Source organism: Platichthys flesus, chromosome 15, assembly GCF_949316205.1.
Source record: "Platichthys flesus chromosome 15, fPlaFle2.1, whole genome shotgun sequence".
Lineage (NCBI taxonomy): Eukaryota > Metazoa > Chordata > Actinopteri > Pleuronectiformes > Pleuronectidae > Platichthys > Platichthys flesus.
In genome coordinates this window covers 18,538,109-18,826,466 of record NC_084959.1, presented here as the reverse complement: position 1 = coordinate 18,826,466, position 288,358 = coordinate 18,538,109, and the positions used below count along the sequence as shown (strand labels likewise).

General features: G+C 41.5%; 8 protein-coding genes across 10 annotated transcripts; 2 read left to right on the top strand and 6 right to left on the bottom strand.

Annotated features, from left to right (window-relative positions):
* Positions 1–23,540: 23,540 nt before the first annotated feature.
* On the top strand, positions 23,541–34,962 carry LOC133969868 (organic cation/carnitine transporter 2-like). Its single transcript, XM_062406572.1, has 11 exons — positions 23,541–23,897; positions 24,608–24,711; positions 26,128–26,282; positions 26,558–26,729; positions 28,701–28,842; positions 29,006–29,097; positions 29,530–29,744; positions 29,828–30,010; positions 30,837–30,972; positions 32,092–32,113; positions 34,768–34,962. The coding sequence occupies exons 1-11, from the start codon at positions 23,541–23,543 to the stop codon at positions 34,960–34,962; spliced, it is 1,773 nt and encodes a 590-aa protein (XP_062262556.1).
* An 11,488-nt stretch (positions 34,963–46,450) lies between these two features.
* Positions 46,451–66,066, bottom strand: ints2 (integrator complex subunit 2). 2 transcript variants are annotated; one of them, XM_062406404.1, is made up of 25 exons: positions 65,779–66,066; positions 64,761–65,069; positions 64,537–64,675; positions 63,414–63,516; positions 62,645–62,758; positions 61,488–61,618; positions 60,762–60,932; positions 59,957–60,177; positions 59,615–59,740; positions 59,362–59,433; positions 58,565–58,679; positions 58,035–58,103; positions 57,613–57,747; positions 57,345–57,521; positions 56,077–56,191; positions 55,242–55,346; positions 54,731–54,895; positions 53,080–53,281; positions 51,363–51,488; positions 50,983–51,184; positions 50,499–50,780; positions 49,174–49,281; positions 48,588–48,693; positions 47,752–47,928; positions 46,451–47,472 (listed from the first exon to the last, which is right to left on the bottom strand). In XM_062406404.1, the coding sequence occupies exons 2-25, from the start codon at positions 65,051–65,053 to the stop codon at positions 47,288–47,290; spliced, it is 3,639 nt and encodes a 1,212-aa protein (XP_062262388.1). In that variant the 5' UTR covers positions 65,054–65,069; positions 65,779–66,066; the 3' UTR covers positions 46,451–47,287. The 2 variants fall into 2 exon arrangements, with proteins under 2 accessions (XP_062262388.1, XP_062262389.1); XM_062406405.1 differs by lacking the exon at positions 65,779–66,066 and adding an exon at positions 65,472–65,575.
* A 2,257-nt stretch (positions 66,067–68,323) lies between these two features.
* On the bottom strand, positions 68,324–73,428 carry LOC133970082 (microfibril-associated glycoprotein 4-like). Its single transcript, XM_062406902.1, has 7 exons — positions 73,235–73,428; positions 71,121–71,221; positions 70,134–70,292; positions 69,529–69,567; positions 69,361–69,457; positions 69,055–69,225; positions 68,324–68,731 (listed from the first exon to the last, which is right to left on the bottom strand). The coding sequence occupies exons 2-7, from the start codon at positions 71,187–71,189 to the stop codon at positions 68,475–68,477; spliced, it is 792 nt and encodes a 263-aa protein (XP_062262886.1). The 5' UTR covers positions 71,190–71,221; positions 73,235–73,428; the 3' UTR covers positions 68,324–68,474.
* An 8,597-nt stretch (positions 73,429–82,025) lies between these two features.
* Positions 82,026–84,060, bottom strand: LOC133969867 (microfibril-associated glycoprotein 4-like). Its single transcript, XM_062406571.1, has 5 exons — positions 83,803–84,060; positions 83,198–83,236; positions 83,030–83,126; positions 82,728–82,898; positions 82,026–82,383 (listed from the first exon to the last, which is right to left on the bottom strand). The coding sequence occupies exons 1-5, from the start codon at positions 84,058–84,060 to the stop codon at positions 82,127–82,129; spliced, it is 822 nt and encodes a 273-aa protein (XP_062262555.1). The 3' UTR covers positions 82,026–82,126.
* Positions 84,061–89,025: 4,965 nt separating this feature from the next.
* On the bottom strand, positions 89,026–166,192 carry med13a (mediator complex subunit 13a). Its single transcript, XM_062406001.1, has 30 exons — positions 165,798–166,192; positions 155,599–155,833; positions 144,410–144,578; positions 123,869–124,014; positions 118,121–118,321; positions 117,808–118,002; positions 117,516–117,678; positions 115,836–115,946; positions 113,141–113,884; positions 111,591–111,807; positions 108,216–108,246; positions 107,744–107,865; positions 107,371–107,461; positions 105,910–106,115; positions 104,596–104,771; positions 101,352–102,274; positions 100,916–101,083; positions 100,192–100,415; positions 99,492–99,681; positions 98,758–99,184; positions 98,092–98,323; positions 96,694–96,885; positions 95,683–95,906; positions 94,415–94,557; positions 94,143–94,301; positions 92,179–92,367; positions 91,506–91,648; positions 91,247–91,411; positions 90,543–90,643; positions 89,026–90,161 (listed from the first exon to the last, which is right to left on the bottom strand). The coding sequence occupies exons 1-30, from the start codon at positions 165,861–165,863 to the stop codon at positions 90,029–90,031; spliced, it is 6,486 nt and encodes a 2,161-aa protein (XP_062261985.1). The 5' UTR covers positions 165,864–166,192; the 3' UTR covers positions 89,026–90,028.
* Positions 166,193–204,721: 38,529 nt separating this feature from the next.
* rnft1 (ring finger protein, transmembrane 1) lies at positions 204,722–210,276 on the top strand. The gene is made up of 9 exons (XM_062406872.1): positions 204,722–204,888; positions 206,037–206,497; positions 206,579–206,655; positions 206,742–206,842; positions 207,017–207,170; positions 207,258–207,416; positions 208,055–208,120; positions 208,655–208,756; positions 209,274–210,276. Exons 1-9 carry the CDS (start codon positions 204,863–204,865, stop codon positions 209,406–209,408), a joined length of 1,281 nt encoding a protein of 426 aa, XP_062262856.1. The 5' UTR covers positions 204,722–204,862; the 3' UTR covers positions 209,409–210,276.
* Positions 210,277–210,769: 493 nt separating this feature from the next.
* rps6kb1a (ribosomal protein S6 kinase b, polypeptide 1a) lies at positions 210,770–223,582 on the bottom strand. Of its 2 annotated transcripts, none has more exons than XM_062405466.1 (15): positions 223,316–223,582; positions 222,390–222,433; positions 221,376–221,496; positions 219,291–219,359; positions 218,538–218,685; positions 218,321–218,378; positions 217,065–217,165; positions 216,803–216,893; positions 216,622–216,712; positions 216,146–216,253; positions 215,982–216,044; positions 215,744–215,821; positions 215,544–215,651; positions 214,507–214,619; positions 210,770–214,073 (listed from the first exon to the last, which is right to left on the bottom strand). In XM_062405466.1, the coding sequence occupies exons 1-15, from the start codon at positions 223,385–223,387 to the stop codon at positions 213,812–213,814; spliced, it is 1,527 nt and encodes a 508-aa protein (XP_062261450.1). In that variant the 5' UTR covers positions 223,388–223,582; the 3' UTR covers positions 210,770–213,811. The 2 variants fall into 2 exon arrangements, with proteins under 2 accessions (XP_062261450.1, XP_062261451.1); XM_062405467.1 differs by having other exon boundaries at positions 221,376–221,461; positions 223,316–223,380.
* Positions 223,583–233,877: 10,295 nt separating this feature from the next.
* On the bottom strand, positions 233,878–287,091 carry LOC133969174 (vacuole membrane protein 1-like). Its single transcript, XM_062405465.1, is given in 10 exon segments — positions 233,878–236,875; positions 238,063–238,165; positions 254,641–254,702; positions 257,970–258,086; positions 258,465–258,497; positions 258,499–258,546; positions 267,847–268,337; positions 272,353–272,584; positions 285,494–285,604; positions 286,827–287,091. Coding segments are annotated over 7 exon segments (615 nt in total). The 5' UTR covers positions 267,955–268,337; positions 272,353–272,584; positions 285,494–285,604; positions 286,827–287,091; the 3' UTR covers positions 233,878–236,731.
* Between the last annotated feature and the right edge of the window lie 1,267 nt (positions 287,092–288,358).

Here is a 288,358-nt window from a genome sequence, read left to right as displayed (position 1 = left end):
TAATAGGATTTAAGGCCCTGGCTACAGGCTCTTCACTTAAAGACAGTGAATGGCTCCAAAAAGGTCATCATTAGCAAACTGAGAGAGGAAGATTCCTTTTGTCTCACTCTACTGGGAGAGGAGCCTTCAGCCAGAGAAACAGGTCTAATCCTACGCAGTGGGAGGTCTCCTAAGATTTGTCCGGTTTGCTCTAGAGGACTATGGTCATTTGTGTGTTAGAAAACATTAACAGTTCCAGAAACATCTAAAAATACTATTTCATCTCCCGTTTTAAAGGACAACATTGAAATTTTCCTGACAAAAAATACACATTGCATAATTTGAATTTGTGTATTTCAATGTAACATGATAAATGAACATGCATGTTTGTATCCTGAAATTGTATTACAGTAGTGTTATATGAAATGATTTATGCCATATCTAAGTACATATAATGTGACATTAAAAGGGTATTCCAGAGATATATTCTTGCACTTATTTAAAGTTGAGGGATTCAAAACAAACAGATTTTAGATAAGAAAAGTGACAATCAAAAGAGGCAGTGTACGTTGCAGTCTCTGTTATGGGTCTACTCTTTTAAATTAGATTACAAAAAAAAACGAATGGCTATGACTGCAGAAGCAAGCTGGTTAGGTGGCGCAACTGGTTTGGGTCAGTTTTTTTCATAAAATTATGATAATATAGAGGTACAAATCTGATGCATGCTTTAACATATTTTTGAATTTCTCATGATGCCAACCCTTATATTATTGAACTAAATATCAAATTGTGTTGTGCATAATTTTAATTAGATGAATATCACTGATCTGTGTAAACAAGCAAACACATTTTGTGTACAGTAACACCAATGCTGAAGCAATTATGCAGCATCTTCACAAGCCTAATTAAGGCTCTTCATTCACTTGTGTCTGTTGCTCTTGTTTTCATCTCTAACATGCAAATTATGGTAGTGTGGCAAATTAAACTCCTTTTCAAGCAACCTGCACAGAAGAGACAATTCTTTAAATGCCTATATGAAACTTTAATGATGATGTGACACTTTTTGTTCTGTTGTTCATGTGCTGAGATTTATGACTATTATTTAATCAAATTAATGTGCTCTATATATGTCATGTCATTATTTATCCAAGCACTGAGCGTCAAATAAAATGGAAATGTCCTTCAAGAGCTTCGCCTCTGCAGTTCAAGCCAGACACTATTCTGTGTTTTCTAAATAACATTGAATGCCCTGACAGGCCGTGTAACCTTTGGCCCCTGTGCAGTACTGAGGCTCCTTTGAGAAATCAGCCACATTTCCTGTGGAGCGTCGTAGACTCCGTGGTCAGAAGTGTCACTGCCACTCACCTGACTTATTGACAAGTAGGATATCAGTGAATTTAGTATTCTTGGTATACAAACATGGCTTTAAAAACAGGGACAGAAGCCTAACCTTTACCCTAAAAACGACTGTATACCTGCATCTCTTAAATACTCACACAGTCTGGTGAGTCAGTTTCTGGGGTACTTGTTTAGTTATCTTTTTTTATAGTGGTGAGTATGTACGGCCACTGTAGTGACGAAGCCTTACAATATATGCTGTTACGTTTCTTATAAACCCATCTGTGATACACCTGACTATAGTCTCCTGTGCCTGTGCTGTGGTTCAGTTTAACAGGCCTAGGACTTAAGTGGCAGGCTTTATATATAAATGAATGTCTGTTAGATTCAAGCCCTCGCTAAATGAGTTACCGCTTTGCTGACAAAGCCTATCAGCTCCTGGTTAATCTCCCACCATTTCGCAGTGGACGTGAGTATTTTTTAATGAGGGGTTTGGGTTGACATTCCGACACGGGCCCACTGGTAGCATCAACCAGAGATAAATGTAGAGCAACTATATTGAAAGAAGGCTACAAAAACTAACGGTGTGAAACCCATGGCAGAGAAACCGAGATAGCATCCAAGAAAGATTTCTGATACTGAGGATAAAAAGAAACAGTGTACATTGTTGAGAATAATGACTACAGTCTAAAAAAAGATGCAATCAACAGCCGTGGCAAACTCCTCTGGTTTGTCTTGTCATTGTTTGAGAGGGCTGTTTGTGTAGTAACTGTTTCAGTCAGAGGGGGAGAGGTCGATCTCAGGTGAGGATCCTTACTTTAGATAAACCAGCAGTGGAAAGCTGGAGAACTTTCAGATGATCAGCTTTAGGTCGTTCATGACCAGCGGAAAACAATATTTAAATCCCTTTTCCAACTTGCCATCAAGCTTATTTCACAATGTGTGCCATTTCATAGAAACCCAGAATATTGCATTAAAAATTCATAGTGTACATTTAACCCCTGCATTGATCATTTAGCCTGCAGCGGGGCATGACAAAAATCATTTCTAGTTTAGATTGAGGGCTCGATAATACAAATTCAAATACAATTCTTTTCATCGAAGCTGGGCTTTCATATCAGTGCTTAAATGAATCTCATCAGGCCAGCAGCTTTAGCCATCACTATTAATAATATCCACTTTTCATAAAGCAGCTGATTTCTTTTATTTACGCTCGGCTGTTTCTGATGGCTGCCGGTGGAAAGCGGGCCTGCATAATCACTGCTAATAAATTAAGCCCAATAGAACTGTCACATCTTATTTGGACTCATTTGCACATGATTGTGTTTGTTTATGTGTGGTCTAGTTGAAAAAAAAGAAGCTTTGACTGGCAAATCACTGGAATGAATGAATTTTAGTGCTGTCCCCCTCCACCCTCCCACCCTCCCCGCGCTGCATGAGAAATCAAAGGGTTTCTCTCTGTGTCCTCTGGCAGATACTCAACATGGTGGTGTGATCGCGAGTCAAACACAGCTGTCAGACGTCAGCAGACATCTTGCTTTGATATGCTGTGTGTGTGTGCGTGTGTGTATTAGGATTAGTGTAGTACAAGTAATACAAAATAATCAGGTGCCAGGGGGAAATGATTATGCTGAAGATGACGACAGGCATTGAAGTGAGCAGTGAATGACAGTCCCATCCTTAGCCTCCAACCACTCTCCCTTTGTTCTCTCCGTCTCACACACAACCCATTCACACAGTACACCCTGCTTATGTAGAAAAGCAGAAAGGCAGAGATGTGTCATGTGTGAAGTAAAAAAATGAAAAGCCCTGTACCTGAAAGCACAATCTGTGGATTATGAAATGTTTTACAAAAACGGCTTGCGCTATATGGATATTAAACTGAGAAATGTGTCATATTATGTAATTTGCTAGTAGTGTAGTAACAGATGATTATAATTATTTCTCCAAAAAAGGATCTGGAATTTAATCATTTTGATTAAAAAATGTGTTCTGATCGGATTCTACTTCTAATAAATTCACATTATTGAGTCTTTTACTGAGATGCATGCAGGTAAACTTACTCACCATCAAGTTACTGAGATCCTATAGATGCATGACAATGTCTGTCTCATTTCCTTTTTGTCAGGCAGAAGAGAGAAACGAGAATTATGTTTTTTCATGCGGTGGTCAGTCAATTTATAGACTACTTTGAATGATCTTGTATCTAGTGGCAGCCGGCAAGTGCTGAGGACGAACCAACACCCGGGGGTCCTCCCACTCTCGTAATGAGAAACAGAGATGGCTATCTGGATGTGGAGTAAGTAATGCCTTTTATTGCTTCCCATGTTTGACGTTTCAAAGTATCGGCACAGAGGTACTGTGGACAACGCCCAGGGTGCGAGACCTAAGACATCTCTTTGAAAAATGCAAAAGGCATGAAAGTTTCCTGACATGTAGACTGTAAGGCTCCATTTTTGCAGCAGGCAGCACTGCTTAGCAACTCGATGAAGGCTAAAGGATTTGCATATGGTGTGTTGTTTTGTGGAGTCTGGCTTCAGTTTCTTTGTCCCCACGAACACTGCCCGCCCCCCCTACACCAATTCATTCTATCACCAGCCGCCACTGCGAGAATCAATTTAATACCACATATATCATCCAGTAACTTCTTGTTCCATCAGAAGAGATAAGTGAGGCAAGTAAATCTGTGATACAAAGTTGTTTTTTGGAAACCCGGTGAAGTCTGTATGGCTTCAGTCAATCTTCAGTATGGCTTCAGTCAATCAGACAGTCAGATGCACAATATCCATCATCTCTGTCTCCGACCTGAACAGGAAACGAGCTGCCAGGAACAGCTAACCGGTTGCAGTTCTCATCAATCAGCTGTGCAACATTGTGATATCCGAGCACATCGGCCCATGTCTCCTCCCTGTCATCACAAATCACCACAACATCTGAAAAAGAGAGAATATGAACACTGCCTGTAGAACATTTATCTGTCCATTGGTCCTGTCTGTTTGCTTGTCTGACACCATTTCTAAAAAGGTTCTCACAAACACTCAAATCTATCTATTTATTAGTTTAGGAAACCTTAGAAAAGCTAGCCGTCAGGCATTCCCTTTGGCAACCATGTGGCCATAATACAGTATATGCACCTCAGCAGTTGAGTAATGATCATAATATGTCTGTATCACTTCTTTAGGGGTTCTGCAAGACACATTTGCAGCTCTTTATTTCTAATTTGAGACTACTGTAGCTTTGCATGATTACACATTGTTATATAACCCCTCAGTCCAGCCTCTGACTGAAAAGGGCAATAATGTATCAGACCTCCTGAAAAGACCTTGTAAAAACAATATTCTCCTGATTGGCCATCTCGAAGCACTTGCAAGCACCACTTCAACCTCTTACTGTGGAGGTTCTGAGAGCAAACTGTAAAACTTAAAACCCAAATAAATGTAAAACTAATCCTCAAAGTGATTTCACACACCCTCCGAAAACCAGGTGATTCCAGATAAGCTTCGGTGTTTGAGTGGCTAACGTTTGAAAACCTGTTAAAAGGCACATAATCTAAATACGGAAGTTTTCATTACCTCTTGTTACATTCTCTCCCTCTTAGTAGAGGTAAACGTGTTTGTGCTCAACATTAAAAAATATCCCTAAACTATCATTGAACACCAGATATACAGTCTGTGCTGTGCTTATGTGTAGAGATACATTTATCCTGCTGTCATAACTTTATCTGACAGCGGTTGTTGATGGTGGACAAGAATATGTGAAATCAATTCTGCTGCCAGGGTCTATGAGAGCAGAGTTTCAAACCAGCTCATCTGACAGCAGTGAGACTTTGACAACTGGAGTTGGTTCCTTACTGACGAATGGCCCAAACTGCACATACTTAGTTCTAAACTGCAAACTTCTGACTCTGCTCCTGTCACCAGCCTCGCTATCACACATCCAATCTCTCTCTCACTACACACACAACCTCTCCCCACTGAAACGAGCTGGAATGCTCTGCCTAAAACTTGTCACTCTTTCAGAGATCTTACACAGAGCAGATATATCACATTGGATTGTGCTAGCCAGTTCAGGCAGTCAACTTGAGCTGCGCTGCTCCAATCATGTGACTTACACCATGTGATACACCTGGTGTCATACACAATCATCTATATTACACACCGACCTTACTAGGTGGTCTATTTAAGCAGCAGAAATGTCCCATCACTCCCTTTGCTTGCCCTGCTGCTTCGTCAGTATGGTAACAGTTGCTTCAGCCCCTCCACCACCCCGGCATCCACCTGTGAGCTCCAACAGAGGGGTTACAAGTATTTGCTGATCACTCCCATGATATCAATGTAATCATACCGGGGGGGAGTGAGTAAGTCGGAGCCTGGACGCCAAAGACTAAACCTGTTAATAAATAGGTTTAGTGAAATTTAGTGGAGCTTGACTAAATTAAAAAGGGTAAATGGTCTGTATAGTGCATTCTCTAATCTTGGTGACCAGTGCAGTTTGACAATTCATCCATTCATTCACTGACACACATGTGAGTATGTACATATTGATATATATCCCAATGGTTATCACCTATTAAGGTAACCCAACACAAACTGAAGAGGTGCACTGTTGTGATTTTTACTCTAAGATACTTCAGCTATACAGAAATAATGTGATGCTTCACCTTGTAAAGCGTGTTTCCTGCCTAATCCACATGTCTTCCTTTGATACCTGACTGTGTCAACATCCTTGCCCTGTGTTATATGTCTCGCTCAGCTGCTACATCTTCCTACGCAACACCTTCCCGATGCAGCAAGGCAGAGACAACGAGATTAAAGAGCCCAGGAGAGAGAGGAAGCAGTGATTTCCTTGAACGAAAGGAAAGCTATGTTAATGAGCCGAGGCTCGACAGTAGATTCCAATTAGGATGTTGAAACCTCAAAACATCCTGTCCTACATTTCTGCCTTGTTTCTCCGCCTTGCTGCGTAACACGCTGCTGCACTGTGTTACATTTTAGAACATCAACAAATCATTACCGTATCCCTTTGAGTCAACCGAGGAGTTACCATAAATAAACAAAAGGATTGCCTGTAAGATTTGTCTCCTCAATCTTTACATCCTTTTACATCGTTGTACACAAGGAGGGGGTCAAGGTAAGCTACTACAATGCTAATTTGGATTCAGATTCCCAACTTCTTAAAAGATTGTCATTGACTGAGCCCAATTAAAACATCAGTGCATGTTTAAGAACAAAAGGGAGCAGAGCATCTTTTGAGAATCTTGAGATTCTTTCTTTGGCTTTTAAATGTGAAACATGGTAAATATTGAACTGTGTGCAGGGTTTGCCCTTCTAGTCTAAAAGTGAGGTGCAGCACCTAAGCATTCTTACACAGCACCTAAGCTGAATGAAATGACGACAAAGTTCTCTGCCACTCTGGAGAGAAAGATTACATTGTTTGAAGCCTTAATGTTACTTTATGTTCTCAAGTCCATTCATAGTGAGTCTGTCATTGAACATGTTTCGGTGCAAAGGACAAACCCAAAGAACTAACTAGTGAGAGACGAGCTGGCTGGCTTGTTAGAGTAACTAACTGAGGGCGGTGTGGCCTAGTGGTTAGAGTGGTGGCTCTCCAACATGAAGATTGCCGGTTCAAACCCCACACTCTCCCATCTGCATGCCGAAGTGTCCTTGGCAAGATACTGAACCCCTAAATGGCCCCTCATAAATGTTGAGTGTACTAATTGTAAGTCGCTTTGGACAAAAGTGTCAGCCAAATGACATGTAATGTAATGTAACTCAGTCTGGTGATTAGTGGCTACGCCAACAGACTCATATCAAATTCATATCCATTTATTATAAGCCATGTTTTGCACGACACACAGTCTTCTCACTCAGATTGATGTAATGGATAACTTTAGGACATGGCGCCTACGTCATATGTAAGGAAAAGTGTTCCAGTTTTCTTCTTGCTTAAGTCGTATTACAAATATTTGAATGATATTGGTTCAAAAATGAAGTGAAAACTGACTTCAAATTAAATAAACTTTTCTTAAGAAAGGACAACAAAATTACCCACTTCCACCACCAAAAAAGCCACAGCAGTTCCCCAGAGACCAGAAAAAACCTTTGTGTGGGACATTCATGCGATGGAATTAGGAGGCCCATTCTTTTTTGGGTAGAGCTTTAGTAAGCCCTTTTTTCACAAGTAAACTCTAATGCATCACTGTACTTAAGAGGTATGAGTAGAGGGGATTCATTGGCACGCAAGAAAATGGCCAAATAAGCCATATCCCCAGAGTGTTGGGGCTGGAATCTGTCGGAAGCAGGGCTGTCATGCTCAGTTGAAGCTTTTAAAGCATGGTTTGGCACATGGGTTGATGGCAACTCTGGGACAATAAAGAGAGATGAGGAGTACTTACACACTGACCACAGTCAGTGAATCAACTCAGAGTCAAGGGCGGCAAAGTGTCTCATGATTGGTGCAGGGTCCGTCATATTTTCCGTATGAATGTTGTCAAAAGATCCAGTGTAAAAACTGTAGTGAAACCCTATGTTTGTGGAGTCTTGATTGAGACAAAGCTGTGAAATGAAAACTACACTTCCCAGTAGCTTTTATTATCTCTGTCAGAAAAGTTCTATGTTCACCCCTGTCCATATGTTTGTTGGTTTGTTTGTTTGTCAAAGCAGGGTTACACCAAAAACAACCAGAGGTACAACCTAGAAACCGGGTGGAAGGATGCAGTATGCATCAGGGAAGAATCCATAAATGACATAGTCCTGTAATGATCCAACCCTGATTGAAACACTAACAAAAGAACGCACATTACTTTACTGGCAGAAGTAATATCGCTAATATGTCCAATGACAAGAAATTAGCTAAACTTAAAGGGAGAGGGGGGGATGTGCGCGTCACAGAATGTCTCTCCTTTATCTCAGTGTCCAAGATAGTTTTGGGGGGGGTCTCCTATTTTCTCCGCATGCCTTTCACAGCTAAATAGACAATGAAAATTATCTATCGTCTCATATGTGACAAACTTAAATATCTGTAGCATTTCCTGTGCCCATTTCTGGACTTTTCTGTTGTTTGAAGCTATTCATTTGTTTTAAGGTGTGGGTGTGGATTTATTTTTCAGTCAGGAACATTTTCAAACTTGGCTCGCCTTGCGTTCACCACTCATGCAGCTGCTCATTCCAGAAAGAAAAACTACAATCTTACTTTATTGGTTTTCATGTCGACACAGGGAAAAGGCTGTCGACACGATAACAAACCATAAGGCAGCAGCCGCTAGAGATGTGAACTCGCGGCTTGTCATTGAAATCAGATCGCTTACTGTACTTCACACACATTTTCCTCTTTCTGGGTTTTACCATCTCACACATATACAGGGGTTCACAGCTAATCAAGAATTTGACAAACCCCTCCCCAATCAACAGCATTTTCAGAACAAAGGGGTTAAGTTCCTCAAATTGTTCATGGGGTTGTTATCTGATATGTTCTAGAGATTTGTACGAGAACATTTTTTTTATCCTTGCAAAAGCCTGAACAACACACGACACTCGCAGTCGGAAATGTCCTACTGCGTTTTTATTGGATCCATCCGCTGCCTCCTGGGTGCTGAGTATGCAGTTCCTGTGAAACAAACGCCCCACCACTCCTGCTCCTGCTGCTGCTGCTGCAGTCTGGGTCTCATGACTCTCAAAACCCCGGATTCAAAAAAATTCTTTCAACTCAAGAAAGAAAAAAAAAAAGAATATGGAGGTTCAATTCAAGAGACCAGATTGCAGCCACGAGTTTTAAATAGAACAAGCCCATGGTCCATTTCATCCAGGAGACCATTATTCTCTGGGTGTGTTTGACGTGAAGTAAAACCAACACTGTCTGCACGTTGAGTTTGTAGAACAGAGGTATAAATCATATTTTAAATCAATATTAATAAGTTGATCTTTATTGGTATTTTATTTATTTGTATTTGGTTGTCTGTTTGATTGTCTGTTTAACTATAAATGACAATAAAGACTCTTGAGTGTTGAATAAACTAAGATAACTTTGCTCTTCATATGAAGTACAGTCCGTCTGGTACTGGAGTTTTGGAACCAATAATTACTTTTTGGAAACTTTCAGTTGCCAGAGTACACCACAGAATGAATCACAACGATATGTTAAGATCATTTATTTAATGTGTAAATCAAGTGACACATTCAAACAAATTAAGAAACAAAACCAATGCTGTAATACTGTAAAGACTAATATAAACACACAGGCAGATGCAATTCATCTGACGATAAAAATGTACTTAAATATTGATATAGTTAAATGACATTCACATTATATGACTTATGCACAAGTACTTGGGGAGTTGGTGGCAGGATGGTGGGGGAGCGCAGTCCTCATACAGGGCTGGTTGGAACCCAGCGTCGTACCTGAAGGCCATCTCAGAGTAAACAGCTGTTTTGGACAGGCAAATCCTCCTGAGCAATTCAGTAGGGAGAGCAGGCTGATTCACCACTCCACGAGCTTTCTTCTCCTCAGGCCCTTTGTCCTGCTCGACCTGCCTTTTCCTTTTGGTGCGAGCAGATCTCCCCGATGCTGCAGAAGCAGCACTGGCAACAAGGAACTTCCTTTCCACATCTCTTCGACTTCTTGCAGTGCTCCGATCATCGAGTGCTTGGGGTATCCTCTTAGTACCATTCAGAGGTGCTGCTCGGAATCGTTTCAGCTGGGCGACAATAAAGTCTAAATCTCCACGAGTGAAGGTGTGATCCAGGGCTTCTTTAATTGACTTCTCCTTACTCATGATAATTTCCGGTGTTGGAACTTTCGTCCCAGCCGCTATCATTGCCTGTTTCCACAGTTTAAAAATGTTACATATGTTATAGAGGCACAGTTACTTTTTGGTTGATGTTTCCATCAACATGGAAACATCTGTGATATGATAAATATTTGTACATGGGCCCTAAATGTAATGGGGCTTACAGTATACAATTTTTGATTCATCTTAACGGTGTATCAACTCATAACTTCATATTTCCTTGTGGGGCTGCAGGTGTGATCATTCATGTTTGGAACCATCAGGTGCTGTGTGACTCGAAACATTGACACCGTCTTTTTAGCCTAAAGATCCATGGTTATCCTCCCCCTAGTTACCACTGGAGTTCGCAAAAACTCATTATTATCGCGAGATAAATGACACAGAAACAAATCACTGTATCATTTACCTGTGCCTAACTATCAGATTTTTTTTTTTAGATTATTGCAATAAATAGCAACAAAAAGTCTTCCTAATAGCTGTGGGAGAAACCATGATCCAAATTCTCTGATTAGAGAAACTGCTTATCTTATTTAGACCATAATCCTGCAGTTATACTTCTCAAATGGTAAATATTGGAATAAAAGTGAAAAGTTTTGTTTAATCAAATTGTCACAATGAACATGTCAGAGAGAACACTTTTGTAATCCTGGTTGAGTTGTATTGCATTGTACAAGTATATTCTGTTTTTATACTATTATAGAGGTAAACATTGGTCTCTGGGTGTCTCAGCAAGTCATGTTACATAATGTGAGCAACATACACAATGTAGAGGGGCAGCCAAGAGGAGTCACAAGGGTCAACAACAAAACCTCGGGCCCTTGGCCCCTTATAAAGGTTTTATGAACCAGATAAAATCATTTTTGCTCGTCGGAAAGGCTTATCACCTTAGTGATCATATGTAATCACAGAGATGATTTACAGGCAAACATCACCACCCTGTGGCCAAGGTTTCACTCCACAGAGATGCAGGTAAATGATAGAAGGAGGAGGACCATTAAAAAATAAACATATGACTGTTTAAGAACGGAGAGAAAAAAAGATCATTCTCTAAATATATGTCTTCATTTAGAGCAAGCGGTTCCATGAGAATTCTGTTCAGATAAAATCCAGAGTACTAATGTGTTCTGTGCGGTTACGGTCGTGTGAGCCGTCTGTCTGTTGGGGGGGGGGGGGGGGGGGCACGAACATTTGACATGAAATGAGACGTAGCTTAATGATGGCCTGGCAGCATTTAACGGCAGGTGGAGACACGGTGCTAAAAGATGGTTTAAACGATGACTCAGTTTATGTGTCTGGAAAGCGCACATTCGCTGTCTTAAGTGAAATGAGTTTAACAACGTTTATAAATTTCTGTCATGTGGAAGATGAATTCAACTATTGATCCCCCCCCCCCCCCCCTCAGCTCTCTTAGTTTTATCACAGTCTGGGCACCAGAAGGTACTCTGACAATTTAAGCGCCACGTCTCGTTCATCCAGACATTGGTTTCTACATTGATTCACCACATGCTCTGGATTAGGAGAATCATCAGTCAACAGTAGAGATTTTCAGCTATTTGAACATTACATGAATTTGTGGAAAATTGTGGAGAACATTGTTTCTTTAACAGAAAAGAAAGAATGGGCTGATAAGAACACCTAATAAGTGGACTTCTTATTTTCTCATATCACATTATTGATAACCCGTATCATAACATGACAGAATCAAAACTGTGAACTTGATATCCTGTGTCATTCTGTATTGCCAAAAATATCTTCTGTTTGTAAAGCATCGCTTTAATCTCCACTAAAATGTGAACCCACTGCCAGTTGAATAAGAGCTAATGATTTTTTCCTATAAACTGCTACCGCCATCTTGGGAATGGTTTAATTATATTACATTCTCCTCGCGATCCACCTGGGGGGTGAACTAAATCTCCCTCATCTCATTATAATGCAATGTGAAGTCCATAAAATGTACCAAAACTAAAAGAACTGATCTACTGCAATGATTCCTTGAAGAGAATAAAACCTGCAGTGAAATGTAGAACAATTCCACGGCTATGCTCAAAACATGCAGATATTTGTGTATTTGCATGAAATAAAATATTTTAAGGCTCCATTGTGCAGCAAAACTGTCACACAATGCATGTTCACAAATCATTTTTTACCTTGTTAGTTTCTTTGTCAAGCAGCGGGATTTGATGCACTGCAGCATTTTCTCATGTCCTCGTGAAATTAATACTAATAAAAAACTGTCACAGTTATATTATCATGTATATAAAGTAACTGAAGCCTAATTCCATGGCCACAAACGGTTCAATGCAGAACACCCCTCCACCCGACCATTTGTCAAAAGGACAAATTGCTCTTTGATTAAAACTGCTGTGAGCAATGCATTACAGCTGACAAATGGCCTCCCACTTATCCCTCTACACCAGCACTATGATAAAGCTCCTTGCTCACACCACCTCTAATAGGGGCCACTGTCACCTTATAGAGACCCAGTTTAACACGTATTGTGAGGTGCAAATTGAATGATGGCTCTCTATTGGATCAACAGTCCCGGGCTCTGTGAACCATGATCCGTCTGTTTGCTGTAATGGATTTCAGGAAATGGTGTTGAGCAGAAAACTTGTAACCTTTGGGTTTCTGGAGACATGGACAAGCACCCCCCACCCACCCCACACGTCAATGATACAAAAATACGAGAAGGAATAAATACTGCAGATGTTAGTGTTTTCCGTGTACTGACAGACCCCCTTTGTTGCAGCAGTTTGACATTTGCAGATTTGCCAGCAGAAGCGGGGGAAGCTGGTGGAGAGCTGACAGCGCGTGATGAGAGGTTGCCTCACATCACCCATCACTCTGCTGCAGCTCAGCATGAAGCACTCGCAGAAACACTGAATCAACACATACAAACCACAACCACCAAAAGCAGAGAGACCTCCATTGTCTTTTGAAAGCCGCACAACACAGCATGACCGAAAAACACTACATCATGGCTCTGTGTTTCAACCTTTTTATATTAAAACTGTATAAACAGCCTAGAAGAGCAGTGAAAAGCGATGCTGCTGCTCTACAACAAGTAGAATTCACCCTGAATCTAGCTGATCTATTTGAAGTGGTAATAAGTGATGGTCACTGGAAAATTGACTGAAACTACTTTCCTTTCTGTTTGGGATGGATGCATTTGAAAAAGGAAGCAAAAACACATTCGGGTTCTTAACACCAGGTTCTTGTGCAGCATGAGACTACAATCTTGTATCAACACAAGCTCAATGAGGAACAGGTGCAGGTGGAATGACGGTTACAAAATTAAGCATGAGCACTTTTTGACCTTATGAATAGAGGTCTGTGTTAAAGACATTCTGACAAGGTGACCTAATGATTAAGACTGAGTTTGATTGACTGAAATACTAGATATTATTGGTTGGGGCCAGCGAAATTTCTTTTAGGTGTATGGAAAACGTCTCTCATAACCTTAAATTAATATAATTTAGAATCCAACAAATTAAATCAAATGTCTTTTTCATTATTCTTGAACACCTTGGAGATGTCTATAATACTGACATGGATGGTTATACTATCTCTATCTACTATATGCAGTATATAATTTATCTGCACTGAAGGATGAGGCCAGTACCTCATGTAAACCGAATAAAATTGCACAGTCAGACATACTGAACTTATATTCCCTGATACAAACACAAAAACAGATTTGTTTCTGCTGATGAAAAAGCCGATCTTGAATTCTCTTAAGGACGTGACCAATTTCTGATACAGGCAACACAAACGAGTAGACTGAGTAAATGTCTCTCCCTGCTGCTCCCTCTCAGACAGCAGGGCCTCAGGTGAGGACAGCTGTCACCCTGATCTACAGCTCCCGGCAGCCTCAGTAATGTAGACCAAATTGCCTGAGTTGCTGGAAATGACGCAGTCATTGTGGAGGAAATTGGAAATCAATTGTTGTCATCACTGAACATAGCTTCCGTCTTTTAACAGAGACAGGGCTCAAAAACCTGTTTGTGTAGGCTACAGCGAGTCTGACAAAGACTCTGTTACGTAGGAAAATGGAGTTGGACAGCAGCAAGATGAATAAATGAGAAAGCAAAGAGCTGGAAGTAATGCTGGGAGTTTAGACAAATATCTTAGCATCATATTTGAATATGCATACTGAACGTATACACATATTACACATGAATATGAATGACACATTTATGATTATTTTCAATGCCTGTGAAGTTGTACATCCTGCATAACCTTGAGGAAACATCTGAACTCTTGAATATGTAGTATTGTATAGAACAATACAGCAACTCTCTGTTGTTCTGATATTCTGTCCTCTGGGTTCTAAGAACTTCTCAGGAAAGACTTTCCTTAACATACTGGCAGAACACTTGTGCCGAGACTGAGGTTTGTTTCCTGGAGCTCATCTTCACATTGTTTAAAACTTGATTAATTTCCTCAACGACAATTCCACTGTCCCACGCAGAGGGTGGAATCAATGCAGGCAACGACGGTGTGTTGAGCTGTAACTCAAGGAAGGAGCTCTTCTGTGGACACAGCAAGTGTTGATATACTGTATGTAAATCATGTAGGTCATAACATGAGGCATGACACAGTACAGTGCTTCTGCTTGCTGAGGGCTTGATAACGATGATCCCAAGGGTGCCAGGGCTCAATAAGACGCAATCAGCAAAAGCGGCACGCCCTGCTCCGCTCTCCTCCATCTTCCCACAAGGCACTGCTCCGAGTCAGCCCCCATCCATTATGCATCAAAACCTCATAACAAATATCCTCAAATAGAACAGTGTGTCAGACGTGATGAAGAACAATCGACCAGGGGGAGGGAATCAAAGCACCAAAATTCCCAGGATGAAAAATACTCCACTTTGCTCTGTGATGTCGTTCTTTGTTTTCCTTTGTTTGTGTTGTTATTCAAGTTGTATGTTCATGTCTCCCTTGGGATGCTTGCCAAGGCGCAAGCCATCCATCATCCTAATTGGTTGTGTTTAGAGTGCAACAGTTATGTTTGATAGAGCAGCTTTTCCACTCCTTCTGGTCAGAACAAAGCTGCAGTTTTGCTATCAAAGACGGATAGCTATGTTAATGGTTAGAGCCACAGATGTGATTATCGCAGCCTTGTCTGGTCATCTGAAAGTTTTCTGCCTCAGTGTGTTCAGCTGTTGTCATCTAGCATCTTAATCTCTATATGCCTGGAGCATATTCATATTCAGCTGAATGGAAGTCAGTAGTCGCTGTGTCTGGTTCTACTTGAGTTAAGATGTTACAGAGTATTGATAACCAAAAAAGAAAGAGAACTCAAAGGGTGGCTGATGTTCTCTAAGAAATCAGTTCCACTACCATTTAAAAAATAAGATAAAGTCACAGTAAGTTATTTGATAAAAAATTGTATTTGAGTAGAAAAGAATGGACTGCAAGAATTGTGTGGTTAATAAACATAACAAAAGCAAACATTGATTCCTGCCACAGGAATAAAGTCAGATTGCACAAGTGTTCACGTAATCAATGAGCCACACTTGAATCTGCAACAATGGTTAATCAAAATAGTATTTGTTTGCATAAAAAACGCTTTAAGGGCAAAAAAGCCTGCCTAATGTAGATTTTTTTGAATGCATACATTTAATATACAAGATCTTGCTGCAGAGTTTAAGATTCAGCTGTGATTGTATGAATCATAAACACACATTTACACATTTGTTTGATAGATTTTTTTCATATAAAAACAAAACCTAGATAAATATATAAATCAACAAATGTAATTCAACATTTCATATAACTGAATGCATATGAGGGTATTTAGTACAATGTCAGTTGAGTGACATTCTTGAACTCCTTGTAGAAACTCTGAGGTAGACTGTACTTATTAGGGTTTACAGCGAAGGACAAAACCAGCTCCTGGTGATATATTGGACAGCAAGGAACTATGGGAAATCCATCTTTGTCAGTCTACTACTTTACATGATAAAAGTATTTCTCATAATGGCCCATTTGTCACTCCATCTAATCTCCTCACATCTTCCATTTCCTCCCACCCTCTCCTGTCACATGGACATTTAATGACACTGACCAACCATCATTCATATTAATGTGTATTATCAGAGAATTCACATCACTTTTTACAACCTGACCGACTCTCATTTGCTCATTAACATTTTAGAATCATGCAGGTTTTCGAAAAGTTTCATACAAAGTTTGCTAACTTCTTTGAACTTTGAACTGGACTTAAATCAGGGCAATGCAAATTTGTAAGTATCCTCAATATAAAAATTCAGCGTAGGTTGTCTGATGACTGAAAAGAACAATAGTATGTTAACATTTATCTGTGGTTATGTGACCTGAGACCAGTTCTTGTAGACTTAGGTCAGTAATTTAATACCATTGCCATTGTCATTGGTTCTGACCATCTAGCCAAAGTGTTGCGGTCAGAAAAAAGCCAAGTACATATTAAGACTGAAATTCTGTCTTACTTCTCCTCTATAGAAAAAGAAGACATGGTCAATACAATGGTGATAGAACTCACGTCATCCACGTTTTGACAGACCACACAAACAACCGAACAGCACAGTGCTGAACCAATCAGGTGGCGGTAATAGAGTTTCAGCACACGTGCTAAGGTTTTGGATACCGCAGCCTTGCACATTATTACGTCAGGAGTGGGAGCAAGAGAAAAGAGAAGATGACGACAGAAAATGTTAATACAAACTTGAGCGTGCACTGCATTTGTGTCGAAAGCCTGCTCCCACAAAGACAATTAATACCACTAATCCTAATTACCGTCTGAAGCAAAAATCTATATTTTAGAAATCTAAAATATAGATTTTATTTATATCATGATATATATTGATATTGACTGATAGGAACTAAACTATTGTGATAAGATTGACTGAAATGTTGATCAATTGTCATTGTCCTTTCAAATAAACTAATTAATATACAAGTAAATAAGCAATAAAAAAAAGAGACCGTGCCTCATATTCTGTCAACTACCAACATTAAGTGTTTACTTCTTTTAACCATGTCCACAGTCATTATTTCCAGCCATATCCACGTCACCTCCTATGAAGCCTTTTTGTTAAAGTTGTATAATGGTCTTTGAATGCACTGCTAAGCAGGCACATGGTGCCAAGTTCTGTCTTTTTTATGTTTTGACTGGCGTATCACTGGGCTTAGCAGTGGGTATCAGACTGTGACGCCTTAAATCTACAAAAACCCCTGAGATGTGACACCAAATTCTCTAGCCCTGACCTAATGCATCTTTAAGCCGCCTTGAGTCCAATCATCACCGGAACGAGGACCGGCCCTTACATCTGCATTACATTTGGTGAGGTTAAACACTGGTTGCTCCACAAGGCTCATCCACTTCACATTAATCATTTTATCATACAGCTCTATCTTTAGCCTCAGATCAGGAACCCTTGTTGAATCAGAAACTTTTCATTACAGGAATAATGTCTCTTGACCAGACTGATCTGACATTGTTTTAGCTATATCACATAAGATATACTAACTAAAAAGTCTTCTATGTCAAGCTAATCAGCACTTTATACCATATTGAGCCCCTTTTAAGCAGAGGCCCACCAAATACCATTGAGAATATCCCTTGTTATGCCACCTTTGTGTGTTTACACTGAATCAAACAAGCCAGCATATTGCCCCCCCACTAAGTTTGTACATAGTATGGCATGCAATTCTAGAATCAAAGGCGTGTAGTGTACCGTTGAAACATCAGCATTCTGTCGCACCATGTAGGCTCTCTCTATTCTTGTCATTGATTCAGATCTGTAACTACTTACCTGCTGTTGTTCATTTTCGTTCTAACTGCAAAAAAGCAGAACAACAATCCCACCACCAGTCCTTCTTCACAACCTTAATACAAAATGCTGTGGTGCAAAATACCCACCTTGACAAAAATAAAGTATACACTATGAATTCGTCAGCTAATAACTAGCTATCAACAGTGACGAACGTCATGATCCTGATACAGGTGCTAGATCAGAAAATGCTCATGCTGGTTTAAATTATGATGGTATTTGGCTAGACTTCTATCACACTCTACTTAAAAATAGGATTAAAACATGCCTTTCTCATCAGTAATGCAGAAAATACCAAATTCCTGGTATTGTACCCACTCACAGAGTTCATCTATCTATTCATCCTTTACTTTTGCTCATATTATTTCATTAATCTGTGACTGGTAGCAAAGCATAACAAACATTTAATTTCTTCATTCAACCACTGTAACACATAAAAGTAGCGGTCCTCATTAGTGTGTATCACACATGCAAAGCAGGACATCTGGAAACCCACAGCAGTTCAGCCACTTCAGGGTGACAGGTGTGAATAAAAATGCACATATAAAACAGAGAGATGGAGGTTTAAGTCAAACTGAAGTCCTCAGGATCGAGCTCTGACTTTTCTTCCCGCCCACCATCACACACACACACACACTGGTGATCCTACCTTTCCAGGCCATCCTCCATCTGCTTGGCCTTCTCGGTGGCTACAGCAGCATATGTCAGGAGAGCTGAATCAAGCTTTCTGGGTCAGCCTTTCATTTCATCCTTTGATGGGCCTAACTGTCTCTACAGAAGGTGTATAGCACATACACCTGTTCATATGTGCACTTAATATGAATATTTAATTGTAACATTGTGACTGAGCTTCAAATTTTGTATTTTTCTAAAGGAATTGGGAAATAACGCACCTTGAACACCTCAGCCAACCAGTGTGGTTTCCGTCTATATAATGTATTCCTTCAGACTCATACAAGGTCGCCATAACCTTTGACAACTGAAATCAAATCAGTAAATCTTTGAGTCAAAGTGAAAACTGAGAAAAAGTTGAAGAAATTCCCTCAAAGTAATCTTGAGTTATAACATTCAAGATAAACGTTGTTTTTACTGGCAGAAGCAATATCGTCGTAAAGTTCACTGAAAAAGTTGTATTAACTCATTATCTACTCACCACTATGCTGATGGAGGTACATTCACGTAATGACATGTGGCAGAAGCCTCAGTATCCATGATTGAAACACCACCACCATTTCATGTGAAGGCAGGAACATTACTCAATATACCAAACAACTGTAACCTCATTAAAACCAACAAACCAAAGGCGATAACAAGTCTTGCAAACTCCTGACTATGATGGAGGGCTCCATTTTAAGAATCAAAGAACAAGGCAAATGCATTAGATGCATGTCCAAATTCACTTTTGCTACTTGGGTGTGCTCTGGGTATAACATACAATAAATTCACCAAAGTACCATCTCCCATCCCCTGTCAGGAGTCAAGATAGGCGTGCTTACACCTTGGTGGATTGCTTTAGCAATACATTTGCATTGAGCTTGGTGCCACTACCTAATGGATGTAAGGAAGTGCCCCGAGTCCAATCAGAAGTGTCTTGAAGTAGTAACGTCTTCTTATAATCTCTCAATAATCCTTCACTCAAGGCAGCATGAAATTCACTGTCCTCCCTGGGGGGGGGGGGGGGGGATACAGACCTACTCGGCCTATCAGCTCAGTGCAATGATGGAAAGCACCATCTGATTTACCATCACAGCTAATTTTAAACTCAAGTGTGCTAATTAAATCAAGGAGCCACCTGGCGTATGACGTGCTGAGTTTGTGTGTGTGCGTGTGCGTTTGTGTGTGTGTGTGTTCTACCAGAGCTGAAGTCCACTTCTGTTTATGCAGACGTTCCAGATTATATTACAGTTTTACTTTGTCCATATGTACCAGCAGGCTGTCTGTTGTGTCATTCAAAGCAACTGTTAACACAAGAGCCTGGACCGCCCGGGTGTCCTGTGCTCTTCATAATCACGACCATTTGAAAATGTCAGGCTCCCTTGTTAGCAATTCAAACAGGCAAAGAGGCAATTATGCCATTTTCATGTTTCCACCGAGGCCTCGCTGCCTCTGACACAACCCTGACACCGCGCTCCTGTGTTTTAATACGGCCGACAGGAACATTACATTCCTCAGACGCTATGAGAAACTAACCAAGCCACATTAATGTCCCCCCACCAGCATCCATTCCCAACGCCCCCCTCTCCAATCTCTCTCAATCACCCTTATCTCCCTTTCGCCAGCACTCACCTCCTCTTTCATTTCCGAGACAGTCTATCATTTGGGCAACATGGCAGCGTGATTGTGGCTTCTCGCTGGGGGGAAGAGCCGAATGCTATCATCACTCCAGGGCCATAATCAATAGTGTCAGTAATGGTGATGGCAGGAGGAGAACAGTGGATTGCTGCAGGGTCCTCGGAGATCATATTGGAGGGCTTTGTCTTTTCTCTGGCTCTCCCCAAAGTCCAGTTGAATTATTCTGCAGGCATTCCTACAGACAGCATCACTCCGCTGAGGGCTGCAGCAAGAGAAACACAATTCTTTTTATAAAGGGTATGTTGCCTGTTGAAAGGTCTCCAAACATATAGTTACTGGCAAGGGTCTGCTAGAGTAGGGATCAGCTGAGTCAAATAGAAAGCTTGTAGAGACTGTCTCCTACAGCACTGAACTTAATCAGTGTCAATTTATGGGATTTATGTAAATGGATGGATTTGTATTTATATAGCGCTTTTCTAATCTTGATGACCACTCAAAGCGCTTTACACTACAGTTTCACAATCACCCAACCACACACACATTCATACAGGGCCAGCACCTTGTTATTCTATGGGGGCCATTCAGGGTTCAGCATCTTGCCCAAGGACACTTCGGCATGCGGATTGTTCAGACTGGGGATCGAACCGCTGACCTTCAGGTTGGAGGACGACCACTCTACCACTCAGCCACAGCTGTGATGAATGAGTCTAATACCTTCGACATTATTCAGAAAAAATCTAAAAACCTGTGGTTATTTGTTTCCCCTTTGCAAATCTGTGAGTGAGAAAACCAAGGATTTGTTTATAAAATGTAAATAACAGTTTTATGATGAGGGTCAGACTCTTCCACAGGATGCATTGTTGGAGACAAAAAGTCTAATACTGGGCCAGATGCTATGTCTAGACTTCTTTTCCAAAACATATACTTTGCTATTGCTGGAAACTCAATAGTTGGTCAAAAGAATTCAATGCAGTAGTGTTTATCTTTTTCAAGTTGTAAACCCGAGCTGGCTCCGGAACCCAACTGAAGACTGAGCTTCAAACCCTCTGCTTGTATGCTCATCCTCGTCTTGGCTGTTGCCCATTCAACCAATCAGGAGGGGGAATCTCTCCTTCTCCTGATTGGTTCAAAACTTCTGATTCGCCCAGACACCTAATTGTGTCATACATTCCCAAGTTGACTCTGGCTCCCCCTACAGTTACGTAATGGGTTGATTCTAAGGGTGTATTAAAGATGGGGTTGTTGGTCCCCCATGGCGACCGTCACGGCAGTGACGGCCCCGTTTACACGTGTAATCATTACAAATGTTAACTGTATGTGTTGCATGTCTGTTGTCCGGGTCCGTATACCGTGTTTATGTTTGTTAACCCGTCCATTTTTCATCCAAACTTCCGTGCATAGTGCAAAAGCTGCCTTCAACCATTACACCACTACAGTTTAAATACCTTTGTACCCGTCGGTTGATTGTTAAAAATTCCCATCTTACACCTTCATCTCCAAGTCCTCCTGAGAGTTTTTTCCACCGAGCTCTACCGCTCATATACATCCTACCTTTAACAGACACCATTATGAATCTTGAAGTTTTGGAGTCCTCTGATTCAGCCCTTACTCGATTTAGAATGTCCTGTCTTCAGACTCCATTAGAATCAGGCGACATCTCTGCATTTTTTTAAATGATTACATTTCCACACACTTAATTGAGGTTACAAAAACAATCATTCCAGTAAGGGTGCATCAATTATAACATTTCTTCATGCTGGATATATGGTGTTGTCTTGTGAAAGCATAAAGTTGCCACTAGAAATCAGTTTTTGTAAACTTGCCTTGGTAGTTGACTCTTGAATCGCAGTTTGTTGGTGAAAAAAATGTTGTAGAGTCTGTAAATTAGCCACCATCCTCTGAGCCGTAGCCGCCCATTCTTGCGTTGACTGCTTGCTAGCATAGTTAGCATACTTTGTAGCAAAGTGACGGCTGATGCTGTACTCCTTGAAAACTGCGACAGTTTCTCGGCATATCAGGCATACAGCCTCGATTGGCCTTCAGTGAGAATTGTCTCATTGTCCACTTTTCGTTTCCTTGATCCGCTCATTTTACAGAAGGGCTCACAGGGCAAAGCGAAAGAGTGAAGGGAGATCATGTGCTTTTTTCAGCCCTATAAACCACACTCCTCTTAATTTAGCTGACGATTTTACCCAAAGCGACTTACAATAAGTGCATTCAACCCTGAGGGTACAAACCCAGAACAACAAGCAAGAACCTACAATTTCTTCAAAAATTAAGTAAAACTACAAAGTGCAATAAGGGAGTGCCATTTAAGTGCTACTAAATTGTTAGTTTTCCCCAAAATTATTATTATTATTTTTTTTTTATTCATATTTGAAAGGTTCGGCGGGCCGGATTATAAAGCCCAACGGGCCGTGTTACTTTGCCCATGTCTGGTCTAGTGATATCAAAGAGCAACTAATTTACTAAATTCAAATCAGTCCTTACTATGCACTGCATCTTTAAATGTTCTTGACTCGTTCATCCAAGACAGTGGTTTGGGCTGAGGAAAGTGTATTGGCCTCTGCACAAATGGCCTCGTAACTTGCGTCCAGGAAGTTGCTCCACTTGTGAAATGGACACACTGCATTGTCCATCGCGAGGCACTTGCTGTCAAGAAAATGCCACTGCTCTTCGAGTCAGTTCCTCACCAGGCCACAACTACCCCTAACCAGCTTCGGGGGGGCCCAGCTTGCAAAGGCTTGAGAACCCCTGATCTAAACTATACATATTATTGTTTTCTTCACCCTAAAATGGGCCCTTTAAATTTAAATATTTTTATTTACATCAGGAGCGGCTACTCTTTACAGAGGCTGTTAGACAACATATTGACACACCCTGAGGACTCTGCACTCAAGTGAAACCTTTACTGTCATAGCCATGTAACCAGTTCACTGGCTTTTTGTACGACAATGCCACATATATGCTAGAGGAAAAATATTTTGTATTTTGACATTTTGACACATGTCCCTGAATGCAGCGTGAAGCTGCAGCAGGACATTTCAGGACTCAGGCGATTCAGTGGGAGTCAGTGAAGGATTTAAAAGCATTTTGTTGCAACTTGTCGTTCGTGCTTTAACAGGAGAGTTTGGCAGCAATGTGAACAATCACTATTTAGATCCACTGCGTGGATTGGCATTGTAATGACATGATCCAAGGAGGACAACCGGTTAGGTGAGCTTGTGATCTTTGATATGCATTTCCATTCACCTCATGTTCCTGTGGGTGGATTTTTTACCTGAGCAGTTTGCTGCGGATGTTTGCAGACGCACATTCCAAATACAAAAATGAGCAACTTCGACAAGGCCACATCGTTTCTGGGCGACTACGGGTCTTTCCAAATTCTTATAATTGTTCTGCTTGGATTAAGTGGGATTCCTTGCGGATACATGGGCGTGATCGTGGTTTTTGTATCGGATACACCCGAACACCACTGTAAAGTGTGGAGCAACTCCACGATCAACGGCGCGCACCTCGAGGCGCCCTTCCACGAGATCAGCAGCTGGATCGGACCTGACAGCTGTTCGCGGTACAAAGTGCGCGCCAACTGGACTGTGCCAGTGGAGCTGGGCAATGCCACAGAGGAGTGTGTGGACGGTTGGTTCTACAGCACTGAGAGATACACTGCCACCATAGTGTCTGAGGTATGTGTACATATCCTCTGAGTGGAGGGCTCTTCTCAGGGGCAGTTGGGACGATTCCAAGGGTCCAGCACAGACAGGGCCCCCTCAGTGAACACTATCAGTGTTTTTATTATTATTATTATTAGTTTGTTAATCTACTGTTATCTTTTAACAAGGTATTTGCTTTTAAAATGCCATGCCTTTGTGAGCTTTCTGGTGAGACTAATGTATGTCCTTGTTTAAAACTAGTCCTACATAATGCAGAATAAAAAAATCCTGCCTTCAGTCTTTAAGTACTTAGGTCCTCGGGATTAGGATCCTTCCTCCAACAGTTTTCAACCAGGATCCAGCCTTTTCTTTATTTTCCTGTTGTGGAGTCTTCATTTGTTAAAACCAACCTCCCTCTAGTTTTCCGTATAAGACCTCAGCAAACTAATTTCAAACACTCTGCATTTTCTTTTCAATAAATACCGGAGAACTTCCAAACTCTGTGTGTGTGCAGAATGAGTCTTATTATGAATCACATGATTGAAATTTCTTGGGTTTTCTGTAAACTTTTGGTTACAGCTGAACCTTTCTTTTGTTTTTTATTTTTTGGTAGTTTTGACTTTGTTGGTTTTTGGATTAGATTCGGATATGAATGTAAATAGATGAATATTTATTTTGTGGTTTCTATGAAATTTTTCTTGCTGTAGCCTGAATTAAACCTGTCCTCTCCTGTTGATTTGAAGTGGGACCTGGTGTGTGACAATGCATGGAAGGTCCCTTTTTCCACATCCCTATTTTTTGTTGGAGCCCTTTTTGGATCCTTTATTAGTGGCCACCTCTCAGACCGGTGAGTCCTTTTAATAACAACAAAAAATCATCACCACGCTTCCTTGGGTCCTGAGCAATACACCCTGTAGTGTGTCTGTGTATGTGTGGGATCAGTCGTCTTTTTTTATTGCTGAATTTTTTTGTTCCGCTCCAATCGTTTCTGGATGCCACGTAGAAAATGCAGAGGAGCTTCTTAAGGCCCTGACATGCATGTGGTAAATGTGGGTGCTGCACTGCCCTCGTTGTGTCATTCTGACATTTCACTGCAAGTCAAGTAACATTAATAAAAGCAACGTTAAAAGCTCTTTCTGGAACATCACAGTTGACATTGTACTTTTGCCTGGGCTCAACAATCCACCAGCAAAGTTTGAAGTCAATCTTATTGAAGGAGTTTTAAAAAAAGTCAAAATGCACACAGACAGAGATTACTCCTTTAGTAGATAGATTATAGGACCATATAGGAGCAGGGCATGCCAACGTTACAAATTAACAGCCAACCAAACAATCAGCAAAGGGTTTTTCTTAGAATCTGAATGATCAGACTTTCTGGCTCCTTTGTGATTACTGACCACCAGTTCCACTTTACTGACATTTAGGGTTGCAAAATTCTGGGAATATTCAAAGCTGGAAACGTTCCATGGGAATTAACGGGAATTAACGGGAAAAAACTGCACATTTTTTGGGTAATTTATACTAACTGTATTTACCTCGTCATATACAGACATAAGTATAAACATTTATTTTTTCATAGGCTGATTTGAGCCCTGAGGAAACTTTGGGCACTTATTTGCAAATGTTCACAGCCTTTCCTTCTACATTGGCTGGGGTGAAATGTCTCCACACATGAGATAGTGCACGTGGCATTGTTCTGTAGAATAAGATGAGAAAAAAGCTTGTAAAAAAACACTTATGCAATGCCAGAGATATAAATAGTTATCCAACCAATTGGAATCGCCTTTAAAAATATTTTACAATTGATGGATAAATGAATAGAAAGAGGCTAGATGAACAGGTGAACAATCCTCAATCAGCATGTTAATATATTTTCCCCAGTAGTATCATCGAAACTTACCTGACTATTCCTGCACACTACAGCAGGCCTCAATACCCCTGCTGTAGTGTGCAGGATGCTGGCAATTATCTGTGCATGTGATGGAGAAATGCACAGTGGAGGGTTGAAATTCAACGTGCAACGTGTGTTGACTTCCATACATCTTTAAAATAGAGTTTTGAATGATATTTTTATTGCTCAGTGTTTAGTTTGCCTATTATTATTTTTTCAAAATTCCCCAAATTCCCGAGCTCAATATTCCCATGGAAAGTTTCCGGACAGTTTCCGGAAATGTACCGGAAAGTTGCCACCCCTTTGCAACCCTTCTGACATTGCACCAGCTATATTCATGCTGCCCTGTGGTTTATGTGCATTGTGTTACAGGTTTGGCAGAAAGCCCGTGTTTTTCTTCACCTTGGTCTTCACCCCATTCATTACCTTGATCCAGGCCAACTCTGTCAACTGGTTCATGTTCTGTATCTTCAACTGTCTGAAAGGAGTTGGCACGATATCCAATTACATCACGTCGCTCATACTGGGTACATGCACTTCCACTGGTCTCACATCGTCCTGTGACAAAAGTTGAACTTTGAGCAGTGTGGCAGTGGTTTGTTTTTGCTCTGCCATTAGACAAGTAGTAGAAAGTCATTGACATAAAAATGCTTCACATACAAACACCACTGGCTACAGACAGCTTTAATTATTTTTCATGCTCCCATTAAAATACCAACCAATAGGATGAAGAAGGATGTTTTTTTGTGACCCTGTTGTTTTCTCTCATTAATGCCATGCTCTTGATCCTACTCTTGGTTAGGGGCCGAGATGCTGAGTGACTCTGCCAGAGTGAGCTACACTTTTCTGGGCCACAGTCTGGGTTATGGCCTTGGTTATGCTTTGTTGCCGCTCTTTGCCTACTTCATACGAGGCTGGAGGATGTTGCTGGTTGCTTCCGCCATTCCCGGCCTCCTGCTTTTTCCGACATGGTGGTAAGTCTCAGGGAATGTTGGCGAATGAATGTATTAACCCATGGAAAAAGCTCTGAGTGGATTCTCCAAGATAATGAAGAGAAGCAAAATCACAGACAGACACCAAAGGGTCGCAGTAGGAACTCAAGTGACTACAAAGAGATAAAGAACAACATCAAAAACACAACAACACTAAAAGAGATGACTTCTGATTTTATTTTTGGATTTCGGGAGTGTGCTTCTGTACGTTTTTTTTCACATCCTTCAGAACCAAGAATTCCTCCAACTGTACCACTGTTCAGAAAAACACTAGCTGATGGAATTCAAAGGAGATGCAATTATTGTCAGTACAGTCAAATAACTTCAGGGCACCCTTTGGGTGAAATGTGTAGGGGAGAGCGGGGTAATGTGAGACATTTTTTACATTTGCTCCCCTCTAGGCGAGCTAAAATGATATATCAGTAAAATTTACACATTTCCCATTAATTCAGGATGTTTCCTAGCAAAGGAAATGATCAGAATGTCTTCAAGACAAAGGGCAGTGAAAATTTAAAAAAAAAAGTGTTCTTGTGTCTCACTTTACCCCATCTTATTGGTAAAGTGAGACAGACCAGAGAAATGAAAGGGGTTAAGTGATCCACTTACTTTCCACTTTAAAACTACCATAACAACACATGTTGTAATAGTTAAAATCCTGACAGCTAGAGTGACAACCACACACTCCAAAACTAATATCGGACTAGTAACAGAATCATGGGGATTGGTCAATTAAGCACATTTATGATTATTATGATTCATGTGATATCTTATATCATATCCTGGCTTACCTGCACATTGTTTCTCTGTCCAATTGGAAGGGACAGGAATATTGTTTTTCTCTGCATATACAAATGCCAGTTCACGGCACTTAACTGGAGCAAGGCCATGGATCTGGTCAGCTAGTTGTTTCAAGTGTTTCGCAAGCTCCTCCTCCATCTCATCTGTGAATATTCTCTTTCCCCTAAGCTACTGCACCCCAGGCTACTGATTTTACTTTCCCTTTCTCTTTTTTCTTAATGAATCTTTGAGGGTTGTCTTTTCAATATTTCTATCCCTATCCAGCTTTTCTTAAGGATGTCTTTCCTTGCATGACCTCAGCAGTTGCACTCTCCATCTCTGTGAGGGGTGTTTGGCCCCAGGTTGTCCTGGTGTAATTTCTTGGCATGATGGCTTTCTACAATGTTTATGACATTAAAAATAAAACATATGCAATGTAATATTACACTAACATATGTTTAAGACTAAACTTAACTTGTGCTTCATGTCTCATTTCACCCCACAGCATTTGTCTCCCTTTACCCTACAGCCACCATTTTAGAAAAAACAACATCTCTTAGCAATTCAGGCTAATCTTCAGCTAGCATCAATCACATGGTTTTATTCGTGGAGGTTCATCAACATGTATGATATAAGTTTTTCTACCTGATTCAATTTGTTTTGACACAACAGTTGATTAAGTTCAAAGCAAGACAATTTACTTTTACATGCAATAAACACATTTTTGTGAAAAAACATACTTTCCACAGCACCAGCACCAACCTCTCTTTCATGGCAAGGAGGGAATGAAAGGGGCTTGAAAATATAATGGTCTTAGACCACAAATGTGTTCCGCTGCCTAGATACAGGGGGTGTCTCACATTACCCCGCTCTCCCCTATTAGTTAACCTGCATTAGTTTTCACTAAAGAGAGAGTTCACTGCGAAACAAATCCCTTTGGCCAGCTGAGCTTGCAAATAAGCTGTAGCAAATATACTATTTGGAGTGAGGAGTAAAGCTGCCTCCCATTCCTGCGTCTTCCTGTTGCTTTTTCAACATACAGTTTCAGTCTTTGTCAGTGTGAAACCTGTATATTCACATTCACATGGTCTGATTCCATACTGTATGAAAAAATCATATATAAAAGTCCCAAATTGTAATGCATGTTCAATGATCTCCTGTTGTCTCTCCTTTCAGGCTGATTCCTGAGTCTCCACGTTGGCTTTTGCAGAAAGGTCGGGTGGATGAAGCTGAGCTCGTCATACGCAATGCTGCAAAAAGGAACAGAGTCCCTGTCCCTGAGGTCTTATTCAAGGCTGGAGAGTGCTCAGAGCAAATGGTGCTGATTTCCCTCCAAAAATGTGAAAAGTCATTGTATTTTTAGTTTAAAGTTCAATCTGAACCTGTAAACAGGCTGTACTTTTTCTGTACTCAAGTAGACATTACACTGTGTGCTACATGATTGTTTTGTTTCCTTTTATGTACTGTACGTCTGTCAGCAGCCTGAAGAGAAAGCCCAGCAGACGTTCACATATATGGACCTGATACGCCCTCGTAACATGAGGAATATTACAATTCTAGGTGTTTTCATATGGTAATTTAAAGCTTTTCTTCATTTCAAATCTCTGTACTACACATGTATGATACACACGTTTTAAAAATTATTGTGACCAATGCCATTGGACAGTGTTTGCATCATTATTTACATAAGACACAGCGCTTGTTATTCGATTTTTTTAAATAACGAAGATATTGGTATTTGCACTGTTGTACTGCTGTGGTAATCAGTTTTTACAGATGTGAAAATAATTTAAAATTCCAAAGTCATATTATTTAAGCTGTAGCTTCTGAAAAGAACTTGCATGAATGGTAACAGTATGAGAACACTGGATTTTGGGTGAGGCAACTATGTTTTGAGTTTTTTTCTAAGTGTTATATGAGAAATTATTATTATTATTGTTGTTGATGAAGTTGTTGTTACTAAAACACTGCATACAAATTCCATTCTGATTATGTTTTTCTGCAGGATGTCTGTGGCCATGGTCTTTTATGGCCTCGCTCTCAATACTAGTAACTTGAATGGAAACATCTACCTCAACTGCTTCATCTATGCAGCCATCGACATTGTGATGTACATAGCCACTTGGCTGCTGGTGAACCGGGCTCCGAGACCCATTGTCCTCTTCTCCTCAATGATGTTTTGTGGCATCATGCTTCTGATCATCATGCTGGTTCCTGATGGTCTGTTCTGTATGCACTCTAAGTTCAACACTGATTCAATCTGGACTCTTTTCTTAATGTTTTCTTTCTTATTTTATCCTCAGACATGCATCTCATGTTTCAGGTGTTGGGCTTGCTGGGGCGGATAGGCGTGTCTGCTGCTTACAGCTTTATGTTCTTGTTCTTCCCTGAGCTGTTCCCCACTGTCGTCAGGACCATGGGACTAGGGGTCAACTCCACGGGTGCACGATTAGGCACCATCCTTTCTCCGTATGTGATTTACTTAGGTAAGTGTTTCTGAATTCAAACCAAAGTACTTTGAGAGAGAGAGGTTGGGATACACATGAGTGAACATACTTTATACCTAATACTTGTTACACATTCAGAGGAAAGTCCAATTAAACTGTCAATACCCAAAATATAGATAAATAATAATGTAATAAATGCAGACCATTTATATACAAAAACATAGATGGAGTAACAGCAACTGCAACTTAACTTAATCTAAAAATGTCCTTCTTGCCAAATCATGAATAAAGATTTTCTATGTGACACTACAGAATTTATAGACTCACATACAGCATATAATCTCACAAAGAACATTATGAATTTGGTTTCCTCCTACCTTTGCTGCAAGTACATTTTAATATTGTATTTACCACATTTAAGAGACAGGTGGGGCAGAGGGTTATCTTCTCTTTCATGGTCAAAAAATCCAAAAAGGTCATAACCATAAGTTTTATTAAAATTTACTTTGGCCTGACATATTTTCCATATTTGTTTCATATTTTGCATTGTCATTTAGTTTTCTGTGTGAAATGTGCTATCCGGAGGTTTAATTACATTTTTAGCATCAGAGCAATGTATCTTTCTGTCTACCCCAAAAGGATCAGATTCATGCGTATCTTTAATATGTCGCAGATATTTGGACTGGGAAAAACTCAGATTCAACTCATCCCATTAGTGATGGCTCTGTGCTAATGTACCAGTTAATAATGTATATTACACCAATGTTTGACATGTTTAAAATGTCAGCAGTAACAAAGGGCTATGGATGCAACCCATTGAAATAAACAGATCATTGACAAAGAGTGCCTGTTGTTCAAATTGCAGGAGTTTACAGCAAGATCCTGCCATACTTGATTTTCGGCACATTCAGCATCATGGCTGCTGTTTTTAGCATGTTGCTGCCGGACACCAGAAACCGCCAATTTCCGGACCTCATCAGCCAGGTCCAATCCATCAGAAGGTATGTGTGAAATATGAAATCAATTAAGGTGAAATCTTGTCACCTTAATTAGACTTTGTAGACCTCTTGCATGAGGAGCAGGTTGGCAGCAGCATTTTCAGTCCCAAAGATGTTGACCACATAGGGTGCAGAAATGTTTTAGACTAAACTGAATGATAGCGTGCTCACCAGATCTTGTTTCTGATTCGTCTGCCTCTTCTCTTGTTTTATTAAAGCTGCCACTGCTGCTGTTCAACGGAAACAGCTACAGCCCAGGCGCATACGACTGAAGGCTGTAATGTATAATAGTGCCTGCTGCTGAATGGAAATCACAAAGCACAAAATCTGCACGAAATCATAACAAAACTGGCTTACAGTCCAGCTGTACTTACAGTACAGTTTTTTGCCATTCACACTTTCTCTAAAACACATCACGTCCGCACAGCTATCAGGGGCAATTTGGGTTGAGTATCTTGAGCAGAGAAATTTAAGCATGCAGAATGTGGTAGACGGGGTCAAACTGCTGCATTTCTGGTCAGAGGATGACCCGCTCTATATCTCCTGAGACACAGACAGTACAGAAAGTATCGTCCAACCCATCCTGCTTTGTTGTTCTATCTGTTTTCTTTCAAATGCACCAGTCTTCTCACTCCCAACTTCTTTTATTTAAACTGTTAGGCCATCACTGGCATCAGGAGCACAAGCACCACTCACCCACTCAACTGATGCTGTAGTGTAATACAGCAATATCATCAGGTCACAGGTTCAAGGCGATAAGATGTAACAAGTCAAAAACCTTGTACTTGTTACTGTAGCAGCACTGAATAGGAGGGCATACCCTTGCTTCATGTTTGTTAGATATCTTCGGTTGTTATCGTGGTTAAGGTTATTAATTATGTTTAATGTCCGCTGGGTCTTGCTGTAGCGTGTGGGGACGTGATACTGAATTTCCCATAAATGAACCAACAACAACCTGTAAAATAGTGTTTCTTAGGTGATGGTGAAAGATTCTCTTTCCAAGCACCACCGAATAATCTGAATCATTTGATTATTTTGCCATATTGCTAAGATTTGTAACTGTTATGTACAATACATATACTTAAGTAACCCTTCATTCAAGTATATGTGGCTCTGTGGCAGCACCGCACCCTCCGACATGATCGTAAAGTTGGATCATCACCTCTCTCACATCATCTCAACATAAACTGAGCATTATACCAATTTCATGAAGATGGATTTATTACAGGACTGCTGATATCAGCAAAATGTTTTAAAATAGTAAGAAAACACATATTGTTTATTATTTACCTTCAGTGGTGAACAGTGTTGTTGGTAATAGAGTCATCACATAGCCTACTGCTACTGCACAGCTGACTGTCCACCTCTGAAACATCGCGAGATTATATCCCTCAACACATTGGGCGCGATGTCACAGACGGAGAGAAAAAAAACCCCACTGCCGACCTGTCACTGGTTTGTGAAAGCTCCCTCAGTGTCGAAATGCAAGGGGCTGGACTGACACAAACAAATCAGATACTGTTTCGTTCCTGATCCACCAATCAAAAGAGAAAAGAAATGCACCAGTTACGAAGAAGTCAAAGCTTCGCAAATATGATGAGAGCTATTTGCAGTTTGGTTTCACCGTCACTGATGACAGGGCATGAGCGTGGCCTCGTAGCTTGCGTCCAGCAAGTTGCTCCACTTGTGCAATGGACACACTGCATGGTCTATCGCGAGGCACTTGATGCCAAGAAGAGGCTACCGCTGTTCATGAAAATAATTAACCATATCAAAGCTGGTCCACTTAACTCCCGTTTGTTTGGGATCCTCTGCCAGGAGATGGGGTCAGGGCACGAACAGCTTTTAATGCATACTGAAGTTCACTGGCTCTCCAGAGGGTGGGTGTTACAACGGCTGTATGAGCTGTGAGAGGAGGTAAAGTTGTTTTGGAATGAAAGTCAACCAGATCTGGCGAAGCACCTGGATGATGCCATGTGGCTTGCCTCTCTCTCCTATTTGGTGGATATTTTTGACCGGCTGAATGGCCTTAACCGTTCTTTGCAAGGCCGAGGATCTAACGTTCTGCTCCTCGCTGATAGAGTGAATGTCTTCACGCAAAAAATTGCTCTCCAGCATGGTCGCATCAGTTCTGGAAACTGCGTCAAGTTTCCCAGCCTTGCAGACTTCATTGCCGATGCACGTGGCACTGATTTTCTTTGGCCTGGGTTCGGGATCCATTTCTCTGCTCAGCAGACGAACTGTCAATAGACATGGAAGAGCAGCTTATTGAGCTGAAGAGTGACAGTAGACTAAAGCATCTGTTTACCACCTCCCCTCTTTCTTCATTCTGGGTAGCAAGGATGCCGGAATACCTTCAGCTTTGCGGCATAGCCTTAAAAATGATCTTCCTTTTCGCATTGACTTATTTGTGCGAGGCAGGCTTTTCAAGACTGACTGCGCTCAAAACTAAATATTACAACCGCGCACAGATTGAGGATGACCTGAGGATATATTTGTCAAACATTGCCAAAAGAACTTTGCAAGTGAAAGCAGGCTCATGTTTCACATTGACAGACCTAAAGGATTTCAAAAGGATTTTTTAAGATCACAAGAGGCCCATAATAATAACAGTATCCTAATGATAGCAATAATAACACTTATTATTTCTATGATAATAGTAATATAATAATAATTGGTCGATTATCATTAATTATAATAATAATAATATAATGATGGTGATCATAATGATGATTAGTATAATAAGAAAGCATGCAGACTCACATAGCTGCTAATATTAATAGAATACTAATAGGCCTACTACTACTGATCATAATCATAATAATAATAAATAGTAAAATAGTAATAACAATTGTCTGTATGGGCTTAACAATAACAATAGCCTAAGCTTGAAATGTCAGGCCTATCAATAACAATATGCTATCTATCTATTTATCTATCTATCTATATATGGTGGTGGAGTTGAGGGAGGCAGCGGCGGGTGGGGGGGGGGGGGCAACTAACCCTATGCAGCTTTTGGGGGGCCCAGCTTGCAAAACTTTGAGAACCCCTGCTCTAGACTATAAAAAAATTAGAACTTATTCCATGGGTCGTTCCAGCAGAGATGAATTTTAAATGTGCTGCAATTTCCCAGTATCCCAGTTTCCAATTATCATTATAACTAATCGAAGCAGCTCTTTCCTCTTTACTTGGATAATCATTTATGTGCGGCCTGTACCCAATAAATTAATATAATATACAAATGATCACCTCAAAGCCTAACATTTTTCCCCAGGCAATGTAAACAAAGCAAACAATATGCATACATTTGTTCAGCAGAGGGAGGGAAGTCATACATGCCTAAGGTACTGGGCTGAGATCAGACTTTGAAAATGATTCCAAGTAGTAAAAAATGATGTTCTGGAACTAGACTGATGTTCAGAGAGGCCATAACTCCGCCAAGGCCAACAACCTTCCTCCCCAAGCATATTGGTTAAAAGACAGACCAACAAACAGCCACGAAAACATCAGCTCTTTGCCAACAGTAATTATTTTAAGTTATCATCAATGACATGGACTACCTGAACAAGATTCAGATATCTCTCCAATATAGAAAGGATTCAGAGGATACGGTGCAGATACGATCTATTCCAGTGCTACTGTTTATCTCAATGAGATTTCAGGCTCAATGTTTACCGTTAACTCTATATATTTCTATATCAAAGCTGTATTACATTAATGATATTGCAAACCATAGACATTTTTTCTCCAAATTCACATTCAACTTGCGGTGGGTAACTTTTCACATGGTGCGAGCAGAACCTCCTGCAGCTCAACACGACAAAGCCAAAGGAGCTGGTTGTGGACCTGAGGAGGGTCAGGACACCGATGACCCCTGTTTCCATCCAGGGGGTCATCACGGATATTGTGGAGGAATATAAATACCTGGGAGCGTTTAAAGACTCAAAGCTGGACTGGGCTAAGAACACAGATGCCCTCTACAAGAAGGGCTAGAGCCGTCTCTATTTCCTGAGGAGACTGAGGTCCTTCAACATCAGACTATGCTGAGGATGTTTCATGGAGCTATTGTAACAAGGACAATTTCCCCCTGGATCAATAAAGTATTTCTGATTCTGATTCTGACTTACTGTGAAGTAGCTGTCCTGTTAGTTGTCCCTGAGGTTGGCACTGACAACATTGAATCAAGAAAAGATGTCTATAATAAAGAAATTAAGGATAAAGTGTGATACAATGAACATTTCTCAAGAGATGTTTTCCACAGACACAGACATTTGAGGAATTAGAAGTTGGTAGATTAAATGTTATTTTATTACAATTTTCAGAAAATCTCTGCTTCTCATCATTGCATTGTGCACTTATGAATGTGCTCAACATACCTTGTAATATTAACAGATAACTGTCACAAATACACCTTCTTATTATTATTTTCAGCTTGTCTGTTCAATTTTGTTTACTAATTCTCTTCTCTTTTCAGAACTCTGCCACTCCCCTCCTGCTCTGCACCTTCCTCATTCCTCTGATCCCTTCACCAGCTCCACCCACAGATGCACCTGTCTTCACTTCCCTCATTAGTCTCCCCTCTATATCTGCATGCCTGTTCCCCTTGTCCTCTGCCAGATCGTTTAGTGTGTTCGTGCCTAATCCTTCCAGCGTTACTTTCCTGATTCCTTGCCTACCTGATCTGATCTCCACTGTGACCTGTCTGCTTTTCCCCGGATTCCTCTTCTGCCTGCTGCTTGTCGGTTTTGTTTGCTTTGGACTGACTACCTGGCTCCTGACCTCTGCTCTGTCTACACTGGATTATCTCTGGCCTGCACCTTATTGGATTTGTTTGCATCGGACTGACTACCTGGTACCTGACCCCTGCTCATTCCAATAAACCACGAACATTGCTTATTCCCACTCTGCCTCATTGTCGTTGCTTTTGGGTTCACGCCTGCCATTCTGCCAGCCCTGACAATAACACTTTTTGCTGTGCTTTCATTACATCTCAGTTCAAATGTCCCCAGATGGAGCTATACAGCCCTGTGTGGGATTCCAGTCTTCTGAGTATTCTAACATGACGACATTAGCCCAGTCTGCTTGTAATGTGAGAAGCCAGCCGTCTCAACTCATGACAAACCATTGTACTGCTGCCATGTCAAGGGTTTTTTGAGACTTTCATTATTAGCTGCAAGAAAGCCACCTTATTATTCAGTTTCACGTCACAGCAGGAAGCACCACATTTTTAAAGCCAAGGAAAATATCATTTTTACAATCTTCTTGGAGGACAAGGAAGGGAGCTGGTGGGAGGGGGCAGAGAGCGGAAAAGATGCAATTTCACAGCTGAGCACGCCCGCTTGGTTCTCCAGCGTGAGCAGGGAAGGATTTCACACCTAAGGTAATAACAGAGAAGAGATAGAAGATGGGATCAAATTTTTCACTGCTACCTGTCTGTTTCTCTCCATCAGTGTAGACACTGTTGCCCTTTACAAGCAGGTATTTTAAAAGAGCAACACAGTGTCTTACATTCACTTAACTCCGCTTGTGCAAATTTTTTCCCTGTAGCCCTTATTTATCCAGTACAATTACCTTGTACAACGCACAGATCCACAATTATTACTGTCACTTTGACTGAACTGAAATGAACACTGCTTTCTTTAAATCATAGCAACTCTCCTACAAACTTGTAAGACCTCATGCGATGATTTATTGTGATTTCTTGATTACTTTCCACTGATCTGCCTTGGGCACCCGGATTAAAGTTTTGTATATTTTCCAGGACTGAAGTGAACCAGCCTCAGTTCCTTATTTTTCTGAGGTGTCTCTTTTTCATACAGATGAAGTTATTGCGTTATGATTCTTAAAACTACTTTCACTACCAAAAAATACATTAACAGGTATAATATTTGTTATGTCAACCATCTAATTTCTGTGTTTCAACATGCATGTCAGCGAGAAAAAATAAGTGGGCTTGATGTTCATAACTAACCAATAACAAACAAGAATTTTGAAGAAAAAATACTTGGTTAATTATGTGTTTTACATCCGTATATAAAGTTGTTAACCTGCTATATCCCAGCGCTGCACTGTCCAATGTGTTATCTTACCTTTTTGTTACTGTCAGGTTTGGTTTGGCAAGTTGATCCAGTTTGCAGAGTTTAAACAAAAGGTGTCCTTTCAATGGCCAACAGAAAAAAAAACAAACAAAGGAGAATATCAAAAAGTCAGAAACTGAAGGGAAAAAGAAGGCACACAGGGGAAAACACTGGAAGACTTACGAGAACATAAGAAGAAGCAAGGGACGCGAGCACAGGAGATGAAGCATTAAGACAGGACAGAAGATGACGGCAGGCATTAAGAAAGACATTAAGACAGGGCATAACGACAGAGATAAAGACAGGCATTAAGACAACCATTAAGAAAGGGAATTCAGATAACAAACTGACCAGGACTAAGGGAAGCACAGAGACTTATGTACACACACAGGGCAGGCAGGGGCAATTGGAGACAGTCCATGAGGACTGGTGCAGGCAATCAAAAAGAGAGGAAGCGGCCTTGTGTCTAAGCGTCCGTCGGTCCTGTGAAAGGCGCTATATAAACGCAAGCCATTATTATTACTATTATGATTATGATTATGTGTGAGTCAGTCTGAGTATAATTTCCTATTTACTTTAAAAAAGTGATTTAATATCTATGAGCGATGACAGTTAAACAAATGCTGCGCTGGCTTCATCTTGATGGCTACTGGATGCTTTTACTAAATCTCATGGGAATCCATCCAATAGTTGCGATAGTCCGCTCACTGTTGTGCTACAGTAAAAGTCAGGGGATCATCAAAGTCATGTTTGAAAAAAACATGCATGTCTGTGCCAATCCATCTTGTCCATGTTGAGATATTTGATGGGATAAGGGAGAACTTTTATCGGCTGGTGGCCTCATTAAGGTCCTTAGCTGAAATCCTCCAAGCACCATCGATATCGGTGACAATCCATACAGTTGTAAAGATGTTTCTACTGCCGGAAAAATGCATAAGTGATGAATTCAATGTTGTCCTCTGGAGATCCATTTATCTCCAGGGACATAACCTGCTAAAGTGAAACTTTAGTCTTCCCAGCAGATGCACTCAAACCTGCACATCTATTCAAACCAACACTAATGCCCCTATCATCATCTTCATATTTACCACTGTCACCCCTTGAGTGTGCTCCCCTCCATTGTTATGCAGAAGCTTTTCCGGCTCATTAGATGTCGGTCAGATGGCTAAACACAGTCCTTAGCAGAGGAATCAATCTGCCGTCTCTATAGGTCCATCGGGAAGCAACACACACACACACACATACACACGCACCTTATAGGAGCAATAGAGGATAATCAACCTCCATAATTGCTTTTTAAATCACAACGTTAATGACAAGATCTCTCGATTATAATGAATTGTAATCATGCCATTAATATGGATATGACTGCAGCATGGGGAGCCATCTGTTTGGCTGGGGCAACGCTGGACGTTTTCCAACAGACAGTCATTTCAAGGACTGCGTTTTGGCTAGCAACCACAGGTAACATAATCAATGTGAATGTACCGCCACCAGCGCTGGGAACCGAGGGACCCAAATTGATCCATCAATCACTTATTCAGACAATGTTTGTTCAGCTTTGCCTATGCTCGCAGTTATTCAAACTCACAGATGAAAGCTCAAATAAAAAAGATGGCAGGGACTGGAAAGCAATAGCGTGGCACAAAAACAGGCACTCTATACACAAGGCTTTAGTGTTCGCGTTTGGTGAGGTAGGTGATTGCCTTGGGTTACCTCTGGGTGGAATCAATTATACAAGCTTTTTAAAAGGCCTTCTTTGGTCTTCAGAGGAAGGCGCGAAGCGAGCAAGCTCCCGAGGTATCTAGCATTATTCCTTTTTATGTGCTTACATCAAACTTTCTCTTTCTTCTCAAACTTTTCCGTACTTACTGCCAGAGTGGAAATGTGGGGCATTTGAGATGTTATTGCTAAACTTCCATTGCCCCCCTTCCTCCTTTTCCTTACCCCTATGACTAAAGTACTTCCAGTACAAAAGCATATGTTCCTTTTAAAGAAGCTCCACGGCAACTCCTGGGTGCTGTCGCTGTGTTTGCGGTCGCTGGGGGGAAAAGAGGCAAGAGCAAGAAAAGTACTCAATAAATTGCCTCAGGGCATTGCTGACAGAATCAGTTTTTTTCAGCATTAAAAGGAAATAGAAAGCCTGACCCTGGCTTTATTGTGACATTTGTCTCTCACTGGCATTGCGTTCCTCTCCCAAAGTGTGGTTTGGCCAGAGGCTAGAAACTGGTTCACTCGGGGCATCCCAAAGAAAAAAATTCAACCACATTTATCTGAAGTCTTCAAAAGAGATGTTGGAAAAAAAAAGGGTTTGGGAATTTGACATAACATTTCATGTCATTTTAGCTGACGCTTTTTAGTACACTCAACATTTATGAGGGGCCATTTAGGGGAATCAGTATCTTGCCAAAGAACACTTCGGCATGCAGATGGGGTAGAGTGGGGATTGAACCGGCACCCTTCATGTTGGAGAACGCCCACTCTACCCCCTAGGCCACACGCCCCATCTAGATCTCTAAGCTTCCTCATCGATCAATAAGGACATTTTACCAAACAACTATGATTGATCGCCAAATTTCTTTTCCTGTTTAATTGTCTTCTGTGTTTCGCAAATTCAGATAAAACAAATAGTCAAATGGTCTAGACAGGGAAGACTGTGGGACGTTGGTGTAACTGCTCCCTTGATGATGACGATGATGATGAATGCCAGGCGGACTTCATGCAAGGGTAACTACAACAACGTTTTTCTGGTTGAGTCCTATTACTCATACATCGAAGCAGAGCTCATTTGGCAATGAAACCAAAAGCAATAGGAGCCCTTAACGTCTTGCACACTGCACTTGCAGTTTATGGCTTCCTGGCACCTAATTTGCAATAGTTTCCTGAAGTTACAAAACTCTTGAAAGAGAGAGATTTTGTTACATCTTCCTAGTGTAGCTTGAAGCACAAGAGCATGCTAGCCACACGCTACTGTCTGTTACATCTCCTGCCTGGCAATTTAAATTTTGGCCTTTTTTACCTGCTGAAACATCAGAGCTTTGGGTCTTTTATAGACTAGTCTACATTCTATCAGAGCAGGAGATACTCTGCAGGGAGGAGGGCAACCAACGCAACACATCCAATCTCTCTGCAGATTTCTTCATCTCTTGTAATTAATTGCATCTTTATAAGAACAAAATGTAAATACGCCATTGCCACTGCCAATTAGTTTTCAATCGCCCGTCTTCCTGACACTTTCTGCTCAACCGAGAGGGAAATCAAAAGTTTTAGCGGGTGTTACGGAGGCTTTAATAGTCTCCCTTTGTTCCGAGCAACACATTGTGAAAAATACATTCAGGCCTGACAAAGTGCTCCTGCTCCGTGTAATCATTTTCCCTCAGCTTCTTCCAGCCAAAGAAGACAGGGTGGAGGGAAGATCTGAAAAAAAAAACTTGTTCTTTGATCATGCAAAACACATCACATCAAGGAAAAGTAGATAAAAAAGGGAAATCCACGTCATCTGTGTGTGCAGGCAGAGAGTCATTCAGTCGGGGATGTAGCGGCTAATTAAAAGGTCACTAATCATTGACCTCGAGTGAGTGAGCACTGTAAGGCCAGTCACCATTCCAACCAATGGTAATGGTTTAAATGCCCTTAAGTACATAATTAGGATGAGGTTTTAATTCAACCAAACTCTCAATCCTGCGTAACTTCACATAGACACACAGAGCACTGCCACAAGCACCTCCTCCCAGCAAAGTATGATGCCCTGGGGAACGTAGACATCAGTTCATCACTTTGAACTAACTCACTTTCACATTCACTTGAATTGGAAAGCGGTCTCTCCCATTAACAGACCCCACTGTGTATGTTATAAAAACTCGTCACTAAAACAATATGGGTACAAAAAAATATCTGCGGAATTTGTAATTTTTGCCTACTGTTAAATCTAGTGAGGGACATTTCTTCCACATTCAGACAACCCACTTTGAAAAGACATACAGCCTTAGACACACACATATACGCCGTCCTTCCTTGAGGATGGCTAAGCAGTAGTCACAGCACTACGTGGCTGTTTTACTGCATTGTTCCAAAAGTGCCTTTCTCTCAAAGAGCCGCCAAGGCCAACTGGGAAAGAATGCTCTGCTAACCTCAATGACTCTTGCAGCAAGCTGAAGTGGGATTCTCTGCCGCCTCTTAAGGGCTCGCTTTTTATCACTTGCAAGTAAACAGAAGCAAATAGACCTGTGACGTGAAGTGAAAAGGCTGGAGGTAGGGTATAGTCGGCTAAGTGCATTTAGAACACCATTTAAATACTTCCCTCCGGCGTTCTGGGGAAGATTTCTAAAGAGGTAGACGTTGTGTTGTGAAGCTATTTTCAATAAGGTTATTGTTTACACATCCTTGGATAATGTGCAAGGCCTGAGAAAGAAAAAGATACAACACAAATAAGAGAGCACAAAGAGCTCAGAGTAAACACACTGTGCACTCCATTGCACCGAATCCCAATTACCATCATGTGTAAACAGAATTCTAAATAACCCTTCCTTCTTTCTTCTCTTTACAAAATACTGTTTTCCATTTTGGATGAATTTTGCATATTTGTCTTTTTACGTTTCCTTCAAAGAGATGAACCTGTGACGGTAAGAAGGAGCAGGATACAGACATGTGTTTTGAGTGATCCAATCACAGTGTGACATGAGAGAGTGTCTCCACATGTGTTCTCATAAACCATTCGTCATCAGATCTCACTTCACATGCTAAACACAAATAACCATGTACATTATTTCTGTTTGCAAAGCCATCATAGGAACCAAAGTTGGCAATGAAAAATAAAACCAGGAACAGTACAGACTGGGGCATGTTCCAGGCAAACCAAGCATGTCTCTATACGTCTATGGGCTTTTTTTGAAAAGTTCAGCCATTGACAAAGCCAGCTTCATGCAATGTGTCCAACTTGACTTCAGCAGAGAGGTCGGTTGAGTAGGCAGTCCAACAATGTCGCCCGGGACACATTGCATTATAAACTGCTAGACAGCTATGTACACAGGTATTTAAGGCTCTAAACTTTCAATCAGTCCACCTGGATTAGTGATAATGCCAGGTACCAACAGGGTCTGAATCCACTTGAGTGATGGTACAAAAGAGTCTTCGCCAAAGTGCTGACTAGGGCTCTGCAATTAACCGAAAGTAAATGTATGAAACAGACATTCATTACCTCTCACCAACTTCATCCTCATCATGTCGGTAAATTGGGTGAAATTGTTTTTCTCTTTGCTTGCATTCTCGAACTGTCGGGTTTCCGCTATCGGTTAATTTGAAGGATCAGGGCAGACACATAGCACATGCCCAGTATCCTTGTACTGTGCTGCACCACCCAACCACATGTCCTCCCTCCTCACACCCCCACTAACCTGTGCTCACTTTACACATTATAAACACAGACATCAATCTGAAGTAATTAGGAACCATACAGTACTCAAAATTCACTTTGTGTTTGTTTCAATCCCTCTAGAGTTGATGAGATACATATTAACACATAAAAAAGGTGTAACATCTTGCATACACGCAGTTCACCTGCCACACACTATACAAGACGTAAAGTGACGCACACAAGCCAGGACATCTGGGTTAAAGTGCCCGGAACGATCCGGATTCATGCTCCGACAACATCGATTAACAACTAAATAAATGTAATAGTCAGTGTTCAGACCACCATCCGGGGATGGGGGGGCGGGTTGGGGCATAAAATAACTGTTCATTAATCGTAATCGAGGTAGTGCTGACATCATGTCTAACTTTAACGTGGCAATCAGGAGCTTGAAAGCAAATCATCATCTTTTTATCAATCGAGTTAATAGATAATAGGAAGCTCTTTGTCAGCATTAACTCATGGGTGAGTTTTGTGCTGAATTGGCAGAATTCTCTGAACAGACCAATCCCACTCTAAAGTACACTGGGCTTGCACTTTATGAGGTACACCCATTTTAAATATTGTCCCTACCTACAATCGATACTAAGAGTTTGAATGTTCTGTTTGTACTTTCAACTTTACTGTTCACCTCATTATATCAATGACATTAACTAAACAACAGAAACATCACATTGTAGAAATAAGTACACATTCACAGCAACACAGACTACATCTACAATGTTTATACAGTTGAATCCACAACACAACTCAAGTAAAAACTGAACATTCCAACCTTCTTGAAGATATGATTTACTGCAGGACTAGTAGTAGTACTTAGGTGTGTCTATTCACTGCCAACTATCTATTCATGGATCTACATATTACAGTGTATGGGTGATAGAGTGAATATGTTGTGTCTTGTATTCACAACTTCACTTCACAGCTCAGCTGCTGGTTTGATATTTAAATGCATATATATTTGTTGACTTTTGACTTTACACCACCAGAGCCTAGGTTACAAAATGAACAACTTTGGGTTTGGGCATTTTTGGGCCAATGAAGGAATTTATTGTTAATGCCATCACATAATGAGATCAACATGTTTGGCGTCCATTGATAAACTGTAGAAATTATTATTCTTGATTCCCTTGTGCTGTCTTCAGACTGAACAAAAAGTAAGAGCATCTCTTTAAGTTCCCTCTGTAACCTCCACAGCACCCGGCAGTTTACAGCAAGTTGTATTCTGGGTGCTGAGGTATTAAAAGCTACCGCAGTGAAAACACAACTGCTCTGTGATTTCAACCTCTCTTGCTCCAGGCATCTTTCACAGCAGCTCAACAACCTGCTGCAGAATGTTCCAGAAAGGCCTCCACTACACACAGAGGGATGAATTGACTTTAGGGATGCAAGCCACTACAACCTCTGCACATTCAAAAATTATTATTCTGTGCATTGTCACGTTTCATAGGACATTACATTTTTAGAAAGAAGATTAAATGTGCATCTTTCGGTGTAAGCAATGAATTCCCTGGTAACTGATATAAAGGGTTATTGTGGTTGCTGATACTGCGTAGTGAGTTAACATGTAAAAAAACAGGACACCCCAAAAATGTGGATGTAAAATAAAATAGGAATTTCCACTCACATCTTATTGTCCATAAACACTGTAAATCATGGTCTTCAACTTCTGTAAGAGTGATCATGTTTATATATCAGCATTATGTGCGGAAACCTTGAAGACTACTTAGGTTGTTCAGTGCAGACTCTTGATAGTTTATAACTTAATGGGTTAAGTCTGACAGGAAGGATCTGTTGTTTTCAGTGTGACAAGACTGCCCTCTGGTGAATTACCAGGACATGTCTATTAGGATATGATGGCACAGCTGCCCAAATATGATTTACATGCAATATATCTATTTCAGTTATAGCGCTCTTCTGTATTATTGACCGTGGGCTCTGAACGATAAACTCAAGAGACAGTAGTATCTGAAATGACAAAGAAGTAAACAGTGGTTTAAGTGATTAACAAACTGATATTACAATGGGTTATAAAGTGCACAGAATTGTGAATATGTTTTTTACACAGGCTGCAGTACTTTCTCAGAGCACAATATGCCAATGAGGACTTATATATATATATATATATAACCCTTAGCAAGAGTAAGGAAAAACTACTAAAAACCCTTTTAACAGGGTAAAAATAGCTCCGTGTGTCATGTGTCATAAATTCCCTTTGCATCTTAGCATCATCAGGGGGTTTTGCCCTGTAATCAATGATACAGTGATACAGGCCGAACTTGAGGCTACACTGAGGCTAAAGCTAAATCTGACTGGCTACTGGTTTGTATGGTAGTCAATGAAAACCATGTGGCCAACTCAGTAGATCAGCCATCAATACCTCTATGCCTTTTTAAACTAAACGCTTCCTATTTCAGAATATAGAACAAGATACGTTCTGCGGCACTAATTAGCTCTAACTATAAGCTTTATCAAAAAGGAAGTTTTTGAGCCTACTCTTAAACGAACAGATGGTTTCTGCCTCCCGAACTGAAAGTGAGAGATTATTCCACAGCAGAGGAGCTTGGTGGCTAAAAGCTCTGGCTCCTACTCTACTTTTAGAGACTTTAGGTACGAACAGCAACACTTTAAGGTAAAAAGGCGCCATATTATTAAGGGCCCTGAAGGTGAGGAGGAGAATTTTTAATTTTATTCTAGATGTAACTGGAAGCCAGTGTAGCGATGCTAATACTGGAGAAATGTGCTCTCTTTTCTTGGTTCTCGTCAGGATACGTGCTGCGACATTTTGGACAAGCTGAAGAGTCTCTAACGACTTACTGCTGGAGCCATGGTCCAATGTAGCCTATAAAAGAAGATAAGACAGGAAGTGCTCGGGCATGTTTCCTTTGCATATAGATAATTTGACCAGCTCTTTTCATGGCTGCCACATGACAGGTCAACCACAGCCCCTCATTCTCTGGCATACTGCCACAGCTACATCCACAACTACAACAATTACTACTATACCTACAACTATTACAATACCAATTACTACAAATACTTATACAACAACAATTACGACTACGACTTCTGCTACAACTACAAATATTACTAAAACAATTACTGCTACTACTACAACTATTCCAACAACAAAAATACCAATAATCCTGTTTAAGAAGTATTTGAAAAACATGTAAATTATTATAGGCCAAAAATGATAACAAATTCTAATAATTCATTTCCTTTTCTTTGAAATGTCATTTTAACATCTCATGCTCATTTAAAACGGTTCTTTTTTATGAATTACATTTTACCATGTTTTAATTTGTATCTATTTTGTATGAAAGCACTTTGAGTTTCATTTCCTGTATTATACAGATAGTGTATTATCATTAAATAATATCAATGTCAATCTCGCACATGTGAATGTTTAATTATTATTCATTTTAGGTTTAAAGACACAAATCTTTGCTCTTTCAAACATTCAATGGGTGGTTTCAAGTTTTGAAAATTGAGGGGCCCAGCCACACAGTGATAAAGTGAAACTTGTTCTGTCAACATATTCACATTTGAGGTATTTAAAAGGTCGGGGACAGCTACCAGTTTATATTTAAAGACAACCATTTGCATTTTATCAGCTATGGACTATTTGTAAGCATACTTTAACTTGACTACCTTTTTATTTTACATTCATGGTTTTATTCTAACTGCTGCACATAATACGATGTTAACGAGTCTTCATTTCTAATCAAAGGAACCGATCATTAACTCAAATTCAAGTCTAATGTGGCAATAAGGAACTGAGTTTTCCATTTGTTACAAACACACCTCAGCAATATATTCATTTTGTTTTATTACAAATACAATAAAAAAAAAACTCTACATACATCTCAGGTGATGAGCAAAGTTATAACTCTTGCGTCTTAGAAAAATATGCCAGCTGAGGTCAAGAAAATGTATCCAGTATTCTACTTTCTAAAAACGGTCACAGAGCACATAACACACATTCTCTACATACATTTGGAATCATTGTTTATTTATAACATGCCAAGAAGGAGCCTGCTGGTAAAGAATGTATTTTTCACAACATGACCAACCAAAGAGACCAGAGTGGATAGAGTGTGCAAATCCCAATATGTGAAAATAATGAAGACCTCTGAAAGCCCTTGATCAAGTCAACATCGATACGAGTCCATTTGTTGAAGATGAGCGGATGTGTGTTGACGTAGGCCCTTCTCCATGGGGCTGCACGTTATATCGAAAATGTATCGCCTTCGCGATATCAACATGCGGGATAGTTACTGCAGTGCGCAGCGCGAATGCTGGAGATACAGAGGAGCAGTAAATTACTGAGGGTAAAACCTGCGAAATAATAACTTCACGGCCCATGTATGAAATGACTCTAAATAACACTATAGAGCTGGGGAGTCCAACAATAGCAATAAATATCAAAAGATGCGTTTCATCGACTTCAATATAACAAAAGTAATGCAATACATATCAATTATTTTGAGTTTAATGTTTCAAGGAGCAAAACTCTTTGTCTTTAAACCTAAAATAAATAATAATGTAACATTTTAATGGGCGATATCGATTGATATAATTTAATAATAAACTTGATTTCTGTCGTACCTCTCATACAAGAAATGCAGCTCGTACAAAACAGATAAAATGTTAAAAATGTAATTCCTAATTCAATCCGTCGCGCTATTCAACATCGTTTTCTCATATCGTATGTTATCCGAATACCGTGCAGCCCTTAACTCAGGAGTTTGATTGTCTTTCAGGGTGGGTGTTAAGAGTTGTCGGTTGAAGCGCTGTCCCTCCTCTCCCTCCAGAAAGTGCGCATGGCCTATAGTCCATGAAGGGTGGTGCTGATGATGTCCATGAATGTGGCTTCGACACAGTAACACAGTTGAACGTCAGGGTCAGTTCCACCCAGCGCCTCTGCTGTCTTCTGAGGTAATGTCAGCTTCGAGGAGCCGCCTCCTCCTTGAACCACAGCTTCCTGAGGCTTCTCTTTCAGATACTGCAGGCCTATGGTCAGAACAATAGGAATTTCGTTAAAAAAAATTTGAACACAGCTCGATCTGTTCAATGATATCATCACCTGTCTTTACCACACTAAAGACTTGTCTATGCAGTTTGTTGTGTGTCATATCTCTGCAAAAAAATATCTTCATCAAGCACAGGGTGCAGCTGATTTTTTAAATGGTCAACCGATAACTCAACAATACAAAAGAAAATAACAGAATATTTTATTTGTCAATTATTAGTTTTAATCTTTTTAACTCAGATAATGAGTAGTGCACGTACGGGCAATGAGAGGGTCAACATCCCTGGCTTTGGTGGCGACATCAGAGGCACAAACTTGGCCCACTTGTACCAGCAGAGCTGCCACTTCATCGTAGAGTGGGGGGAAGGCCTGGCAGAAGGCCACCAGGCACGGCAGTGTGGGCATGAAGAAGGAGAAACGCTTGGCATGAGTCAGCACTAAAAGAAAAAAAAACACACACTTAGTAAAGCACTAGAACTGTGAACACATTGAATACAGTGGCTAATCTGTTGGCACATATTTTAAACTTAAGTAATTGCCAGATAATGCTGCACTAACAGCAAAAGGCCAGACGGTGGCAGCCAAATGTTGTGAAAAAAAATTGAGACATACTGGATGACATTAGCCAATTTATACAGAGTGAGTCAGCTGGGAGCCAGTTCAATGGTGATGATGCAAGTGTAGATTATAAGAAGATAAAAAAGCTACAACCAAACTTGTGACTCTATAGCTTCTTTCAGACATGCACAGAACTCCAGGGATCCTCCAGAGTTTCTCTGAGGGACGTGCAGGTGTGAATGCGAAAACAACCAAGCACCTCTGTATTGTATCGATATGATTCAAAGAAAATCACTTGATCTGCCCAATGGAATTAATAGGTTACATTCCGTCTCTGCCTGCAGCACCAACTGTCACCTGAATCCTCCAAAGGATGTGTTGCTGTTGTGAACGCATATTAGCGGAAAACGTCCCACTGCGTTGTTCATGTGTGAAAGGAAACCTCTGGAGAAAGTCCGGACCCAATTCTCCAGAGTCCCCCTGGAGTACATGTCTAAAAACAGCTTAGGAGAGGAGAAGAGAAAAGCTGTTCACTGACCTGTGAGGAGGGTCCCCATCACACTGACGGCCAACCTGGCCACACTGAGGGACTTGGGAAGAGCGTACTGGGTACACAAGTATGACAGCAATTGGATTGCAAAGATCTGTGAGGAAAAATCAGAAGCATGTTAGAAAGTGAGATTCTGGTTGCTCCGTGGTAAACGTGATTCAATGGTGAATTATTTGTAGCCGATAATGATTTGAGTTCCCCAAATTAGAGACATGGCTGTTACACCTGAGGATTGTGGGGTTTATTCTGGTACTTCTCCAAGAAATTGTGAATAAAACATGTTTTCTTAAAAACACGCTTATATCATAAAGACTTCTGGCTGGAGAACAGAACATTATTTCCAAGTCGTGAAATTTGTGGGAAGCCTAATATATAAGCTGATAATCAAAATCTTTACTGAGATAATGAATGAGGTGCTTATTTCAGGAACAAGGCTGAAGAGCTCTATAGAGTTATTTCATTGAAAAAACAACTGTGAGAGAGAGTCTGGCAAAAGACCAGGGTAACTCTAAGATTTAAAGCCAGTAAAAAAGAAGGGAGATGTGAGGGGGGGGTAAAGGTTAGTAAGCCTCACCTGCTTCTCCAGCTGGGGCTGGGCCAGCAGCTCTGGGATGAAGTCCAAACAGATATGGATGGAGGGGATGCCTGCCACAGTTAAAGGCAACAGAGCTTGAGGGTAACCCTGAGAGGAAGAGTGAGAGAGACAGAGCGGGAGAGCACAGGAAATGTAAAACTCATCATGAACCTATAGTGATAAGAGAGGAGTTGAGAATACACAGTACATTTTATGAACTTGTCATTAACATTCAAAAGCATGTGCGCATGGATGCACACAGCAGCTTTTAATCAGCAGTGTGGACAAGGGTGAGTTTAACATCAAAGAGGATGGACTGGTTCGGTTAAGTCCACCATATGGTTGTCTGCTCATTCTGGGAGTGCTGCAGTCACTTAACTATAAAGCCAAGGCTGAATGTGATGGCTTATGGGGTCAACATCACCTTCTTGAAAAATGATTGTATTTTCAACAATCTGGTAGACTCACACAAAGGCTGTTTGCACCAGAACTAGGGCTGAACATGAATGGAAATAACAGACACCAGTAAAAAAAAAATATATGAATATACTTTTCACTGGAAATATGGACTCATATGGCAATCACACTATTTAAAAATTCTATGGGAGATTTCTGTATTTTTTAGCCCTAATAATACAATTAATAACCAAAGATATCAAATGGAGGAAAGCAAGGAATAGTATAGCTTTGGCTGCGACCACACTATTCACCTTATAATTAAAACAATCTGTCAACATAAGAGCAGTTCATGCATACATGCCTGATAACAAGGCAAGTGCATTGTCAAGGGGATTGTTACAGATCACCTACATAATATCTCGTCTGTACACAGGCAGTGATATAAAAAGCAGAATTCAACTCCACAAGTGCAGCCAGCAGAGACAAGGTCAGCAACACCTGTATTTCATTTTCTGAGGCTGATGCCGCTCTTTTCTAAGTCCACGGATTTCTTTTCTTGGACACTGACGACAAGGTGAAACTATTACTGATAATGTTAGCAACACTTTTCAATTACTGCTAGTAGTCGAGTTGTGACTGAAAACATCCAATCAGGAAACAAATGTGTTGGATTGTGTCTCAATTCCCAAAGGTCTCAGTTTCTTCTGTCCGACTAAAAAGGAACCTCAGAGTTTTAAAACTCAAACGGGGCATGCAGTCTCAGTTTTAGGGGCTCATAAACTCTTCAGTAGTGTGGAAGGGAAGCATTAAAGTGACAAAAGTGGTCCCATTTAAAACTCAAATTTATTTGTTTGGATGTAGCCTTTAATTCAGTCTCTCCTTTGTGTTTCTGGGTGCAAATGTACCTAGTTCTCCTATCTTATTACCTGAAAGTGAACCAACTTGGCAATGTTGGGGTCAGCAATGAACATCTGATGAAGCAGACAACAGATGAGACATTGCACCTCCCTCAAATCACTGAGCAGGCCTCCCTCTGGCTCAGCTTCCTCCACGCCTCTGCTGGCCCTGGGCCCCGGGCTTCCCTCTTTCAATTTCCCTGGCATGGGACCCTTGATGCTCTTCAGCAGGCTCTCTGTGTTGGCCCCCAGCTGCTGCTCCTCGGAAGTTGGCAGACACACCTCAAGAAGAAGCTGGACTGCTGCGCTATCCTGGAGTTTAACAGAAACAGGTGGTTACAATAGCTGGGTGTGAAAGTCCACCTCCTAAGTATTTTTGTGTAATTTAATGCCATATTACTTCTACATTCATGCTTTAACAATATCCCCCACAAGTGCATTCCTCCAAAAGTGAGATCTGAGAATGTAAGGAGAAATAATTGTGTGGTAGTGTGTCAGTTTGGAGTTTAAATACCTGTGCAGCAAGAAGTGCGTTCTTCAGTTCCTCCCTGGTGACCTCAGGTGTATCTGGCTGTCCAGGGACCCCCAGGCTTGTGACTGTCTGGCTCTGCCGTTCAAAGTCAGCTGTTTCTTTCAGGTGGCACTGTAGGTAGGCTTTTGAGGCTAGCAGGTAGCCATTCAGCATGTGAAGAACTACGTCCATCAAGGGAGGACACCTGGGACAAAAGAGGGAATACAAACACTCAGACCTGTTTGTTTATTTATGTACTAAAACGCCTGATTGTTGTAAACTAGTCTAATTTGGTAAGTACAGTCACATCCACAAAACCTTTGAGAGGAAATTACAAAAGGTACAAACACAAACATTAAGTATTGACTAATCTCTGTGATCACCTGTACACCCTCTGATCACAGCGCAGCACAATGAGAGGATCCACCATCAGATCGTTTTGAGTGTATGTTTGCTGCCTAAGCAGCTTCGCTGAGGCTTGGAGTGCGTTCACTGTCATCACCCACAACCTGAAACACAAAACACATGTCATAGTTTTAATATCTATTTATAATGCACAAAGTATTACAAAGTGGAAGAAATACTGTACCTGACTTGCAACATTGTATATAACTCAAAGAATTTCTTTATGAAATTAAAAACACCTGATCATTTGTCAGACGATTTTAAACTGTTATATCTAAAACGTTTGCACAGTACTGTATAATTTGTTTGTTGGAATAAAGATATTTATATGCAACTAAAATACAATGTAAATACTTCTGGAGGGGTTCAATTATTTCAGCGATTTGATTATTCACTAAACAGCATTTCACCATCAGGTGATATCCATAAACCCTAAAACAGAGAAAATCACTGCTGTGTGTCAGTTTAAAACTCTGGGGCTGCATTTCAGTGTGGATTGACAGATATTGATTCATTTGGAAAAGATGACACAAGTGATCACTTGTTATCAGTTCACTCAGGGTGGATGCTAACACCAGGTCTGAAGAGGTATAAGTTCCACCTCATCATCTGTCTACGGAAAGAAAACCATGCTCTTACTTTTCACAATTGTTGAACCTTGTTGGTAGAATTTCTGTTACTAAGCAACCAACTGCAAATTGATTGCCATTAGCACCAGCATTGGGTACCTGTACGGTCATGTGATATGTGTCTTCACATGTGTAAGTATGGAGACTATTTTTGATAGGGTGCTTAAACGCTCATCTGGACTAAGTTTGATTTATTTCTAAAACTAAAATGTATTAGTGTGGATGTAGCCTCAGTCTCTTCTCAGACCAATATTTAACTACAAACAGCAGGGTACTACTAAAGCTCTGAGTCTTCCAACAGCTCGCACAGCTACATTAATCAGTTGATCTGTGTGGAATCTGACACTGCTGCCCTGCTTCTTGATTCACCAAAGCCCCTGGTTTAGCCCCCTGCAACATTCAATACTACAACAGGAAGTGAGGAAGAGAAGAGGGAGGGGGCAGCAATCCCTTACATCTCCCTTGTGGAGCGTCTCTTTCAGTATTCTTGCCCTGAGCTCCTCTTGTTAGAGACCCCTTTTGGATCAATTGAATGTCTGCTAAGAGCTCTGATAACTGTGCCCCTGAGGGCCCAGGGCAGCGTGAGGGTCACCCTCCTCTGTCCCAGTGTTCACACAGGCTGACAGAGTTGCTTGGTTCAATACCTCAGATCTATTCACACAGAAGTCACTGAACAAACAGCCTGGAATCAAGGGTCACAACTCGTTTTCCACATGTTCTCCTTTAATCCATTTACAGAGTCTAACAGCAGTTTTACAGAGCCTTGGGAAAGATTAAGATTAAGATTAAGATGCCACCAAGCCAAGTACTATCATTAACCTTTAACTGAAAAGACCTCGAGATCTTTTCTCGTGGCTTTGAATTCAGATTTTTTTTTAATTTATTGACATTTTCTTCCACTAAGCCCAGTTAGTTAGGTATTTTTATTCTCCACAGTATTCAAGTGTAACCATGAATTTAAAGCATACAAATAGCAATAAGGCACATCCACATCCAGAAATATAACTTATCTGTACTAGGTATATGAATCTAAACTTTTCTGTCCTTAAAACATGTGATTGTGTACCTGCGGGGCATCACAGTGTTGAGGCCCATCCAGAGCCTGTTGAGGGTCTGCAATATGCGACGAGGCACGGCAGGCTCCAGCAGCAGAGCCATGCTGGCTGTGAGTGCTTCTGCATAAGGGATCAGGTCTCCAGGGGAAAGCAGCGTTAAGTGCTCCAGGATTCGCATCAACCTGGGACTGCTGGACGGCAACTTCTGGAAGGCTGAGGGTGGAAAACTATTGAATTAGTTTTGTAAGTCTCGAGCTGCGGTGCATTGTTGTGTTCCCTTCATTGATGTGAACAAAGTGTACACACTCAAATTAATTTAAACTTCTGGAATCAGACAAATCTGTAGGGCAAGACACCAGCAAAATCTGGCCAAGACACCGGCAAGATCTGGCAAAGACACTTAAATTTACAAGGGAGGAAATTTGTCGGGTTTTTGCGTTGGCCTTCAGCCCAATTTGTCTTTCTTTTTTTTTTAACATCACTGCCAAGTTTGATACGAGGGAGGAATCACTGTTTTTCATTCCTGCCAAACCATTCATGGTCCGCGAGGTAAGGATTATTGTTTAGGCTTAAACCAGCTATGACTAGTGTCATGATTAGGGATGTCAAGAGAATCGATACTTATGATACCTTTCGATACTAAAATAACAAAACACAGACGATGCCCATTTTTTTTTAAGCACCATAAGAACCGTGAGCGCCGATGCCAGCTTTTAGCATCGGTGCTGCGCCTCTTCTTGAGCTGCGGCGCTGATCTCTGAGCAGCTGAGACCAGAGAAACTCTGTGTTTTCACTGTTTCCACTGATAAGAAGCAGTCTGTGACTTTCACTCATGTTCAACATATGAAAACTGATTCGTTAAGTTCGCTGTCCACGGAAAATATGCACAACACTGCATAGGGAGCCACTGCAGAGGGGCTGTAGAGCCGCATACGGCTCCGGTAAGCCGCAGGTTGCCGACCCCTGCTCTGGAGGATGACGTGAAGCTTTTTTTTACCGTGGTATCGAAATTGGCATCGAGAATCGTGTTATTTTACTGGTATTGCCACCGAATACTGAATTTTGGTATCGTGACACCCCTAGTCATGATAACTACCATCTTTCATCAGATGTCTCGCCAAAGAGAGGCAGTCTCAAACATCTCCTTAGAGTGGTTAATGTGATATGGTAAATGGGAAAGCTTTTACTAGTCTTGATGAACACTTAAAGTACTTTAAAGTAGAGTTTTACCATCACATTCAAACAGTGCAGCACTTTTCTCTATGAGAAATCAGAAAAAATGATCGAAAATAACTTTTACCACATGTAAAAGTACTAAGCAGCTCATCTACTGTACTGGATTCAAAAAGGTCTACACATCTACAAGTCTGTTGCCTCAGTCTGTTGGATTGCTCTGTGCAGAAAATACCCCTCTGTAAAGGTACATTTATACAGTATATTAACCTGCATGAAACTGATGATCTGTTACACCTTTGCCTTTTGTTAAGAATTTCAATCAATCAATGAAAAGCCAATTACTGCATAATCTCTCTAAAGCCTGAAGGATTAACCACTGAGATAAGATTTCAGTTGGATAAAGGCTGGCACCTGTCAACGGGTTATACAATATTAGTGTCACTTCCCTAACCCCATTTCTTTCATCCCTCATTCCACTCTGCTCACCCTGGTGGAGCTGGCTCTGAGTGTATCTGCAGGTGTTGCTGGGGAGCATCATTCTCCTCAGCAGGGGCAGGGTACCAGTCACCTCCTCCTCACACACCCAGTCCTCCACTAGACACAGGTGGGGGAAGTTGGTGGCCAGCAGCCTCAGCAGGGCAGAGTGCAGGCCTGGGAAAAGGGAAAGAGAAAACCAAGGCTGCTTGAACATGTATTGCCCACAAGAGTTATGGGTTTTTGAGCTTTTGCATGAGTGTGTTTTTTTTTTTTCCCCCCCAATAGAATAGTATTTTTCATTCAGACATGGGAAAACTGCTTACTCAGTATTTTTATCGATGCCTAGAAAAAATTATGGTTGGGGTTATGGTCAGCATTGACTTGCACTTACTTTGAAATTTTCTGTACGTACATTTTAACTCAAGTTATTTTACTTATACTTAAGTAAAAATATTAAAAGTAACGTTAGCCTAAAGTAAAAAAATGTTATACACAGCAAAACATTGAGTCGAAATCTCACCCCCAAGCTCCTGCTGCAGTCCCTGGGCCTGAGTAACCAAGTACTTAATAGGGATATGGTCCATCAAGGCTGCTGAGTACGACTTTGGTTTCCTCTGCATAAGGGCTTTAAAAAGGAGAAAAAAGGTGAGTGAAGCAAAGAAAGCGTAGGACAGTAAATAGATAGGTCGAGAACATAAAGCAAGAGAGGACAAGACAGAGCATAAGTGTTTTATTTGGCTGTGTAAGGACACCAGAGCCACTGTGCCGATGTGTTAGAAGAGCTGAGGTGATTTTTCATTGACGTGGGTTCATTACCACTGCTGATGGGCATCATTACTCCTTCTTTGAAGGCTGCGGGAGCACTTGGGTAAACACGGCAATTAAAGAGATGGGCATAAACTTGCACATAAATCTGGTCTAATGAAGGGCAAGAGGAGAGCTTGTCCTGGGAGAGAATAAACAATGACTATGCTAACTGCTAATGCTCAATCTAACCTACAGCTGTCCTAGTTAGCTTAGCTCCAAATGTACTTGGCTCTTTTTCAGCCCACCATTTATTCTGTATGAAGCGACCAACAGTCAGTGTCGAGAGAGAGAAGGATGAATGACTGCACATTCAGAGGGAGAGTGTTTCCTACAACTTAACAGAGGATAAAGGCTGCTTTTCTCCCCTCGCTACCTGAAAAATTTCCCTCATCTCACATACAATGAGGTCTTCAGTGAAGGGGATGACATAATGCACCCTTTAGATTGGCAAAAAGAAAAAAAGAAATAGAAAGGAAGTGAGCAAACAGCACAGAGGGAATCGAAGCACACTGCTGTGCTGCATTTTCATTTTTTCATCATGTACATACCTAGTTGTTTGGTGCTAGCCAACAGATTCTCCTCATATGACAGGATGTAGTAGAGGATAAGCAGTTGGGTGGTGATGGAGTAGCGCTGTCGTCCCCCCCGACCACCCTCCCCTTGCTAACCAACAGAGACAGACAGAAACAAAAATAACTTCTACAGACTTGGGCAGTACAGCGGTCACGTTTTCAAAGTAAAACATTGGAGAAGAAATCTGAGCTTGATTTGTGGGAAAAATTTCCAGGGGACAGGCAGCACTAATTTGCGCCCAAGCCTGTAACACTAGTTGTGTATTTTTAGTATAACTTTTTCATCTATCATATGATTAACTTGAGTTAAGGGCTCTTAATTATCAATGAATGTGGGGATGGATTAGGGCTGCTTGATAAATCGAAATTTGATTGTGATTTTGATTGTTGGGTCAAACGATCTCCAAACTACTATAATCGAGTTGAAACGATTATTTGGCTCTTTTTTTTTAAAGAGACGCGCATGCGCAATTCAGTCCTTCCCCCAAAGCATCCAGCGGCACAGCTGAATGGCCCTCACTCTCAAGCAGCTGTAACATAAAGGAGGCGAGTTGTGTGTGGTGGCCAGCGGTTAAAAAAACGAGTAGAAAAGCAGGGCCCCCCCCCCCCCCGTCTGATCAGCAACAGACCATGTAGCGGCCGTGCACTGCTATTCTCAAGCGCGCTCCCGCCTGGCTGTTCAGACCGGTCAGACCGGACCCGGATTCCTCCGCGCCGGTCAGTCGGTCAGAGAGTGTTATGGTTGCCATCATTAAGGGTTTGAATAACCGGGCACCGATATCCTGGTCTCATGGAGGAATAAGACACGCAGCCGTCATCGGATTTTACCTGAACCGGAAGTGATTCACTTTATTGCCCACACTCCAGTCATTTAAAGAATAAAGCATAGACTTCAGAATAAGGGCACATAATCATTTGAATAATCGTGATTTCAAAAATGTCCAAAATAATCGTGATTATGATTTTTTCCATAATCTAACAGCCCTAGGTAGATGATTTCCAATGGTTCGTCAGCAAAATAAAAACCTGACAAGCTTGAGGTAAATAATTACAAAAAACAAATCTTTTTAACCCGCAACATTGCTTGTTTTGTACTTCAAAAGGAGAGTAAAAAAGTATGTTTGTATTTTCAGGGATGGCTTTAATTAAAGTGAATCCTCAGAGAGGAAACATTAAATAAAACTGAGGGAGGCGCTATTGCACACTTTAATTGATCAAATAAATTGTGTCTAATTGTCACTAACCCCAGCAGCGCTCTGGAAGACACTGAGGATCTCCTGCTCAGTGATAGGCTGGTTGGTGGCCTCTGGGTTGGCCTTGGATGCTGGAGTGAGGATGGAGTTGATATAGGCATCAATTAGAGGGATCAGTTGGGTGTGGATGGGGGTGTTGGTCTCACAGAGCTGGCGATAAATCCAATCCTGAAAGATAAACCATTGGATAAAATCATTTTTGGAACATTTGTTGAACTTAGTCATGCAGGCATCATTATGAGCCATGTGATCAGCATACCTTGATGGACACTTTGTGCTTGGTGAAGGCTCTGCTCCGAAGCAGCTGGTAGATACAGTGAATTGGGAGGAATCCTGTGATGTTTGCACTTAAGTTATTGGTCACTGCGACCCGAACTGCATGGGCTGTGACGACCTGCACATCAGAAACAATGTTAATGTGTTTAGTACAGCAAAAACATTTGTCAAAGAACACCCTAAGTTCCATTAAAGCTTTACATCACATTGTAGTGAAAATGCATAAAAAAATGTTTAATCAAATTTCTCAAGCAACCCGCTTTATCTCCAAATATAGGTTTAAACATTTTTAAATTAAGCTTCATTCAAAAAAGGCGTGAAAGTAACCATGATATACCATGTAGAAAGAACTAGGTCATCACTGCAGGCGGAAATGTATAAATGTATATATATTTATATTTGTACCTGTTCTGTAAAGATTTCCTGTGTGAAGATAGTCTTCATCTTGCTCAGAGAGCTCGGCTTGATGGCAATCTGTGGACAATTTGCGCAAAAGAAAAAGAAAGAAAAGGTTCACTCTGAGTCAAAACAACCTGCAGGCAACAGTGCTGGTATTTTGTAATTCCCTCCTTTCATATTTCATAAGAGAAATTCTACATGGCAGGCCAAACATCACAACACTGAATTGAGATGATTGCCCTGAGGGTGGAAACATACAGGCTCTAAATCCAATTACATTTCACATCTTAGTGGAAAATATACTGAGGCAGGGAAACTACTTAACACACAGACAGGAAACAATTGTGCACCTAATAAGTAATAAAACAGAAAATTGGCCACAGGGTATAGAGTGTCTTGGTAGATATGTGTGAATTGCAAGTGTCTCAGTGATATAGCCCTTATATGTGGCACTGCTGCAGTGGAGGAGTGCAGCCAGGAGCTGGTCAGCCAGACTGATGTATTGATCAGTGCCTCCCTCCCACCTACCACCTTACCTTCATCCCCAAAGTAGAGCACACCAACTCAATAATGGAGCTGAGCTGGTTGCTATGGAAATACATGGCAACCAGTAATAGCATCTCTCCAAAAGAAGCAGATACGCCTGCAGCACTGTAAGAAGGAAGACACACACACATATGCAAGCGAGGCGAGTGAGAAAAGACTTGTCATTAATCCTGCAACTTATAGGACAGAATTTAAATGAACTGATTATGTCACTAGTATCAACCTACACATATGCTCACATGCACATGTTTTACCATCAGCCTGTATCAGTTGAGTCTGCCCTAAAGTAATTTAAGACTGATGAATTATTTTTTATGGACTAAACCCATGAACACACAAGCCCACGCCCTGCTGCAGTAACAGTTTATCACTGGCTGTTCCCATGGACACCAAACATTTACACAAGAGACATCAAATACATCCGATGTGAGAACAGACAAGCAACAAACTGAATCTAAATACAGATATTGGACTTACCATATTTAAATTACATATTTAGCCCTATTAATTCAACTGACCACAGACTACTGATCAGGAAAGGGAAGCATTGAGATTTAAGTGCAACAATAGAGAAGATGTTGTTCTTTATCAGAATCCTATGATAATCAGATATTTGCTGAGGACAAACAAGATAAAATATATTTTTTTTAAACATAAATCTGAACACTGAAAATGTTAAACTCTCAATGAGTCACAATAACATAAAGCCTCTTCAAACATACATAAAAACTAAGAACCACTGTATAACTATAAAATAATGCCTCATGATCATAAATAGTTGTCTTACCTCTCAAAGTATTCCTCCTCTTTGATCATCCAGCTGAGCCACATGACCATCAGCTGCTCCTGCTCTGGAGTGCTGGACAAACGCACACACACAGAAGACAGGGTTCACACTCCATATAACAAATGGACCTTATTAACTGCTAAAATACTTTAGTTAGACAACATGCATTGGCAGAAAATCTAAATGCAAAACCAACTGTTAGCTTGAACAGATTTGTGATTTCCAACATATGAAAAGACAAGACTCTGTGTACCTGACCAGAGTGGGGAAGGCGAGCAGCTTGCAGAAGGACAGGGAAACAAAGCGAACGCCAGCAGGAGTTGCTGGAGGCCGACTGGTCATGAGCTGTAGTAGCTGCTCTGCCTCTTCATCTGTCGGTCTGAGAAGGGTCACAGTAAGTTTACTATTGTCTTTAAGAAGTGAGCTTTTTCAGGTAACCAAAACGTTTAACAAATTAATTGACTGTGGATTATTTTTTGTTTTGTACTAAAATCATTGAGTTATGCAAGAACAATTAACCACCCATTCTATCAAACTTTAAAATCATAGCGCAAGTATTTAAATATCTGGAGGGAAACTGCAAACTTCAAACTACCTGAGGCCTGCGATGCCCATGAGGGCACAGTAGAGTCGGAGTAGAGCACTGGCCTTCACCACATGCTCCTCTCTCAGGCCAGAGTACCCTGAGCTGCCCTCCCCTTCCATGTCACCGTCATTGGGCATGTGGGTGCTGCGTGACCGCGGCAGGATGGCGACCAGCTCCAGCAGCAGCTGTCTGCGCATCTGCCACAGCACCGAGCTGCTTTCTCTCTTTCGCTGTCAATACAGAGAGAAAGAGAAAGAAAGACATAAATGAACTACTGTGCCTCCATCTAGACGTTTACATTCAGCTGCTGAGAACAGCATATGATCAGCATTTTGTATTTAAACAGTTTATCGATTAACAAGGTTGTTTCATTTTCTGTTCATCAATTAACAGACTATCTACTAAAACACTTTGATGCCAATTACAGTGCACAAAATAATGAAATAAAACTAGGTGCAATACATTTCCCTAATTCTGCAGAGGCTTTTACACAGAGTTTTATTGTCTATGAAAGAAAATATTAATCGTTTTTATAAGGGAAACATGAACGAATGACAACCTTCTCCGTGATCGGCTCATGGTAACAAATTATTTGTCAATCCATAAAAGCCAGCAGATGGAAAGATACCCAAATACCTGCATAGCTTTGTTTACATTTCAATCATTAGCTTACATTTCTGGCAATTCAATTCATGAGATGACGATGATTAATTCCAAGAAAGAATGGAAGATACAGAGCACATAACATTATCTTGTCATTATATCACCATGATGAGAGAAAACGCTCATATTTGCTTAAGTGCTAACCCCTCACCTGTTGTCCATTGCGAATAAACATGCTGAACCAGGTACGGACTTTGCTGTTGGTACCCAGCAGAAGTCCACTCACATAAGAGACCAGAGGACTGACAGCTTCATCGGGTGTGTCTGGTTTGTAGTCAAGAGTCAGGGCCACACCGAGGCCAGGCAGGTGGCACTCCTCCATCTGAAGACACATAGAAGAAACAGAGATACAGTACATCATAGTGGCAATGTCATTATTTTAAGTATGTAGTTAAAAAAGTAAAAGAAACAAATTTAGCAGTATCTTTACAAATGACTCACTCTGTAAATTCATAAATGTTGGCGTGCATGTATTCAGAATTTGAAGCAATGTAATATATGTTGTTTTAATTATTTCAACAAACCTTTGGTTCAAAACACCATTTCCAATAGTAAAGTCTACTTCAAAGTAACAGCTGATCCATAAGAAATATCAGCTGCCGACAACTACGTCAGATTCTTCTCTAATATGCTCTGCTTTCAGCACAACATGCAGTTGTACAGTGGCCTGTCTAATTTTAGTTTTACAGCATAATAAACCAAAACAATTTTTCATACTTCTCATTATAACATGAAAAGACCTCTAATGGACCGTTTGTGCTGTTGCGTCATTATAGAGCTCTGCTTATTGATTCCAAAGTGCATTTTCCAAATTGCAAATTCCAGGAATTGAAAAGGATTTAATTTCTTCTCATCTTATGATAATAATGTAACTGACCACCATGGCTCTGATGTTGAGGGCTTGTGAGGGGTTCATCTGACATAACTGCCGCAGTGCTTCAGTCCTGCGTCGACCTCCAAGACTCTCCTCATCCTGGCGTTCGCCATTCTTGATCAATCCTCTGCAAACTGCACATACACACATGCACTTTTAAGTTTGGACGCACCATTCAAAATAAGCTCCAAAATAAAAAAATTTGGAACCAGTTTCTTTTTTCCAAATTTTTTTGTTGTTCTCTGCAGTATATGAAAATTGATTGATCACTGCCTGACTGTGACAAAATTGTATGAATTTAAATTAAGTGAACATTTCTATTTACTACTTCAACAAAGCTTACTAATGTTGGTCTCGTAGAACCAGGGGGAATAAGTCATGTCTGTCATTAACACATAGAATCACAACTCATTTATTTGCCAGTAAATACGATTTAACAGCCACCAGAGGACATCTTTTCCTTGGATTTATCTCATTTTCATTGTGCTTTACCCATAGCTGATGGTTTAAAGGCAAATAATTTATGGTTGAGACTTTGACATGCACTGACATTACATCAGCTGTCATCTCAGTCACTTTTGGATTATTTCAAAGAGCCAATGGAGTTAGGTCTGGTCAGCATGTGACAGACCTTGATGCTTCTAGACATAGTCCTTTTCCACACTTGACCCTCAGATCATTTCATTTTCGATTAATTTGAGCTAGTTCTTGTCTAGTAACAAAGGCAACATTATTCCTTGACATTGACTGCCATATAGTACAAACAAAAAAGCCATCAACTTCTCTCTGACCCACTGTGTGACAAACAGCCACTGGAGAGAGCCAGCATTTTATGAATCTCTCAAAGGAGACACTGCACTCTCCATGAGCCAGAGCAGGACAATAATGTTCATCATCAATCAAAGACAAATACACGCACACACACACACTCAAGCCTGTAGCATGGCTAGAATTATGAGAAGGAAATAGCTCAATTGTGAATAAAACAAGGCAATGGCAACTCAATAACAATCTGCCCATTATTATAATGAAACTAGGTATATTTCTGCCACAGCAGGCCAACTCTAAACTATCTGAAGCAAGTACAGGCAATTAACAAGCAATTTACTCTCATATTATCAGAAGAGATTATGTGCAGTGTTGTGACACAGGTGAATTACCTTCATTGAAACTGTCAGGGACATTGGCAACCAACAGACACAGAAACCAATCACCATTGCGTACATGCAGCAAAGCTTCTGCTACATCCACAATGGGTAGCAAGGACGGCAGCTCTAATAAACAGAGGAAATAAGCACAGTATTAACTATTAGATATTTCTCTAGTGTACTGCTAATTTTGCATTTTCATCTCAACATCACTGTGATACCCTGCTTTCCGAATGCTTTTCTTTACTCCTGAAACTCCACCCCTCCATCGGCATAATGGTGAGAAGGTTATTAGTGGATTTTCATTTTTGAGTGAACTATCCTTTTAAGAAGACTCACCAATCAATTTAATAATATCACGCTGCTGATGACTGATCAAATGTCAAGATTAATGAGAAAAACTAAGGCAGGTAACATGTTAAACAAAAGTTTAAGTCACATGGCTCAAAAAACATATGTGAACATCTAAGAAAAAGCATTCATAAATATATATTTTTTCTGATCCGTCTTATCAATTTCTTGAGATGTAAAACCCTAATTATAGGCAAAAAATATATAGTCAATAAATAGAGGGCTTCATTTATGGGCCTCCATATAAATTTGTTTTTTAAATTTATTCTTGAGCTAATCTTTCAAATGAATCCTTGGTTTAGCCCCCTGGATCCTACAATTCTCATCCCTACAGGGACCTGATGTGTACAAAAGCTACTGTATTCAACATCATCTCACTTTCAAAGCACTTCTAACTCAGATGATTAAAATAATGAAAGAAGTTGAGCACCTGCTTGTAAAATACAGAGGACATCTGCTACTTCTTCCAAGTAAACCAGGCTTTCAAAGAGTTCAGAAGACTTTAAGAAAAATTCTCCATCTGAGTCCGTCACCTGGAAAACAAAAAGGGAAAAGGATTGTGTGGATCAAGCACTCAACTCACCCAGTTCAGCGAAGTTAAAAGTAAGAAAGAGAGCAGCTAGCATAAATATGAGACTCATTTCTGATGCCAATTTAGGCTTTGATGAACAATCTTGTTTCTTCCAGGAGAAACCATTTCTGTAAGGATATTTTAATTATTCATTAATTTGAATTCACTCATTTATGACTTATTTTCTAAAGTTCAGGCCACTATCTCTCTATATTGAGAATCAATCAGATATCTCTTTTACATCTTTACATTACACAAGTGACAGCAGCTCAGATTAAGGTACTGGTCACACAAACACAAAAGTGAAGCAAATATCATTGGTAAAAGTTCAAAGATGAACTATAAGTGAAGCAAATGATTTATGTGCCTCTGTGCACACTGAGATTGGATGAGATTAGGAGGTAAAGGTTTGCATATAGCCGTTTTCAGACATGACCAGTTTGCACAACGCAAAAGGAGGTTCTCTGCATAGATGCGTTCACAACAGCAAAAAAATCTCCACATTGTGCAGGCGAGAGGAGCTGGGTGCAGAAGTCAGAGGCAGGAAGTGACGTATAAACTACACTGCAGATATCACATGTGTTTTTTTGGACAACAAACACCAGCGTCAGCTCTTATCACCACAAACTCTCTAGCAATCATCATCTGTGTCTTGCAAGACACAGACGATGTGTCTTGTGTGAGACCCTTTATTTTCAACAGGAGTTTTTTTCCATTTTTGCATTTGTCGCACGTTGGGAGAGTCACCAACCCCCTTGATCAAAGATAGTTTCACCTATAAATGATGATACTTATCTGGCTAATTCAGGGTGGCATACTCAATACCACATTTTAAACATACTGCTAACCAACTGTTGGTTGTTTCTTGTCATTAGGTTTCTAGTTTTTGTTATTTACTTCTGAAGAAAAATACAAAGCCAAGTTAAAGGATATTATCAATGGCCAATGGTTTCCTAAATTACCTATGGACCTCTGACTGTACCTTATTCATGATGGCCAACAGTTCACTGAGGGTAAGACGGAGCCTCCTCAGGGGATCACTGTGTTCAAACTCCAGGGTCAGGCCATGCTGGAGCTGTGACACCAGGATGCTCTCTGCATTAGAGCCGCCAGCCTTGTGCCTGGCAGAAGAGACAGAATTTAATTCCCGGTTCCCCACATCAGACTGTGGAATCAATCATGTAACAATGTTTGTGTCTGTTATACCTGAGCTGCTGCTCCTTTCGTGCATCCTGCTCCAAGGCGTGAAAGTCAACAGACAAAAGAGCAACAATGGAATTGACAGCCTCCACTCCTGAGAGCAGGCGAAGGATGAGCTTCTTGTCCTGAGCCCAGGTCTGGCTCTGATCGGCGGGAGCACACAGAGCCATCCTCACGAGGCAGGGCAGCAGCAGCCGGAGCTCTGGATCACTGAGGGCAGCCAGGCGCACTACATCCACCTTCTGCATGGCTTCAAACGCAAAGGCGCTGACAGACTGCAGCCCTGCACTGTCTGCCATCTCTCTGCAGCTGCACCTTGAGGGAACCAGCAAAACACACGATTTTAAACCTAGGCAAATAAACAGCACCGTCTTTGGGTTTTGAGGGAAGGCACGAGACAGAAACTCAGTACAGAAACTTTTCTGAACCGTACCGTGCCCGGCAAGGAGACCTCAGCTAGCACATGCTACATGTAGTAGCACACATGCATTTCATTTCTCAAGTTACTACAACTTGCTCTGGCCCCATTCCGTGACTGTCATCGATTCGGTTATACGTGTTTATTCGTAGATATTTCCAACGACATTATTAAGTCAATATCAAGATAACACGGCTCACAAAACAAACTAATGATAGCCGTATGATATGGTATCGCCAACAGAGGCGTTAGCTTCTGTTAGCGCTAATACTTTAACTATTTAATAGCGTCAACTTTACCTAGTGTGCAATTCGTTGTCCCAACGTCAAAAACAGCCTTGTTTTGCGACTTTGAAATATTAACATTTATATTTTAACGCGCGAGTAATATTTTAAGAGATTCGCTAATTCAAACACGGAGACGTATTACCTCTAGCTGCTCGCTAGCCTGGCGCAACTCAGCTAACACACTTGTACCCACTGCTCACCGCTAAGGCTAGGCTAGGCTAACAAAACAATCAAACTGACGCTCGTGCCTTCTGCTGTCTGTGTCGTTTAAAAACATGGACGTTAATATAATACAACAATTCAACAACAATAATCGCACCTCGCGTATAATGCAACGTCCTCTGGGAAGAACTTTCACCTTCAAGGCCTTGAGACCTCGGACTCGGTTTCGTACCACGGGGATGCACAGGAGAGTCCTGCGCCAACCACAAGAGGGAGGGCGGCTGTCCACACATCTGCCGGTAGATAGGTTTATGGAGATGTCTTTAGCATTTATGTCTTTCACGCCCTGTCTCGTGTAGTTTCCGCATGTCCACTTAGATCTGGTCTTTATCGACAGTTTATATATGTCAGTGTGTCAGTGAGGGGACTGACCCAGTCTGCATTGTGTGAAGCACTGACAGCACAATGCTCCAGTCCAGCCCACACTACACGCGCACACACAGTACAGACGCACTACAGGCACATTACAGGCACACAGGGTTGAGATCATGTTGTCTACTCACAGTCTGATCCATTAGTATCTGAACAGTCACACAGCTTTGATACAGATAAATCCATTGATTCAAAAGGTTTAACCAAAATAGTGAATTAACTGTTAATACATAGCCTCTCCATTTTTAAAGGCTAAAATGTAACTGTCCAAACTACTTCCACTATTACTACTATTACTACTTTTATTATTATTGTATATTATTATTATTAGACTGCCCTTATGAAGCATCCCTTAATAAACACACATTTACACTCTAGATAAAAATTTGTACATGGATTTGCACCAAATTCACACACTCAAATATTAGTCCTTCAAACCTGCCGTAAATTATTCTGAAAAATCTATGAAAATGCTAAAAAACACACTTTTCACACAATGTTAAAGAAAGAAAATAATCCTGTATCCACCCCCAGACCCATATCTGCACAAACATTTAAATGATTGTCTCCTTCCATCTGGTTCAGTGAAAAAAACGTTGAGCAATTTTTGTGCAACATTTCATACTATCAGACCAAAAATAAAAAACTGAATACCTCTATACAAAGGTTATTTTCAGTACTTGGATAAAATCCTGGGTCTTTTCGTGAGAAGCTGTCATTATTAGGCCCCAGCAGCGAACAGTGGGAGGCCCTATTGAAATTGTAAGGATCATTTTCTTTTATTCATGCAAATGAATTGGCTTTTTGAGGGCTTTAACATGCTCAAATTCTTACCAAACTTTGCAGAAAATTTGAAAAGTGGTGAAAATGTACGTATTCTGGAGTAATTTTAAATGGGCGTGGCAAAATGGCTCAACAGCTCCCCCCGCGCCCCCTGGAACGCGTTCACATTGACGGATCTTCACAAAAATTGTAGGCCAGTTGATCATGACCAGACAAACAACAGATTGATTTTTCGTCACCCGGTGTGACCGTGGCGTGGCGCCAAGGTTTGATTACAGGCCATCAAAACACAAGGTTCTGTATCACAGACATACATGGACCATGAATCCTTCGATGCTGATAATGCAGGAGTGGAGTTGTTTGTTGACGGCTCAGCATCAAAGGCTACAACCAAAAACTAAGGAAGCTGGACCCCAAACCTGTCTCAGAGCTGTGGCAGCTGCTAAGATGTGATATATGATGTCGTGATATATGATGATGATGGCTTTACTAGTGCCATATGCTTGGTTCCATTGTATTTCGAAGGATTTGTAAACTTTATTGATATTTATCTGCTCTATACCCCTTTGATCCAAGCAGATTTGAACATAACTATCGTAGGTCGTCATTATTTAGTTTCCTGTTTAAATATTTAAAGAAACAACAAAGAAAGTAAGCACTTTAATGAAATAAAGAAAAAGTTGGTTTTGGACGGAAAGCGAACAAAAACAAAAATATTATGTTAAAGTAACGTTTCCCCCAAAAGCCCTCAACTGAAGGCAGGTCACCTAACAACAACACCTAACGTCACCACAGCTGATGTTGACTCAGCTCAGCTATGGGTTTTTATACAATATGAACCAATGCTTCTGTTAATAGTTGGTTGCATTAGCTACATTAGCTGAATTAGCTACATTATCTGCTTTTACTGCATTAGCTACATTATCTGCATTAGCTGCATTAGCTATATTACCTACATTAGCTAACGTCACCTGAGGTAATGTTGACGCAGCTACTTGTTTTTATACAATGCTAGTGACAGTTTCACAATCGTTTCAGTTCAAATATGGAGAAAAACTAGGAGACAATATTTCCCCGCCTTCGCTGTGGCAACACGCCACTCCGACGGATACAGCGTTTTCTAGAACCGTGGTTTCATAAGAGTAAAAACACACAGGCTGCGATCACACTGTGTTTTTTCAAGAGGTTTTCATTTCAAATCAGTTCACGTTTATCGCTGACTAAACTAAATCAAACATCAGTCATCAATCAGTGTGAAAAAAAACACTTATTCTACCTTAGTTTTGATCAGTAATTGACTCATGAATTTGAATCAGTGAGAATCCGTGACGAAAGTTTTCATATTAAACGAAACCTATTGATAAATTTCACGATTCAACATTTTTACTGTATGACGTCACATGAGACACAAGAAGTCAAATGAATGAGGTATATGACAACACATGAAACAAATGAAAAGGTACATGATACAAAGATATCAGGTCACATCAGATTTTTTGCGTCTCGTTTATTGAGGACATGCAGCAGGCGATGATTGTCATCAGGGTTCAATCCTGTGATTTCTTTTGACTTTGACTGATAAGCGACAGATGTTGAGACAGATCAACATCTGGTCTGCTGCTGCTCCTGGAAAGTTACTTATTGCACAGGACGGACCTTCATGACAATAGACTTCACAGAGTAGTCATAGGTGGTTTTCCAAGTGTGCCATGAAACTCCAACAGCATAGGGAGTCTTCTCCTTCCCCCAGCGATAAACCCCATTAGGGTTTGCGTGGTGACATTTGTTGTACCAGAAACCTCCCATGAAGTTTGAGGCACAGTTCTCAGGCCACATGTCCTGGTCTCTGTCAAAGGTGGAGAACTTCATGCCATTGTGTGAGATCATGGAGTCTCCTACAGAGACACAGCGAAGACACAGAGAAGACACAGAGAAGATACACTGTTATGGACTCAAAATATCTGTAATCAACAAGGGATTTGTCTGAAGGAGACATATCTCTGTCTGTCTCTATCTGTCTCTGTCTTTCTCTATCTGTCTCTGGCTATCGGTTCGATGCCGTCTCTCAGGACAAGTGTCCATAGAAAAAAGTTTAAATAGTTTTCTTTTGACTCAACAAAAGAACCAAATTTTTGTTTTCCAAAATGAAAGAAGTTTAATGCTAAATGTTTAACACACAGACACACACGTACCCACACAAAAACACACACACAGTTACCTGCTCCTTTATCTGTGAATCCAGACACAGTCAAATTGTATCCGGTACACTCAGAGTCGACGGAGAACAACCCGTAATGCGCGGACGCTTTATTTCCCTCAAAGTCCTCCATATCCACCTGTAACTCATACTTCCTGATTCCTGAGGTAAGATAGTGGAGGTTGTCCAGACCTGTAATCACACACACACACACACACACACACACACACACACACACACACACACACATACACACATACACACACACTGTTCAAGGGGGTTGTGTAACAGTAAGTTCTCAGCTGTTCCTGTGGTTCCGCTTCTCACCGAGCCAGTGTTCTCCCATCACCGAACCGAAGCCGACCTTGTACTGAATCCAGGGCCGGTAGAAGTTGACGGTTCCATCCATCCTGGTCTGAATCACCTGAGCAGGTAAACAGTGGAATATGAGTCTGACTGATTTGACGCTTATAGAAAGTCAATAAAAATACTCACTGTCCAGGCTGGTTTGTCTGCACTCATCTGACAGTTGACCTGCAACACATCAATACATGTGATCAACTCAAATGTTTCACTCAAGTCTTTTTCACTTTCAACACGTTCAGTGACACTGACCGATAGAAGCCCAGAGATTCATATGATACTAGTGATCATGGCAAGAATCGAATCTACTTCATTTAAACTTTTCCTCCTGAAACCAGCAGCTTGTTGAAATTGAGTCTGATGTGTGAGTGTGAACGTGAGAAAGTTTCCTCCTTCACTCCCTGAACGTCTGTTCTCTGTAACTCTGGTGAGTCGTTTCCATCTCCAGTGAGAAAAACTGACTGAGAGTCACAGCTTCAACTGTCACAATCAGCTCCAGTTGAAGAGTGAAGCTGAACTGAGATCAGTTAAAAAGACTCTGAAGATATTAAAAACCAGAGGTTATCTCTAATATTCAGCAGGAAACTTTGAAATATGAAGAATTCGAAACAGCATCAATCCCCTCATTTAGCTGCAGGGGGTGCTGTTGATCAGTATTGGTGACATGTTGCTTTAATGATTTTACGTATGAAAGGTAACATGTTTTAGTCCAATAATAAAAACACAAGTGAACATACTTCGACTCTGAGGTTCTCTCCTGCAGGGTAGATTGAGTAGGGGCCGCTCTGGTGGCTATATCCGTTTTCATTGATGTGGCTGCAGTCAGTCGGATATTGGGCGACATGGCAGCTGATCAACGCTGGAGCCAAGAGGAGGAGGAGGACGACTTGAAACAACTGGAACAGAACAGATGTTTTCAATACTTTGACCGCTTGAGTCATGGGGGCGTGGTCACAGTCAACAGAGCTGGAGCTTAACAAGATAAAGATCCAGATAGTTTGTCCCAAAAGCCAAAGCCAAAGCAAAAGCTCACAAACCTCTCGACAACAACACAACAGAAGAATACATGTTCCCTGATTGGAGTATGACAACATGTATGACACACGCTTATAAAACATGTATGAAGTAGAGAAAAGAACAACTGATGGTCGACCAAGGTTTATGTCCAGACCTGGTCCTGACCTCCCCTAAGATCTGTTGCCACCGTAGAAACATTAGAATTTAGGAGAAATAATCTGTTCACTCACCTTCATCATCAGTGTTGAGGAATTTTTTACATCATCCCACATAACTGTATATGTCACTATATATTATGTTTAGTGTGTATTCTATCTGTACAGGAGAATAGAGCCTGTCTAGTTCCAGAGATCCTCCTTCTCTCCCTAAGCAGAAACCAGGTTAGGTTATACATAAAGGACCAACAGGACATTGTAGTGTCTTCACTCAGGGACGTTCATATCTAACTCTGAAGCTCCAGAGAGAGACACCAACTCTTTGTGTATTTCACCAGAAGTGAGGACACAATGAGATTCATGTACACACACTTTAGACTGAACTGTCCAATAGGATGCAAACACCTCCATGTAACAGAGAGAGGGACATTCATGGATGTGCTGTTGGAATGGGTGACGCAGGGTGAGGGAGATAAACTGGGAGGCTGTGGGAGACATCTTCAGACTTGATGGAGACAGTTGCTCATGTTGCTCTGTTGTATATTGTTTCACCTTCTGGTCTCCTCGATGCATCAGTTGCTGCCTGCCCTCTGCTTTCACCACCTTCCAGGAAACGTCCATGACGAACAGATTTCTGCTGAAACTGGACTTATCTGAAAATAAAACAAAAACACAGTCAACCAATGAGTGAACTCACCTGTCTCACCTCACCTTTCTGAGAAATTGCACTTTCTTGATTCTTGTTGTTCTGGGTTTGTTCCCTCGTGGTTGATGCACTTAATGTGAGTTACTTTAGATAGAAGGGTCAGCTAAATGAAATGTTACGTAAAAAGCTCATGGTAACATAACAGATAAAAAGTCTTATTCAGATTAAGGTCAATAGTCTATATTATATTAATCATATCGGTGTCCACGGAAACGTCATTGTTGAGATTACCTGTTTAAATATTTAAAAAAACTACTGCAACGAAAAAGAAAGTAATTACTTTAATGAAATAAAGAAAAAGTTGATTTTGGACAGAAAGCGGAGAAAAACAAATATTATGTTAAACGCTTGAGGAGAACAACGTACGTTATTAAAAAAACCATATTGTTCAACTATTCGCCGCAAACTCCTGAAGTAAGTTCCCTAATGTCACCTCAGCTCAAGTTGACTCAGCTCAGCTACGTGTTTTTATACAATATGAACCAATGCTACTGTTAATGGTTAGCAGAATTAGCTGCATTAGGTACATTATCTACATTAGCTGCATTAGCTGCTTTAGCTACATTAGCTCAAAAGTGTGGACCCTATGATTGCAAGAGTGGGGACAGGAAAGTGTGACATTTCTCCCATATGGTCCAGAGACTTTGCTCCTTATAATGGGTTATGCAACGTCGACAAAATTAAACCCCTCAAAGAAAAACCCATAAAAAGGTCACAATGTGGAAAGACAGAAAATAATAAGAAATGTCTTGAAATAAAAGAAGAAAATGAGAATAAGATTGAAAGAACTGAGAAATGTGAAAAGAAATCACGTAGATCTCTGTATCCTCCATTTACAGGGTGTGGCGGTCCTCTCCTCAACGCCTGCTTTCCTCCTCCTCAAAGACAAAACCCTCCTCAATATGATGCAGTGACAAGACCAGACTCTACCAACAAACGAAGAGTCAGTCGCTGACTATCTGACTCGTATGACTGTCCTGTTTGACCAGCACAGCAGCACTGCAACTGGTTGACCTTGTGATACACATCTGAAACAGACCTTCCTGTATTGTCTGCTTCCTCCACTACGGGCAAAAAGATCAGCAGCTCCAGAAAGCAGAGGCAACTATGATGCAGGCTGTGTCGGCACTGGTGGGGCCCCGTAGTCAAGATTGCGCCAAAAACAGAGCCAACAACTTCACTGGAAGAGAGGCGCGCGGTCGCGGACATGGCCGTGGGAGAGGCTTCTCTCGACGACCCCCGCTTGACAGCGATGATTGTTTCATCGGCAGACAAAAAGAACACTGGGCAAAAAACTGCCCCCAACGGCGAGAGGGGGGCAGACTGGGAGGAGACAATCCCAATACCCGCCGAGGATCATAGATAGGGAAGTGAAACACACTGACACATACATACACGCTCCTGCAATGAAGAAGCGGCTATACTAGCAGCACGCACACAGACACCAGACCACACACAACTTTGTGGTTCTTATGTTAAATACAATAGTGATGCTTTAAGAAAATGCCTCAACTCGAACTGTGTGTTAGCAATCACAAACGTAATTTCATGGTCGACTCTGGTGCAGGTTATTCTGTGGTTAGGATGTCTGATTTACCCACATCTCCTGTAATGAGTGGTCACTTTATTTTCTCTCAAGGCTCAACAGCAACAGTAAAGAACATTTTCACAAAACCTCTCCCGTGCACAGTTCAATTTGACAAACATGTTTTGAACATTATTTTCTGTTTTTTTTTTGCCTTTTCCCGATGATTCTCTGAATGTGTCCAATATTGTTCGGTTGTAGACTTATCCAATGTTTTTTAGTTTTTTTTGGACAACGGGGAAGAACACAACTGTGTTGTTGAACTTCCAGTCCAGTGTTCAACACGACCTGACCTTGCTGACAAACCTCTTTCTAACTCTGACTTGACTGTATATAGATGGGTCCTCTAGACGTGAACTTGTCTCTGGTACTTACTGTGTTGGTTATTGTGTTTGTTCAGATAACGATGTTCTCGTCTCGATTTCTCTTCCTCATCACCTCTCAGCCCAGACAGCAAGGAAGCATGCAATTGGCTACTGGTAAAACACTCACAGTCTACACTGACTCCAGATATGCATTCGGTGTAACTCGTGATTTTGATGCCCTTTGGCAAATTGAAACCTCCTCTTTCAAACAACAGGCTGTCACACTCACATCTGACATTCCACTTCCTCTTTTTCATAACCAGACTGTATGTATCACTTCTGATATGTCCTCCTTTCTCTCTGCAGGACAGTCCACTGTTACTCCTCCGGAGATCTCCCTATGGAAGACCTCTGGTGCTATGTTCCGAACTGGTGTGTGGTATGGCCCTGACAGCAAACCCTGTTTGCCAAAACATTTCTTTCCCCATTATGCTAAGTTAGCTCACGGTAAAGATCATACATCTAAAATGGGGATGTTACCTAAGATCACAGGAAAATGGTTTACGAAAGGTTTCTTCACCTTTGCAAAAAAATAATGTCAGGAATGCGTAATCTGCGGCACACACAATGTTGGACGGCCAGTGGCTACAACCAGCCAGGCAGCACACCCACCGCCTGTTCGCCCTTTTGAACATCTGATGATGGACTTCATAGAGCTATCACCATCAGAAGGTACATCTCATCGCCTAGTGATGGTCGACATGTGGTCAAATTGGGTTGAAGCCTTTCCTGCCTCAAAATAAACTGCAAGTGTGGTCACCAAGCCAGTGGTGGAGCTGTGGAACGAGAGAACTGCACACTCAAAACTAAGCTTGCTAAGTGCTGTGAAGACACAGGTCTCACATGGACAAAGATCCTGCTTCTGGTGCTGTTGTAAATGTGGATGAGAAAATGTACTAGGTCTAATCTTTCACCTTATAAGATTCTCTTTGCATTGTTGTCCTCTCCTCTCCAAGTCCGTCCACAGACTTGTGTGATTTTCCTACACCTTCCATTGTTGTTTTTATATGCTTGCTCAGTTACAGGAATGTACATTTTTCTTTGCACAAAAACAGCAGCAGTAACCTATTTCGTCTTCATCGTCATGCATCGTTTGTTCTAGAACGTCTCTATGGTGGATGTGACCCTGTAAGCAGGGGTGGACTGGCCATCTGGCATACCGGGCATCGTCCCGGTTGGCCGTTGACCCAATGTGGGCCGGTCTGGTCCGCTATGTTTTTTTTTCTTTTCCTTTTTTTCTCTTCTTCCTCTCTAAATTCCCTCCAATTGGGCCGGCCAATTGGCTACAGAGGGCTAGCAGTGTGTTGCCAGCATCGACACATATTATTGGTCTATTGATTGCCATTGTCAATCAATCATGGGCTGACAGGCTCAGAGAGCCCTGACAGTGCTGTCAATCACAAATCAAACCAGGGTGGGGCGGGACCTCATGGCATTGGCGGGGGGAGTCGCGGGACGGGCTGCTACTGAGACAGAAACTTAAGTAAAAAACGCCTGGGTGGCGCTTGGAAGCATCGGGAAAAAAAAGCTGAAGTCTCTAGAGGTGGAGGCTGCTAAATGTGCCAAACTGACGGACCTATTTGGTGCCGGGTTCACCAGCCCAGCAGCAGCAGGTGCGCCGGGAGACGAGTGAGGAGGACTTGACAATGATGAGCGAGTGGAGGCAGACATGGTAAGTAACGTTGGCCTGGGGCTGGCTAGGCTACATTTTTGAGACATGTCCAAAACAAAGTAGAAAACGTTTTTGATTTTGTTTTAATATGCCGAATTTTGATATTATGGGTTATTATTGTTCAGATGATTTAGCTAAGCTAGCTAAGAGCTGCTAACGTCGTTTACTGTTGCCATAGCCGACACACCTCAAACAGCTCCAGGAGGCAGTTTTCATAGACAATATATGTGGGTGTCTTATGAACAGGGTTAGAAGATTCCATTCTATTAGAAAGACAAAGATTTCACCAAAAGGCTGCAACAGCTAAGAAAGTGTAGGATGGTAATCCATCTGATTATTGAAATGTTTAGATTAAATATTGAGTCACTCACGTCACATCTGCTGACTCAGTCAAGACTGTGATCGAGTCATCAGGATCATAGGTAGCATCCTGTGGCTCTCCGAAGTCCATACTTGAACAACTTGGGTTGTCCTCTCCCTCCTCCAAGCGAGGCCTCTTACAGCTGAGGTCCCAACACCGACATCAGTGCAGCACAGTTTTCTGTGTGCCTATGATAAAACAGACATTCAGTATCCATGGAGTCACAACAAATGAGATGCTGTTACAACTTTAACACAGAGACACAATCAATGACATGACGAAGTAACTGAGGGTAAACCAACCTGTACTTTTGTAGTGAGGTCACAGTGTTTTCATAGAAAGCTGCGTGCCATGTGTGCGCATCTGTGGTGGGTCCGTCTGGCATGCTACGTGATGTAGCCTAGCACAGTGAGCAGATGTGCTTGCCTGAACACCAAAAGCAGCAATGTTATTCATGTTTGTACTACTGTCATGCATACAAGGATACAAGGACACAGTTTCCCTAACTAGGGCTGGTAATGAATAATCGTTCTAGTCCCGCACATTATGACAACAACATCCTCCGGTATCTTGAACGAGCGCCCGTAGCAGCAGCTGTAGCTGGAAGTTAGGTTTGTGAGTGTTGTGCTCTCCACGCTCCCCCCCTCCACTCGCGTGTCCTCCCGTTAGTACTGTGCCGCTGATTTTTTCCCACGGCAGCACTGGGCTGGAAGTTAGCTACGGCCGACGCTCGTAGCAGCTGCTACAAGCATCCGTAGCTAACTTCAAGCTACAGCAGCTACAACCGGCACTCATAGCAGCTGCTACGGGCGCATGTAGCTAACTTCAAGCTACAGCAGCTACAACCGGCACTCATAGCAGCTGCTACGGGCGCATGTAGCTAACTTCAAGCTACAGCAGCTACTACCGACGCTCATAGCAGCTACTGCCGGGGTTCGTAGTAGCTGCTGCGGGCCCCTCGAGCGGAGGGGGGGAAAGAGCGTGGAGAGCACAACATTCACGAACCTGCCGTGCGATCACCGTTCACGTGGACTCTGACGCCGTCTTCTCTCTAAGACTCGCCAGCCGTCCTCGATTAATTGTTCAATAACGTTATTAAGAGTCGAACATGAAAACTCCTGTAAAGTCTCTACCTATCCCCCACCACTACATACTAGCCCCCCACCCCCTCACACACACAGCACAACATGCTAACGTTACTAGCCTCCACACAAAATGTCTAAAAGAAGCAAATACCAGAATTATAAAAAAAAAAATACTTACATTTCCCTCGTCTTCAGTATTGCGATGGAAGGATGGCACCGACCCCTCTTTCAATAACAACCTTTTCGAGAATCCGGCGTTATATTGGCCCAGGTTGATAAATAAGTCTGATTCAAAGTGGTTAGTGCACACTAACAGATATTTGCCAACTCTTGCAGGAACGTTGCCATCATATATGAACTCAATCCATCTCAATCTTGTGTCTTCTGAACCTGGAGTCACATGAAGACATTTGTGCAGCCGACCACTGAGCAACTCGGTTGTCGAATACGATTCATGCTGCTAGTTAGCTTATCCAAGTGTTTCCAAGGCTTGCAAGAATGAAATGGCGGCCGGACACCGATAGACCGTCTATAAAGGGGGAGGGCCATCTAGGGGTGGGTCGAGTGGTAGTGGGGGAGTGCATAGAGCTATGGGGGAATGTACTAAATGGGCATGTTGACTATGACGTCTATTTCGGTCATAATTCCATTGGACACACTCAAGCACATAGTTTCTGAAATAGAGGAACCACAACAAATCGCGGGAGTTGTTTTTTTCCAGAGTTTTTGGGAAGGTAGACATGCCAGATACCCAAAATAATGTGTAGAAGCACTACAAAAGTGGAATTTTCATAATATGTCCCTTTTAACACCACTGACGCGTAATATATTTTACGCATCCCACTACGTAGTTAGGGCTATCTTGATTTGGAGTCAAATAAATTTGCTTTTGGCTATAGAGGTGTGTGTGTTGCCTCCCTTCTTGTTGCCATCTTCGAGCAAGGTGGTAACAGTTCATCACCTCTTCCGGATCCCGATGACAATAGATCGCGGGCTATGGTGGCAGCTGACTGCCTGACAACAGACTTGTCACTCGTGGCATCCATTGCACTCCTGTCCATCCTGGAAGAGGGATCCCTCGCATGTGGCTCTTCCTGAGGTTTCTACGTTTTTCCCTTCAAGAAGGGTTTTTGTAGTTTTTCCTTACTCTTGTGAGGGTTAAGTTCAGACGATGTCACACCTAGGAAGTCCAACAGGACAATGCTCATATATTGGCCATCCAGACAAACAATGACTGATGAACCACCACCAGTGTCTAGACCCCGGGGGGTATTCCTGTACGGCGCTCTGCTCCACCCCCTTCCTAATCCTGATGACATCACACAGGGGTCTAAAATGCCAAAAGACTATAAATATCGCATTCTCTGTGCATTATAAAAATAAACTTTGTTAAATTAAAAATCAAGTCTCTCCTGATTGAACTACTGTTTTTGACTGTTTCTTGTGCACTTAGATGATACAACATCTTCGTCTTCCACCTCATGCTGACCTTTATTTGTCCAACTGTGTTTTGGATTTGATTCCTCTTTATGGAACAGTGATGCCAGTCAGCATGAGTCAGCAGGACTCAGTCTATAGTGCAGTTAAACCATGGCTTAATATTTTCTTTTTTCAACTTTGCTGTGAACATAGCAGTCAGGCCTCTCAAGCAACAAAATAACAAACAAACAAAAAACACAGTCAAGTGCATGCCTACTTTGAAACAAATTAAACACAGAACTGTGTAGGGCTATTTGAGTCCTCCCCATATTTGTGGAAAATGTATGAAATAAGAAGTACCCTATTTTGAAATAAATTAAAACATATAGCTGCAGCCTAGTAGCTTAAAAATATATATTTTAGTTGGCGAAATATTAAAACAAAAAGCGAGAGCAGGTCAGACTGGAGGCGAACACAGATACTGAAGCTCGATAGAAACCAACTGCAGCTTCTGCTCTGATCGAGAAGCTGAGGCGCTGATCTCTGATCAGCTGAGACCATAGAAACTCTGTGTTTTCACTGTTTTCATAGTTAAGTAGGGTGACCAGATTTGAGTTTGTAAAAAAGAGGACACTTCGTCGCGGGGGGGGGGGGGGGGGGGGGGTGTTGGCGTGGGGAGGTGTAGTGTATAGCATGCCGCACCATGACCATGTGAATGCATACGATTGTCACAAATGAAATGACAAAAATGACACAAATGACTATATGAACATCTATTTATTGAACTTTAACAAAATTGCATAGTGCAAATGTAAAACAAATATTTTTTGTGGCATTTAAATGTGTCAATAATGATAACAAATAAAACATTCTAAATAATAAATGATTTATATGGCCACATATTAAAATAAGAAAATTAAGAAACTTTCCAAATCGCTGCCACCTTTATTTGCCACTGACACGTAAGTGCCTGCTCTGCATGTCATGCACTTAGCTTCCGAAGCATCACGGCCGAGGCGAAAACATGGGTATTTTTTTTTTAGTTCGTCCATGAACTTACATTTGCGTTTAGGCATGGCTGCAGATGTAATGTGCTGTTGTAAACAGCGCACGGAGTGGAAGCGGCAAGGTGCTCAATGTTGCCAGATTGGAAATGGCAAAGTAAAGTTCCAAAGGCTCAAAATAATCGTATTTGGAGGATAATTATCGTGGCTCTGGCAACCCTGAGATCGGTCGCCCAATGACAGACTCTCTCTACAGTCAGCTCGCGCAAGAAGGTGGAACGTAAGGGTGGTACAATTTCCAGAACTTGGAGGCCGAAATAACTAGTAGGCTATGTGAAAGACCCAGAAACACAAATATGCGACGAGGCAAAAAAATAAATAAAATAAAATTATTAATATAGTTAAGAAGTAATGAGTCACTGAGAGGCTGCTTCATGTGAATGAGCTCTGATCTCACTTTGTCTACCTGAGCGAGTGCGCGGGGGCAGGGGGCGGGGCTACGGTGCGCTATCCGGAACCACACACACACAGACACACACTTGCCCGCTCCTTGTACTTCAAGACGGCCTGATACGATGATGTTTTACAAAATTATTGTGACTTAGTCAACCACCAACATGCAAAAGCGTGTGTCACGCGGCGAAAGCGTGAGAACTTGCAGGTATGCGTTAATACACTACTAAAAATCTTAACTCTAAGGCAACTCCAGTCTGGGAAACTCATTATTGCGAATCTCATGATAAATTTCCACGACACTACATTAGCTACATTAGCTACATTAGCTACATTAGCTACATTAGCTACATCATCTCCAAACTTTCACTGAATACACTATACAAATGGACGTGGACTGTTAATCGATCAATATCGATAATAAATGGAGATTAAATTTGGTTAGAATAGAAAAAAACGTTCAGAATTAGCATGAGATCTGTATAAAGCATTTTGACTGTTTTACATTTGAGGTTTGTCAAATAAAATAATTCTGTGATAAATGTATAATCCACTAAAGAAATTGATATAATAAAGAGATTTTAAAACTCATGTCACAGATTAAAAAAAGACATGATTGTAAAATGAAACTTAAAGAAATGTATTTTCCTGAAACTCTGAAAGATCCAAGTGAATTAATCTGCTCAGAGGCCACATGGTTAAATCCTTCTTTAATAGAGGCATTAACAGGAGAGACAATTAAAACATGTTCATGGATGTGTTGATACAAAATATGAGCTGATCCTATAAAACTGTCACAGATTCAAAGATGAAAACCTATAAACAACAAATACGCCTCAACGCAGATATAAAACTAACAATGGACTGAAATGTCAAACTCAAAGTCGTCAGAGTGAAGTTACTCCACAGGAAAGCCACAGCACTCGGATCACGCCTGAAGGGGTGGGGCTTCCATCACTGTCGAGACTTTGATCAACAAAATCAACCTTAAATTTAAGTGCGTGGATGCTCAGGCACAGTTAGCCGCGCATCATCACCGAGCAGCACAGTTTGGCTTCATCAGCGTATTGACCCACCCTCATCACAATGATATTCTCAACAGCCGCAAAAAGTAAAAGTTAAAACAAGAAGTCAAACTTAAAACGTTTTTTGAACAAAATAGACAGTTGTTCATTTAAATACTTAAATCATTATCATTGGGAGGAAAGTACTCCTTCATATTCAAACTCATCGTAACATCATAGATATAAAGTCTTATTCAGAATAAGGTCAATAGTCTATATTATAATAATCATTTTGGTGTCCGTGGAAACGTCATTATTAAGTTTCCTGTTTTAATATTTAAGGAAACAACAATGAAAGTAATTACTTTTATGAAATAAAGAAAAACTGATTTTGGACAGAAAGCGAACAATAACAAATATTATGTTTAACAGTCGTAAACGCTTGAGAAGAACAAAATACGTTCAAATAAAGAAATGTTTCTATAAACAATCGCCCAAAAAACTCTCAACTGAAGGCAGGTCCCTAAAGTCACCTTAGCTGATGTTGACTCAGCTCAGCTATATATTTTTATACAATGGTTAGCTGCATTAGCTGAATTAGCTACGTTATCTGCATTTCCTGCATTAGGAGAGGCGGTGGTCTAGTAGCAGAAACTTGGACTATGGGCAGAGAAGGTCTCTGGTTCGTCTCTGGTTCGACTCCACGGAAAGACAACAAAAGCTACCCTGTCTAGTGCCCCTGAGCAAGGCACCTTGCTCCCCCAACATATGCTCCCCGAACTCCGTACATGGTCGCTCACTGCTCTGTGTGTCCTGAACCAGATGGATCAAAAGCAGAGGTTAAATTTCCCTACCTGTAAGAGTGTGCAACAGGGGGATAAAACAACTTTTTGTAAAACCGATGCTGAAAATATGTTGGACTCGTCAGTGAAATATATCCCTCACGTTGTTTACTTCATTTGGGGGAGAGCGTGGCCTAGGGGATAGAGCGGGTGTTCTTCAACAAGAATGTTGCCGGTTGGGATCCCACTCTTTCCCATCTGCATGCCTAAGTGTCCTTGGCAAGATACTGAACCTCTAAATGGCCCCTCATAAATGCTGAGTGTTCTAAAAATGTAAGTCGCTTTGGACAAAAGCGTCAGCTAAATGACATGTAATGTAATGTTATTTTCCTCTTTGATTTGACCTGATGTTTTATGATAAAAATGAATCTAGCGTTAAAAGCAGCAACTGATGATTTACTTCTTGTGTTTGTCTGTTGAAATGTTTCTGGAGAGTTGTGCACGTGATGACGTGCGCTGACACCTGAGCTGTGAACACGCTGAAGCAGAGACAGTATTAAAGTGCTGAAGCACTTAGATCTTATTTTTATACCAGGAAGAAGAAGAAAGATCCAGACACTTATTCTACCTTTGTTTTGATCAGTAATTGACTCATGAATTTGAATCAGTGAGAATCTGTGACGACAGTTTACATATGAAATGAAATTTATTCCTGAAATAAAGATTCTGACGAAATAGAAGCTTGTCTGTTTAATTTCCCAATTTTTACTTTTAGTACGATCAGTGATGGATACTGACGTAATTTACAGTCTGAGTCTGTGCAGGAGGGATCGTAGAGTGTATGGAGACCCTGTGAGACACATGAAGACACATGAGACACATGAAGTCACATGAAGACACATGAATGAGACATATGACGACACATGAAACAAATGAAAAGGTACATGATACAAAGATATCAGGTCACATCAGATTTTTTGCGTCTCGTTTATTTAGGAAATGCAGCAGGCGATGATTGACAACAGGGTTCAAACGTGTGATTTCATTTGACTTTGACTGATGAAAGCGACAGATGTTGAGACAGATCAACATCTGGTTCTGCTGCTGCTCCTAGAAAGTTACTCAATGCACAGGACGGACCTTCATGACAATAGACTTCACAGAGTAGTCATAGGTAGATTTCCAAGAGAACCATGAAACTCCAACAGCAAAGGGAGTCTTCTCCTTCCCCCAGCGATAAACCCCATTAGGGTTTGCGTGGTGACATGCGTTGTACCAGAAACCTCCCATGTAGGTTGAGGCACAGTTCTCAGGCCACATGTCCTGGTCTCTGTCAAAGGTGGAGAACTTCATGCCTTTGTGTGAGATCATGGGAGATCATGGGAGTCTCCTTCAGAGACACAGAGAAGACACAGAGAAGACACAGAGATGATACAGTGTTATAGACTCAAAATATGTGTAATCAACAAGGGATTTGTCTGAAGGAGACATGTCTCTGTCTCTATCTGTGCTATCTGTCTCTATCTGTTGCTTCGATGCCGTCTCTCAGGAGGAGTGTCCATAGAAAACAATTTAAATAGTTCTCTTTTGACTCAACAAAAGAACAAAAACTGAAAAACATTTTTATTTACCAGAATGAAAGACGATTTATGATAAATGTTTCACACACTCACACACACGGACAAACACACACACACACACACACACAAACACACACAGTTACCTGCTCCTTTATCTGTGAATCCAGACACAGTCAAATTGTATCCGGTACACTCAGAGTCGACGGAGAACAACCCGTAATGCGCGGAGGCTGTATTTCCCTCAAAGTCCTCCATGTCCACCTGTAACTCATACTTCCTGATTCCTGAGGTAAGATAGTGGAGGTTGTCCAAACCTGTAACCACACACACACACACACACACACACACACACACACACACACACACACACACACACACACACACACAGTTGAAGGGGGTTGTGTAACAGTAAGTTGTCAGCTGTTGCTGTGGTTTGGCTTCTCACCGAGCCAGTGTTCTCCCATCACCGAACCGAAGCCGACCTTGTACTGAATCCAGGGCCGGTAGAAGTTGACGGTTCCATCCATCCTGGTCTGAATCACCTGAGCAGGTAAACAGTGGAATATGAGTCTGACTGATTTGACGCTTATAGAAAGTCAATAAAAATACTCACTGTCCAGGCTGGTTGGTCTGGACTCATCTGACAGTTGACCTGCAACACATCAATACATGTGATCAACTCAAATGTTTCACTCAAGTCTTTTTCACTTTCAACACGTTCAGTGACACTGACCGATAGAAGCCCAGAGATTCATATGATACTAGTGATCATGGCAAGAATCGAATCTACTTCATTTAAACTTTTCCTCCTGAAACCAGCAGCTTGATGAAAGTGAGTCTGATGTGTGAGTGTGAACGTGAGAAAGTTTCCTCCTTCACTCCCTGAACGTCTGTTCTCTGTAACTCTGGTGAGTCGGTTCCATCTCGAGTGAGAAAAACTGACTGAGAGTCACAGCTTCAACTGTCACAATCAGCTCCAGTTGAAGAGTGAAGCTGAACTGAGATCAGTTAAAAAGACTCTGAAGTTATTAAAAACCAGAGGTTATCTCTAATATTCAGCAGGAAACTTTGAAATTTGAAGAATTCGAAACAGCATCCATCCCCTCATGTGGCTGCAGGGGGTGCTGTTGATCAGTATCGGTGAAATGTCGCTTTAAGGATTCTACGTATGAAAGGAAACATGTTTTTGTCCAATAATAAAAACACAAGTGAACGTACTTCGACTCTGAGGTTCTCTCCTGCAGGGTAGATTGAGTAGGGGCCACTCTGGTGGCTATCTCCGTTTTCACTGATGTTGCTGCAGTCAGTCGGATATTGGGCGACATGGCAGCTGATCAACGCTGGATCCAAGAGGAGGAGGACGACGACTTGAAACAGCTGGAACAGAACAGATGTTTTCAATACTTTGACCGCTTGAGTCGTGGGGGAGTGGTCAAAGTCAACAGAGGTGGAGCTTAGCAAGATAAAGATCCACATAGTTTGTCCCCAAAGCCACAGCTCACAAACCTCTCGAAAACAACACAACAGAAGATTAAATTTTCCCTTGGTGGAGTATGACAACATGTATGACACGCTTATAAAACACGTATGAAGAACAGAAAGAACAACTGATGGTCGACCGAGGTTTATGTCCAGACCTGGTCCTGACTAAGATTAAGATGCTAAGATGCATTTTAAGTCCCAAACACATGCACAGACACGCAAAGGCACACTCATGCAGGTAGGGAAATTTAATCTCTGCTTTTGACGCATCTGGTGCAGGACACACAGAGCAGTGAGCAACCATGTACGGCGCTCGGGAGCAGATGTTTGGGGGAGTAATGTGCCTTGCTCAGGGGCACTAGACAGGGTAGGGAGAATTCACTTGGATTTTTGGACAGATCAATCCAGGTTCGTCTTTTTTTGTCTCTCCGTGGAGTCGAACCAGAGACGAACCAGAGACCTTCTCTGGCTATAGTCCAAGTTTCTGCCACTAGACCACCGCCTCTCCTCCCCTAAGTTCTGTTGTTATAAAGCTAAGACGTTTACATTAAGTTATTTTCTATTAAGTCATGTTCAGCGACATCTAGTGGCTCAGATTAAAACTTGTCCATTCAGAGCCACCGTAGAAACATTAGCATTGAGGAGAAATAATCTGTTCACTCACCTTCATCATTGTTGAGGAATTTACATAACTGTATATATCACTATATAATATGTATAGTGTATATTCTATCTGTACATGAGAATAGAGCCTGTCTAGTTCCAGAGATCCTCCTTCTCTCCCTAAGCAGAACCCAGGTTAGGTTACAGATAAAAGACCGACAGGACATTGTTGTATTGGAATGAGTTACGCAGGGTGAGGGAGATAAACTGGGAGGCTGTGGGAGACATCTTATGACTTGATGGAGACAGTTGCTCATGTTGCTCTGTTAGTGTTTGTATATTGTTTCACCTTCTGGTCTCCTTGATGGATCAGTTGCTTCCGGCCCTCTCCTTTCACCACCTTCCAGGAACCTTCCATGACGAACAGATTTCTGCTGAAACTGGACTTATCTGAAAATAAAACAAAAACACAGTCAACCAATGAGTGAACTCACCTGTGAGTCAAACTTTCTATCATGTATGAATGTATATTGTGTTGTGTTGTATACTATATGTACTGTGCTATTTTTGTATGCTGTCTAACAATAACATTACCATCATATCATCAGTACTATTACCATCATCTTGCAACTGCACCTTATCTACCTATTTATCTTGTGTTTCTGTTTCTACCTCAATATTTTTTATTTTATTCTATTGTATTGTATTTTATTGTATTCAAATATACCGGCTGCTATGATGACTTTTTTCTCCTTCGGGATGAATAAAGTAATCTATCTATCTATCTCTCTATCCATCTATCAATCTATCTATCTAATACTCCGCTCTGCATCGGTCAATCAGCTGCTCCCTCACTGAGGGACAGCTGTCACTCAACAACATCACATCTTCCTCCAGACTGAAGACACACCTCTTCAGACTACACTTTCTTTTTTTTACACATCTTTTTATTAGTTTTTTCGATTTCAGACTACACTTTGAATAAAAGTTTAAAACAAACAGTTTAGTGGCATATGTCAGAACTTTTTAGTTTGGATTTCTTGAAGAAATTGCACTTTCTTGATTGTTCTGGGTTTGTTCCCTCGTGGTTGATGCACTTATTGTGAGTCGCTTTAGATAAAAGGGTCAGCTAAATGAAATGTAATGGTAACATAATAGATATAAAGTATTTTTCAGATAAGGTCAATAGTCTATATAATAATAATCATATTGATGTCCATGGAAACACCATTATTAAGATTCCTGTTTAAGTATTGGAAGAAACGACTCCAACGACAAAGAAAGTAAATACTTTAATCATATAAAGAAAAAGTTGATTTTGGACGGAAAGCGAACAAAAACAAGTATTATGTGAAAGAGTCGTAAACGCTTGAGGAGAACAACTTTTCAAATAAAAAAATGTTTCTTTAACTAATCGCCCCAAAAACTCTCAACTGAAGGCAGGTCCCTAACATCACCACAGCTTATGTTGACTCAGCGCAGCTACGTATTTTTATACAATGGTTAGCTGCATTAGCTACATTATCGGCATTAGCTACATTATCGGCATTAGCTACATTAGCTACATTATCAGCATTAGCTGTATTATAGACATTAGCTGTATTAGCTACATTATCTGCATTAACTACATTAGCTTCTGTAATGGAAAATTTCCATTATCAATATCTTACTACTGTACGTACAGGTGTGGGGTGAAGACTTATCAATATTCTTCTATGATTTGAGGTTTGTTATTGATGTTTGTTGTATTGTTTTTCGTTAGTGATCATATTTTTAAATGATAAAAAGGGAGGAATGTAATGGAAAATTTCCCTGATCAATGTCTTACTTCTGTGAAGAAAGTCTAACTACTGTTTTGACAGTTTTCTGTGCACTTAGATGATACAACAGCAATGTCTTCCACCTCCTGTTGACCTTTATTTGTGCAACTGTGTTCTGGATTTGATTCCTTTTTTTGTAACAGTGATGCCAGTCAGCAGAATTTTCCTGTCTGCTTTCTGATTTGTTTCCTGATTTGTATCACATTGTATAAAAACCTTCCTTTTTAACTTCTCTTGGTTGCACTCTGAGCCATGTGGCTGGCTGTGTAACCCTCTGCAGAGCTAAACATTTAAACTTTAAGGCAACTCCAGTCTGGGAAACTCATTATTTCAAATCTCATGATAAATTTCCACGTCCCTAACCCTAACCTCCTCCATGTTTGATATACGTGATGTGAAGGCTAATGTTGGTTTCATCTGTCCAAAGAATCTTAGGCTTTGTTTGAGATGTTTTACCTATAAAACTGTAAACTGGCCTTGTGTTGCTAGATCTTTGCACCTTAACGCCTCTGTATTTAGGTGGCTCCTAATTGTAGACCCGATATGTCAACCCTCCCTCCAAGTGTTTGTGAACTGGCTGCATTTTTTAAAAAACGTTTATCTTCACAAAGGAAACAATTCTGTGATTATCCACTTTAATTGTCTTGAGTGGTCCCCCAGGCCTTGTTGAGCGTGTAGAGGAGCTCACCTTCTTTTTGATGATGCAATAATACAAACTTTGTATAATCACTCAATCATTTTTTTCCATCACTTGTATTATCATTTCTTTGGATTGCAGATTGTTCCCATGACCACACTTAGCATAAACTCTTCACTTTGTATCTGCTTAATTTGTAATCAATTAAAGAGAGCAGGTCAGCAAATCATCTAATTACAACACAACCTCTGCAAAATATTTGAATTACTGAATATATAAAAATGGCTGCGTATCCTAAACGCTTCATGAAATACATTGCTTCACCCCCTTGAATTAGTAATGTGGCTGTCAAAGGTATAATATAAAATCTAATTTAATTTGCTGAGGAAAGAAGCTGTGACAGCGTCACTCAAGTTATTAGCCTTTGCATATCAGGGTAACTTAAATCTACTGTATGAGGGGGAATAGCGAAAGCAAAGGCAAAGATGAATTTGAATTTGAGCATCATTTGAAAACAAAAACAGATATAGTCAAGGCGCAGAAGATGAAGCGCATGATAAACTATGGCCTTTATGTGCCTAAAAAGAGCATATTCATATTTTTACTTGGTTTGTTATGAGATGCCTTAGGCAAACAAACACCTTAAGTGTCTGCTGCCTTCTAACTGTTTAGACCCCTGACTTAAATGCTGTAGAATTCCACCTCCCCAGTCATTGAGATGCTATTAGAGGAAATGCCACTCCATTTTCAAGGGCCTATCGACGGCAATTGCTGAAGGATGGAGTTAAACAGAGCAGGACCTCTGTGTATTCAAAGGCTGCTGACTGCAAGAAGAAATGAGAACTCTCAAACGAATGAATTGCCAGCTGCTACTACATGACTCCAGGGCAATTCTGCAGGCTCTTTTCTATGCCTTTCCCCAAGTTTGCTAGCGACGTAACAAGCTTGCAGAGCAACTGTATCACAGAAGCAGATTATTAATAAAAACCATGATTTCCAAAAAAGAAAACATGGCACTGGGCCGAAAATATATTTGCGGTTTGATGGTCAAATTTTTCAAGGCCAACATATTTTGGGAAATATGCAAGGTACAGAGCAAGTCCAATGGATTTCCTTCAAAAGTACAGTTTCTCTCTGAACAGGAGAAATCAAGAAAGTAGATCCTCCTCCTTTGAGCAAAACCACTGCTTTTATAAGACAGGCACCAATCCACGCTGGTTAAAGCTCATTTACACCACACATTTACTTTAAAGGTTCAGAGTTTAGGGTCTAGGGACATCTAGTGGTGAAGTTGCATGTTTTAGTGAAAAGCCCTCACCTCACCCTCACCTCACCCTCCAAACATGAAAGAGAACCTGTAATAAACATTAGTTGTCAGAGAAAACTCAAAAGGTTTTTAGTTTGTCCAGTTTGGGTTTATGAAAAAGCATGGCAGCTCCGTAGAGAGGATCCACTCCTGATAAATATAAAGTATTTAAATATAAAAGGGCCCATTCTAGGGTAAAGAAAACAACCATTCATAAAATTTAGATGAAACACACTATTGAAAACATCACAGCTTATTTTATATTCAACTTTTGCCAATATATCCGTCTCACCTAAATCTCACACACTGGACCTTAAACAATGATTTTAAAATGGGATTGTCTAAATGCCTTCATAACCAAATCAGAAGTGGCGCTAAAAGAGCCTCAGCCAATCAGAGTAAGGAGAGGTACAGTAAACTAAAGGGATGAGCTGAAACATTATTTTACTCATTTATAATTAAAAAATATATCAAACCTGAGGTCAGCTACTTCCATGTGATGCTAATAGTTCTTCCACTCCTCTATTGGTTTCCTTGTCCAATTGCACATCACAGTCCCCTCCCCCAAAGCAATACACACAAGCACAGAAAAATAAGTTGACGCACTTTATTCCTAAAACAGAAGCCACACCACCAACTGCTGGCATGGCATTCATATATAATTATTTATATATATTGCCGTTTGGTTTTTGTGTCTAAATGTGTGGTATAAAATACTATATACAACAATGTACCTCTTTATTTGAACACAGTGAAGTGCATTGCTGTACAAGAACTCTGTAGCTACAGCTTTGCTGTAAGTCCTCCATGCTCAAGGCATGGAACATAATTTTCAACTCGGAACTTCTGTACATTGTGAACATACAAATATTCTGTCTCCATTACAAAAAATAATACTCTAAAAGCAACCTACTGGGAATTCGTTGAATTTTTATCGGTATTTTTTTCCTGGTTGTTTTTTTTTATTAAGACGATTACATATATCTTAGACCAATTGATTTAAAGCCGGAAGGTGATATAAACCTTCACCATTTATATATAAAAAAGGTTAAGAAATAAGACAAATTATACATTTAAAAACAATAAATAAAATGGATGCAGGCATTCATTTGGATACTATTTCATCCAAAGGAATAAAAAGGAATTTCATGACTTAAAATCAAAGATCCATTCTTGAGTTTTTTCCTTGATTAAAATATGTCCCTTTTCTTCCAATAACTTTACAGATAGACTCATCTCTTCATACAGACTGGCCAGTGACTGTGCTGCCATGCTACATACCATAACAACCAATCTGTCATTCTCTCACGTTCATTAATTGCAATTCAACTTCTGGTTTCCCCTCCTCTTTTTCCCCTTGTCTCTATGTGCATGTCTTTAAATCACAGGGACAGGACTGTCCTGACAGCCGTGGGGGACAGGGCCGTCTCAGCTTTTTACAGCTGTCTGATCCTATCTCAGTGCAGGATCCAGCTCCGTACTCGGGTCTGGTTCTTGCAGTTTTCTTCAGTCGTGACAAAGCTTTCTGACGATAGTTGGCGCTTTTCCTCTTCTGTGAAATGATTGGCCTACATCCCTCCTGTAACCGGCGGTTGGTTACAACATGTTCATGATGAAGTTGTACATCTGGTTCAGCACCACAAAGTGAATGGGTAGACATGATCGTCGGTCCTGTGTGGCCGGGTCACACGTCAGCCAGGAGAGGGCGTTGTACTGCTCCAGAACATATCTGTCCAGGCATATAAAGAGGGAAGCAGTTATTTATTTTTTATTTGGAGATGTTCATAGGTTGACACACTTGGCTTAGGAAAGTGTTGACCAAATTGTGATTTGTCCTGTAGCATTTGACTTAAATAAAAATAAAAGTATAAATAACAGGAAAACTATCCAATACATGATTATTGTTTACCAACACAAATAAGAAACTGTGTGTACAGGAACAGTTTTCATCAACAACAAAAAAAAAAACATTTCAAATTTACGTTGAGCTTAAACCAGTAAATCAGTGTGAATAAGTGCTACAAGTACCACCCAGGAAAAACAGTGGACATGGTGCCAGTAGTATTTTGTGCAGTTTTCCTTTGGTGGAGCGTGTTCTGCTGATGTTTACCTGAGAACATCTGAGGTCTGATTGGAGTCAAGGGGGTGGGAGTGTTTGCTGTGCAGCAGTTCATCTGATTGCACTGAAGACACGTGGAGGTGCAAAGAGGCCTGGGGGAGGGGAGGGCACAAGGAGAGGGTTTAGTGTCATAATGAAGTTATTAACCTTTTATTACATCTCATCTAAATAATCACTGCTCTATTAGAAGCAGAGTGACAGCAGCGCAGTGTGTAGCTAAATCTTGAAGGTAGGGATATGGCTGAAAATCAAAGCTAGTGAAGCCATTTTCTTGTGTGTGCCATTTAATTACATCCAAGGGTTCAATTAACACAAGACCACTTGCTGATGGAGGGTCACATAAGCAACAAAAATGCTACAGAACAGATATGCAGTTGATTAATGATGATGTCTAAAGATTCTTCCGTCTTCAATTAGGGACTAGCTCACGGTTTACGTCTGAACTGCATTTTAATGGAAAAGTAATAAAAGGAGAGTATCCCAAGACTAATTTGTTTACTGTAGTTGCCTTGTTAAAGTTTATTTCATTTGTATCTCCTTATCCCTAATGTGTCCTCACCCAGCATCTAATTGTTTCACTAGCTTGTCTTGCTCTTTCACCACAAATTAAAAAAACAATTTCACAATGCTCTTGTGTTAAAATACAACTCTATAATAGCCAAATAAATAGTGATGAAGGAGGCAATGCCTGGTACCTTGAGGAAGAGTGGACACTGGTTCTGAGCCTGGGGACAGGCTGACCAGAACCAGTCGGGTAGGGGGCCGGCTTTAGCCGTGGAGACGAAGTAGCCGAGGGCCAAAGGCTGCTGCAGGAGATTGGGGACCTCTTCATGAGACTCCATGCGGTCCGTACTCTGGCCCTGGAAACAGACAGGAACTCAAGCTTAGCTCAGTGTCGGTTATTTAACAGATGGCACTTAAAGGTCTTTCTCCGTGTGCGTGCACGTGTCTCACCTTAATGCCGTCACCTCCGTGGTGGTAATGAGAGCCAGGGGAGTGTACTGGCGAGGTGTTGGGCGAGATGTTGATGATGTCTGGGTCCACCAGCTCGTTCTCCTGGTCCAGCAGGTCAATGATCCCCATAGCATCAGACCCATCTGAGGAGAACAGGAGAATAATTCAATTGTGATAACATGTTTTATCAATAAGTCTCTGAACAAATCCGAAAAATCCTCTGAGGGAAATGGTTTCCTTTTTTCTTATCTGTATGCATTTAGACAATTTCTTTGTGGCAATAACTTGCATATCGTACAGAAAATATAACGTGGGCGCTGGTTTTAACTGTCAATTGCGGTATGTGGATAATTTATTTAGTGAGTATGGAATGTGAGGGACCATGGTTCATTCTTCTGGCAACACATCCATTTGCACAGGGAAAACAAGGGAAGACACTTGAGGGAGCTGTAGAAGTATGTAAGCATACACTGTTAAACCAGACTCTTTATAGACTGGAAAAGTAAACAGGAAGTGTTTGGAAACAAACAGTTCAGTTCAGAGGGGAAACCTCAGTAATTGCTGCATTTTGCTTAAACATCAGTGAGTTTGTTTAAGCCCCAGCAAACCGCCTGAGTCAGACTGGATTAGTAACTGAAGAGGACTACGAGATTGATGAAGGAGAGCTGCTGACCGGTGGTGGCGTTGAGAATGTCGATGTTGGTGTCGATGTTGGTGTAATTGGAGCTGGCCACTTGGACGAAGGCAGAGGTGGGGAAGACCAGGATGTGGGTGCAGGAGGTGTCTTGCGGGGTGCTCAGCTGCGACGTCTGCATGTTCAGGGTGGTGCTGCGGCCAAACACTGAGCCCGTCGACACAGAGTCTGATGGGATGCACAAAGGAAGGAGAGAGCGCCGGGTCAATAAACACTGCGGCTGAGCAGAATGAACCGAGACAGGGATCCTTGTCACAATCATTTTATCTTCTGTGGGAGAAATCCTTTAACTCGTGTCTGACTGAGAAAATTGTGTTTGAGCAAGAAAACATAACGTAAACTCTGACTAACAGAATCAAAGCACCACTGAAAAAGAATTCATCAGAAATCTCAGACAAGTAACAGTACATCAACAGGGCTCTCTGCGTGGATATGATGGGGAAAGGTAGCCAGGAGAAAACACTTGGCAATAAAAGCCCAAGTTTGTGTCTGTGTTACATTCTAAATCAACTTTTATTTTTAAAAACACACTGATCTTAATAAGTGTTTGTTAACGAATGTTATACATGAATGTTAACATGCAGTGAGTTATTGAAAGGAAAAATTAGGAAGCAGAAAATGAAGAATGATCATTCATTTTATGAAGAAGGAGACATTTCTCAGTGACAAGAAAAAGCACAAGGACTAACCCAGTTTGAACTTTTTTTGGGGGGGGACCTTGGTTGGTCTTATCGCATTAAATATAGGTCACAGAGAAAAAAAAATCATATTGTTTACCAGTTACATATTTATAATTTTTTTTTACCTATCCCCAATATAAAAACTAACAGCATTATTGCATCACTAACTCCTTACTACTTGTCCACTTACATCTCCCTTTATTATGATCAGAGACACATGCTGACCAGAGCAGCTTAACATTTCTCATCTGTGTTGGGAATAAATCAGTATGAGGATTTTCCACGGACCCAAAGATACAAATCATGGATAATATGAATGATGTGGAGAAACAGATTGGCCATACAGTATCTATGTTGCTGCAAGAGGTTCCATTAAATGTTGTTTTTGTAAAACATGATTTAAAGAATCTGACATTATAACAACATTTTTGTGAATAACAGATTCCAAAGAATTTGTTTTTCTCTCTTTATAACATTTGACACCATGACTAGTATTTGGCTTTACACTGTGTGAGCACAAAGGTTGCGGCATCAAGAGAAGCCCTGCGATTAGTTTTTCACAGACTTTCAGAGCCAAACAAAAATAACTGCAACCGATTTTCAAGCAAATCGTGCACCCTCAGCTTAACACTGTCTCAACTGTGATCAACACAGCAACCTTTCACTATAGTTTAAATGCTAAAATCAGTGAAATCATTTTGTTGTTTTAGGATATTGATATGTTTTAAAACTTGTTTGAAAATAAACTACATTTATGGCATATAAGCAGCAATGCAACATATCTCTGAGTTAAGGCCCTCAGACATAGTTAGACATGTTTGTACATCTGTGGCTAACACAGCCTTTCTAAACTCTTCAGCTTGAAGAGCTTTTGACGAAGGAGAGGTCCTCGGCCAAGCATCGCTCAACACAATCCTGCTATGATGCACTGACAATCCCCCCACTCGTTTCCCAAAATAAACCCATTGATCAAGCTCTCCATCACACTGCATTGAGATCAATAGGAATCTGAGAGATAGTGCTTTATGAGTGAAAGGTACATGATCTTCCCTGCCATCAATCTGCTCTGGACAACAAGGGGACACGGTGGTGATATGCTGCTGCCATCCATCATGACACTGACACACACACGCATACACACACACCCACAAACAAGCAATGGCGCTGCCTTACTTGGTAGAGTAATGCAACTGACACGACAGCTGTACATTAAAAAGGGATAACAAGTACATTTAAAATTTTACCAGTGTGCACATACTGTACCTGGCATGATGATAAAGGATCCCTGGGGTTCCATGGCAACCAAGCACACGCTGAGGATACTGGGAGTATCTGAGGCGGAGATGCCACACATTCGACACATTTCCTTCAGGCGGCGACTTAGCGACTGGAGGTTTCTCCTGCTCAGCAGAATACTCCAGTCTGGACCATCAGACGGGGAGAGAGTGACGGGGATGAATCAAAGTGATAAACTGATGTGGAGAACACTCAATGTCTTTTTTGAAGTCATGAAAAAGCCTTTTAGCATGCCTCACCTTTTAATTCTCCGTGGCCTATCCTGCCGAGTCGGCCAATCACCACCCTCCAGGGGACAGATGTCATCTGCACCAATCCTAAGCACCAGTCCCACAGCTTCTGTAGGCCGAGCCGCCGCACTGAGCCCTTTTTCCTCCGCGCCCTGTGTAACATGCACAGACACAAACGTCAAAACCTCTTTTCATTGTCTAGTGTAAATACAGAGTGCCTAGCTACTAAACAGTGGTGCGTTAAAATGTTGTATATTATATAGTATTGATGTATGATATATTATACAGTATATCATTATGAATACATGATGAGTCCAAGCTGTTCAGATTGGTGAAGGTGAACCTCCTCTCAGGAATGTGTGGGCCCATGCAGACAAAGCTTGACTGACAGTTATGTGCCTTTCCTCTCGGGTCTAATTGATATTTTAGGGAGCTGAGTCTCATTTGACAGCTAGTATGACACAGTTTTAACATCAAGCAGACACATTGTGAATAGCAGCGAAAGCCCCTGTGCATCGTTTGTGAGGTCATATACACTTGTTGCCCAGCTGTGACTGAATGTGTGATGTTCACAGAGAAATATGAACCAGTCAAGAGTGTAGAGAATGATGCCAGGTTGCCCTAAAACCCCTTAATGCAAAGCTAACGTAAAGAGTGTTTAGGTGAGGGGTGGTGCCACAGGCAGAGGCCAGATGTAATGTATTAATTCAGCTGAGGAAATCTCTGTTTACAGTCCATTGTGAATAGCGTTGATCTTATCACTAAAGGATCCAAAGAACTTCGTTAATGTCTCCTACTGTATGTGTATGACACCGCTTTTTCATCCCGACACATTTGTATTCCCTTTTCCTTCTTTTAGTTTTGCATCAGTTGCGTGTTAGAAAACGCCATCAACCAACACACTTGGTCACTGGGAATCCTTTGTATAATCTCCTGTTTTTCTCTCACATTGGGATCCTTCTGACTTTCTCCACAGTTTTTTCTAGGTGGCTCTTTTTTTTTTCCGGAGAAACTCTGGAGAAAGTCCGGTGCCTCTCACTTTGGTATTTATGTTCTCAAATTCAGCTCAGCCAAAGAATGTCTCAAATCTGACTCTGTTTTAAATCTGTTTAGTTCTTTTTATTTTTTATTATGAATACATGGAATTCCCGACATACCTCAACCTAAGAAAAAGCCAAAATTCATAACAACAGTTCGGAGGCCCAGAGGCTTTAAGTGTTTCCTTTGGATGTAAACAGCGAAAGAAGACAGTAGGTTTTATTTTGGTACAGTCCTACCTGTTTGGTAGATCAATGTTGATGATGCAGGTCTCCAGCAGTTCCCCATACAGGTCAGTGCATGTGGCCAGGAGCCAGCGTTGGTCGTGGGAAAGACAGTAACCTACGAACAGCACGTTGTATTTTTGCGATGCCTCCCCGAATGTCTCCCCGAGCTCCGTCTGTTTGTCCTTCACCGGTGCCAAGATGAATGGAGGTGTATACAGACGCAGACACTCCGGCCTCTACAATTTGGAAGGTGAAGATGAAATGATTAATGTTCAGCACTTGAAGACAAATGGATCAAAAACTATTAAGCCTGCAGATTTGTTTATTTTGAGCACATGTGATTGGCTACTGGACTTTCACAGCCACAGGAAATGATGCCTTTCAATCCTAATTCCTGCTTATTTCACATTCTAAGTATCTGAACAAAACCTGTGTGTCCCTGGTGTTGCACCCATTGTCCCATTCATGTCCCAGTTCCTCCAGCAGGGCTGGGTTTGCTGGCGTGTTAGAGGTAGCGCTGGCTGAAAGGAAGGAAGTCAACCGAATTAGGTCCTGATCTAAAGCGCCCCTTTGTCTAAACCTGGAGTCGAGATCCCATTATGGAGGTCTCTGGGAGCTAGCCAAGCAGATAAAGGAGAAAAAAAACCTCCAGTACTACAGGGTTACAAGTTCCCTTGGTTCTGTTCCAGAAGAAAAAATATGTGGATGTTTAGTCCTAAAACCTCTATATCTCATTGGCTTCTTTCTTCTCACTGGCAGACTGAACACAGCCGGGGCAAATGGCTGTGTCGCTCCAGGTCAGCTTCATGTCTGGCTGAAGAGCAGAACGCTACTAAAATGCTGCTGCCCGGTCCGAGGTGTCAGGCTCCGTTTGCTTGCCTATCGATCAGAGGACAACACAGGCATGCTGATGCTGACACAAAATGCCAACAGGGTGCGGCTACAGAGCTGAACTGCAAAAGAATGCTAGAATAATAACGGTTTCTGCTTTTACATATGGATTATGTCAATGTATGCATTTACCTCTGGGCTCTTCAGTGCTGTGTCAATGGCCAAGCCGGGGCCGAAGCCTGTTAAAGACTTGACGTTGGTTGAGATGGGCAGTGGCCGTCTGCACTGAGCGAACACGGAGAAGGATAGAGACTTGAGGTGCTGGGCGTAGATATGACGGTCTTCGCCTCGTACTGGCTGAAGCAGGTACTGGCAGGGGACAATCTGGGGTAAGAAAAAGAAAAACATGTGCATGTCAGCAACCTGGGGTTACAACAAATATCTACTAATTGATGGTTTTCCATAAGAGGTTTAAAAACCCACTAAAACCTGCTAACATTTGGCCTTTGTTGGCAATGGAAATGATACAATCTGCATTCACTCCCAGGTCAAATGGCAGTTTTTCAGTGCATTTGTGACGTGAATGTGATGCATCAGGAAAAAAAAACAACAGAGAAACAAACTCCTCGACTGGCAATGGGAAAGGAGTCAATCGCCCTTTTTTAGCGCATTTACCTTTGTTTAAAAAACATGCACACAGCTTTAAATATGTAAATATTATTAAAGTTAAAATTTCAGATTCTTGTAGACACAGGGGGAGACAGGTGACAGTTGTCTTTGTGGTCATTTTCAAGGCTGGTGTGGTGGTATCTATTACCATCACCAGGGAGGTTAATGTTTTTGCCCCCATGTTTCTTGACTTGCTCGTTTGTCTGCAGGATTATTCAAAAAGTACTTGTCGGATTTCTACACAACTTGGAAGGATGGGACATGGGCAAAGTTTTTTTTTTTGCATTATTAGATAGAGGTATTATTTTGACAATTTCACAAATTTCCCTCACAAGAATAATTCATGAATCTTGATGAAAAATCTGACAAATTTAGGGAACTGATTTGTTTGAGTTTGTGGAATTTTGGAAAGCTTTATGAATATAAGTTGCCTGTTTGGCCTTGGCAGAGTTATGCACTCTACTGAGTGCCATTCTAGTTGATATTGTACTGCACATTAAGCTGTTTCTATTTTTTGGTCACTCACATTACACTGTGAGTGATAGATTAGATTAGATTAGATTCAACTTTATTGTCATTGCACAGTACAAGTACTTATACAACGAAATGCAGTTTAGCGTCTATCCAGAAGTGCAAAAAAAGGCGTTAAAGTGCAGAGTATTGTGCGTATTTGAAATGTAAATAAATAAGATATGTAGAGTAGCAAATATATATGGAATAATACAGTATTAACAGGTAATGTATGATATACATGTGTCTGTAATGATGCTATTCAATATTTAATCCTTATGTCATGAAGAGTAACCGACTCACTGAAACTGGATACACAACGAATGCATTTTTCACTCATGGAGTTAATGTTGTGATAATGAAAAACAATATGATCGGCAATAAAACATGTGGCACTGGAACTTTACTTGCCTGTACAGAGATAGAATTGCGGACGTGTGAGGGCAGGAACTGAAGCATCTCAAGGTAGCAGCGTAGCAAACCCAGCGTCCACACACTGGAGTGGACGGGCACCGGGCCCGGGCCACCGTCGGCCTCCTCGTAGCTGAAAGGGTCCACAATGTAAACAACGATGGCAGGTGGATACGTGATGGCGTGGGATTCGCCGTCCGTGGGCACGCCGATCTTCTCTCGTTCCAAAGTGCTGGAGAAAGCACAAGATCATGATGTTATAAAACTGATCTTGGGCTCTGCATAATTCTTAGTTTATGATAATTTGGGACACATCCAAGACTTCAAGCTTTATTTATTCACGTAACAAAGACCACAAATAGCTCTTCTTTGTTTACCCGTTTGCTACAGTTTCAGATAAATACTACAGCAAACAGTGTATTCTACATTGGAGTAAATACATATTTACCTTATGTGTAATTATTATTAGTGGTATTATGTTTACCAATCCTTCATAAAAGGAATTTATTATTTCCTTAAATGCTTAACAGGAATTTCATAGCATTTGAAAATGTCAAATATAACAGCTTAAAGCTTTATGTGATTTATGACACGTATGACTAAACTGTTCAAACCATTTTTCAGATTTTGACTTGGTGCTGTGCAGGCTCATGGTTCGTGCAGTACCTTTCAAGAGGCTCTGCGGGTCCCTGGGCCTGACTGCTGGAGTTGTCCCCTGAGGTGCTTGTATTCTGGGTACCAGCCTGCTGTCCCAGCTGTCCACTCTGGGGGCCACCTCCCTGACCCTGACTGGCCACGGTCCCAAAAGGGGGAAATGAGTTGGGTTTGGCAGTGGGTATTGTGCTGCCAGACTGGCCTGAGGATGTCACCAGGCTGTTGGACGATGCAGAGCCATTTCCGGACCCAGTGTTGTTGTTGCTACTGCCGTTGTTGTTGGGAACCGAGGTGCCCACAGCGTTCACAGAGCCCTGCTGGCCCACTGAGCTGGAGGCGGAGCTGGACAATTGTGCGGAAGATGACTGGCTGGATGTGTGTGGGGGACTGGGCTGTGTGAGGAGGGAACTGTCCAATGGCTGTGATGCGAGGTATGGAGCTAAAGGGAGAAACACACCCAACATCGGCAACTTCATTATTAACATGAAACATTCCAGGAGAAGATAAAGATACTCATCTTATTCCACTTCAACTTGACCTCCTCCTACACTGCTTATGCATTTCAAAGATCTGCTCTCTTTCAAGCAGTCAGGTCTCTCTGGCTTGCCTTTTCATGATAACAAAACCAAGAGGTGGAAATTCAGCAACAACGAGCTGACTGAACCAAGCACGGAGCAACAGAAGGACCTGAGACATGCAGGATCAAGACTGCTGCAGTTACCTTGCAGGCTGGAAATGATACGTACCGAGGTTGTGGCGACACACTTGTGCATAGAGTTTGAGCTTTGTGAAGGCATCGCTGTTGCCGCTGGCAGCCTTGAGGAACCAGTCGCTCACTGGCTGATCCACGAGGCTCTTTGCTCCACTGCCCCCGACGAGGACAATGCCATCAGGGTAGCCTTTGGAAATGGGCCGGTGCTGGCCGAGTCGACACGACTGTAGACAAACAGAGTTACAGGCTGAACGGTGAAGATAATCATTCTTAAGTAATGGTGGATACATTTTATTCAGTATGAAAATTAGCAAAAGAATGAAGGCAGGAGTGTAGCTGTATTTTCCTGTTTTACTCTTTTCCATCTTTTCCAGAACAAAATGTTGAGATAGTTTTCCAGTAAAAATGTTTTCCATCCGGAGACACTAAATAATTTAGTTGTGTAATTAACCCTCTGATATCCACTTCCAATCTGGACTTTCGGTGCATTAGTTCCTGCCTTTTAAATGTCCTTACCCGCAATGCATGGTATATTTCGTCGGCAGAAACTGTACTTAAGTCTAACTTATCATTTGCAGAGCTGCAAGGAAGCAACACATCTTGATAGATATACATTACAAGTCAACCTTAATTGTAATACAAATTTGCCAACCTGGAAAGGGGACGAATAAAGTACTGTTACATATGTAAAGCACAATCAGTGACAGGTTTGCTCTCTGCTTCAAAGTCTCTACCTCATAGACAGCTGTGAGGTCTCGGAAGAAGCTCTTTGCGCCGCTCAGCAGGGCCTCGTTGTCAGGACAAACCACAAGGTACCCGACATCCCGCTGGGAGCCGAAGGGATCCAACAACAGCTTCTCCCAGTAGGGCAGACCAAACGGAGACAGTACCACAAAGTCATACTCATAACCCACCAGGAAGGTGGGGATGGGCAGGGGCTCTGGGGACTCGTCTGTGCCTGTGGGAGAAAGTTTGAAGAAGAAGAGGAGGAGGAGGAGGAGGAGGAGGAGGAGGAGGTAATAAAGTGGAAAGAACAGGGAAGTTAGTGGTGTTAACAGATAAGGTGTAAGACCCCCTCCCTTTCACCCTCCACTGTGCGTCAGAATGCAAGGTCACCAAACAATCTGACAGCACCTCCCAACAGCACTGACATCTGGACCACAGCAGAGGGACCACGCTTCCTATTGATCTGACACAATCCAGTCTTTTTCTTCCTCAAGACAAACACATCTGAAAATGTCATGTACACCAACACCAACCACCACTGATGATATCATGGATTTATCTGGTAATCGTCTTAGAAAACAGATTTCTGTGCTCAAGATGAAAACATGTGCTTTGGTTAGACTCACTGATAACCGATTGAAATAGCTATACTGGACTGGCATAGGGCATCAGTAAGGGCTGTGCAAGTGTGCATTGAACAGATAATCTTTCCCAGCTTGTTCTCAGTTTTACCGTAAGATCCCCGTCCAGCCATCTTGTGGAACTGCTGCCAGGTAAGAGGACCCTGAACCCCCCACGACCTCACTGTCCTCTTCTTCTGGATTGCGTCCTGTAGAACAGGCTGGAGGGACATCAGCACCCGCAACACGTCCTGAGAGCATAGAGTACTCACGTCCACTGCTGGAGAACGGACAAGAAAAGGGAAAACTAAGGATTATCACAACATGAGAACAAAAATGCTGGCTGCAACAAAAAAAAGTCATCAACTGTCCTTTTGACAATATAACTGGTGTTTGAGTTTGAACAATATGACTGAACATACCTAAAAACACAGGTCGCCTTTAAGAAAATCTTTGGCAGACTATTAGCACCACTTTTAATACTTTTAATAGTCTTTTGTTTCCTTTTTTCAGATGAAGGAAACCTGGTTAACACAAAATTATCTCACCATTTTCTTTGCCCCAGTGGTGCAAGCAGGTGCTCTTAACCAGCGCCTCATCCACTTTTCCACCTGACATGTTGTCCATGAACTGCCTTCCATGCTCCAAGGCCATGTAGCAATCGCTATGGTAGTCCCGCTCCTCCACCCTCACACAGGGCGGTATAGGGGCCCCGCTTGGCCCTCGTGTCGTGATTTCATGCTCCAAAATCGAAATGGGTGAAAAGGGGTTGGTGCACTGGTCCTGCAGGAGGAGAATCAGATCGTCAGGGACACGGTCGCCCCTCCCAAATCCGGTTCTCTCCAGCGAGGAAAGCCGCAACTCCTCAAAGCGCCTCTCTGCCTCTCTGCTGACATCTGAACCGCGGCCGATGATATCCAGCTCATCCTCGAGGAAGAGCCCTGAGCCGTTGCCGTAGCGTCGGTTAACCACAGCGCTGAAGCCGCAGCTGCAGGGGTCCTGGGCTTCGCCGATGGGGTCACTCAGATAAACGCCCACATCGGCTCCTTTTATGTTCATGTTGCACACACAGATGCAGCAGCTGTCAAAGTTGCAGTCCTTGAAGAGGTTCATGACTGATTCGGAGAGGATGAGGGTGACGTAGAGGCTGTGGGCCTCGGGGATCGAGGGTACTGTGGCCGGCTCTACTGAATTCAGCGGTCGGCACGTGGAGGGGGTGGACGCTGGTGAGTAAAGGTCCGAGTTCTCATACTTGAGCGAGCCCTGGACGCTGGAGGGACCCCGAGGTGTGCGTGGAGTGCGTGGCGTACGTGGGGTGGGGGCGGAGAAACGCGGTGTGGCCGGTGAAGGCAGGATGCCAGCACCACTGTTACTTGGTGGAGCGCTGTTGGACATGAAGGGCGTGTGGGTCTGAGGAGTGTACGTCTGGGTGTAGTCCTGGTCCATGGTGCTGCCCACACTGGGGATGTTACTGAGGGCACAAAGATTGAAGGACATAATTAGAAAAGACACAAGAAACATCAGCAACAGAAACACTTTCAGACATTACTCGGCACTACTGTCACAGGATTGTGACAGAAAACAACATCGGCCACTGGAAAATCCCATGATAAATTTTAATGTTTATGTTAAAATTAGTATTAATGCTTTTAGGTAAAAGCATGTTTGATGACCCTGATTAAATGGAGACATATACTTGTTAGCTGCAGTTCGTACTGTGATACTCTGCTCTCTTTACGTATTTACTGCCACAACTTACTCATTTGTCTCATGCCTGAAATACTAGGAATGCACATTAAAATTTGTCCTTGAATATACCTGCAAATATAAATTGTATATCTTTTTTCTGACATGTCTGATAAGAACGAGGATGAGTACAATGGAAGAGAGGGAAGGCTGAGACATGCTGCCCTCTCAGCTCACCGCTATTTTTCTTCAGGTCAACACTCACAATGCACAATTGTAGATATTGCTCGGTTGTACACTACTTTTCACAATCCGATATAGGGTATAAAAAAACTTCAATTAACTTTCGGACCTTATAAACAAATGTTGAATTCCCTATAAAGCGGACTATATATTAATTAGGGAGATATTGTTAACACAATGTTTATATGGACATTTTTAGCGGTTGTGAATGGGGCCAGTGACAAATCTTATGATAGCCATAATTAGAAAATATCCAAATCACAGGTTCCAATGTCAACAACAGTAAGTTGCCATGTTCAGCTGCATAAAAACACGAATTGGATAAACAATTATGTCTAATTGTGGCATAAAAGATAAGGTAGTCATCCCCTACTAGAGCATAATTGTTTTATTTTTCCTTTGAAGGAAAACAACAATTGTCTACACATTGCTTAAAGTAACAATATATCGTTATCCAACCGTCTTTCTGCATATGCAACATAGTTTAAGGCAGAAGGCTATAACGACAATCAACTACAAAAAGAATTTAGAGTGGGCTGCAAACAAGAAGATTGAGGGGGAGAGAGAGAATGGGAAAGTGTAAAGAAGCGGAGCGAGAGAGATAGAAAGACATTCAATAAACATTTCAGCAACCGTCCCTCTGAGGTATAGTTTATTTTTGGGGCTGGCAAGCAACTGTGAGGAAGCAGGGAGAGTGTGTTTGAGAGAGCTGGAGAGAGGGAGGGAGGGTGAGCACACGATGTCCCTAGCTGTATGTGGGGAACAACTCCTGGCACAGACCCATTAGGAGGAAGTCCCGGCACAATTCTCTCTCCTGCAGCCAGGGCACGTTTGAGATGGGAAGTGTATGCAAGCACATTATACGATCTTTACCAGTGACTCTTTGGAAAATGGCCAGACACCTCTCTTTCCCTGCAGTTCCTTCACCTGAGTTAGCACTTAAAAAAAAAATAATGAGCCCTATGATTATCGCAAGTTATGACTTTTTTTAACTATTGTTCTGCTCTACATAGTCATTTTAAATAAAGTACTACTTTCCAAGATCAATGAAAAGGACATTCTTTGGCCTTTTCTCCAAGCCAGTTTATTAGATTACAGGCTCGGTGGCGTCCGTTCAAAACGGTTTGCAGTTTTTATGCAACAAAATTCAGCTTAAGACCCAACGTGAGGTTGTGGCATTGTTACAACCCTGCATAAGAAATGATTTACAGTGAAAGTTTCTGCTCGGATTTGCATGATCTGATCAGTGAACGCTTTAATTCTACTGCGCCTGCCAGATTTTATTTTCCTGCGTCAACAAAACATATAACGCAACACATGGGTATGATAAATATTAAATCAATACAAATGTTATAAGGGTCTACTGACCGCTTAGAACACCACAAAATCAAGAGAGCAAAGCCAGGCATTTTGATTTTGCTTATAAACTGAAATTCCCATGCGTGTGGTTAAGAAATCAGATACAGGTATTTCTAGAGACTTCAAGCTGCTATGAGCAGCGAGGTGGCATGGAGCCGCTGTGGGGGCTCATCTCACCACTCCAGTGATAATCCTCATCCAAGAATGCCTGTTACACTAATTTCCCTGCACCGCCTGCGGCAGCCATGCATGGATGGCGTTGAGCTGCATGCCAAGGGGGTGTCCGTGGCGAGACCAGAGGGTGGGAGTGTGGACAGAGCAGAGTATGAGTACATGCTTCTGTACACACAAAAACGCAAACCAGCCCAGCCCAGCCTTGGCATGTCTTCTGAAAACGTAAATTTAAATACCTCAGTAACCTTCTGCCTACGTCATCAGGATAAATAAGGCAGTTTCGAGTTTCAGGGGCTGAAAAAAAGAGCTCAGAAAGATAATCAGCCGTACCTGTCCTTGTTGAGGAAGGTCATCTCCCTGCCCATTGTCCAGCTTGGTCGGTAGATGCAGTCCTCTGGTACTTTGACAGGTGGAAGACACTGGCTCGGCAAAGTCTTCAGAGGAGCAAACATGGAGCAGCCAACAAACGCCTGACACAACTCTGGCTTGAACACGAATGAATAGTCCTAAAAAGTGGACAGAAAATAAGGTAATAGTAAGTTAGAAAAATGTCTTAAGAAATGAGAATATACTGATATCCTTGAACATTACACTGGATGTAAAAAAATATGCGTACCACAGTTAATAACCTCTTCCCTGAAGTCAATAATGCAAGGTATAGTTGAAGAATTCCGTGACCTCAAATTATATTCAGGTCTTTTGTTGTCGGACTAAAACTGATAAAGACAGAGTGTGTTGCTCATGGGCACTTCTAGGGACCTGCATGCACCGACAAAATGCCATATTAGACCTGACCTGTTACCTTTAATTAACTCAGCTTCCGATCGGGAGCCGTTAACATATGACCCGCCGAACCAATCACCTGAGAGTAAAAAACACATGCTTCATACAAAGTCACTCACATCAAATAGGTTACAGCCTCTTTTTCCTCCTGTTTTGGTGGAGCTGTGTTCTTAGAGAAGTATCTGTCAATTGTCATAGCCGCTGTGCTCCTGCAGCTGTCAATGTTTTTTCCCCCCAACAATGTGTCTAGCCAGTGGCTATCAAAAGCTAATACTTTTTGGCACTTTATACAAGCAGCAAATCAATTGAGAGCAAATCTTCACATCTGATTATTTTTGTCATGATGTGATCCATTTTGATGTTCTAGCAAGCTTGCTGTCGGTAGAGAGAGTTTAATTTGAGCAGAAGGGAATTGGTCATAGGTGGTGTCTTGGCTTTCACAATAAAACAAATCCTTAAAGCTTACTAGGTTGCATATAAACTGATTCAGATATGAGAAATCCTTGCACAATTGTTTTATTTCTGATTTCCCGGAGAAATTGATATCCTTAAGTTCTATGTCGCATTTAGTTCATTTGTATCTGTTCCTGTACCTGTGAATTATTTGCAAGACTCTTTTATCGATTACCCTTTAGTTACACGATGTGCAGGACTCTGGGCACTTCAGCTGAGGAAATGCATGTTGACATGTGGAATAAACCCTGGATTACTGATCTGATGCACAGTCTCTGCTCATGTGGCCTGTTTGAAAAAGGCCCTGCTTGTGACATCTGCTGGTTCTGGCACTAAATTCCACCTGTTGGTTCAGTTGTAATAGATATGTGATATATATGATACCCAGAGGATTTAGTGCAGACCCACCTTGATCTCAGATGGCTTAGGGCTGCAAAAGCTTTCCTCCACCTCAATCTTAAAGTGGCCTCCCAGAGATGAAGTGCCATCCAATGAGGTCATGCCTTGGTTGGTATCCATGCTGCCATAGTCCTTGCTGCACATGTTCATGGGTGAGTAGCTCATAATGTGCTGCTCCAACGAGGGAGGTGTGGGAAACATCTGGTGCAGGTCGCCTGAGCGGAGAGAGGAACAATATTAGAATATGTCTGATCAGGATTATAATATGATTGGTAAAGGAATGTAAAAGTCTAATTGAACACTTTTGCCAACATTTTAGTTTATAGTGCCTTACATGCTAATAAGATACATTTAGATTTATTTTGTTCCCACAATTTTGATTTCCCTAAATCTGACACTTTGCAACCCAAGCCATTTCTTAATTATGAACATGTTCCTGGTGATTCTACCATGTGAGGAAAATAAGTTTATTATGACACCTACTGCCAACATGCTTTCCGGTGAATGTCCGATTGTTCTGCAGCCAAATATGACAAGCAGTTGCTGTGACAGGCAGCTACCACACACCACAGCTGAAAACTTATTAGACACGCTTAAAGTCAAACAGGCATCTCACCCACAACTGGTGAAATGATAACATGGTTTGTCACAACCTGTTTAGCTAAAACTATAGATTCAAAAGCAGGAGAGCTTTCTTTTGAAACTGCTTTTGTTTACATAAAGACAGTGTTTCTGAAACTTACTCAAACATACCCATTCATTTAATTAGTCGTTAAGAGTAACCGGGGAAACAACAAACTAAAATAGAAAATGAGGATCAACATTTGATAGAATCAGAAAAGTCTTGTTTACTTTCCCTGAATGAACCTTATCACCACAACTGAGCCTCACTTCATAGTTTTCCTCTGGGCATCCTCATCATTCATCCCCCAGTGTGTGTGTGTGTGTGTGTGTGTGTGTGTGTGTGTGTGTGTGTGTGTGTGTGTGTGTGTGTGTGTGTGTGTGTGTGTGTGTGTGTGTGGGGGGGGGGATACACTTCAGTTTGTGAACCATTGGCATAAGATAAATCAACACCAGAATGAAAAGCCTCTATACAAATATTCACTGAAAACATGGGGGGAATATCTAGACTCTCCCTTTTATAAATATATCAAGGAAACAGTTCATGGTAAAACAGCAGAGTCTGGGAATTATTTGTTCATAAAACTAATGTTAAGTTGTGTTCAAATCAATTCAAGTTTTAGGCAACACTCTGGTAGTAGAACGGATCCAGCAGTTGAGTGACAAGGAGACAATGAGACAGCAGCTACAGGACTGAGCTGAGCACTGATGCACTGTCAAGTTACAGCCATATTCTTCACCACTAGGTGGAAAAGCCAAACGTGAGCAATAGTGATGCTTGAGTCGAAAAAGCCTTAATTTTATTGAGTGGATTAAAGGAGATGATGAAATTAGTGTAGAGATACATACTAATGCAGGATATATGGTCCAACGAGGATGACTTTGGTTCCTTGTTGCCAAATTTATCATCAGTTCCATTCATCGTTCGCCGAGAACCAGGCTGTGAACAAAAGAGTAAGTTTTATAGCACCAGATGATTAAGGTAACTCAAAATGTCAGTTTATAATACTGCTCTGAATTTACTCCAGTTATATTTCTAACACCCATGGGGCCTGCAAGTCAGTATAACATGCAACGTCTTGTTGGAGGAACTGCTCTAAGAGTTGTCAGAGAATGATGGGCAGAGTAGAGACAGCTCTGGCCCATGAATGCCACTCACACACACACACACACACACTGGCTACAAATACTGGCTGCTGTGTGAGCCAAGGTCTCTGCTCACCGCCAAATCGTCTTCATCCGAGTTGAAGAGGTTGTCCAGGTCGTTGATGGACACCACCAGGTCTGTCTCATGGATGAGGCTGGTGCAAGCCATGCGGTTGGTAGCAGCTGCCCGCTGAGCTTCTATACATACACATATGCATATATACAGTTAATGGGAATCAGACTTAAAATTCTTGCTTTGAACAAGGATTGCTAATGCTACTGAACTTCAACAGACTTCAATTCACTGGATTCAATGAAGCCAAGACAAAATATTTATTTAAAGGGAATGTAGTTCCTTTAGACATAGTGTAAGTCACAAGTTATTTTAAATTTTCAGTGTCTTTGGACCTCAATGACCACAAAGTACTTTGACGTCACTGTGCACTGTCTAGATTCCTTAAGAGTGGGGGTAAAAGAATGAGTGTTTGTGTAATAGCAGTGAAGACACAGGAATAAAAGAGCGATGAGGAAGTGAAAAGAATCCTTACCGTCTAATGGACCTGATCCTCCATCTTCACCCTGTGGGGAAAAAAGAAAGACGAGAAGGTCAGAAGAAGGAAGACACCACACATACTGAATGACTGAAAAAAGGCCACCAAAGTGATTTATCAACCAGTTCAATAACCACTGGTTAATCCAGACAAGTAAACTGTTTATTCAATCACAATCCCATGTTGATGAAGCATTTCCGGTTGTTAATAAGAGCCCCATAGCTGGATAGCCTGTGTTCAAATGTGTGTGGGGGGAAATCTTTTCAGAAATAAGTAAAAATTAGTGAGACTCAATTTGGAAGAAGAATTAAAAAGAATATAATATAAGTATAATGGAGATAAAACTGGACAGAAGGCCCTATAAATGAGAGGTTTGCTTCTGCTGTGGCAAATGAGATTTCTAGTGAGGATGACTGTGAAAACATGATTCAAGGAATGGCCTCTACACTCCCACCCAGACATCAATATCTGGATGGGCTGACCTTCTGTACGTGTGTGTTTGTGTGTGTGTGTGTGTGTGTGTGTGTGTGTGTGTGTGTGTGTGTGTGTTTTCTTATGAAAAGTTGTGTGTACACTATGTTCTGAGCAGTTGTAGCTGGGGTACAGGAATGTTATGTTTTGGCCATTGATTTCATTGCACTCCCGGGCTTTTCTCTGAGTAACGCAGGATTTAATCCGTCTCCCTTAAAGGACCAATCTAGAGCAGAGCACAACATCCGCACCAAGGCCACAATCTATAGGTGGTAATGGCGCCTTAACCCCTCATCAATAACCTGGCTTTGGGTTGGGAAGTGGGGAAGGAGTCTTTACATATTGCAAGAGATTTTTTGACTCCAAGTCTGCCTGCATGAAATCCTCCCATCATCTCTTTCTTCCATCTCATGTATTTTAAGCTTTTGCCATGCATGTACCGTAAACTAAGATAAATATTGTGCACCACTTCTGAGCAATGGAATGGTGATCATATATGTTCCTGATTAATATTTCACATCACTCAGGTCAAACTTTAAGTGTGCTGCAGCCACAAATAATGAAGACCATTCTTGAGAAAAATCCACACCTCCATAGTGCGCACACACACCTACACACACTTATAGCAGACAGACAGTGGTAGGGCTCCATTGCACAGGCTGCTCTTTGGGGACTCTCCACTCTACTGAGAGTTGCCTTCATCCTTACCTCCCGACTGAGACCAGAGGCGTGCAGCGAGGGCTTCACCAGACCGAACGGAGGGGAAATATTTGAGTGCAGTTTTTCAGCTTAATGGTTCAGTGAGTCAGGTTTGTTGCAGTGGTTCGGCTCCAGGCTCCGTGAAGCCCACCGCAAACATTCAGACAAGACACGTACGAACACAAACGCATCGCACGCTAGGGGCCAACCACATTTAACAGGTGGCCCCTGTCTGGATCCAGAGCCGACTCCCTGCTGAAGCCGAGCAATTCAATGACAAGGGGAAAGCGGGAAAGGACAGATCGAATAGAAAATACATAACAACTTAGGGAAATTGGACGAGCCAACTACTTGGTGTTACTCTGGCTTCATCTAACAATGGGGATTCAGGGCTTCCTGCTCGTTTAGTTCTAGGCAGTGAACGCGGATGTATGTGGTCACACTGTTATTTTTAGTGCAGTATTGCTGCGGATGCTGATAGCCTATTTTCTACCTTGCCTGTTCCCTGATCTTAGAGTCAGTCCTCGTGTCCTGATTTCACCCTGGGTCACTAGTCAAGAAGGTATGGATAAAGTGGTTACCCTCAATCTTTTTTGCAATATATGCAATTGGGTGTGGCAGCAAACCAGACTAAGAGCAGCAAACTTGGAAGAGGAACTGGGGCGTGGCTCATTTTTTAAGCAGAGTGGAGTACTTTACAATGCTGGTAAAGGTTCAGCATGGCATTTCGATCAGGTAAACTAACAACAGTGAACTTCAGTCTGTATTTGTACTTAATTTCCATACAGTTGGAGGAGTGTATGAGACAGATTTAAACAAAAGAATGGTCAAATTTTATTATTATGCCAACACAGGCTAAAACACCCTAACTTTTAGTGGTGGGTGTGGGTTCAGCAAAAAAAAAAAAGAGATTTCCCATGATGACACTTCCTGTGTTTCAGTATTGCGATCATTTTAAGATTATCATGATGAGTTCATTGGGCTGTTTTTTTTTCCTGTAACTTTAAAAACATCCCTCCAGACCCACTGTATACAGCTGTTTTCCCAGGCCTAACAGTTTCCTTGTGATGATACATTTGGTAGAGTGAACATTTAAGTTTAACAAAACTGGCATAACAAGTGGCAGCAGAAGCTTGGCTCGTTTTACCAAAACATAATACGATTTACACTGCTACTTGATTAATCTAAACTAAAAAGTAGTGTGATAATCAATCATTAATTAGTGTTTTTGTGGTCTTCAGTGTGAATTCTTGAGTTTAAAATGAACTGTAAAAATAAAGGTTTTTTTTTTTCTTTTCAAGATCATAGTAAAAGATCACACACACAAATGTATAATAATTTTAAGCGTATCGGTGCAATAAAAGAACCGAGAATGTGTTCCAGTGTTACCAATTGGTGCATATCATTGATAAAAGTTGATGTTAAAGAGTAAAAAAAATGTTATACAGATAACCGTATAAATGATGAGTGCAGGGAACCAACATGTTTGCATATTCTTTATGAGTAAAAATTTCACAGTGCTGCATAATGATGATTTGGTTTAATTGGATCTGTTTTTAGCCTTTCTGGTTGAAGCCATTTTTCTTTTCTGACTCACTCTGCTTCACCTGCACTCTTCCTGCTGGCTCTGTGCCCCAAATCCAAGCGGTTCTGACAGATACAGCCGATGATGAGCGTGCGCGCTGCAGGGAGAGTGCAGGTGTAGGCAGGGGGGAAACCAACTGAGGTAGTGAAGAAGAAAGATAACTGATTTGGGCTACAATAGCTGACACAGTGCCTTGCTTGTGGTACGAGGGAAATTATATACTAGGTGAGCATTGTAGACAATGCGGCCTGACCCTCTATCCAGTGACCGATGCATGACCTGAAACACTGACCCCCCCCCTCACCTTCAGCGGTGAGATGAGAGTAATCACTGAACAGAGAAGGGTGTGACCAAATCATGTGTTTATGTTCCCAACTGAGAAAGTTGATCAGTGTTACCAGTGGTGAAGTTAATCTGATGCCCTGAAGTGTTTTCTATTCACCTGTGTTCCATACCATGACTTAATAATGCAGAGAGGAAAAAATATAATGTCTGTACTATGCCATTACATTTTTCTGTTGTGTGTATCTGATACACTTGTCCCGGGCAACAGAGCTAAACGTCAGGGTGTCCTGGAGTTCAAGTGTCAAAATTCCTCACTCCTTGGCTCGGCTTACCTTATGTTTCTTGCCTGGCTCATGCTCGCCGCCTGCCTTATCCTTCTTGTTGGAGAATGTGAACTTGACGTCACCTTCCTCGAAGGCATAGGGGTCAACCTCTGGCTCGTGATCTCCGTCAGTTATGGCAGCAGATAAGTACTGGTTTCTCCTCGCTCGATACATCTGAACGCGTTCTTCCGACACCTTCAGTGGCCAATTGGATGTGGACATGATCCTGGGAAGAGAGCAAGGCAGAAATATCAGAAAGGTTTACAATTAGGGACCACCTACTCATTCTTAGTGTGAATGTCAAGAGCTACGTTCTACCAACCTGATAAATTGGTAATAATTCGAAGTTGCACGTAAAAAAAAAAAAAAATACATAGTGATTTTCTGTATTAAATTATGGAAACTAGAACATTTCTTCAACTGCTCGGACCTGGTGCTGCCTGATATCATGTCAGTGTTGCTTGCATTGTTATCTGCACTAACAGAAATGGCAGCGATCGCAAACAAATCTGACAGCTTTCGTGCAACACAACTGATGCATCACGTTCGTTGTCAGACAATCTCGTCTCTGGCAGACTGATGGAAACATGGTGACTGCCGCCCTGACTGCTCAAACTCTTACAGACACATTTATCCCCTGTTGCTGTCACACGGCTCATCAAAATCTCTTTACGTCGCTACCACTGCACCCCTGTTGTTTCACATAGGTGAAAGAACATGGCGGGAGGGAAAAGAAGAGGACTGCTGGCTGCGCGGGGAGGGAGGAGGGACTGACCCAGCTTATGTGTTATCTCCTCCCTTCGCTGCCTCCTACATTTCTCTGTACTTCTGTCCTCTCGTCATGCCTGTCCGGCTCTGATGTGAGGTGATGGTGTGCAGTGGCCTGGGCCAGAGATTAGCAGCCATTCAAGAGCTGTGGCCAGGAGGATTACAGCTCACTAGAACTGTCCATACAAGTGACTGGCCCATTGGGATTCCATAACCTCGATGATAATTCCCACTACGGTCACCCTATGGCCCGCTGGTTGCCCTTTGTGTCTTCACATTGGACAGCTCCCATCCCCCCTATTTTGTCAATCTGTGACCTGCTACCTTGCTTCCAGCTTCTTGTTGGTGCAGCTCTCTCTTCAGTAACTGATCGCCAGCAGACAGCATGTCTCTATAGCAGAGGTTTATCTTTATCTAACTCTTCCATTACTCTCCCTATCTCCTAGCTCCCATGTTTGTGTGTTTTTCTGTGCTGGGATAAATGTGTAGTGCTGGCCCTGCACATTGGAAATGTCTGATGTCAAAAGGGCACATAGCAAGAGATTAAAATGCTGTGTGCGCTAAGCACTATACTGAATATTCTGCAGCTGAGGGATGAGAGGGGTGGAATGAGGTGGGGGAACTCAGAGAGAGAAGGATAGAATGAGAATGAGGAACACTGTGGGGTTTGAGTCATTACTCTCGCCAAACAATTTTTCTGGACTAGTGAAAATGCTGCAAAGGGGCCCCGGGGCATTTCTGTAGTAGAGGGAAAGGGTGCAAGGGAATATTAGCTGGCAAATGGCACTCACTCTGTGACTGACACCAGGTTGTCCTGTGACACCGATGCATCGTCCCTTAGTTTGTCCCCCGGCAGCAGTGGTGTGGGCACCTCGACTTCTTTCCTGCGGGGTAGGTTGAATAACCGCCATGGAGCGTTGGAGCTGTCCTCCTCCAGGTTGACCGCTGCTCCAACATACACAGTGGGCTCAGGAGGGTCGGAGTATACTCCAGGATGGGCTTGATGCGAGTGGAAGTGCTGATTCAGACCCTCTGAACCTCCGTGCTCCTCGCCGCCACCCTTCACCCTGGCTAGACAAGGCTCTGGGGGTGGCTGATAAAAGTGTTGGCTGTTGGGGGTTGAAGGGTTCTTCATGCCCTCCCCCGACTCCTCGCTGCGTTCGCAGGGGTGGGGGCTAAGGGGTGGGGGTTGGGGGGAGTTGGCCTGTTCTGATGGTCCCGCGCTGACCCCCCCACTGTGAAGCTGGTGGTTTTTTTGGATGCCAGACACATCTGCAGAGCGAATACTAGGAAACCTTCCTCCATCCTGGCTCCTCATTGTCAACCTTTGCCCTGCAGTTGTCTCGGTCTCTAGTGAGGTCTCGTCGCTGGCCATGCTGCGATGATGGAAGGGTGTTTGGGGTCTTTTCTGCTGCTTGTCACCCTTCTCCGGCTTCTCTCCTCCAGCTTTGTGCTTGGTCGGCGTCTGGGAGGGCTGACCTGCGGACTGAGCTTGGCCTGGGGTGCTGCCTGATCGCTGCTTCACTGATTTATATCTGTAGGGAAATACAGTGAAACAATGTTAAAATGACAGCAGTGTCAGACAAAACCTTTGAAACCATAATACACACCAGGGCTTAACAATTAATGGAAAGGTAAGTGAAATCCGGAAAAAATGGCTGGTGCACTATCCAAACCCCATTAAATTTGTATAATAAAAAAAGTTTGACATTGTCTAAACATACAATCAAAACTTAAGCTGCTAAAAAGTGCCTCAGCTTACAAATCAAATTCTGCAGACCCAAAGGAACATGGATGTTTAGTACAGACGATGCAGAAGTTTCACGTCAGATGAGTTCCTGACGACAAAGAAATCTCGATAGAGCAACGTCTGTAGGTGGTGCTGCAATCACACACAGGAGGTACACTCACTCACGGAGAATCTTTAGTTGTATTCTCACATGGGCTTACTCGGATGTTAAGAGTATTTAATATGGGACCAGTGAATATCCACAGCTACTGACTCTGACCTTTGCGGCTCTCCTGACAATGTCAGGAGATTATCCGTAGTTCAGCGCATGTCTTAAAACAGCTTTAATCAATCCTACATCATTTAACATAAGTTAAACTATAGTCTTGTATACTTGCAAGATGCTTACCTTTTTCCACATTGAAGTGTGAGTTCATCATTGTATTTTGCAAATTTGCAAGAATGGCCATTTTAGAACATTTTAACAAAAAGATACTGACAACCGGTTCTGTAACCATCCACGCTGCTGACAGCCAACCAAATCATTCTGGCTCACCTTCCCTCACTACACTGGGAGAATTCATCTACACCACTGTGCACGGGCTTCAGAGTCTCTCAAGTCCGCCTCAGTGTTTCTTAAGCCTCTCTGTGTTGGGTCACCACTCAGCCTACTGTTGTGGATACAAATGAGGGAATTGTGGAAGAAGCTGTGCCTCTGTAATGGCTGGGTTACGCACATGTCCTGACTATTAGATGTCTAACTAAGCAGAGACATGGAAGGCTTCCATCTACTAAACAAAGCTAATGGCCATTAACACTGGCAAAGAGAGGAGCTTCCCTGTTACTGTGTCACCAAAGTGCTGGTGGCTTCCAAAAAACTAACATGCTCCAGCTGACTGGCCCATTCCACTTTGCTTTGGCCTGTGGTCCAAGTCTGCTCTCCCCTCCCTGGGCCAGTGTTTCAGGTATTCACATTTTGAGCAGTGGCCCACCAATGCAAAGCGTAAACACACTTGCAATCAAATGACTTTGCACAGAGATCCAGGAGGTGGAGACAAGTGGTGACACACGGCCGAGGTGAGAAGGCGACACCAAGTCAGATAGATCTTTATAACCTATGGATATCCTTCTCAACTGGTGTACAATGTGCAGGAATCACCTGGGTATAACAACACAGAGTCCGACTATAGCTGCAGCATGCTCTCAGTATAGGATGGCCAATTATCCCCCCACTCAGTAGAGTACCTCTCAAGTTTCTACAATGTACTGTAGAGTGATGTCAACAATGTGGCTACAGAGTCACACATGACAACTTAATGTCCTGCATTCTGGACCGTTGTTGCAGGACATAAAGAGACATTAAGCATTCACACACACTAATGAATTCAACATGTTCGGAGCTCATGGTTTTTACCATTAAGATCATGCAACACATGCTCTTTTTACTACCACAGTATCCTTTAAGTGCTCTACTAGAGGTTAATTTATTCTTTCTCCCTCGAATTATCCCTATCAGTGCAGCAATAAAAAAGTCTGACTTACAGAAACCCAGTGTGCAGCAGAGGTTTCCGTCTTGGCAGAGATGTCACTTTTACAAAAAGTCATAAATAAAAGAATGACTGTGGTCATAGATGACTGTGGCCCTGTGTGCCTGCATTAAGAGCTCCACACACTTAGTATAACCTCAAAATTCTGAGCTCACATACTACACGAGCGATACCTGCACACACTGTACCTCCACGCCGAAAGTGACTGACCTGGAGCAGCTGCAGTACGACCGCTGCGAAGGCTCCACGAAATCCCAGGCTCCCACTTTCTCCGTCAGCTCCTCCTCACAGGTACCATTGGTTGCAGCTGAGAACTTACGCCTGGGGAGGAAAACAACACTTTGAAACACAAATTTTCTGAGGGCGAATTGTGACTGGAGTCCAACCACTTCCTCTGCTATTTTTCATCCGTTGTTACTTATGTGAAGAGACCAGTGCTTTTTTTTTTTTTTAAGTTCTGTAACATAAATCCTAAAAAGGGCACTGCTCTTGCTCATGTTTCTTTGCTATATTCAGTGGCGATTGGTAAAAGCTTTGTGCTGAGGCTTGTTTCATAGCCTTGCTCGGAGCAATAATATTTTGGCTGACAAGCCAACAGCTAACTACAGCCGACATTCTGTGCTTGGTCAAGGGGCAACAGATCCCAGGATGCTCCCAATGTGTCAGATTCACTGATGCAGAATAAAACAAAAGACCAAGGGACAATACTGCAAGCTCACTCTTACTTTAATTACTTGTGATCGTCATTTCCATCTCGTTGTATTCAAAGATTTTTGCACTGGTTTATGTGTGATAGAAATATAAGAAAATGTTTTGACAATTAAGTTCTGTTAACTGTATATTAAATATTTGGAGTTGAAAGGTGCTGGGAGAAAAGAGATTGAACGGCAAAAGTGCTGTTGGGCACATCGGTCAGAGGGAAGGGCCTTTCAGTTTTGACCAGCTTATCTTAAGAGAAACACAGAAGCCTGTGATCGCACAATCATCAAGGTTTATTTAAAAATACTGAATCTGGCCAATGCAGAGCTGAAGTATAAGGCTTAGATGAGCAGTTTTAAAATGAAAATGATATACTAAACTTTTGGAGTACTTAACTACTTGAACGCTGCCACACAAGCGAGCTCCTCTTTACTCTGCCTACATCTCATAAAAGTGCTCAGAAAATAAAGGGAAAAAATCGTTATTGGAACATTAGCAGAGAAAACAGCTCACCCTGTCAGCCTCTCCTGAAAACGATGATAGAGCTGAGAAGTGGAGTGATCCGTTTTTTTGTAATGAAGTTTTTTTACGTGTGTATTTAATGAAAAAAAACAGAAGCCTGAAAAAACACCAGTGTGTGGAAGATGTATGACAGTTTACCGCACAAAGCCTCACTCCATCCAATCAAACGCTTTTTAGGCACACGATGAAAAAGCTGCAATGTGAATGCTTTCATCACAATTTGTTGATGATTTTGTTGATGAACACAACTCATGCAGGAAGACAGATGAGGACACACATTTATCTGGGTTGGTTTGGCATCTTATTAGTTTGATTGAGTGCTTCAATTAAATAAACTACACCCCCGACATTATATCTCCAATTTACAACCATCCACGGTGACAATTATTACTGATAGGCTGTTGGAGTTTGCCCAGGCCCATGGAGACCACACAGGGAACCCATGCCAGGACACAAGGTGAGCAACAAATTATTATTCCGTCTAGCTCGCAAAGATGAAACCAAGAACATTTGTGATTTTATTTCGGTACCAAATTACCAAACGTAACGCAAAAATAGAGGACTTATTAGATTGCCGGTTATGGGTTTTGTCCTCTAATGTTTAAATCATATTTTTTATCGACACTGATTTCAATGACCTTGTGCTGCCTTCTTGAAACAGTAACTTACTTGTTCTGGGCTCGGTTGATATTGCACTCTTGCCATACACGCTCCACCACCTGTGTGGCTTGTCGGCGTGGAACCTTTCCTCCATGGTGACTTGTTCGGTCCACGCTAAACACATCAGACGATGCGGGCATACTAACCAACTTCTTGGCCGAGTGAGAGTCCACTGTAGAGGGAGAGGACAAGGTCAATGGACCACTTGACCAATTCAATGGTATAGATAATTTTAACAGCAACCCATGACAATCAGTCTCTATTCTCTAGTGATATAAATCCACACAATGTGTATCACTACCTGTCTGCGTCTCCTCGGGCGATGTGGGAGGGGTGAGGGTCACCAATGAAATGGCTGGCTCTCGCTGGGAAGCAGGCACTTGGTGGCCACCCGAGTAGACGGCAGTGCATTGGGAGGACCCCACAGGGGCCACAACAGGGATGTCTGACTGGGGCACCAGAACCAGGCAGGCTGGGTAAACCATCCGCACACCACCTGTACACAGACAGAAAGAAAACAAACAGATTAAACCAAAGCATCCAATCTACATTCTAACGAGACAAACACAAAGAGAAATAGCTCAGTTATGGATATATTTTTTTTAATAACTGACCGACGAGGACCTCCACAGAGGCCAGAGATTCATCTTCCCAATCCATGTCCTCCACCTTGTCCTCCGACACTCCCCCCTTAGTGCTAGGGCCGATGGGATAGAACTGGTTCCACTCCTCAATCAGCTTCTGAGTGGGTGGGTCTGACATCTTGAAAGACTGTCCTGTCAGTGTCCCGTTCAGGCCGAAAGGACTAAGGATGACTAGAGAGAGGGTGGAAGGGTGGAGAGGAGAGGAAAACATAACAATGTTAGTCATCATAAGTACGTCTTCTACTTTATACCGAGGAGCAGTGGCAAAATCAAGTGTGCGTCACTCTGACACAACTAATCCCCCACGCATTTTCTGTCACCTCTGAATCCATTTCCTCCCTACATCCCCCTCTGCATAACCTTAAAACGTCCATGTTTTACTAACTCTTTTCTCGCTTCTTTGTTTCTGTTTCCAGTTTAATTCATTTTTTACAGCTTACATCCTAAAATCCTTTATTACTTCTTTTACCCTATCTCTCCTCTTAAACTATTCATTCTTTTTTCAACCATCACTTCTTACTTTACCTCTCTTCTCCCCAGACTTCCATTCTCACATCGTACCTCTTTTCTTCCCTTTTTGAATTGAATCCTTACCCCACTCTTACATTCTTTCTTCAGCCCCATCATTTATCCTTCCTCATGCTCTTATTCCAGCCTTCACTTCATAGTTTCCTTCATTCCCATTCTATGTCCTAAAGCCTCTTTCCATTTTAGCCCTCATAACTATCTAAATTCTCTCTTTATATTGATCACCTTCCCTTTCTTACTTCTTCTGATCACCTTCTCTTTCTTAATGCGTCCCTTTCCCTGTGATTCCGTCATCTACAGCAGAATCTTTCTGGAGCACCGCTGGACTCAGCTGGTCCCGGCAGACTCGCCAAATACTTACTGAGCAATCCAGACGCCAATTATTGGCAAGCGCTGGCCTCCTAGAACCCATAAACTGAGGCTTATAAAAAAGGGCCACTCCTCTGCAAACACATTTGACTGCACAGACATATAGGAGTCACCCAGTGAGCCCATCAGTCTGCTTACAGAGCAGACCTACATCCATCAGAGAGTGAAAGCGCTACCATGGACTAACATGCATAATTCATACCTATGAGCACAGATACCATATGCACATCAACCTGACATGTATATATGAGCCCTTCAGCTCGTAATGCTTCCATTTTCCATCTATGCATCTGCAATACATTTGAATGTGAGGAGGGCGTGTAAATGGTTCTACGGACAGACTGACTGGGTGGTTGGGTGTGTGAGGGAGCATTTGTTAATGTCCTGATCTGCTCTGCTCTGCTTTTCTAGTATGTCATTACTAGACTGGATGGCCTTTGTCTCCAGGTATTGGTCCTGGGGCTGGACCATAGAAGAGCTTCCAGGATGGGAAAATGGAGGGAGACAGAGAAAATGGTAGGAAAAGGACGACATGATGCATGAGCAGTGTTTCAGTCGAAGGGGCCATTTCGAACAAAACTCTTTTACGGCTACTGTTTCACATTAAAAGCCATTGATTAGCAACAGGCTTTTACCGTGAAGTAGACACAGGAAACAAACTAATTGTATAGTTCTTCTGACCAGTCACTCTTTAACAAAGAATAAATGTTATTTTTTATTTTGCGAGGGAATTATTTATAAAGAATAAAGTCCACGCACACACAGAATAGTTTACATAAAAAGAAATCCATCCTTACGAGACAGCTCTTTTGCTCTACATGCAAAAATAAGGTCCATAAGAACATGGCTGCAATGAGCACAAGCTCAATCCTCTGTACACGACTGCAACTAAGGCTAGGCAATTAAACAATATCAATAACTATCGCAATATACTTTTCATCAATAGCAATATCATAAAGGTTCAATACATATCAATATATTGCCAATGCATTGTGCAAACACAGTAAGGGGCTTAATGACTACATGTCAAATGTTTCACTTCAGTGTTTGTCATTCCAAATTAAAGAAGAGTTAAAAAGCAAACCTTCACTCATGAGAAAGAATCGGTCTATATACTTAAAGTCATAATGTGGGATCTATTTTGATCTCTACGTGATCTTGATATCATTTTTAGCCACATCGTCCAGCCGTACTTGCTACTGCTTCAACACAACACCCCCGAACCCTCGCTCAGGTTTTGAGACTGATTAAATGTCACAGTAATGGGATCGACAGGAGCAGCCACAGTAAAGTGTTGAATTAAGAGCTGCAGGTGACAGGCTGCACACATCCACCTTTTCTGCAACTTTACTCAGCACTGCTATTGTTTTTCTGTCAAAGTCTGTGCTCGGGGAGTGTTTGCTGTTACCATGGGAACCACAGGTGTCACTATGAAGGTTTGAAAATGACTATTTTGAAGGAAAAATGTAATGTACAGCCCCAACACTCCTGGATATTCTGAGGATGTGGTTGGCAGGTGCTGGTGACAGATAGGGTGGGGTATAAGCAGTTCTATTAAACATTAGGCAAAGTTTGGCACCTATAGATAATAGTTTTACTGTGAAAGGAATCCGGGTGGCATTCATTACATCCCTCTTTTTTAAAGCTCCAACATGAAGCACATCCTGAATGCCCCCTGAACATAATGCTTTACCTACAGCACATACAGTCCTACCCTTGCAAAAACATCACAACAGAGAATAACTAACAGTTATGTTGTGAAACACAACAACATCCAGTACGGGCCAATCATATCAATGAAATATAACTTGTTTCCTTTCATTTCTGCATTTCTTGCTGCACAATCTTAAGACCTGAGGTCAGTTGTGGAAGAGATCAAATTCAGCACAATTATGAAATGGTTCACCATTTTTACCCCCATCACCACCTCCCCTCCCTCCACTCCTCCATTACTTCTTTCTCTCTCTCTCTCTCTCTCTGCCTGCGAGTCTATCTCTGGCTCCCTGAAGACATGTCAAATGTGTTCAGATCAGTGTAATGGGCTGAGAGTTCATTACATTCACTCTGCGCCCTTTTATGAGGTCACATCCTGGAGAGGTCTGCCTGCCGGAGCGCTCTACAGCACAGTAAACCAAGCTTGGCAGAGGTGAGGGGGGAAGAGAGAGGATGGGTTGTTAGGAAGCTAAAGATATACTGCCGAGGTAAAAACACACCTGCGCACACACATACAACAGGGAGATCATAAAAGTCATACACATCAGGCTTCATAAAAAAAATCTATGCTCTCAACATGGGGTTACTCTGAGGTATTTTTATTTGGCTCACAATAACAACTTAAAAGCCACTCAAAACACATACCCCCACCAAGGCACAACCGTCCCCTAATGAAACCGCATTTACAATTACAGGATCCATATTTTAGCACCAAATTACACACAGTCGTATATCAGCCCCCTAAACATGCCTGTTTTGAACAATGAAAGGAAGATAACCGAGTGCAGATAGGCTTTCTAGAAGATTAAAATGAGTGAAAACTAAGTAACTGCTAGTAAGTGACTGGAATCCTTAAACTGAACAAGAAGATCTTATCAAAACCTCAAAATAGAATCATACGCCAAGTTCCAATAATTGTTTAATTTCAAAACCAACAGGGAGGACCTCAACACCTCATTTCAGGAGAGCTGTAGAGACAGATGGGATGAAAGGAGGAACACATTTCCTCGGGGTTCATGTGTCCATCACTGAAAGAATAACTTAAAGAAACTAAGGTTTCTTTAAATTAAGAAACAAAGTCATTGACAATCTAAAACAATTCTAGTCAGGCTTTGTCTATTTTCTATGAAGCACTTGTTTCACAATGTATAGTGTGTGTCCTTTTATGTGACAATCTACCAGAGGGAAGATCACGGGGCGTCAGCTAAGTATGCAGAAAAAAAGATTGTGTATATCTCTCCATGCCTCAATTATGATACAAACATCGGGCTATACGTATTAAATCACTTTAATGTAATCATGTTATTAAGAGGCAAACCATTTCCTTCCCCTGGCAAAATATGACAATATGTATATTACTGTCATTACATTAATGTCACTGTATGTGAGAGGAGATGCGAGCTAACAATGGTTTTGGGATTATAGTATTTGGCTCGGGGGGGGAGAGTCAATTTAGAGCCAATGATGGAATATCATTAGGGCCACAGATTTTATAACTGCGCTACACTGTAATTCAAAGTGAGTGCAGAGGCTTTACTTTTAAACTGGATGCGTGCCAGTGTAATGAAAGACAGCCTGACAGAAGGATTGCATATGTATCATCTTGACACCAGCTCCAAATACAGCACACATAAAGCTTAGTAATTCATTTCATTCAAAATATACTCTCCTAGGCTAAGAGTGACGTTTTAGTTGTTAATGTTACAAGAAGATATGAAAAAAATACCTTTGAGAGCAAGTTAAAATACTTTGAGCTAAATGGCATCTTTGAATCCTAACGATAAAACTGTATTTTAGTACATGCATTAAGTGAAAAGTTCCAATCGGATGTGTATCTTATATTAGTATTGAATCAGTGCTTCCATACAAAGCAGTGAGTTGTGAATAAGGCCACGTGAACTATGAAAAACTTTTTTTATAAATAGTGCGCTCAGCTCTCAGCCTCAGCAATACGACCTTATTCTTCTAATTCAAAGACAAAAATTATTGACTCAAGCCTTTATGGCTCTGCCAACAAGTCAAATTTCAGTTTATATTCACTTTTGCTCTGGACCCCTATAATCTACTGTATGTAGTGAAGACTTTAAAAGGATTTTAATAAAAGTGATAATTAGTGTTTGAAATTGAGTTATAGCCCCCATAGATTTTCCAATCAGATCATCTTCAAGTATTTTAGTGATTTGTGCAAGATTTGAAATAAATTTTCTCAAGGTGTGACTGAGAGATGTTCAATAGAATGGGACAGACGGAAGGAACAAACGTCAAATAGACTGAATAAATGTCTCTGTCCGTGGCAGTCACCTGTGCAGAGGCATAATACATCCAGAGAATGTGTAGTTTCTTTTTAATGACTTTTTTAAGTTTGAATTAACGTGCCCTCCATAAAATAGTACAAACAATTTAGCTTTTCCGTTCAGGTTTGTGCACTATTGATTATCAAGTATGAAAATTGACATTTATGACAATTTTACTAATGTAAGGCTAATTTTTATCTGAAGATTCTCATAAGCTAAATGTACATTTTAGATAAAATGTCAAGCGAAACAATAAATCAAGAACAGGCTACCATATATATTTTTTTCTCTGGGAACCTGAGTGCAAAAGCATGCATGTGTCCACACATGAAATATTAGAGGGCTTCTACTGGACTCTGTCAGCTGACAGCCTTTCCTTTGAAATAAGGAATTCCCAGGCAGCCCTGAAGCCAAAGGTTCCAAGAGAAAACACTGAGCAAAACATTGGAGCAGTATTTATGTTTTCCCACTGAATAAGGTTTGGTCTAATGGGCTCTCTTTGTTCATCTGTCTAATGTTTTATTTCAGACGGCGCTGATCAGATTTGAACAAAACTCAAGGGTAACGACGTGTCCTCATCAGAAGCGTGTGTGGCACTCCACTCAAGGGTTATATCAAAGTGACTAAAGGATGACACTGTTCATTTTTTTATCCTAGTAGCTGGGATGCTGATCAGATGTTTAGAGAACATGGGGCAGAATGTGCCCCCACAGTGAACTCAACAGGATGAGGTTAAATATGCTTTGGTGTTTCTAACTGGCCCTAGAATTCATTGGAGCGAGTTCCAAGAAGCCAAGTGTATTTGGACACCCACCTTGGAAGGGGCTGGACGCCTGCTGAGCCAGAGTAAGGTGCTCCTCCGTCAGGTGGTAGATGGGCTGGTGCTGGTTGATCTCCACACTGGTGCACACGTTGCTCTCGCCGTGCAGGAAGAAGGTAAAGGCGCAGGATAGGTGCTCACTGTATGGAAGGAGAGAGAGAGAAAGAGATGGGTATTTCGGGATCACACTACTTTAATGTGTAACTTTGAAAAGACGTGCAGCTTGCAATGAATAACTCCAATTGAGAGTGAGTGACTGCTGTGGAAAAAAGGGAAGCATATCAGATGTACTAGTTCATGCTCCCGTTCACAGAGTGAGGGGGAAAAAAGATTTGGCAGCGAGAGGAAGGGTAGAGAGAGAAAATATGATAATAAAAACCAGTCTTTTTTTTGTCAAAGGCTGCAATGTAATCTCTCTTCTCACTCATATTCTGCTTCAATGTGACAGAGACTCGATAGGAAGAATGAAGCCAGAGGTAGATGCAAGGAGGTACTAATCTGTGCACCCTTTGGTTATATAAAAGATTCCTTATTTGCTTATATCAAGTTGCTCAGACAGCTGGACTGCTCTTTATCGTAGATGATAATGAAGCGTCTGCAGCATCTTTTATAGACTTCAGGATGGAAGAATGTCATCAAATCAGTGCTCACAGGTGGTTTGTGTAGTGTGTTTTGTACTTCATCTGTCTAATGTGGATAGAGCTGCGTGCAATACAAAGGATGAACACTAACCCTCTAGCTAACACACACAGCAACAACAGTACCTTCACCCTCCCTCTCACACACACACGCACGCACAAGCACAAGCTCGATGCCTGCCTGTGCCAGGCTGACCTCAACACTACACACAACAAAAGTGTCAACTTGAAGAAGAAATGCAAAGCAAGGACGAGGCAGATGGAAGAGGGGGGGAGAAAAATGCACACCATTGTCTGTGGACTTCCCTCTCTCTATTCTCATCCAACATACACGTCCACAGACACTCACACGTTACACAATCACAGAGCGGGAGACAGCGCAAGTGACAGATGACCAAACGAAGGGGTTGACTTTGGAAGTGGATCAAAGGGGGTTGCGTCCTCAGAGGATTTGGTTAAGCAAATATCAGTCTTTTCGCTGTGTCTCTCTCTGGCACACCTACTCAGCAGAGGATTAAAGAAAAGGAGCAGAGGGAGAGAGAGATGGAGAGAGAGAGAGAGAGAGAGAGAGAGAGAGAGAGAGAGAGAGAGAGAAAGCGCACTTCAATATGATAATACTACCTACGTACTGAAGAGATGCTATAAGACCCCCAGAGCTTGGCATTAATCTTCAACTTTGGTTTTATTGGTTAAGATTAGGCAGTGCTTGTTAATGAATGGCTGTAAATGTATGATATTTACTGTTGATAACCGTCCTGACTGGAGGCAATGTAGGGCTAATGAAGGTGAGTCAAAGAGAGAGCAAAGACATCCTCAGCAGTTTTAGCTAAATACCAATGTTTTGGTGTTATGGTAGTGGACAGCTACTGCCATTAAAGGTTGGGTCAAATATAATTCAAATATCAGCATATGTAAACTTATATATACTGACTTAATTACAGGTCTATGTAAACTCTAAAGCAGCATAAGAAGAAGAAGAAGCCATCCCTCCATAACGTGTCTACACTGTAGGTGATGGTGGGACAAAAAAACAATACAATTCTTAAGTTCATCCAAGCTAATGTAAAGCTTCAGGCTTCTGAGTTACATGGCATTCAGACAGAAACCAGGCATGCTTTTTAAAGCCGCTGTAAGTCTTCAGGAATCTGGGCTTGACAAATCAAATGGTCCGTCTTCCAAATGTGGTCCTTCTTTTGAATGGCATTCTTTCTGTGTTTTCACAGTCCTTCCTTGTTAGGTCGCACAAAAAAAGGAGGAACACAAAGGGTAATTTTGTACTAGAAAGAAACACTTTGACAAACAGCTACCTGATTTGTCAATGGCTGAACTCAGGTGAGATGATCACTGCTTCATTCAGATGAGGCCAGCACGTTTTGGGATACAAGCTCTTAAGAAAGAGGATACCATTGTGTACCCTTTTTTCGAAACATTTGATAATAAAAAAATAAGGGTCGTCATTCATTACAAAAATAGTATTTTAGACTGGAGAAAGTATCAGTGTTTGCCTGACACTATACTTATACTTTTGCAGATCATCAAGCCTCATGGAATATCTGTACTATGTTTTGCAGGACTTTCAAAGTTTGTCAATAGCGAGTCTTGTCAGAGTGAATGAATGAAAAATTCTTTGGTTAGTCAGGTTGGACCTGCAGAAGTTCTGGAAGGTTGCTGTAACATGTTTGGCTTCTTAGCGTCTTGCATGCAGCCGGCTCTCATACATTCAGAATGACAATTATATTTTCGGCTAAAATTACGTTGGATTTGCTCATCAATAAACAAGTCTGTAAATGAGTCAGTTTAGCCATCTTCGCTCTTTTTGACTGTAGTCCCGGGGCAGGTGTGGAAACAGAGGGGATGGGTATAGAGACAGACAAGCCCAGTAAAAACTGGGTTAAAAAAAACACAGCAGACACCTAACCAAACACAAATTTAGGTAACCACTCAAACTCTGTTACATTATCAGATACGGGAGGATGAAAAGAAACTGCAGTTCAAATCAATTTAGGGTAATGTTATTTTGTATGATGCAAAGAACCACTGATAACTTCAGGACATCCCCCAAAATCCCCAAAGTGTGTAAGCCCTGCAGAAAAACCCTTGATAAAAGAAAATATGCTTAAGCAAGTAAAACAACAACAGCTACTACCAGCGGTCGACTGAGGAGAAGCAGGGGATGAATACAAACAAAAGGAGAAAACACTGGTGAGCAGCCAGGTGAGGGAGTGAAAAGACAACTAGGGAATTGGGCCACATGCTGGCACAGAGAGCAGAGACGCTTTTGTTTGGGAGGTGTGTCACGACTGCTCCAGCCAGGAGTAGTAAATTACACTTGGCTGCCTTGGCGTCTCTTACACAGCCTGTTCAAGGCAGAAATGTTGCGGCTTTATTCCACATCACCATTCTGTAAATAAAAAAACTGAACATGAAAGTGAGGAGGGACAGAGGTAGTCCCAGAGCTGACTTGTGGGTAAAAGGGGGACACATTATTGTGATCAAAGTCATGGCTGTTATTCCATCTTAAAAGACAACATAATGAGGGGGCTTCTTAATGGCAATAGAGTTTGTCACCAATGCGCCTGGAGGTTGAGTGAGAAAAAAGCAAGAAAAAAAAAAAAAAAATGGAGTGGAATGACAAGCTGACACAGACCGTTCTTATTTGCACAGCATGGAGAAAAGTGGAAGCAACTGTAACCATTGACTGCAGGCTAGCTTAGGGCCGGTGGGGCTATCTGAGGCTCGCTAAAAAGGAATAATCTAATATTTAGTATATGAATAAATTGTCATAACAAGAATGTGCATGCTGCTAATACTGTGGAATATTTCTGTACATGTAGGAAACGAGGGGAAATTGCCTGGAGAGCAAGGAGGGGGAGGTAATGAAAAGTGAGTTAGAGATCGACGACAACAGAGAGGAACTACAAACATGTGTTGTGTTCTAGAGACATCAACAGAACCGCAGTGTAGCATTATCCTCTCACATGCAAAGAAACCCTGACGCTACACATCCACATCTGTGTTTGCAGGGGCACTTGTGCGCTCGAGGTAGAGGGCTGCCATCTGTGGCTCAGCAGGCAGAAGTACAACCCAACTTTCCCACACGCGCCGGCATTACACCAGATTCAAATCAATTCTTCATAAATGTGACTGTACAGATTGCTCCGTCAGCTTCCGCCTATTGGTTAAGAAGATTATCTGACATGCCAGCTGTCTCGGGCTAAATTATCACATTAGAGATTAAAGTATGGCTCATTCAATTTGAAACTATCACTTTATATAACTAAATATTAATAATTTTGTAATCTGTACTAACTTAATATAAAAAAAATGTTTTTAATTTTTACTAGTGCACTTGTAGTATTTCAGGTCAACAGACATGAGCCTTACTGAAGGTAACAGGTACTCGGTTAGCACTTGGCCAAGCGAGCAAAGAAACATCAACACATGAGCACATGACAGGTTGCCTAACTGCTGCGTCTCTCACTGACACATACACAAAATGAACAAGGTTTGGTGAAGCTTTCAAACTGCAGTACAGGGCAGGGGGACTTTTGTTGCATTTCAAACTCCTCTCTCTCTCTCTCCATCTGTGCCATTGCTTCCTATCTCCTGGATCTGTGTGTGTGTGCAGGGGTGTTCACATGACCCATCCACACGTGACACACAAACACAGAATCAAATTCAGCCCTTCTGCAAACATCCACAGGCTACGAGTGCAGCAAACACTCACATGCCTCAGCATGTGAGGGTAAACACACACCTGCAAACCTCAGCTGTTTAACATGGTCGGGAGCAGTGCTTGGCAATTAAATGAAAATGTATAGAAACCGACATTTATAACCTATATCCTACAATCTTGCTCAGGTTGGATAATTCGGTAAATAATTTCCCAAATGCGTGCATTCACGAACTGCTGAGTTTCAGCTACATTCCATGCCGTACTACCCTGCAGCGTGCCCTCCTACCTCACTACGCATCTGACCTGCCCTCACTTTACACGTTAATAATGAACACTAATATTGATCAGGGGGGGAACAGATTGTGATCCGGTGGTTAGGGGGTTTGAAATAATCGGGATATGGATTTGAAGTCATATCGCCTAGCACTAGTAGGGAGTGTGGAAGCTGAAAAGAGAGGGCGCAGGGCATGTGTAGGCATGGAGAGGCCATACAACTGATTTAGTATTTTCCTATTTACAGTATGTGATTACACACAGATACAGTTAGGAGACATCCAGTGACCTAATGGTTGACCACAGTTCAATTCCTGGCAGGTGGACCTTTGTCTTTTTCTGCCATTTTTCTCTATTGACTGTCCAACAAACGCTAAAGGGTAAAGACAAAAATTACTGCAGGCTTAAAGAAATACTTTAAAATTGTGGGAAATGTATGTTCTCGTCAAACTTTATGAGGAGAAAATGAATAACACCTTCATAACGGTAAGGTATATAATGGATCTACAGCCGTCCGGGCATGGTCCAACAGTAACATAATCTGTGGATCAGCACCTCTGAAGATCCAATTTGTTTAGTTTGTAAAATAATAGATACGTTGCAGTTTTGGGAGAGATATGTGCGAAACCCTTACTTGTACAGCTGCAGTGACTTTCTGAACATATTTTTCAAATGAACAGTGAAATCCTTGAAACACCCCTTCTGCCTGACCTCTAAATTAAATCATAATGAAATTATAATTTCATTCGAGACTATTTCTTACATTGCCTCAGGGTAATCAGGAATCCCCCTGTAAGACCCCTCAGGGGCCCTTCCCCATTACAAACTGTGTTGTTAAAGTATGTCAAACCTCTTTTCAAGACTTGGGTTGTCAGGGATTTTAGAATGTCATCTCCCCTGCAGCGAGATACTGCATGCGCTTCAATAAAGAGAGGACCAAACACCAAGGCCAGTGTGGGGAACCAGAGAAAAACTGTGCACCTGTGCGATGAAAACACCACCTGTCAGCAGCACAGTGGCAATGAGCTAATGACCACAGAGATCCCCGTTTAAAACAGCTTAAAATTTCTCATCTCATTCGTTTGCTCTTTCATTAGCAGAATTCAATACATATTTTAAATACAGACAGAAAATATGATATAGCAGGCTGCAGTGTATCCAAAATACTGAGTTCAACAGCCTTCAAAGATGCAGATACTATTATGTTCATTAACCTGATTTGTTGGATCTCACTTCCCATGCTTTTATCTGCCTCTTTCTGTCAGTCATGTTGAGAGGGTATGAAGGAGGGAGGGCCGCCGTTGTAACCTGACAAAAAGCCACAAGATCTTTAATCATCTTTTCTCTCTCCATCGCCACCTTTCCTCCCACTCCCCTCTGCTCCGCTCTGCTCTTCATCTATTGACTGGCAAATAGATTGGGCCGCTCTCTGATCTGCTCTCTCCTTTTCCAATCCTCGCCATCACACGCGCCATACGCTCGCACGCACAGTGCCTTGATTGTCCGCAGAGGAACTCCCTGCTACACCTCTCAGACGCAAATGGCTGGTTGGCCTTTGGCTCTGTTAGGGGACAATAAGAGAATCCAGTGAGGAATTGGAGCGGGGTAACGTACAAAGGAGGGCAGGAGGGCATTTTTGACTTCAGCTGGCACGCAATGGAAATGAGGTACCAAAGGTGGCAAGGGGAGACCGGAGTGAGGGAGGGAGACGTGTACAACTGGCAGCCTCTATACCACTCACATGGGTGGTCTGCTGTGTGGCACACTGAGAGACGATCACCAACCTGATGTTTGGATAGGGTCTTTATTTACCCAATGCATGTGCATTTTAGCCAGTTTCTCAGCAGTGTAGATAACACGCCTGACATGTTATGTGTGACAAAGCATTGTCCTCTCATGCCCCACGTTTCAGACTGAGTTTTCAACTTCTTTATTATTTCTAAATTGAACTGTATTTCACACATTTTTCCAAATATCATACTCGCTCAGGTTGACACTTATTACTATTTCCATTAACTATAAATACACTGTATTAAATGTTAATTAGTTATCAAGAAAATGTCCATCGCAGTTTTGTCTCAAACTAAAATGATTCAAACTAATTAACAATTTGTATCCCACAGATATTCAGTTTACAATCATGTAAATAGTGAATCATCACAATGGAAAAGCAGATTATAACTCAAGTGATGATCCATTATAAAACCAGTTAAACTGTTAGGGTTAGGGTTAAATTATTAATTACTTAATCTACATAATACGGCCAGTTCAATTTTATAGGATTTAAAAAAATGATCTTATTTCTTCTCAAACTTTCGTTCTTACAATATTTTCTTATCCCTTGACAACAGTGCTGGAGAACATTGAAACCATGACACAAGATTGTTGTTTCGGAGTAAAACAACAAAAACAACAACTCATTATCAAGCGTGTTTTCTGTGTCCAGGCTTGTCAGCAGATGAATTTGTGATGCGTTGTTACAACTGGAAACAAAACCAGTAGGATACCACGAAGACCTTAAAAAAGACTCATTCACCCAGATTCATTCACAGACAGCCTGAGCTGCTAAAACAGTCTGTGCTTTTTTGTGACATGGGATTGCTTCCAAATACTTTTGCTTTTCATTGAGACTAAATTTATTCAGTATTATTTGGTTCTGTTCTTGGTTATTATCCAACAAAACTGTGTCGACAGTCTTCTTCGCTTGTTTACTTTAAAAGAAAGGTGTTTTTAGGGCCACTGAGGGTTCAAGTGGTGGTATAAATTAGTGTTGTTTGATTGATATTGATCTAATCACTGATTGAGTTTTAAATTGTCTGTCACTCTTCATTAGCTACTGAACATATTCCTTCTGAGTAGCAACATGCTTTTCTTTTAAGTTACGAAATATGAAACTTGATTTGAGGTGAAACAAAAGTCAATTGGAGGCCATGGAGCCTGACATGGTCAGAACAGTTCATGGGAATATACGAGGAGGGAGAGGGGAGAAAAAGAAAAAAGGAGCTGAGCTGTGACATTCCACAGATGTTTGTTGGGCTTGAATGGTTGCGCACTTTGAACTGAGCTTCCGTTTAGCTGACGTACATTTCCTCAGCACAACAACAACAACAGCAGCAGAAGCAGTACCACCAGCAAATGAGACACCCTCTCTCCCATCTGTGGGCATACATGGTGTCATGGATATCTGCCATTTGTAGCAGCTTGTTATTCCAATTTGGGACATGTAAACTTGTTTTGACTGGTCATGTGCCGCTGCAGTGACAGGACGTGCTGGCTTCGGCACAGTTCCTGACACAACATCAATAAACAATGCTTCTGGAATATAGGCTCACAATAACAATCAGCCACTATGTTAACAAATATGGACAATTACGTAAGAGAGACCCATCAACACACAACAACAAAACATGGCTAGTAATTAGGGATGTCACATTACCGAAAATTTAGAACTCGATTCCGATACCACAACATTCCCAAGATTCTTGATACCCATTTCGATACTACCGCAAAAAAAAACATAATAGATTCCACTTACTTCAACACACAAAAAAGATTTGCTCATACCAAAACACAACAGATATATACTCAAGTGCAAGGCTCTAAGCAGTAGGTTACTACAGTGATAGTAACAGATCATTAAAACATATATCTAAAATGATAACAGTATGTGTGTGTGTGTGTCTGTGCTCGTCTAAGTGTCTTATATCCTTCAGAGCAAACCAAACTAATACAAAGCAACTCCCAAGTAGTGCACGAGTCTCAACAACCTCTGACCAGTGACAGTATTCACCATCAACATGCAAAGTGAGCACAGGTCAGCAGGGGAGCGTGGAAGGAGGACACAAGGTGTGCGGTGCCGTGATTCTGATGCAACGGCAGCAACCATCCTGCAGCGGCGGGTTTGTATTGTTGGGTATATGTGGAGTGGTACTGTAAAAAAAAAAAGGAGCACTGAGACGTTGTTTTTTTGGTACAGTTACAGGAATCGGCTCTGGTGATATCACTATTAGTGTTTCAATCTTTTTTTTTGGGAGATGCAGTGGTACTAGAAGTTTGGTTACACAATAACCACAAATCATATCTCAGACGGAAATTAGAAATATATGAATATTTCACTTTCATATCAAAGCCACGTGAGAACAGGTAAAGGATAAAGCAATAAGGACCTTAATCAGGTGGAGCCTCCATCAAGAGTAAAATGTGGGAAATGAAAATCAGAAATGAAAGAAACAATAACAAAGGAGGTAGACAGCAGAGAATTTGAGGCCACATTTCCAGGGTGATATAATCTTCACTATTGTCTAGCCACCTGACCACTGGGAAACAACAGCACTGTCTGCTGCCAGAGTAACACTACCACACGATAGAAACACCAGCTCTGGCTTTAGCACGCAGTTCACAGGGGAGACACGGTGCTGGAGAAAACACTGAACTAAAACTCTTAAGGCCAGCACATTCACTTACACATACTCAAAGCTCTATTACTTTGAATTGATTTCCCTCTTCGCAAATAGGAGGGGGGTGAGCCTCTTTATATATATGTCAGATTAAACTTGGAGGACAGAGAGAAAATGGAAAGAGATGGAACGACAAGTCCTGAAGTCCTTAAAAAGAGGAGAAATCCGATCCTCTCCAAGTGTGTCACAGACCCATACCGATCCAGCCAGAGCAGACTAAAGATAATACTGACATAACCCCGACATCACGGCAGGCTCCAGCTCCCTCCCCGTTTAGGCACCACACACACAAACTCTGTTCCTCTGACACACCTGCTGTCTGCTAAAAATCGACTCTCTCAATATGAGCAGGATAACTTAGATCTTCAGGGGAAAAAAAGTTGTTTTATTAATTACACCCATTTCCATGTTCACATAATCACTTTGCAGCTGCATGTTGATTATAGTGCGACAGCTCTTCCTTCGTCAGAAAAAGGCACTTGTGCATCATTGGAAACCGAGAGTACGGTATTCAAAGTACACTTGCAAACAAAACCTACTTCTTAACTGTGAAGCATGCCCTGTCCTACACACCTGTGAACGACAAGTTGTGGTGGTGTGTATAGCTGCAACAACTAAATCAAATTAAATCGATTATACTAACTAATTTAGTCATCGATTAGCCGGTCTGTTATAATACACGGCACAGGCAAAGCAGTTTATTTTCTGTTCTAAAGCACAAAATCGACCCACTGGAAGAGTTTTAAGTTAATACAGACATCTATTCAGCTTTTAGTCACAGACAAACCCCTCTGTATTAGGCAATTCATATGAATTTCAGACATCTTGAACTTGGATTATGAAAACTCTGATATAAATAGCTGGCATCTGACACTGGATTTGTTTTCATTAGCAATTTGCAGCTGTAAACATATTAATACATGTAAAACAGCATTGTACAAGAAGATCTGTTGGAAAAGTTACACTGTAGCCTTTTGTCTTTTTATCAGATTAATTTAAAAGAATTATCGACAGATTTATCAATTAATCGTTAATTTCAGCTCTAATACTATGTAATAAAGGTGGTATCTTCTGCCTGTTTCAAGCCATGCTCACATTGAGTCATTAGGCAATATCATTAGTAAAATAATTCCTGCAATTGTTATAATAAAGCTTAATTACCCCGAGTCCAATGGCCAATTAGTCAGCCTCATCCTGGATTAAAGCTGGGTGTCTGCAGTTAACCCCCAAAGGCGAGGGCTACTTTTGCCCTTTTTCTTTCGATTTAACAGAAACGCTTGTAGTAAATCATGTTAGGGTTGTGGATTTAAAACTTGTCAGCCAGCTGTGACACACTGTGTACAGAAATGTGACTAACTGCCGTGGCAAACATTTGTGGGCATTCCTCACTGTAATCCACAGGAATGAGCACAGGTTAACAGGACAGCATGCCTTTGTTTAACTAAATAAACAAGTGAACGTGCAGACGGTCTAAATTTATATCAGATGACTAGTGAATGTGTATAGTGAAATTTGACTCCACTCAAAGATTGACAGCTCATGGAAAAGACGAACCTTTACTTTGATGTCTAAAAACAACAAATGTGCTCTTTTCTTAAGTAGATCTGATATGTTTGACCCAGTGCAACACAGGAAGGTGACTGATCAGGTTAAGGGATAAGGGATATGTATTGACACACAGCATTAAAGAAGAAAGATTTCCTATTAACTGTATTTTTGCTTCATTAAAGTTGTGAAAAATTCATTAGCTACTCAGTTTCTAATTAAGACATGTATTTATGATGTATTTCACTTTTCCGAAACCAGAGCCTGAGTGCTACGGGTGAGAGCAGCTATCTCGATCACACACTGCAGCAGGGGGCAACCCACAAACATACAGACCCTTACAATCCCAGACAGAAGTTAGCATTCAGAAGGGTGGTTATACTTCAGCAGAGTCATTGATGACAATGCAGTGCAACAAGTCATTTGGACATAATGGCCGGAAATACGAGCAATCTGTCAAAACATCTAATAAACATCCAGCACATACAGGCAGAGAAATGCACAGCAACTGTTCGGCTGATCATCTGTCGTTGCCCGGAATATGTTATGAATGTGAGGAGCCTGGAGCCCACACACTGAGTTAACTGAATCACACGAACTTGGGTTGATGATTAAAAGTATCCATTAGGCAGCTGGTTGTTATGGATATTAACATAAATTCAATCTGAGACAGTCTGAACAGAACATGATCAGAACTCTCCCTCAGAGTTTTGCTCTGAGTTTTAGATAACTCAGAGAATTGGGGCAGATTTTGTGACTTGGGGGCTGTAGGCGAAGGACCACACATTACAAGTCTAGCAGTGATATTTTTCCAAACTTTTTCTTTTGGTTTAAAACATAGTTGTCTATATTTCAACACCCCATTATGGTGTATAAGTGATTTGCTCAAAACTTTAAAATGTTGTTACGGTTTCCTCTTCAAGAATTTTTATTTATCCATAGAACATATGATGACAATACAACTGTTTCGAATTTGTTTCTGTTTAGCTGTTAAAAAGAAATATAAAGTACAATTTAAGTGCAAGATTGATCATCGGTGTTGTAAGAGTAGTAGTATCGATGCGTCTGCTGATAGCTCTTCTTTGTGGAGAAATGGGCTGTTTTTAATGCTCTGTTCATAGCAGTGGAAGTTTTCTTGTTGATTCTATGAAAACGCTATTAAAACATTGCTAGGCATTGAGCAGGGTTGAAACAAATGCAAAGCAGAGCGGTACCATAGATTTAGAAACAAACAGTGTCTTCAGCATGACAAAAACAAGCAGAACAATCTAAAATCCCCCGGTGTTGTATAGCTCTTGAACTAATGTGCTACAAAGTCATGTATTCCTGTGTTGTTCTTCCAATAGGCTTGATGTTAAATAAAGGTGTTGCCTCCGGTTAAACTTCCTGTCAGTTCAGAAATTTCTTAAAAAGAGACTCCCAGAATGACTTCTGGAAATGGAATTAATCTCATTCCACTGTTTAAAAAAAAACAAAAAAAAAAAACGAATCACGTGTCAAATGAATGGAGCTTTGAAGACTGAGCTGTTTTAGCTGATGGCTGCAGAGTGATGTCTATCCAGCAGAAAAGACACTTAATAACAGGCTCAGTTACAGGCTTTTAATCCTGCGCTCTATATGAAGATTACGTATTCTGTAACCCTCAATCGCATAAATAATTCTTTAGTTGCGTTATTAGCCTACGCACTGAATTTTAACTGAAGCCCACGTCTGTCTAGAAGAGACATCTATTTGGAGTTACTTGGTTTGAGGCTCTCTCTGGCCACGGTCTCTGCCTGCGGTGAGATTCCTGTAAATCTGTTGAACATTTTAGGCCAGGTCAGGTTACAAAGGGACTGTGATGTTACAGCGATGAGGTGAAATGTCCAACACCATATTTTAGGATTATCTTTAAATGTGACCATCTGTCTAAACCTCTGGATTAAAGACAGGACCACAGTTACTTGGAAAAAGACAGAGGGGAGGGCCGGGAGACGGAAGGAGGAGTGACGGCTGACAGATTAACTATGAGGACTTCTTTAAATCTGCATCTGGCCCCGTAGGCTCTGGTCACAAGGCGAGATGGGAGGAATGGGAGGAATGCTGGGTACAGTGGCTGATGAGGTGGGAGTTTGCAAAGAAAAAGGAGAACTGAGAGGGAGCAGAGGACATGTTAGGACACAGGATTCCCTCCATGAATAGTAGAAAAAAATCCTCTGGCACCAGTCTGTTTTTTTTGTCATTGTTATAATACATAAAATGACTATGATGCCTGTTACTTCAGTAATGAGAGAATTCTTTGTTCTCCCAGGGCCACGAGTTGGTACTAGAAGCAATGAGGAAAGCATTCAGGAGCGAAAATTTGTAGAGTAATCTTAAAACGAGGTGCGACAAGTTTGACGGTGTCTTGTTTCTTTACACTGTTTGAAACACTCCAGGCGTTTTGTTCCGTGAGCACACGGGGTCATGACATATGCTGGTTAAAATGATATTCGCGTCAACTGTCTCATTCCCTTGGACATGTTATAGTCAATCATTAACTTTAAATGGAGCGGTGCCAAGTCTTTTAAAGAAACGCTTCACCTTTTTCCACCAGGCATAACTGCATGTTCACACCAAGATAAATAATACGGTTTGCCTTCAGGATGAAAGTTCAAATGAGGGGATGCAGTTAAAAATGTATATATTTGCAGATTGTAGGGACTCTTTAAGGTTAGTGATGCAAAGAACTTTCCTTTAAGCGGTAACACAAAAGGGATGCAATGTGTAAATTGATTATCAATAATGCATAATTATGCAGCAATTAAGTAAGCAAAGCATACCGAGGAAAAATACAGGCATTTTCCTTGCAGATCCATATTTATCTTCTGGACAGTACATCTCCAGGAACATAATATCTCCAGAGCGCTGGGTCACATGGTCCCACAGCCCAGTCTCGCTGGACCTCTTGTTGCTAGAGAGACTGATGAAGCTCAGCGAAGAGCAAGGGGTGATGTTGAGGTGAGGTTGTGGTATCGAAAAGAGTTGCTGAGTTGTCCTGAGAAATCGATATCAGCGCTACTAGTCTGTACGTTTGCTACATGTGACGTTGTCTGGCGGCGTATATTATTGTCTTACACCAATAATTCTAACTGTGAGCCACTGTGCCAACTCTCCAACTGCCCTCGTGTGGACTGGCTTGCATGCCGATTGTTGACGTGTGTTTATGTGTTCATGTCCCTGTGCGTTTGAGTTGTGCTGGGAGCAGGGAAGGGATAAATTTAGCGCTTTAGCCCCAGACTGGAGGCAGTGGCCCTTTATCCTGCACTGTCCTACTTAACAGAGTGCTGCTCTCTGCTTCTGCCTGCCACAGCGCACCAGGGCTCACATATTCACCTCCCAACGTCGGGGCCAAAACAATAGAGGAAGAATGTGCTCCGCCACATAACACAACACAGTAATGCAGAAAAGCACAGACAGCCGCATTAGTTTACGCCGGCATTAGTGTCATTGTATATGTTTTGCATTCATTCATTATCAATCACTCTGTGGAACATAAGCTGCAGCACACTGGCCTCATTTCATAACAGCTTGATTTGTTAATGATGCTTTCACTCAGACGAGAAGTAAACGCACAGCAGACAACACATATTTAAAGTGGAGTAGAGCTCTAATGTTCTTGTTGCAGCGCAGTTGGAGAGTGCTTTGTAGACCTTGTGAATTCTGCCTTAAATACAGAGTGCATACCAAGCAGATGAGAAGGCATGATATCCCCTTTGTCCTGATCAAATTGACACATCAAAGATTTAATGTTGCTCTGTATTTTGGTAACGCAGCCAATTAGAAGCAAGTCAACCCGTTAGCTGACCAATAGAGCACAAGCATCCCGCTTCACCTTGGAAACACACGATCCCAGGGCGCATTTCCCTGCTGCCATGACAACCAAGAGGAGCTCTCCCTTGCTCGACCCCTCACTCCCACGAATCCCCCCCCCCCCTCCTCCTCTCTCTTTCTCTGTGTTTCCTGAAGTCTACCTAGCAGCTAAAGGTTCCCAGGAACAACCAGGCTGCACAACTTGGAGCTGCCTGTCCTCCAGACAAAGAGAACTACTGTCAGCTGTACCAACACATACTGCTGCCTTTGCAGATCACGTTGAAAACAAAAGGCTGTGACCAATCAATGTGCACAGATTTATCAACAGAAAGATGTCCATAACAGCGCAAGTGTTTTTAACATTTTATTTTAATATTCATATTTTATTTTAATATTTGCGTGTCTTATTTAATCACTTAAATAACGGCTCCTCAGAAAAGACACAGGTAATCCTCCATAATAGCTTGATATGAAAAGGAGACAATATGAGCAATTGATGGCACCAGAAGAGGTTATCATTATTAAAGAGTCAGAAAATTCAGTTTTCTGCCTACTGCTTACCACACACATCGGGCTAAAATGAGAGAGCAGGCAGGGGGAGAGATGATGTAAGCATTTCAACAGAGGCAGAGGTCTGAGGTTATGAACATTGAGCTAGCAACAGCCTCCACCAACTGGAGACTATAGATGTTGCACAGAAGTCATCCCAGGATCACAGACATAATCCAGTGTTTCCCATATATGCAGATGTGTTTATCGTTTAGTATATACTATTTTTAGCTTTTAAAAAGTCTGTATACATGTATAAATGTATTTGTGTGGGAAAATATGTTGAATGTGCCACATGTAGAGCTGTAACATCTAAAGAAAATGAATGAGGAATTACTTAATAATTCATTAATGGTAGCACAATTAATGTGACCATTTATTTTGATCGATTTATTGTCAATTATGTTTTGTTGCAATATCCTAGATCTACATCTTTGTCAAAAGACTGAATGAAATAGGATAATTCTTTGCAGCGTTTCCAAATCACATAAAAGCCAAGAGTGGTAATAAATAAAGAGGGTAAAGACTGCACTAATTGTCAACCCTTCAGACCAGTATCAAAGCCTCTGGTAATGAAACAGAGGCGATATATGTTAATTCAAAGGATCCCACTAAGTGTAGTGGTTTGTAAGGTCTACAGAAGTTATTAAATACTTAAGCATTCAAACATCCCCCCCATTTTTAATAAATCAGCATAGGTATAATCATGTGGTGTAGCTTTCAGAAGCTTTTTGGAAGCTAATCTTGATCAACAAGCATTGGATTTATGGAAACCCTTACGCAGACAATGTACACATCATCTTAAGAATATGGTAAGATCCTAAACTGGCTTATCTGCAGCACTGATTCAATGCTGACATTCTTACAACAATTGAAAAATGACTGATTTAAGATATTTACAGCCAACAATTTTTCCTGACAACACACACAGAGTGGGGAAAACTCATAAAAACCTGCCAAATAGAAAACTTGATAATCCAAATGGCAAATGGAGATGAGAAAACAATTAATAAATAACAGCCTGTGTTGTAAGAGGCTAAGCTGAGTGTATTGTGGAGAGAGACAGCACTGCTGGGACTAATATCCAAAGGCCAGGATGAGAGGGCCATGAAATACCTTTTAAATATATTACTTACAGCAGCCTTGAATCTGCGACCAATAAATGGCTAATTTCAGACTCAGCAACATACTATGCAAGGATCCAAAAAGTTAATAAACTAATTAATCAACCAATCAATCATTAAAAGGTATGGCACCATTAGCACACAGAGCCTTTTACAAACTCATTAAGGCACCAAAAACCCTTCTTTGCTTAAAAGGACAAGCCTCGTTGTGGCTTAAACCAAAAGTACTCTGCAATCGATTCTAACTCCTTTCCACAGTAAATAAAGCACCTGTATTCTTTTTCTTTGCTCTTATATGCAGGAGTGGCCAATTACTGTATTAATTTGATTTTTTTTCGAAACCAGTTTTATAGATTAGATGATTAATTGATTAAATATGAAAATATTAATAATAATTTAGAATTCATTTTGAGTTTTTCACAGCCAATAAACTCTAACCTTCGAAATATTACAATATCTGTGCATCAGAGACCCAATAATGACAGTTAACATCAGTGATCCTGTTGATACGATTTATCCTTAGTTCTCAGTAAACTGTGATATTCCCCAGTTCATGTTTTTATTACTACAACCATACAGACTATGTTCCAAAACCTTTTATGAGAATTGTATGGTCACACTGGAAAGAAGATATGGTCATACAGACAGTTTGCTTCTCACAAATCCACTTGTGATTAAGATGTAGAGACAATACTAAATAGTGCCCGACCTATTAACTCGATGAAAGGTGAATAAGGTGCTTAGAGGAGCCAGATGAGCTGAGGTGTTAGCAAACCTTGTTAACTAATCAGTCTAGTGTGTGTTGCTGTATTTAGGGAAGAAAGGAAGGAAGGAAGTAAGAAAGGAAGGAAGGAAAATTATCCAGGGATGATGGGAATGAAACAATGCAAAAGTCACTGGACAATAAGAGAGGGAATTCCCTCCAAGGTTTCCATTCTACTCCCCGTGGAATCATCTAGTCACTGAGAATGAGGTAAGTTGTCAACATGGATATAAAGGCCATCATGATGCCACCCAAGAGGATGTTGTGACCCTAGGGGTGAACACTCTCTGTTGACACTGCATCCTTTCTACAGTTTGCTATGGCAGTAATGATAGGACAAACCTGAGCAGTGATAAAACACAAAGAAGGTAGAGGAGCTCCGGATCACAAACAAGCAAGAGTACCCAACATTACTTTCTCCTGCAGAGATGAGAACCAACATCACACTAGCCATTTAATAGATTACAAACAAAACAGCCCTACATAGGGCTGCAACTAACTAATCGACTAATCGGATTATGAATGACACAAATTGTCAATTGCTCTTATTTAGCCAACAGCTTTTAAATTTAGCTTGAGGTTGTTAGAGACATGTGATGACTGAAAATAAAGGCAATCACGATCGATACTTCATGCAAAAAATAGTCTTTTAATAAACAAGGCTGCATATAAGTGTACTGTTGACACAAAAGCAAAGACAAATCTAGTTTTTGTCCATTTTAAACCAAGGACAGGCAAAGTGATACTAGCAAAAAAAAAATATGTAAGTTTCCCTTTTTCCTGTGAACCAAGAACAGGCAAAGTGCTGATACTAAAAATATATTAAATTTCAAGTATCCATTTTTCCTGTTAACAAAAAGGACAGGGAAAGTAGCAGCAATAAAAACATCTTTGGACTAAATAATTGTAATTAAAAAAGACGTTTGTAAGGAACTAGGATAACGTTACGCTCTTCTTTTTAATGGATTCTAGAATCCTGTGCACAGGTATAAAAGCTGCAACCTAGCTAACAGGCTATCTTACCGAGGCGAGTCTGCATCGTTTACGTTAACGATGTCAAACCTCCTCCTCCTCACATGCGCATGTCCGCCAAGCGGACCAGCTTAAAGCGGGTCCGGCCCGCTCGTCCGGCCCGGCTGTACACTGGTCCGACGAGCGGACCAGTGTACAGCAGGTCCACCTTGCAGGTAGTTATTTTCGGGCCATGTTGAGGGTGAAGTTCTCCTGAACTACTGACTTCCTGTTGCGCGATGCTGTTGCAGCGGACGCCGCCATTGGTCCATGTTTTGTCACTACTGCACATGCGCGGCTTTCAGAGATAGGAAGGAAGCGAGATGGCTCACTCCTCAGCTGTTTCCATCAGCACCTCCGGTAAAACAACGTTTAGTTCATCTGCACGGCAAGAACAACACGCGCTATGACGTAACCAACGACTCGACGAGTATATCCGTCGGCGACTATTTTTGTCATCGAATTTAGTCGACGATCAGCCCTACATCAGTAATAAAGAACCAAAAATGTTTCACTGTCAGATCATCTGGTCTGGGAGCAGTAACATAAAAAACACAAAACGATTCCAAGTAAATTTCTGTCAAAGGTTTGTTGTGCTTTGTTTGTCTAAATCCCAGCGTGGCTGGGGCACAGCAGAACACAGTGAAGGGAGAGGAAAAACATCCCTGACGACAACAGAGATTCAGGGTGGTTGCACCACTATTTATAACCTGCCCAGTCTGCTCCGTGACAGCAGAGGGGGACTGAGGGAAAGTGAGAGAGAGAGAGAGAGAGAGAGAGAGAGAGAGAGAGAGAGAGAGAGAGAGAGAGAGAGAGAGAGAGAGAGAGAGAGAGAGAGAGAGAGAGAGAGAGAGAGAGAGAGAGAGAGAGAGAGAGAAGAGGAAGAGGAGAGAGAGAAGCTGACACACAGACAGCGGGTGGCCTGTGAATTTCAGACTCAAAGAAAGGACCATTGTTTTTCCTTGACTGGGGCCCTCTGTGATTAGCGTACCTGGTAAAGCAATAGTGCTACAAACAAGACATGAATATAGATAGCTTAAAAGAGAAATGAGTTCTTCCATATTATTGTGTCTATTGTCTACTAGTCTGCCTGTTAAGTGAAACTCTATAAAACACGTCCTGAGAGATGTGAGTCACTGTCGACAGATACAAGGCCCTGAATGGGTTCTGTATTAAAGGAGGCAACTCTGACCTGCCACTCCACACAGTGGAAACACAAACACAACTAGCTTGCAAACAAACACAACACGGCCCGATGGTCATCTGACTGGGAAATCCGGCAACAATGCTGCAAAACAAGGCAAAAGACATCACAGAGTGGGAAGTTTGATAGCTGCTAACTGAACATAATAACAGACTACTGGATTATTTTGAGCTTTCTGAAGTTTTAGAGTCTGTCTCATCTGAAACGTTAACACATTTGTCACATACACAAGCATCAAATATGTCACACCTCACATTATAAATGTAATCTTAAAACAACACCACATTTAAGAGGTAGGAAGAGTCAGGGAGAACGTTGGGGATCCAAGGCAACAACTGCTATGGTCATTTTCTCCTCCTCTCTACACACGTCTACATCGCTTATCAATGAACCCAGACACCGACGGCCAGAAATCCAGCTCAGCAGATAGCAAAGAGGAGGTGGTGGATGTCTCAGTCATACACAAATACACTCAGAGCAAGAGGAGAGATAGGAGACAGACAGTGTCGGCACTTGATGGCAACAGCACCTCTATCAGTCTTCTTTACAACTCTCATATCACAGCTGTTATGTAGTCTACAATGCAGGAATGTCCCGAGCTGATCCACAGGACATTTCTTGATACATCAATCATTCTGGGGCTGGCATGGTTATGAAGTCAGAGTCTTTTCCTAGTTGTCCCTTTGCTGCCTCTCAGGACTGACCAGTTTGTCCCAGGAAATAATTAGAGCAATTTTATATCTGTATTCAGTCTACAGTCACACCCATCTCAGCAAATCTATACATTGTGCTGCAGTAAAAGATTCAAAATTGTACCAATTGATCACATTAAGGATACTTAATGCTACTAGCTGTTTCCTTAATGGTTAACTTAAATTACTGTTGTTGTCTGTTATCCTGCAAACAAAGAGATATGCATTTAAATTGCCATCCATTTTGATGTGGTCATGTATATAGGGATCTATGAGCCTTTTATTATACTTTCTGCTTACTTTCAATGGATTTTAAGATTTGGTGAAATGCCACTATTTGACATCTACTGCTCTCAAGTAAGCTTGCTTAAAATAAAGGAACAAATAAATAGTTTTAAAAAATTAAAAAATTGGCAACAAAAAAGGGCGGGAGATCTCTGCTACAATAGATGTTATTTAATATCTACCTCTGTCTAAAACAGACGTATGAATGTCAACTATTGTCAAGTATTTCCCAGACAGAATTAGAAACCTATGGAAGTGTTGGTTAAATAGCCTACAAACTTAATTGCACATAAAACTGTAAGCATGTGTCTGTGGGAGCAGTGATCAGCACACTGATCAGCAAGCAGCAACAACAAAAAACTAAAAGGCAAGAGTAAGGAGGGAAAAAAATCCCCTTTTCCACAGTGCAGGTACATGCACAGAGCACCGCCATAAAAGAGAAACATTCTGAACAAGAAGTTGACATAAAAAATGAGCGTCAACGTACCTCTTGTTGATGGGCTTCTCATCCTTCTCATAGGGTTTGACGAACCACTTGCCGATGCGAACGAAGCTGCGATTCATGAGGCAGCGCTCCAGCAGGTTGTGGATGGCCTTGAACAGCAGCGTGCGACACTCGTAAGAAAGGCCGTTCTCCCACAGCCCATCATCCTCGGCTGGAAAAAGAGAGGAGAGAGAGAGAGAGAGAAATCTGAGTTGTGTGGAAAGCTGTGTGCGTTTTCTTACCATATTATTTTCAAACCAGGGCAGAACTCTCCAGGGCAGGCAGTGTCAATCGTGACAGAACAAAAACTCTATTTACAATTAGAGCGAGACATGTGCATGTTACTGCTGCGGCTGGTAAAGGAAAACCACACTAACAGCCATGCACTTGATCAGATGGTACAGTCACTAATAGGGATATTCAAGTGCAGGAACAAATACTGTCAAAACCAATATATTGTATCAACAAAATATAAAGCTTTGATTTTGAAATTACTAAGTTTTATTCAACACCATTTAACCCAAGTTGAAAAAGTGACTCATATAAGATTTTGCAATTCAAGCTGAGAAAAGTATAACTGTGTGGATGACAAGTCGAAGTACAGTTGAGCAGTGATACATTTAACTGAATATAGACGCGATACAATGAAAGAATGAATGACCTTGCAGACCCTGTCTGACAAACTCTCTCATAAACATGTTAACAGCTGTGAGCAACTATATCAACTAATCAAACATACTGGAAACTCAGAAAAGGATCTTGCGCATAATCACTGAAAGAAAATAACAACAAGGTTGCGCTCTGACAATCCACCGAGCATGACAAGCGATTTTCACACCCTGATGGAGAAAACTCACATTTCCTGGAATGCAAATCAGAAAGTCATATCTAAAGTGACATCTGAGAATCATATTGCAGAAAGATGGCAAAAAACATGTAAATGCAAACAAGATTGCACTTGCTGTTACCGAGAGGTGAAAAAGAAACCAGCTGCTGCCTGCTTTTAAGCTATGGCGGTTTTAGGTGCTTTTGGCAACTGCACATGTTGAGTTTTAATACCGGTGTTTAAGAAAGCTATGGCTCACAAACTCCCAGCCCCGGTTTTGTTTTTTCGGTGCAGTGGGGAAAACCAAGATTTTAATCACGAGTCGTTTTGTTGTAAAAAGAAAAAGGCAAATCACTACAAAACATGGTATAAAAAAAAAACTATGCATATGTAGAAATTGTGTAAATAATATTCTATTCATATTTTATATTTTTACGGAGCATAGTCTGATAATGAATTATGCCAATACATCAACTCTATCATTATGTCCAACATTATTCTGTCAGTTTAAAACCCCAACCTGAAATCTATGATATACTGCAAGTTACAACTCCATCTTGTTTACACCCAAGGCATATGTCATCAAGCAGTTGGTAACTGCCGTATGTCTATGTTGTAAAATGATATGAACACTTTATAAAGCAATTAATACATATACATAATGCAACAAAGAAAAACACTCCTCGTGTCTTGATTCGGTTATTGGTTATTCAGGTCACTATTTATGTTACCAGAAAATGCTGCTTAGTCCGATTATTGGCTCAATTGGGTTAATATCCTAATACAAGTGTCCATGTAAATGTAAATGTATGTAGAGACTTCCAGAAACAAAGATGAGGCTACCCAATTTTGGTTGACTCCACTTCTGTAAAATGTGCTACTAAATTCCCATTGATTCTTCAATTCACTGGGAAACCACTATGCTATGAAATAAGCAGTGACATGGGAAGGCTTTCTCTCTTTTGAATTACATAAAAACCGGGCTATCCAAACAGACACACTGCCAAAACTATCAACTAAAATGTAAACTATTAAACTGTGATCAAACCCTGTTAGACAGCTCTACAACTACTTAGTTCATGACCTACTGAATCAACACAACTGACATATCACACTGTAGCAAGCTGTTCAAGGTGAGACTTTGTATTGTTACACCCATATCAGAGTTGCTCCCTGAATCCCATTCTGCGCTGGCCTGAATGCTGGTTTAATCTCATTAACAGCCACTGCTCACATCTCACAGGACTTAAGCTCCTTTCAGTCAAGTCACCAGCAAACATCTCCCCAAGTGTGCTGCCTCTGCCTGAAAACAGACCAAATAAATACCGGTTGTGATGCACCCTTCTTGTCAGCTTGACATGCGCCAGCTCAGCACAATCCAGCCCAGAGGCAAGTTAATCACATTTTATTGAATTATTAAGTGAACCCATGGCTTGCTCTTGGAATGGAAAGGTAGGTAAAGATATTTTAAATTTAGATGATTCTCAGGCTATCAAAAAAGGAAATTACATCGATTTCCTTCCGTGAACAAGAGAGACACCAATGGCCCTGTGCCAGCCTGCTGGGTTTAAAAGGTTATTGAAGGTGATGCTGAGGGCTATAATGTTTTGTTTTGAGTTCAGGCAAACAGCCAACTATGTGTTGCAAGGGTGAAATTATAAACATCTGCTGGAAAAATAAAAAAGTGTCAACTTCAATTTCAAAAAGGAATAAAAATATCCTTACCACATCAAATCCACTTTCAAATGCCACAGCTCTAATAGACACTCAAGAGTTCAGCGTGCCTTAAAAACATTACATCAACTAAAGAAAAACAACCTCAGGCTAGCTGCCAAGTAAAGTGGGGTTAGGTGCTCGATGATTTGAGAGTAACCGGCTAATACGTCAGGTGCACGCACATCTTGAGGGATTAGATCAGGAACACTCAAAAACAGGGCCAAAGCAGGAAAAGGGAAGAAAAACAGCAATTTCCCATTAAAAATTAGCAGCAACTACAGAATAAACTCAACCTATTAGAAAAAAAACATTTAACATTTTAGAAAACACAGGGAGTAGCCATGGGATCAAGTTTTCCATCACAGAGAGTGAGGAACTTTTGATCAGTGCACACCGTCTGAACAATGGCGAGTCAATGGTGCAAACACCCAGGGAGCGAGGGCTCAGACCCAGGGACCATCACAGTGCGCACAGTCGGGCGGAGCTCGTACAAGGCAGACAGGGAGCCATGCACAGCGCATTAGGGTCTATACAAAAAAATGTTGTACAGTTTTACAGTTTCTACAAGCTTGGTCAGTAATTGACTGCTCCTCTTTTTGTCGCTGTCATTCGTATTTTCTTCAAGTATATTGAAAGGTATCATCCAGAAGCTACACAATTCATACAGAAGCTACACAATTCCTTTAAGGTTATTAAAATAAGTGGTTTCCACTGTTCTGGCAGATTTGCAATGATCTATTCAGGAAAAACCCTGGTCAGACATTTCTTGTAGTAAATTTAGAGTAAAGAACAAAAAAAGGGACAGATGTGTACTGGTAGCGAATTCCAGGCAGTGGGACCAGTTCAAACGTGAACGGTACCCAACCCTAGCAACTGGGGTGCACAGACAAAAACTCTTTGGTGCAACAGATTCCAATTGACAGATGCACAGACTAAAGAATGAAAGACAAGTTCTCTCAAGGAAGAGATCGATGAACCTACAGCTGAAACTACGACGCATGACTGTGTGTGGACGGTAACAACTTTATGGATGACAGCACGAGCATGCACACAGCTATACAATGCAGCTATGCAAAACACCAAGTTAGAGATCTCTGATGTTGTTATGAGAAATGTGAAACTCTTTTGGCTCATTATGAATATGAAAATTAGAATATGGGCGGACTGCCACAGTAAAGATAATTTATGGAAAACACTGGTATACCGTAGCTGATAACATGTGAAAGAGAGTAGGAGGCAAACAACAAAGTTCAAAGCCATCATAAGATAGACTTCAAAGCACCGCGAATTTGGCTGTTAAACATCGAGTCCTACTTCAGCCATCTGCTGATGATGGGGAGATTGGCAGAAACCTCCCTCCACCTACTTTTACATCAAATACCACAGCAATCGCATCTGTTCCCCACTGCAAAGCCCACAACCGCCCTCCTACTCTCTGTTGCCTGTTCGTCTTCAGTCTCTCCCTCTAGCGACAGGCAACTCTTAAACATGCGTCTGTTTTAAATCAAGTGTTCCGAACGACCTCATGTTCATCATGCCATGACTGCTGCAACACAGCCACACAAACACAGCAGTTCAATTTGAAAATCTAGCGTGCCGCCTGATGTAAACAGTTTGACACTGACTAGAAATAGTACGGCAACATTCTACAAACAAATTTTCACAACGACTCAAACAGGGTTCTGGACCAAATGAGACTTGGGTTTTTGACTTTTAGTGCAGATATCTCTTTGATGCTAGAATATGGTGTTAACCTGCTGCAGGGGCAGGATAACAACACCAGACTACTTATTAAAAAAAAAAAAAACATTGTCTTTCTACGTACTTAAGAAATGGATGAGACCCATCTAACCTCACTCCTTATCAAAAAACAAAGCCAGCATCTTAGAAGGTTCCTTTTGTTGTGAGAGATGTTAAAGTTCAAGATATTCTGCATATACAGTCTACTGCAAAGAAGTGGGTGCTAATTCAAGATGCATCACACATTGGTCAGGGGTCATGGTCAAGTTGCAGTACGTGAATAATACTAAACAGCCCTTTTCAACAAAGCAAACAGAATCCTGAAGTTTTTCCAGCTCCTTAAATTGAGAACATGGAGAGAAAAGAGAGATAGTCAGAAAACAACCAAAGCGAGACCCCTTTATAGAGGAGGATTTCAGTCTGGTGAACACGAACTCTGGGGGGATATGTTGAGGTGAGAATGGGATCTATTCTTGACCCAACTCAAGCAGCAGGTGTACTCTACAAGATAGAGCTTTCAGGCTCCTCTAGCCGGATGTGCTTTACTTTCTGGGAGGCAGCAGAGCACGCAGACTGCCGCAGCGGTCATGTTAGAAGTGGCAGCTTCAAGTTTATTTACATAACATTGTCTCTTTTACAGAAACGTACACTTATCCAAAATACAGGACCTTCCTTCTTTCGGGGCTCCACAGCGCGACCAAACATCTGTCAAGTGTGACTAAAGGTTTTCCTTGGTCGCACATACGATTTAGCTGGTCAGTGTCTGTATTTTAGGGAGTCGTAAAGCTTCCTCATCTCATCCCCTCTGCAGAGTTACACTTATATACAGACAAGGCTTGGGCTGGCCCGGGCCCCCAGTCACTCACTCGCTGACGCATGGACTGTAAAGCAGAGATCAGAGAGGAGAGGTGGTAAAAGCCGGAACAGTGGCGACAAAAAGTGTGAACACACAGTGTCCACTAAGGACCAACGCTGTGAAACGATTGTGAAACTGCTTCAGAATCAGACCAGAAGCAGGGGTTGGTCTGATTGTCCTCCCTCCACACTCCTGCTGACCTGCGCTCACTTTACACTTTAAAAAACTCTAATCTGGCATTATTAGGACCTGAACCATGTTTTTAGCCTAAATGTCCAATGCTATCCTCCTCCAGGACTCTGTTCACGCTCTGTTCAGGCAGAGCTTATGTGGTATGCGCCTGAACTTAAACGCGGCTCCTGGCTAGGGCGAATTATTTTACCTCCGGCGAAATGTAGACTTTTAATGTTTAACTGTGCATATAACAAGGCAACCGCCTGTTTCAATTTGAACTTGGTGGACTTACTGTGATCATGCATAGTACTGTTTAACGTGTAGTAAAACACATGTACCAAAGGTTTTTTTTCTAGTCAATATTTGAGCACAAGTGTTCATAAAGTATGTGTTCGGATGGTGGGCTACGGTGTGCTGCGGTCAGTGCATGGGCAGAAAGTTAAGAGGCCTCATTTAGACAAAGATTTATGAGCTCAACTGATGGTAGGGACACTTCCATATCATTGTCTCTGTGTGTAAGGCCCAGATGAGCTGACCTTTAAACAAGCTCTTAAGTGGGTGCACAGCAGTTCTGTTAAGAACACTCACATCTACCTCACACTTTTAGACATGAATGCTCGCATAAGTGCACAAACGGTATAACATCAAGAGGAAATAGCATCAGTCACTAATCCCCAAAACCAAAAATCACAAAATGGTATGGGGGCGATTCAACGTCTACATAAAACTTGGGAAAAGCACCACCCACCCACCCCTCTGTGTGCAAGCAATTAGAGCAGCAGTCGGTCATTAAACAGCAGGATTAATGCTTTGTGATCGACTGTGCTCAAGGGGATTGTACCAAGCCTGGCCAGAAGGTTTTCTCCTCTCTCACACTTCTCTCCCTTTATCTGCAAGGAAGGAGGGAGAGAACCAGCAGTGCTCTGTAAAGTCTCCATTACTAATTAATGAATATTTCTTGAGTAGAGAGGAAAAGCGAGATAGATGGAGAAGAGAGGGAGACTGCACCCATGGGCCAGAGCTGCATGCATGGCCGAGTTCCTACACTGTGCCAGCCATAGGAGATCCATCAGGGAGAGCGCGAGAGAGAGATGGAGCAGGGGGAAAGGGGAAAGTGGAGGGTGGTTCACAGGCAGGAGATTAGCCCTGGAAAATTGATCCCAAAGTACAAAGCCATTGGCCTCTCTGCTTTTCTCCCCTTGGAGCTGGTCTGGGTTTATCTCTTCATCATTCTCTGTGTTGCACACTGAAGTTTAGAAGTATTTTGAAGGAAAAGGGCTTAACAAAGTGTGTCACAAACTAATTATCTTTGATGCACGTCCACAGCCTTGTGAATCCAGTGCAGACTCCCAACAAAATGTCACTAACTTTTTTTTTTTGTGGCGATCAAACAGTATTAAAGTGAGAACATACCAAGAGATCGATTAAGAGAAAGCACAGTTTCCATTTAGCCATTGCATGGCTTACAGTCAATAACATTTAGAAATTCTAAAGAGTGAGTGGGATTTCTTTTTTCTGAATCCTTGCCTGGGAGATTTACTGGGCTACAGTACCTTACTATAGACTTACATCATTGTGCGGCTAAATATATAAATAAAAACTGAATAGAAACTCTCCATCGAAATCTAATAATAGGTCTGGGTCCTTATAGAATGGAGTCTGGGTCCGGTCTGCAGTCCGTCTATTGCTGACTTGTGCTATCGCCGACTTCAGGTGAATCCATGCTTTAAATAGGCGTAATTAAAACTTGCAATGAAAAATTGTCTATGGGTCCCAAAATGGCAATACACTGGTTTTTCCTATGCACTTTTTTCATCATCTAGCTATCGAAAACATCTTACTTTTCTGGTCGGTGGATATTTGTTGTTACCAAACGAATTAGAGTATGTTTTCTGCAGGTGCTTCAAACAGGGCTGCTCTCACAGACATATGGGCAGTTCATTTTGAAGGAGAGAATTTCTTTCCCCCCCCCACAAATGACAAGAAAAAAGGCGGCCATGTAAGAGGGTTCAACTTTCAGCCAACACAACAGCTAATGAAATATGCCCTTTGGAAATAGATATTGTGCCCTGAGGTGCGAGGGGGGGTATTTCACATTTGATTCGAGGCATTGAGGAGAGTGGTCAAACATTGACATAAAAAAATCTTATGAAATTGTCAAAGGCAGACAAATTAAAAGAATTACTGCATTCCAGCAAAAACAAAGACGACTGTCATAAGATCACTGTGTAAGCAAGAATGATACTAAATTGAGCCTTTGTTGGAATGGATTCAAAACATCATTAAGTAGTGGAGGAGATGGACATTTTAAAGGAGATTTCCTATTTGCTTGCCATGAATTTTGTGATACGATTTTTCCCGTATCGCCCAGCCCTAGCCATACTAGCATGCCGGAAATTGAACATCACATGAACAGCCATTTAACTGTGCATGCACACAACCCACAGAAATTGTTACAGGTATTATTAAAAAATGTAGAATTTTACTGCTCAACAGCAACAAGCAAAGACAACAATGACAGCAACTGTTTGTTATCCACAATGCATTGAATACTGGTAGTCAAGGCTGCTGCCATTTGTTTTCTCTGGAGAAGGGTCACATGGTAGGAGCGTGGCTATTAGGGGAAAGATGCCATTGTGAGTGACAAGACTCAATCAGGAAACAAACATGGCTGCTCGTGTTATTCTTTCCCAATTTCTGTGTCTGCCCATCCAGACCAAAACACAACTCTGGTCCTTGCAAACTAAAACAGGGCCAGCAGCATTTTCAAAACCCGGTTTTATGGGCTCAATAAGCACAGGTGTAGAAAGCAAAAACTATGTGAACATAACCTAGGAGCTTAGGTAAGTACTATGTAGCAATAACCTTCACATAAAGATGTCATTCCTAATTTCTTTGCCAAAAAGAGTCAGCGGGCCAGAGTAGGAGAAAGAAGCAATTTAGTGTATCTTTCACTTGACCAGGGTGCCCCTGGTCAGGTGACCTCACCAGCTTAAAGGGAAAGGACAATGAAGAGAGTATAGGATTTGCATAAGAATACATGCCCACAGTCAACTGCGAGGTGGGAGGAAGCAAGCCATTAAATTCAGCAATGGCATTCTCTTGTTGGAAATAATTCCTGTGCATGGTCAGGGGAAGATTAGAATTGGTTTTCTCCTTGTGTAACGAGCAAGGCGGGTTTCCAACAGCACAGAAAAGGCGCTTGGTGGTTTGTTACCCTTACATTTCTTCAATGGTGATTAAGTGTCAGACGTTAAAAGATCCCTCAAGTTTTCCACCCTTCACGACTCTCATCTCTCAAGCTCACTCCTTCTCCTCTCATCTCCCTGGAGTGAAGGGATTACTGGCACGCTGGTATACAGAAATGGCACTTGCTCAAAATTAAAAGACTTTCACAGGCCGCTAATCTAATGAGGATGGCAGAGGGTGTGTGTGTGTGTGTGTGTGTGTGTGTGTGTGTGTGTGTGTGTGTGAGAAAGCACAATTTCCCTCACTGAAATGAAAGGAAAAGAGCGGATTTTCATGTTTACCACCAACATTGCACTAGAGTTAAGCTGTAACCACAATAAGAAATAGTAAGCTTTTTAGAATTCTCAAGACAGGCTGGGACCAAAGGCAAAACATGACACCAATGTAATGTGGGAAGAGAGCGGTGGTGAAAATACTGTTGGGCTGGTCCTGGCCCAGTCTGCTCTGCCATTGCTACTGGTAGTGTGTTGGCCGGCTGTCAATCATCCTACTTCCGGGACAGACTAACACTACCAAAGATCTTCAATCAAGGTGCCCAGGACACAGAAAACTAAATATTTTCTTTCTTATAAGCATTCACTTGGCCTCTGGTTCCCAGCGGAAATCTATGAATTCGGTAGGACGGTAAATTCATGTCACTAAATGTCTCTATGAAAGCATAGACACAGGTCTAAAGACACAGGTCAGAGATTCTTACATTCTTTCATCCCTGCTTGTGTTATCAGGTCTCAGGACACACAATCCTGAAGAGACTGATCAACAGCTGCAGATGCAGGTAGGGGGGGAAAGGAGGACAGAAGGGGGCCCTCCAGCGACTTTAGATCCATCTAGAAAGGCTGCCCTGCTCATTCACTGCCAGAGTCCCAGAGCAGTTACAAAAAGGAGGGGAACCTAAAGAAGAAGGAAGCAGCAGCTTCCAAAATAGGAAAAATGGAGCACCGTCCATCTGGGAAGCAGGGAGTCAGGGTGCAAAACACTTGAGGAACATGGGGAGTGTGAAACATCTCATCAGGTGTTCAGGATAAACATCTGTGCTGTCCATTGGGACAGAGAGGAAGAGACGAACCGCACCATGGTTTTTATTACACAACATCTGAAACAGGACCTTCCAAGAGTCTTGCAAAAAAAAAACATCCATTGTTTTCCATATAATGATACTAATTTCTGATCGCTCGCCACGAGCCAAAAAACTACCACATTGAATGATGGACAATTTCCAAATTCAGGTCTTAGATCGGAACAGAAAAATGGGATTGAATGCCCAGAGTAGCGCCAGCAAGGAAAGAAGTAACAGGTGAGATTGACAGAAAACACAGACATGGAGCTGTTTGCATATATGAATATTGTTTAGGTATTCATTTGTGGCAATGTTCTATAAATAATACAATCCATACAGTATTTTTGACAAGTAATTTACGAAAGCCCCCGTCAACTACCACCACAAAGCCTGCGTAAGAACACAGCAGAGACTGTAAGAATTTCCAAACATAGATTCTCCATGCCACCCTGTTCTACTTGGAATGTAGCTCACTCCATTAGAGGGCCTGAGCCAGACGCTTCAGGTTATTACCAGGACCCGTTAGGCCTGAATGAGCTGCCCATTGTAGCCTTCAGCTCCCATTTTGAGTCCACTTCAGGCACAATATCCCCATAATGAAGGGGGGTCACAGACAGGCTGTGCTTGGCTCAGACTCCAAAGTTCAATCTACATGGCAGAGAGCATGAATAAAGATGGCCTTTTCCCATCCTCCATCACTTATATCACTGTTACTGAAGAGGGAAAACAAGAAAGTGGGGGGTGGATGCATTGGCCTTATTTCAGCTTGGCTGCTCAGGCATGCTGTGTTTTTCGCTCAAGTTATGATCGCACTGAATTCAGTTTCCATTACCCTTTTCCTTTCTGTTTCAACCGACGTGTGGCTGTGGACTACCTGGAAAAAATAAAATGCCAGGTGCTGATTTGGTGTAGTGCAACAGTCACTTATATATGATAATCTTCTATCAGACACCCCATCCAATAATAAGACTCAGTGTTTGCAGGGAGAGGGAGTTTCTCTTCAGGTGTTGGCATTATCAGCCCTACTCAGTCAGAAAAGGGTACAAGGGGGTAAGGTATCAGATAACACAGATTTTAAGATTTCCTTGAGTTTCTCAGTTGAAACTTTAATCTGTGTCATTTCTCATTCTACAACCAACAACTTATCTTGACAAAGAAATCTATGCACCGGCCACATGATCCACTATCTATAACTGCCATCATTGTTTTAGCTATATAACCTTGAGTGAATCAAACAAAAGGTACATCGGTGGGGGAAGTAAAAATCACATTCTCGGAGTGGTGACACAGAGAAATAGAATCTCTTTCTCTCGCTCTCTCATCATTTCATTTTTCAAAAACACTACAACAACCATCTTGCCTGCAGAGTAAATGAACTGCTCCTGAAGTGGTACACCAACTCTGTGTCTGAGAGCATTTGTTCTTATCCCTGGCACGCTGAATGTTGTTCTGAAGCTGACCTCTGACCTTTATGTGCTGAGGGAGTAGCATTCAGACAATGTACCTGCACAGCTTGTAAAATAAAATCTTTTTAAAACCAGATGCCCCTTATGAGCATGTCAAAGGTCGCTCACCTGCAAGCTCATGGTGGATGAGGTCTGCAAAGTTAGGGTCGTCCCCCCACCAGAAAAGCCAAATCTCCCTCCGACCCGGCCGTTGACTCCGCCGCCATACACTTAACACGTCGGCCTTCAGGCAGCGGCTGAAGCTGCATAGGATGGGATCCTCCTCTGTCACCGGGAAGAGGATGGGTGCAGAGGTGGGACCCTGCCACACAAACCTCTTCCATTTGATCCCCGTCAAGTCCGCCTGGAAGACAAGGGAAAGGGGAGAGAGTGTTAAGTGTGCAGAGCTGCTGCTTAAGGACTCACTCAGCATCTCGACGTAAACATCCTGAGCAGAGTGTGGAGTAGGTATTAAAACAACATTCTCTACGCTCTGCAACAAAATATTGAAATAACTGTTTGTTTCTGGAAAGTACTGTGTACTTATGCTCCGGGTGGTTCCGATATCACTCTGAACAACATGTTCGATAAACAATATGAAAAAGGGTAATGCCCGTGAATGTAGTTTCACCACCTTAATCCTCATCGTTGGCAAGTGCTCTGGGGATGTGTGTACTATGCCTTTCTGTAAACACTGTGTGGCTTTTAAAGAGAGAACAAATCACATAGGAAAAAGACTCACAGGCAGTAAATCACTGGCAGGGTTATTAAGTGTTAAAGCATTACATTGCACTGCTAGCTACCACAAGTGCTTATCAGCTGCACACCAACAAACTGCCCATGTGTAGCTAAACAAATGCATGAATGCAAACAAACTGGAACAAAATAACAAATAGAGAATTCCCAAACATGTACATCCCCGTTTCCGCTGGCAACCTGGATCCCTGTTGGCATCCAAAAGTCTGAGCCTACATTAAATATCTAATATTTGTAAGTAGACCCAGAAATGCATAGAGCATACATAGACAAGATCCTGCACTATGTTTAGTAGGGCTTGGCAATATTGCCAAAAAATAAGTCAATATCAATAATCGTCAAAAAATTTGTTTTTTTTAAGTTGAAGAAAGGATTTTTCCTCCTTTGTGAAGGTTGTGGTTTTAAACTACGAAAATAACAAACAAGAGATACACAGCAAAGGCTTTGAAAATCTGAGGTAGATCATTGGTTTGTTATATGTTCTCACTGTGCTTGCACAAAAAATAAGCATTAACATATCGACTTGCTATTGATGCAAATTATAATCCAATGATTGTTTAAATTCTTCATCAGTATTCAAATTTAAGCAAATTTTGAGAACTGGCCCATTTAACTTCTTTGTTCAAAAGGTAAGATTTCCTCGAACTGTATCCCTTCCATTGAATCACAAGTTCAGATGACTAGTACAGTTGATTTGATCTATTCATCGGAGGCTTGTTCAAGCAACTCAACTTGCAGCCAGTGTTCACCAATTATAAATAAAGCCGTGCCTCAAGATTCCAGCAGATCATTGCTCAGCAAGCAGCAGTGATGCTGGGAAATGGCATCTGAACTAAGTGAAAGTGCCAGGAGGCAAATTGTTTTTCAAAGCGTTAAATAATGGCGCGACTAAAGGTTCATCAGGAGGAAGTGCATGGAACGCTAAAAACACTTTGCAGATCAGTCGCATCCGAGGCACAATCAGATCCAGAAGAATAAAGGTGACCACACCATCACAAGATCAATACGTCAAGCGTTATTCCCGGTTGGATAGAAAAGTAACAGATAGATAATTTGATAGAATGAAGGAACACAGCGCTTAAGAAGAACGACATGAAGACCAAGAAGTCCTGATTGTCATGGACATCCCTCATCAGTCACATGACCTCAGGCCCTTTAAAGATTCAAGGACTGAGAGAGCCAAGCACTCTGACATCCCAGGAATCTCTAGAGCATTATCATGTTCAAGTCCAAGAGGAGTAAAAGATGGACACACCTCTCCATATCCCACTGTTTTAGTGCCCCTGAGCAAGGCCCCTTCCTCCCCTCTAACACCTGCTCCCGGGCGCTTTTCAATAGCTGCCCACTGCTCCGTGTGGTCCCTGCCCTTGTCTGTGTTATGTTCCGTGTTCACCTACGGATGGGTTAAAAGCAGAGGGTAAATTTCTCATTGCATTTACCATGATTGTGTGTGCAAGACTGATGCAGGAAAATAAAGGAATCTTAATCCTAATTTTAAAATAATGCTGGAATAAGACGGGCACTCAGCAAACTTGTTGACATTGTGCCATGAGTGTGTTTATGCGATCGCATGTTGTCAGAAAAGAACACATAATAATATCAAGTTAGTATTTTGAATGATAATTGGAGAAAATTTTAAATAATATTATTTTGTTAGTATTCAATAAAAAACATATGGAAAATAAAACTTTTCCTCAGGATATTTCCAGTAATCTGTGTGATCTGCTATTTTTCCTGTGGTTTAGATCAATTTAATTCAGGCTGATATGCCAAGTTATACAGGTCTCTGTATATTCAATCATTTTAATCCATTACAAATCAGGGGATGTCTTAACTCAAGTGCAGATGCGCTGAGCCTGAACAAGTGATAACTGATAGTTGTGGAAAAGCAGTGGTCTTTCGCCTGGCTAGGGATAAGCTGGGAGATTTGTAGAGTTATTTGTGGTGGTGGTGGTGGTGGTGAGGCTTGGGGCTGGGCTGGGGATTGTCAAAACAGAGCATTGTGCAGCGTCAGCAGAAGTAGAGCTAGATCACAACAACAAGTTAGCAAACCATAAGACACTGTGGCCTCATACTGATCAACAAATCATAAAAAACCTGAGGTTAAAAATAGTTTTGACTACATTCATGGCACCTGTGCATGTCCAGGCAATACATCAGCAGAATACAGGCTCACCAGTTAGGCTACAAGTGTAGCCATATGCCTCATCAATAAACAGAAAGCACATGTTTAATTTGTTTTCGAACAGGCACTTCAGTTAAAAGTGCCTGGCAAGCACACAAAAAGCCCAAGGATGGTTTATAGTGTCAGCATAAATGAACACAGAAGCTTGTCAGGACGCATGATCAAAACATCATGGTATCTGGTGAACAATCTGGCTCCTTATTCAAAAGCTGCAACACATGCTGAGTACAAATTCTGAGGTGAAACAAACAGAGCTGGCTCGGCCTGTGTGTAATGACAGAGTGTGTAATGCAGCAGCGAGGCTTCTCCTTCCTGCTGGAGTGTGAGAAGCGGCACATTACACCTGCATCTCACTCGGAAACATCTGTGCACACAATGCAAAGGGAGGGCTGGGACAACGGTTAACTGTGAAACCAGATCATAAGCCGTGCAGATAGGCAATTAGCAAAGGAACACCCCCCATCGTCTCACTGACCATTCATGGCCAAGTCCCCAGCGGTACTGTGTGATTCACTGTATAAAAGGTTTAGTTCATAAGTGCCCTACAGACTTTATTATCAGCCCCTGCTCCTCCTAGATATTGGTTTAACACTTTTAGACAGGATTATGTGCTGCACACAGACAGCCGGGCATCCAGCTGCTGTCAGGGGACTGATACTTGAATTCAAATAAGAGTTTCAGAAACTCATTTCTTTCTATTTACCCAAGACTATCCAAAAGGCTGTGCATTGTCTGAAAATCCATTACGAGTTCATGTTATAGGTCAACTTTTAAAAAGGAACACTAAATACAAAAGGAGATATGTACATAGCCATTGCTCTGACAGGCCTGATCTAATACAATAGCCAACAAAAAAGGGAAACAGTGGCAACACAATCTCTTGAACTTTTCACTGCTGAGGTACAGTGCATTAACTTTATCTGCATTAACACTAAAGTCAATAAGTTCAAATATATGAAAAGGTTTTTAAAATTACATTACAAATAAACAAATACAGAGAGTTTTTATTCCTCAATATTTCCTACTGTATTTTCATCTATTTCAAAGTTACAGGGAATAAAAGATTACAAGTGTAGTGCAAACTGCTCTACAACCTAATAACATTCGAGTACAGCCATTTACAATTAATGAAAAAAACTACGCCGTTAATTGAAGACAATTATTATCAACCAACTGTGAATTATTTAATAATAAAAAATATCTGCTAGTTACAGACTCTCACCAGACATTTGTGGTTTCAAGTGATATATTAAAAGGCACAGATCATCAAACAACCGTCACATGTGGTGTAAACAGTTAAATATTCTAATTCACAGTCAGCATGGAATCAGCTGACTTTTAAATGGGATGCAGAGAAAACACTGACTGATCTACAATTGCTGCAGTGCAACTGAACACGCAGGGAAAAGTGAACCGACGGCATCCTGTGACCACTAAAGCTTTGTTTTGAAGTTGAGCTTCAGTAGCACGTGCAACATAAATATGGACTGATGCAGCTGCTGTGCTGTTACTGTACGAATTAAATGGAACACCCTGCAAAACAAGCAATGGCAGAAGTCTTCATCTTAGATTACAGTTCTTTCCTTTTTAACGGTTACAAACAAGATGTTTCCATATATGGTGCAGTTTCATTGCAACCAGGCAAGTGAAAATATTAATCTAATTTAGAACATGTCATTTAAAATAAACATTCACTACAGAAACTGTGGGTTTAAGTCTAACCAAATGATGTGGGTTATTATCCCTGTTATAAATTCCTCATTAATGGGACATTTATATATATGACCTCTTCGTCCTTAATATCAAACTTTATCATGAAGAAAAAACTATAGATAGATGCACAATAATTACAACTTAATCTTTAATTCCATCCCGGCAAAAGTAGTTAAATAGCATCTAAAACCAGATGCAAGGAGGCACCCTTTCCCCACACACACACACACACGTGTGGAACATGGATTAACATCTAACCACAGCTCAATGGGAAGATATTGTGAAATACATAAAAGAACAGTCTCAAACTCTGTTATGTACAGTATAAATCATTCAACCATGAAAATCATGTGGGTTTGAAAAAAAATGAATAAGACAAGTTCAGACATGCGGATCACTGGCGGAGGTTTGTTCACTTCAGCTCATTTCATAGTTTAGTCAGGCTGAAGAGAGGTATTAGGTTGGGTATATTTTTATTTTTGCATTTATGCCAGAGAAACAGATAATCTACCTAAATTCTGTCCTTCCCTCTTCCTGACAGCCATTCAACCGATCAACTTTAAACGCGGCTGGTGGATGGCTGAGGGCCCAGGGAAGTGCAGCGTTGGCTGTGACGTTTTTTTTTTCTTTTTCGGATGAGCAGTTCTTAAGAGACTCAAAAATAGAAACATTAAATTACAGTCGGTGACTAGGTCAGTGCTTGAGTGAGCATCCGCATAACCTACGTCATCGATTACGAAAGGACTCAGGCTGCAGTTACAAAACTAAAATCATCTAAAATGTGGGAGTATTTGAGAAAGACCCAAGTTCTGAAAGTTGGCAGTGGCTTATCACAGCCGTAGAACAGCTAAGCACGGTCACTTGGAGCAAAAGCATCACGGAGCGCTTCAGTTATGACACAGCGACAGGCCGACAGCACTGGTTTGTTTACTTTGTATTCTCGCCAAAGCAAGATATATTATTATTCTTAACAGGCAGAACAAGTGATGTATTCACCTCTGCTGTAATGGTAATGTAGCATAACACAATGCGCTGTCTACCTTATATTTTCTGTTTCCTGGAATGTTTGAGTGAGAAACTGGCTTTAAGTTACTTTTCTTCACGTCAGTAAATCTCTTCAAACCTCATTTCCTTGCTGAAACAAAAATACATTTGCAGGTGATTTTCTTAAGTGCTTTTCACTCCAGTCATTAAATAAATCCGTGTCGCACCTATTTTAGGTTTTAAGACACGTTCTTAAATCAAACTGATTCTGCAGTTCCGTGAAACAGCTGACACAGTGAATATATTAATCTTCACTCACTTGAACAGTTTATTATGTACACTGGGATGATGTTGTTCATATTATTTTTATTGACTGTTAAAGAGCATGTTAATATATTTGAATGGCCATTTCCAAGTTTTTAATTTCTGGTGCTGTTGAATTGTGGTGGGTTATACTGAGGGGTCTTCCTTAAATGTTATCCACCATAATTCATATGAATGGGATTGGAAAGATATTAGGAACACCTCTTACTAAAACCTAGTAGCACATATTAAAGCCATGTCTCTCAAACAGATTCGATGAGGATCTAAATGAAGACGGTGTTGAATTTGTGGTCCATCATTTTTAGATCTGATATCTGAACGATATATTATAACACTTAATATCATAGCACAACACAAGAGCTGCAGTAATGGACATGAGGATATAAAATGGTTTCACAGAAAGCTGTTAAAGTATAAATCATAATTTATGCAATACGTTATGTTGACAATCCACTGAGTGGAGAAGAATGTTGAGAGTATTTCAACTAAATCACTTCCAGTGAGAAACTCTGCTTCATACCGTGAGGAAGTAGAGGTAAGGCTGACATTGAAATTTGATAAAGTTCAGGTGACTGTAACCTGACTTTTGGTGGAGTTGGTCTAACACTGAATAGATTTCGACCACGTTGCTGGTGGGAAAGGTTTTTAAACTGAGGGTCTGCAGCAGCTCTGGAGCTGAGTTGTTTAAAACCTGCTGAGCTTATATTGGAGAAACAGAAGAAAATGTGCGAGGTCACTTTGAACGAAACCAGTCTGTTTCCACAAGACTTCAACCAGAATCTGTGTTGTTCACACTGAAAGTGGGCCAAGTACATGTTCTGCTGATTCATAATAGATAAATAAAATCGAATGCTCCTTTGAAATAATAACAAACTGATGTGGTCAAGAATAATTGAGCACTGTTGAGTGGCAGCATTCTGGGTTTGAAAAGAAAAAGAAATATAGTAAATGGTTTTGTATTTATATAGCGCTTTTCTAGTCTTGATGACGACTTAAAGCGCTTTACAGTACAGTTGTAAATTCACCCATTCACAAACACATTCACACAGTGCATCTACTTACAGCACTTTGTTGTTCTATGAGGGGAAACTCGCGGTTCAGCATATTGCCCAAGGTCACTTCGGCATGCAGATGGGGAAGACTGGGTATTGAACTGCCGACCTTCAGGTTAGAGGACGACCGTTCTACCCCTCAGCCACAGCCGCTCATTGTATACATTTTTAGACAGATTAGATTTACAGTTGACCAACCATACAGTGCATTTTGTAACATATGAAAATATAGAACTACACTTACTAATGTGGAGTTAAATGTTACTTTTTTAGATGTTTTTAAAAGGCTTTTAAAGGGACCACTTATTCGACATGCAATGTATATTGTTGCATAGAAGAGCAATGGGTTATATAATTTAGGATTCAAAAGTGTTTTACAAGTTACAAATTACAAAAAAAACGACTTGTCATATTTATCTTAAATGATATTTTGCAATAATGCATTGACTATTTATGACCACAACTTTGAGCTGAATCTTATCCAAGCTTCACACAAGAATATTTACATCTCTAGGTACAAACTCGAAGCCTGAGGAGGTAGAATTTAAAACTCCCACTATCAAAAGATTAGAAACATCAGTACTTCGCTCCCCATCCACTCTAAATGATCCTTCTGCAGTGTGTCTGTCCTTTCAAAATAAGGGGTCTGTTTGCAAAAATAGGGTGGATTTCCTTTTTAACTCAGTGTCACACATGCACATGCCTTAAACACTGCTGTAAATCTGCTCAGTCTTTCCTCCTTTCTGTGTAGCGACTGCTCAGGTATCCGGGCAACTGCTTATAAAATGTCCTGGCAGAACGAGCGATGTGGGTCATGAGGAGTTTTATCTTCCATACACCAAAGCCTAAACTCACAGTGCTGCTGCTGTGGAAGGGAATCTAAGGCCAAAGACACTAGATATGGCCAAAGAAGCTGTCCTAAGGTGATACGTACTTGGGAGGTTACAACCCCTGATTTTGCCTGCTGCTCACCTTCCCTTGGGCCACTTTGGGCTCTGGGTCTCAGTAGGGAACACAGTGTTCGAACAGCTGCCATCCTGCTTTTCAAGATATGAGACAAGCAACAGGTGATGCGGCTCAAATCATGTCGCAGATGCTTCCACTCGAAAGAGTCCCTGTCACTTTTCCAATATGCCACCGATCAATTTCATTTGACCTGGTTTATACATAGTTCCTGTTAATTTACTGCATGCCCCATTCAATGCTACCACCAAACAGGAGGGCTTTTTATAAAAGGTTTGAACCGACTCCAACAATGAAATGCATGCCAGGCTAAACTACAATTTTCATAACAAGTCAGCTCCATAAGTGCATAATAATATAGGAATACATAAACTAAACTTACATGCCAAGTAGACTCCAAGAGGCTCTCTTTAGAATACAAAAAAACAAACATGCAACAAGTAGTATCGTTCTCCAGAGAAAACCATCCGCTGAAAAACGAAGCTGGGAAAACGTGCCACTATGTGTTCACATTCTTTCACCATAAAACCACAAAGTGGAGTCTGTTCAGAGAGTGAGTCATAACAGCAGTGGTGTTATGCTTAGTCTCACTGTGCAGGAAAATGTCAGCCAGACAGGCACAGTACCACAACGACCAGCCTCCACCTCGCCTGTCCACTGTAGCCAGCGCTGACTTCAAGTGCTGTCGTAAACATTGTAATTACCAGTGCAGCACACACAATCGACCCAAAAGTGTAGTGCTGAAAGAGTGGGGGATTTTCTGCAATGAGATGTTGCCTTTAGGGGGCGGACAGCTAGGAAGCTGTGTCAATTTGTGATGAAGGCCGTGTAGTATTTCAGTATATTGTTATTATACAGGCATCTATGTCAATATCGCAATTGATGAATTTCTACTCCCGAATCTTCATTTAATTTTTTCACATAGATGCAACAACGGATCTATCTACTGCATATAAACTTTGAGATATTTTACTTCCACCGCTCCACAAATCTAGTCAGTGTCACTCACTTTAATAATAATAAAACAAATCTACTTTGCCTAAAATGTTTACCTCTCAGCACATAATAAATCATATTAACAACTTCCCACTGGGGCAAGATGTTAAAAGGAGCACATTAAGGGAGTATTACCCTCCTCGGCTAAACCTTCAAGTGAAACTGTAGTTAAGCCTGCTGACAAGCCAATTAACTGTGACAACAAACACATTCAGACCATGTTCTTGATTATCCAGCCAGAGGAGGGACTGCTTCCCCCCTTACATCTGCTGCAGTGGCAAAGACAAACTGGGGATGATGATCGCCGTGACATTTATCTCAAATTGGATTTTGAAAAAAGTACCCGTGAACTTCCATGTGGTTGGATGCACCACCCCAACTATTAAGGGTGATGACAGCCACCCACAACTGACAGCAGGCTTTGATGAAAAGGATATTTACAGTCTGGCAGTCGAACAAGGAAATGAGGGAGACGCCTCCATCCGATGCACACTGCGGCTCGATGGTAAACAGAAAGTGAAGTTGAGATTTGTAGCTACCTCGACGGTGGGAGTGCACAGGAATGCGTGCATACCACCGATTTTTAGAATTCAACCCGGTGCCTGTGCCTCGGGTCCGGGGAGATCAACAAGGCAACGGCATGTAAACAAATACGGTTCCCTCAAGCGATCTCTGTACATGCCTGGTGCTAGACAATAGCTGTCAGAAAGGAAACCCAAGCGGGGGACTAGTGCAAGTGAGACACTGACGTCAGTCCACGCTGGAGTTAAGTTGTCAGTGTCCCTCAAAATAAGACCTTATAGCAAATGCACCATGGTTTCCCACTGTCAGTGGTAAAACGTGCGTGTTCGATTTAAAGCACAGCACTTGATGAAACATAGGGGGAATGCAGTGAGGAGGAGATGGGAAGTTACTAACAAACACTGTGTGGAAGAGCCAGAAAGTGACACAACAACAACAACTAACTCCCTGGGACAGCACGGGTCCAGGCTTCGGGACGTGTGATGCACAACACGTATTCCAGCGTGTTAACAGGAGATATTGTTGCTGTAACGTGAGAGACAAGTGGAGCTTTAACGAGCGAGCGGCGCGAGCCTCGAGTGTTTGAGTCCGGGGAAAAGTGGGAAATGTGTCAGAAGCGAGATTTTTTTTAAATGACAACTCGGCGACAAAGTGCTCCCGAGGAGGGCTCGTGTTCCCGCTGTGGGAAACCTTGTCCTGAGAAGATGTGAGCTCGACAGGGCCGTAAAGCCTAGCTAAGCCGCTATCAACTGATGCCCGTGCGGCTAACGTTAGCTTAGCCCCCGTTCAGCTAGTTAAAAATGGCTGCTTTGCTTTAGTTTTAAATCTCTTACCAGACAGAATAGATTGGAATGGCAATCCTCCAAGCTGGCCCCGTTCGGTACAAAACAAGAACTCATCCTTCTTCACTGCGAGGTCCAACTCTCCATTGTGTCGCGTCCCGGGAAATGAAGAACAATCGGGCGGATTCTGGTGTGTGTGTGTTTTTTTTCGGAGGTGTGCAGGCTCAAATCAGCGACAGATATTTTTTGTGGAACATTTGGCTGGAGGAGAGTTAATTCAACAACCTCCCCGACTGCAGTTCCCCCCGCGCCGCCGGAGCCCAGAGCGGATAAAAGACTCCGTGTGGCCCTCACGTCGACATCTCCAGCAGCACACAGTGGGAACTCGTGCAGGGAAGCGACAAATGTCCATAAAACAAAAAGAAAAGGAGAGCAAAGAAGCAACTCCCCCCCTCCCACCCTCCCCCTTAGCCCTGGAACGGTCTCTGCTTAAAAAAAAAAGCCGTCCTGTCTCACTCGTCCATCGCTAAATCCTCCATGAACAAGAAACGCATCCCGTGGAAACCCCTCGAAATCCGGCATCGGCCTAGATCAGAGCGATCGATCCGATCATTTTTCTCAGCCTCGGTTCCTGTTGGTTTCCATTTGAATTCATGGATTCCTTTCTTTAATGGCGGCCACAGGGACAACTCTGCCTTCCACAGCCTATTGGCTCGTTCGTGGTCAAAGCTTCGTGAAGCTAGCAGAAGACAGACAGGCACACGTCAGACTGCGGGCGGCGTTTCCGGCGAAGTAAAAGTGCTGCAATGTCTCCTTCATCATCACAATTAACACAGTGGATGCAGATTCAGGAAAAACAAGTTTGGCATTCGAATTCGATAACACAAAGATATATTTGCCCTTTTTCTTCAACTAACATGCATCTTACTTAGGCACTGCAACGATTTAATTGTGGCACGCGTTTTATTTTGACAGTCCCGCTAACCACCATCGTCTCTGACCTCTGCCAACTTGCCGGTGTCGTGGTCATGAGGGCTGTAATAACACAGGACTGATAGGTATTGCCGCTAGGCCGTGCGCAAGTGGCGCTACTGAGCAACAGATTTTGTTACTAATGATCAGCCCCTCTAAAGTTGCTCACTTTCACAGTGCACCACCTAGCGCACGAGACGTTGCACTTGCACAGATGAAAACGTGCGGCCCGAGATGCACCGGTGCGCCCTGTGTTTTGTTTTTTATGTCAATGGAATACATTCATATCACCTCTATCACCCCTCTCCAGCAGAGCGCGGCTTCACATAGAGAAGGCTTCTAAAATCAAATATTTATCAAGAGCACAAGTGCAAGAATAAATCATGTATGTCACTGAGGAGAACAGAGGACAGACTGGGAGCATGAATGGATGAATAAATAAAATCAAAACAACTTAAATGATGACTAAACAAAGGTCGAACAGCACAACTAAGGACATGTAAGTAAGGATCTCAGATCATCACACTGACCTGTTGCCCTGTCACATGTCCGGGGGACTTGAGATTACATACATATGTGCAGCAGTGCAAATAATATCAAACTAAGATGTAACCGTTGGCTCCTATATTTAATAAAAAAGTTAGGATTTGTTTATAGAGGCAGGTGATATAAAAAACAAATTTCAGTTTAACCTGTTGCATAAAAGTTATCCATATTCAAACCGAACTCATACTACTTTATGTAACAGAACTTCCCCAGTAGTGAACTTACCCTGTGCTTCTTCTTCTAACACTGAGCATCTAGGTCGTGCAGTGGAAAGTTCCTCTTGTGGCGTGAAACTGACCAACGGCAGGCGGGTCATTTTATGTATAACCAAATTATTAAATTGTTTTTAATTGTCAATTGTTGTCAATGAAGGCCGTGGGGTACTTTGGACTCTGAGTGCCAAAGGGGCAGGTGCTTGAGCAGCAAAAGGCCCGACTCCCTCTGCTCAGGCCAGTTGTGCAGCTCTAACTGACCCGTAACTGTTTGACTTCACTTTGCAGGATTTGTGAGCTTCACAAAAGTGCTTCGATTAAAGCTGCACAACATGACAGAAATAAGCCAAACAGAATAATCTTTTCTGATTCCATTCCTTTGGTTGGAATGTAAATAGGCATCAGTGTCCAGCTGAATCTACATTACCACTGAACATTCTTGTGAATATTCATGTGAATACTGCAGTTGTTACAGTCAGTTCGACTGGAGTCGATGTTTGAGGATAATTTCAACAGTCTATCAAATCCTCTCACTGTGAAGAAATTATAACAAATCGTACACACAATATCAACACCAACAAAACAAATTCTCTCTCTGATCAAATGATCTGTTTTGTAGGTAATTTCAAAGCTGGAGCACCATATATTTATAAAATATTGATGAGTTGTTTTTTGTAATTGTTATTGCATTGCCTGGTAATAATAATATTATCAAGACCATGTAAACTGTCTTTAGTGGTTTGTTTTTTTCTTTTTAGAACTGATGGCACCTGTTCATGCAGCGAGCCTGTCATTTCTTCGGTTATTCTAATGAGTAATTAATAATTAAAACTCTAAACACTGCTTTTGCTACTCTATATAATCCTGGCTCTACAAGATTTCTCTGTTATTCTAACCGGTCACTCTTATGAAGTCATTGTTGCCTTGTGTTTAAAAATAAATAAATATAAACTGTAACTATGTAGTGGCGTTCTCATTAATCAGAATAATTCAACAGTCAGTGTCAGTTCTTTTCTCCCATTTGCAATATTTAAAGAGCTTTGGAAAAGCCGTCCATAAAGGTGGTGATGACAGGAGGACCCCAGGGCCAGACAACAGCTGGCTGCTCCTGAAACGCTGATGGAGTCATGAAGGTGTGGTAGCCTGAAGAGTATCAACACTGTACCAAACAGCAACATGTGAGGTGATCACTTTGCTCCAGTGATTGGCTGGGAAGATTTCACCTAACTGAACTTTCAGAAGATGAAAACTGTGAACAGTAAAGAGACAGTGTGTGTTCATACATCATCTAAGACAAACACCATGACACTAGACATACAAAGCTTCTAACATGTCTCAGCATTGTTCCTGTTTGTGCACGGCTTGAACAAACAGTTTCACTTGATGTCTAGACGGCTCCCAAGCTAAAGTAGCGTCTGTCCCTCACATCAAACAACAGAAATATTCCAGATCTACGCGATATGATCTGGCGTAGATAGATCAATTGTGCAAGCACGTAAAACCCAATATTAACACAATGTAAAACACGAGTTGTGTGCTTGTTTGTGCAGCCTCTGAGGAGCCTGCACAATCAACTTAGTGTCTTCCATCCTATCCTCAAGGACCGAGCAGCTTTCTCAACCTTAAATCTCCCCATAGGAATGAATAATAATCTCACTTTCAGTACTTCCCCTGCTTTATCATCACTCCCTTTGATATGGAATACAACTGTGGCATGATACCATCTGTATAAGATGGTTTAACAGAAGGAAAATCTCTAATAGTGCAGCCGATGAGTGCAGTTGTCACAGCAGAGGAACTAACATGGATACCAGATTGTTATCATATCTGGTGATGCTTTTCTCTCACTTATCTCAAGCTCCCTCTTATCTAATCCCACTGAGATGTCCCGACATAGATATTCTAACTCAGCAGCACTCGGAAACATTGGGGAGGGGTAGTGAGAGTGTAAAATACGGGTCTGCCATATATGACCTTAGACACAGGACAAGACACAGGATGCACAGCGCTGTTACTGAAAGATCACAAGAGTCACGTGGCATATTGAAAAGCTTTCTGCAAATCAATAAAATCGATCACACCGGCTGAAAAAGGGTTTTCTTTCATTGGCGGACAAAGCTGCGGCATCCAGCGGTTAAGAGCACGACTCCGAGGTCCATAGTTCAACAGCGTAACTTGTGTTTACAGAGGCTAAGTGGTAATATCCCCCCCCCCACACACCCTTGGCCTCTGCAGAGAAGGAATAGCTATGAAGAGGTCAACGAGCGTGCCATGTTCAAATAAAGAAGCTATCCTCCCAGCCCCCACGTTAAAGCACATGAGATGTGCTCTTTGCTTTCCCTCCCTCCTTCCTCGTCTCTCTTGTACACACACACACACGCAAACAAACATGCTCACTGAGGACCCACAAGCCTCGTCTGCAAAGACAGATTGAGCAGATCTTTTGAAGATAATGAGAACAAGCACTTATTCCATTAATTTACGCACATAGTAGCACTTGGCCCCGACTGCAAAGTTATTAAAATGCAGCATAACAAAAATCTTGAGCCCAGATTTTTGCCTGAGTTACAATAATATAATAATTAGGAGCCGTGGGGCCGATCTGGAATATAAAAACACACAAGATTCAAATAGTTACAATATTTGGCTCATGTGGTAATTATCTGAACTGTAATCAACATTGAGCAAAAAGCTTTGAATAAACTGAGCTGTGTTTTAGTCCAATGTAGTAACCAATGTGATTCAGTGAATTTGGTCGGAAAGGGGGAAATAGAACATGACAATTAAAGCGCATCAGTAGTAAAAGCTGCTGATAAAGTGGCAGCTTGGAAAGAGCAGAGTAACTGTACTCCAACTTGTGCTGCAACATAAAACATAATGACGCAGTTGGCTGGTGAGAGAGGCAATGGAAATGAAAGTTAATCAGGAGGAAACAGAGTGCACAACATTTAATTGGCTCTTGTTTGGTTCAGACATGGTCAAATTTTTATTCTTTGTATTTCGACTGTTCAAGATCAAGATCAAGATCCAATTTATTGTCATTCACACCACAAGGCAAGTGCACGGTAGAATGACATTACATTGTGTCGAGCTTGAAAATGAAATTTTTCTATCAGTGAAATAAAAACAAGCATTGTAAGCTCGTCATGTTAAGAAGGAGATGTCTATCTAAAGTGTTTCGAGATTTACTTTTCTCCAGCTGCCTATTCTCCTGGCTGAGTTTAGGACATTCGGATTTGCAGAAAAAATGTAAGCGAAAGCTGTCTCCTGTGCCCTGTCTCCACAAGGAATTCATAAAGCTTTTATATTTTCATCTGACACCAGATCACATCTAACTCTACAACCTGCTTTGGTACAGGGCCAGTGCGCTACAACACTCTCTGTCTCAGTCTCTTCAGAACAATGTCAAACAGTGTTATTCAGAGGCAGTTAGGCAGAGAGCGGCTCTTTGTTGAATCACTTCTGTCGTTAAATAGTGTGAAGTGCCTGTCAGCCCCGTTGTTACAACACGGCTTTGCTTCTTTATCTGGGTTCGAGGTCTGGCCGAGGTTAACCCTGCGCGCTCTCCCTTGATGGAGTCGAGGGTTCCCCATTCGGGTGCTGGCCCCGTGCACACAGGAACATTCCAGGCGCTCGAATAGAGCCATAGCTGCGCCTTTGTTGCAGTGCTGACTAGACAAGAGCCTTTCTGCAGGGCTGCTGCCTTTAAAAAGACGAAGTCGTGCATCCCCGCTGGTAAATGATCTGACACACTTTTTCCTGCTGCAGTCTTTCCACAAGCCCTTGTTGTTAGGCTGTCATTGTTATTCTCCCCTCTCCCCGCTCCCCTTCCCGCCTTCTTGGTTCCTTTGCCCCCCACAGCCCTTCTTCCCCCTCTATCATACACTTTTGCACACACATTGTAAGCAGATGGAGGAAAAGGTGTCTAAATCGAAGATATTTCCCCGCTTCTTTGGCAGCCTTCCACCCTGCAGAAGCAGCATGGGATTAATAAATTCAATATGAATTGAAAGCTAATGAAATGTGCTCCCCCACCTCCCCCGCTGGGAGGAAAGCTGAGCGCAGAGCTCCTCGAGTCAGAGAGAGAGAGAGAGAGAGAGAGAGAGAGAGAGAGAGAGAGAGAGAGAGAGAGAGAGCGAGAGATCATTGTCACAATTACACTCATCAAAAGCAGCTGTCAGCAAAACCATAAAACTGGCCTGTGGTCAGGAGTCTGACCTGCGTACAACATGCTCGGCATTCCTCCTATGGTGCTTTGTCACTTTCTTCTCAGTGACACTGTAGGGGCCACATCCAAGGAAACAGCGTTCATGGAGTCTCAGGGTTGTGTAATTGTTCAGGTTCCCAATGTGGAGTTATCTTCCCTGATCGTGCATCAATATTGGCAAGACAGTTGTTATCTTTCAAATTTCCAAGGACAGGTGTAGAAGGCTATACACCCAGGGTCCAGCAGAGTGTACATGGGCACATAAAGATAATGGGACGATGCAATCCTCCATCTTACTCTTGGATTATGGCAGTTTGTGCCATAATAAAGGAAACTGCAGCCACAGGATATACATCCAGGTTTGCAGACACTGCAGTTTTCTCAGCATCCATATGTGCTGCTGCAATTAGATCAGAGAGAGAGAGACAGAAAGAGAGAGTAAGAAAGAGAGAGAGGGGGGATGGGGATTTATCAGAGAGCAATGGGGATGTTAGAGTTCAACTCAAGGGCATGTAACACGGTGGCTGAAGGGCTGTTGATGTAGCGGAGAACCTCGTGCAGCAGGATCAGAGCAGCCTTGGCCCCTAATTGTTTAATTGGGGGCTGTGTGTGGGCTGGAGGGGGCTCCAGAGCCCACATGTTCCCCTCCCCTCCTCAAGCAATTGATATAGAGCCTATTTACCACCCAGTAAGCCTCCCCTCCTCATGATACCACTTGATTGCCCCATCAGCACTGTCACCAGCCCACCCCCACCCCGCCCCCTTTCAGCCTCGCCCCTCAGCTTCCTACACTGCGCTCATTACATTAGTTGATCCCGCTGTAAAAAAAAATTGCAACACTTGCACAAATGTGTAAATTGAAGTAGCGCTGTGATTGATGGTTATCACCGACCTCTGCTTAAACAAACAACAGCTGTGAGACACGATGATCCTTGTTTGAGTCGACTCGGGGTCCGAGTGTACATTACATTTTCAGCCCATTATTATTAAGGTCTGAGTTCGAGTCAATTGAATTGAGAAGTGACTTCAAGCATTTGGACCTTACTCTCTACCTGCTAATTCCACAAACATCTGTCTGTCTGTATGTGGAACCCATATCTCAAGAAACTTTCATATTATCGGCCTCACTTTTGGCACGAGTGTTGTTAATGGCCTAAGGAAGTGGAGTGTCAAATCTGGTGCAATATGGACTCGTAAGTTCATAAGTTCAGTATTAATAAACTTTGAATAAACAAGCTGGCAGTGCTCCAAAGCAGTCAGTGTGTGTTTGTGTGTGTGTGCGTGTGTGTGTGTGTGTGTGTGTCCTCAGATAAACCACACCAGTGGCCAACAACTGGTGGCCCCGGGGTGTAAACAGGCCCACCAGCAATAATATGTTCAACCACGTTGTCTGCAAAGTAAAAGAAGTTTTGCGCTCTAAAGATTGTGTCAGTTGCTTAACAGAGCTTTGAAATAGGAAATACAACATTATATGTACGATGAACCACGACAATGAATTACATCTTCTAGCTTAGCAGTAATAAAGCAAATTCAGCAAAATTATTGACAAAAAATTTGTGCAAACACTGAATCCATTTAGTTTTAGGTGAGAGGGGGGCGGGGCACTCAAAACAGGTCAGTCTGAGGCGGGCTGTTTTAGACAGGGTAAAAAGGTGCTGTTTCAAATGATCCTTGGTATTTTGACAAAAGTTTGTTACAGACATTTTATTGAGACCCCAAGGAACCATATCAACTTGTGGTAAAATGGGTATAGGGTTAGGGTTAGGGTTAGGGTTAGTCCTTTAATGAAATGCAACAGAAACTTTAAGACACGCTTCAGGACTCATTTCATCTGTAAATGAAGATTTGATTTTGAAAAAACAAGGTAAAAAACCATGAAATGATGAACACAGTGGGAGGAGAAAATAAGTTTCCCTGCAAGTTTTATGAGCTCTTACCTTAGACTGTAATGTCTCCAGGTTCTCATTATACTCATTACCATGACTAACCAGATTGAAATAAGATTCTGTTTTTAAGGACCTTTATACTTTTGGGCTATTTACAGTTGAGTGTAACACTCATGTGAATACATTTCGAAAGAATGCGATCCTTGCCTGCATCTGCAGGGAAACAAACAGCAACACACAACCAAGGATCTAGCACAGCACACTTGTCAATATTTTATGGGGTGCCGGTCAATATTCATGAGCAGGGGTTTATTTGAACAAGCCAGTTACTGGTCAATAAGTTTACCAAGTGCAGCATCCAAGGTCTTTGCAAACAGGCTCTTCCCTACAGAGAACACTGACAGATACAGTATCCTCCCCTGCTCTGTGATCAATAGATGCATTACATTAAATCTGTTGTAACACTGAATATAAAGAAGAGCACAGGAATGACTTCTCAATATCAACGCTGCATAATATTGACACAATCTCGGGAGGACAGTAGTTTTCATTTCTATTAAATAGATTTTCCTTGTGCATGTCATTAGCTGCTCTGTGCGAGCCGAGCAGGTCGTGAGATACAGGTTATGAGCTGCCAAGAAGACATCTGTCTGAGCCGCCAGCAGAGACTACTAGACTGTTCAGTGTGTGTCTGCAGGTGTGTGTGCATCACTGTACGTCTAATATGTGTGTACACGTGTGTGTGTGTGTACATATGTGTGTTTGGTTTCATTATTCACCATACAATATGCCATAAATACTCTCAACATAGCCCACTTGCATTGCAACGTGAACACTTGCTCAACCCTCATGCATTATGCATTATGCATCTGTATCTTACATTTACTGTGTGGAGTGTCTAGTTCTGAGGGGCAATATGGTTGGATTTAGAAAAAATTGAAGATAGAAAATGCAGCATGTTTACTGCAGCAACTTCCATCTTTTTAAAGCATCTGTCCCCCTCATCCGCAGACGACTGCAGACTGAAAATTAAAAAACGTGGGACTAATCATTCTGTCGGTTTATCTACATTCTTAGTGGCAGATGGTAGAAACCTGTGAAGACACACTGTGGGTGATATCATTTAGTGTCAGGTACTTCTTTACTATGCTCCACTTGTTTTGGCTAAGGGCATTTGGTTTGCAAATCAGATGTGCCCTCACATGTTTAAGCGCTTCTATGATATCACTTTATAAAGCTGGGAATGGCACATCCAGCTGAGCTGGTATCATTATCATCACCACAGCTTTGACTGGACCTCTGCCACCGAATCTCCAAGCTGCCGAGTCAGACGACTGGAGCACTGGAGGTTTTACTCCCCGCCACAGGTAGAGTGTAGAGCAGAAAACAACAGTAGCTTTACTGGAGCCACACTGTATTACATGAAGGATGATAATACTTTGCTTTAATCTCTTTGTGCTCATATTGATTAGAGATAAACATCTGCCCAGTAGTATCAGCCACAGGTGCTTGGTGTTGATGTCGTTTTTGAGGACATATTAAATCCTTTTATTGTTCCCCTGGCACCGCCACCCACTGCACACTCAATCACACACACACACACACACACACACACACACACACACACCGACACAAACACACACACAACACACATGTGTGACCTGATGAGTCAGAGTTAGCCCCAGCAGAGCATGAATGTGGGGCGGTAGTTGGTAGTTCTCTGTCACTCTGTGGCCTTTTGACTCTGACAACAACAACATGACACCTCAGTCTCGCTTCATGTAACTCACTGTCAGATGGGGGATAATGCAAATAATAGGATCTAACGATTACATTTTGGTCACAATTTTCCTCTGAATATGTATTTCTAAAAAGTTATTTCAAGTTAGTGAGCCAACTGAGTTATGAAATGTACAATGTAGCTGCAGCGCCACCTATAGGCATAACCTTAATTTCATCACGCAGAGTACAAATGTGCTTCTCCAAAACGGGATTTCATACTCGCACAGCATGTAGAGGAGTAATGAGAGGAGATATGTGAAAAGACCTCGTCAACTATAATTTGGTCAATAAGTTTGGTAGAAACATGTCAAAAAAGGGAATAAAGAGCTTTTAAGCCTCATTAAGATGTTTTGTACCACATGTTATGAGGCATGAAAGCAACACAAATAGCTGCGAACCATTTACTGATAATACAGTGCTGGACTAGGGGTTTTATTACAGATCTTGTGGGATCAACCCGACGGGGAGGAGGAAAGCAGCTCTCAGAAAGTGTGCAAATGCAATTTCCATCTCTCTCTAACCACCAGACACAGCAGGGAGCGTACTGGACGCCCACTACCTGTGTTCATCAGGGGGAGCTCCTGCTGAGTGTCAGAGAGGTCTGCATGCACTGAGCTCAGATTAACCCTTCACCGAGCAGGAACTGACCTTGTGAGAATGAATTAAAAAAACACCCCTTACTGGTCTTTTCACCCCTTCTGACAAGACGGGCATTTAAAAGTGCTGCACTGGTGTTAAATCAGACAGTACAGAGAGACGGTGCTGCTGTCTCTCCCAGTCACCTTTACTGCTGCATGGAGATTTCATAAATATGAGACACTCTTTCCAGCTCTGACTTTTTAGTTATTTTCAAAGTAAGAGAAGGTTAAAAAAAATCCTAAAGCAGAAACCATAAGGATGCTGGAAGGAAGCAATGCTGTCATGATGCCAATAATAACAAAAAATGTCGGTGATCCCCTGACTTTAGCTGTAGATGAACATTTTCCCTTATCCAGATGTATCTCATCAATTTGCCTACCTTTTTTTTAAGTTATCGAAAATTCCCTTATATGAACCCAAAAGTCTTTGCTAATGCCCTGATTTTTCTTCAACTTAAAGCTTGATGTTGACATTGAGATGTCTGTGAAATGTCTCAACAGCCATTGGATGGATTGCCTTGCAATTTGTTTCAAACATTTATGTTTGCCTTAGGATGAATTCCTTGATTACCATTGCCTGGGAGATTATGTTTTCAAATCTGTTCATTGAGCAAGATTACGCAAAAAGTATGAGAAAGATTACCACAGAGCTTGGTAGAAGAAGTAAATGTACATGGAAGGATGTTGTATGCGTCAAAGAGGATCCCATTTATTTTATGTATGTATCCAGATCAGGGGGCAGATTCAGGAAGTTTTACGTACTTTAAAAATGCTTAATAGGTGTTTTTTTTTTATATTACACTGATTTCCCAGGAAATAGTTCAATGATATTGAATTAAAAAAATCTTTCAAATTGAGGGGACTGATTTCTATAAATCTGCTTTCAGACGTGTACTGAACTCCGGAGATCCTCAGCGGGAAATGACTGAAAACGTCTTAACGTCTTGGCTTGTATCTCCATGACCATAGACTGTATAAAAAGCGTGCATCACATTTTTTTTTTTTTTTATTGAGCTTCCTCATCATGTCAAACTTTCAGTTTGTCCCTTAATTAGATTTTTGACTAAAACACCTGCATGATAATCACACTAATTCGTAAGGGACTCAGCAGGGATTTTTGCTATTAGGCTAATGTTAGCTTGCTAATATGTTAAGCTATGATTGTGAACATGGAAAACATAGCACTAAACCTCATTTGAACCTTAACAAATAACATTTGTAGCTCAAAGTAGCACTGTCCCTCAATGAGCTTTTAGCATTGCTGCAGACAAGAGTTGGATTTGGCCTCTTCGATTCGCCTTTCTGACCCATGGCAGAAATCTCAGACCAAGCCTCAACCTGTTGCCTTCTGCTTTGGTTGTCCCCATTGTACAGAGCAATAGCACAATGTGAGGGGACAGTATTTTTTGGAGAAAGAAAAATTAAGAATTGATTGTTGCTCAAAGGAGAACTCTGGTTGAAGCTTTTCTACCTTGTGTGCGACTGAGGCCACTGCTGGAGCAGAAACTAATTTCTTGATGAATGTTGCAAAATGGTCAATCTGGAAGGAAGCCCGAGTTGTTTGAGCCTGAGAGATTCCTACCAGATTCCACAAAAGATAGTGGTTAGAAATAATTTATCTTTTGCTGACGTCTTTAAAAGCCACTTCAAGTTGTGCCCACATTTAAGTCTGGTACTATCGGCATAGCACCTCTGTGCTGCGTGAACAGGTAAATTAATAAAGACTGAAAGCCCCTCTGGATATAGACCCGCTATTAAGCTTCCAAGTTCAATCCAGAGTGCTATAATTAGGCTTAGGAGTGTTGGCTGTGTAGCTATGTGTAATCTTAGCTGTCAAACATGCTCCAGTTATTTCACTTCTGGAACAGTAGCTTCACTGTCAGCGGAAGAAAAAAACTGAAGATCTGAGGCTGCATTTGGTTAAGAGTGCTCCCAGTCATATTTCAAGTTCTTCGTCACTGTTTACATACAGAAAACTTAACACTTGCACTTATTATTAGAGCTCCATTAACTGGTTTGTCGGCTCAGTCTTTCTATGCATGCAGCGTCTCCTGCTTTTTTTTTTTCTTATATAGGCTAAATTAGATTTGTAGTGCGACTTTATTTATTTATTTGCCTCTCAACATCTGATTAGTCTCTCATGGCCTCAGAGTTTCATGCTAGACTTAACATTACAATTCAGCACACATCTAGCTTTATCCTGGAGCCAAATAAGTGTCTGTCTCCAATGGGAGTTTCAGCCCACAAGAGCGCAACCACCTCAGCTATGGTGGAGGGTGTGCGTGAGGAAGGGGGTGGGGAGGGGAAGAAAGGCACTGCACGCTCACTCACAAAGATGAGAAATGACAATGAGTGATCGCCGTGAGGTGGAGCGAGGTCTTCTTGTTACAGACGGCAACGCAATTACGACAGACAAAGTGGACAACACATTAACACCCTTTCCCTCTGCGTGAGCTGCACACATCTGGAGTGGCTCTTCTCTTCTTCTCCCTCCACTGATCTCCACAGCACCGGTCCAGAAGTAGCAGGAGCAGCAGCACAACGACTGAGGCGGCTATTTGTAACAGGAAAACACCTTACCTGTACATCTCAATGACAGGTGACAAATGAGCCTCAAGTTCAACTAGGTTATTCCCTCTTCATAAATCAAGGCAAACTGCAGACTGGGGTGTGTGTAAGAAGATTGGTTTACTCACTGCTCCAGAACAAACCTAAATGACACCAATGAAGCAAGCAATCTAGATCACAGATGTAGGCAAGGGGAGGTAGAAATTCTGCCTGTAAGCACTTTGTCACGTCAACAGTAGCTCACCTTTTACAGCCTACAGAGTGCAGGCCCAAGTAAAACACGCTATATTACCAGTGAAATGTTCTAATCACTGGATCGCTGCCAGTGCAGTCTCAGGCTGCAAACTTCCAAAGTGTGACCATGGGATTTTGAGGAGGAAATAAATGTGTTTTCAAGTGACTCAACGGGAATCCCTTCTGAATCACACAGGAATGTGTCCTTTTAATCACTGTGCGTAAGTCGAGGGCTGTATTTCTGAACATCTGGAGCACATACCTCTCTAATTCACAAAGACTTAACAGCCTAAAAAATCCTAACTGGTTATTTAAGGCTTGTTCATTTGGCCATCTATTCTCTCCACATTTTTACTCTTTCCTTGTCCTCTTACTCCAGGCTGTGTTGGATGAGACGGATGCTTTTTGCTGGACTTTTCATTTGCCAGTGAGCTTGGCACAGGAATAATTACCTGTCTCTATGATCAAGTACCTGATTACTCACCAGAGACGCACAAGATGTCTGAAGAGCAAAACCCAGGCCTTGTGCTGTGGTGGAGGATGGGGTTGCTGCAGTGCCTGCACACATAAAACAGACACGCAAACACACACACACACGTGCAAGACATTAACATGTGTAAAATGCATGCATTCAAACTCCATATAGATGGATAGATAGCTTGTTGTCTTGAAAATACATTACACACGCACACGCATGCATGAGAGGATCTTATTCTCCCTATGTTCTCCTGGCAGCTAAGCAGCTGACAGAGTCAAGGACATTTTGACTGGTGGGCCATTGAAAACACAAGGAAATCATTAAGAACAATCCTGACGCGGTTAATGGCAAGAAAGCATCCCAGTGTGAGGCAAAATAATCCCCTTAAACTGCCTCGTTAGGATGAGAGATGTTTGGAAAAGAGAAATACATGAGTGGAGAATAAGCAGTAAAACTGAGGCACTGTACGTTGCTATGTGATATTAAGATATTATAATAAATAAACACTCGAGTCAGATTATCATTGTGTTGCGCAAGGCCCCTCCTGTACTCCTCATGGTTTATAGCTTGACCTCTAAATAGCACTTAGATATAAGCAAAGCGGCCTCCTGATCTACTGAGCGATCATCCCACAGACACACAAACAACGCAGGAGCATGACCTCCCCTCCATCCACCACCGTGTCACATCTGATCCAACACGTGGCACACAGAAGCAGCATCTATGGAGCTTATCCCATTCACACACACATTCATACAGTGCATCTTTTCGCAGCACTTTGTTATTCTATGGGGGGCCGTTCAGGGTTCAGCATCTTGCCCAAGGACACTTCGGCATGAAGATGAGTCAGACTGGGGATCAAACTGCCGACCTTCAGGTTGGAGGACGACCACTCTACCCCTCAGCCACAGCCGCCCTATAATAACAGGTTGCGGTACAATAACAGCCTCAGAAATGACCTTTTACCAAATGAAGACAGTGGTTTGTTCAGTAGGTAATTACCTAAAAAAAAGAAAAGAAGAAGTAAAAAACAAACGTTTGTATAGGGAAATTTACTGAGCCTGACCTTTTGAGCATCCTGAAGAAAGCACCTGCTTAAATACTTTCAGGATCGGCGGTTCGATCCCAGTCTCCATATTCCGCACGCAGAAGTTTCCTTGGGCAAGACACTGAACCAAAACGTCCCCCTGCTGGCTGTGCTTGTTAAGGGTGAGTGATGTGTGATAGAGAATGTGCTGCACATAGATTTACTCTATATGAATGTGTGCGACTGGGTGAATGGCAAAAATGTACTGTAAAGACCTTTGAATGGTCATCAAGAGGAGAAAAGCTCTATTTGAATACAGACAGTTTAAAACTCCATCCATCAATTGAGCATACCGCTTATCCTTTGAGGGTTGCAGGGTGGCCTGGAACCAATCCCAGCTGACCTTGGGCAAGAGGCAGAGTACACCCCATGGTACAACCTAAACAGGTCGCTGCTGTATCGCAGGGCAACATACTGGGACAAAACACCTACGGTAAATATAAAGACTCAAAATAACCTAACCCCAATCTGCATCTCTTAGGACTGTGGGAGGAAGCTGAAGTAACTGGCGTAAACCCACACAGACACGATAGAACGGGTAAACTCCAACCTGAGATTTGACTGAAGGGGGAAAAAAGAAGAAGAATTAAGGTAAAATTCATTTTGGTTTAAAGGAAAACATATAGCACACAAGCGGTATTTTTTTTGCTGGACACACCAGTGCTTAAAGATATAATATCTCTTCATGTCTAACCCTAACCCAGCATCACACAGATTCACTTCTGTTCGCACAAACACACAAACACACACACACACACACACACAAGTAAGCCACACAGAGTCTTTCAAAGCTGAAAAAGTTCTACTACAAATTCTATTTAAAAAAGCAGAAATTAACTATGAAAAATTGTCCTTTTCACATGCACAAAAACACACACACACACACACACATCATTCAGACATATTGCATCTTGCACAATTGAATAAGTCACTCACACAGACAAACCTCTGCTCAGGGGCAATCAAAGCTATGAATAGCTGTGGTTAGTACACACAGAGAGTGAAACCTTGAAGCCGACTGCTTTCATGAGCTGCACACTCTGAGTGGCAGGAAAACACAAATACTACTTCACAGTCCTTTCTTCTCTGCTCGCAGACACCACATTAACATAATGTAGTCTGCTTGGATTCCTTCGTCCCCTCACAATTATTACTCCCCATTTAGTCTTGTACGCTAGTCAATAAATCCATGGCAGCGAGTCACAACCAGTCTCCGTGGCTCGTAGATATGCAGATGTTATGATACACATGTCCTGTTTATGGCAGAAGCCATTGACCTTTTCCTGTCCCTGCATGTGTCACAGCAAATAACCACAACACAGTGTGGCACTCTGGTCTACATCATCATTCATGTTACAATACAGGACTACATCATAGAAAAGCTCATTGCCTCACAGACCGTGGCAGCAGCCTGGATATACTATGAGTAATATGAAAAAAGGGTAGTCAAGGGCCTTATAAAAATCGCATCAAAGATCATCAAGATGTCAGGAGTGAAGCCCTGAACCAAACGCTGTAGCCTCTGGGTGAGAGAGGCAGGTTCAGCGCCTACAGGTTGCTGCTTCATTTCTGAGGCCCAGCTGGGAACAGTTGGTCGGAAAAGTGAATGAATAATGTTCTCCAGTCTCTCACTCAATATGTCCGAGGTGTATGGAAGCAGGGTACTAAATACCAGGACCAAAGTGTGTGCTGAAGCCATGTTACAGACATTGAATGAGCTTGGTGAGCATATATTTTACAATCTTCTATCGTAAAGCAAATCAAATGCACACTTCACTTTGAATTATCTATTTCTGCAGCCTAAAAGACACAAGGCTATAAATTCTACTTAAATCATTTAGTCATGCTTCACAAATGTTGCATATAAGTGTAACAGACAGCTTTCCTAATTGGTAATAATGGCAAGAATTGATGACTTAACACATTGCAGACTTAATTTGGAAGCAGAGCTGTTAACAAGAAGACCTGGTTTGACGTATAGTGCTGAAGACGCATATTAATTGAATATTAGAATATGTAAAACTGTGCAATATGCCCTTCAACTCTGAGTCAAATTATGAAGGAATTTCTTCACAGACAGCAGAGCCAGGGAGAATGAATACAGCGACCAATAACTTGTGTAATGTGCATAATACAGCTAGTAAATGTTGCTTTAAGACAGACTGACTCTGAAAATGCAAACCCCCTCTAAGTGGTGAGATGTATTAAAGTACATTTATTCAGTTACTCTACTTAATTACATGTTTAATTTCCTCTGCGTTTTACTCATGTACATTTATTTTGGTTAATTTTATTTTTCACTTCACTACACATAGCAACAAATATGTGGACTTTTTACTCCACTATATTTAACAAAGTATTTCATTAAATGTTTGTATTGTTTTTTCTATCTTTAAAAGTTTTTCGATATTTCTATATATTTTATATAATTTAAAGAAATTGATTCTGTGAAGGGAATTTGTCCATTGATCCAACCCTGCCTAACATCTGAAATGGATTTAGTCGCCACTAAGACTCCAGTGAGGCCATAATGATGTGGTAGACTCCTGCATTAGAGAATAGGCCACACTCTGCGAGTACTTTTACTTTTAAAACCTAAAACCAGGCAGGTTCTTACTTTATTTGAAAAGTTATGAGTACCACATACTCAAATAAAATGTTTCTTCCACTACTGCCCTTTTCTTTGATAATTTATCCACAACTGTCAATCAAACAGTGAAGGAGTTTGGGTGTGGGTGCTGTGCATTTGAGGGGGTTGTATTAAACCCATTATTTAGGATAACCCCCAACCAAACAGAGTGTTCTGTTTCTTTATGACTCATTACTAATCAATACAGTATATAACGTAATTATATGAAATACCTTCTTAGAAAGTGTTACCAAAACTCAATCACAAGTGTGATGCCTGACAGGACTTATACCAGGAGTGATATGAGGTGGATATCTCCACACCAGACCTCTCTGATGTCCTACCCAGTTTATCTCGGCTCCTATAGGACTTGAATTGAAGAGCCCTCTTACATAAAGAAATCCGCGCTCCCCAGAGAGCAGCATGGCTGTCAAAAGCCTGCAGAGTGGGAGGTTACATTACTGTTCACCACCACAGTAATTACAGACCTTTCATTACTAAGCCTCCTTGTACTCTACCTTTCTTTAGAAAGTGTACGTTTCCCAGCAGCTCTTTTGATCACACAGCACGGAGTCACACGCAGAGCAATTTCTGCATAGAGGACTGCAATCTTCCCAGATCTGACAGCGCTGATTATTTCCTGGAGTTTTGAAGGTTTTTATTTTATGTCGTGCTAAACTGCACTGCATCTGAACCAACTCCCTTTTTTTCTCTCCCTTACATATACGCAGCCTTACTGGGAAAGCGGAGCGTGTGTCTAATAATCATCAGGGCCAGTGGCTTCATGTTGTTTCTGCTAACAGCGTGAGTTATTGAAGTTCCACGGTGAAGGTGGTGATGTTGAGGGTGAGAGCTCGGCCTGCCGCATGGCTTCCAGGTAGCTTTCCACCTTCTTTGATTCCTGACGGTGAGTTGCCAGTGAGAACCAGCCGCCTGTGAGAGAGGCAGAGAGGTGGGTCAGGAGAATAGAGGGGTGGTGGGATGAAGGAAACTGCAACAGAGAAAATGAGAGAGGTGCAGGTAGAGAGGTGCACACAGGCAGGGATAATAAAGAGAAAAGAATAACACCTTCTTGTACCTTGTGCCCCCCGAACCCGGATGCTAATGGTGATTTAATTATCACTGATTTCTGCAGAGAGCAGGATATGAAGAAGGGAAAGGTTTCCCCTTATTCACAGAAATATCTCACCAAGACCAGCAGGTGGTCCTATTCTGGTTTAGGTATTAAATAACTGTGTTGCCATGAAATGTGGCAAATACATTTAAGGTTCCCTGAGGGCAGATTCGTAAGACCTCAGATCCCCTGATCTTTTCATCTAGCCCCACCCTCATCTGTTTACTTACTTTTCCCAATACAGTCTCATCAGCCGCATGCAGTGTTTTTAGAGCTAATTAGCAAATATTAAACTCAGAGGGGTGTGTGTGTGTGTGTGTGTGTGTGTGCGTGTGGTGGGTGGGTGGATGAGGTCTGGAGGAGAAGACGGCTGAGGAGTGATTGCACAAGCCAGTGATACAGGCAGCTGCACAGGCAAATTCCCCCCCGGCACTGTTGGTTCTGCCTGATTATTTAACAGGAGCAACTGGAAGTGGTTGACATGGTTTCATGGGCTTTGTGCAGTGCACACTCCTCAATTATGGATGGGAAAAGTGACACTGTGACAGCTGTAGCTCTCGGGGGGTCGGAGAGAGAGAGAGAAGGAGGCAGGCAAAGTGAGAGACGGGAAGAGAGAGAGAGAGAGAATATGCAAGGAGTAATTCTTTCCTCCTCGAGCGGGAAGATAGGAGACAGTTTTCAGCACAGACGTGACACACACACACACACACACACACACACACACTCACATACACATAAACACTCACAAACATACACACACACACAGACTCGCTCTTCTTGTTAAATTAAATATGCCCTGAAAATGACGGGAGGGTGGGGGTAATGAGGAAATTATTCACAATCCTTGACATGCTTTAAATCAGATTATACTCTCCGCCTGCCTCACCGGGCCCAGTCTAAAGACAGTCCAATCCATTCCTAGCTTTAGGCACACCGCCTCCTACACACACTCTCACACACATGCACACACACAGAACGGGACAGAGAAGCTCATCTGCATCCATCTCAGCCGGAGACAGGGGAGTGAGGGGAGGTGAATTATCCGCAGCTTTCTTTGTGGTTGGATGCAAAGTGGAAAGTGGGCTTGGACCTGCTGCCATCTCGGAGAATCATTACATCCGATCCTGGGGCGTGAGTCACTGTTGCTGCGAGAGGAGGGGACGTGCCAAAAGAACATGGTTCTCCCAGCAGCAGGCTGTCTAATGAAATGCATATTAACCAGCTGAGAGGAAGGGAGGCAGGGACAAGGAAGAGGGGGGGGGGGGGGTAAGGGAGATATCACTGCTGCAGCCCACTCCCCTTTTCAGCAGCTCACATGCCATTACATACCTCCACAGAGGAAACAGAGGGGCCCATTGTGGAGCGTTTAGGGCTCTTGTGCTTAGAATGACATCTCTGCTGGTGCACCCTGCAATTATGTGCTGACGAGGTCTCCGCATTTCGCACGTCCTCTTGAGGGGATAGCGCAGGTAGCAGCGAACATGCAGGGATGGTAGCGTGAAGCATTACAGAGTGTCAGAAAATCTCCGCCTCTACCTCCTGAAATAAATCAAGGCTGCACTATCGCAGCCACCATCCATGTTATCCTCCCATTGTAATAAGAGCAGTGACCTTGCAAGCGGCCTCAACATGTATGATCTATGGTGATGTATGTAAATTGAAACCAGTGATTGCATAAATTAGAGTTAAAGATGTGTGTCAAGAGATGTAAGCATTTGTGTGTGCGTGTTTGTGTGCGCTTGTGTGTGTGCGTGTATGTATGTGTTTGATGCGCTGGGAGCCCACAGCAGCCTGGGTTAAAGCACACAGCTGGAGGCGCTGGATGAGCCAGGTCTCAGAGGCAACAACAATCATCTTACACAAACACAGCCAAGCGAAAGAAGTCTCACTCACATTCACACACACACACACACACATTCACACACACACACACACACACACACACACACACACACACACACACACACACACACACACACACACACACACACACTCACACACACACAGGTGCACAGACAAATGCAAAAGCAAGTTTAAAGAAACACATGCACACCTAATTTGCTCATTTTTGCTGTGTGGGCTTATTTGCAAACACACACAACCTCTGCCTATCTCCACTGCACACTGCTGCTGCGCAGTGTACAGCTGCATTCTTTTACACAACCAGTTAGGCCACATAGAAGCGCTATCCCCCCTCTCCAATTACTTGGATATGCTCCAAATCTGTAGCAGTTAGACGGATTCTTATTACAATGTAAATACACTAAATAACATCTTTAACAGAGGTAAGCTCGACTAACAGGAACACCTACAATCCTGTTATCCAGTGTTTTTACAGGGCCAGGAGCATCAGGCTGGGTTTATCCCTGAGGAGCGACAGAGAGGAGAAAGGGTAAGCTGTTATCTCTGAGATATCTACTAAAACAGCTGAGGCCAAAAGCTTTAACAACAATTGTGATAAAATGATATAGACAGAGAGGGATTGAAGCCCAGGGATGAATGGATGAAATACAATCAGTGTAGAAAAGAAAGTGTTACAGAGAGATGTTGGAAATGTGTTTTTAGTGTGCACAGTTAAGACTTCCCCTATGATGAATGGCTGCTGGTGGATGTCCTGAAATAACCGGAGAAATTCAAGGAGGACTGCAGGAAAAAAAGATGCTGATGACTGAGTGTTTTTACACCCTGAAAAAAAAAGGAGAGGTTCAAAAACCATGTTGACACAGGCTACTCACTCTGGAAGGTCTTTGGGAAAATGCACAGATGTTACAGATGCCTGTGTTTTCTATTTGTTGGCTAAGATATTCAGAAATCCAACTTACATTTTTGCAAATTATATATTTCTCATGCAAGAAAATAAACTTTCGAGTCACTCCACTGAGCTTTCAATGTCTTAAAGTCTGACACTTATAATTGGATAATTAAAGTTTGGATATCATATTTCAAACATATGTATCCAACCTCTAAACGGCTCACTGATCCATTTGTGGGCTGGTCATTACAGATCCTGTGCCGCCAAACCCAAAGACCATAGTGTTGAAGTTTCCAAAGTTTCAGAGACAAGGAAAAACAGTAGGTTGGTTCTATTGTCAGATGGACAAAGTAGTGACTCTGCAGAAAGTTTTTAAAATCATGCAAATATGTATTGTATATGTATAATGTATATAATTTGCATGAAACATCTATCACGATTTTATTCTGATTTTACTTTTAAACTTAAATATTCTATATCTTAGATTCATTAACGGTGCCAGTATATCTGAAGTGAGGTACTTTCTGTTGCTGTTCTTCATTTTGTTCATTTAGGAAACACAATTCAAGAGTTTCATGACACAGCAACGCTTAAACTGATCTTTAAACTACGAATGAATACTTATTACTTGCATTATTTACTTTCAGCTACTGGACTTTCACAGAGACATTAGAGCTCATCTAAGAGCCTTTAGCTGTCTGCCTGTGTCTCTGTTGCTGCTGCAGACAGGATTTTCAGAATAAAATACCTTGAATCAGTTATGCAAATTATTTGGGTTATAAATATTGTCATGTTTGAAAGACCTATATGCAGTAAGAAGTCTTGATGCACGCATAGAACAGGGGAAGCGAGATTGAATTAATCCATCTTTTAGCTATAGCTCTTATCCATTGAGGGTCGTTAGGCAAGAGGCAGGGTTCACTCTGGACAGGACGCCAGTCCCAGGGCCAACATACAGAGAGTAACTACCATTCACACTCACATTCCAACTTCAGGCAATTTAAAGTCATTTTCTTGTCTTTGGTTTGTGGGAAGAAGCTTGTGTTCCCTGAGAAAACCCACGCAAACTCGCAGAGAACATGCAAACTCAGAACAAACTTGTTGTGAGGTGACAGTGCTAACCACTGCACTGGTTTGGAGGGGGGGGGGGGGATAGTAAATGTTTCTCCAATTCTCATCTGTCAGGCTGAAGTTTGTGAAAAATAGTAAATAAAAGATGCAGAATCTCTATGATGGGAGGTGGCATCCATAAAAAAATCTTCTGGGGTTTGAATATTTCAGTCAGTGCAAACATCCTGAAGCTTCAATGAGGAGCTGTGACAATACAGAAGTATACTGTACATGCATGTGTGTGACAGTGGAGAATAGAGTGGAACAATATTTTCCTAAACTTAAATCCTTTGGGTCAGAAACTACGTGTGAAGGAGGTTTAACAGTGGTGGTGTAATGCTGTGGAAATGGTTTTCTCATCAAACTTAATACCAATCAATCATGGTTTGAACCCTAACCCCATCACGGTTTGAAGGCCACAGTCTATCTGAGGCATAACCCTGAACTCTATCAATGTTTTCTGTATGTGAATATTCAGAATGTGGAGGTGAGGGAGCGGAAGCCCTCTGGTTTCCGTTTCGAGTTTGATTGATCACATTCAGCAGGTGCACGTAAACAGTTTATGTGAAGAGTAAAAGAGAAGGAAAACATTGACTGAAATACATCAGATATCAGCTTTTCAATTTATCTATGCTGACAGCTGTGAATATATTTTGCCAAACGTCGCCCGGACCTAAAATACCTACTTAAATTTTCATTGTTATTTAATAATCCTGCTGTAAACCAAGATTGGGGCTAACCCTGGGTAAGGAGCTGACAATGTGTGTCTTGGAGCTTGATTGTGCTGCATTTCATAAAGCCACAAAGTCTCAAACCAGTGTCATGGACAGTCACCAAATGTGAACCCGGTTGAACCCATTTAGGATTCGGTGGAACAGGAGATTGGCATCTTGAATGTCCAACTGACATTTTCTTAAATTTTGTTCAGTGCTTTTCAGTCGACCTACAATCACTGGTTTTCTGTCACTGACTTCACAACTCGACTTCATGCTCAGAGGCTGATAATTTGGCGTCTTTGGTTTCTTTTGCTGTGGAGATGTTTCTTTCTGAACGGCTCCAGGTACAGTTGGATGTCCTTACCTCATTTTGGGAACCTGTGTGAGTGGTGTGCGGTGATGTGCTCTGTACAAGGGCAGGATCGTCAGAGCTTACACAACTTCCTCAAGCATAAAGAGTTTTATGTGTCAAATGGAGGCTGGAAATCACAAGGCTTTAAATTGAAGCAGAACAAAAATGTCCTCTTTAAATCTCAACATTCCTAAAACTCTAGAGCAGGGGTCTTCAATGTTTTTCAGGCCAAGGTCCCCCAACTATATAAATTGCATAAAATAGTGTTTATATTATTCTGGGCCTAGTGCCATGTATACACATAGCTACCCTGTTATTGTCCATTCAATACTACCCTAGTGGGTAGTAGCATGCTAACATTAGAAAGGTGGCTCAGACACCTCGCAAATCCTCTCAGAATTATTTTTCAGTTACAGTAATGTTTTTTTTTACATTGTACAGTGTCTATTTCTCTGTACATTTTTAAAAATCTAAGCAAAAAAAAGTCAAACAAACAACTTTTAGGTACAGATACGACCATTTACAGAGTTTGGTCCGCCATCTTTTATTTTTGAGCTTCGCACTCTTAAGACGTGAGCATAAACGTGATCTGATTGGCTAGTGCCTGTGCAAGTACATACAAAAAAAAAAAAAAAATTGTCTCATCAACCAAAAATTTTGCGACCCCCCTGCAGTACCCCCGAGGACCCCCAGGCGTCGCGGACCCCCTGTTGAAGACCACTGCTCTAGAGTAATATTTTTTTTTTTTCATTTACTCTGATGTATGTTTAACTTTAATATAACAAAAGCAGCCAACCTATTTTCTCCTCCCGAAGCTGAAAGGTCCTGTAGGTTTAGCTGAAATACTAAATTTGTTCTTTCTTTCTTTCTTTCTTTCTTTCTTTCTTTCTTTCTTTCTTTCTTTCTTTCTTTCTTTCTCTTTCTTTCTTTCTTTCTTTCTTTCTTTCTTTCTTTCTTTCTTTCTTCCATCTGTTCACGTCTGCAGCAGTGTTAAGCAGCAGAGAATAAAAAATGCTTCACGGTTTTGTTTTCTTCTGGAAACAATAAGTAATATTTATGGTGTTTAAGAAGAAAATATGGGGATGGGAACAGCAGGGGCGCTCCACTAAAAGCTCTTCAGCTCTTTCTATAATGACAGTTTTTTTCTGTACTGCACAGAAAAGTCCTGCGGTGGCTACTGTAATTAGCTTTTGGCAATCAGCACAGGATTATCTGTTTAATGACTGAGAAAAACAAATGGAATCAGTCGTACTGGTAGAGGAGCTTCAGAGCGATCAGACTCACAACATCATTAAAGAAAGCTGCTTTACACTTCAAATTAGCATGGAACACCTCCAGGATAATTAAGCTAAGGAGGAGGTTATAGGCCTACTGGAGATCTGTGAACAAATAATGGTACTTGCTTATTAATGAGACATATACAATCATCCAAACTTTCATAAGGCTTCTGCTTAACGAGGTGACCCTATCACCATTGACAAGTCCACTTGCTCTCAGCTAATATGAGCATTCATATTCAATGTAGGACTGAAATGAAGGTTGAAGAGGCGTGGTGCCGAGGTAGCGGTCCTGTCTTTCAGTCCTTGAACTTGATGAAATAGGATATCCGACCAATTTAAACCGGGTTAAACTCTGGAATCAATTAATATATATTGGGAGCCTGGTTTTGCGAATACCTGCAAACTGGAGGTGCATTGTGTGGATCACTTTCCCATTGTGGCACAACTCTTTGCTGGTCTGGAAGAAAGAACCTACGTTAGACACTATCGTGACTTTTTGTTGTGACCACCTTTTTTTTTTTTATCCAACCCGGAGAACAGGATAGTCTGCAGCAAAGTAATGAATGTGAAAACGTAGCAGCAGTGGTCTGGGGAGGAGAAAAACTGTCAACTTGCCAAGCGGTCTTTGGCTGAGATCCAAGGCAAATTAGACGGAGCTTCGGAGACAAATCCTGTACTTAAGCAAATACAGTGAACGACTAATCCACACTTGAAAACTGATGCTGTAGTCCTCCGTTGTTTATGTTGTGCTTAGACGGCACACGTGTTGCCCGTGAAATCAGAGATGTAGACAGTCACGCAATGACGTGGCTCTCAGGCGTCTCTAGCCCATGGAAAAGCAAACTGGTTCTCAAAAGGTTCCCAAGGTGAACCAGCTCCGAACCAGCACTTACACCTGGTTCATTGTGGTGGAAAAAGGGTATGTGTCGAAAAATATGATCTTCATGATCACACCCTGGTAGTAAACTGCTCGCCTATAGTGTAATAAAGCCACCATTTTAGCTGCATGTGACAGGTGGGCACTAAGCGCTGAGGTATGATGATTTAAACAAAGGTGGAGGATGGTGCGTGTACCCTCAGGACCTTGAGGTAGATGGGACAAGACACAGAGGGGGATAGTGAGAGACAGAGTTAGTGCCTGGTTATATACAGAGAGTATATCAGAGAGGGAGCGAGCAGAGCCTCATTTGCATTCACTACAGACTGACAGTGGCGGCACACAGCAAGCCAGGCCCACCACCACCACCACCACGCCCCAAGGGAGCTCCTGCTGCTGCTCGCGCACCAGAGAGAGGAGAAGCCCGGCCTGCTTGATGTGCGAGCACGATTTTATTAAACAAAAACTGAGATAGGGAGACAAATGAGAGGTTGGGGGAGAGCGTGTGTCCGGGGGTGTATTTTGTTTTTCATTATGCTGAGGACATGAACTCCTTCGGTCGTGTACCATCTGGATGTCGGTACACAGTTTTCACACTTGGTTTTATTGTTGGTGGCGCTAATTTCATCCCCCGGTTGGCGTATGCACTCAGACATGAGCGCTCTACATAGTGCAGCAGCAGGTGCATTCTACTTATATTATCAATACGACTGAGTATTGAATGTTAGATTTAATAACAACTGATTTCCTATACAATGATAAATAAAATGTTTAGTTTTTCAAATGGTTTTATCATACCCTTACAGGATAAGCAATATTGATTATGGATGAATGAATGGTTTTAACAATGGTTAAAGAAAGAGTGGACGTAAAAGCTGTAAAGATGGATAAGGTGCTGACACGTAAAAATAATGCGGATCTTTGTTTCAATGAAGAGAACCAGTATAACAATGTAAACAAGAATCCCATTAAAGTATAAATCATGCATTTGAATGAAACAAGTATTATTAACTAATTGAGTTCAAATAAAGACCAAGTGCATTGATGCAACAGCTTTATTTTACAGATTGAGAAGGAACCAGACAAACATATTCTCTGCATCACAGATTTGTTTTCATTTATTTCCACTGAGCTAATTTCTAATAACTCACAGACAATTGACAGTTTGTGTAAAGTCTTAACCTGACCTCTAGCTGTCATGTAAAGTGAATCTTTTCTCTGAAATGTACCAGAGTATAAATTGGTATCAAATGAAAAGTACACAAGTAAAGCAACTGAAAACTGTACTGAGGCAATGTTCTATCATTTGTTCCACCGCTGCCATGGTGGATTTGTATCCACGACACTGTGCCTCAGCCAACTGAACTGTCTCAACACACACCCTACTTTTCCCTCAGACACACCCATGTTCCAGATCTTTGGCTCGCAGGTCAAATCCCTAGATTCAATAAGTTATGTGGATTTCTTACAAACACGCACACACACACACTGTTATACTCAAACACTTCAGATCCCTGTCTATCAGAGCTCAGTTCACAAAGTCAAACACTTGGATTCGTGGCATTGGGAAGGGGGGGGGGGGGATCTGGCTACTTCACTTGGACAGGAAGGGATTAAACCAGGTCCTGGCTCTGATTCACTGAGGGTAGAGGTGTCAGTCGACGCCAAGCACAGTCGTGGATCCTCCCACTCCTGCAGCCTCCTGCTGGGCCACTCAGCATCCATCCACTGCAGTAATTAAACACAGCCCACCAGTAAACACGTTCACACATATACACACACACACACACACGTACACACACACACATACACACGTGCACTAATTGCAGGCAGGAGGCATCCTAATCATTACAGGCCAAATTAAAGCAATCAACGGAAACTAGAGACCAGCAGAGAGGAATTAATCCAAGGGGGCTTGATGTGCTCTACAAAGACACAACCGGGCTCACCGGCCACAATCACAGCAGGAGGACGCCCTTATGAAGGGATGCAAATACATTTCACATACCTCGTGTTATGGGAGACCCATTTACGATGTAGAATTATGTTCTTATGCGCCAACAAAAAAATATCTTGGCTGACACAAGTGGCTACATTGCTGCACACATCTGCAAGGCATTTACTAGTCCAGTGCCTCCCTGACGCTCTACCTCTCTTTTTTTAGATTTGGCTTTCTCCAACATCAACACACACCCACACACACACACACACACACACTGACACACACACACTGGAGTTGATCAAAGGGCCAAACATCATGAAAAAAAAAAAGCTGAGAGTGGCAGGTAGAGTAATGCTCTTTGTTAGTCTCTCTGTTTAGCGCAGGTCACCACAGAAAATGAACACATCTGCCAAAATCAGGCCCTGCATCTCTGCACGAGCCCGCTTAAGTGAGAGAGAGAGTGTGAGCGTATCCAATTCCAACATTCCCTGTGTTTTTACAAACACATCATGCTTAGGTCACTAGGGAGCCCCCCCCCCCCCCCCCCCCCTCCACTCCTCCCCACCAGCCAGGCCAACTGTTGCTCCATCTCCAGGGCAGATAAGGGGAAGTTCTGGCTCCTGAAGAATGCGGGCCTGCTGCTGCCGCCGCCACTCTCAGCGGAGGATTTTATTAGGACTGGCGTGGCGGCCGGGGCTTTTGGCCCCCGGCTAGCAGCGGGAGAGAGAGGCAGAAAGAGCAGTGTGAGAGGAGGAACTCTGCCTAGGTGTAGCACGCCATCAATTGAGAACATCATGGGGCCTCTTAAAAGACGGCAGCTTTTTAAGCGTTTGCTTGAGTTCACTATGCTGCGTCAACTTAGAGCAGCTATTTCCTGTTATTGCAATGGGGACAATAAACAAACATCTCTCTAGTGCAGTGGAGACAGACAGACGTCACCACACAGGTTGTATCTTCACGTTCAAGTAATTATATTGTACAAGTAATTCCTTATAAGTCCACTAGTCTATATATGGACAATAGTAGAGAAGCTACAACCAACAACCACACTATATATAAAATCCCTAAATACAATTAGTTTTATTGAGGAAGCAGATCTCCTAAATTTCCCCTAGTTTAGAAAATAATGAAGGACCAACCCACTGTGAGGCACATGATTGGGGAGGGGTCAATCTTTCAAAACTTATAAACACATCATGTTGCATCTATAATATGCATTGAAGTATATTCAATGCATATTACACTATGTAAAGTCATAGAGCTACCTTTTCAGTGATAACGAGGGTGACACCTCTGTTTTTCCCAGGATATGGGGATCTGGAGCTCCATGTCCTCCCCCTGGAATCCTGCCCTGGTTACTGACCTTCAGCTTAGGAGAAACACAGCAGTACAACACAAATTCCATGTTTTATGCACAAAAAACCCCTAAAACCAACATGAACGGACACAGTTTTAAACGTAACATGTTTGTCGGCTGCGCCTCTGGTCATTGGAGGACACTGAGCAAATGTACTTGGCAGGAGCTATGACAACATTTAAATGGACACCGTGTTACACCCAGTCTGCGCTGCAACAACAAAACAGTTGTGCCACAAACACAAACAAGATGTGAGCAGCGATGTGGATCCACGGTGAATAACCAGGAGCCTCCTCGACTAATGCGGTGGCCCAGATCTGGGCCGCACACATCCATCAGATTGACAATCGTGAAGCCGTGGTGTGGCTGAAAAGGACGCCCCTCTTCCTTTGGTGGCCGGGAAGAGTCTCATCTATTGAGGTGAAGGGGAGGAAGGGAACGACAACAGTGTAGTCGGGGCCAGCAGCTTGGGGCAAACTGATGCTTGAGGCTTGCAGGGATGTGTGGTGTGGGGGTGGGGGCATGTTTTGAATAAGCAGAGGCACACAGAGGTCACCGTGAGCCGATTCCTCTCACCTTGGTGACCACCGGGATGCGCAAAGAGAACAGCACAACAGTTATCTTCCCTTCTCTCTAATATTATTGATTTACACTCTTCCGCTTCTCAACTAGTAAATTTTAATGATTTGTGATGGCTGAGGCTAATAACAGCCAATCATACAAAGAAACATCTGTATTTGCCGCCCACGTGAACAATACATCAGTGTAAGCCCACGTTACTCGCTGGCCGTTGTTGGCTTTCAAATTAGCAGTCCTAACATGACATCGATTATTCCCATTCATCATTTTGTAGCAGCAGTGATGTAGTATTACTGTGCCCCACACATCTGAGTAAAGCCTTTCATCACTTATCATACAACGCCACCTGCTGGATGTTCAGAGAACAGTGAGCAACAAGAAGCTGAGAGGAAAATCTGTCCTTCAGTGTCTTTGATGCTCTGCAGTTCAGTCTTTATGATGCATATACTATTAAGTGGGAGGTCTGAGGTAATATTTGATGCTGCTGTACACGGTCTTTTATGTCTGTATGTCATGCTATAAAGTCCCCTTAACAGTTCTTTCGATTAAGGCCTTAACATTACTGCAGAGCACCTGCAGCTGTAATACTGGGGACATTTTCACAGAAATGAATGAACTATGGTGTGTTTAGAAATGGCAAATAAAGAGTTTTAAATGAGTTTAAAGGTGAACCCCTTAGAGGAGCGACAGGATGTTAGTAGAGAATAAACTCTGGACTATAGGAAGATTTGCATTTTCTTTAAGAAGTTTGTGGACAAAAAGGAAGAATGAAATGATTGAAGTATCGTAGTATCTCCAAATGAGGCCCATAATATCGATTGTAATAACTCAATCGAGCTGCACTGAATTTCACACCCTGACAGATATCAGTTCCTTACATAGGCCAAACTTTTCTTTAATCAAGATTCAATAATTGTTCTCTGGGAAATATAACAATGTGATACATTTCCCAGAGAACAATTATTGAATGTTGATTAAAAAAAAGTTTGGCTTATGAAGTGAAAATAAATCCCTGGATCCGTCCCATGATCTGGATCTGCAACATAATGTATTGGGTTCTCTCCGGACTCATATCGCATCCATTCACCAAGTTTTGTGGAAATCCATCCGGTTGTTTTGGGCAGAAAATGACTCTCATAACTCTAGGTCAATTTGATTTAGTCACAGGCGGAGCCATGTCTGCCTGAAAGGTCAGTAAACTCATCTACTCAGTGACATTTGGTCTGAAACGAGATAAGGATCTTTTCAACCAAATCCAAACCGTAAATCAGTGCTCTCTTCATATTAATAATCTCTGAGACCGTGTTACCAGACATTCAATGTTTAACGCCTGGAAGACTGCAGACTTCTCTTAAAGGATTCAAATTATGACTCCCTCACATTTATTGAGTTCTCCCCCATTGACACAAGGTGGACAAGCCTGTGGGGCTGTGATATTTGTGTTGTTACGGCTGAAGGTTTACAAACAAATCATGAGAAAGCATGTGGTGAACTTTCCTCTTATTTTCTTCTCTTATTTTTGTGAGATGCGATTCATCATTCACCAGAACTAAACATATCAGATTTATTTACTTGATCTATTATTTAATCTACAATGATTTATTTATCAGTTAATTGATTTACTATGAAACTATGAATTAGTTCCTGTCCCTGCAGTAGACAGTAATAGCCAAAGCACCTCCTCATAATCTGTGTCAGCAAACTAAAAGGTCTCCAATGTGATTTAAACGGCCATCCTCCTCTTCCCTCTTCAACACTGACCTACTGGATGCTGTGCAAATAAATGATCCGTGTTATTAGAAATCTAATGACATGATAGATAACACCAACAAGTACACAGTGATAAAATGTGGAAAATGGACAGAAATCAATTCAACACACAAATGAAGAATGACTATTTGTTGCCAATATCATAAATAACAAGTGAAGAGGCCCTTAAAAACAATGAATAACTCTGATGTAACCACATGCATGGACACACACAGACACACACACACAAAACTGAGAGTGCTACAGTTGAGTCTTTGGCAGTTCTAGTAAGACGTCAGAGGAAGCAGCAGCTGGCACCCTGTGCAGAGAAAGGAAGGGGGAGAGATGACAGGGGATATACGGAGTCTGTCAGAAGCGATGTCAGGTCACCGCTCTCCTCATCTGCTCACTTCATCTTGGCAGATAGCAATTTATGTGTCAAGTTAACCTCCCTCCGCAGACTTTGCTCCGGTGTCCTGACTGGGGCATTACAACTCTACCGACAATTCTACAGAGCAATAACACAATTACAGGGTACATGCTGGAGCTGGGGAACCGCTCTGACAGCAGTAGTACATTAACCTCCTTTCACCACAATCACTGACATCATTCTCATACAATGTCGAGATAACGCCAACAGCCACTGGAGGAAACAAGCCTCTTCAACAGAAACAGGTCAAACTGCTGTTAGAGATCTTCAAAAACAACTGTGAACCCGTTTCTGTAAAAATTATGATTTAGAGTCGGCCTTTCTATTTGGAATTTAATTTCTGAAGTGCAGGGTTTGCTCTGATATAAAATCTAAATATAAATTTTGTTTTCGGTCTGAAAATTCCCATATTATATTTTTAAGGTCAATTAGTAGAGAACGACACAGTAGATTAAGACTGAGATTTGTATTAAATATAACGTCCCAGTTACAGTGATACACAGTAACCAGGTATATTAACTCAAAAGTACTATTTTTAAGTACTTGTTCTTTACTAAGTTATATCCATTTGTTACTTTATACTTATTCTTCAATTCAAAAGGAAACCATTATAATTACTTATTTGACATTAAGATTTTAAGCACAATAACATGTGTTAATCGTATTCAATTCAACATGTGTAGCTCTTAACTTTGTGGTTTGGGATACCTGAATAAAAAGCAGTGTCTGGCTGGGCAACCATTTCACATTTCACATGTTTGAGTTGTTCACAATAATCTCACCTGTTAACTTCTGCAATGATGTTATATAATCAACATTAATACTCTTTGGGCATTTTTCTTTATTACCCAAAGAAAATGCGAGTGGTTCTCAATTTTTTTTTCTTGCATGCCCCCCTTCAGAAGCCGCAAAAAATCAACCCCCACGCAATTAATAAAAGATCCAAATTTAGTTATAGTGAGATAACTGTCTGAAAAACAGTATCAAATTTTTTTTTCTCCTACATATATCATATTAATCAACTTGGAGTCTCTATATTTCTCCTTTGTCCTCCATGCCTCCCATGACATGACCCTGATCGACCACTGCCCAGTAAGAGAAATGCTTCATTGAACAGTTTGGAGACATTAGTAGCACAGCAGAGTACTCTACAGTTCAGACCTGAAAAAACGATCCTGAATATATGGAACCACTTTATGCTTGAGGATTTAAGGAAAACTTGTTCCTATGCCATATTAACTTTTATAGTGGCCTTTGTTACCTCTGGTTAAACCAAAGTGGAGGAAATGACGGGACTATAATTCATCAGAAACAGTCTCACAGAGGAGTTGATGGGAAGTTCTATCACAGTTTCCCCCTCTGCTGCTCTGATTCTCTCCGTTTATTAGCTGTGGGAGAGCATATCAGATGCCTGTAGCTGCAGGTGAGTATGAGCAGGCACGGCTGCTGGATGGAAAAACAGATGGCCGGTCAGGACGACAGCACGAGGCCCCAGAGGAAGACTGACAACATGTTCATACTGGATGTTTATTGGCTCGCATTGACTGACTGGAGGAAGAGAACCAAAACGCCTCATCATTTCATCCAACTCTAGCCTATCAATGGAATCGGACCGACCAATCACACAGTCTTAAAGTTGAGTTAACTCAGTGGAAGATTCAGTGAATATTAGCTTTGGTTAACTGTCTTCATTATGTTAAACTACTGTTTGATCAGTTGGAATATTTCAAAGTATCTAAATGCTCTGTCTTTGTATGCCCCCACCACACACACACACCACTTCCTCTCATACATCACTCACACACACACACACACTTCCGGCACAGCCATCAGAGGCCATTTGGGGTTTGGAAAGGACACTTCAGCACATGGAATGTAGCCTCAAAAAGCTTGCTGTCTGGATATGTTTTATGAAAAGTTGATCATGCACCTCACGACCTAAATTTTACGAAAATTACATCCCTGTGATCGCCGTAGTCTCTTTCATTAACCATGGGCATTAAAGGGGCACTCCACTAATTTAAGACAAGGATCATATCACTCACAATCTCACACATATGCACAGGTGACACAAAAAACCTGTCACTCTTGAGAATATCTTTGTGCAGTCGTCATTACAAAGAACCAATACAAAATGCAGAAAAATTTGTGATGGGCTATTTCCACGAGAACTGGGAAACCTTTATTCAAAGTTAACTATTTCGTGACATTTTTTAGACGATGGCTCTGTTGCCAACTGCAGCAGACCACACTGTGCTGGAGTTGTACAACACCTGTATTTTGCCAGGTCTTGTTTCATTTGGTTAAAGGTTCATGTTGTGAGGCAAACACACGAGGTGACACTTGACAGTGACGATGATCCACTGCGTGTGGAGGCAGTAACACGCTCTGATAAGGACGACAACCAGGATGAATGTGTAGCACACTTGAGCATCAACTATTTAACAGTCATAATGGAAATGCACACTGGGCCACAGGCAAATGAAATATTAAAAGACACTAAGACCTATTAAAATGAATTGTTCCAACTTCGGTTTAGTCATGTGCTTTGAAGTCGGAATGTGGAAAATCCTGGAGCCTTTATGTGTTTAGAGCATTAAAACACCTTAACACCTCTTTTCCATATTTGCATAGTAATGAAGAGCAAAGAAAAGGGATCCGGTGTGACAGGAATTTAAATAATTTAAAACGTATGCACATTAATTATAGAAAATGTCTACATTTGATAAAAGGTGATGTTCTGTGCTTGTGAAAGTTCAACGTACAGTTTGCCACTGAAAAAGTGAAATGTTTGACAAGTTCACATTGAAAGCTACTAATGTGTAGGCAATTAGTATAAGTATTATAAGTGATGACGTCGGCAACTCATGAACCGATAATAATGTTAGCCAGCTACACTCGCAGCAAGAAAAGGGCCAGTTGTTCTGAAATCAAGAGCAGTTGTGTTCGACTCTGACCACAAATCCTGAATTGCGATCTTAAAGACAATTGAGGATTTGCCAGAATGTCTTCAACTCTTGATGCTCCCTCCTCAGACAGTTCCAACAGGAATTCACCTGTAAGAGGCAGAGCAACATTAAGCAACACAGGCCTGAGTAGTGCTGAACATAATGTACAGGCACATGCAGACAGCACACAGAACCACTGTGCCCAACAGGGGTTACAGTGGGATTTGTTACGTGGGGGATTCTGTGGTTTCAGGGTTTCTGATGGTGCACATGTTCGACAGTGCGCTATAGGGCCATTAAAGTGACATTAAACAAGCCCTTATTCCTATGAAAGCCAAGGCAAAGACTTTTAACTTGTTCCCTTTCATGAATTAATGATCCACTTTTCTCCCTGACCTTAACATCCCCCTGTAACCAAGGCAACAATGACGAGCCCTGGTGAACCTCCAGGTTGGACAACCTGGGGGATCTCTGGGTTAGGATCCACAGGAAGATTTGTTTAGATAAATATGAATAACTAGTAATAAACTACAGGGAAACACTGTGCAATACGATTAAAGCAAACACACACCTCGTCACCTGAACCCACAAAAGCAACACATTCATGATAGGGTTGAATGTGAACACAGTTACAACAACATGCCACATGCCATGCAAGAGAGGGTGACAATATCAAACCAGATGATTAGTCTGGCAATGGAACTTGGAGAAAAAGGGAAGTGGCTGGGATCAAATCACACAGTATAAAAATGTTTTAGCAAACACTGGAAGTTGGCATAAACAAAAAACTGACCCATTCACATATTGCTTGTGTACAATATTAATTCATAGATAAAATCATAGCACAGGCAGTAGCACAGTACCGTAGCAGGGTAATCAGCAGTGGCTAAGACAACTGCAAAATAAATAACAATTTTAAATATATATAAGAAGATATCATGCAAAACTTATTTTAGATAATTTATCCCAACAACTCAAACACATGCACACATTTTAAATGATTCATGTCCGTCAGACGTGATTCTTCTTCTTTGGGCTTCATCATCATGTAAATATTAGAAAGAGGTGTCAGACTGTTGTTTACACGCTCCAAACCAATTTTAATTTCGTTGACGAAAACTATGACGAAAAATATTCGTTAACGATCTTTTTACCGTGAATGTGTGTGTGTGTGTGTGCCCCAGATAGCGCACCGGTCCCGAGGCTCCGCCCCCCGCCCCGCTCACTCGCTCAGAGACACAGTGAGATCAGAGCTCGTTCAAGTGTAGCAGCTGCTCAGTGACTCACCGGCCTCTTCTTAACTATGGAAACAATGAAAACACAGAGTTTCTCTGGTCTCAGCTGCTCAAAGATCAGCGCAGCAGCTTCTTGATCAGAGCAGAAGCTGCAGTTGGTTTGTACCAGGATTCAGTTTCTGTGTCCGCCTCCAGCCTGACCTGCTCTCACTTTTTGTTTTCACATTCAAAACTAAATATATATTTTTAAGCTATTGGGCTGCAGCTATATTTTTTATTTATTTCAAAAAAGGGTACTTCTTATTTCATACATTTCCCACAAATACGGGGAGGACTCAAATAGCCCTACACAGTTCTCTGTTTAATTTATTTTAAAGTAGGCATACACCTGCCTGTTTATTTTCTTCTATTCATAAGTGTTCGGTGTTTGCCTTTGTTGTAACAGGTACAAATAGTAATAAAATGTCAAGAGTTTTCTTTTTTGTCGCTCTATAATTTCGTAAATGCAACAAACTATTACATTACATTACATGACATGTCATTTAGCTGACGCTTTTGTCCAAAGCAACTTACATTTTTAGAACACTCAGCATTTATGAGGGGCTATTTTAAACTATAGTTTAGTATAGTATAACTTTATATTAAACTTTATTAGCTTTGCTATCAAATATGTTTTGTGGCTCCAGACAAATTTTAATTGGGGGAAGAATAACCCTTTTGAAAGAAAAGGTTGCCGACCCCTGCTATAGACCTATGCTGGTAGGGATATCTAATGGACAACCTAAGTACTGCAAGCTAGACTATTATGCCGTTTTAGACACAACACAGGGTCCCTGGGCCTGAGAAGAGAAGAAAAGGGGTTTAATGTGGCTATTAAATGTGACACAAACTAGACTAAAACTAAGAAGGATAAAAATGACTATGTGTGACTAAAACTAATATGAATTTTTGTCAAAAGACTAAGACTAAATCAAGAATAGCTGCCAAAATTAACACTGCTCCAAACACATAAAAACTACATATTTACAGCCGACATGTTTTTCTCACATTTCAACTTCAGAGATCATTAACACACTGTAGACTTCACATCTCGGGACTTGGGAAAGAAGCATGTGAATGTACAGGTGCACATCAGATGTACCCACAAGTACAACTGAATAACTACACTACAAAGTACCTTGTACCTTGGTGGAATTTCAAATCCCTGAGTCTTCCCTGTGGGGAGCTCCAGCACAGCAGACTCGTTCAAACAGATGATCCAGGCTCCATGGCCCGGGCGGCAGGTTGCTTAAAGTGTCTTCCAGGAGACTAACCTGTTCCTGCCCCCTGCTTATATCAGCTCTGGATGACACAATAGTCTCCAGGTGTATCTGCAGTATGAGAGGCAATAAGGGTGGAGCGTCAATGGAGCAGGAAAGCTGGGCTGGCACCAACACCATCAATACCAGGCCCCAAGCTTCACCTGTCACACATCTGCAGCTCCCTGCAGCTCTCTGACTGACTGACAAGTGACTGAGGTCAGCTCATCTGCTGGCTTTTAATAAAACACCTTGACAGAAGAAGCGGAAACCCTGTGACACACAGTGTTCACACGTATTACATCACTGAGGCTTTCACAAGGATATGGAGAAGAAAATCAAATAGAAAAAGTAGTCTGTTACTTGACGTGGGGTTTAGGGGTATGGGGGTGCAGGGGCATCAGGGGATACCCCTCAAGGAAGAATTGTATCTTTATATATATATATATATACATCTTTAAAAATAGCGCAAAAATAAAAAAAAGGTTCAAATAGCAATATATGGTGGTGAAGGCACCTTTAACTCGATAATCTGTCACTGGAAGCAAATTTGAAACCTCCGTGAAATAAATGCAGACAGTGTGAACTCTGTACAAAAGAACCATTGGGCTCAATTCAATTCTAGACCCGGGGCTGACCAATGAGCTGCCGTCCTGGGACAGCTGAGGCCGCGTTCCTGACCAGTAGTTACCAATGCCTCCACTGTGAGAAAAAGTGGACTGATTTCAGCCACTTGTCCCATTCATATGTCACTCAATAAGTGAGATATTTATAGGGCTAGTGCCAACCATCAATTCACAAGCTCCCTTAGAGGCTTTGAAAAGAAAAACAATATGAACTTGAAGCCCAGTGGTGAGCTGGGCTGTGGGCTGCCTGAGTCTCTGACGTCCCGTGGCGCTGGATCAAGAGCTTTCAACACCTCCTTAGTGGAGTGTGAAGGTTAGACTCATGGTAGGAAGGGTTTAAACCTTGCTGAGTGAGAATGTCACTGATGTCACTGCTTCACATTCACGACACGAGAGCTCCTGACATTCGATTTTAAAAAGAAACAAATAAAAGCGAAACAGCAGATAAGGTTTAAAACTATCGAGGACTTCAGCAAAGATTTAGAGAAAAACCTGTCTATCTCAGTGTAGAAATGAGCAGCGAGTGTCTTCAGGAGTGTTTCTGATCATTGAAACCTAACACAGGGAAGAAGAAATTAACTCCCTTCTCTAATATAAACCTGCCTCAAGTAAAGGCATTTAACCTTCTGCAGCTGAGTAAGTTAAAGGCTCCATTTTAGGATATATTTACATATTTTTAGTAGTTGTCGGCTATTTGAAGAGCTGATGTTGATGGAAAGTGAAGACGTGTTTTAATCATTGTTGGATTTATTAAGAATGAGAAAAGCTTAAACCTACATATTTGTATTATGAATGATGTGCAAGGTGTCTCTGATGGTTCTGGTCTTGTGCAGGTCTAGTGTAATGTTCCAGTCAACGATGACAATGTCAACACACACAGAGCCTGATGCTGAAGCAGCAGAATGAAATTCAGTCATCACTGACTTCAGGATTTACTTGTGTGCTTTTTATTTGTGTGACTTTCAATTATTGAATTCATGAAAATGGTTGATAAGTTTAGCACTTGTTCATAGCTATTACCTGCACCTTGAAAATACAAACTGTATTTAGTAGGAAACAATGGGGCAAGAGACCAGTAAACGTAATGAATCACAGTTTTCATAAACGTATTTTATTATTTTACAGTATAATAAAGTGTCTGGGAATACCAATTAGTAGGACACAGACATTATAAAAACAAAGAAACATGATTTTTTTCAGTGGGATAAATACTATGTACATTTTTAAATCCTGTCAAACTACCCCGATTCTTAATGGTCCAGCCAACATGAGTGTCGTGCGAACACCTCTCACTAGGTGGCGCTACCGCAGCGCGTCACATCCGATACGCCTTGAAACCCCACCAGAAGAAGCTGGTGACGTCAGCTGCCGTAAACAACGTCCAGACATCTGAATGAGCAGCTTATGATTTAGTCCGGAAGCTAACAACTTGGTTTTCTTTTTAGTTTCCTTTAGTTTTGGTTTGGCTTGGCGCCTCGGGACACTGTATCACATGGGGACCCAGAGCTTACCATGAAACTCCGGGTGCAGAATGACAGGTGAGCCGCAGCCTTCACAGCCGTGTGTGTGACCGGGGAGGAAACCACCGCTAGCTGCTAATGCTAACCCCAGCCCAGTGCTGCTCAGGAAGTGGTCGGCTGTTTGCTGTCTCTGTCCACACCTGTGTGTGTGTGTAGAGTCTCATCAGAGACCGATGCTACTGTCATGAACATTTGTGTAAAGACTGAGACGATCAGGATGAGCTAACTCCTGCACGTTCACCTGCCGATCTGTCAGTGGAGGTTAGCAAACAAAACACTCCTGCTAACTCAACAGTGATCCCTGTTTATGCTGCGTTGCAAACAGTGTTTATTAATCAGCCATTTAATATGTGAACACACTTGATGTTTAAAAACAACACGGAGTCATTTTATTTTCTCTTAACCTTGAACCATGTAAGAAACAATGGCCCCAGCGACTTGTTTGTGTTGATCTTCTGTCCTCAGAAAACTGAGGTGTAATAATACAACTAAAAACTGTACAGTTTGGATTTCTGAAAATTCTGTCATAACACATCTTAATGCAGCTGTTATACACAGTTGATATTGGATTTAGTGTCTGATCCCGTCTTACAGTTTATTAATTACATTTTACTAAGTTATTTATCTTATTGTTGTCTTATAATATCTGTCAGTCTGTTTGTTTTATATTTACATGTATCTCCCCTATTCCAACTGTTCAGATTCAGACAACTTTATTAATCCTAGAGGGGCAACTTTCCACACTGTCTAACCCATTCGTGTAAATAAATACATTTGTAGCCACAATCAGACATCAACAACAAAAAACCACAATGTCAAGCAGTTAGTAAAGTAGCCTGATAGCAGAGGGAATGAAGGTATGAGTCACAACTAGTTTTTTTTACAATGTGACACGTAATAGCACTCAGGTGACAGACAATTCACCTGAGAGTACAAGAGTTTGATGGCTTATGATTTCTGTGGGTTTCTGGACCCCCCCCCCAAAAAAAAATACTTCCTGAGAGAGCACAGGTCTTTTTGCTGGATTCCAATGATCTTGGAGCAGACCTTCACAGACATAACATGAAACCAACACAAGAGATTTACAGAACTTCTTTTGTTCAACATCTGTTTTTCTTAAATGTTCTGTACAGATACATTTAATTGATCTGTCTTTTCTATGGTAGGAGTGATTCCAGACGAGCACTGATAGTAAGGGAGTCTCCTACTGTGATGCAGCCCAATTCAAGCGAGCCAGACGCTCATACAGGAAATGGTGTGTCCCTGACGCTGCAACAAGATCTTCTCACCAGGACGCCGGGCTCTGGTTTAGCTGCTGCCATCCCTGAGAGCCACGAGGTGCGGGTGCCCATGGCAAGCGAGCCTGGGGAGTCCGGAGGAGGGACGTCATCATCAAGGAGGTCCAGAGTCAGTTTCCACGGCCACCCCCATTCACACTCACATGGCCATAATCGGGCGCAGCATCACTCCAGTTCAGAGCCCGAGCTTGACCCGCCTGACCCGGATCTGGACTCGGGAGAACCCAGCTCCTCCATGTCGGAGCTTCGCTATCTCTTCCGCTGGCTCCAAAAGAGTCTTCCTTTCCTCATTATACTCTGTGCTAAGCTGGTCATCCAACATACTCTTGGTGAGTATGAGTTATGCAGAGAGCATTCTGAAAAACATTGAACACAAGAGAAGTCTCTTAAATTCTCTCTTTGTTTTCCAGGTCTAGCAGTTGGGGTTGGCCTCTTTACAACTTTTTTATATGTGAATAAAAGTATACAAACGCAAGTTTTTCTTCAGGTAAGTCAAGAGAATGAAAGTCATCGATTCATGATGCAGATCATCTTTGCTGTTAGAATCTTAAACTATGTTTTTACCCGTCTTAGGATCATCACTCAAAGCTTCAAAGCATCTGGCTGCTACTCTTCCTGATCTTTTCAACACTCCTGCTCTACTACACTTTTCTCACTCAGACACTTTACTATTGGTAAGGTCCAACTCATCTGGTACAATCAGCAGAGATAAATCTATACTGTGTCACATTGACCACTGTATGCATATGCTGGCTAAATGAAATGCACCTTATTTAACAGCTAAGCTGGGGAAGCAGTTTAATTTGAGAGAATTGGGCCACTTCACCTAAATGTCGGTTTCCTTCCAGCCTCATCTTCCTCAGCCCATCCATTGAGCCGCTGGGTTTCTGGGAAGTTCTCTGGGCAGTCGGCATCACCAATTTCATCATTAAGTTCCTCGTCATGGGGATTAAGTGCCTTATTCTGCTGCTGCCATCTTCACTAGTGACCAACAGAGCCCAGGTAAGACTAGTGGATTTGGTTTTGGGCTGTTTGATGAAAGAAAACAATTGTCACTGTAATGCTAAGTCTGTCTCTTTCTGTCTCCAGGGGAGGTGGATGATGCTGACTGAGGAGCTGGGTCAGGTGCACCAGGCCATGGCTCCAGTTTCGCTGTGGTTCCGATACTTGGTCAGCTACCAGGAGGCTGAGGGGGCCTTTGGACTCACACTCGGGGTCCTGCTGGCTTTGGTCTACCTCATACTGAAGGTGTGGTCACTGGAATTTTACAAATATAGGCTACAGCTACACCTTATACATTTGAGTTTAAAACAGTGTTTTAAACCAAAACAATTTCTGTCCAGACGAGCGTTCAGAAATAATCTGTTCCTACAAAGAAACTGGAAAACACACAGCAGATGTCTATTCACATATAGTAGGAGTGTGCAGACCTGTGTGAGCAGCAATCTGTTGTTGAGCTGCAGAAAATACTCCCTAATGATCATTAACACATTTCTTTTGTCAGACTAACCATGTGGTGGAACTGTGAGAGTGAATGTTAGCAACACTCTGCATTCACTGCTGAGATTCAACAAGACCCATTCAGGAAGTGAATTAATGTTTCCAACTGTCTGTGGCTGCTCGTCCGGACAGAAACACACACTCTGTTTTCAAAATGTAGCCAGAAGTCTTTCCAAGGGTTTTTAATTTATGGGCTTGAAAACACTTCAGTCGCTTGGACACCAGGTGAAAACAAAACAAAAGTGAGATGTATAAATGCGGATGAAGATGCAGATCTTTGTTGTTTTCGTGTTTAAAGTGACACCTTGACTGTAAAAAATTGTTGTTTAATTAATAATTGAAATTGTTTAATTGAAATTGTTTTGTTCTTTCTCTCTTTGTTGCAGCTCTTAGGATTGTATGGCCAGTGGACATCTCTACTTAAAACCGTGAGGATATGTCTGAGTGGAGAGGTTAGTGTTTAACATCTTTATCTAAAAGTTAATGTTCAGAGTCAGTCACCAGCTGTGTTGAGGTTTTTCATCCCTCTGCACCGACGACAGTGTGTTTTCAGATTCACCTTGAGAGAAGTGAAATCATTCACTTGGGACTCAAAGATGCACTGATTGTCTTTTGTTTGGCCACACATTTGATACTGACATTTATTGGATTTGAGTTTGGTTGACAAAGGTCAAGATGGTTATGACCTCAAAAAAACCAATTTGCCACGTGAATACATTCTCCTAAGAACTCAAAGAATTCAATTTTTGCACAAACTGATTATCTAATTAGATTTGAGGTCAAAGTCAAGGTCACATGGCCTCACAACACATGTTTTTGGCCTCTTGAACATGACATCTCATATCTGACTCTTGATTTCGCATTAGATTTCATTAAAGGTCAAAGTGACCCCATGATTCTGGAATGTTCTTTCATGTAAACTGAAACTGTCCTGGTTGTCTGAGACATACAACCGCATGTAATTTTAGTTCTCTTGTGTTCCTCAGCATACAGGCACAGCAGCCACTAGGAGTCAGTGCAGCGAGGCGGGAGATGTCTGCCCCATCTGTCAGGGAGACTACAGGGAGCCCCGGGCTCTGCTCTGTCAGGTAAAACCAAACTACTACATTACCTTAACGTTGTTCAGGCTTTTTCAGGATTGTAGTTTGTAGGAATTTTTCTCTGAGGAGCGTTACTAAGCATTTATTCCTTTAAGGGATAGTTCACCCAAAGATTCACTATCTACGAACCACTATGCCGATGGAGCGAGTGGGTGAAGTGTTTGAGTCCATTCAAAAAAAAACATTAAATGCCTCGATACTGCTTTGGGGGGCGAATTATCCCTTTTAACAAAAGATGTAAAACCATTATTAGGTAGAAATTTTCACACCTGCCAGTTTGTGAAAATACGAAAACCAGGCGACACAATCTGTGCTTGTCAATATCCTTGTGTAATGTTCTCTTTATTCAAACTCCTGCTCTCATGATTGCTACTGTAAGATAACATTCTCCTTTTTGAAATGCTCCTCATCTCCTCTGATCCCTTGTTTTCTCGAGTCGATCTTTTTCCCTGTTCGTGTACACGGGCCGGACGCACTAACACGATGCTGCTTCTCTGTTGCGCAGCACATTTTCTGTGACGAATGCATCGCTCTGTGGTTCAACCGGGAGAAGAGCTGCCCTCTCTGCCGCACGGTGATCACAGAGAAAGTCTACAAGTGGAGGGACGGAGCCACTTCGCCACACCTGCAGATTTACTGATGAATGAGGGGGCGGGACTTTGCTATTAGTTTGTACTTTAATGTGATTTTTTTTTTTTTCTTCTATGCCCGTCAGATCCCACTGACAAGAAATGTTGTACACACTGTTTGATGCATCAGCTAAGGGCTGCACCCACTGTGGGCCGGGGTCACTACAGGCACACAGCTCACACCTGCAGGAGACATGTTCCTGCCTTATCGACCGGCAGACAAACAGAAAGTTGATTATTTTCATCCATTCAAATGTTTTATTTTTACAGTTAAAAGTTTCTCCCCCTGTGTTGCTTTTATTTACCCTTATAATCTTAATATAAACTTTCTTCATGGGGCAGTTGTCTACTTGTAAATATGGAAAGATTAGGAAATATATTTAAAGTGAAGTATTTTAAAGAGTTGTCCTCCTTCATACGTTTGAACGTGAACCTTGTCCATCAAGTGTTTTCTAAATTTTTCGACGCAACTTTTGTGATTTGTAACAATAAATGTGCGGAGTAGAGCGGCTGCACATCTGTGTTCAGGAGCGCTCACTGCTTTAACGGGTTCAAATGTGAGACTGAAGGGCTGACGACCACCTCACTGCAGAGCACACAGTAGTCACATGGTGCAGGTAAAGGAACTGTCAACGATGATCAGTTTGCCTTTTGCTTTCAGCTTTCAGTGACTATTTTTAACTGGTGAAAAGGATGCAACTGAGCTTGTGAGATTGATTTACACAAAAAAATATTTTTCTATAGAGGTGACTCAGCCTCGTTTTTGTAAAAACCAAAGACTGGGAGAAACATCTATTTTATTATGTACAAAAATTATTTTACTGTGTTATTTTTATCCATTTTGATCCATCAAGTATCTGAATAAAGATTTACATTTGATTGATGTGACTCTTTTCATGAAGCACAATGACCATCATTTAACTAACAGTAAAGTCCGTTACTGTCTCAGGACCTGGTCCCATATGTGCAAATGTTTCAGTGGCAAACCTCCTGTTCACTTCAATCTGTGTGAACCAGAAAGAAACATTCACTTCCTGTGGTGAAGCAAATGACCCACGCTATTGACTATACATGACTGAATGACTTGCGTATGATTGACTGTACCTTTATGACCTCACAATACATTTGATCTTAGTGATCAAGGAGCAGTTAATATGAATCGCACATTCAAAATTAACTGTTTCATTGCCTTTTATCAAATATATTTTTATTTGGACTGTTATGCTCTATTGGAAGGAGTAAATCAACAGGATCTTAATTTGCGATTCAAACACGCATTCATCTCAGAGATGGAGTTCCACACCTGAAAGTAGCTTGATCACATTTCATCTTGTATGCATCTCAAACACACGAACAGGAACGACACGTGTCATTGATAGTTACTGCTCATTAACCTGACAGTCATTTAATAGTGAAGCAAAGGAATGCATGTCCTTGAGGTCAAACAGGAAGTGAACTTTATGGAACAACCCCAAACTTTTCCACACATTTACAATAAACAGCAAACTGTACAAACACACTGGAATCTGTCAGCAAAGGCACAATGCCACTCCCATTGAATGTTGCATCAGTTTCTGTAATCCACAATATCTGCCCTTACTTAAACACTGCGGGAAAAAAAAAAAAATGAAGTTCAAGTTCTCGTTTGAGGAAAATCTTAAATATCAAAATGTTTTTTGAAAACCCCCCATGAATGAGGCTCCACTACAAAATAAATACTGTTAGACATTAAGGTCACCGTCCTCGAGTATAGAATAAAGAAAAGCTGCATCTGAGGTTGCTGGAAGTAAGACAAGGTCTGTGGAAATAAAAACCATACTCTACATGTGTTTTATCATCATACTCTGAAATGAACGCTGAATCAAATGATCCCACATTCTGCTGCTTCATCTAAATAAAACTACGTAATAAATACTCAGTTTGCATAGTGTGAACAATGCAGTGGAAACATCGGAGCTTTAAATAAATAGAAACAAAGAAACCTAACAGAGTGAAAAACGTGGAGTGACTGCGGTTTGACCGGAATGGTAGAAAAAAAGATTTATCCTCTCAGGCTGACACATTAAATAAACATATGAACTTAACACAAGCTTCAACTATGTGTACAAAATTATTAAAGGTAACTTACAGTAACACATTTAAACATATCGGAGTAACAACGTGGATAACAAAACACCTTAAATGTTGGCTGAGGAAAAAAACATGCTTGATCTTTGAACCTGGCAGAAACCAGACTCTGCAGTCGTCATTCAGCAAAAAGGATTTGGTTCATTGAGACAGTGCAATTGGTCAATTTTAAACAAGTATTTGAATCAAAAGAAATATTAGGGAGCCAGACAGACATCCATTCAATTTCCTGGAAATTTGCATATGACTTTGTGGTTAAGATGCAAAGTTTAAAATAGCTTTGACTCCAGAGGCTGGAACTGCAGCTTTATGTCTCAGTTAAAAACCATTTAAATAATATGTGACGGTTTTATCCCAATAGCACTGCGAGCCCTCAACTGGCAATGCACTAAAAGCATATGCAGAACACATAGAACAAATGAACGAATGCACCCGGAATCAGTGAAAGGCTCTGATATCAATTTGGAGGAACATGTTCCAGGTCAACGTGTTTCTTGGTCACTATAACTAGGAATGAGACTGCAACAGTAAAAGACATAAAAAATAATGCTGCAGGGGGTCTTGGGAACGAAGCGCAAAAAGGCATTAAAGTCTGTTTACATTCAACACAACAAAGGAACTGAACGGTGCTTCTGGACAGGCCTCCTGCAGAAAGCATTCCTGTCAGCCGAGGCAGCAGAATCGATTGTGGTGAACCGATGATTTCGTCTCAAATTTCACTGCTCATCTTTTTATAGCTGCTTTTTCCGTAAGTCGTGCCCCCGGCCCTAACCACACACTCCGGCGACAAAGACAAAGTGATTATTTTCCTCCAATGTAAAGGAATGCTGTGTTCATAGTGGAATTCAATTCAGTTTTTGTACATTGACTCATAGTGTAACCTGCAAGTTATTATCAAAAGGTGAACTTTAAAGTAACAAACTAAACAAAAACAGTCTGGCATTTTGAGGGAGGAGTAGAAACCTCCTGTAACCAAAGTCTCTCAACGTGATGGAGGCGACAAGTCGTAAACACTAAAAGTAACATGGTCCAGACTTGAGGATAAAAAAGCACCAATAAGTCATATAACACCGGCTGAGTACACGGCAACAAGCTACAGCCCATTTATCAGCTGGTCATGTCCAGCCGAGAAGCAAATCTACTTCCTTTGAGAAGCACCCCTCCTACATCACTCCTCAGACTGACTGCACATCTACAGTAGATACAGTCTAGACATCACAGTTTAACTCAGATGTGAACTATAACCTGCAAAAAACTATTTAGGATCCCAATAAATACCGTGTGACAAAAACACTGGGAGCAGAAGCAGATCTCTCTCATTGGTTTGGAGTCTAGCCTTGGTTTGTTGTTCTGTTGGTGATGTGTTGCTGGGTTTTTATGTCAAAACTTTGGTCTCATCAGAAAATAACACACCGTCTATGTGTTGGGAGAACTGGACCAAACTTAAACCAGGGTTGGATGTTTTCTTTGTGAGAAAAAGCTTCTGTCAAATGAAAAAAATTTGGTTCTGTAGTGACATTTAGGAAGCGACCGGTACCCAGAGGAAGCTCCTGCGGATCCTTTAACGCCGTCCTTAGCAGCCTCTTGCCCGACCTCTTCCTGTCTCATCAATGCTGGACAACTTGTTCTTTTTAATGCCACATTTTTTTGCACTTGTTAATAGCTGTCACTTCTGTGCAACACATTCTAGCTAATGCCTTGAAGATTCTTATACCCCTGTCTCTCTCCTGATCAATATCTTTCAACAGACCGGAGGCTCTTTGTGGAACATGGCTTAAACAATAGAATACAAATAAGGGGATGTCAGGAAAACTCAGTGGGAACCGTATTCAGGGTTAATCCGAGTCAGCTGTATAATGACTACTATTTACCAAAGTTTTCATGGGATTGGTTGATAATGAACACAGCCAAATCCCCAATTATAATAGGTCACACACATTTAGGCAACCTGGTAATTTTCCCTAAAATTCTCTTGAATTTCAGAGGGTAAAGTTCAAATTAAAGGTGGAAAAGACTAAACATTGAACAGGGATGTGCAGACTTTGTACTGTCTACACTACTGTAGTGTACTGTAGCTTCAGTGGCAGGCTGAGGAGGCCATGCTGAGTCAGGAGGACTTTGGAGGCCAAAAAGGAGAAGGCGCAGCTGGAAGAGCTGGTGATCTGCATTGACAGTGTCAGGCTATATTTCTTAATAAAATAAAATTCTACAAGTCTCTCTTGAAGAAAACGATAAAAGAGAAGGAGGGGAATTAGAAGAGTCCTAATGTTCACAGGCAAGCCACGCGTCATAGATTCATGCGCAGGTGTTCGGGCCGCTTGGAGTTCATGGGGTAGGCCTGCTTTTTGTACAGTCCTGCATTGACGCCTAAAGGTTGCCTGATGGGAAGTGGCGCCGAGACCTCAGAGTTGCTGCCACTGCCCGTGTCCATTTGCTCCACTGCCGACACTTCCATAGGTTGCTCTCCAGAGCCCGAGGACAGCAGGGATGAGCCGCCTGTCAGCTTGAGTCCCCTGGGCCAACACTCACCTCCTGCAAATTTCACAGGACTGTTGGAGAGAGAAGATGTGAGAAACTTTCAAATTCCCCAGAGCTTTTGGACAGGTTCTTTTCTAAAAGGTACAGAGGCAGATATGTGTGTCGCACAATTTTAAATGGACGAGTTTTTATCATTGACTATCTGGAAAAAATACTAGAGCTAAAGGCCAATCACTCAGTAAGGATTTGATTTTGGAAAACTGACCCCTCCCATTCTTGAACTATACTGAATGTGATGATCAGCTTTTTTCAAGCTTTCAGGCAATTACTGTTGTGGAATTGGAAAGAAACTTTTATTTACACTGGATGGATTTATTTAGGCCCGGCCGACGTTTACAAGGTCAGCAAATGAGTCATCGATGTGGAGAAGACTTGTTGTGGGAGAGACTTGTAAATGACCAGTGGAATTTGATGGAAGCAGAGAGAAAAACAACTGGCTGTTACCTCACAGGTGTTCTTGGGCTTCCCGGGAACTTCCGTGGTGAGCGTACTTTTGGTTCGAACGAGAATTTCTCTTTGACGTTTTCCAGCACAGATGGGGCTACATATGTGAAACCCTGTGGAAGGGGTGGGGGACAAAAACAGAGAGATCTGAGTCCACCTCTTCAAAGAGCATCTTTCTGAAAACAACCCACAGCTGATGATGAGAAATGAAACGCTGAGTAATCCAGATCATGCAATGTGGTGGAACAGTGATTGAAGCTTCCAGGAAAACAAACAGGACTAAACCAGATGGGAAGAATTAACCGATTCTCGTAAGGCCTACTTGTTGAAAAGAAAATTTTAAAAATCATGTCCAGAGGTTGTCTTTGTAGGTTTGTTTGCAGACAACACAGAAACCGTAAAGGGCAAAAGTAAATGCTACATTATTGTTCTACTACAATCTCTAACTTTCCTCAAAACAACCAGATCAAAATGTCTTGCATCATCGTCTTCACTGGCATCAGTGTCGCACCTGTACTTTAGTTTACTTACTCAACAATTAAACTGATTGAGTATGACTCAAAGTCACTGTTTATTGTAAGTGCTAACAGAGATTGAAAACGAATTACGAAATAAATGACATTTATTGGTCGTCTTACATTAAGCTCACGTTGATATACATAGATATTACTCTCTAAGGTGTTAACTGGCAGTAGTAGTGACTCCTGCTTATTGCTCTTTGAAGTCACATTTACTCCAAAATAGGAAACGGTGATCACAACAAAAAACAACAGGGTTTTTGTGTAAGCCTTCTGACTATAACATAATGATGGAAGGCAGAGGTACCTTAGTCTTCAGCAAGTGGCCTTATTGTACGCAGCATAATCTTTTATTGTCATTTGCAACCAGCATCATATTTGAGTGGCTGCATGGCCTGTCAAGGATTATTCCTTATATAACTTGTTTTGAGCGTATTAAACCCTATGGAAACTGTATGCCAGATGTTGAGACAGCACAGCAGCTGGATGCTTAATTTTCTGTGGAAGTCCAGAACCTACCAGGAAGACTTGATTGGCACTTTCGCTGAGCGTGGAGTCGTCAGGGCTATCCACTGGAGGCTGGCTGGTGAACTTAGAGTCAAACTGGCTGACGTCATCAGCCGATTGCTGCCAAAAGATGTAGGTCAGTTAATCATCCGGCAGGGACAGGTCACACAGTATGTTGCTGCATTTAAAAATTAAATTAAATTAAAACTCACCAGGAAAGGTTTAAATGGCGGCTCTACTTTGCGAGCAAGGAGGTCATCCCAATTTAAATGTCGGAAGAATGAATGAGCCTGGGAAAGACAAGGACAGGAGCAAGGTTTGAATATTTCCAGACCACCAGGTTTATCAAGGTGGATTCTCATTTTCTAAGGTAATGTATTAAGTCCCAGATCAGGATCTTAACACAATGCATGTACACACTTGTGACTCTTCTTTCAGTGAATGTCATACCTGAACCTCAGCAGCATCTCCTGGTCCAGCCCCGAGTCGTAATGAGGCATTTCGTTTCAGCAGCTGGAAGAGAAAGTATAAAGAATTCAATTTTCTCCAAATATTTCAGCAGAGACACAACAGCCAGTGAAGCCAAGTGCAGAAGGAAGGATCTTACAACTCACCTTTTTCAGAAGGTCCCTGGCTTCTTGTGTGAGGTAAGGTGGAAGGCTGAGTTTACATTTCAAGATTTTGTCAATCGTCTTCTTTCGGTTTTCACCAGTGAAGGGTGGCTGTTAAAAAGGAGAATGTAAGAAACAATAGTTCAGAAAATGTTTCCTCCTTCAAATGGCCTCTCCATGGCACAGGATGCTTATACTAGAGCCACATACTAGAAGTATTATAAACCAATTTCAGTTCCATTTTATGACAGGTAGGATGAACGATGACGTTTTCTTACTTCAATCTGCATCATAGACTGTTTATAAAAAGCTCAGGACACAATGTCCAGCACACAAACATTAAAAAGTGACAGCTTAATGTAGAACTGTTTGTGGAGGACTCACTAATGTCAAGGACTAAGTAGCTCCAGAGCTTAAAAACAGGACAGTCAAAGAGCGAGGTTTAGTTTTAACAATGTGATGAAGCAGTGTGAACTTACTGCGCCTGTTAGCATGTCATACATAAGAGCTCCAAGACTCCACCAGTCCACTGCCCGGTTATGTCCACTCCTCATCAGGATCTCTGGAGCCCTGAGGAAAGAGAGAGAAGTAGAAGATAGTGTCTCAATGCTCAGATGTTTTCAAAACAGAATCTGAACTTAGCGTGACTGCATGACATACATGTATTCAATAGTGCCACAGAAGGTGTGGGTGACTGTTCCATCATGGATGGACTCTTTGCATAGACCAAAGTCGGTCAACTTCACATGCCCTGCATAGAAACAGAACCACAACAAGAGCGTGAGAGAAACCACACTTTAAACAAACAATAGATCGAGTATCACACTAACCAGAGAAAGAGGGAAAAACAGTGCACTTGTGGACGTCTAGATACAGGTCTTTCAAATTTGCCTTTTCTGAGCAGCCTTTCAGGCTTATTTACCGTTGTTGTTGAGCATGATGTTTTCAGGCTTCAGGTCTCTATAGATTATGCCCTTTTGATGCAGGTGACCCAGTGCCATCGAGATTTCAGCAAGGTAGAAACTGTCAAGAGAAACAAGCAAGTCATCACGTCAATCTGTCTGTCTGTCTGTCTCTCTCTATATACATCTTACACTTATCACTGATTTTCTTAACATCTGTAAATTTGACACCGTAATAATGTTCAACCTTCCTCACTGACAAATTTAATTTTGATTATTTACTCACTAATTATTCAGCAGCTTATTTCATGTCATCATCATTTTCCTCTGCAGATTGTTAGCATAATAGAACAACATGCACTGGAAGTCACCCTCTACCACATATCTGCCTGTTTTCACAAAACTCATTGGACTCAGTGTTCTTAGGATGCTGTTTGCACATTTAAAATTTACTAGCGTACTGACTTCAGAATCCACGTAAATGCTGTTAATCTCTTTAGCAGCTAATGTGTCATAGTTAACATTAGTGTTGCAGAGACAACATATCACACTGATGATCAGGCATCATCTGGCGTTCATGATCCTGCTGTGCATAATAAGTAAAAGAAAAGCTACCACATAAAGGAGTGAAACACTCTTAGGACATTAATTCTAAGGAAAAGTTCAACTCAACACTGTAAACTATTACAAACAAGAGTAGACCTAAGATATAGTTGTATCCCTGGTCAAATGTTAAAGATAGACTCCACAGAATGGATCGCATCTATACTGTGCGCCAATGCCATTTAACTACAATGAGCCTCTCCTCTAACCATGTAGAGCAACTTGGGTTTAGTGTCTTACTAATATTATTAGTAGTAGTATTTGGGCAGGATAAGGAGGGGATCAAACCACAGACACTGATCCATGGACAACCCACTCTATTCAGTTTAGTTGTAATGCCTGATATTAGTTTTGCGGTCCACAGTGACATCTCCCGTCTTATAATTGTGTATCTCAGATGATGTTTGTCTTCTGCTGGTGTATGCTAACGTTAGCAAGCTAGACTTAGCTGAGCAGCACAGAAGCCGCAACTGTGTGAAGGTTAAAAAAAAAAAAAACTGATTTAATGAGCCTGGTTGGATCTTGCTTGACTTTGAAAAAAAATATTTTAAAGACATGATGGTGAATAAAATCAAAGACTCTGCATCTGTTGTTTGTTTACGATCCCAGACATGGATACTACGTTACGCACATCACAATCAACAAGAATGCCATGTTTACTAAATTGACTTACCAGGCTGTGTCTTCCATGAAGATGCCCTCACGTTCCAGTTGCATAAACAGCTCTCCTCCTGCATTAACCACATACAAAAATCAGTCAATTTTACTCACAGTTGAAATTTAGACCCATATTTCACAAATCCCCTGCAATATTTTGACGAATAGGGATTCATGACAATAAACTGCCATGACATCTGTGCTGTTGGTTTGAGTGAGATCACTTTTCTCACCGCTGAGGTACTCCAGGATGAGGTACAACTTTCCCCCGGTCTGGAAGGCGTAGATGAGGTCTACAATGAACGGATGCTTCACCTCCTCCAGAATGTTCCGCTCAGCTTTGGTGTGCGCCGTGTCTTTAGCATTACGCACAATCATCGCCTTGGCAAGAGACAGAAAAACACAGAAAGTCAGTGTGTGAAAACCTTCTGCCAATTACTTACACCAAACTGGCTGGAGTCAACAATGAGGGATCAGGATGCCATGATGGCTGCTGCAGTAAAAATGAGAAGCTCAAGCTTCAGGGGGAATATGAGCTGGCTTTTCGGGCACAGTCACACATCAGCTCTGTGTCAGCTGGAGAGAGGAGGCCAAGCTGAACAGAGGCTGCAGCTTTGAGGTTTCTTGGGGAAAAGCCTGCTGTCATTATTTTGGGTGGTCTGTGCTTTGCTTCTGGCTGGAGCTGAATGCACCAGTATGATACCATTAACGACACATAGTGACATTACTTACACGTGAAACTCTATACCCTGTTAAGCTCTATAAGACTTTGGAGTCAACTGAGTATTATAGGAGCTAATTCCCCATGGATTTTTGCCACTTGTGTTCCTTTACATATGAATTAGATCATTCAGACACTGCTGCTTTCACACTACATTACTGTGAATGTACTGTAGGGGGCAGTTAGGTTATTATAGGTGAGCCTTTGTGATCTTGACTATATTATACTGTGTATTAATATCAATGTTAAAAACGTAGGCACTCACCTTCTTCAGGACTTTCATGGCAAATATTTTCCCAGAGGTAGAACCTGATACCTTCCGAACTTGAAACACCTGTAAAGATAAACATCACAAGTCCATTTAAACGCCTTTCTGTCCATCTCTAAAGACTTGTTCAACCTCATTAAAACTACAGAGAATTCAAAACCTATTTCAGTTAATTTGGCTAAAGTATAAAAACAGAAGTGGAAAAGTAGGAGCAAAGATGTGAGCATGAATAATTTCATTGACATGTTTTGAAGTACTGGTTCAGGATAAGTGGCAGAACATTTTCAGATGGAACCAATCAGAAACCATTATCTATTTTAAGTTCCTTTGCATTTTTGGTCAAATCAACACTTTCCCATAATGAGACAATAAGGTCATAATCACTACTGTAATGACTATAATAACTGCAGCTAGAAGTAATGGCAGTGCTTGCTGCAACACTGATGCTGCTAACTGAATCAAAAAAAGTTTTCCCAGTTGAATAGCCTCCTGTATGAAGTTCACAATAATGACTATTCCCCTTTTAGTATATAGGCGGGTATGGTCTTCTCACAGTTTGAAAATCTAAAACATTTTATTGCAAACATTTCTAACAAGTAAACAGTGACAGTCTATTGAATTCAACACACTCAGAGCTTGTGATACCCTAGCGTCAATATTCTTTAACCAGATATTTCCTATGTGTTAACTAGGTCTGGAAAATGTTACTTTATCACGGTGGGTATTGGGGACCTTCAGAGACATTATTTATTACATATTCAAATAACTTCTTTAGCAATGATGAAAAGTTTGGAAGCTGTTGCATGTCTATTACTATTACAGAGAAATAAAAAACACAGCCCAAAGACTGTGAGCTTTATTTAGTTAGTGTCACACCTGTATATAATCCTGACTACAGCCCAAAAAAGGAACAGCTCTGATTTGAAGTCACTGTTAGAGTATGGGTTTAACCGAATAAATGTTGATAGAGTATGTGCCAAGGTAGATACTGTAACTAGACAGTGAGTGTTTTTCATACAGTGTAATTACTGTGAAATGCTGAGAAATCCTCAAGCTGCAGAAAACGACCTCTTAGTCACACACAAAACCACTTCAAGTAAAGAATAAGTCATGCATTGGCTTGTTAAGTGAAATACGATCCTACTATAACTTTGGTGTGGATTTTCATTGTTATGCTAAGAAAGAAGTACGTCAGAAAATTTCCAGAGTTCGTCAGGTTGGGTTAAATAAACATGTTAACACCATGACTAGACAGATTTCCAAACGTACAATGCCAGTTTAAACTTTTTAACCAACTCAATTTTTCCAGTTTATACAGAAATTTCACGCGATTAGTGGTTAACTACCCGAAGTAAAAAAAATAGTTGAGGTCACATTTTTTTTTTTTTTTTTTTAAATTCCCTTGTTTTATAGACTTTTTTCCAAGGGATTAACGGACTGGTGTAAGCACGGCTTTACTGCAGCTTTAAATGAAAATGAAAGCAAACAAACAAGAACCACTTGAGTGAAAAAAATTGTGGTGTTCTACAACATTTGACTGGTAGTGAATATACAGATAACATACAGGGCGCAGGTGATTACTGTTATATAATTATAACCCATTTGTATAGCACCTATCTAAAACAAGGTTAAAAAGTGCTTCAAACAAAAAAAATCCATGGCAGAATGAGGAATGAATTATAATAAAAGGGAATTCAGTTCAGTTCAATTTGTAGAGCCAAATCATAACATAATAAGGTAAAGACCTTAAATTTATAGAGAAATATTTAATATAATTTGATGCTGGTGTAGGTAAAGTAGGAGGGGCTTCTGCATTGCCACATCGTTTGTTCCTGACACTTTTCAAAATTATATTTCAAGACATTTCAAATGTAATGTGAAAAGAGCACTTAAACTAGCCCAACCAAACCAAAGTTACAAACCCAACTCCATAGCATTACTTATAGAATATATGGTTACAGCATTCTGATTCTAAATGTCAACATACATCTTTCAGAGGAAGATGGAGGAAGAAGATAATGTACAGGTGTGTGGGAATTTGTTAAAATTCACATTCCCATGCCAGAGAATGAGGAGTCTCACCTTTCCATAGCCACCTTTTCCCAAAACTTTTAGCAGCTCAAAGCATTCAGGCCTGATTTGCTCTGTTCCTTTGTTCACGATGCTCTCTGAAATTTCAAACTTCTCACAGTCATCCATGTTACTGGCAAAACAAAGAATAAAGAAAATAAATGGAAAACTGCACATACAAAACATTAACTCCACAGTGTGTACACAATTTGCAAGACAGACAGCAGCATTATGAGACAGTGTTATAAACATTTGTGCTTTAACATATACATGGTAAGGTAAACTGAGGTTGATGGTGCAGCAGTATACTAATGGGAATGGGATGCTGGGATGGGAGTGCACCGCTTAAGTGGTTCCTAAACATGTCAATACAAAAGGTCCCTCAAATAGACCCAGATTAGAGTAAGGTGGACCTATATAATTATATTATTTACACTCATAATGCATGCTGTAAAAATATGAATATAAAAAAAACATGTCAGAAAATAGCGAAATAATACACATAAAAGTCTTAAGTCTTTGAACAGATGATGTGTGTATGAAATTAGTGAAAGTCATTGTATATCAATTATGGGGAGCTTCCCCTATCTTTCTTCAAGAGTGTGGTCTTTCAGTTTGAACTTTACTGTTTTCTATTTGAACCCTTTCACTTCGCTCACACTCTAATAGCCCTTAAAATCCAAGAGCAGAGAAACGCAAGAGCAGACGTTTCATGCACACACAGAGGCGAAGTGACCGCGAGGAGAAGAGCTGAAGCTGGAGTGCAGGAACTCTGTCCAAGCAGCTAAATAACTGAGTGCAAGCTCACAGTTTGAGCACAAGCAGAGCAGACAGTGGCAGTGGCTATTGGAGTGCGAGCACTGGGTTTCAGTGAAGGGCGCAACATAATCTGAACATGAAATCCTGCTCTCAAGCTGAAAGACTGCACGTTGAATTGAGGTAGGAAAAATCACAGTCAACTACTTGATTAATCGCTTGACATCGTTCCCTGAGATGATACTGTGATATACACAGTATGGTACTCACAATTCAAAGCCACTGCACTGGTCCATGTATTCACTGAACTGGACCTGAAAACCACAGGAGGAGTAGGAACGTTAGTTACAAGCGAGACGTAATATTTATATTTGTTTAACATGTACACAGCTATTTAAACTTCTTTTTTTTATCTACTTAAGAATATTCCCTTGAGAACATGTTTATAATGAATAGCCAAAGTTGTATGCAAAACACTTTCTAGTCTTAATAAGTATTTGGACGTCAAAGCTAATAGGATAGTGTGCTGCTGCTTCCAGTCACTGTCCTGTTAGCGTCGCTCCGTTCACAGCGTGTTGTCGGTCTGTTTCACTGTCTCTTCATTTAAAGTCCAGTTACGAACAAAGTCTGAAGAGTTGAGAAACAATGGGACGTTCGCGTTCTGAGCTGCACATCCCCGCGACAGACGAATGCCGACGCAGGGCATGAAACCGATAAACATGACTCCATTATCGGACACACAGTAATGGACGCGAATGTATTCATCCTTTGTGTTCAGCGTTTATCATCGTGTTTTCACACGGTATTTCTCCATTATCCACCAGCTCGGCGGGGTTTGAGAAGATAAGTAACGTTACCAATGCCGAGCGGGGTCCATGCTAACTTCGGCAGGTGTAACTCACACAACAACCGGTCTGCCCTCCACACTTTGGACTCCCGAGGATGGATTTGTCCGGTGCAACGACATGGAATTTGTGCAACAGGTCGTAGTTTCAAAGCAGTGGAAATGCAATGATAATTTATTAAAGCTAAGAACAGTACATGTTTAAAAGGGTAGAAACAAATTTCCGCGGGAAAGTGGACGTGTCCGATAATGGATGTGCACCACCGGTGAAGCCACAGGGCAGGCCTCAGAGTTGCTCGGCGATAGCTAGCTAACAGAGGCGGCATTAGCATGAACGTTAGCGCGGACTCACCCCGTCCTCCAGGTCGTCGTCGGAGACGTTCTCGTCCGGTTGATCCAAATCGATGTCGAAAACCCCGGCCATGTCCACGGCGCTTCGGTCGCTGTTTAACCACAAAAGTCAGTCTCGCTCACCGGGCTCATGGATGAGACATCACAGCTACAGCCGGCTACAGAGAAGCAAGCGTGGACTAGCATCCAGCTAACCACAACAACACGGGAGCAGAGCGGCAGCGAGACAGAGCCTCTAGTGTCCGGCACCGGTACTACTACACGCACTTTACAGTAACACATGATCATTGCACGTCATTTTAAATAAAAAATCTATTAACTGATTAGAAAGCCATTTTTTTTAATGTGTGTGTGCAATTAATTATTGAAAAAAATAAAACCATCAAGATATGCATTCAGAACATGTCAGACATATTTTTAAAGTGAAAGACAGACAGACAATCAATTCTCTCGCTGATGTTACCAAACAAGTAAATACCTAGATAGATAGATATGTACTTTATTGATCCCAAACTGGGAAATGATTGTGTTACAGCAGCATGTCAAGGGCATTGCACATAGAGCCAAGTAGCAATAAAACAGAAACGAAGAATTAAAATAACTACAAACTGAATCAAATAAACATAAAATATGCTAAACAAACTGTACATACACCCTCAGTAGATAACACACAATAAAGTACTAGAATACACATTAAAGTACTAAATATGTAGAGCTGCTGACTTCAAGGCCTCCCAGAAATCAGTTGTATCTTTTTCAATGTCCTAATTGTTGCACTAATGGGCAGCAGGATGTAAAAATGTGCCTCTTTAGTTTCCTCCACCTACGATGTGGACGGTCCTATTCATAGACTGCCAAGTCATAATCAGATCACCTAATCGGGTTAATGTGTGGTTATGGGTTTGGTGGTCTCAGTTTATTTTTGTCAGTCCTGATGTTGTGGATCTGGTCATGTAGTAAAGCCAGGCAGGTCAACAGGGAAAGAAAAATGACCACATATACTTAAATATATGTGTTATCTCATATCTTATCAAGACAAAACAATTCATCAAGAACAGGTAGATATATCGATCTTTATAATGTAACCAATGCTTATGATCTAGTCCTTGTAAATAAATACACACATACTTGCCTGATCACTACATGTTTGGGATATTTTGTTGTATATATGACATGGACTCAAATGGTGATCATTGATATCCAAAACAAGAAACACAGCATCAATCTATTTTAATTATAGGATATGTTTCTATGATGTAAATACATTAGGATACATTTATCATATATTTGAATCTATCAACAATGCCGGACAAGTATGGCGATCAGAGGATGAATAATGTCACAGTGGGAAAAGGTGAAAATGGCGAATAAACGAAATTCACCAGAATTGATCTGGTTCAATTTCATTGTCAGGGTCTTGTTCCTGACTATTCTTGACTCTGTCACATGGTTTACTGGGACATTTTAACACCATCATGTATGTTATCAGGATTATGTGCTTCACATACTACAACAATGCAAAACGTCAGGTCTGAGAAAGGCCTTTTCCTGTCCGTACACTGTAAGAGGTTAAATCTGTGGCCACAGTGAGTTCCACCCAGTGGCAGGCTCTGTTTACAACAGCCTTCTACCAGTAGGTGGCAGTAAGGAAATGGAAATCCTTCTCATGTGTGACACCCATTTTTCATTCATCTTAAAATCTACGTCTAGTTACAGTGAGTCAATGATTTAAGTCCAAGATCCAGAAAAAAGGCCAATATTTTATTCACCATAATTGTATTTTAGTTTATGAATTCATTGCTAGTTGCTCTTCCTTTTGCTTCAGAACTTCAGCTGTTTAGTTTCAAGAAATGTTGATTTGAATACAATTTAACTGAGATCTGAAAATATTAAACTTTCATAAAAAAGGCTTTTTCAGTTCATAGGTGACCTCTTTAGTTCGTCTTCAGTTCTGAAGAAGACTATTGGAACTGATCATTTGAAATGGAAACTCTTCAAGTATATGCACAACCAAGTCCTTGATTCAATCATTTTCTTGGATTACCGTGGGCACATGGATGACTGAGAATCTTCACAAAGAAATAGATGTTCTTGAATAAAGAATAAATTAATAAAATACCGTAATAAGTAGAAAAGAAAATTACAGATGTAGCAATTTCTTTTTCTGGTTTCATTTTTGGAGGGCTTAAAATAAAAAAAAAAAGTATTTTGAAAATGTTTCCCCACCAAACCCCTACCCATAACCAGTGCAAAAAACAAACAAACAAAAACATATATGTTTGTATGTATGTCTGATGTATGTACGTGGTATCTTTTAACAGTTGGAGAGCAATATGAGTTATAAACAAGAATCTGTACAGACCGGTAGAATAAAATCTCTGGCTTGATCTGCGTCCTGCAAATTGATACTCCTGTGGTTTAAGGACCCTCATCAGAGCTGATGATGAAGGGGGTGAAGGGGAAGATTAAGTATTTGTTCATAAACAGGGAGGTTCTGGTCTCATTGTTTTCTTGTTTTAATGGCCACCTCCAGACTTTATTTAGATCTTTGTGGCACTGGAGCCTGTTGCTGTTTTCCTCCCTCTGTATTTACAAGATGTTCGTGATTCCTCATCCAACCCTCAGCTCCGAATTCTTTTGCGTTGTTGGGAAATATCAGGTTGCATTTTTGAAACATTTGAATATGTCTGAGATCAGGTTGGTTCATGTCCTCCTGCCTCTGAGAGTGTTTCAATACAAAGACGTTTGTGACATTCTTTGTCAGGAAAGAAGGATGTAAACATGTAGCAGTGAGGGTTTCATTTGGTTCGGTCATTTAGATAATCTTGACATTTCTCTGAGTTTATATCATGTAAAAATGTGAAAGGATTATAGAGAGCATAAATGATACGATTTTTACAAAGACACTTTTGAAACGCATTTCTTAACATAATCTATTTGTACAGCTGGGAACTTTGAAGCAGAATCTAAATCTAAACCAAATTTCTTAATATCAAACACATTTTTTTTGTTTTTTTGTCGCGTCCAAGCGGAGTGAAAATGGGTTTAAAATTGAAATTAATAATAAATTAATGAAATAGAAAATAGTTTTGGCTGTTTAATCATTGCAGCAATCCAAAAGTTAAACTGCTGAGAACAAGACATCTCCTTCTTAACTGAAACCTGTGTGTTTGTGTGTTCAAAGTCTTACATTTCCACATCACTCGTGTGTAAGTTGCATAATGGCCCCGTGTTTGGCATCAATTCAATTTTATTTGTATAGCTGAAAAATCAAAACATGCATTATTTCAAGGCACTTTAGGTCCAAACCTGATAATATCATAGAGGAACATAATCGTTCCCACAACGAGCAAACACCACAAGTGTGGAGGGAAAAAAAACACAACAGGAAGAAACCTCGTGCAGAACCAAACCTCGATGTGGGCGGCCATCTGCCTCGACCGGATGGGGTGAGAGGAGAAAAATGAAAGAAGAGAGGTGGGTGGAAAAGAGGAGAGAGGGAAGGGAGACCGGGAACAGTTGTGTAATCATCATATTTAAGTTCTGTCAGACTGGTTGTTATAATGAAAATAAGAAGAGTGATATTCAGTGTAATGTAATGGTGTTATTAATGGTAGTAGCATCAGATACAAAATATATAAATATATTGTAATAATGATCATAATGATAATAATAACAAGCATAGTCATAAGACATTTTTGAGTAATGCCAGATCTGGATCCAATAAAAAATCCAACATGTGATCCTTGACAAAACCTAGGAGGCAAATATTATCTATACAAATAAAATTTGATTGATGACTGACTGACAGACTGATTGATTGATAGTATGGCTGTGGCTCAGGAGGTTGAGTGGGCCATCCACTGACAAGCTGACTGGTTTGATCCTGTCTCCCCCATTCCTTGTGCCAAGTGTCCTTGGGAAAGATACTGAACCCCAAATTGCCCCTGACGGCTGTGCTGGTGATTCATGATGGCAATAGTGCTGATAGATAGATGCACTGTATGAAAGTGTGTGAATGGGAGAATGGCAAACTGTATTGGAAAGAGCTTTCAGTGGTTATCAAGAATGGAAAAGTGCTAAATAAGTACAGACCATTTAAATGTACCTTGATTGATTGATTGATTGGTTATTTGGTGATTGATTGATAGCCCAAGAATCATGAAACAAGGCTTCCATGGATTATTTTGATATGGAGGAAACGGCTTCTTGGATTATTTCAGGGTGTGAGAGTATGATATGATTAATAAACAGAAGGAGAACATATGAAGTGCAGATGAAATGAAATAAACTAATTCTACAGCCTACCCCCGTCACTCCAGCAGACATGAAAGCAAACAGCAGGACGTCCCAGCTGCTGCGCGCATATTAAAGATGCTTTATATTTTTATTTTGCAACCATATATGACCTCCATAATATATTCGGCTTCGTCTGAAACCTCTGCTCTCTCAGGAGGCTCAGGAAACGGCCCCCTGCTGGGCGGCGTCACTTTGAGCTCAGCCTCGATTCCATCTGATAGTTTGTTTAACTTTGATTGCCCGGTGATTAGGACCAGCTGCAGTGGGTTGCAAAATATGTTTTCTGTGTGTGTTCCCTGTTTTGTTGAGCTGTGTTTATGTTTACAAAGGAGCAGATGAGACGCTGGTAGAAAGTCACAGAGCTCTGTTGTGGATCTCGGCGCTGACTTGAGGTCGGCACTGTGTTCGGTCAGAATAACTTTGCGTTTCGACGGACGGCGCTGTGCTCCCATGATTGGACCCTGGTCAATATGGAGGGTCATTTCTTTAAAGCGGAGGGAGAAAGCTGTCAGCGCCTTTTCGTTTTTTGGACTCGCATGCGTGTTTATTGCGATGTGAATGTTTTTATGTGAACAATAAATACCAACAACGTGAGAAAACAGGCCCATATCTGTTTTCATGATGCTCAATCAGCCTGTAAATGCTACCTCACTGTTTAAATGGCAGGTGTTCCTCTTTAACTCTACGGCAGCCTGGCTGAAATTTCCACAATATGAGTAAAGCTATCTGATCAGAGCTGAGTCCCAACAGCAACATCCAGTGCAAGGATGATAACACACAGGAGGAGGTGTGGGAATTTCTTTTCCAAAAGAGAGAATGGGCCGCACAGTGAGTTTTCAGAGCCAAATATTTAAGCATCTGGTAAAGTAATCCCTGTAACCCCGGCATATTAAGTTTATTTTGTGCAAAGGGCCACTAGTCTCGCGGGTCAGCCTTAACATATACATCAGGTCAGTTCCGCTGGGTTTTGGCTCAGATGGGTATCGGAGCAATTAAACGCTAAACCATGTTTGAAATGTCTCAAATGAAACGAGCCCTCCTTAAAGTTGTGCTCAGAGAAGGATCATTTATATATCTTGATATAAAATCGACAGGAGTATGGCAGAACAGAATTTGCCCTAAAAAAGGTGGTTTCTGGAAGAATGTTTTAAGTGCTCTCTGATTTTCAAAGACCTTTTATGGAAGCCCTTTTTTGCCAGAAAACTAAGACAGGAAGTGACTTGAAACTATATGAGATGATGAGATGGCACCAACAGCTATGTGACTATCAGAATCAGAATCAGAATACTTTTATTTGCCATGTATATTTGCACATACCGGAAATTGTCTTGGTGTGTAAAAAGTCAAGAAAACATCAAACCTGAGGAAACACCTCAGGACACACCACACAAAAATTTGGGAACCTAAGATTAAGATGTACAATAAAATTGCTTCTAAATACACATAACAAGGGTATATTTTATTGTCTCACAACAATGGGGTGTTGGGACACTTTCAGATAAAATAAAAACAGCAGGTAAAATAACAAAATTGTATGTCAAAATGTTCACAGCATGCTAAGCATAGGTTTTGACTTTTCTCCAAACATGATATTTAATATTATTTTTGATATGTATTTCTTTTACTTGGCAGAGATGGGCCTCCAAACATATCGGTTGGAACAGGCAGGGAGAGGAATGAATGTAAAGGTTAAATTTCCCTCTATAAGTTCTGTTTGGATTAGATGATAAAGTTAAGCACTGATGTACTTTGATAATTCAGGAATTTCTGCAGGCTTAATGAAATCCTGTTAGCATATGGAACTCATATAGAAACCCCTTAACTCTAGGACTCTTTCCCTTTTTGGTATGGAGAGAATAAAGGCTCTGTCGATCCGCAGGATGTGTAGGTAAAGCAGAGACGTGATGATTCGGATATACGATGCTCAACAGTTGGTAGCAATCAAAGAACAACAAAAGAAGGCGTATAAACAATTTGGCAGCTCAGGTGAGGCTGTTAAAGAGCAGTTAAAGTCTTTTTGGGGGAACATCACAGCAGAAGAGCCAGTCCAGAGGAGCTGGGAGTGCACTGTGTTTGCTGTGTGCTCTGGCATGAACGTGTCTGGTTTTGTTTGCTCTCTGTGGTCTTTGGCGGCACGTTGATGGGCACGCTGCATCCAACCACGCTGCATGTGGTAAACAGGCCTCATGCAGAGTATGTGGACAAGAGTAAAATTAGCTCTGATTGCAGTGGCACAAAGGCTGAGAGCTTCAGTCGGTAACAGATACAGTGGTGTCCTGATCGATTTCTGTCTGTGTGTTGTCCGACATCAAAGCAAAAATGTCCAATCTCAACAGAAGCTTCCTTTTCCTCTTTGACTGAGCAGCTCTAAAGTTTGACCAAATTAAACAAAGTTATTATTGTATTTCTCAAAGTTTGCAAATCAAATATCATCCATTCATAAAATAATTCAAAAAACTTTGCAAAGCGATGCCTGTGAGCCCCTTATCATGTGACACTGTCCAAACTGACTTACGTCTTGACTGAGTCACAATTGTTAAATTCATTTTAGAAATTTAGATTTTCATGAGTCTACTCAAAATATTTTTATTATTTATTTAAATTTAATTGTCAGAAGTTTATTTTCAAAGGTTGAATATTGTGATTTCCATTTGGACACATGACAAAATCATGTCTCTTCCTGAACAGAAAACTACAGCCTGTGTTAAATTACACTAGTGTGTGTGTGTGTGTGTGGGGGGGGGGGGGGGGGGGGGCCTCAAAATGGACAGGTCCAATATGACTGGTGCCGATTTCAGGAGCACAACAGGCTTTATAGCATTTGATTTTATACAACACATCACACTTCAGGCCTGCAATTCTTTACAAGGTTCCATGGTCCCAGGAAGGAAGACTTTCCTCTCGTGCTGCCCTGAGGTCGACATATTCAGGTTGTGGTGAGTTGTTAAGGATGGGAACATATGAGGTGAAGATATCCCTGGTCCCAAGAGGAATCCCACAGACTGATGATCTCCTGACTTCCTCTCCATTCACCAGCGGGAGGTCACTTCCAGTTCTATTGAACCATGGTGACTATTTACATTCACGTTTTCAATAAGAGCTTCCTGAAAACTCGAACCTTTGTCTGCACACGCATTCACTGGCAGTTTTTCGGGTTCACTCTGGCGTTGCCTAATTTGCTTGGTCGACGGAAAAGGGCAGACCACGCATTCCCGGCGCTGGCATGCTTGGAAGGCAGTGTGAGACATTCAGGAGTAATATTTCTGAGGTGGCATCATGTCATGACACAGAAACCTGATGTAAAAGGTAAAAGCTGTGGCTTAAGCTGCACTCAGTGACCGGGGATAAAAAATCTGCTGCGGAGGAGAATCCATACTGTCAGGTTTCAAGCATCCTGCAGGTCGACCCAGTGAAGTCTCCCCACATCAAAGTGGAAGTGTTGTTTCTGACAGTGTTTGAGTGAAGGGGCATTAGGTACATTTCCACAATGTTAAACGGACTCTGCTGTGAGGAAGGCTGCTGCTTTATTGTGTTTAAAAAAAACAAAAACTACTCCAGCAGTCACATCTCGTGTGTTTCTATGACACACCTGGACGATGCAGTTTCCTCGGCAGAGCTCCTGGGAAGCAAAAGGCAGGAGAACTAAAGATGCGTGACGAGCCGGTATGGAAGTCCACAATGACCCCTCTGTGTCTTGTTATGACGCATAGCCACGTAAAGAGAGGAATACCACCATGACATCACTCACACACTCCATTTGTGAATGTACTTCAGAACCAAGAAGACATTTATTTTTATTTTTTTGAAAAAAAAGTTAAGAAATCCTCTACTCCCACAAAGTAACAGAACTGAACTGAAAATACTTTGAAATATTTGGAACTACAGCAACAGATACACAACCAGACATGGATCAGAGCTTTGACGCCTCCAGAAACAGGCAGGCGGAAGAGCTACAGATGTGTGTGTGTGTGTGTGTGTTCCGGGACAGTGCCCCGTCATTGCCACCTGGCAGCAGCCATTAGGCAGTCTGCTGTGTTGGCACGGTGCAGGGAGGAGCAGCAGATGCTCCTGCCTAACTGTGCTCTGTTAAAATACCCACACATAATTTATTTGAACACAGCGCAGGAGGACGTGTTTTGTTGTGTCAAATTGAATCTGAGAGACAGTGCATCAACAGATTGTAATGATTTGAATAATATTTGAATAATTGTAAATCATGGAACAACAGAGGGCGTCCAAGTGCCTGTTGATAAGTTCAGTTAGGGCGCTCAATCACCGTGAATTGATCTGGTGGTCTAAGGATCCCCCCCCCCCCCCCCCCCCTCCCATGGATTGAGTTATGAGGGGTCTGAAGCTGCTGATAAGCTTGATGTTGATGTGCCAAAGCCACAACAAAGGAAACAAAGGCTTTTGGGGCCGGAGCTTTGCAGTTACCACAGTTATGAAGTGTGTGTGTGTACACATATAAACATGTGTGTGTGACAGAGAAAGAGATATCCACACACAGCTGCGCCGGTCAGTCCCAAATAAACTGTGTGACACAAATATAACCTGTGTGTAGATTTGCACGGAGCTTTATGCTCACATTTGAAAACCATTCATTTTGTATCTTCTAAATTCAAAAGGCACTTTCGGAGCTTTCAGAACTTCTGTATCGGATGAAGTCCAGTGACCATCATCTGTGAAAACCACTACCAATCAATGACAACTATTTATCTATTCTTAGATATGTGTATTCATAATTTACAATTATGATATATGAATAGATCGATCCCTTCCCCCAAAAACAATGCAGATGCAAATATTTTTTAGGCTAAAAAGTTGAACAATAACACGCAACCTGTCTCCTATGGTCAGGCATCTACTGCTCAGATTTGATGAGAGAGACTTTAGATGACACATACAAATATTTGATGCTCAGCATTTCAGAATTTAATTCTACATACTAAGCGCCTTTTACTGTGTGGTTAGGTCGGTCTGGTCCCTCCAGCGTGGTCTGATAGGACCCTCTGACTGCCACTTGCAAAAAACAAGGGACCTTAATGTGATTTTTTTTTAAAGCAGAGGGAAAAAATCCACATGGTCAGCATAATTTAATGAGAGAGAGTGTGAAAGGAACTAAGTGGATAACCAAATGCAGAGTGGGCTTGTGGGTGGGTGTTGGATGAAGTCAGTGATATTTCAGCATCCCTCGGTGGTTAGCCCGCTGACAGGGAGGGGGAAGAAAACTGGAGGAGTGAGAGACAGTGAGGGAGGTGGTGTGTGCGGGGGGTGAGTGGGTGGGTGGGTCGCCGTGCCAGAAATGAAACCAGCACCGTCGGATTCCGCTGAAGTACATTTACAGAATATGGAGAGATCAGAGGGGGAAAGAGAAGAAAGATAAAAGCGGTGTCATTATCTGAATATCCGCCGCCCAGCCTGTTTGGACAGGCAGGATTTGCATGTTGGGTTTTCAGCCGGAGCCCCGGGGCAGGGTGGGGTGGAGAGCGCGGTGAGGCGGGTGGAAATAGTCGTCTTCATGGTGTTCTGGGTGTGGCTGCTCTGGGAACAGGACTTCTCCCGACAGGAGTTTCACAGCGGAGGTCACACAATCTTACCTCAGGACACAAAACCATGCTGCGTTCACACACATGCACCAATGTCAGGTTACTTCTTCTTTTTATTTGTTTTACTTCAGACCCCGAAGAACTGATCCGAGGCCAAAAATACCTGCATCATGCAAAATATAAACCTTTTTTTTTAAATAATATTGTATTATCGTGTATTATTGAGGTGTTTCATGGATTTTATTTGCCAAAGTCTGTGAAACAAAACATGCTGTAATATAAATACAGTTACATAATAATTAGAGAGCAACTAACCTACATTTTGATTATTCAAATATTGTATCAGGTATTGTTTTATAAAATCATCTTTCATATTCTTTTGGTTTACTAACACAAATACGTGTGTGTAAATATAAGAGTAAAGAATTTAAATATAGGTTTAATTAGTTACAAGAGCCCAAGTGTAGCTGTGTGTCACAACTTACAGCGAAGGCTTAATGTGGAATCCGAAATGGAGCTGATGTCAGTATGGAGAGAGCAAATCTGTAACATGAACCATTTGGATGTGTAACACTAGACAGGGAAAATCAGAGTTGTGACGGAGTCAGTATCCTCCTTGTCCCTCGCTCCAGGCTGACATGTGAGATTCTTTGGAGGCCTGTGGGTCAACACTGGCCCGGTGTGATCAAGACTTATCACATAATGAACAGAACACCAATCCTTTTTCTGACCAACTTTATTTATAGTGAAAGCAGAGAAAAAATACAGTGCATACATCCACATTTAAAATGACCCGGTTACAGACTGATACACGAGAGATACAGTCACTTGCACATAGAAATAGAAACACATTTTCTAGACAAATGTAGGCACACACACTCACACACTCACACACACACACGCACACAGACAGGCAGGCCAAAAGGGGGCTCCCTCATGGAACAGGACATCCTGAATCTGCCAAGAAAAACACTCGCTAAGCCAGCGAGCCATTCCAGTGTTATCCAATGATTTTGTTTTTATGACCAGGAAAAAGTTTTACACTTGTGCACTGGTGGAGAAAAAAAGAATAATCTAAAATAAAACTGAGGCGCTGCAGTAAAAAGCATCCACCGGTCAAGCAATGATTTGAAGCTTCGTATAATTACCAATGTGTGGCCCTGAAAAAAAGAAACTCTCTCTCAGGAGAGTCGTTATAATAAACTGCAGCCTCCTACAAAAAAGTGCGTATTGAGCAAGAGAAGAAAGTTCTGAGTTGAAGAGAAGAGGGAAGTGTGAAAGGGAAGAGGAGAGCTGCTTGAGCACTGTGTGTACCATACCTAGGACTGCGTGTCACAATGTGATGTGTTGCAATAAGGTGTGTACCGTCTGGATTCTCAGGAAATTCGTGTGGACACAGCCACACACACACACACACACGCACACGCACATGCACAAATACAGAAGTACACAATTGACATCAGCATTTGCAAAACATGTGAAAACACAGTTCCCCACATGAAACCACATTACATCCCTCACAGGCATCAGCAAGGAGGAAATATACGATGGCCCCGTGTCTCTGACGTTTCACAAGCGGTTTGGATAAAGGGAAGTGACATCGGCAGAGCACACCTCTAAATGGGAACTGATGCTAACTGAGACAATGACAGTAACAGAGGGAGGACAAAACAGGATGCTGGTCAAGATGAAAGAGCCCGGAATGTCAGACAGCCTACAGACTGTTGTCGCCTTGCAAACTAAACAGCCAACACCAGTCTGATAAGCTATCTGACAGGCCGAGAGAGTGACGGACATGCCTGAGACATGTACACACGGACACATGTACAGAAACAAAAGAGATGAAAAAAAAAAGCGAAACAAAAGAATCCTAATCCCACTTACCGTGACAGGAGAAAAGGAGACGTGAGCATTTGGACTAGAGCTGGTGCAGAGCGGAGGCTTCAGCCTGCTCAACAGTGCCCCTCTGTTTTGAATCTACTCGAGTGGTTCGTCTCCTGGCTCCATGACTGGGGCAGGGCAACGAGTTCATTCGAAGGTTCAGCTGAGGTAACGGCACAGACGCTTTTCACTGTGCGCTTCAGGCTCCCCCCCCCCCCCCTCCCGCTTGTGCCTGCTCTAGCGCCCACTGCGCTCAGTCCAGCTCAGCACAGCAGCGGTACACAGACGGAGAAGAAAATAGCACAATTCACGGGCAATTACAGAAAAATGAGGGTAGTGCACATGTTGAGAGCCGGCTGACGTCGTCCCACGAGCAAAAAAAGGTAAAAAAAACTGAACACGGATCATATAAAATTCTGCTGTGTTAGGAGCTGCTCATGGGATTTCAAACATGAGCTCTCTGTCCTCATCGTGGGTGAAAAGGATAAAAAAAAACTAGGAAGCTCGGTGGAGAATTGGAGACAAAGAAAAACATTTACCATGACACAGACTATCTGAGTTCGAACGGGCACCTACGATATGCCTCACTACCACTTCCCAGCAGACTCTCAGACTATTAGTGGAGCACAATCTGCTCTAATCCATAAAAGATAAAAGAGAGCTACAAATGTGGCAGCCACGCAAACACAACCTACTATCTCTGTCTTGCTCTTTGTCTCACACACACACACACACACACACACACACACACACACACACACACACACACACACACACACACACACACACACACACACACACACACACACACACACACACACACACACACACACACACACACACACACACACACACACACACACACACAGTCATAGATCTGATTCAATATATGGCTGCATCTGGTAAAGTAGCTCCAGGCTGACTCATGTGCTCTCTTCCTGGAAGCAGAACAATAAGGGCAGACAAAGGGACAAGCAGGGTGATTCATGGCCAGTTTCTAATTTCTCAACCAAAACTACAGAAATGTGCTTTGCTGCGCACACACAAAGCACCACAGACACTGTGAAACAATCATTAGCATGTACAGCTGACCTAGTCCTCTACAATGTGTAGAAATGAGGTGGCTTCAAAGAGCAAATTACGTTAATTTACTTCTCTTAACTAACCACAACCAATACTGTTCAACTCTTGACAGTAATCTTATCTTAAATTAACTTAATATAAAAATCATAAAGAAATCAAAAGTAACAAGTATCCAAGCTCAAACTAGAAAAAGTGAATTCAAGTGACTGTGGAGATATGAGACTTGGGAGGATGCTAGGAAAACCAGCAGTGGCTTGTCTAGGCCTCATTGAGGAGAATTACCGCCGGCAGCTTCTTCTCACGTGCTCAGGAGCTGCTAGAAGCACCAACTGCATGGCACCAACACAGCAGCCTCCACACACACTCACACCCAACAAGCACCTACCTTACAGGAAACAATCGCAGAAGTGACTACCAAATGCAAAAGCCTCAAAAAGTGGCCGAGGGGAAGTCCAAGTTCAACATCAACATGTTGCTACAATAACAAGAGAGAAACCCGATGGGGGCCGATATGCTGCTTCAGATATTGGAGGGGTATCGGCCGTGAGGGAGAGGAGAGAGGTGGGAGCTTCGGAAGTTGATGGTCTGCCGTGATTTACGGCCGGCCTTCACTCCGCCTTGTCCTCTGACTGTTTCTCCCGCTGCCTGCGCTTGGCGTAGCCCTGGGCCATGGAGTTGACAATGGAGCAGACAAAGAAGCATACCATGATGACCACAACCTTCTCAAAGAGCCACGACAGCCAGTTCTCCTCCTGCCAGGAACCACAGAGAGAACAGAGAGAGAGAGAGAGAGAGAGGTGCTTGGTCAGTAAAGTGAAGGCCGGCCACCGCTGCCCCCCCCTACCATCGCCACCCTCCTTCACCCGACACCCTGCTCTCCCCTCTGCTCCTGATGCTTTAGGCTAGGTGGGGATCGAGCTCCATGTGCTGGACAGATAGAGATCAGGGGTAATAAAACACGCGGCAGCCCCCGCAGTCCTCCCTCCTAATGCCCCCGCTGACCCCAGCCTGCAGCCTGCCTCCACCAAGTTAAACTGGCTTGCTTCTCTCCCGTAACTGCAGGAGGCTCAAGTTACAAGAAAAAGGGAACATTGTTCTAGAAATGCCTTAATCTGTCCTTGTGCAACTCAAAGTCTATCCTTTGTATCCGCGTGTAAAAAAGAAAGAAAAAACGTTTTCAATGAATCACTTGGAGCAAGACAGAGGGAAAGAGAAACAGAGGTGCAAAAAAAAAGCTTTCAAAGAGAAAGCTTCAACTGGCTCTTTCTGTTCTAGACAGGGGGTTTTGATGGATTGTCACTGGCGGAGGGGAGGGGGGGGGGGGTTTGGCCCCCGCCCCGGTCTACAGTCATTGCTGGGTTCAGGCGGAGCACTGAGTGCAAGTGTGTGTATGTGTGTGTGACACATAGGGGAGTGACCATATTCTCACACACACACTCACACAATCCCAATTGGTAAGATGGAGCATGAGTCAGCACGCCTCGCTCTACAGTAGTACAGTTCAATACAGAGAGTGGAGCCAGACCCTACACTGGCCCCTCTTCTCCTCCCTCCCCTCCAGCTCGCCCAGTGCAGCGCTAACCCACACCGTCACTCCGGCCCCAAACAAGCCGCTGTAATCTGCTGTAACACTACAGGTTATAGAAAAAGGTACATCAACACTTCCCTTATAACAAGTTAAAGAAATATGTATTAAGGTAAATTTAATTCAACAGCAAAAGGTACAGGTGACTAAAAACAGAATTAAGTGTGTTCATGGGAGAAAAATGGTTCTGAGATTATAAAGGAAGGCTTACATAAAGAGAAGAAAAGGACACAAAAAAAGTGGAGGGAGAAGGAGTGAAAGAGGCAAAAGTAAGGGGGCCACATTCTTCTCTTGGCGCGCGCACATGTGAATGAATAGAGGCTGTGAGCTGGGGGCTGAGGCCCCTGTACTTACAGTTGGGATCCCCTCTTCGGCGCGATGGTGCAGCTTGGCCTTCTGGGCCTCCAAGTGCTCACTGAAGGGCTTCTGCAGTGCCGCACCCAGCAGTGGAACAGATCTGCCTCCACCAACACACAGAGAGAGAGAGAGAGAGAGAGAGAGAGAGAGAGAGAGAGTGAGAGAGAGAGAGAGAGAGAGAGAAGGGTTGGTGGTGGTGGGGGGAGGGAAAGACGGAGGGAAGGAAGAAGAGAGAAAGAGGGAGGAGGAGGAGGATGAGGAGGGGAGGGGGGGCATGGAGGAAGAGAGGGAGGGAGGGGAGGGTGGTGGGGGGCGCAAAATCACGTCACATCATTGTTACTCACCAGCCCAAGGGCAGCAACAAAGGGAGGCATGCTGTCCTATCTCCTGTACTGTGTCGCTCTCCCCTGCTTCCTCTCTCCGAGAAGAGAGGAAGACGGAGAGAGCAACGAGTGCGATCCCTTCACTGCTCATCCCATCACACACACACAGAAACACAGACACAAACAGAGAAAAAGTATAGACTGTACCACGGCCACAGGAAATAGTTGTGCTGAAAACCAAAAGAGTCAAAAGAAAAGGGAAATAAAAAAAAGAAGAAAAGCATAAATAAAAGTTGGCTGGTCCTCACACGGCAGCCTCGGCATCAGTAGTCACTCTCCCGCTCTCCTCTCCTCTCACACACATACTCGGCTTCCTCTCTCTCTCTCCCCTCTCTCTCACCCTCTCACATACACACACACATCGGTGAACTCGTTCAACTCCCCTGCAGTGCCTCCTCTGCCGCTGCAGCGAGGAGAAATGAATGACTTCTCAGAACTCCCACATTTATCACAGGCGGTTCCTGTAAGAACTGGTTTCAGCCAATTAATGAGGAAGTGAGTCGTACCCAAACTGTGTCATCACTGGCTGGGACCTGGGGGGGATGGCCCACAGGGGGAGGGCGCTCCTGTAAGACGGCCCATATTAGGAAACCCTTTACAAGATTTAGCCACCAACTACAAGCACACTACTGAACCCCCCCACCCCACCCACCCACCTCTTACACACACACACACTCAAAGAAAAAAAAAATGACGCGAGAGACTGCGGAGAATGCCCTAGAAGAGCGAATCAGTGGCCCATCCCTGGACTGGAGTTAGTGATTAATCACTAAACAAATACATTCTAAAGACCTTCACTTATTCTCCTTTTTTGTGTGGCTATACACTGATAATTACATCCCCTGAGCTGTTGTTTCAAAGACACCTTTATGCTCCACTTTTATGTCTTTTGTTCGTGTCCGGGGGCCATCATCAAAGCCCTGGGACACATCAGAGATCTGAGCGCAGGTTTGCGTGGGCAGTCATGTCACATACGGTTGAGTTTAGGGCTGGTAACTTTCTCTGATGGAGAAAAGTAATTTCCGTCCTCACTAACACACACACACAGACACACACGCAAACACCAACACACACGCACGCACACACACCTATCTTGTGGTAAGAAAAAAATCCTGATTGTGTTAAATGAGATTACAACAAGGAAACCTTTGAGTAATGATTAACTGTATACCAGGTAATGATATCTGACATGGGACCGTACGTAAAGCAGACAGGAAGTCTAACAGATGGGCCATGCTTTAAATGACACAATAGAATATGTTCAGGACTCACGTATCAAAAATCAAGCTACAGTTTTTTTTTTTTGGGAGGGAAACAAAGCCTCCACTTTTCCCATCCCCCACTTCAGAAAAATTCCTCACATCTCCACACCTCAGAAACTCATTCAAAAATACACAACCTGGATGGAAATTCACATGTGGGTTTGCGCGTGTAAATACAATTTGAGATAATACTTGAGAAACACATGGGTTCAGCAGATAAAAGCAAACAGGCAAGAACAAAGGGCGAGAGAAACTGTTTTGAGAAATGGCGGGCAAAACCATCTCCTACACGATGAGCAATACTGAGTCATGAGCCCGGGCAAATCCAGCAACAAAGAAGCTCAGAGCTGCTAGTCAAACATGTTTTAATGCCTCACAGCCAGGACCTTCTGACCATTAAAGATCTCATGGTTTTATGCTTTTTTGGGGAATATATTTTCACTTTCTGCTGAACATATGAAAGTGTCGGACTTGAAAAGTGTGTTTAGAATTGATCCGTGAGTACCTGTGCCCAGCATCTTTCTCTGTGTGTGTGTGTGTGTGTGTGTGTGTGTGTGAGAACAGTTCAGAAGATTATCTTCCTCATAGCTGGAGTCGAATGAGAAATGTGTGTAGCCTGTGCATGCATACAATATGTGTAATAAATAGTATCATGTTGTACAGAAACAGTTGTAAAAGGTGATCTTCATTCTCAGTCAAATTTGAGAGAGTTTAAATACTGTTTTCTGAGTTCAGGACAGATGCAGATACAAGTAAAAGTATATAAACATATGATAGTAATTTCACAAATAATAAGCCTGAACTATTTACTCAGCAGTTACCGTTGTTTGCTAGAATCTTTTGCCCCAAGCGAGAGTGACAGAAAACTAACTTGTATCTTTTATCCTGGGTGAGACTTTGGAACTCTGTGGCCTTGAGAAACAAGGAAGTAAATTCGTTTTAAAGAAACTGTTTACAGAACTTTAAAAATGCTTTTAAGTCAGATTTTTACACTGTTAAAGCTTTTGCCTAATTTCTTAATAGACTAAACTGATCATGCCTAGATTTATGGTGAGCATAATTTGGTAAAAATCTCTAAAGGAGTCTTTTGGAACAGCACGCATACTGTTAAGTTCCAATCATTTTGTTGTTAGATGTATTAAATGTATATAATTCAGCTACGAGTCATGATTAAAATTAAGCTCAGAGATTCATGTCTTAAATTTTATTTTATCAGCGGAATCAACACAAATGTACTTAAAATAACTCAATTAAGAGTTCTCTTTAGTTTTTATTTCATTTAATGTGGTGGCAAAGCAGAGAAACCAACATTATTTGTTGTACATGAATTTATGATAATTTGAATGTGTATTTCATATGATAATGTTCTTTTATTTGTGGGTCTGTGATAAATCACATAAATTATATAAATTTAGTGTCCAATATGCTCCAGCAGTTAATCTGAGCGGATCTATAAACTGTGACATTTTTTCTCAAAGAGGAAAATATGGAATAGTTAAATAATAACAATTACAACAATAAAAAGTCTTAACAATGTAGGTGGTTTTACAGCCATAAAACTCTGCATTTGCGGATCCTCGTCTAAAACTTTACAACTGTTGTTCTCCAATTGATTCAATTACTTCCAGAAGCTGTGCACAAAGCACAAGAAGCTTCATTAACACATGTTATAAAATGATTCCCAATATTTATATATATATATACATATATATATATATATATGTATACATATATATATATATGTATGTACCATACTAATAATCCATGCTGTAAGTATAATTTACATAACTGCATATATTTGTAAACCTAAGCAGTGAGTGATAATTTATGTTTAACCAACATCAAATTGGTAATGTAGTCTTCTAAATATCAGGAGAAAATGATCGTTATCACTTTTCATTTACTCACTAAAATAAATCAATAAATGGAGTAAAAAAATCAGGATATGTAGCAACCAAAAGTTAATATTTTTAACACTTCTTACTTATTCTGATGTCATGAACAATAGAAGCTAAGGGGAACTACATAAAAAGAAGCTTCAACAATAGTGACTGTATGTGAAGGTGGGCGAGAAGCAGAGCAGCCCAAACTGTTAGGTTTATTTTTCCCTTACAACAGGTAGAAACCTGTCTGACCCATTTTAAATATATGAGTTCAAACAAAACAGAGAACAAATAGAAAAAGGACATGGGTCATCCATACACAGTTTCTCAGACACGGTGTTCCTTCTTTGTTCAGGGGGAACACTGCTTCATCTCAGAAATAAAACACAATTTGGCCAATATTTTTGAACATGTGAAGCTCTCGTCCAGAGATAGAGAAGAAACCAGAACACCACCACTGTCCGACATATGCCAGCGAATCCCTTTTCCAAATCCTGCACAGTCTGGAGATTCAGCACATTTGTGTATGAACAGGACAAAAGTGGATGACAATTTGCATCAGACTGTTGAGTAATATTCAACAATGCCACCCTCAAGTTATTTTAGAGTCAAACACATTCTTTAATAAGTGCCTTTAACAAGCAAGGCACACATTTCACTATGAGACCAGCAATTCTGACGCATCCCCACATATTTCTGAGAATTAAAAAGGTGGCACAGTCTGGATTTGCACCTTTTACGGTGCAAAGAACTGATTAAATCTACCAAACAGCAACTTCCTTTTCAGTTTTGCAACTTTGAAAATAATACTAGGTACCGTATTGCTCCGTATTGGGTCTGATCATGAAGAATGGAAATCTACCAGTGAGCAATCCAGCCTTGAGTATGAAAATATAATCTTGTCATATAACTTTCCCTCTTAGATACAACTGCGATAACCAGCGTTTTTCAAAAGTAAACCTGGTCTGAGAGTTAACCTGTGCAAGGAATTAACTAAATAAATAGTTATAAATGAGGAGATAAGCTCTCACAAAACAAAGAGATGAAGAGGGAAAACCCCAGATCTCTTAGCTTCCTGTTGCCTGATTTTCACTGTGAACGACACGTCAGCCTCTCATTTTTCAGTCTAAAACTATGATTTCCTGAGCTGTTCATGTACTGTGTCTTGGTGTCATTGGGTCGTTTGGTGAAAACTAAATTCCACAGGCCATGAGTCAGGGCCGACCTTTGAACTGTCTGTCTGTTCTGACACCTCAAAGGGCACGTGATCATATATACGTACAGACTCATAAAACTCACTATTTATGTTTTTTTTATGATGATGAATGTGAAAGCCACTAACACACACACACACACACAGGCCCTGACGGATGATAGAGAACAAGGCCTCACATGACAGACAAATCCTGGCCAGGTCCAACTGGTTACGACATCATCACAACAACTAGCTTAGGCAATCGCTAGTGTTACCCAATGCTCCGCAGGGCCACAGTTCACACCTAACATAACAGCAGAGACACTGCAAGACGCACACACACTGTGGCTTGGCAGAGCTCTGACCTGAGGTACTGAAACTCTGACCTCTACGCCATGTCGAAACACTGATGATCTGACTCATTTTGTGGTATCAGCTGAAGGTCTGATAAAATATTAGTGCTCCATTTTGATTTTATTAAGTGTTGGAATTATGAAATCATGGAATTATGGGAGGAAGAGTGTGTTTCACTTTAGCGTCAGGAAAATGTTGATTAATGTGCACATATTGTAAGGTAATCTCTGTGTGTGTGAGCGCGTGTCGGTTCCTCCTCCGGTACAACTGGGCTTTTTCCAAGTGACTTCACCACTAAAGCATGGAGCCCACTCCTCGATGGAGATCCCCCTGCCCAGGGTGTTTATCACATCCCAACTGCAGAGCCAGCACAACAGACACACGCACGCACACGCACCCACACACAGACTATCCTCTCAGGTGCCCGCAGTGCTGCCAGGAAATCAGGGGCACCAATTATAGCAGTCTATTATTCCTCTCACTTCCCAGACAGGCACATAAAACAGCCCCCCAACCTCTGCGACCCCTGCCAAGGTTCAGGTCGGCATGTCCACACAGACCCTCTTGACGTGGGTGTGAAGGTGTTCAGAGTTGCGAGGTCACTGGGTGACCAGGCCTGGAACCTTCCAACGGTGAGAAAGATTTGTACAATGAGTCAGATGTAAGTGGAGACACATCCAGACGAGTCACACTGCCACTAGTAGAGTGGCAGCGACAGGCAGGCTAGAAATAGAGGAGGAGGTAGAGCAGAAGAAGAAGAAGAGGAGGTGTAGAGCACCGCAGGTTACGCAGAGTCTCCAACCGTCCAATGATGTCATGTTTGAAGATCACTGGCGACATTGTTTCTGTGGAAGAACGTCTGGCCCTCTGTTCAAATTAACACCTAATAACTTGGTGATAACCACACCTATTGTACTTCTATTTTAATTTAACTGTATTACCCCAAATGGGACACTTTGCAGCCGCCAGAGAACCGAAACATAAACGATTCATTTGATGAACCCATGAGGACATGTTGAATAAAAGTGAATGGCAGAAACAGACCACAGGAACATTGTCACTAGCTGGAAAAGTAATGGCACATGGAATAAATGAGAACTTGATGCTGTTTGAGGTCCCATAAACACAATGTATGTCACTAATTTAACACAGCAGGGTGGCAAGTGAGCACAGATGAGTTGTGTGGAACTTTCCAGTATACAATATATACTGTGGGACTGTAAAGAGTGATATGTGATTCATATGCAGAGCAACATGCTGCTCAGACAACCGCAAAGGTTACTACGAACCTCTCAAAAGCCACAACATGCTGTACATCCTCTGCTTCCAAAAAACATGCTCTACTCTACTCTACTGCCTGCTGTGTAAAGAGGAACGCAGCATTAAGACAGACAGCAAGGTCAATTAAACCTGCTTTTTAGTTTTGTACATGACAAAAGACAAATAAATAGTATCATTGTGTGATTATATGTGATTATAATTTTGTTTGTACATATAGGCTTGCATACGTGTTTACATATTGCAGAGGTTGTGGTTAGAAGCCAGCGAGGGCAGAAAAGTGAAAGTTCCTGGTGTCTGCACGACAGTTACATACTACAGCATGTCTCACTGTGCTGGAACAGCACTGAACTAATGTGGAAAAAGTGCTATCTAGAGGAATATTAAATACATTACTTATGTTATGTGATTGTGATTTAAGATCCCATTGCAGTCTCATAATAAACTGTGTCCCCAGTGTTGAATCTTTGAAATTTGACACAAACGATTTATGGCGTCTAGGATGAAACAAATAAAACAAAGCTTCCTCATGATTAATATTCATGTTGCTTTTTGTCATCAGGATAAGACCAGACACAGATTATTCTAAAGCTGCACAACACTGAGGATATTTAAAGTCGGAATAATCTCATGTCCTTACTGTCTCTCCCTCTTGGTGAGTTGTTGCTGTTGTGAACTGGGCTGATGCTGGACAAAGAATCTGTTTTGACTGAGGTGTGAGGGGCAGGGCGGGGAGGCCGAGTGGTCCAGATGGCCGCCCGGCCGGCCTGTGAGTCAGGGCCTGTCTGGGATGACTCCTCTCACAGAACTCAGATACAGACAAACACATACACTCAACAACTGCAGCGCACATTACGACATTACGATGGGATTTACAAAACAATACACTTCAGTGGATGATGCTGATTAAGAGCTCAAGGTCACGTTGTGTTCCCCTGATAAATGAGCTGCTCTAAAAATGAATCAATGGCTTAAATGTTTCCAAAAACAACATGCAGTCAGTTGCCATCCTGATGAATAAATACATTAGTAATTTCATAGTCTTGGCCTGAGTGTGTGTAGGAGTGACTTGATGAGCAAGCAGAGTGTGTGGTGAGGAGAGTGTGACACTGAAGACCAATACAATGAATCACTGATGAATAAAGTCCTGGAACACACACTGTGCCTGAGAGGAACAAATGACACCCAACCTAGAACACACCTGTCCCTCTCTTTGTGTCTAACACACACACACTCATACACAAAAACTCTCATCAAAGCTAGAGTTACATTCAGATCTTGGTGCATCTCTTCACTGAGGGTATTTGTGTGTTATTGACCACAAAACTAGGCCCACAGTGCACCATCTGAACAATAAGTCTTGAGCGACTGAATGTCATTCTAAATGGCTGTGGTAAGACCCTTTCGGCTCAGAGTCAAACCTCTCTCTGACTGTTACTGCCTCTGTATTTCTGTCAGAGCTCGAGGGCCAAGGTAATCGAGAAAAGGTGAAATGAGAAAATAGACACCCCACAGAGCCTTACATTAAATTTAACGACGCTGTATAAAACGAGAGTGGGCTGCGACCTGGCGCACCATCCCTCGCCCCTACCAGGGGTGTCGTAATTGACAATTGGAATTGACTACCCAGGGCCCCAATGAGGGTAGAACCCATAGAAAAATCACGGATTAAAAATGTTTCTTTGTTTGCAATTTTTAAATCTATGTAATTATTGTTACGGGTATATTAAAATGTACTTGCTATTTTGGTTGAGAGGCTGAACTTTGTAAAAAGACATAAAAAGGGGGGAGGGGGTCCTTAAGGTCTGACAAAACATGCGAATGGTTTATTCTGCACATCCGCACCTGCGCTGCTGTAAACGCATCCATTCGCACTGTACCACTGCTGATGCTGGAGGCTGGAGAACCGATAGTGAGTTAGGGACAGTCAACCTCAGGGTACTGATAAAAGGAAAGAAAGGAAAGAAAACTGATGGAAATCTGCTTTTGATGAATTTCTTTCAGAAGGAAAAGTGAGCACATTAGCACAACTGACAAAGTTTAATAATGGTTTAGGCTTCAGCCAGGAATCCAGCTCAGGGTATATTCTCGTTATATACCAGGAATGAATCAGCATCATAGCTACAGTGTAAAATGAGATATCTATCAACGTACTCGCAAAGCTTAAAACCACGAACACACCCTTGTATGTGAGTCAGGGTTACCTGATAGAGCCATGGATAGTTATTACAAAAAAATCAAGGTGTCACGGACGTCTGTGTAAAAGTAGTTAAACCTTTGAGTGACATTTTGCCCTTTTCCTAGTAAGCTTGCATAACATCAACAGATTCATTGAAATCTCAACATTCACATGAACCCACTGGCTTCATGTTGGCTTAAAACTGAGACCGCAACTGTCTTCAAATCATAAATGTTAATGCCAGATGATCCACCTTTACTTTCAGAGGGTTAGTAATAAACCAAGAAACCAAAATCTGAATATAGCCTATGGTTTTCTTTTTCCCCACATTAAATTATGCTAGTAAGAGGCCATCCAATAAATTCCAATTTAACTTTTGGCCTATTCAAAAATCTATTTTAATATGTATTAGGGAAATATATTTCAGAAATGTATTGAGGAAACTTAATTATGGAAAATTATATTTTCTTGTCCTGTCTTTAACTTTTAGGTGAATTTGGCTTCTCTTTATTTACTTTCTATTGATGGATATATCTTTTGTGTTTAATTATTAACATCTAAGTTGATATTATGTGGTTTGAATATATTTACATTTGATTGATGAAGCCGAGTTGATGGTTTGTGTTTATCTGGTGTATTTTGCATTGAGGGAAGTAAGCCAGCCGGGATATCTCTCTGATTAATTAATATCAGTACAAATAAAATAACTGAGTGATTATTCTGTTGTCTGGCACCCAACTTAGATTTGATATTAAAGTTACAGTACACTTGTTTATGTGTTAAAATAACTGGTTGTCTCTGGTCAGATGTTATCATCTATAGAAAAACAAGACTAGATCTTTAAAGGGTGCTGTAGAAATATAATCGATGTCATTGTATAAAAGGATATGCCTGTATCCACAACCTATGATAATGGTTTAATCCAATATCTGTATGTTACTTAGATAGAAAGCCGATCAGGACATTTTTAGAGAATACAGTTTAGAGTTTGTTTATAGTACAATGTTGATCAGCATCATAGCAACAACATCTTATCTTTAAATATTACCTAGCAAAGCTTAACATCATGGACCATGTTATTAGTAATGTATCTGAGGATATAAGACAAGGTGCCCAAGTATAGTGGATACTAAAGATACTATCTTTGTCAGCATTTGCAGCAGCTTCAGGAGTTTATATTATAGTTGTATGGCTTATTGAGGGGTCTGTCATTGTGGCAGGTAGTGAGATGTGATAGTGGATGGATCAAAATTATTCTGATGTAGTGTTGACGATGTTCTGCTGAGCAGGATACTCAAAGTAAACCAAATTTAATCAATGTAAAAATATCATATAGTAGCTGTAAGTAACAGTATGTTGAGGAAAGAGGGTTGAAATATGGAAGGTCCAGACATTAGTGCTACATCCCTTTTCCTGCTGTAGTGAATGTTTCCGACCTGGAGAAACTTCTGCCGTGTTGTTTATGTTTTATGTCTGAAAAAAGCTTATGACGGATAATTTGCGCTAGAACTGATAAATACCTGTGAGTAACACAGTTATTTCATCCGGGTGGATGCTGATAGTGGGTTTCTTGTCTGATGTGAAAGGGGCTTAAGTGGGGGGTCAGCCTGTATGTGGGCCTGAGGAAGGGAGGGCAGGGTCCAGAAGGACTGATCAATACCATCTTTGTCAGTGTACGTCTCAGGGGACCAGAACACCTGGTTACCACTAGGAATGGTTAAGAGGAAGCTCCCATAATACAAAGAGGATTGTATATATATAGTATATATGTAGTACCAGCGACCAAGGTAAAGAAAACAATTTACATTTTTTAACTTTTCATCAACTTTACACTATTCAACAAAAAGCAGTCTGCTGAGGTGCAATAAATTACCATAACTAATATAACTTCATCTAATATCCTCAAGAACTTCATTCCATTTGTATTGTGTTTTGTTCGTATCGATTGAGAGATTCTTTGTCCAAAATTGGTGCAAGCTACTTCATACAGATGAATATGTTGAAAGAGAAAAAAACCTTCCTTGTGAGTTGACAACTGTCACAGCTTCACACCACACACATTCAACCCAGCCAAATTTAGCATGAAACCCACAGAGTTTCTGTATGAGGGTGGGGGGGTGGGGGGGTCTTTTCAAGGTACCATTTAGTGGAAATGAGCAGTAACAGATTTTCTTCAGTAGCTGCAGTTCTTTGGTAATTGTACAGAAATAACTGAACTACTATGAAAAACATCTCACATCTCTCACATTTCCACCAACCCAGGTTCAATTGAGTCACTTTAGAATGAATGTCTACATGAATATTTGTTCACGTCTAAGCAACTAGAAAATAGGAACATAAGGAAATGGATAAAATGCATTCAAATGATATTAAGATGAATCCAAAATCACGTCAGGTTCTTGGAAGGATTTGTAAAATGAAAGTTGCTGTAGCTGTCTCTCATACACACATACACACACACACCAGATACACCAGCCACAGGCACAAGCACACACAAACGCACACGCACACACAGGTTGAGGTTACCTGACATTCACATTATTACAGTAAAATGTTGATTCTGATTCCTGTGAGCATCTCATCCAACCCCCCGGATGTCCTGCCCTGACCTGAAACTTTGCCCCGGCCTCCCTCTGAGCAGAGCCTGCTGTGATCCTCTAATGGCAACACCCTTGTGTGGCAGGAACGGCCATCTGCAAGCCCATTGTGCAGGAGTCCGATGGAAATGTGTGCATTCTCATGGAGATGTGCGTGGTTACCCCCAAGGCCCCGGCACACCGGTTTCTACCGGATTACCTTAAAATCTCGCCTTTTACTCTCTGCATCTCAATCGCTTTCTCCATGTGAGCCTGACAGTGATAATCCCTCCCTTGACACATGAGTTTGACGGATTTGCTAAAGTCAGTACAAGACATGGAGAGTAGCTGACTCAATCAAGATGATGGATTATTGAGACCAGTCATTTAAAACACCATTGTATAGGTGATGAAACTGTAATAACGTCTCTCTCTTCTCAGTTCCCTCACACTTTGTCCTCTCCCAGATCTCTTCATAAACTAAACCAAGGACACACTTATACGTTTTTGTTCTGAAACCCCCTCGTCTTTGCTGCATTTGCGTCTGGTAGTCTGCATTTTTCAAGCCCCTAAAAAATGGAGACTTTTGCAAACCGCCGTTGGTCTTGTATAGTTGCTCTAGGTTTGCATATTAGTCAGGCAAAAACTTTTGGAATCAATGACAAAGACGATTGAACCGTATTAGTTATTATTGACAATTTCAAGAGCTGCTTATATTTAACAAAATGGTGATTGACTCTTTTCCCATTGACAGTACAGAACCCCCCCACCATAGATTGTAAATAAATACATTCTGCAACCATCTTCAAAACGGATAATCTGCTTTCAGCTTGCACTGAGCATGACCAGTATGGGAATAGTCATGTCATATGCATTTTCAGCTGTGTTAGTATGGACAGAGATGATTTCTGATACAAAATTAAAATGCTCTCTGGATGTAGCTAGTTTTGGTTGTGATACGATTTTTTTCAAATTAAAATGTATTAGTATTTCATCAATGATAAGTTGGAAACACATTGGGGTCCTGCAGAATGACCAGCACTGCAATGCCAACAGGCCCTCATCCCTACAGCTCTTCTCATAATAACGGAAGACGGCTTTCTTCCTGTTAACATACTATCACATAGCAATGGTTGAGGAAAAAGTGGCATGAATCAAGAGTTAGCAATTCAGCCTAAACACAGTGACTAACCACAGATCAAAGGAAGAGACAGGAGGCCCAGTCTGCGAAACCAAAAACAGGAAAACGTGCCATTCCCTTACGGCATGCACTTGTTGATCTTGAGCTCTAAATCACCTCACTCGCTTAAAACCCCCCCAGTTAAGATAAGACAAAGGGGGACGGGGAGATTAGGTACAGATGAATCTGCTGCCCAATCATTACGTAGAACACAGCAGCAGTGGCCTCACCATTCTCTGATGTGCTTGTAGGGATATTGACCTAACCTATGCAATAATCCAAGGAAAATCAAGGTAATCATTTTAGGCTTATTCTCAGGGTGTTCAGCGAGAGACCCAATGAAAAAAGGGTGATTTCATGTTGAATTTATTTTTAAATTAATCTAAAAACTTGAAATACCAGTTTTAAAAGATGGTAAGTCTTTAAAAGAGGAGGTAGAGGGTAAAATAAAATAATTTAGGTTTAAAAAATCTGAATTACACCTCCTGACAAATTACTTCAAATCTTGATCAAAGCCTTGCTCTGTGTGAGTTAGAAGAATTTAGCTATGGTGATACACGCATGGTTTATCTTGAAGAGGAGGCATCTGTATATTAGTCATAGGACGTAGGAAACCTAACAAGTCTGATCAGATACACAGTTCCAGCTTCTCCGACAGTTCTTGTTATCACCCAAAAAGGCATCTGAAGAGGGTTTTATTGTGACTTTATCAGCTCCAAGCAAAACTATCTTTATTATTGTTCTACTGGCGCTGACAGATGGTTACAGGTTTAATCTTACAATGTTTTGCATGCCGAGAAAACAAGAGTGAAATTCATCTGCCAGAGAAGAATCTGTCTCCACAATACACATGAAGAACTACCACATAAATTTCGCAAAGTCAGACACATTTTTATTGTCCCAGACACACAGTAAATTTAAAAAACAGTTGAAAAAGGAAGAATACTTCACTTGAGTAAACAACTGTCAGGACAGAACTTATTTTCCACTGAACCTTTTTTTTGTTGCATCTCTAAAACGGAATATCAGAAACTCATAAATGTATAATGGAAATGTTAAGTCACTTAAGTGCAAGATGTTCTAAAATGGTCCTTTGCATCTTGTCTACATTTTATTTCCAGCTAATAAAAAACTCTGGGGTTGGTCATTTTTCTTAACAGAGGTGATGAAAATGGCTGTTGACAGTTATAGAGCCGTGTGACATTTAAACCTCAGACCCAAACATCTCCCGTGAAACTGGAATTCAGTAACACACTGTTTCCATTTGTCTTCCATAGAAATAATCCTATAAAAGGCCATGTTTGGAATTAAGATCATTACAAAATTTAATTCTGAGTCAGACACAGTGACTATATCATGATGCACAGCTCTGATTGCCACATAAATTCTGTGTTGCAAAACTAAAAAAATTCTTTACAAGGAATTTGTGGACACTCCTTTTTGTCTTGAATGAGAACATCATCCCGTGTCATGACTATCAACCAAGTTAAAAGTTGATAAAATGATACAGCAGTGCTGTGCTGAATATTGTACTTGATGGTCACACTACAGCATCCAGACTGTGTTAAAATATATATATCTGAGGTCATCTAGAAGCTACATTAATAGACATTAGAACATGCAATTAACTAGATTCACCAGGTAAAATGACTTTTCCACAAACAGCATCTTGATAAGGACATTTTATGTGACTTTACAGATTTAATAAGTTGAAATATGACGAAATAGCTACAAACTTGAATAAAGAAGTGAATAACATATATGTAAAAAAAAAACACCCTCCAGATATTTGATAATTTGAACTTTATAATAATTGTAAATTTTAAATCCTTATTACAAACAGGTTCTGCAATTTGTCACTGATTTCTGTTGCCGTGTGTGTGTGTGCGTGTGTGCCAAGCAGCTCACCTGGTCAAAAAGCAGGAAATGAATTGTGCACTATTGTATTATGTCATACAAGACTGAAATCCCCACGACCAAAGTCCAACGGGAACTTCAGTCACACACACACAAACACTAACACACTAGACAAACACAGAGGCACACAAAAAACATACCGATAGAACAAGACCGATAGAACACAGCAATGATATTATGAAAGGATGAAACTGAACAATCATTACTTTAAAATCTTTCAGAAAACAAACAAATTCCCATAAATAAGAAATTCACTAAAAATATTTTCCATTCACTCCAAATCAAATAAATATAATATAAAAGGCCAGGTGCTAAATTCTTCACTGAAAATGTCAGATTTATTTAAAATGAGTTGGTGGGAGCTAACATGTTGGAAAAGTACAGCGGCTCAAGGGGTTAAAAAAAACAAGAGATGTTGAACTTTATCTTTTAGAAAAAGAGCATACAAATAAACTGTGTGTGTGTGTCTGTGTGTGTGTGTGTGTGTTTGTGTGGGTGGGTGTGGGTGTGGGTGTGTTTGCATGCGCAGACATGGAACTGTGCATGTACACAGCGCAGGGGACAACTGCAGGTGCCTGCGGTCTGTCTGTGCCTGAAGGGGTTAAAACCGAAAGGCTGTCACCCATTCATAAGGTGATATGTGAGTGAGAGTGAGAGTAAGCAACGCACAGAAAATGGTAGGTGAAGGCGGAAAGGCCTCAGTGAGGAAGGAAGCTGACGGTTGAGAAGTTGTGACAAGGGAAACTTCCTTTAGCGAAAAAGCGGGTAGTGAGTCAGTCTGAAACCTGTCAATAACCAGTGATCTGCTGCTCTGAGTCTGCAGCTCAATGAACTGTGACTGCAAGAGACCCGGGACAGGTCTTACACAAACACACCCACACAATAATATGTATATATATGAATACACAGACACACACATTTACAATGGTTTGTATTTATATATAAACCATTCATATACAGTATATGAACACACACACAAAATGTGTATATGTGTATATATTTATGTATGAACAGAAACACAAACACACACCCTTATTGAGGGCACTCATTGGCATGATGCATTCCGTCCTTAACCTTAACCATCACAACTTAATGCTGTAGGTTCTATGCTCAAAGTGTTTCTCATACACACTATGGATGTGTATACATATATGAACACACACACACACAAGATATGCTGTTTATAAAAAATCATCTGCAGGATACGTTTGCCTCAAAAATAATTTTAGAAATGTGACAAATGCCCAAACGGACAACATGGCAAGTAAGAGAGCTGATGCAATCTCATCGCCTGAAGTGTGTGTGAGAGAGACCAAGTTTGCACGACTGTGAATGTCAATCTGTGTGTGTGTGTGTGTGTGTGTGTGTGTGTGTGTGTGTGTGTGTGTGTGTGTGTCTGTGCATAATAAATGGCACTCCCACTTGCAGGTGTGTTGAGGGCAGTTTCCAGCTGCAGCCCCTGGCATCTCTACAAGGACACCCATCATAGCACCCATCAGTACCTACACCCTACACCAAGACTCTTTCAACTTTTATTACATCCAGCCTTATTTTGAAAAGCCCAGCGGCTGTGTGTTTTTTAACATTTTGGAAACCAATCTCTCAGTCCTACAACTTCATGGAGCTGGTACAGAATATTCAACACAGCAAAATAAGGTTAACTGACACCGTTTCCAGATGGGCCTCCGAAAACAATGATATCTTCTTGTGAAATCTCTTCCAACCAGCAACTCAAACCGGATTTCTCTTTCCAAAACGTTTCAGCTTAGTAAGCACTAGCACGTCTACCTGAGAGACATTATTTTGTCAAAAAGATAACCTGTCTCATCTAGACAACCAGAGGCAGCCCTCTGGGATCAGGTATGAAGGTAATAACCATCTATGACTGTGCTTCATCATAGATAAAGCAGAGAGGAGGTTTCTGTGATAGACAAGAGTTCATCCTGTCCTGTGAAGCAGCCAGAACATGTTCACACCCAGAGTCATCCAGTGGAAAAATCCCTGCTATTAATCATTATGCAGACTATAACAGTGGAGTGAGGATCCAAAATGGAGAACATGGGACAAAACCTTTGTTTAAAGATATACACAAAGTATTTAAAACAGCACAAAGGAACAAGACATCTTCCAAAAGTACTTCAAAGCCACCCCTGATTGACCTTCATCAGCGTCAAGAGGAAGAGGAGGCAGGCTTTACAAAAACAAATAGAAATACCCTGTATGCCGACACACCACCCCTCAATCATAAGATTCTACATGACCTATTTCATGTGTGATCACTGCACATCCTACAGGGTTGTTTTGGACAGCAAACACACACATGGACATAAGTATACACACAAACACATACACGTTGAGTCCTACTCACCCGATGAGGGAGACCATCTGCTCCACTATGTGTTTGCTAAAGGTGATGATCACAAACAGTTTCTGTATGACAAAGACACACAAAGAGCGAGACAGTTACTGAACCTTGAGGTTAAAACAGTGCATGCATCATAATTGATCAGTAATCCCCCCCCCCCCAGCTCACTCTCACACACACTCTGCCATTATTCACAAAACCCATGCCACGCACCAACCAAGGCTGACCCTCCTTTTGTCATCGAGGGCAAGAAATGAAAGGCCTGGGCTTAATGACACATCACCAACACAGTACCCTAGGTCAGCAAATCACAGTGGCTGTCATCAAATGTGTGTGTGTGTGTGTGTGTGTGTGTGTAAAGCAACTGATGATAGAGAAGTGGGGGAATAAAAAGAGATGTGTCATTTTTTCACAGGGGGTCTGGATGCTGGCTCCTGTCTGGTCTGATTCGTGCTTAGTCACCGCGCCAGAAGGGACAGACAGGCGACTGGCAGCCATTCTGGCTCACGTCAGCCTTGTCCTCCTATGGGGGAGCGGGAACACGTGCCCACTAACTGACCAGCTTTTTCAAGGTCCTTCAGTTGCCCTATGAGTTGGTGTAGGTTACTGTATTCTTATAAACAAACATGCGTTTTGGCAACTAAAAATGTGGCTTGATCCAGTAACATCTAGGTCGACTTCAACATGCCATTAGAAAGGCTTAACTCAACAGAGCTTTGGCGGGTCCATCATTACAAACTCATGTTGTGCAGAAAAGGATTGTTCAAACCCACAGAACCTTATTTTAAATTCAGGTCCTGATCCCAAGGTTTTCAAAGACACTAAATATATACTACCCAATTACAGGGAAAGTGTATAAAATGATACACCAGACATCATCTCGAATCGTTCAATTTATGTAATGATGGAGCCATAAAAGTGTCAAACTAGATTTAAATATTTCACTCATTATGAATGTGTAGCTCCAATTAGGCACTGGGATCACCTACAGAGTATATTGTATATAATGTGGAACGGTCTTAACGAACCTTGGCTCATTATATTGATCTGACATGATTTTATAGTGGCCCACAACAATCCATATCTTTCAGCATGCTTTTCTAAAGTCGAACTGGTACAAAGCAATTTAAAAACTAATGTCTGATAACAACGTGACTTGGTCCACAAAGAGGAATGATATATTGATTTGCTTGCAATTTATGAAGTTGAAATGCCTATTAAACTATAATTAATTTTGTTCCAATATAATTTAATAATAAGGTGTAGAATTTGAAAAACTATCCAGAATAAAATAAATTACACTGTAAGTGGACAAAATTAGATGCCACAGCTTTGTGAGCAGAAAATCACTTTTAAATACTGCAGGTAAGTATGCACCAGGATAATCTTTACAATTGGGCCCTTTGATAAGTTCTTTGTCACAGTGTTCATTGTAACATTGTGTAACATGTAATTCAGGTCATCCATTTGCTCTATTGTCTTTTAATTTGGGTCATGCTATTGACTTTCAGCCAAAATAACAACTTTAGCATTTGCCATGATAAAAAAAGAGAGTGATATTTGCTATGGTACTTTGAGCCTCACACCTAAACACAGATTCTATACACCCACTTCTTTTGTGTCCTTCACAGACATGTAAAATGATCAATCATGTCACAAAAATGAGGAAGGGACAAGATTGTTGACACAGGAAAGGTGACTATGATGTATTTTATGTGTCTGCATGGAAACTGATGGTGACATGGTTTTGAACATCTGATTTCAATTCACTGATAAAGGTTATAAGAGCTACGTGCAGTCAGTCTTAAAAACACAAACAGCACCCTGCTTTCAAAGTTGTATTTTTTACCGATCTGACACTAAATAAGTTCAGATTCAGGTGACAAAAGGTGCAGAATCATGATTCTCTTCTTTCACTGTAACAACATGGAAGTCTGTTCACTTTCCCACAACTCACGCTGCTATGAACTCGGCAAAATCAACCATCTCAAGGACCTGAAATGTGTATTTCCATGACAACACTCACGTTCCAACAACGGCCTGCTGCGTCACAAAGCAGCTGACGTTCATCCATTCAGCATCTTACATTAAGACTTGAAGCTTAATGAGCGTAAAAAAAGGGCGGAGGCCGCACGGGATATAAAAGTGAGCTTTTCCTCAGAGACTGGTGAGAAAGCACCTGAAGCTGCAGGTACAGCTCTCACTCTCACACACCCACACACAGAGCTTCGAAATCCCCTTTTGTTCCCTTCGCCCCATGAGGGACAACGTCACCTGCTGTCAGCATGCTTTTTTCTCGTACTTCTTTTTTTCTGCTCACACTGTGTAAACTACTCAATGATTTTGCATTAAAAGCAAACTTTTCTCTGGGTGTATTTTTGACCGAGCGGCTTCAGGAGAGACTGGGGCCCCTCAGAAATGCCGGAGAGTCGGTTGAAGTTTTTCTGTGGGGCAGGGAGGGACGCACCTCTGTCAGAGGGGGCCCCTGGGACCCCTGGGTATTATCTGGTCCTGTGTGTGTGACTGTGTCAACTGTGCCTGCTGCAACCCCCACACCACACACTTCCCTCCAACTCCCCCATCTCTCCTTCTCTCTTTCTACATCACCTCCCACAGACAATGTTTATCTGCTTTAACTCACGCTCACTAGGATCACTGCCAACCCTTCCACCTTTTTTTTCCTAGTGTGGTGGAGGACAATGTTTTTTGCGCATGGTAAGGAACGAGGCTGAGTGGAAAGGAATCTTGCGTTAACCCTTCCTCTGTGTGTCACCATGAGCAAACTCCAGCCTTGCTTGGAAAACAGAAAGTTGAGCCCCTAACGTTAATCACAGACATACTGCAAATTCCTGGACGCAAATTGAGGATTTTCCAGGATTAGAAGAAACGTTTGTGATGCCAAGTCTCTTAACAGCAGTTTCTTATTCAAGGGTAAGGATGGATATCTTTCTTTCCCATAAATTTTGAGTCTGACCCGTCTACTGTACAGTGAACTTGGGCTGCTGCAGCTGCAGTCACAAAATGGTTGACTCCCCCTACAATGCCTGCACAAAATGGCCTCCTTATTACTAGCTGAGTACAGTAACAGAGTGTGTGCATGAGTGTGATTCACTATTTAACACACCCGTCTCCCTAGACAACAATAAACATCTACTCAAACCTTAAACCCACACACAAACTCATTTTATATTATGGGATAGGAAAGATAGAAGACAAGTACTGCCTATCGAGAAGTGTCACACTCTGCTTTACCATCTCTAATAATCAGCAGTATATTTCTGAACAGCCTAGGCATTATTCATATGCATTTGTATAATTTGACTGCAGCTCACATGAATGTGCATTCTGTTAACAGCTTTCTCGATGAGTGTTGCACCAAAAGATGTCCGGAACGGAACAATAAAGTGTCCACATGTTAATCCTGCCAAGTCAAACAAGGCATTTGGAATCTGTAGGAAACGACAAAGTATAAATGATGAGACTTAATATAATATAAATGAAAAGACAAAATAAAGCAGAGAAATATATGAAAGAACACAAGCGTGATACAATGTAATGCTATACTGAAATCCATTGAGTATTTTCAATATTTTTACATCTGTATTCTCCCTATGTACCTACATATACACCTACTTAAGGTCACTGATAGTACCATGAGAAAATATGATAGTTTTCAAATATAACATTTATTTTTGTGATAATGTTTATGCCAAAAAATTAAGAGCTGTAATTTTTAATATATGGTCTAGGTGGTTAGGAAAATTATCAAACCTGCTAAACAATTGAAGAATATTTATCAGAAAAAAGTTAGATCAGTTTTTACTTACACAGGCACAGGCCAGAATCCCCAGGAATCCAACTAGATGGAACGAGTTTCTGAACTGCTGCTTTTCCTCGGCTGGCAAAGTCCTGAAAGAAAGAAAAAGTGAGAGAAATATGTGATGAGATGTTTGCCGGAGACTTGATGTTTAGTCACACACACATCATTATTACAAAGAATGTGTCATAGACCTCAGGACAGACTTCAGGCGTCTTTTTTACAAAATGACAATGAGAAAATAATGGTTCTTTTAAAATTATTATTTTTCACACACATACTGTCTTTATAAATGCTTTACTGAGTTTGACAGTTTAAAGATGATTAATTATCTATATTTGATATCATAAATTTACAGGAAATGTCAGACTAAGTAAAAATGAGCAATGAAAAGGTGAAGATCTTTTATAAGAATGCATGTGGACACGTAAGGGAATATCACAGAGGTGTGTGAAATAAGTGAGTGTATCAAGCTCCGGTGTTGTTTTTGAAGGGAAGTTTAATCATTGCTTGGAAGCCCATTAAAACCTCCTGCTAAAATAAATTTAGATTTAAGAATAATATCTTGACTTGTGGTAACACTGAAATGTCAAAGATCTGCTTTTAAGAATCCTCCCTCATCTCTGAATGAGAGTTTTTTGTGTATTTAATATGTAGTTTGTGTGCAGTGATATTGAATCTTTCTATTTTGTATCTTAAAAAATGTTGTTGTTCAGATGAAACGAAAAAATAAGGAATAATCAATTTTTTTTCATTTTTGCTTGTTTCTAAATTAATTCAAAGGAGCAGCAGCGGCAAGAAGAGGGTTTTCTTTCTCCTGCTTTCAGCAAGAAGTTTGTATCAACCAAGCAACAGACAAAGCAAATAATTTCACCCTTAGAAAACTAGATATACTGCAGTGCAAACTGTTTAGAGCTTGAAACTTTAGATTTTTAATACATTATGCCTCAGAGTGATATTTCTTCAGTAAATCTCACAGTTTGAGTTTCTAAACCTTTCCAAGTTCAGGTGCTTGATTTAAAATGATTATTATATCTAAAAATTGGAATTTAGACATGCTCTTTAAAGTATTTTAAAGTGTTTATTCTAATTTGTATGCATCATGTTAAATAAATGTGAAAAGTGTGTGTGATGAGAAAATCTCAGTAGGGAAAAGTTGGCAAATTTTATTTTACATTACAATTAAAAGAATATGAACTAATCTAATAAACTCTTCTTAGAGGGGGGAAATGTATGTTTTTGGAATGTCTGAATGTAAAATGTAGGTTTGTTTTCTTTCTGATCTTATGAATCAAATATCTCCAAGTTCCCAGTAGATATTCACAGATTATCCTGACACATTTTCTACAAGAAATAGACTTATCTCTTAAAAAATGTGTCTTCGTTCCAAACTATAAATTACGAACTACATTTTAAATGTTTGTACCAGAGCAAGTTATTAATTCCATTGTCTCTGGGAACGGGAGAACGAGACAACAGACTTTGGTCATTCCAGTGACTCACAAATTAATACTTTTTCGGCTGGTTTTGCCCTATCTGTCTTGACAGCTCAACAAAAGCCTCTTTTCAAAGCAATGACACAGATTTTTCCCTAATATACATTTTCTGGAAGAAGGAGGATTTACTTCTACTAGTTCTGGAAATTAAGCAGGAAAGCAGAGGTGCCCCCTGATCTAGGACTCTTTGCATTTTCGGAGGACACAATATCTCTGTAATTTATACAATGATTACTTCCACTATGCTAAATTTGCCATTGTAAAATTAATCCATCTTTGATTTTTGAAATAATTTCCTATTCTCAACTCTTAAATCTAAAATAAAATAAACTGCGATTATCTTATTCTCTTAAAAAATGAATACAAGGTTTTAAACTTCTTGTTTATATGTTAATAAATAGATCTTTTAGCAGCAGGGGAAAAAGATTTTAGTGCCAAAGCTGGACAATGACATTCATTCACAATTTTTCCTAGATTTATCCTAGCTTTTCTTTGAGTTCTTACCCTTTTAATCAGGAAAAAACTAAGATCATTCTTTGTTAGAAACATTAATTGAATGATTGTTGTACTTTCTTTATCAATATATTTGTTGATAAATACGTATATGCATTTTAGTTTTTTTATTATGTCACATTGGTTTGTTAGTTTTTCAAAGTAAATCTCTGTCTGCTTTATGTATTCTTACACAGAAAAATCTATAGATTACAATACTTTTGAGCACAACACAAATCGTCAGTTTCTTAATCTACATGTTTCTGCAGCTGTATTGAATATTTATAATAGTGTGCATTTGCTACATGAATTAAACTTCTGCTTATTTGCAACCAAAATATTTTTATGTAAAAGAAACAACATAATTCATGAATTACTGCTACTGTACATCTTTATTATGACATGAAGGCTTTTGTTCTAAAGTGATTACACTATAGAAAGAAAATACATATGTGAACATTATTATATTGGAAATCATTACCTAAAAGCTTTTTCTTTCTTTAATTAGTTCAATAATGATTTAATACTGTTTCTTGATGTTTTTCACGTTGCAAAATGTTACGAAATGCATCTATTACATTTAAGAATGAAACCCCTAAAATAAGGAGAGTTCAATGGGCAGTGTTTAACTGTTTTAAATCAAAATATTCTGTATGAATATGTAAAATATAGGAAAACCTAACTTTCTTAACAAAACCAAGTGACAACAGACTAGAAAATGTTTTAAAGTTTCATTAGAAAAGACCAGAAGAAATGTGTTTTGTTTTGAAAAGTGAGGCCTCTGTTTTTAAAACACATTAATTCAATACGAAAAGGAGAATCAGGAGGGGGCTGGCGAAGCATGATCATACCTAATATGGTCATCAGCACCAGTACAGTACTGATGACATTCTTTATGGGGTGCAACCCAGCGGACAGGAAATTTGAGAGACATGGGAGGACTCCTAATATGGTGATGGTGGGGGGGGGGCGAAGGGACACAGAATCTGATTGGTTCATGATTTGAATTTTTGCCTCCCCTGATGTCCAATCATAATAGTTTCTACTTGGAGGAGCCTGTAGTTTTAATTGTAGCCCGACCCCATGTGTACATGCCTGTGTGTGTGTGTGTGTGTGTGTGTGTGTGAGAGTTGTTCAGATGGTAGGAAACAGGGAGGGAAGTATTGCTAGTTTAAAGCTGAACCACTGACTGGACCAGGGACACCTGACGACCGCTGGTGTTGTAGCACAAACAGAACCCTGCGGAAGGGATGATCTCCGTGGAGACCACATGAGAATCCCATTCATTTTCTGACATCATGACACGTACATTGTTTACATTGGTTTATTGTAGCTGAGCTTCTGGCTCATGCAGTGAGGGCGAACTTGAAAATATCACTGCAGTGTGAACAAAGGTTTCCTTAGGAGATGAGGGGAGGGAGGGAGGTGTGACGCACATGTGCACTTGTGACACTGATTTACAACGGTTGAACTATGTACTTAGGACACTCTTCTGCGTTTCTGGACTGGGGAAGTGCCTATCTCGGATGGCTCGGGTTCAGACATCCAGTCTCTTGTTGGCGGCTTATGGAAAATCACCATCTTTGCCAGGCAGCTTGCCAAGGGCTGCCTGCCACCTCACCAACCCCCTCCCCTCCTCCACCCTCACCAGTGGTGGCCTGTAGGGCTGGGTTTAGCTGCAATTACATTTGATAAGATCTAGCCAAGGGAGCGTCATTAAAAATATGGAGGTTTTGGTTCCAGGTTTGGCTGCTCGACACAGATGCTTTACTCAGCAGTCTGCACAGTCACCCCACGTGGAGCCAACATCTGAATACCACTATCATTTGACCTGATATAGGACTGCTTTTTTTCTTCTCTATCCCTAATGGTTAGATTATTTGATCCTCAATTGAAGAAGGAAATGATGCTGCTCATTTACCGGGTTTTCACCCATTTTACCAGAGGCGAGTTATAATGTAATGGTTTTTCCCTGGCACATTCTTCATCCCTCTAATACGTTGGTGCAAATCTTAGTACTATTTTGAATGATTCCACTGTCAGACAAATTACTTATAACCTCCTTGGCACGAATATTAGGATATTTGAAATGAGATTAGAACTGTGTCACAAGGACAATGAATTTAATGATATCAAATTGCCCAACAATGACTTTTGGTACATATGTACAAGAGAATGTTCTGTATTGAAGTTTGTGAGGCATAACAGTCATTTCCATGATAGTTTGAATATTTGTGGTTGCAGTTGCCAGGTGATGACATGTACAAAGGAAACCCTAAGAGAACGGTCTATCTAAAGCATTACTGTTTTTATTATAGTATATCCTACTAAATCATAAAACAGGATAGATTGCAATTATTCGCTTTAAAAAAAAAGAGTTAGATTTTCTCAAATGGATCATTGTAAGATGTGATCTGTTTATTTTGGATTTGAAGGTTTCTTCATTAAAAGTGGACTTTTCATTGTGAAAACGTTGGCAAAGCAAACACTTTGTTTCCAGTAGACGTCGGTACTGATGGGGTACAGAGTTCGAACATAGAACATAGCAGGCAAGGACACGGCACCCGTCTCCATGTGGAAAAAAGTGTCAGACAAGGAAAAATCTATGCATAGCCTATACACAAGTCAACACCCACGCACATTTTTTCTCTCCCTCTCTCTGTTTTCTTTTTTTCTCAATGAAAGTCTTTCACAGAGAAGACACACATCTCCGGACTGGCCGCGAGCCCCCCAACACGAAGACGGTTAAAGTTCATCTCATTAACTCCTGACAAGCCCGCGCCTGCGCCCGCTCTCTCTGCCACATGAAGTGGAGTGATTAAAGAGTCCTGACGCATTCAGAGCTACAGTCCTCTTTCAAGAAAAAGAAAAGATAGGGGCTACGAAACACAAAAAAAAAAAAACACACACACACATACAAACACGCACAGACAAAAAAAATGCACCCCTGAGTCCACGTTGACAAATTCTTTAACAAGCTGTGGTTAAAGGGAAGCTGGTTTTACTCTGACTCACCCCCTCCTTTCAAACAGTTTACTGGAAATAAAGAGGGAGGAGGAGGGAGGGGGCACTTTCAGAGAAGTCACGTGACGGGGCCGGGCAAACCACAGCACAGAGAGCCTTTGAGTGCAGTAGGCCAGGGGGAAAGGCAGGCATACGCCCAGCGCAGATGGCCCTGATTTGAGTTACAGGAGATACGATCCTGGGAGTTGGCAATCAAGAATTCACAGCCTGTTAACCCTTTCCGTTACAAGTGGAGGTTACAAGCGGAGGTTACAGGCGGAGGTTACAAGCAGTCATGGACTTGATCCATGCAGGATGTTTCGAGACTGTCTGCGTCGATACCAAAGAATTTCTCTACAGCACACAGAGTCCTCGTGTACAGAGCAAAAGATTTAAGAGGGGGGAAAAAAAGCTGATGTTCATGACATCAGCGTCTGGAGCCGTTAGAAAAGGCATGACTTCATTATTCTTGAATAGCTCTGTTGAATGAATGAGAAAAAAAACCCGGAGTGCTCTGGTGCTGCGCATCACGTGCATTTGTGGCAGGAAGTTGGCACACGCAGGCTGAGAGAAATACCACAGGGTTTAAGTCAAACTGCTGGCAACTACAAACCTCTGTGACTTGAGCCTAGGGGACGTAGTCAGCATATTAATCCAGCTCTGTTGCTACAGGGTGAAGAGAGTCCATGTGTGTTTGTGTGTGTTTTAGCCGTAGGGGTGGGGGTGTTAAATTAGGGGTCACATCCTTGATGACAAAATTAAACCATTTCCTGCAAAGCACAACAATATCCAGTGATAGCCCGGTTTCTCCAATCCCAATTGAGTAGGTTTCCTCTTTGATCTACTACAATTCATTTTCAGCTTTCAATCAAAAACTCCATTGGATGAATGCCTCCATGTTCAGCTTAAAAGTTGTAAAAAGGTAAGAAGGTGGAAACGTGAAAATTAGAGGTGTTGCGGGATCTCCTTCAGTGAAAGATGGAACCCTTAGAACCTCCGACTGACGGTAAAAAGCTCTGGCGAGAGAAAAAACTGTTTCCGTACGCGCCAGGTCCTCGATGGTGCAAGCTACCTGCCTCCAGATGCTGACCAATCGCACGAGCACATTACATACATACACATGGCTGCCAGACATCAACAGAGAGAGAGCGAGCGAGAGAAGAGAGAGCAATGCACAGCGGGAGGCGAACAGTGCGTGAGAAAGAATAAGAGCATAGGAAGAGAGGACAGAAAAAGAAACAATGTCAGAGAGAGAGCAAGACTCAGGCTGTGTACTGAGACAGCAGCATGCCGCGTCACTTCCAATCTGCACTCGCATGGATGCGAGACAAATAGCCGATGCTCCTCCTGCATAGCGCTGTTAATTTGTTTGGAAAAGGACACGTGGGAACTCTTCAATGCTGAGAAGATCATTTAGACTATCTCTCCTCTTCGCTGGGCTGCCCGTTTGTCTTTTCACTTCCACTGTCTCTGCTCTTTTCTCACAGTTTTGGTGGGAAGTACCACTTTATCAGTACGTGATGTCAGAGCTGCAATCTCGCACATGTGATGTGAACACCAAAGTTACTGTTGGTGCCAGGGGAAAGATATTGCAACTGGCAAATAGCCAAGTTCATACTCGAAACAAATGGGGGCAGCATATAACAATGAAATTTGGGGTGTCAAACCCTATTGTATAAGAAACAGGCATATGCCCTTTTTGTCTCTCCTGCCGACTCCACTTACACTGTGCTGTGGTCGGAGAAACCATCAGGCATACCAGCCGCTGCATGGGTAGGCTTTCGAAAAAGAATCGAGAATATTTCTCCTGGCCCTCTCTGCGATACTAAGAGTGTGTATCAAAACTGGGCTCAATGGCCACTCACAAACAAGTTCTAAACCTCTCCCTCACATAGAGCCACCTTTATCTTGTTGACATGCTGCATGTATAAAGTAGTTTAAAAAATGTAACCAGGGCTAGATGGTTAACATTCTCATGTCAGAAGATGTTTTTTGCAACTACATAAATAGGGCGTCAATATACATACACTAAATGTCAAAGTGTGTTTCTTCAAATTCTGCTGATAAGCTGTAATCAGTTATTTTTGAATATTTTAAATTCAAATACATTGCCCATATAACTATGCTTTTAATGGAAAAACTGATAGATGCATTATTTCAGAAAAAGGCTAAATTTATACTCAAAGCATATGTGAGTCGCTGCTTCTGGTGTATCATGAAAAATGACTTTTCCTTATCATTCTAAGATAATTTTGTACCCTACAAATCTTATTCAGGATGGTGTAACAAGGTGTTTCAGACGTTCTTTTTATAGATACAGAAAAGACATTGAACAGTGCAAAGGTGTGTGAGTTTGCGACGTCAGACCTATTCACCTATTGTGGAGGAGACAGACAAAAATGTTATGAATGTGGCCATGCCAAAGGCAAAATTCGTGCATTGATATCAGTAATAGTTGGTCAAAGTTTTTTCCCAAAAAGGATTTTCTGCCACTAGAATGGAATGCAGTTACTCATTTGTGATATCTACTTTTGTTGAGGAGTTCCGATAGAGGTTGATGTGGGAAAAAAGGCAGTGAAATAAACAGATGACTCGTTAAACAATGAAAAGTTCGACAAATTCAAGAAATGTTCATGCATTCTTGAATTGGGATACAAAAAAGCAAAATCAGTTCTTGTGAACTACACAGTAACTATTTCATATTTTAGGTGACCTTCCCTGGTTACTTTGAACAACACTGGAAACAATGGAAATGCTGTCTGCCAATTTATACACTTGCTCAGAACAAATGTCTTTCATTTGTAATAACTGTTCATTGACATTTTATTGTATATTGTAATACCATTTTATAATGACATCATCATGGCATGTTACCATTATGATGATGACTGATTGGTAATCTGAATAATCTGTAGATTGTGTCACTAATCTTACTGGTGGTAAAGGTGAATCTAATACTTCACAATATGTTCTGACTTCATGGTGACATGATGCCATCATTCTTATCAAATGATCACAAATTAGTTTAAATAAGCCTGTGTCTACAGACACAGTCAGTTTTTGACTTTGTGACATAAATTATTATATGATATTACATAACGTTTTTATTTACCATGCCTCATCAGTTCAAAAAGTTAAATAATAAATATGACCACCAAGTTTTGTGAAAACCCATCCTTGTGTTGTTGAGTTATTTTGTTAATGGGACTCATAAAGTAATGTTTTTTCACTCGCAAAGAAACAATAACCAGAGGCATTCGTCTCAGGCATTTTCTCCTTTTGTAGTTGAAATATCAAAGAAAGCCTGATAGCAATGAATGATTCATATCACAGCATGGTTGAGCTGTTACTAATCCTGTGTTCAGGCTGAAAAGTGAAATGCACATCGTAAGCAAACAGAAACATTCCTCTGCATCACTCAGTAATCCCTTGAATTTCTGGGATACCCTCAACCAGGGGATTTATTTGCTAACTCGCTGGGACTGTCTACTATAGTTTATTTGCAATTGCAAGAGTCAGTGCGCGTGTTGTAAAGTTCAAAACCATTTATTGAGGCAGTTGTCTCAGTGCACTTGACCTGTCTGACTGTTTGACCCACACTGCTGGAGAGAGAAGAGCATTCCTGTGTCAGGACAGGCAGTTCTGACGCAAAGCCTTTTACAAAACCACACACGTATCTCCCCCCCCAATTCTCCTCCTCCATTCATAATCACAAGAGGTAGGAACATAAATATTTACAATGGGCTGCTAGGCATTGTTGAAACATTTGCAGGGATGTTTGATATGAAAACATATTTTTTAACAAGCATAGCTGTTCTCTGAGTCAAGACATGTGTTGCACCAGTGGGACATGGTCAGTGGTCAAGATACACTCTCTCACACACACACACAGTTGCACTTCTGTCTTTGAAAGGACACTGGCATGATGCATTCACTCGCCCCTTACCCTAAACTAACTTTAACCATCAAAACTAAATGCCCAACCCACACCATTTCCCAAAGCCTAACTCTTAATTCTAATTCTAACCATGACCCTAAAACTCCTCACCATGAAAGCCCTTTAAAGTTGTGGTGTGGACTGACCAAAATGTGTTCCCTTTCCCAAAATATCCTAATCATGCACTGTCTGTTACTGTATAACTCTCACAAAGACAGAGGCGCACACAGACAGAAACACGCACACACAGTCGCACAGTGCAAGGTGGAGTTGGGGGAATTAAGGGGGCAATAATTGATTTAGTTCAAGAAACAAGCACAGAATTGCAGAGCAGGGAGGTGAGAATGAAGTGAAGCAGGTAGAAGGAAAAGTTGGATGTGTTGGTGTTGTGGGGGTAGCGGGTGAGAAGGGTCAGATAGAAGAGGCTAGTAAGGATGAAGGCTGAGCTGGGAAAGATGTTTCACCTGTGCAGAGTGGGTCTGGTCCAGAATCGTCTGGTAATCCTCATCGTCACGGTCAACGCTGGAGAGCTGCTCAGCCCTGGCCATGAAGTAGGGAGGAAGCTCTCCCATTGTGGTACCTGCACCCTGCTTACACACACACACTCACACACACACACAAACACAAACCACAGAGATGGTTAATTATTGTGGCTCAGCTATTGGTGTTTCTAATACTCGCTGACGTGATGTGCTTTCAAGTATTGTTTTGGCAACACAGACTTTTGTCCGGTCATGCCAATAAATCTGAATCCAACGTAGTTTTGAAAAAGACAGAGAGATGTTAGTTGTTGCAAGTTGTTTATTTGTATCTTCTTTAATTAAATTGTATTCAGATGCGGTGGTAGATAATGCTTGTATCTTAATAAACTCAAGTAAATACGGAGCAAAATATAAATATCAACTGACCAAAGGAGCTTGCACCGATTGATGTCCAGGGTTCTGTGATCGATGTGCTGAATGGGATTAAGACAGAAATGATATAAGAAAACAAAAATGCCACAGATGAATTAAAAATGACACGGACACATAAAATCCAGTCTAAGGGAAGGTGAACAATCCAGTGTCACCTCGATGTAACACATCAACACACTGCACTCTTCTAAATTACTTTGGACATGTAGAAATACAGGGTTTCATAACAATCTAAGAAGTGCTAACAAGCCCAGCTGAGCAACCACATTACCAATATCTAACAGCCAAAAGCAGCTGGTACATATAAAGCTCTGGAGCCCGTGTGATTGAGGGAGGCTTAACAGGAAAAAAGCGGAAGTGATTTGAGGGGAATAAATCCTCAGCACTTGGTCGGGTTCAACAAGTTCATACTGCCAAAACATGGGGATGAAGAGGAGGGTGGGGGAGTGGGGGGTAAGGGCTACAGACTTAATTAACACAATGAAAACCGCCGCCAAGAAATGCAGTGTTTTTGGAGTTGCTCACAGCTCATTACTTTAATGTTTCCAGGCACAGGGGGAGAGCAGGGTCGCAACAGGGGGATAATAGAAGCTGCTGTGGATTTAGTTAGTGTAAGTTAAAATCACAGGTGACATGTCTATGATTTCAAGCCCCGATACTTTCCGAAGGTCCTGCAGTTTACAGACAGGAACTGGGGGAAAAAAGCCCCGGCTCTGAAATCTCCCTCTCTCTCTCTCAGAAGAACATAACTGACTAATCACAGCCACATTACCTCCATGTAGCTGGATGGTTGAGCCAGGAGATGATTAGTGGGTAGTTAGCAACCATGGCAGCGACAACAAGCCCAAACAATCATTCTCAGGAGGCGGCGCTAACCCCAAACCTGGCAGACTGCATCTTTAATCTGGACACCCTATTCTCTTGTTAACACTGCACTCTTTGATGAAATCTGCCAGTTTTCGTTCTCATAATGGAGACGTGCCTTAATCTCCCTGGCAGCTGCTCCATTCAATAGCTCTGCCTCCGTTTGTGAGACTGCATGTGCCTCTGTGTGTGTGTGTGTGTGTGTGTGTGTGTGTGTGTGTGTGTGTGTGTGTGTGTGTGTGTGTGTGTGTGTGTGTGTGTGTCTGTTTTGTGAACGGTGCAGTGAAATACATCCACCTGCACTGTGGCATCGTTTGAAGTGGAGCACTTCAGGGAGCGGCAGTAGGGGACAGAGAGGTTTCAAGAGGTAACAGAAGAACACACAGACAGAGGAGGAAAGAGAAAGGAGAGGAGGAGAGGAGGCAGGGGTGGTGGTTATGGCTGGGAGGGGGAATGTCATGTCTCATCACCAGTGGGAGGCCGACAGAAGGAGGGGGAATGTTGGCAGGGGTGCTTTGAAAATCGTGGGCGCAACAGGTGTCTCCAACTGTAGAGCTGACAAGCCGAGGCCGATGCCATGCCAGGCTGGGGTTACAGGGGTGTAGTGGTGACGAGTCCAAAGGGATTAGGTGGCACACACAACCACAAACACAGACTCCTATATCATACATCAGAGCAGGGTGCTGCTGCTGGGGCTGACGCTGGGCTCAGAGGAAATGTGACTCCAGTAAATCAAGCATACTAACTTTTTTTACACACACACACACACACACACACACACACACACACACACACACACACACACACACACACACACACACACACACACACACACACACACACACACACACACACACACACACACACACACACACACACACACACACACACACACACACACACACACACACACACACACGGGGTGTAGATATATAAGACAGGTCGTGTCTTTATAACAGCATTTGCATCATTATTTTAAGGGGTGAACGGTGTGGATCATAATATCAGGGTGTTCTTTATTACAGTAATCTTTTTTATTTTAGCCTACCATTTAAATGTATTTAATTATGCAAAGAAAATGTTTAGAGGATAAATACAATCAATGAAAGGCTATACAATACCACCTGCACTGTTGTGGATGGTAAAAATCTAATCACAAATCCTAAATTAAATTTAGTTTGGAAAGTCTATCCAACTCTAGTTTACATAAATGTGTTGCACTTGTAGGTTGCTCAGCTTTTGCCTTGTGTCAAGTCCAACCAGTGTGTCTTCCCACTTAACTTGCCTTTTTCTCAACATGTGGCCAAGGGGGCGTTCTCCAACATGAAGTTTGCCGGTTCAATCCCCACTCTTCCCCATCTGCATGCCGAAGTGTCCTTGGCAAGATACTGAACCCCTAAATGGCCCCTCATAAATGCTGAGTGTACTAAAAATGTAAGTCGCTTTGGACAAAAAAGCGTCAGCTAAATGACATGTAATGTAATGTAACATTAAGATATTTATGTATTCCAAGTACTATCTAATTGATGGATCAGAGGATGTTTTTTTAGTTCAATAAAAACTGGAAACATGGGGCTGTTTTAAAACCTTTGACCGGTAGTCTATGTGTGAATAGTTAATGTATTAGAAAAGTAAGGAAGACTAAAGGCCAATCTTAGTACACAACGGGTGGTGCAAAGCCTGTCTGGTTCCTGTAACACGCCCAGTAATGAAGAAGTAGCTGAGGAACTGTGTTTCCCCTTCACCTCAGCACCTTCCACATTCTGCAGAACAGGGAAACAGATAATAGAACGATTTCTAACTCAAACCATATCTCGGTGACCAGGTTCTCTTTTTCATTGTTCAGTAGTTCTGCCTTTCTCATTATGAAAGAAAAAGTTAATGGAGAATAACAATGCACATAAAAAGATACTGCACTAACAAATATGTTGATACAGGAATCTGCCTTCCACTTCACTGTTGTTGTATCTTTGTGTGTACTGTATGTGTATAACGGTAGAACAACCTATTGTCAGGGTTTTCAGAGAAACTCTGTGTGAGTCATTGATAAATCAACAGAGCTTTGATGTTTTTTTAAGTTATAATACATAGATTATAATGCGTTACCTTTTTATTCTACTATAAAGTGGTAAAAAGATGTCGGTTATAAGACTGTAGATCAAAATTATTTCATCTTTCTCTTCAGCCACAGGGCTGGTTAGAGGTGTGAAACCACTGACACTGCATAAGGGAAATTATGGTAAGGAGCAGGGGTTTTCCGAGCATCAATGAACATGTTTTCACACACAGTGAAAATGCCAATTTGCATATATCCACTAGCAAAGGTTTAAGCTTTTTACTGGTGGAGATTCATGCGTCAAACTCCCAAAAAACGAAAACAAAAACTTTACCTCGACATCTTGAGAAATGAAAAAACTAAGTCACTCTGTCAGAAAAGGCCTGTGTGTGTGTGTGTGTGTGTGTGTGTGTGTGTGTGTGTGTGTGTGTGTGTGTGTGTATTGACACTTGTCCATGGTGGGGGTTATCAGAGGTAGACACAGAGCCAGATCAGTGCCTGTGTACATATTTGAGCCAGCATGGTGGGACATGACAACAATGCTAGGTTCTCCTGAATCTGCGTCCAGTACTCTATCTAAATTCACACTAAGTCGGCAATATTCAAACTTGTTTGGAAGGAGATCTTTAAATCTTCGTATCAACATGTTAACAGACAGAAAATATACAGGAGAAGTTTTCACCTTTTCCACTGTTCTCTTAACACACTATATAAATTGCTGGTTCAGTCAGAGTAAACAGTTTGATTTGTACACCTAATTTGGAGTCCTTGGCATATAAATGCCCTGCCCTTGGAATTGGTCTCTAAAAGCCTTAAATTCTAGTAATTGTCATGTTTCTACCAGCCTCTGTCTAATGACAAAAACCCACTGGACATATTCAAAAATGCATGGTGGTTATTCTATAAACAAGACTATATATCTCAGCTCCAAAGAAAATTGCATTTGGGAGATATGAGGGTTTCACCTGACAGCAACTATATTTCAAAGCACTCAGTCTGAACACTGCTCAGAGCTGTGGTGAATGTCCAAGGTCGTGGCAAACTGTGACTAACACTGAGCCATGAGAAAGCTTAGCTCTGTGCAGTTTGCTGTGCCGGTCAACAGAATGCACATTCAGTGTGTAACAGGCACTTACCCACATGGAGGCTCTGGGGCAGACTTTGGACATGATGGTCCAGAAGAGAGACACTTCCCTGGATAGCTGCTGACCCCACACCTGCAGAGGCCACGCCCACCGCCTCAGCATCAGAGCTGAGTTCTGGTGCTGCGTGCTGGGGACAGATGATTTGGTGTGGATATGGTGGCTCGGGGAAATCCACCGAACCACATGCATATGCTGCCAGGGTCACAGATGCTATGTGTGGTCCCTGAGAAAAGGTGGAGGAAAGACAGATAAATAGAAAAAGATAAAAAAGGGAAAAATAAAGTGGGGGTGAGTACAACTGTTGGAAGAAGTTTTGAGTCAGAGGAAGAACCCTTCTTTATCTGTATGGGCAGAAAGTGAGAGCAATGAGTCAAATAGTGAATGACAACACTAAGACAGCTTCATATGGCTCAGTGTCATCTGTAGTTACTCCGGCAGTGAAGGAAGTCCCTATAAGTAAGCATTAAGAGTGAATCTTAATTCTGCTTTCCATGCTGCATCAGTCAAATAGGCCATAAAGAAAATGCAGAGAAACACATATAATTAAGAAGAAGCCTTATATGCAAGAGATTAACATACTATTTTAAAACTGTTTAAGTAGAATCAAAGTTTTAACAGTCAGAGAGAGAAGAGCCCTTGGTGGGATCAAAAGTAAGCGCAGAAGCATTTTTGGTTTAAAAACACCCACGATGATGAGAAAAATAAATTCACCAAGAGGGAAAATCACAATTTCAACACTCTCCTGGTATTTTGAAATATTTTTTCTCTAATTGTGAAGCAATTCAAATTTCCATTGTTACCTCACAATAGGGTTTAGGGTTAGTTAGTTAGTAAGTTATGGTCAGTGTTGCAGCCAAATCCAATACAATTGAAGTAACTCCTTTAATGACAATGAGAGCTTTTGGACGAGCTCTCCCTTTAAATAATCTTTATAAATAAATTCTACATGTGAATATGCATGATACGCAGGTGCGGGACAAGATTTTGGGGCTGGAAACCTTCTGGTTTCTGTTTCTAGTTTGACCATTAGAGCAGGCTCTGGTTGCCCGGAGGTAACCAGTACGCATGGAGCGCAAAAGAGGTTGAAAACATTGACTGAAAAGGCATCAACTATCTCTATTGATAATAGAAACTCGGACTATAAACAGTGTACGACGAACAGAAGATGGGAGTCACTGCAAGCCCCAAAATATTGGCTGTTTTCCCCAGAAGCCAATAGGCTCCATGATTGAGGGTTAAAAGTTGATTTAACACATCTTATTTGAGGAGTAATTTTATTTCTTGTTCAGGTCAAACCGAAGACAGTGTACAAAAAAATACAACAGTCCATAAGGGTCTGTAACTTGAACTGCTATTCCTGCAGGATAGTGTCAGTTATTAAAGTTGTAATGAGAGGAACAAGGAAACAAAGTACAAAGTGCTGTTGGTGATCTGCCCAGGCTCGGTATGAAAGTGAAGTTGATAACACGGCTAACATTGTTTGATAACGTTTTCGGAAGTTTGGAATAAGAGGTCATGTAACTTGTAGTTCCCCTTACACACTGAGCAAAAATCTGGATTGATCTGAAATGACAGCCATGTGTACTCAGTGTGTATTCCATGTGTCTACACTCATGCGTATGTGTGTAGGAAGGGTGCTCCCAGTGACGCACGGGGCAGTTTGGCGTTATGCAATGTAGCGCCAAAGCAATCTGGCAGGAGTGGGGTGGGGCTGAGACTTCCGGAGCTGTGTTGGACAAGGCAGGACAGGACGGGACAAGACGGGGGAGGGCAGTACAGAGCGTAGCGTGTGAGGCAACAGGAAACAGCTACGCCTTCTCAGTGCACTCCCTTTAAATGACACAGATTTGTTTCTACACACACGATATTAGTAAGCAGCCATTGTAGTATTTACACTGATAATAAAACACTCCCAACCCTTGAAAATGACTGATGCTTCTTACAAATGCAAAATACAAATAGGAAAATCATCAGTGACCCAGAGAGAGACTCCCAGTACTGACCCAGTCAGGCTGGAGACTCCCGGCCTCATATCCTCCCCACTGACTGTGCAATGAGATCATGCTGCCCTCAAGTCCACACACACAACACAAACACAAATAAAAAAACACCCTTTATGCACCTAGACGTACTCCTCCAGCAGAATGTTTGAGTGGCCAAGAAAGACTACTCCTCTTGCTCACAGTTTCCAGCTCTATCTCAGGTGATGTGTATTTACCAAACACACACAGGCCCGCTGCCAACTGTTGTGAGTGTTGCGTGACTTGGGGTATCTGCGCTCTCCCTCTCCTGCGTGCTGTGTCATTGCTTCTCAACTTACACACAAAAGCCCAGTCCTCTCAAGTTGTACAGGTGAGTCACCATTAATCTGCAGCCCAGCCCACAGCATCCAGGTAACTGGCCAATGTGTTTTTTTGTTGGCTTGATGACACACACACACCTTATCACTGAGGAAAAACTAATCAGATGATGAGAAAAAGAAAAAATGCAAAACATTGAGTGGAGGCAGTACTGTATTTTTCCTCTCACACAGCATTTTTCCATCTCATACACTGGATACTAAAAAAAGTCATGGTGAGGGTTATACTGAAATATCTACTCCATCTCCTGCCTCATCTGCTTTGAGATCTACCTTATATTTAAATTCACATCAGTACCGACACAAATTTACTCTCAACCCCATGGGCTCTGCAATGGAGGCAGCATTGTTGGCATTCCTGTGGCGACCTGCAAAAACCAGTGCTTGGCCTTGCAAAACCAGTGGGATCCCCACTCGAGCATTTCCGCACACACACACTTTGAGGAGAAACACAGTTTGGATCTGGTAATAAAGTGCGTCTATAGGTGTGTTTCCATGTGTGTTGGCAGTGTATCATCACTATAGAGCAAATGCCAGCAAGAAAACATGGACGAAACACTGCCAAACAGCCATAATAAGACATCTAGTGTGAGATCCTCAAAATCATACTGGAACATTACAGTACCTGTCCTGGTCAGTTATTTTCATCTCACCTTGAGCACTGATGTGGGGGAGTTTTCACGCCAAACCCACCAATAATCACAGACTACTGTATTTAATCAAGCTTATAGTTCCTCCTGTTAATTCAAACACATGTGGAGCTTCAATACATCCATGCTAATCTGACATGTTTACACCAACATATTTTCTAACAATACAACGACTGAAAAAACTAAAGCCATCATGACAGCAAGAGTTGAATCTAAGCCACAGGTAAAATACTGTGGAAAGGTCTTCTGGTTGTTAAATGTTCGAGTGTATATTAAACCATCCTCAAGAATACCAAAAAAGTCTATAAAGACAGAGGTGGAGTTACATTTGCTAATCGTAGGGGCCCCTCAAAAGTATGGGGAGTTTGACATAATGATGCTAAACTGATCAATTTCTCTGACCATGTCGTACTTTGTTCTCTAAGCTCGATCTTGGACAGAGGATTGACCACAGACATCGCAGTTGCTGAGGCACATGAGCGTGGAGGAGCTTCCTCTCAGTGCCACAGTGAGAACAAAGAGTGCATCAGTGTGTCCACTGGAGGAGGATGTGAAAGCTGGCAGGCCAGTAGCTGCCGCTGTGAAGAGCCACTGACACACACTGTCAACCACCTTCTCTGGTACACACGATCCAGCGTCACGGTTAAAGTATTCTTTAAGTGTTTAACACTTGACATATGAACAATACTTTCTTGTGTGCGCGACCTTGTGTGTCACTTTGTAATTTGTGTTAGTTCAGCAGAAACACACTCACAGCATAATTTAAGGGTGTGAGCTTGATGATCCAAGCTGTAGCGCAGCTTGAGTGAGAGAGAGCGTGAGTGGCCTTATTACATTATAAATGGTACAGTAACTACAGGTTAATTCTGTGAGCGGAAACAGATGCCAGGGAGTGACTGCACTCATGATGAAATTTGATCACATATCACAAGATCATGTGTCAAAAAAAAGCAGTACATAATTAGGAAGCAATGGCACACAAGTCAGATTTAAACTGTAGCGGTCTGTAGTCATAAATAAGTAAATACGATTTTGTCCCTGAATGCCTTCCAAAACTAAATGTTGCACACTCGGTTGCAATTCAATTAAATTTAATTGATTTTAATTTGAAGAGGAAATTATAAAATTCCTGTATTAGGCTTATTTTATTTATGTGAGACCCAAGCTGAAGCAGCCCATACACCAGTCATGCTGTGGACATCTCTTCCTAATTTATGTCGGCAAAGGTAGTAGTTTTCAAATCCCCAAACCAGACATTAATGGGTAACCATAAACTGACCAGTCCTCAGTGACCACGACCACAGGTCGGTCCAGTCATTAACAGGTCGCTGTGGTTGTCAAGGGCCATTTAAACACATTAGACACGGTCCGGCTAGCATAACCTGTTGACCACTTCTTACAGTGGGAGACTGCTGGAGGCTAAACAGGACAAACATTAGAGGTTAGTTTGTTATGAAGAAGGCCCAGTCAGGATCTCCGAGGGAGGTAAGAGAAAGATGGACGGGGGCCAGTGATGGAGGGGTGGGGTGTTGAGAAGTGGGTGGTAAGCACACACACACACACACACACACACACACACACACACACACACACACACACACACACACACACACACACACACACACACACACACACACACACACACACACACACACACACACACACACACACACACACACACACACACACACACACACACACACACACACACACACACACACACACACACACACACACACACACACACACACACTTTGAAGGTTAGAGGGGATGGTCCCAGTGATTTATCCATGTGGTTGTGCCATCTTACCATATGTTCCCTGTCTAGCAGACAACACAGTCACTCTGACCCCCCACTGAGCGATAGATCATACACTTCAAATGAACACTTTCATTTCCATCCAACCCTTTTGAAGCTGATATTAAACCTCAGAATGATAAAAAGGGAAATTGAAGTAAATGTGTTGAGTTCATATTCAATTAACTTTACTGCGGTTTAACATTTGAATATTTCACAAATTCTCTATAATAAATTATGTATTTCTATGAGAGCTGGATAACTTTTTCACTGTAAGGCTTTGTTTGCTCAGGCAGTTATCAAAATTAAATGTATTTGTTCATAAGCTGCATTTTTCCCCTGATAACCTCAAATTACTAGAAAATTTTATTTGTACGTGGCAACAAACATTTTTTTTAAGTAACTAAAATGTATTTAAAACCAAAATGTTATATAGTAACTAAATAAAAATGTGAAAACAAGCTAGATGCATTGTGTATTTAAAATAATGTTTAACAGATTCAAGTGGAAAACCATAATTCATCCATAATTTAATTTGTATTAATTAAAATGTCCCTTTTTCAATTTTCTTGCATATCAGAGTTAGAGCTGACAGAGTTTGATAAATGATTGTTTAAACAAAAGTTAAATAACTCAAATATTTAATATCCTTAAATTATTCTAAAATATTTAAGAATCTGATAATTAATTGTCAAATACCTAACATGTATTTATTTTATTTTTTATTATCTTTTTCTAGTACAAATGTAAAATGTTTCTGGTTTCAGATTTTCAGTGGTGGGGATTTGTATTAAAGAAAACAATTGGCAGATTAAACAAAAATAGAAATATGTTTGAAAAATAAAATAAAGAAGTAATGGAAATAATAGTCCTAATCTACCTTAAAAGAAGACATCTAAAACCATTAGTGAAGATGATGAATCTTTTTTTCTAATGACACTATGGGTGAATTAAATAAAAGCACAATATTTGTTAATTCCTTCTGGGAGTGTGTTTCACTTTGCCAACTAAAACTTCAGTAGGGAAACATTCTGTTGCTCCAATAGAAAGTCCACCTGGAGATAAAGGACACTGATACAGGGAAACATCCACCTGAGGATGCGTGGTGGTGGGAGGGATCATTTTAAAGCACTAGGTGACCTTTATAGAACAATTTCATAATAAAACCAGGCTTTAAAGAACAACAACTAACACCTGCAGTCTGACAGCAGTGCTCTGGTTTGTTCTGGTCAGGTTTGGCTTTTTCTGGCAGGGTTGTTGGTTTCATTCAAGGCTGGCAACACGCTAGGCTGTCTTTGGTGCTAGATTTGTTTCCTGTGGGCTCTCAGTATGTATTTGTGTGAGTGAGTGTGTGTGTGTGAATGGTAATTGTAGTTGGTATTAACAGGACTCCCGGGGGCCTCAAAGACACACACAGAAAGACGCATGCCTTGGATGGCTGAGGTGTGACAGCTAAGACTGAGAAGCCCTTATAAACATCTCACACAAACACACAAACGCACAAAGCTCCCATTTACACAGCTCTCTGGTATTCGTCTTTGAAGGAGCTTGATGAAGATGAATAAGTCACAAGACGTAGCGGCAGATCCTTGTCTCCATCCTTATGAGGAAGCAAATGAATTACTTAAAAAGCATGAATGAAAGCAATTGTATGGCTTGTTTTTTGTCCTTTTTGCCAAAGGAAGTGAAAGCGCTTTTGTTAAATTTCACATTTGAACCAAAATTTGGACGATTCCCCTCACGATCAGCTGCAGCTCCATAACTGAGCAGTGTAAAAATTCTCAAACAAAATACACTATCGTAATGGTACGTGAGTTCAGTAGTAGCAGGATAAAATCCAAGTGATGCAGATCTGACACACTATCTAGATGTAGTTAAAAATTAATGGTTTCAAATTGAATCCAATACGTGTTGAAGTTAAAGTGAGAGATCCGTTACTGCCGACCAGTAGTGAGTCAAGAGTCGCTTTTCAGCTTTTCAAAGAACTACCGAACTTGATCCTGATGAGTCACTCATGTTCCAGGTAACATATATTCAAAGTATCACTTTGTCCAACAAAAGAAAAGAACATTATGCTATGCCGAGTCATGTTAGAAACATGAAAAGCGAAAATAGAAAAATTCTGAATGAACGTCCACACTCGGTACAACTTCAAAACTTCCCACAGAACCTTATCAACTCTGACTTCATGAGCAAATCTAAACAAACACACAAAATAAATAACACTCATGGGTGGTGGAAATACAGCTCATACAGACCAGCAGCGAGACATGAGTCACAACTCAATCAAAGCAACCAAGTTTCTATGAACATGAATGTGAAGGTGTCCAGTTGTTCAGCTGGGATGTAGAAGTGATTGTCATTGTTTAAGCCACACAAAGGCCAGGTGATCATGTGAGCAAATTTCCCTTACGCATATGTTCTTGTTAAACAGTGTGTGTGTGTGTGTGTGTGTGTGTGTGTGTGTGTGTGTGTGTGTGTGTGTGTGTGTGTGTGTGTGTGTGTGTGTGTGTGTGGGCAGACAGCTCTTAACTGTATAATGGCATCTGAGCAGTACAACTTGAAGGACCTGAGCAGCATTGTGTTTGTGTGTGTGTGAGTGTGTGTGTGTGTGTGTGGAAGCCACACTCTCAGACCTGCTCAGCCCTTACTGCAATAGTTGGCACTAATTAAAGCTGTGCTCCTGGTAATTGCCAACAGCCAAAACTTAATTTCAGGGGGTTTGCTGGAGAAAATCTGTATATTCTACACAAACCTCTGCTGCAACCTATAATTTAGTCAATCCTAAAAGAAACTGGAAATAGAAAACTACAGAATGTTCCTTTATTTAGATGAGCCACTGGTTTACCTTTCGAAAGACAAGGGAACTGTAAATCATGAGTCATAAACACGTTAGGACATTTTTTTGGGTATCCCATAGGATTGCCATTGTTGGCTCCCTGGTGGTTGCTGACATTTATGCTCTCAGAGGGACGCAACATGTTCACCTCGCACTCATAAAACAACTCAAAACCAAGAGGGAGAGAAAAAGACTACCCCAGTTGCTATTATGTAAACAGCAACGTGCGCGGCTTCAATTATAATGACTTTAATTCTTTGTTGCTGTTGATTTAACGTTGAGCACAACCATTTTCATGCTGCCCATAATGACTTAATGGCAACAGCCATTACTGAAAGTAATTTAATGGTGGATGACTCAGATGAGCACTCCTCTAAAATATTTACAGCATTCCAAAGCTTTCAAGAGTCAAGCACAGTGCGAACCTATTCTCATGTAAAAGAGGATTTATGGAGGTCTGCGACACGAGTTGTCACTACAAAATAAACGCTTAAATACTTAAGTGGGGATGAAAGCCTGTCCCACTCAAAATTTGGATCTTCACTCAATATGGCGGATGCATGTGCAGGTGCAGGACTCTCAGCATGCGTACGTGACGTGTGCATGTTTGTCCCGATCCTCGCCTCTCGCAACAGCCTCCGCCGTAATGAGATCTCTCCAGTGTTCCTGCGTGATTTCATTGTGTTCATGGTCTGTATTGTGAGCACCCACCCACTACCTCCTCCCTCAGAGCAGCTGGATAAAATATACTTGATGCTGTGCCAAAAAGTGTGCTTTTTTTCTTCTCTACGCTTGAGTTGCAGGGTTTTATCTTTCTCCATTAACCGGTCCTGTCTTTGTACAATGATCTCCCGCAGTCTCAGCAGGATGCAAACACAGAGGACACACACAGGACAGCAATTGCCCATGACAGGGAACAGGAGCGCTGCCACTTCTGCTCTGGTTTCTTGTCTGTGCGCATGTTCCTGGCTCAGCACTCCCCTCTACTGGTGTCTTTGGTGTAATTTCATAATCTAGTTGATAGCACTGACTACTAAAGATATACGCTGGTAATACGTTGTAAGGTAATTTATTTTTACCAGAACACCAATAAGCCGTCAACGATTGTCATCAATTTCGTAGAGGATAAATTGAAAAACTTGAATTTAACATTTGGCCAAATTCAGTGAGGTCAAAAATGGAAAAGCAGAGCAAGCAGACATTTGCTGTAACAAGCCACATTGAAATAATACGTTGTAGTTTTGTTCAAGAAGTGAACTGCTAGAAATGAGTCGGAAAAAGGGCAGATACGTAATGACAGCTAGGAAGCTACATCATAGAGTCACATGTTGTTTCATGTGAAAATAGCACAACGTGCACCTTTAAGGCTATAAGAGCCCTGCTAGTGTTCGAGTTCCCCTAATCTTACAAAGAAGTGGGAATAACCAAGGAACTGCTGATGTAATGTATTTGTTTTAGTTGATGTGAAGAACTTTACGTCTTGCGGCATCTTTTCAGTTTCTCAATATTGTAACTGGAGAAAGACACTCAAATATTTGGAACATCAAACAGTGGTTATGTAAAAGGCACATATCAGCTTTCAAGTTCATTTGTGTTTTCCAGAGCTTCATTTCATAGACAGACAATATATTATGTAATTAAAACGAGAATTGTTCCCAATACAATGATCCAACACTGCCTGTCAAACATTCCAATGTTTCTTCCGGTTTATCCGACATTATTGGATCACTGGTACCCTCTAGTGACTGTCAACAGTGATGACCTGGGTCAGCGATAACCTTAATGATAATTTATTAACCTATTGTTATCGACTTAAGTTTCAGTTTAAAGAATGGCTGACAGCAAATTAAAGATTTGATTGTAATGTACAACAGTGGGATATTTTTTCGACTGCTTAGTGTACTTGTTATGAATTAATCTATTATTTATTGTTGGTTTTTGCGATTACATGATCCAAGAACTGATGATGTCTTACATGTTGTCCAACTAGCAGTGCAGAAATCAAGGAGAGTAAAGGCATGATGATATAAAAACAGAGAAAATCCCAGATCCTCAAATTTGAAGAGCTGAATCCTGTTTTAAATTATGTGGAGAAAAAATGTCAATTAAAAAATATCTTTATAAAAGGCCTATCTTCTAAGGTAAGGCTTCTTTGTGGGTTGAGTCCAACCCACAAAGAAAGTCAGTTCAAAATAATAGACCAGTGAGAAAAATAGGAAATATTCCACTTTAGGAACCAGAGGCTTGTTGCCAGTTCTGCTTAAAAATAACTCAAATGATTAATGAATTATCAAAACTACCGGTCAACTACATGATCAACACAGCGAATGTGGTTTGTTCTCAGTTACTCATCTCCTCACGGTCAAGTGAAAAAGCATTAAGGTGTTGTACTAAACTTCAGACTGAATGAGAAGCTGTGCAGTAAAAGTTCACTGAGTCTCTCCCCTGAGCTGCTGTATATCTCTAGTGGTGCACTCAGGGCCGGTCTTTCCTACAGGCGACATAGGTTGCCTAGGGCGCCACTCAGAGGGGGGCGCCAAAAACTGCGTCGAGCAAAAAATAAGATAAAATGAAATAAAAAAAAATTTGCTAGGCGCCCCCTTCTATATGTGGTATAGCCAAAAATATTGTATTTAATTACTCTGACAGTAATTTAAGTAGTTTCATTAGAGAAATCAGTAAATGACAGCAGCACTCAGGTGGAACGTTTGGCACAAGAGCAGTTGCACCCCGTACTGTCAGATGCAGTCTGGATGAGGAACTGAATGCTCCGTGTCGTTCCTGCTGCTGCTTCCATCCTGTATTCTACAGGTTAGTAGTGGGTGAGAGTCACCTACGTTAGCTCCTAAAGCCTCGCTTGATCACCACGGTGTCATGACTGGTAAAAACTTAGAAACTCCGCTGGGCAGTGAGGAGAGACACTCGCGCACTAGGTGGGCGGGGCTACATTCGCCTGTATAGGTGTTTATTTTACCTGCATCTCGTCTTGCAGGCTGGTCGCGCTAGTATATTGTTTACCTTACAGTGTGTAGTTCAGCTCCGACACACACAGACTCTGTAATTCATATATTGTTATTGTGCCTTATAAAGACCAGTTATAAGCTAATGTTCAATAGGTCTATATTGTAAATGTTTATATTTCTTTATGAGTGATGATGTATATTAAAATGTTTGGAGGAAAGAGACACCATAATAATTGAATGTATGTTTTATGCAGTTTAAAATGCAGTTACACTCAAAGAAATGCTTGTACTTGAAATTGTGTTTAATTTGAATAAGATGCAGTCTGGATGTGGAACTGAATGCTCCGTGTCGTTACTGCTGCTTCATTCATGCTGTATTCTACAGATATACTTTGTTGCTGTGGTATCAATTTTGGGACCCAAAACATATATCTCCAACCAATACTTTGACATTAAAAAAATTAATCTAACATTGGGTAAAATGAGGCAAAAATTGAGGTACGAACCTCCTTGGTGTTGTCAGAACATGCTAGCACATTGAGGCTTATGGTTAGTGTGTGTGTGTCCAAGCAACTTTGACGAAGAAAGAAATAATTTTATAATAAGCTTTCGTGTGGGGGGGGCACCAGGAGTGAAGCTTGCCTAGAGCGCCAAATGTGCTAGGGCCGTCCCTGGGTGCACTTGTATACCACTTACAGAATAATTGTGGTAGTGTTCTTTCCAAATGTTGACATGGGCGTAAATCAAAGTCAAGAGCTGGTAAACACCCAGGCCCACTTCACTACCCATCTGTAGCATCTTATTAAGTCTTATGGAAAGGATGAAAAACTGTGCCAGAATTCAAAGATAAGAGTGTTAAGACTTTTCAATTTGTGGGGACATCTTAGTAAATGTTCTAAACTTGTTTGACACAGTTATAATCTTTGACCCAGTCCTAGTAGCTGAAAACAGGACAACATGTCTGCTGGCTCTCTACAGACTTCACTTACCACAGAAATTCTGAAAACAGAAATATCTTGTAAGGACCCAGAAATCTACAGAATCACTTAGGAATCTAAATGGCTCTTTTAAACAGTGGCTCTACAGAAGAGAAGATATATCATTAGAATTCTCTGAGGTCAGTTTTGTGCTTCTTGCTTGTGGTTCAGCCTCACAGTTATAAAAAGGAAATAGATACTAGATCAGACAGCCTCATGGTTCAACCTCATACAAAATAACCACATCTTATGGTTTGACTCTTAGGAAGCAGACCTTTGTTACATGCCTCTCTGTCTTCTCAGCTTTCCTGTCTGTTTCTACAATAACTATTGGAAAAAGGCAGAAATTGCTATGTGCAAATGTGTCACAGTATATATTCCATTTCAGAGGCATTTCCATCATATAGCATTCAATTTTGTTTAAAAAAGATTTTAATAATGTGCATATAAAATAAAAAAAACTAAAATTGTATCTAAACATCCAGCATACCCCAAAACATCAGCTATGGGTGGTCTACATAAAAAATATCTGCACCAGTATCGGCTTTGAATACAACAACATCAGTCAAACTCTATAAAAAATGCACCATGGCGGCTCCAGCTAGGAGCACCAGGTTCTGTCATGAACCCGTTGACACTACAAGCTGCTATTGCAGCTACGCTCACTAGATGGTGACAGCCTACTTTAAACCTTCCGAAGAAGTGAGCTGAGCCATAGAGTTACAAAAAGAAATCTCTCAAATTACATTTGGAGCAGCACAGTCTGGCTTTTAAAAACAGCAGAATGGAGGACACGCATTTCAAAGTTTCCAGTACAGCTCCACTGGGTAAGGGCACACAAGTGCGACAGTGGACTCCCTAATGACAGATGGACTTGGAGCAATGAAGACAAGCAGATGTTTGGAGACCATGATCTGATCAGCAGTGGAGACCCGACACCTCCCGACACTCAGAACTGAGCTCACACACGGAGAGACGAAGAGACTTGAAAACAGACAGAAACACACAAACAGAAGGAAAATGGGAGGGAGAATTTAAGGGGGAGGAAGAAGGGGGTATGTACGCAAGGGAAAGACATAAAAAGGAGAACGGGTGAGGGGAGGGAATGTAAGAGAAAGTGAGAGTGAGCTACACAGTGGGGAGCAGGAGAGCGGGGTGAAAGGAAAGAGAAAGAACTCAGAAAGGGGGAGGGAGATTGTTTTTATCCTCATGTGCACTCAGTCAGAGGGGTCAGTGAGTGCGATTGTTCCTGGACTGCCTGTCAAAACAGTGTGGCTACCACAGCGTCCATTCATCTCCATCCCACTCTGAAATGCATGCACATATGCATGTGCAAGTGCATGAGCCTCCGACAGCTTTTAATAATGCTCTTATTAAAGCCTCAGCAACATCCAGCAACAGAATCAACACAGCCTTCAGAGCTGCGTCACAGCACAACCACCATCATACACTGTGTATGAATTTCAGCTCTGTCGTGAAATGAATAACTGCAGCGTGGAGGCGGCAAACAACTTGCTGTGGAGAAACATAAAAAATGTTGTCTTACCAGGTAAAGAAGGAAGGTGTGCAGGCCAGTGCCAAGACCCACGGACGACAGGATGCCCAGGCTTACCCAGCAGGATCACCACAGCGTCTTCCTCCCCATGTAACGCACATACTGCAGAGGCCAGAGAGAGGGACGGTCAACCACATGGCAGAGACACATGCACAGAGTGTGAGGAAAACAAGAAGTGTTCTGATGGGGGGGACGACACAGAGAGAGGAGGGGAGGGACAAAAACAGAGTGAGAGAAGGTACGAGAGTGAAAATGTGCAATACAGAGGGCACTGTAGAGGGTGAGAGAGGGCAAGTGAGTTGTAGCAATAGAGAGGGAGGGGAAGAGAGTGAGAGAGACATTCAGAGACAGAGGTTGTTGTTGAGTTTGGAGGACAGAGCCGTAGGGTAGGAATGCTCTTACACAACTAGTAAAGTAAGGCAAGCCAAGAGCTCTCCTCTCTCCCTCTCTGTTCCTCTTCCTACCCTTCATCCACCACTATCACTCCATCTATCACCCTATTATTTTTGCACACCCTTCCTCAAGCTGAGGCAGGTTGTTTTCAGGAGGAAGCACATAGCGTTTAGATTTGGGGAAGAAGGGAGGAGACTGATGGGGGAATGGGGCAAGCTCTGACCAAAGACTTCATTTCCCAGGAAACCTGGCAAAACAAAAACTGTGCAAACTGCACCTCGATTTACTGGCAGAACACAATTAAGTGCAATGCCTGGCGTTGGCGGTTGTTACGTGTAGTTACTGAGAACTGATTACACAACATCCGAGTCTCTGCGTAGAACGTAAAAAAATGAATGAGGGAGAAACGTTTTATGGTTATGGGTTTCAAAATACTCCAGCTCATGACAGGAAAAACACAAGAAGGGGAAATAACAGAGGTGATGGGTTCTAGCTAGATCTATATCACAAGTCTGCTGTGGTTTGCACTCAAAGCTCTGGTAGTTTGCTATGTGGACTTAAGAACTCAGCAAATAAAAGTAAACGTTCTAGGAGGTTAATAATTAAGCAAATGTGATCTAGCATGCTCACACACTTGCGAGAGATGACGTTCAGTTCCTGCAGTATGAATCTCAAACTGCAGGCTGATACTGTGGGAAAGCATTTGGGTTCTTACATGTACGTCCGGAGAATGTCAGGAGACTCTCCAGAGTGCAGAACGTATCTGAAAGGGTCCATGATTCAGTGTCCAGCGAATGAGAGAGATTATGAAATTTCATGACATGCTACTACCGTACTCAGCCGGACAAGTCGGAGGACAGTTTAGGTGCTTCACAGCACAGAACTGTGGTCATGATATGCTATGAAAAAACTTTTTACAGTATTCAGTCACCTTCTCGTGTGTCCCTTCAATACAGTAGGCGATGGAGAGGAGAGGCAGCCGGATCAGAAGGCCAAACACAGTCTGTCTTTGCTGCCAGAGCCTGGATGAAGGAGAGGAGGAGATGATCAATTCCAGATTTAGGGCGTAGAGGTGAACAGAAAACCTAGTAAGGAGAAAGAAGGTGAATAGTGACGATAAAGTGTGAAGATAGACAGAAAATATAAGTAATCATTGAAACTCTGAGTAAGTACTGGTAAAAGTGAAGGGTGATATGTTCACGTTTTCCTCTGGTGGAGAGAGACATCTGCTGGAAACTGAGCCACTACACCAACAGGAGCAGCACGATCACAGTGGAATGTCAGACATCTGATCAATAAACTGCATATATACATCATATGACCCTTCATACTTCATCACTAAGGTCTATGAAGAGTTGGGTAGCTTTATTTTGAACCTTAATTAAGATAACAATAGCAATGGATGCAAGTTAGAAAAAGGCACATGATCAAACTTGAACTTTAACATGTATTAAAAATAAATAAATCATGTCCGAAAGTGGGGTTTATGCATTGTGTGGTATTAAGAAAGAATAAATTCCAATTTCTGACAAGTTAATATCTTGTAAACTTGTAAATTTTACTATTAGGGAAATGATCGATATGAGGAACTACTTCTATGTTTAGAAAGATAAGAAATGATTCCCTGAGAAGTCAGGGTTGCACTCAAACTTATGTTATATGACTTCCTCACTGACAGGGTCACCTAACAAAGACTTAACAGCACGGGGGATTTGTGGTTGTAAACATTGGGAAAGGGATCTTGAAACAGATATTACATTCCAGGGGTCTGGGAAAGAGTAGGTGACAGGATATTGGTCACCTATTACTTCACATCAAAGAGGTTGATGGATAACATTTGTTTCCCCTCTAGGAGGGGCTTGGAGATGTATAAAGTGCTGCTTTTTCTTGTATGTCATTTGCTCATTGTATGAAATCTATCCCATGGTCTTGTACATTGATGCCCATCTGCAGATATAGAATAAACTTCCAGAAAGACATTGTAATGACTTGTGTTTGACTTTTGAGAAGATAAAAAGTCTGTCTCTCACACACACACACACACACACACACACACACACACACACACACACACACACACACACACACACACACACACACACACACACACACACACACACACACACACTTTCAATATTTTCCCAGTTGATGGAAAGAACATTGTATATTAGTCTCATTTTCTCTGTAACACCTTCCAGAAGAATACAGAACACATACTAACTATTACAAACACTGTAATATTACTTGAATGTGTTTTACTTAACAACACTGTGCAATACCGTAGCTTGTAGGGTTTGCACTTTGAGCATTATTGAGAAATTAATTCACTAACTATGCGTGTATATAAAACCCGGTACACTTCATTTCGTTGCTAGCCAATTAAGCTAATCATTAGCCTTCTTCCAACTTCAGCCACACCTGTGAGACAGCAGCCCTCCTTCACGTCCCAGTCGTTATGTCGCA

Bases quoted from the DNA above. Each gene is read 5' to 3' on its own strand.
- ints2 (XM_062406404.1), bottom strand. From the start codon at position 65,053: ATGGCAGACAGTGCAGGGCTGCAGTCTGTCAGCGCCTTTGCGTTTGAA. The intron at 58,104-58,564 runs GTAAGGTGGTAG...AATTGTCCACAG, and splicing joins GCTCTACTTTGGGGATGAAG to ATTGCCATCAAGCCGAGCTC. The intron at 47,929-48,587 runs GTCAGTGAACAG...TTTTTCTTTTAG, and splicing joins GATGGGGACCCTCCTCACAG to TGCTGACTCATGCCAAGCGT.
- med13a (XM_062406001.1), bottom strand. From the start codon at position 165,863: ATGAGTTCTTGTTTTGTACCGAACGGGGCCAGCTTGGAGGATTGCCAT. The intron at 144,579-155,598 runs GTGAGCGACCTT...CTCTTTTTCCAG, and splicing joins CATCCACCATGAGCTTGCAG to CCGAGGATGATGGGCTGTGG. The intron at 98,324-98,757 runs GTACTGCACGAA...TGCTTTCTCCAG, and splicing joins CCCGCAGAGCCTCTTGAAAG to CACTTTGGAACGAGAGAAGA.
- LOC133969868 (XM_062406572.1), top strand. From the start codon at position 23,541: ATGAGCAACTTCGACAAGGCCACATCGTTTCTGGGCGACTACGGGTCT. The intron at 26,730-28,700 runs GTAAGTCTCAGG...CTCTCCTTTCAG, and splicing joins CTGCTTTTTCCGACATGGTG to GCTGATTCCTGAGTCTCCAC. The intron at 29,098-29,529 runs GTAATTTAAAGC...GTTTTTCTGCAG, and splicing joins ATTCTAGGTGTTTTCATATG to GATGTCTGTGGCCATGGTCT.
- LOC133969867 (XM_062406571.1), bottom strand. From the start codon at position 84,060: ATGTGGATCTTTATCTTGCTAAGCTCCACCTCTGTTGACTTTGACCAC. The intron at 83,127-83,197 runs GTGAGTATTTTT...TTACCTGCTCAG, and splicing joins CAGACCAACCAGCCTGGACA to GTGATTCAGACCAGGATGGA. The intron at 82,384-82,727 runs GTAACTGTGTGT...GGAGACTCCCAT, and splicing joins ATTCACAGATAAAGGAGCAG to GATCTCCCATGATCTCACAC.
- LOC133970082 (XM_062406902.1), bottom strand. From the start codon at position 71,189: ATGGACGTTTCCTGGAAGGTGGTGAAAGCAGAGGGCAGGCAGCAACTG. The intron at 69,458-69,528 runs GTGAGTATTTTT...TTACCTGCTCAG, and splicing joins CAGACAAACCAGCCTGGACA to GTGATTCAGACCAGGATGGA. The intron at 68,732-69,054 runs GTAACTGTGTGT...GTGTCTCTGTAG, and splicing joins ATTCACAGATAAAGGAGCAG to GAGACTCCATGATCTCACAC.
- rps6kb1a (XM_062405466.1), bottom strand. From the start codon at position 223,387: ATGGCCGGGGTTTTCGACATCGATTTGGATCAACCGGACGAGAACGTC. The intron at 216,713-216,802 runs GTATGTCATGCA...CTCTTTCCTCAG, and splicing joins TGTGGCACTATTGAATACAT to GGCTCCAGAGATCCTGATGA. The intron at 216,254-216,621 runs GTAAGTTCACAC...CCTTTTTAACAG, and splicing joins ATGACATGCTAACAGGCGCA to CCACCCTTCACTGGTGAAAA.
- rnft1 (XM_062406872.1), top strand. From the start codon at position 204,863: ATGAAACTCCGGGTGCAGAATGACAG. The intron at 206,843-207,016 runs GTAAGGTCCAAC...GTTTCCTTCCAG, and splicing joins ACTCAGACACTTTACTATTG to CCTCATCTTCCTCAGCCCAT. The intron at 207,417-208,054 runs GTGTGGTCACTG...TCTTTGTTGCAG, and splicing joins TGGTCTACCTCATACTGAAG to CTCTTAGGATTGTATGGCCA.